This window comes from Chiloscyllium plagiosum, unplaced genomic scaffold, assembly GCF_037043375.1.
Source record: "Chiloscyllium plagiosum isolate Xiang-an unplaced genomic scaffold, Cpla_swu_hap1 HiC_scaffold_8, whole genome shotgun sequence".
Taxonomy (NCBI): Eukaryota; Metazoa; Chordata; class Chondrichthyes; order Orectolobiformes; family Hemiscylliidae; genus Chiloscyllium; species Chiloscyllium plagiosum.
In genome coordinates this window covers 56241269-56529626 of record NW_028270146.1, presented here as the reverse complement: position 1 = coordinate 56529626, position 288358 = coordinate 56241269, and the positions used below count along the sequence as shown (strand labels likewise).

The 288358-nt window shown below is 50.6% G+C and overlaps 1 long non-coding RNA gene across 1 annotated transcript; it reads left to right on the top strand.

Annotated features, from left to right (window-relative positions):
* The first annotated feature begins 58632 nt into the window (after nucleotides 1-58632).
* LOC148149403 (uncharacterized) lies at nucleotides 58633-250274 on the top strand. The gene is made up of 3 exons (XR_015757761.1): nucleotides 58633-58719; nucleotides 234694-234828; nucleotides 250227-250274. It is a non-coding gene; the product is annotated as an uncharacterized LOC148149403 (long non-coding RNA).
* The last annotated feature ends 38084 nt before the right edge of the window (nucleotides 250275-288358 follow it).

Here is a 288358-nt window from a genome sequence, read left to right as displayed (position 1 = left end):
ATCAACAGTAGCACAATCTGTAACCACATGGCTAAGCAAATCCCCCACGTGACCAATACCATCAAGGGGATCAACCCTGGTTCAATGGAGAGTGCAGGTGGGCAAGCCAGGAGCAGGACTGAGTGTGCCTAAAAATGAGGTGTCAACCTGGTAAAACCTGTGTGCCAGACAACAAGAGCACAAAATGATAGAGCTAAGTGATCCCACAGCCAATGGATCACATCTAAGTTCTTCCAGTACAGTTACAATGCTGGCATCTACCTGACTATGTGGAAAATTGCCCAGGTATATCCTGTGCAGGAAATGCGGGACAAATCCAACTTGGTCAATTACCACTCTATCAATATACTCTTGATCATCAGTGGAGTCACAGAAAGAGTCATCAACAGTGCTATCAAGCTTCACTTGCTTAGCAATAAATTGCTCACTGATATTCAGTTTGTATTCCACCAGGCCATTAACTCCTGACATAGGAACATAGAAAATAGGAGCAGGAATAGGCCATTTGGCCCTTCGAGCCTGCTCTATCATTCAATTGATCATGGCTGATCTTCCAACTCAGTTCCCTGTTCTCACTTTTTCCTTGTACTGTTTGATACCTGTAGCTCTAAGAATGATATCTTATTTCTTCTTGATAACATTCAGGGTTTTGGCCTCCAGTGCTTTCTGTGGCAGAGCATTCCATAGGCTCACCACTCTCTAAGTGAAGAAATTTCTCCTTATTTCAGTTCTAAATGGCTGTCTCCTTAGAATGTGAGTCATAGTTCTGAATGTCCCAGTCATCAGCCTTCCTGCATTACCCTGTTAGAATTTGATAGATTTCTATGAGATCCTCTTCATGTTTATAAACTCCAGTAAACATAGTCCTAACCAATCCAGTCTATCTTTATATGTCAGTCTTACCACTTCAGAAGCCGAACAACATTCTACAAGTTAGACATCTTCCAGCCTGTTTGACTGGTGCCACATTGACCCAGTCCATCCCATGAATGAACACAGGGAAGGAAAACTGATGTTCTTACCTAGCCTGGCCTACTTGTGACTTCAGATTCACAGCAATGTGGCTGACCCTTAATATTAAGGATGGGTAATAAATACTGGTCATTGACACCCAGATTCCATGAACAAATGAAAATAAAAGCCCTCAAATAGGCATGGCCAGGAAGGTCCACTCTCAGAATTTAGAGCCAAGGACCCTGCCAAGAGTGTTGAACAATGTCGAATGATCTTACAGAGGTCAAGATCAGAGATAGCAAAGTCACATCATATTTTCTACCCACAAAACCACATAGTCTCACGCTCTCAACATGACACTCACAAACTCATCCAGCACCCAGGGCTTCCAGCTTATATCTGGAGACTCCAGTTTCTCCACACTCGCCTGCAAATCCTGTCAGCCTTACACCTATTCCTCACTGCATTCACAGACCTTCAGCATACAGCTACAGCAGGCACACCACCCAAACACAGCTCTAAATAACCACTGACATTCTGCCCCCAATGCTTGTAATTCTGTACTCAAGTGTCAGCCTGGATAGTTGTGCTTCTGGCTTATATAAAGACAAAATGTTGCTGCTGCTGGAAATAAATATAAATTAAAAATTGCTGGAAAATCTCAGCAGGTCAACCAATGGTATGGAGAGAAACAGTTAGCTGAGTAAACTTGATCAAAGGTCTATACTTCAGTTTTTGTAGTTTTGTTTCAGTCCTGGAGTCAGCCTTGAACTCCCAGTTTTCTGATTCAGAGTTGAGAGTGTTGACAATGGAGCCATGGAAATAACATAATGATACAAGTGAGTCATCTAGCAGAGCTTGCCAGTATCCGTCTGTTTAATTATACACTGCTGAATGTCCACTAAGTGACAATTCAGTCAGATGAACTCTTGGGTGTTGAATTTTCCATTCTGTTTAGATAACACGACTCCTTGTAATTGGTATTTTCTGGATTGTATTTTGAGTGTTGTAACAGCCCACATTTTCTAATGGACAAGATACAGTTACCACTGTGGCAAATCTCTTAGGAGACTAATAGCCATTACTAATGGATAAAGCAAAGTGTGTGGAAATAAAAATAAGTAAACTTTGTATCAAATATAAACTTCAGTAAAACCACACAACTACTATTTATTTGGCTAAGTTGTTTGCCCAATTTAATTTATTAGAAATATACATAGAACAAAACTATAACATGACATACTACTGCTGAACGTACACTTTATTGCTTTATTTTAATGGCCAGTAAAAATTATCACCATGGCAACATTTTAGGATATAATAGCTCAGTATAGCTGAAAGCATTCAAATGATAGCTACAAATAAGATAAAAGGAAAATGAGTTTGCATTTTGCTTAAGCTAGATATCCATATGTTTATTGGAATGGAACAGACCATGAAGCACTAGGTTAGTTAATTGTGGGAGGAGAGTTTGTTTCTGAGCCAGACGAGAGACTGTTCTGTAAAGCCACAGAATCACAGAATTGTTACAGTGCAGATGGAAGCCATTCGACCAGATCCCCCAGATGAATAGAATTTGTTACAGCATCATACAAAAGGCACAATTTGACCATACCAATACTGCTTGGTAAGAACTTGGGAATGAACTTAATGCTCGAAAGTTATATGTCGCGAAAATCCATCTGTTTAGTGCCACATGTTCAGATAAAGTGGCTTCATTTTAATTTTTTTCTTGCAGGAAATTCCTTGCAGGCATCTTACTTGCTAAGATACGGATCAGTATTAAACTCCCTGTCCCTCTTGACCCTCTATTTCCACATTGACATATTTCTCTATTATGCAATGTTTATAATAGGATGCATAAATCTATCTTCACCCAAATCCTTTATCCTTGTCGAAGCAAAATCAGACATTACTGGAAAATCTCAGTAGGTCTGGCAGCATCTTGTATTATTGGATTGGATTCCCTACAGTGTGGAAACAAGTCCACACCAACCCTCCAAAGGGTAACCCCCCTAGACCCACTTCCCTCTGTTTAATGCACTGTGGGCAATTTAGAATGGCCAATCCACCTAACCTGCACATCTTTGGATTGTGGGTGGAAACCCACGCAGACACAGGGAGAATGTGCAAACTCCACACAGACAGTCACCCAAGGTGTGGAGAGAAACCAGAGTTAACATTTTGGGTCTGGTGACTCTTCTTCAGAACCTCATTCTTTGTTAGTTTAAATGCATTTTGCCCTACTCTGTTGTGGGTGCAAATGGCATTATGGCCTTTGTTGCACATGTGCAGGAGCAAGAAAGCCTTATTGTAGCTATACAGAGCCTTGGTAAAATCACACCTGGTGTATTGTGTGTGGTTTTGGGTCTCCTCACCTAAAAAAAACGTACTTGCCATTGAGAGTGTGCAGCAAAGGGTTACCGGGCTCATTTCTGGGATGGCAGGTTTGTCATACGATGTGAGATTGAGTCAACTGGCACTGCATTCCTTGGAGTTTAGAAGAATGAAGAAGGAAGCTAATTGACACTTAGAAAATTCTGACATAGACAATCAGGCTGGGTACTGTTTCTGCTGGCTGTGGTGGTGGTGGTGGTGGGGGGGGGGCGGAGGGAATCCAGAACAAGGTGGCATAGATATAGAATCCCTACAGTGTGAAACACACCCTTCAGCCCAACAAGTCCACATTGACCCTCTGAAAAGATTCCTGATGAAGGGCTTTTGTCCGAAACGTCGATTTCGCTGTTCGTTGGATACTGCCTGAATTGCTGTGCTGTTCCAGCACCACTGATCCAGAATCTGGTTTCCAGCATCTGCAGTTATTGTTTTTACCTCTGAAAAGTAACCCACCCAGACTCATTTCCCTACATTTACCGCAGACTAATATACCTAACCTACACATCCCTGAACACTATGGGCAATTTAGCATGGCCAATTCACCTGACCTGCACATCTTTAGATTGTGGGAGGAAACCAGAGCACCCGGAGGAAATCCACGCAGACAGGGGGAGAATGTGCAAACTCCATACAGACAGTCGCCTGAGGCAGGAATCGAACTTGGTTCCCTGGCGCTGTGAGGCAACGATGCTAACCACTAACCACTAACCACCATGCTGCCCTGCATTTCTCAGGATACAGGGATAGGCCATGTTGGACTGAGATAAGGAGATTTTCTTTTCACTCAGAAGGTAATGAACCTATGGAACTCTAGCACAACAGACAATGGAGACCAAGTCATTGAGTATGTTTAAAAATTTAATGGATTTCTAGAGGCTAAAGGCTTGAAGATGATTGGGGAGAGTCTGCGAGCATGGCATTGAGGTAGAGGATTAGCCATGATCATATTGAATGGTGGAGTGGGCTTGTTGAGATGAATTGTCTACTGCTTTATTTTCTAATACTCTATGCATTCTTATACAGTATTTGTATATTTTGTCTGTTCCTGTCACACTATGGTTGCCATTGACTCTATTGTGATCCTGTATTATTGCCTTGTCCCTTCTCTTTAACTTTTTAAAATTTTCCTTATGTTAATCTTACTCTACTCCACACCCCCCACCCCTCCACAAACCCCCCACCCCTCCACAACTCCCCCCCACCTCTCCACAACACCCCCCCACCTCTCCACAAACCCCCACCCCTCTACACTCCCCACCCCTCCACAGCCCCAATTTAGTTTAGAGGCTTCTCCACATCCCTATTACAAAACTCATCAGATCGGTGACCCCAACACGCTAACAATGTTACAGCTCCCTCTTTCGGCCAGAACTGTTGCCATTGCCCGTGAATCAAAATCTACTTCTCCCACACCAATCTTAGAGACAATCTTAGAATACAATCTTAGAGACATGTATTCCAGTCTCTGATCTCATTTACCCTATGCCAAATTTCTCATGGCTCAGCAGAGATCATTACGTTTGAGGTTTGGCCTTTCAGTTTAGCCTCCGCTCCCTCAGCAGGACCTCTTCCTGCATCCTGTCTATGCCATCCATACTCATGTCTACCATGATGATTGGATTCTTCTGCTTCCTGCATAAAGTTCATGTCCAATCAAAGGAGATGCAACGGAGCTTGCTTTTGGCTGCAGAGAACTGAATCTACTCTCCTAACTATGCTGATCCCTGCTACAACTACATTCTTTTCTCCTTCCATCATTTGAATAGCTCACAGTACCACCATGCCATGGTCTGTTTGCTCATGCTTCCTCTAAAACCTGCTTTCTTCCACATAAACTGAATGGATGCCAAACATCTTTAACAGTTTCAAGGGCCGAAGCTCCCCATTGCTACCTTTTGGGCTCCCATATCTGCCCCCATTACTACCACACTGTGAACAAGGACAAAAAGTATCTACCCTCAGAGGTATTGCTTCCTCCTGGTACATAGTACCCAAGTAACATCTCTCCCTGATTCAATCCAGTATCTGAAGATTAGAATTCAAGTCATCAACTTGGAGCTGAAATTTCTCAAACTACAGCCACGTGTTACAGATGTGGTTGTCATGGCTCATACTGACCTCCATTAGCTCCCACATGCTTCTGCTGCAAGACCTCACCTGTCCTATCACCTTTATGTTTTGGTTAACTAATTAAGTTTCAAGTTTAGAAATATCACACAGTTGTTATCTGTAGTTCCACTAAATAGTTTAACTAATTAGGCAATACATTAGTGTAATATTTACATCTGTCTAGTACCAATTTAAAATATTACCCTCAGCAAGAGGGATAACATCCTGAAATAGACCAACCTGACACTTAAACGCTCACCTAATTAATTTCTTTGAACCTCACCAGCTACAGAAGTTGAAGAAAAGCATATAGTGAAGCATCTCTTTTCTATCCTACCAGGAACTCCTAAGTTAGGAATTAATTTTTGTTGTCTCCACTTGCGTTTCCACTCTCCTTGTCTTCCTATATTACAACAATGACTGCACTTGATATGTCCCTGATTGGCTGTAAAGCAGTTTAAGACATCCTGGGGTCATGAAGAGCTCTTTATAAATGCAAGATTTATAATTACAGTCAGAAGGTAAGGCTTACCAGATGCCTCTTAGTTCAAGACTTCCTAAAGTGGTCCTGGGATTCCAAGTGGGGTAACAGGCTGATATTTTGAGTTTGTGAGCTCTGAGGCAATAATGGTTATCATGGAGTTCTGACCAAATTATCGCAGCCATGCTCCCAACCTAACAGGCACATGCTGTCAGAAACCCCAACCAGCTCATACAAGTCACTCTCCCACCTCATTCCCCCTGAAGGATTGTAAATGGGATCACACTTGGAAAAGTTCTAAAAGTCAAAAGAACTACGGATATTGTAAATCAGAAACAAAAGCAGAAGTTGCTGGAAAAGCTCAGCAGGTCTAGCACTGTCTGTGAAGAGAAATCAGAGTTAAGATTCTGGGTCTAGTGATCTTTCCTCAGAACAGTTCTTTGTTTTTTTTTAACACTGGGAAAGGTCTGGAAGGCACTGCCTTAGTGAACACATGGACCGTGCTTCCTACTGAGGCTATATCTATCTATTACAGTCTGTTTGGGAAAATGAAGTTTTTAAGCTATCTTTATATTCATATATTCTTTAAAATTCCATTTGAAAACACTTTATGGGAGAAATCAGTTTGTGTACCACTGCTTCTAGTTGTATCAACATAGATATAATGACATCAATGAAGAGCAACATGTGGTCTATTAAGCAATTGGTCACTTAAGAAATTGGTCTTGTTTGGACAATTCTGCCTGTGGGAAATAACATGTGAAAGGCCTGAATGGCAAATACAGGTCAAGAATGGGTTTTGTATCGTTAACAAGCCTTTGATTCTCCATGTAAAATGTTTTGTGTTTATCCTATGGTGCAACATTGGTGTTTTTAGTGGAAAAAATAATGTCTTCATGTAATTGTCCATAATATGAATTATTTCAGACATTATTAAAAGAAGTAGGAAAGCTACATTCATACAAATAAGGAATGTTTATGGCACTTGGTGTTAGGTAGGGCAGGGGCAAGAAATTGATCTTTTTTAGTCCTAAAAGTGATACAGCATATTGGTGGGTTGATCTATCATGCTGGGGAATGTGATCAGTATTTTGGCACAGTTAGACAGGCATTTGGAGAGGCAAGGGTTAATAAAGGATAGTCAACATAGCTTTGTCATGAGGAGATCACATCCAACAGGTTTGATTTAATTTTTCGAGGTAGTGATTAGGACGAGGGTGGCGCAGTTGATATAGATGTTTGGATTTCATGATTTGGAGGTGCTGGTGGTGGACTGGGGTGGACAATGTTAAAAATCACACAACACCAGGTTATAGTCCAACAGGTTTATTTGGAATCACTAGCTTTCGAGGGACTGCCTCTTCATCAGGTGCTTGTGGAACAGGACCAGAAGACACAGAATTTATAATAAAAGGGTTACAATGTCATGGAGATGTAATGATATATTAAACAAATTTTAGATTAAGTCTTTCATCTTTTAGAATGGGATATGTTGTTTCAGTTCTTTAATATGCAAATCCCAGAACTCCTTTTAAATTACATTCTCAAGATAGCTTCAGCTTTTTTAACAATAGACTCAGCTCAGACAATGCATTAAAGGTGTGAGGTTAAATTCTGTCTGTATTCCAAATTTGAGTCAGACTGGTTCTAGTTCTAAAGTGGGACTTATAGAATCTTACATGGATTTATGCAGTTTTTGAGCAAAATTAAATGTAATTCTGTAAATGGACTTAATTAAGCCTTATGACAAGATCTCACATAACAGACTGGTCAGAAAGGTAATGGCCATGGAATTCAGTCCATAATTAGCTTAGTGACCAGAGGCAATTCAGTTATGAAGAGATACTAATAGGGTTGGTTGTTTTCCTGAGAGCACAGAAGATGGAGAGGGGTGCCTAAATGAGGTGTACAAAATTATGAGGGTAATAGATTAAGAGGATAGATAGCAAAGATTGTTTGCGACTAGTAAAGGGTCAATAATCAGTGACATGGATTTAAGATTAAAGGCAGGCTGTTTAGAGAGGATTTAAGCAATATTTTTAAAATCTAGAGATTGGTTGGTATTCAGAATTCACTGCCAGAAAGGGTGGTAGAAGTAGGAACTATTAAAACATTTAAGATGTATTCAGATGAACACTTGAAGTGCCACAGTATTGAAAGCTATTGGCCAAGTGTTGGAAAGTGGAATTGAAGTAGGCAAAGGTATTGCTTGACTAACGCAGACACAATGGGCTGAAGGGCCACTTTCCAACTTTATGAATAAAGGCCATGAGCATCATAAACTGCGTGTGTTCCCAAGATGATAAATTCTTGATCTTATCTGGGCTGAGTGAAGGTAAAAGAATTTCCACTGGGAAAGAACATAAGTGAAAGTATGGTCCAATCATTTTTGTCCACAGATATATGTTCTTGATAGACATGATTCCACCTTTTTTCTGAGTTGACTGTGTAATTTGACTTCAGTGAATTAGCCAAACATCAGTTGCTGCATTGAACTTTTTCTTCACCATCAGAAGTCTGAAGATATTCAGATTATACTATACAAAATCACAATGAACAACCTTAATCCTTATATTTTGCTGAAGCTAAGTAGTCACAATTGGAATGACATCTCACTTTTCTGATTATCTTCAATATTGCCTAATAAATATTTAACTTTTTGAAGGGGTTGGAGATCACAATAATTGCTATTTATTTTAATATGATTAACTCAGACATTATATCATGTGAACTCTGCTCTCCGAGAGAAGATTAAATTTTAGTTAGTTTGCAACAGATAAACTCTCATACCATATATTGCTAATTACTTACGGTTCTCTGATTCTCTCTATTGTAATACACTTCATTGTTCCTGCAAGGTATTAACATTCCTTCAACAGTGTTTGATCCCACTTTATGGAGGAATTCAATGCCACACATTAGGTTGGGCCTTTGGCTGATAATTTGTGACTCACACAACTGCTTAATTGTGGACATTGTTTAACACATTGCTGCTAACTGCCAGACTATGTTAATTAGCCAAGCAAACTAACTTGTTTACTGTGCATGCTCGTAATGTTTCCTACAGTGATGACTTAACAACTGCAATAGAATGTTCTAAAGTATGAAAATTAGTGGTGGTCTAATTGAAATATATTAAAATCTTACAGGGCTTGTAGGAGCTGAGAAAAGGTTTCCCCGAGCTGACAAAGTTAGAATATGGGATTATGGTCTCAAGTCAGTCCTGAGATAAGGAGAATTTTTTTCATTCAAAGGATTGTGAACCTTTGGAATTCTCTACCCAAGAGACTGCGGATATGGCTGAGCATTTTCAAACAAGAAGTTGATTATATTTTTGGGTAAAGACTGAATTAAGGGATATGGGGATAGCGCCAGAAGGTGGAGTTGAGATCGAAGTTCAGGGATAATCTTGGTTTACGTCTGCTCCAGTTTCTTATGAGTTCATTTCACTTAAAGTCATTTTCTTTATGTTTTTCTCTCAGCATAAACAAAATGGTAGGTAGCCTTCAATAAGCAACAATGTAGGATTTGTTTATAAAATTCTGAGAATTTGGAGGGCAGAGGTTATCTAAGATACCTAAATAATAATAGGTGTTTCAGTTATTTAACTTAGTTGTTCCAAGAATTAGTTGTCTAGTTATCTCAAAGCTGCCTTTCTGGCCTCTTAGCAAAACAGTTGATAAGCTTCTTTTGTGTTGAACTTAAGCGCTTGAGGCAAGTTAGCTATTAGCTAATGAATGTACGACAAACAATTTTTGTTAGCATAGTAGAAGAACAAATCTGCTTAATCTGTTTGAGACTGTTCAGTTTTTTTTGTTTTAACCTTAAACAGGCAACTTTATTTTTGCCGTCATTAAAGATAATATTAATGATTAGTACAATAAAATAACTCCAACAGAGACCAGTATTCCATCATCCTGATGAAGGCCTTATACCCAAAATGTTGATTCTCCTGCTCCTCGGATGCTGCTTGACCTGCTGTGCTTTTCCAGCACTACATTCTCAACTCTGACCTCCAGCATCTGCAGACCTTAGTTTCTCCACCATTTATTCACACTTATATAGTACTTGACACTGGTCTGGCTTCCTCAGAGCTAGCTCTCAGAGTGAACAGGACTCCTTGTTTTTTTTAATTTAACCCCCACACTACCGCCTAAGTGCGGTAGTGCTTATTTTATCCCCAGCACCCATGGTGTGTGTGTGCAGGTGTGAGACACAGTGAAAGACACAAAGTGCACCAATCTTTATTCAAATTCCACCACCAGGAAGATAGGAAAACACCCGGGTGGCCAGTGACAAGCACTGCCCTTCACATCAAGGGACAGTGCTGTGTGATCAAAACAGTGAAGTGGAGGGTAGGGACTAAATCAAAATAGAGTTGGAGGGGGAAATAATGCACTCCACTCCCTGCGGCGCCCACCTCTCCCTGAACAACTCCAGGGTGTTGGTGGACACCGCGAGCTCCTTCTCCAAGGACACCCGGGCTCTAACGTAACCGCGGAAGAGGGGCAGGCAGTCGGCCCTGACTCCTTGTTTTTTTTTCTCTAAATCAAAATAGAATCTCCTGTTTATTTCTTTTTTGTGTGTGTGTGTGCAGGTGTGAGACAGTGCACATTGCTGTTTATTTTATTTTTTTTTATTTTTGTGCAGGTGTGAGACACAGTGAAAGACACAAAGTGCACCAATCTTTATTCAATTTCCACCACCAGGAAGATAGGAAAACACCCGGGTGGCCAGTGACAAACACTGCCCTTCACATCAGAGGGCAGTGCTGAGTGATCAAAACAGTGAAGGGGAGGGTAGGAACTAAATCAAAATAGAGTTGGAGGGAGAAATAATGCACTCCACTCCCTGTGGCGCCCACCTCTCCCTGAACAACTCCAGGGTGTTGGTGGACACCGCGAGCTCCTTCTCCAAGGACACCCGGGCTCTAATGTAACCGCGGAAGAGGGGCAGGCAGTCGGCCCTGATTCCTTGTTTATTTTTTTTTCTTTTTTTTTCTTTTTTTTAAATGTACCACTTGTGTTTATTTATTTTATTTTTTTTCCTTTCTTTTTAACTCCCACACTACCTCCTAAGTGCGGTAGTGCTTATTTTATCCCCAGCACCCACGGTGGATGTAGGGGCACTCCTGTTTATTTTTTTTTTTCTTCTTTTCTTTTTTTCCCACCACCAGGAAGATAGGAAAACACCCGGGTGGCCAGTGACAAACACTGCCCTTCACATCAAAGGGCAGTGCTGTGTGATCAAAACAGTGAGGGGGAGGGGAGGGACTAAATCAAAATAGAGTTGGAGGGGGAAATAATGCACTCCACTCCCTGCGGCACCCACCTCTCCCTGAACAACTCCAGGGTGTTGGTGGACACCGCGAGCTCCTTCTCCAAGGACACCCGGGCTCTAACGTAACCGCGGAAGAGGGGCAGGCAGTCGGCCCTGATTCCTTGTTTATATCTGTCAGCCGGGGCTCCCTGATTGGATCAGGTAAACAGCCTCAATCAGGGAATTCATATTCTGAGAGGCATACTTGGCTGACCTTGTTATAATCACTACTTACCTCCTCCACTACGTCCAGGGACGTAGGCTGTTCTTTTTCTTGTAGTCTCTCCTGGGGTGTTTTCACACCAGGTCCAGACCCTCTGGCTCTCTGGGGTAGCATGGCAGCTCAGTGGTTAGTATTGCTGCCTCACAGTTCCAGGGATCCAGGATTGATTCCACCTTCGGATGACTGTCTGTGTGGAGTTTGCACATTTTCCCCTCAATCTGTGTGGGTTTCCTCGAGTTTCCTACCACAGTCCAAAGGTATTTTGAAGAAGTAACAAAGAGAATTGATGAGGGCAGAGCGGTAGATATGATCTACATGGACTTCAGTAAGGCATTCAACAAGGTTCCCCATGGGAGACTGATTAGCAAGGTTAGATCTCACAGAATTCAGGGAGAACTGGCCATTTGGACACAGCACTGGTTCAAAGGTATAAGACAGAGGGTGGTGGTGGAGGGTTGTTTTTCAGACTGGAGGCCTGTGACCAGTAGAGTGCCACAAGGATCAGTGCTGGGTCCCCTTCTTTTTGTCATTTATATAAATGATTTGGACATGAGCATAAGAGGTATTGTTTGTAAATTTGCAGATGACACCAAAATTGGAGGTGTAGTGGACAGCGAAGAGGGTTACCTCAGATTACAACAGGATCTGGACCAGATGGACCAATGGGCTGAGAAGTGGCAGCTGAAGTTTATTTCAGGTAAATGCGAGGTGCTGCATTTTGGGAAATCAAAGCAGGATGTATACACTTAATGGTAAGGTCCTGGGGAGTGTTGCTGAACAAGGAGACCTTGGAGTGCAGGTTCATAGCCCCTTGAAAGTGAAGTCGCAGGTAGATAGGATAGTGAAGAAGGCGTTTAATATGCTTTCCTTCATTGGTCAGAGTATAGAGTACAGGAGTTGGGAGATCATGTTGCGGCTGTACAGGACATTGGTTAGGCCACTTTTGGAATATTGTGTGCAATTGTGGTCCACTTCCTATCGGAAAGATGTTGTGAAACTTGAAAGGGTTCAGAAAAGATTTACAAGGATGTTGCCAGGGTTAGAGGATTTGAGCTTTAGGGAGAGGCTGAACAGGCTGGGGCTGTTTTCTCTGGAGCATCGGAGGCTGAAGGGTGACCGTATAGAGGTTTACAAAATCATGAGGGGCATGGGTTCGAGAAATGGACAAAGCCTTTTCCCTGGGGTAGGTGAGTTCCAGAACTAGAGAGCATTGGTTTTGGGGTGAAAGGGGAAAGATAAAACAAGAGACCTAATGGACAATGTTTTCATGCAGAGGGTGGGATGTGTATGGAAGGAGCTGCCAGAGGAAGTGGTGGAGGCTGGTATAATTGCATCATTTAAAAGGCATATGGATGGATATATGAATAGGAAGGGTTTAGAGGAATATGGACCGGCTGCTGACAAGTGGGACTAGATTGGGTTGGGATATCTGGAAGGCATGAACGGGTTGGACCGAAGGGTCTGATTCCGTGCTGTACATGCAAATGACTCTATGACTCTATATGCACATTAGGTGGATTGGCCATGCTAAATTGCCCATACTGTCCAGAGATGTTCAGGTTAGTTGGATTAGCCATAGGAGGTGCAGGGCTACAGGGGTAAGGTAGGGGATGGCTCTGGGTGGGCTGCTCTTCGAAGGGTTGGTGTGAACTCGATTGGCTGAATGACCTGCATCCACAATCTAGGGATTCTATGACACCCCTATGATACTCCATGACACTTGCTATGATGACTCAGCCTTGTGGTGTGTACCAGATTATAACCTGCCTCTTGAGCTCAGGGCTTCTCGAAAGAAATTTATCGTCTTCTTCAGGCAGTAAAGTCATTGAGACTGCGACATCCAACATGTCCAACTCAGACTCCAACGGTTCTTTGACACTAGACGGATGGGAGTACAGCCTTTCCAGCTGTACTGAGGGGCCAGGTATGTTTTGTTCCTGCACTGTTCGCGGGTTTGTAGATTTTATGTGGTCCACAAGATTTTTCAGGACCATTACACCTACCTGAACTTTTTACCCCGTGGGACCTGACCTTGCATCGAGCGTGTCTTTTACCTGTGCTGGGCCATTTCCATGGTTTTGGCATTGAATTTCATCCTCTGAAGTAAACCGTCTGTTTTCCTTAAAGGAGTCTTGTGTTCCTGATGTTGTTTCACTGCACCCAGCCCCCAGGTCTGGGAAGACCAGATTTAACTTGGTGTGGAGTTTCTTTCCCCATTAGCAACTCTGTAGTTGCCTGAGAGGTGCAAACAGGAACTGGGGCAGCTTGGTGTCGAGTGAAGCTATAAGCTGTTTCTTTAAGGCGAGAGTGAGGACTGCAGATGCTGGAGATTAGAGTCAAGATTAGAGTGGTGCTGGAAATGCACAGCAGGTCAGGCAGCATCCGAGGAGCAGGAAAATCGACGTTTTGGGCAGGAGCACTTCATCAGGAATGAGGCTGGGATCCTCTGGGGTGGAGAGATAAATGGGAGGGGGTGGGACTGGGGCGATGGTAACTGGGAGTGCGATAAGTGGATGGAGGAATGGGTAAAGGTGATAAGTTGGAGAAGAGGGAGGCGCAGATAAGTGGGAAAGAAGATTGACCGGTGGGACAGGTCATGAGGACAGTGCTGAGCTGAAAGGTTGGAGCTGGTGTAAGGTGGGGGGAGAGGAAATGAGGAAACTGGTGAAGTCCACATTGATGCCCTGGGGTTGGAGGTTCCCGAGGCGGAAGATAAGGCATTCTTCCTCCAGGCTTTCGGTGGTGAGGGAATGGGGATGGAGGAGGCCCAGGACCTGCGTGTCCTCGGCAGAGTGGGAGGGGGAGTTGAAGTGCTAAAACTTAAAACTTACGACTTAACAAAAATCTCGGTTTGTTCAATACATCGCATCAGTTGTATGATACTCTGATCGTTTGCTATAAATTCTGTGTCCTATGATCCTGCTCTACTAGCTACCTGACGGAAGAACAGCACTCTGAAAGCTTGTACTTCCAAATAAACCTGTTGGACTATAACCTGGTGTTGTATGATTTTTAACTTTGTCCACCCCAGTGTACAGGGAGGCATTGCATGTTAGCACCAGATCTCACTTGGGATCAGTGTGCCAACACGGTGATAGCTGCTTCTTCACTTCCCCAAAAGCTACATTTTGGCTATAAGACCATTTCCAAGGCTGCCCCTTTCTCAATAACAGATGTAAGGGTGCCAGGGTGGAGGTCAGGTTACGTCTGAACTTTCCATAATGATTCATCAATCCAAGAAAGCTTCAGTACAGATATGGGAGCCGGGGTACCTTTGATTGCCCTCACTTTATCTTCCAACAGTTGTAACCCAGTCTTATCGATTCTGTAGCTGAAATAGGCCCCTTGGCATGCCTGGAACACACATGTCTCCCTTCTAAGGCATATACCCACCCTGGAGAAACATTAAAAGACTATTCCAAGTTCTCTCAGTGCTCTTTATTGGTCTTCCCTGGTATTGGAATGTCATCCAGATAAATGGTGACCTGGGGTAGACCTTGTAAAATGTTCTCCATTGTCTGTTGAAAAATGGCACAAGTTGATGACACCCCAAGTGGCAGTCTTGTATAATTGTAGCATACTTCTGGCAAATGCCAACTAACAACAACTGCAGGTATGCTTGGCTCAGGCTCAGCTTTGTGAAGGAAAGACTCTATGTGAACGAACCAGCTGTGAGAAGTGGTTTACCGTTTGTTTAAAATCTCCACAAAGACAACCCAACTCAGCGGGCTTTACAATCAGTACTACAGGAGCTGAGCTATCCACAAACCGGACTGGTTTGATGATTCCTGTGCTTTCCAGCCTCCTGATTTCTGCCTCTACTAAATGGCACTGGGTGGGCCTTGTAGAATTGTGGAATTGCTTCCTATTCAAGATGCAAGTTGGCCTCGGCTCCTTTGATAGTTCCCAGACCTTCTTGGAAAATCTCCAAGTATTTAATTAAGACATCACTTAGGCAGCCATTTTCTAATTGAAAATATTGAGCCAATCAAGGGGAATCTTTCTCAACCATCAATCTTGGGCTCAAGCCTTTTACTACAATCAATGGTAACTGAACCAGCTACTGGTTCCCCAGTATAGGTTCTCAGCCTGGCAGAGATCGTGCACAAACTTACGGGTTGGAGTCCAGATGGAGTTTTGTAAGAGACTGGTTCTACTGGGGTTCAGCTAGTAGGTGCTTTTGCATGGTTATATTATTAATCCCACACACCAAACTCTCAGCATGTCATTAAGGGCTAAACCAAAGATGACCAGCCAGTCGTCTTAATCTTATCAAAATTTCTGACACAAATTGCCCTGGCTTTTGAACTGCAGAATGGAACTGATATCATCTCAAATTTAGAAAAGGCTTGGGATTGTAATATTCTTTAACTAAATCCATCAGCGTTTGAAAGGTTTTCGTATCTGTTGCGTCAGGAAATCACATTTAGTTTGAGGGCAAGAGAAATGGATCTAAGATCAGGGTTTTGAACTTCAATAAGTTCAATTACGTGGGCATGAGGACAGAATTACCTCACGTGAACTGGCAAATTAGGACTGCTACTGACCTCATTGCCTCTGGAAATCCTCCCCCCACTGCCTCCAACCTTATAGTCTCCTAATCCCAGACAAACCCACTTCTATCTCCTTCCCAAAATCCACAAACCATTGTATATGATGATAGGCCAATTGTATCAGTCTGTTCCTGCCCCACTTTGCTCATTTCTTCCTACCTTGACTCTATCCTCTCTCTACCTGTCCAGATCCTGACCACCTACATCCCCAATTCCGCTGATGGCCTCCGCCATATTGGCAATTTCCAGTTCCCTGGCCTTAAGTGCCTTCTGTCCGAGGAGCAGGAGAGTCGATGTTTCAGGATAAGACCTTCATCAGGAATGTGGAGCCCTCAGAGGCCTCACCTTCATTCCCCTACACTCTCGGATTAACGAGTTCAACACGCAGTGAGACATCGACCAATTCTTCTGCTGCCTTCGCCTCCACGCCTACTTCTTCAACCAGGATTCTCGCCCACCCTCTGACGACCCCTTCTCCCGCCTCCAACACACCCCATCCACCTGGATACCCCGTGCTGGCCTCTTACCCGCCCTCGATCTCTTCATAGCCAACTGCCGCCGCGACATTAACCGCCTCAACCTCTCCACCCCTCTCACCCACTCCAACTTCTCACCCTTGACACGTGCAGCCCTCCACTCCCTCCGTTCCAACCCTAACCTCACTATCAAACCGGCAGACAAGGGAGGCGCGGTGGTAGTTTGGCGCACCGACCTTTATACCGCTGAGGCTAAACGCCAGTTCGTGGACACCTCCTCCTACTGCCCCCTTGACCATGACCCCACCTCCCACCACCAAACCATCATCTCCCAGACCATCCAGAACCTCATCACCTCAGGGGATCTCCCATCCACCGCCTCCAACCTCATAGTTCCACAACCCCGCACCTCCCGTTTCTACCTCCTGCCCAAAATCCACAAACCTGACTGCCCCGGCCGACCCATTGTCTCAGCCTACTCCTGCCCCACCGAACTCATCTCTGCATACCTCGACACGTTCCTGAACCCCCTTAGTCCAAGAACTCCCCACCTACGTTCGGGAAACCACCCAGGCCCTCCACCTCCTCCATGATTTTCGCTTCCCCGGTCCCCAACGCCTTATCTTCACCATGGACATCCAGTCCCTGTACACCTCCATCCCCCATCATGAAGGACTCAAAGCCCTCCGCTTCTTCCTTTCCCGCCGTACCAACCAGTACCCTTCCACTGACACCCTCCTTCGACTGTCTGAACTGGTCCTCACTCTGAACAACTTCTCTTTCCAATCCTCCCATTTCCTCCAAACCAAAGGAGTAGCCATGGGCACCTGCATGGGCCCCAGCTATGCCTGCCTCTTCATAGGATATGTGGAACAGTCCATCTTCCGCAGCTGCACTGGCACCACCCCCACCTTTTCCTCTGCTACATCGATGAATGTATCGGCGCTGCCTCGTGCTCCCACAAGGAGGTTGAACAGTTCATCCACTTTACCAAGACCTTTCACCCCGACCTCAAATTTACCTGGACCGTCTCAGACTCCTCCCTTCCCTTCCTAGACCTCTCCATTTCTATCTCGGACGACCAAATCAACACGGACATTTACTATAAACCGACCGACTCACACAGCTACCTAGACCACATCTCCTCCCACCCTGCCCCCTGTAAAAACGCCATCCCATATTCCCAATTCCTTCGTCTCCGCCACATCTGCTCCCAGGAGGACCAGTTCCAATACCGAACAACCCAGATGGCCTCCTTCTTCAAAGACCGCAATTTCCCCCCAGACGTGATCGACGATGCTCTCCACCGCATCGCCTCCACTTCCCGCTCCTCCGCCCTTGAGCCCCGCCCCTCCGATCGCCACCAGGACAGAACCCCACTGGTCCTCACCTACCACCCCACCAACCTCCATATACATCATATCATCCGTCGTCATTTCCGCCACCTCCAGGGATATATTTCCCTCCCCTGCCCTATCAGCGTTCCGAAAAGACCACTCCCTTCCTGACTCCCTTGTCAGGTCCACACCCCCCACCAACCCAACCTCCACTCCCGGCACCTTCCCCTGCAACCGCAAGAAATGCAAAACCTGCGCCCACACCTCCCCCCTTACTTCCCTCCAAGGCCCCAAAGGATCTTTCCATATCTGCCACAAATTCACCTGCACCTCCACACACCCGCTGCACCCGATGTGACCTCCTCTATATTGGGGAGACAGGCCGCCTACTTGCGGAACTTTTCAGAGAACACCTCTGGGACACCCGGACCAACCAACCCAACCACTCCGTGGCTCAACTCCTCCTCCCACTCCACCAAGGACATGCAGGTCCTTGGACTGCTCCATCGCCAGACCATGGCAATATGATGACTGGAGGAAGAGCGCCTCATCTTCCGCCTAGGAACCCTCCAACCACAAGGGATGAACTCAGATTTCTCCAGTTTCCTCATTTCCCATCCCCCCACCTTGTCTCAGTCCCAACCTTTGAACTCAGCACCACCTTCCTATCCTGCAATCTTCATCCTGACCTCTCTGCCCCCACCCCCACTCCGGCCTATCACCCTCACCTTAACCTCCTTCCACCTATCGCATTTCCAACGCCCCTCCCCCAAGTCCCTCCTCCCTACCTTTTATCTTAGCCTGCTTGGCACACTCTCCTCATTCCTGAAGAAGGGCTCATGCCCGAAACGTCGATTCTCCTGCTCCTTGGATGCTGCCTGACCTGCTGCGCTTTTCCAGCAACACATTTTCAGCTGCAATCTCCAGCATCTGCAGTCCTCACTTTTTCCCTCTAACCGCAACAAGGATAGAAACCCCCCTGATCCTCACCTTCCACCCCTCTAATCTCCAGATATGGCGCATCATCCTCCGCCACCTACAGTCAGACCCCATCCCAGATATATTTCCCTTGCCATCCCTATCTCCATCAGCAGACAGCATTCCCTCCATGACTCCCTTGTTAGGTTCATGCAACCCCCCACCCCCCTACAAACCCACCCTCCACTCCCAGTGCCTTCCCTTGCCGCCACAAAAGGTGTAGAACCTGCGCCCACACCTCCCCCCTCACCTCTGTCCAAGGCACCAAAAGATCTTTTCACATCTGGCAGAAATTTTCCTGCACATCCAAACACCTCATCTACTGTGTCCGTAGCTCTCAATGTGGTCTCCTTTACATTGGGGAGACAGGACGCCAACTTGTGGAGTGTTTCAGGGAACATCTCTGGGACACAAGCACCAAACAACCCCACTGCCCTGTGGCCAACCACTTCAACTCCTTCGCCAATTCCACCAAGGACATGCAAGTCCTGGATCTCATCCACTGCCAAATCCAAGCCACCTGATGACTGGAGGAAGAATGTCTCATCTTCTGTCTTGGGATCCTTCAACCACACGGCATCAACATTCAACTTCACCAATTTCCTCATCTCCCCTCCCCCACCACATCCCAGATCCAACCCTCCAACTCGATACCACCCTCTTGATCTGTCCATCTGTTCTACCTATCCATCTTCCTTCCCACCTATCTGCACTACCCTCCCCTCCAACCTATCACCTCCCACCTGCATTCACCTATCGCCTTCCCATCTATCTTCCACCCAACCCCATCCCCACCCTCCTATTTATCTCTCAGCCCTATACACTCCCACATTCCTGATGAAGGGCTTATGAAATGTTGACTCTCCTGCTCCTTGGATGCTGCCTGACCTGCTGTGCTTTTCCACTGCCATACTTTTCGACTCTCTCTTACATTTATAGTCCTCACTTACTCCTAACTGCCTCCTGTTCGCCATGGATGTCTAATCTCTCTAACCCTCCATTCCCCACTAGGATGTCTGAGAGATCTCAGCTTCATCATTGACCAGAAACCTGAGCACTCCCCATCCACCATCACTTCTCCACCTGGCTGAACTTGTTCTCTCACTTTCACTTCTGCTAAATCAATGGAGTGACTACAGGCACCTGCATGGATCCCAGTTATGTCTGTCTCTTCATAGAATCATAGAATTCCTACAGTGTGGAAATAGGCCCTCAGCCCCACAAGTCCACACTGACTCATTCCCCTACTCTATTATCCTATATTTACCCCTGACTAATGCACCTAACCTACACACCCCTGAACACAATTTAGCATAGCCAATTCACCTAACCTGCACATCTTTGGAATGTGGGAGGAAGCTGGAGCACCCGGAGGAAACCAATGCAGACACGAGGAGTCTGTACAAACTACACACAGACTGTCACCCGAGGTTGGAATCGAACCCGGATCCCTGGCACTGTGAGGCAGTTATGCTAACCACTGAGCCGCCGTGCCACCCCTTTATGGGTTATGTGGAGCAATTCTTATTCCAGTCCTACACCAGCCCCTTCTACAACTCTTTTTCTTGGTACTTTGATGACTGTTTCAGTACTGCTTCATGGTCCCACTTGGACCTTGAAAAATTTGTTCATTTTGCCTCCAATTTCCACCCGGCTATTACATTCACATCATCTGTTTCCAAAACTTTCCAACCTTTCCTTCACTTTTCTGTCTCCATTTTGGGGAATAAACTGGCCATCCACTACAAAGTCACTGACTCCCATAACTACCTTCACTACAGCTTTGCAAGAATTCCATCCCATTCTCCTGCTATCTGTTCAGATGATGCCACCTTCCAAAATAGTGCTGCTGACATGGCTTCCTTTTTCCTTAAAATGTGATTTCCCACCCACTATGGTTGACAGGAGCCTCAACTGCAACAGTGTCATCGGGTTCCCTTCGTCCTCACGTTTCATCCCATCAGCCTCTGTATTCAAAGAATCATCCACTATTTCAGACGACTCCAGCAGAATGCCACCAACAAATACAAGCTCCCTTCACCTGCATTTTGCAGGAATTGTTCCCACCGAGGCACACTAGTCCATTCATCAACCATTAACATCACGGCACCTTCCCATGTAACTGCAGAAGGTGCAATTCCTGCCCCTTCACCTCCTCCTTGCTCACCACCCAAGGGAATAAACAGTCTTTCCAGGTGAAGCCGCATTTCACCAGTACCTCCTCCAATTTTGTGTATTGTATTCGCTGCACCCAGTGTAGCCTAGTCTACATGAGAGAAACTAAATGCAGACTGGGTGACCACTTTGCAGAACATGTCCAATCCGTGTACAAGCCTGACCTGGAACTTGCTGTAGCTGGTCATTTTAACACAGCATCCTGCCCACATGCCCACATGTCTGTCCTCGGCATGCTGCAATGCTTCAGCGAATCACAGCTCAAACTGGAGGAACAACATCTCATCTTCAAACTGGGCAGTTTACAACCTTCTGGGGTCAATACTGAGTTCAAACACCTTCAAATTGTGTTACCCATTCCTTCTTTCTTTTAGCGTTGCTTGTTACATTCTTTGTCCCCCTCTCACCTCTGCCCCCACTCCAGGGGGACTGTCTGTTCTTTCCAGTCCAGCAGGTGGACACACCATTGTTCTACCATTCTCACATTCTGATCACTTTACCTGAACTATCAACATGCTTTCTCCCCCAGCCACTCTACCCCCCTTCCTACTATTGCATAAATGCTGCCCCCTCCACACTTCAGTTCTGATGAAGAATCATCTAGACTTGGACCCTTCGCCTGTTGCCTCCATGAGTGTTGCCTGACCTGCTGTGATCTCCAGCAGTTTTAGATTTCAGTTCAGATTCCAGCATCTGCAGTAATTTGCTCCTACGTTAAATTGCTAGGATCTGCCATGACCCAAAAGACCTGCTAAAACTTTGTCTTCCAGGTAGTTGAAGCTAATGAATTCCAACAATTTAGCAGATGGTTTGCATCCAGTTGTGGAAGGCAGACAATAGGAGAAGCGAGTACAAAGATCTTGCACAGAGCGATATAAAAAAAAGCCTTGTCATTGCCACTGCAGCAAATCATTCAGATCTTGCTTGGTCTTGTTGTGGTTTATATATGATTCCAAAAGAAGTATCCAAATTCATCATTCCTGCCATAGCCCGTAAGATTAAAATTATACCTATGCACTTGTTAGTATATTTCAGGATCACATAATTGTTATGGTGCAGAAGACCAGTTGGCCCACTGTTCCTGCACTGATTCTATTCCCTCGTGCCAGTTTCTTGCCTTTCCCTTGCACATTATTTTTATTCAAATTATCATCCAGTGTTAGCTTAACTGCCTCAGTTGAACCTGCCTATACCACATTTCCAGGCAATGTATTCCATACCCTAATTACTCACTGTGTGTAAAGGCTTTTTCTCACATCATCGTTGCTTCTTTTGCATACCATTTTTATTTCATGTCCTCTCCTCTTGTTCCTCTTACAAGAAACTGGAGCACACTATCCAGCTCACATATGATTTTAAAAATCTCTTAGCTTTCTTCTCTTCAAGGAGAACAGTTTTAACTTCTTCAATCTATCCTCTATCCTGGTCCATCCACATCGATGCTACAGACAAGAAATGATTTGGAGGTGCCAAATATATAGTTTCACTATAACCTGGTGTGGTGTGATTTTTTAACTTTGTACACCCCAGTACAATACCGGCATCCCCATGCCCTCCCATGCACCACCAGCAGCCCCTGCCCTGATTATATGTTAAGTACATCCCTACTTCAGCACCCATGTATCCTCAGTAATGCAGTTGTTGCCTCCAGTCCTCTGCATTGAGTTCCCCCAACTTACGCACCACAACTGTCCTCTTGTAACGCCCCCCCCCCCTCCACTCTGACACCCCAGAACTGAGTGTGGCGCACTCCCCAGACTGTAATGAGATGGAGCTCCTGATGCTGATTGTCTCAAGGTGTTGGCTGACCAAGCCACGTTATTGTGAGTGGAGAAGGTTGTTTGTGTAAAACCCCCTAACTGACGGAAGCCCCCTTTGTGTTGACTGGAAACTACGCACATTTGGCTTTAAGACATAGTCATTTGGTTGATACACATTCAGTGTGTTTGTCCTGTAAGCTGCTGACACATGCTGTAGGTGTTAGATTGACATAGCACAGTGCCATACAGGGACATGTCCAAACCTTTGACTGATCACTGCTGACAACCATGACAAATGCCTGGCTTTGTGACAGTGTTAGACAACAAGGACAAAACAGAGTTACTTTGAGCCTTTAAGGGCCGGCTCAGGAGTAAAGCACCAAATGGAAAGTCACAGCAAAGAAGCTGTGAGCATCCAGTTAGGCATAAAGTGAGTGAGTGCTGAGAGAGTGAGCAAGCAGCCGTACCCGGAAAAGAAAATGTCCTGGGAGCAGCATTCCAGGGAGAGGTGCTGGTGCGCTCCAAGTTGCAGCATCAAAGTGGATTGGAGAAATGCCATGATGATGGCATGAGGTATGCCAGTGGGTGTGAAGTTCATGTAGACACTGCCCAATGGAGTGTGCTCTGGGACATTAATGTGCGAAGTTTGTAGGAGCAAGATGTGATCTGTAGTTGCCAGGTAACTGCTCAGGCTTTCATTTTGGGAATTCTCGGCATCAATCCAGTGGTTAGATGAATATTAATATATATTTATGAGATGAGTTCAGGTGATAATGAGCAAATGTTCACATCAATAGGCCACATGTTGCTCACTAGTGGGAATCTCATCTTTAAGCACAGGACTTGGTTGGAAAATGTGACACCCGTTGACCAACATTATTGTACACACCATGTTCTCAGTTAATTAATTAATATTTCTCTATTGCACTTCAGTTGAAGGAAGTGTTGTCAGATCCAAAGCAAAGCCATAAAATGCACCATGTATGCTCAAACCTTTGCTGACAGTGTTAGCACAATTGATGAACAATCACTGATGTAAAATATTTCTGTACACATGTGCTACCAGACCTGTTGAGTATTTCCAGCATTTTATGTGTTTATTTAGTGTTTGCCCTCAGAAGGCAGCTGTTTAATGGAGCTATTAAAATGTTTCCATTTACCTCAACTTTGGAATCAATATCTCCCAGTTGTTACATGCGAAGCTTTGTTTGCTTCAAGGCTAGTTGCAGAAGTTTATTTGACCTCCTAAGGAGATTGTTCTTGCTGAAACTATGTTAATTGGCTTAACTTCAGCATTCCTGGGACTGGACGTACAGATTTGCCAGGTTTGAAATTAAAAAGGGAATGTGGTTGTAACGGTGGTGAGTTTTAAGCACTTTTAAAAAGCAAACTAAACTGAGAGGCCCTTTGGCTCAGTTGTTAGCACTGTTTCTCGCCTCTGAGTCAGAAAGATATGAGTTAAAATGCAGAGAATTAAGGACACAGTCGAGACTGGCAGTCCTCCAGTGCAGCCAATAGGGATTGCTGCACTGTCAGATTTTTACCAGGTTTTGGGGACAGGTTAGGAAATGGGAGTCCCGATAAGATGGAAGGCTATGGGAGGCATCAAGAAGAGACTAGCATGGAGGTACTTTCATCTTCGTGCAGCAGTGGCCACTTCTAATAAGGCTTGCAGTTCAGAAAGGAAGGTGACCACCCTCAACAGGTTGGTGATCTTTGCAATTTTACCTTAATTCCACCGACAATTAAATATTGCCAAGAATCCCATCATCCTCCCAACCAGGGTTAGTGTTCACTTTCAGCCACCTGCCTGTTTGACTGATGTTTTATAAAAACAAAACTATTGTCTTTCTGATGGATGTAAAAGGTCCCATGGAACTATACAAAGGAATGTTGGTTATTCTCCTTAGGTGTCCATTAGTTGTTCTTCCAACAACATCACCAGGGTAAACAAAGCAAAATGATGCAGATGTTGGAATTCTGAAATAAAAACAGAACATGCTCACTTGGGAAAGAAGGAAGTGGCAGAGACTTTGAGGAAGTATTTATACTTTTTGTCACAGTAGGAGACAGAAAAAAAATCCCAACTGGATAAATTAAGAAAAGCAAGAGGTAAAAGGAAGAAATTTAAAATAATCTCATTCACTAGAGCAAAGGCACTGGCAAAACCAATGGGACTAATGGCTGAAACGTCTCCTGTGTCTAATCATTACAATAATAATTTGAATCTAATAATTGTCTTAGGGTCTTAAAGGAAGTTGATGCAGAGATAACAGATATATTGGTTGTAACATTAAAATGTTCAAGTTTCAGAAAAGTCCCATTGGACTGGAAAATTTCAAATGTAGCATTAACAGTCAGGAAAGGAGGGGGGCAGAATGCAGGAAACTATGAGCCCATTAGTCTAACAGTTAATGAGAGAAAATCAGGAAGTCAAATCAGTATGGATGGAGATTAGGAATAGCAAAGGTCGAAAAACACTGGAGAATGTTGACGGAACATTAACCAAGAAGTTATTGGAGCTTGTAAGAAAGACACTGTGATAATCATGGGTTTTTTGTTAATGTTCATGAAGACTGGACTAATCAAATCATCAACAGTGTTCTGGAAAATGAGTTTGAGTTTGTAGAATACTCTCATGCTAGTTTCCTTGAGCAATGTGGATGGGACTCACAAATGATAAAACTATTTGACATCAATGAAACAGGTTAATTAATGATGCCATAGTAAAAGATCCACTAAGAAATAGTGATCATAATGTAATTGAATTTCATACTAAGTATGAAAACAACACATTCCAATCACAAACTGGTATTTTAAACTTAAAACCAATATGTGTTCCTTGAAAGTGGTGCCACAGGTAGATAGGATAGTGAAGAAGGTGTTTGGTATGCTTGCCTTTATTGGTTAGTGCATTGAGTATAGGAGTTGGGAGTTCATGTTGCGGTTGTACAGGCTATTGTTTAGGTCACTTTTGGATACAATTCTGCATGCAATTCTGGTCTTCCTGTTGTAGGAAGGATGTTGTGAAACTTGAAAGGATTCAGAAAAGATTTACAAGGATGTTGCCAGGGTTGGAGGGTTTGAGCTATAGGGGGAGGCTGAACAGGCTGGGGCTGTTTTCCCTGAAGCATTGGAGGCTGAGGGGTGACCTTATAGAGGTTTACAAAATTATGAGGTTAAATAGTCAAGGTCTTTTCCACGGAGTGGGGGAGTACAAAAATAGAGAGCATAGATTTAAGGTGAGAGGGGAAAGATGTAAAAGGGACCTAAGGGGCAACTTCTTCATGTACAAGGTTGTGCGTATATGGAATGAGCTGTCAGAAGTGGTAGAGGCTGGTACAATTACAACATTTAAAAGGCATCTGGCTGGGTATATGGATAGGAAGGGGTAAGAGGGATATGGGCCAAGTGCTGGCAAATGGGACCTGGTTACTTTAGGATATCTGGTTGGCATGGTTGAGTCGGACCGAAGGGTCTGTTTCCGTGCTGTACATCTCTATGACTCTATGTGGGGAGAGCTGTTCAAGGTTGATTTGGTAAATAGATTAAAAAGTCTGCGGCAAATAAGTAGCAGCAAACATTTAAATGGTAAAGTGATCAACAAAAGTATATTCCATCAAAAAAAAACTTCAGTGAGAAAGATGGCTTACTAGTGAGGTTAAGAAGAGTATTAGATTCAAAAATAGACATTTAATGTGCAAAAGCAGTCGAACATCTAATGATTGGGGTGACGTAGACACCAAAACGTTGATTGCAGGAGAAGGTGAGGATATCACCTGAGGCTAAGCCAGCAGACTCCGGAAAAGGTTCAGGATTAGCCACAGGGACAATCAGTTGCAGAGGAAATCCTTTCAGATGTTTCATGAAAGGAATGCATGTCTAGGCTCTCAGCCAAGCTCCTGACTGAGAGCCCAGAAATCCAATAGGGTGTTGAAATATCTGAGTTCTGATTTGGTGATCTTCACTATCAATTTTACAATGCTTATTTACACAAGGTCACGTGGTTCTAAATGCTTTGAAGTTTCAGCTATTGAAACTTTAAAGGCTCTGGGTGATTGGCACTTTTATTCTATTTTCTTCTTTTCTCTTGTTCCTTCTTCAATGCAGAATTGCTATCACACAACAGATGGGCCTCTTCCACCATCAAATCACTTGAGGTGATTTTCACCAGTAAATCACCAGGAAATCAGGTTTTTCCAACTGATTAATTTATATGCAAAGCTTTTAAAGGGCAGACTATCAAAAGTGAGGGAAGTGTAGGGAGAGGACTAAATCTAAGTGGAGTTGGATTCCTTTTACACACAACTCAATGTTTTTTTTCTCTCCCATCATCAAAACAGACTTCAGTCTTAAAAGGCACTCCTTAAAGGTGGAAAACCATGAAATTAGGTCATGAATCAGAGAAGCAGGATCTGGCTGCCATTATTAAAGGAGTCCTGGCATGGTGAAGAACTAACTGATAAAACATGGACCTAGGGAAAAGACACCTACCATTCACCTTATCTATACCCCTAAAGAGGATTCTACTGATGTTTTTGTATTCACATTTCAGCTATCAATTTAAAACATATTGAACGTTCTCTCTCCATTCTTTTAGGAAAAGGTTCAGGAATGCTTCGACATGTATGATAATCTTATATTCAGCGGATTTTATTATTATTAATTATTAACACACTTTTTTTTGGATACAATGATTTTTCTGGAGAATCAGCAGTGTTGAAATTCATCTGAGCCTGTTTTCACGAAAATTATACTGTTTATAATTATGCGCTGCATAGCTGGTGAACAATTCATTTCTCTTGACTGTTAATGATTCGATAAATCACTTTTTTATTCCATTAATTCAAGGATGATTCACAGTCATTTTATTTCTTTATTTCATTATCATTATTGGTACTTGTAGTCATACCTTGGATGGTACAGACCCTGCAAGATGGTACTTTTCACATTAGCATCAAAAGAGAAAGTTAAAGGCTGAAGGGAGCTAACCCGTCATGAAATCACAGAATCCTCACAGTATGGAAGCAGGCCGTTCAGCCTATTGAGTCCAATAACCATCCAAACAGCATCCCACCCAGATCCATCTGTGTGCATTTCCCATGGCTAATCCATCACTGGACACGTGGGTAATTTAGCACTGCCAATCCACCTAACTTGCACATCTTTGGACTGTAGGAGGAAAACAGAGCACCCGAAGGAAACCCATGCAGGCACAGGAAGAACGTGCAAACTCTACACAGATGGTTGCCAGAGGGTGAAATCTAACCCAAGCCCCTGTTGCTGTGAGGTAGTAGTGCTAACCACTGAGCCAACATGTCACCCCTAATCTGTTGTAGAGTCACAGTCTCTCTAGATGTATAGACTCCCCTCTTTCCCCGAGATATTATTATATGAGTTTGACAGAAATGGGTGGAGCATTGGGGTTGTTCAGATGATGGTAAATTTGCATTTTTAAAAAGCCTATTCAGTTTTTACTTCATTGTTTTATTTTAAAATCCAAAATAAACATTAAAATTACAGAGCAGACAATAGAAATTCTGGCAAAAACAGCAGAACTGTTTATTCTAAAGTTTGTGATAATCTTTTGCTAAGCTATGAAGGTCTTCTTCGGAAAACTGTTCTTTGATTTCTGGCTTCAAATGGTAGTCCCTTCCAATTTGTCTTTTAGATTCATGTTTCTACTGTCAAATTTCATTTCTCTTTAGTAGAAGTCCAAAGAATATCTTTAGCTTTATGAATGTAGTTGTAAATCTTTTCTATAAATATAGTCCAGATTTCGTAAGGGCTCTTCAGTCCTGGATGAACTGACTTCAATCCCATCTGCCTCTGTTTCTTTTCTCTGTCTCACATTTTCCTCTCAAATTTTGCTTTCAACAGGAGAAATTACAGACTCCCACTAATTACTGTCTAGTGCAAGCCAGTTCCTTACTCAGAGTCTGCTCTTTCCTCTGAACCATTTCAGCCTTTAACCCCTTTTTAACTATTTGGTAACAAAAGACTACGGTGACACATTTTAAGGCAAAAGCATTCGGAATTTTACTTTGTAGTTTGTCATTGCTCACAGGAGTTTTATGTGATTAATTTAGAAATGCAATGGCAAGAACTGGCTAATTGCTTTCCATTACAATCTATTACATCAGCTTGCAGCCTGAAGAAAATGTAATGAGGGAAAAGACATAATCATCACCTGAAGAGATGAGATGTTAACAAATTGACCAGCAATTTAGGGGTGAGATTAGGCTTCCAGGAATTTGTAGACTTCTCTCTGATATGATGTATATCAGTAAAACAAGTTGTGCAGAAGTGAAGATCCCAGCTTAAAACAAAGGCAACTTGGAAGATCTTCAATAACAAGAGGTTCTGTGGTGATTTCTTACATGAAGGTAAAACTCAATCCTGATAAGTGTAGGTATTGACAGAATATACCAATTTTGAATGGGAGTAATGGGATCACAAGTAGTATAGAATCTTTTAGTAACTCCATCTATTATACGTTCTGCTTGCTCTGAAGTCCTTTCTTCCTTGGCACTTTAGATTTGCTGAATTTCTGATGCACATTCTGAATGCCTGCTTGATATTCGGCAATTTTAAATAATTTAGCAATGCGGTAGTGTCTCTTAAAGTCATCTCAATATCATGTGTATTTAAGCTTGCAATCCTAAATGCTTACAGTGCCATAATGGCAGCTATAGTACAGGAACCTTTGATCAACAACTTGCATTTTGTGCCTTCAACATAATAAAGCCTCCATAGGTGCTGCACTGATCATAGTTAGAATGAAATGACGTTGAGTCATAGGAAGAGATGAGCAAAACTTGGTCAGAGAGGTAGGCTTTAAAGAGTATCTTAAAGGAGAGTTGGGTGAAAAAGCAAAGAGGTTTAGGCAAGTTCTGGAGCTTGGAACTTATACAGTTAACTCCTCCATCAAAGGAGGAGCCTTTAAGAAAATGATGCAAAAGAACCGGAAGGATCTATAGGGCTTTGGTGGGTTGTATCACTGCAGAACAACTATAGAGGTTTGGAAGGTTGAGACCAAGAATTTGAACAGAAAGATGCACAGTTCAAAATCAAGGCCAATACAGATCATTGTGCATGGAAGTGAAGGATGAATAAGACTCCTTTCACGTTCATGGAGAGCTGGCAAGAAGAGTAACAGAATAGGCAGCCTCAATTTGTGTACTTTTGCCTTTGAGTCTGGCAAATGTGAACTGAAGCGGTATTTCAGACATAACCAGAACACACACTTAGTTGCAGTTTCAGTACAGTATGAAGGCGTTCTGCATTGTCCAAAATGCTGTTTATTGAATGAAATATTCAGTTCAGACTTTGTCAATAGATCTCGTTGCACAATACAATGAAGAGCCGAGTTCTCCACTTAGCCAGTCACTTTTCCCCAAAATTGTGTGATTTTGATGCATATAATAAAGCTGCTGCCCTGCTGTCTGTAAAAAGTCTTGTACTTAATTCATTGATCACTCGAACACTTTAGACTTTGCCAAGAAATGTAACAATAGCTGTTAATAACTGCAAATCTTTATTCATATCTATGAGTCCTGGATCTTTGATGTCAGTAAAGAATAATATTTTATGTTCATGTCAAATATATTGCTTCAGGAAATCTATTACAGTAAAGATTCATCTGCTTTCATAATTAAGGCTGCTGTGATGTCATGAAAAACATCAGAAGCTATAGTATAAATACTAGAAAACCCATAAGCAATGCCATAGGAGAACTATTTATACAATTGTGTATATGCATAGGTGTCTTTAACGTCAAAGCAAGGTTTATTGAATTTAATTGGACAGTTAAAATATATTCATTGAGATGATTCCCTATCTCTGGAGAGGTGATAACTCTGATAATTTAAGAGCAGGTTATGAAATCATTTTGCACCTTTTGTTGTATAGAATGAAAACTGTTATTGGTGATCTGTTGTGCAGGTGACAGAATTTAAGATGCAAGGTCACTTTTAATCACTGGGGTGCACTGTATTGATTCTGTAAGTGGATTGGTTTGCTGCAGATAAGAAATAACCATTTAAAAATACTTCAATAAATCAAATATACTTCAAAATACAAGTGTTTAATCTCTGATTTGCCCACTAAAATGTACGTTTGTTGCATGAGCTGGAGGATTATCCTGCATCTCAGGGATTTCAACAGTTATGTCTTTCTGGCGCCAAGGGACTGTAGGGAGTGGAATTTTACAATGTTTAGAAAATGTCTTCTATTATATCTGTATTTTCCATAGATTCTAAATAAAGCTTAAGAGTATGCATCAAGTTTAAAGATCTAATTAAAATCCTGATGGCATCTCACCACTCCATGCAAGCCATCAAAGGAAGTTTGCTGCAATTACTAAATACAAAAATCCTCACCTTCCTCGATGAGAAATGAAGCTGGGTGAGCAAACTAGATCTCGACGTTCATTCTCAATATCCATCAGGAGGTGCAGATAATTATACATGTGTCAAGAGTGTGGTGCTGGAAAAGTGCAGCAAGTCAGGCGGCATCCGAGGAGCAGGAGAATCGATGTTTCGGGCAAGAGCCCTTCATCAGGAATGGTGATTCATCATTTCCTGATGAAGGGCTCTTGCCTGAAACATCGATTCTCCTGCTCGATGGATGCTGCCTGACCTGCTGTGCTTTTCCAGCACCACGTTCTCAACTCAGATCTCCAGCATCTGCAGTCCTCATTTTCTCATAGTCACACATATGGTTTGGCATTTCCACTGCTCCAAAAAGCAGACCAGATTGAATAGTTAGTGATCTTCCCAGATTGATGGTCTGCCAGATGATGGATGCAGAGACACAATGAAGGAAACTATTGCTGACCATTATCATAACCTAAGGGGACAGCTTGACAGAGCTCACCCAGCACAATGATTTATTAGATTCATCAACTATTTAGCAGATTTTTTGCCCCATTTGTTGTCAGAACTATTATACCAACTCATGACCAAAGGCACACCATGGTATTAGGGTAAGGAACAAGAAGCAGCATTTACTAAAGAGAAGCAACTAGTGATGGCAGTGCCAGAGCTGAAATATCATGACATCAGTGATGAAGTCACCTTGTAGTGCGATGCCCGCAAGATAGAACTCGGAGCAAATCTAGTGTAGTAAAGGCAATTTAGTATACTTGCATCCAGGGTATTAACACAAACATAATGGCGCTAATCTTAGATCACAAAAGAGTGTCTGGCCATTGTCTTTGATTGTGAACCTTTTCATCAATACCAACTTGGAAGATACAAAGTGACATTCAAGTCTGACTGTAAGCCACTTCAAAGCATTTTCCTTAAGCCGCTATTATCTGCTCCAAAGAGTCTGAAACACATGCTACTTCAGTGACAGAAATACCATCTGGACATAAGGTACAAGCTAGCGAAGCAGATGCATACTGCAGATGTACCGTTGAGTGCAGAATGCCTGCTAAAAGAGAGTGGAGGATACTACACAGAAAATGAAATCTTCCATACATATGTGAAGCAGCAGCTCATCATGCTCTGGAAGACATCAATCTCAGCAACTCACTGAACATAACAGACAAATGCCTTACTCAAATGAAGCAACAAGATGCAAATCTCCAAGTGTTACTGAAAAAGGAGAGTCAAGGACACACTTGTTATAAGAGATTATTAGGCATTATTAGAGATGAATTAACAGCACAAGATGGCATACTGTACAAAGGAAATAGTGATAATACTGAAGCAGTTGAAAGGAAAAATGCTAAAGCACATCCATGTAAACAACCAAGGAACTGAATCAAGTCTGAGAATGCTAAGAGATGTGTTCTCCTGGTCAATAATGAACAATGAGATAAAGGACCACATCAGTCAGTGCAGGGCTGGTAATGAGTAACAAGCTAAACAAGCTAGAGTGCTGCTGATGGCACATGATATCCCAGAGAGACCGTGGCTGAAGCTGGGAGTAGACCTCTTCGCTCTCACAGGAAATCTCTTGTTCCAGTAGACTACTATTGTGATGACTAGCAGGTGGACCTGCTGACTTCAGTGCTGCTGACAGAGATGTTTTCAACTAAGAGATATTTTCATCAAAGACCAGCCCAAGTAGTAACTTGGGAACTGTGTACAATCAAGCACAGTGGAAGTGAACGACTAGGAATGGTGTCAAAACTGCATACAAACTCTCAACTGGAGAAAGTGACTGATCAGGAAGAGGTGAATTCACCAATGATACAGAATGATCAAGAGGTCCACAATGTCCTCAACAACAGAAATGGAAGAACAACCAGTACCTCAGCAACAAAACAACACCTCCTCGGGAAACAATATCATCCAGATGAATAGCATATACAGAAACTGACAGGACTAACTAAATTCTGGATTAGTGGTGCTGGAAGAGCACAGCAGTTCAGGCAGCATCCGAGGAGCAGTGAAATCAACGTTTCAGGCAAAAGCCCTTCATCAGGAATAAAGGTTAATTCACGAGAATAGTTGTGTGTATATTTAGAAATTTGGGGAATTCAAAATGTACATGACAATGGAGAGTTGGATAATGGGAATGTAGTTGAGGTGGGAAACCTCACAACTTTTGAAAAGTAATTGGATGAGCACTAGAAGTATCATAATATTCAAGGCCATATACCTAGTGGTGGAAGGTGGGACTGCTATAGCTTTGGGGTAGTTTTGCTGAAGAGCCTCTTCTGTTCTGTTGGTTCTATGATCTTTGATGTGTCAATCCATACACAGTTTCTAATAGCATATATATATATATGAAACTGCCATGACCAGATACCAGTGAAACATTAATGCCTGACATAAATGTTTTGCTTATGTAACAAGGCACTGTGGGTGAAATTTCCTGTCCTCTGGAGTGGTATGGGCAATAGCAAGAAAGTTGAGAGAATACAGCAAAAATAAGAACCTCTTGGTCCGTCCATAGTTCTGAGATCTGTGTTCTTACTGTTCTGGAATCAGACCATGGCCATTTCAGGTCAAGTGCAACAGGTATGTAAATCACAGGTGTGCTGACTGGGGTTCTGGAGGACATCCATTCAGGGGCTCCTGCCAAGTCAGTCCTAGGGATTTGGTTAATAATGGCTGGTGCTCTTTTCAGGAGGAAATCCATGGAGTTCTGGGAAAAGCAGGTTATCAAAATTTCAGAGTGGGTCTCATTGGACTAGGCCTTTGAAGTAATGATTACCGTACTTGGGAACAGTTTGAGATAAAGGGTTAGATGTCTAGGAGAACAGGACATTGGTGAGGACCTATAGGAGGGTGAATATTTACAGATCACTATAATTCTATGACTCAAGAAGAATGTACAGTCAATAAAGGCACTGCAATTCACAAAGCCATGGGCTCTTCATGTAAATTGAGGACATTAATGTTTGTATAATGTGGCTGAATGAAAAAAGGAAGGATGCACTGGGGACACAGGAATAGCAACACAAAAGGGCAAATAAAGAATGGGGAGATCACCTTGTATCGCGGTGGAGACTATATGTCATTGACAAGGACATGCTGTTGAAACCTTGCTATCTTCGATCCAAAGGCAGTTGTACCATAGCCAGACCAAACTGCTGCCAGTTCCTGAAGAGTGAATCGAGTAAATTACTGTTTTATCTGCAGGGACAGATTAATACTGTTTGATTGTGAGGCCTCACAAGGATAAATGATGCTTGCACTGATTGACTAAGGCCATCCAGCTTCCATCAAATTGCATTTCATTGGCAACAGATTCATGGTCCATGAATGCAAATTATAAATGATGGCCTTAAGCAATTATGCCCATTACATTGGTTGCACTAATTACCATCTTGTCATATCAGCTAAATAAATATAATCAGACTCTTACTTAAAAGCATTACTTGGACTTTGCATTTCTGAAATACATCCCATGGCTATCAGTGAAAGGCAATGACTTGGAGCAACCACCTGATGAAGGAGCGACGCTCCAAATGCTAGTGTGCTTCCAATTAAACCTGTTGGACTATAACCTGGTGTTGTGTGATGTTTAACTTTGTACACCCCAGTCCAACACTGGCATCTCCAAATCACGACCACCACATTCGCACTCTGAGCTGTAAGAATCTTAGTACTTGGTCTGTGATGCACAAGGCTGCCTCTGTCTTGTCACCAACGTCAGGTGGTTTTAAGACTTCAGTCTACATAAAATATCTGAGTGTAGTGTGTTGAAGGCTCTTATGATAGCAGCAGCTGTGGAGCAATCCTGAAGTTCATCCTTTTCACTCTTCCATCATTGGTTTGCCTCCAACATTTCAGCATTTGTGGAGACTGCGATGTTGTCCTGAAAAACATGAGCATCCAGTGGTGTTGTGTTTAACCTCATAGAGGCGGAGTTTTGTGCAGCTTGCCTAGGCAGGCCAGTGCACTATGTGGGACAGTGGACATGTCTGTCAATTGCTCATTGTTCACCTCCCAGTCTTGAATAGCAGTGCCCTCCCAGGAAAAGCTGATTGGATAGAATGAAGCTTTCCCTGCAGGGATGTGTGGAACCCATACTCTCACTCACAAGGTGGCTGGATGTGTGAATGATTTTTGCAGACCAGGCCCCAGCATAATGCCTGCCCATTTGCTTGTAGTCTCAGTGTTGTCCACACTGAATGGCAATGCCAAGGTTGCAAGCATAAGGGACAATCAAAGAATACAGGAGGATATAGATAGACTGGAGAGTTGGGCGAAAAAGTGACAGATGGAGTTCAATCCAGACAAATGTGAGGTAATGCATTTAGTCAAGTCTAATTTTAGAGTGAATTATACAATGAATGGAAGAGCCTTGGGAAAAGTTGATGGGCAGAGAGATCTGGGAGTTCAGGTCCATTGGACCCTGAAGGTTGCTGCACAGGTGGATAGAGTGGTCAAGGAGGCATATAGTATGCTTGCCCTCATTGGATGGGGTATTGAGTAGAAGAGCTGGCAAGTCATGTTAAAATTATACAAGACATTGGTTTGGCCACGTTTAGAATATTGTGTATAGTTCTGGTCGTCACATTACCAAAAGGATGTGAACACTTTGGAGAGGGTGCAGAGAAGGTTTACGAGGAGGTTGCCTGGTACGGAAGGTGCTAGCTATGAAGAGAGGTTGAGTAGGTTAGGTTTATTTTCACTAGGAAAAAGGAGATTGAGGGGGGACCTGATTGAGTTTTACAAAATCATGAAAGGCAGAGACAGGGTGGATAGAGACAAGCTTTTTCCCAGGGTGAAGGATTCAATAACGAGAGGTCATGCTTTCAAGGTGAGAGGTGGAAAGTTTAAGGGGGGATACACGCGGCAAGTACTTCACACAGAGGGTGGTGGGCGTTTGGAACGTGTTGCCAGCAGAGGTGGTAGAGGCAGGCACGGTAGATTCATTTAAGATGTGTCTGGGCAGATGCATGAGTAGGTGGGGAGCAGAGGGATACAGATGCTTAGGAATTGGGTGACAGGTTTAAACAGTAGATTTGGATTGGCTCAGGCTTGGAGGACCGAAGGGCCTGTTCCTGGGCTGTAACTTTTCTTTGTTCTTTGTTCTTTGTTCTCTTCAAAACCTCAGTTAAGTTTGTGAGTCATGATCTCCCATGCACAAAGCCATGCTGACTATCCCTAATCAGCCCTCTCCTTTCCAGCTGCATGTAAATCCTGTTTCTCAGAATCTCCTCCAACAACCTCAGGCTCACCAATCTATAGTACCTGAGCTTTTCCTTGCAGCCTTTCTTAAATAATGGCACAACATTAGATACCCTCCAGTATTCCGGCACCTCACCCATGGCTGTCGATGATACAAATATCTCCGCTAGGGGCCCCACTATCTCTTCTCTAGCTTCCCTCAGTGTCCTGGATACATTTGATCAGGTCCCAAGGATTTATCTACCTTTCTGCATTTTAAGACATCTGGCACCTCCTCTTCTGTGTTGTGAACTCTTTTCGAGGCATCACTATTTATTTCTCTGAATAGCCTAGCTTTCATGTCTTTCTCCACAGGATAGACCGATGCAAAATATTCATTTAGGATCTCAGCCATCTCCTGCGGTTCCACACATAGATCACCTCGTTGATCTTTAAGGGGCCCAATTCTCTCCCTAGTTCTCTTTTGTTCTTAATGTACTTATAGAATCTCTTTGGATTCTCCTTAACCTTATCTGTCAAAGTTATCTCGTGTGCCTTATTTGCCCTCCTAATTACATTCTTAAGTGTGCTCCTACACTCTCTGTACTCCTCAAAGGGATAAGGTCAGAAGTCAAACGGCACCAGGCTGTAGTCCAACAAGTTTAATTTCTTCGACTTTAACCTGGTGATGTGTGAGTTCTACCCTCGCCCAAACAAGTCTAACACTGGTACCTCCACATTCTCAAGGGATTCACTTGATTCCAGATGTCTATACCTGACAGATGCCTCCTTTGTTTTCTAGGCCAGAGCTTCAATATCTCTAGTCATCCAGTGTTCCCTACTCCTGCCCACCTTGTCCTTCGCACTAACAGGAACACACTGGCCCTGAACTTCACTTTTGAAAACCTCTCACTTGCCAGACGTCCCTTTATCTGTGAGCAGCCTCCCCCAAACACCTTTTAAAAATTCCTGTCTAATGCCGTCAAATCGGCCTTGCCCCAATCTAGAACTTTAACTCAGGGACCAGGCTTATCCTTTTCCATAACTATTTTAAAACCAGTAGAATTATGGTCACTGGTCCCAAAATGCTCCAAACTGCTCCCCCACTGACACCTCAGATAATTGCCCTTCCTTATTTCTTAAAAGGAGGTTGTGTTTTACCCTTTCTGTAGTAGGGCCATCTACCTATTGGTTGAGAAAGTTTTCTTGAACATACTTAACAAATTTAACCACATCCAAGCCCTTAACATTATGGCAGTCCCAGTCTATGTTTGGAAAGTTAAAATCCCCTACTATTTCAACTCTATTATTCTTACAGCTATCTGCAATCTCCATACATATTTGCTCCTCAATTTCCTGCTGACTACTCGGGGGCCTACTGTATAATCACATCAAAAAGATCACCCCTTTTTATTTCTCAGTTCCACCTATATATATTTCAATAAAATCAACTCATAACCTTCCAAACTCCAATGAAACAAGGCCTAGCCCATTTAGCCATTCTTGATAAATCAACCCTTTCATCTTAAGAATCAGCCAAATGAATGTCTTTTCGACTGTCTCCAACGATAATACATCCTTTCTTCAATACAGGAACCAAAACTGCACACAGTACTCCAGGTGTAGCCTCACCAATATCCCAATTTCTTGTGCAATAACCTTTTTCTGTGCCATCTTATTGAATGCCGTTTGGAAATCCAAATACACTATATCTACTGGGTCCCATATATTAACTCTGCTTATTATATCAAAGAACTTTAGCAAATGTGTAAAACATGATTTCCTTCATAAAACCATGTTGACTCCACTTTTCTTAATATTCTGCTATTCCTCCATCAATAATGGACTCCAGTATTGTCCTAATGACAGACATTAGACTAACTAAACAAATGTTTCATGCTTTCTGTCTCTCTGCCTTCTTGTACAGGGGCACTGCAGTCATAGTTTTCCAATCCACTGGAGCCCTCCCAGAATTCATTGTGCTCTGGAATGTCTTGACCAATACCTCCACTTACTCTGAAGCCACTTGCTTTAAATCCTTGGATGCAGGCCATCATGTCCTGGTGACTTAACTGTCTTCAATCCCATTTGTTTGTCAAATACTTCACCCTTGTTTAAGAAACTGTGACAAGTTCTTTCCTGCCATTAGCACCTTACTTATCTGTTAATTTTGAGACATTTTTAGTGTCCACTGTGACGATCAGTGGAAAATATTTGTTAAATTATCACGTTCCCCATTATTAATTCCCTGGTTACATCCTCTAAGGGCTCCTCATTCACTTTAGCTAGTCTACTTCTTTTCATATATCCATAGAAGCACTTTTTGTCTGTCATCTGTTGCTTGTTCCTAAACCCACTCCCCCCACCCTCTCCCCACCCCACCAGATTACTATTGTTTTGTTTTATTGCTTTGTGTCAGTGAGCTCAGGCATTTCTTCCCTCACCAGCTGTGGTGACATGTCACTGATGGTGCTCCTGAGTCCAACCTTGAAAGAGACCCCACTGAGGTAAAAGTTTCTGAACTGGTAGATGGTGTAATTACGAGCTTTGCCAGTGTATCCTCTGAGGACTGAGGGCCTTCCTCCTTAGATGAGGATTTGAAGCTGAAGGTCTCTGGAGTTGGCCCATTCTTGATGGATGTTCACCATGGTAAACCACAACCATGCCTGCAGGAAATGGTTTACTGGTGGGGAAGGGTTGAAGTTTCCCTTCTTGTTCTACAGGTGTGACATTTCAAGGGTTCATGCAGGACTCTGCCAGACGGTCACTGAATTTACATACACAGTCTTGACTATAGCAATCCTTCTTTAAATACACATGGGAATAAAAGTTTAATAGATACTTCATGGATACTTCAGAGTTCTTGACAACCAGTGAAGGGTGAAGGCCATTGCCTGGCTCGCTACATGGTAACTGCTATGGCACTGAGGTTTAATGTGATGCCATTGGCAAGAATGTCAAAGTTCTAGCAGCTGCAAACACTTTAGCCTCTCCTGCCACATGGTTCCATGAAGCAGTTGCTGAAGAAGCCAGTTGTATTATCAATGAGATGACCAGTAGAAGATTACATGAGAAAAGTCAAAACTGGACCTGAATTACACTGAAAAATCACTTGCCACAATATTGGGAAAATTCAGCCATACCTAGGTAGCATTAGTATATTTTACTCATGTCCAATTTTTAAAAATTAACCTCAGCTTTTATATCCTTAGGATTCATGTAACAATAACATGCATTTATGTGATGCCTTTAACTTTATAAAACATCCAAAGAGCCTTCACGGGAGAATTATCAAAAAGAAATCAATACTTCCATTCTGCCTAAACTCAGTTGGATACAGTGAGTTTGGCAGCAGCTTTGCACTGCCGTGCTGTGTTTTTAGATGCCAAGCAATTTTATGAAACAGTGAACATCATTAAGAATATAAGCATTAAATAAGCTGCTACCTCTACAGTTCTCGCCTGATGTCGCAGCCCCAAGTAACAATTCTCAGCATGATGGACTTACTAATTAAGCTATACTGAATATAATGTATGAATTATTTTGCTATTTCCACTTAAATTACACTTCTCAGGTCATTACTGCTATGACTGCCATTATATAAGTTCAAATTGTAAATGTTCTTAAGATCTTTGAGGAGTACATCAAAGATGCTTTACCTGTTGTATTAGGACATGAAATTTCAATTTTCTAACAAGATATTTATTCCACCGATTATCCAGCCTTGTAAGGGGTATTTTTTTCAACAGCTAGAATTTACTAATGCCAAGCTTGAATTGTTGCCAGATAACAAGAACAAGCAGGTGGAAAATTTCAGTTTTAGCACTGATTACTTTAAGAGCATTGAAATGCTCCTTCGTGGTCACGTTTTTCATAACTTATTAAGTTTATAAACTTAGTTACTAAATTAAAAAGTCTGTAAGTAACATCCCCAGTATTTATGTCAGAAGAAAAACGTGTTATCTGATGCTTTGATTGAATTGTGATGCATGGAAAACTAAACAGAGTTCTTTATCTTGAAAGTTTATCTTTGCTAAGCCAGATGGTATCCTAATTTATTCCTGATGCAAAAATGCAGACAATGCAATGATATTAGGGAATACAAGCTGTTTCCAGGTCTTATGGATACCTCCACATGAGGTATCAATCAGGATAGAGAAGATTAGACAAACACATCATTCTCAAAAATATCATTAGTCAGTTTGTAAACTACCAAACAGTGCTCCGTACTTCTCAGCAAGTGTGCATAAACAATGTAAGTACAACCATTCTGGTTTCTAATACAGAACAGTACTTCCCTTAATATCCTTTATTTCGCAGTATCAATTATATTTTTCACATCTGTTTGGGGGTAAATGTTTCATATAACAAAGACTATGATGTTAACTATTGAAAAAAGAAAGTATACTTATCTTTCGGATCGCTGGTTTCAGATCTAATCATCATGCCATTATATTAATTGTACAGTTCAAATTCCTATTTTAAGAAAATGAAATTTTACGGAAGACAAATAAAAAAAATTGCAAAGGAAAGGATATTAGCAGATTAGGAACTCCATCTCAATTTTAGACTTAGTAGCACTTACACAATATCCCATGGAACCATAGTATGTGTGGCTGAATGGTTCCTGTGCCAGATCTCTCTGTGAGACAGTGGTGAGACGATTTCTTTGAAGAAGGCAAAAAAAAAAAATCAGAAAATGATCAAAGCTACATCTAATGTAACAACTGGTGTAGAGTGAGGATCCATTCAGAAAGTGTAGCCACCTGCCATCTTAAGAAAGCAAGGCTCCTGTCTTGGGGAACCTTAGATGGGGAGAAATACAATTGAACTGCATCTGTAAAAAATATTACTAGTTCATTTATGCTGCATTGGAAATGTTTGTTTAGAGTTACAATTTCAATAAAAAAGGAATTCAACTTTATGTTAGGAGCAAAATTATGTTTTAAAAATTGAAACATAGCAATACAAAGCTTTTTAAAAAAATTCTTGAATTTCCCAAACACTTGCAGACATGACTTGCAAGCTTTCACTGAGAAGAGTTAACATGGATGTTTTGCCTGGCTGTTCAGGAAAAGAAAGTGAACCTTTCTGTACTCCAACTGTTTAGAAACCTATTATTGTATTCATCTTTTCAACATTGGAGAGGTGGAAGTAGTAGTTGAGCTTTTAGTTTTAATTATAAGGAATTCCAGATGTAGAAGAGTATATAAATTAAAAACAGAAATACTCATATGTCTTTTCAAAGTAAGCCAACTTAAAGCCATCTGCTTTTCATTTACTAATGTTATTAAAGCCATTAGTAAGAAATTCATAGCCTAAGCCTGTTCCAATAATTGACACCATTAAATATGACTAAACAGATTTAGAGTGTGCGGGGAAGTAAATTTGTTTGAGAGAATAATTGCAATAATACATTTACATACTCAGTAGAGAAATACATTGAATGTTCAAGATTAACAATGCAGTTAAAAGGCTAAAAAGTTCAAGAACTTCTTTCATTTCAACTTAATAAAACTCATATCACAAATTGTGTTTTGAACTCATTTATAATTCTTGCTTTGGACCTCACCCAAGATAGCTTGTAGTTACTTTATTTTCTTGGAACAGTTTCAATACTCACTCTTAATTTAGTTGTGTTTTATGTAACCTTAGAGTTTTAATGATTTTCCTAAAAATGGTTCCAGACTTTAGCTAAGCACAAAAGTCATTATATTATTCTGCATAAATAATGCAGATAACAAAGTAAGTATTAATGAGCTGTAAAGTTTCGATTGATTGAGTGAAGCCACGGCTAGTTATAATCTATAAAAGTGGAGTAACGTCTTCCTTAATGTAAACTGAGCTTCTTTCAGAAGCATAAATTTCAGGCGTCTACCCTCTGGAGTGTGATTGAAAAGGTGAGAAGTTAATTTGGCAGCTTCACTTCTCTGGGTTCTTAATGTTTTTCCTCTCACAGCTTTGGCATAATACCGTGATTTCTTTACTCTGTGCTTGCCCTCATACAAGACAAGAGCGTGACCCGAAACGAAGCCTCTCTCCCTAGGGCACATCCTGAACTGCAACAGCTTGGTTCGAGTGTTTCTTATGAACAGCCGTCCTGAACACTTGATCTAAATCATGCCATTTCCTTCACAGTATGGCATAGTTAACAAGTTAGTACATCAGCACACTTGCAGATGGTAGTTCAAAAGGTGCACGTATCCCAGCAAGATGAAGGGCAATGAGTTCCATGGCCACTCATTACTAGAATTCAGCTGGGGGCTTAGAGGGAGCACTGGGGAGGAAAAGGGCACGCAAACTTTGAAATGCATGTCCTTGCAAATAAAATGAATTTCAAGAGCTCAGTTCTTGAAGTAAAGAGCTAACAGCCGGCAGAGCAAGGTCTGGTTCAGAAAGTTGGATGCCTTGTCATTTTCAGTAAAAAGAGCAAAATTGGTGACAATGCACAGTGCCCACTCTGCTTAATTTATCTGAAAGCATTGGCAAATAGAATGCAATTTCCTGAGCAGAGGCCATAAGATCAAAAGAGGTTAGAGAAGCTATCAGCAAATGTGGCCTGCATGCCAGTAGTTAAGGGCATAGATTTCTAGAGTGTGTGTATGCAATAAACACTTGCACAAATTGCACTTTATCTGATCTAGCCCAGTGAGAATCCATGACACATGCATAACTTGCCTGGACTCCGAACACTTCAAATTAGAACCAGGTTCCTTGAAAAATATTTTGTTGGCCTTTCTGCCACTTACATTTCCATGTTCAGATCTGATGCTCAATGGCCCCATTTTATATCACTGTAAAGTTATTCTCTCTCATAAGAAGATAAATTAATAAAATAATTTATTTTTGTATGAAATCAAAAATTAACTGGACATCTAGTTTCCAAAGGCTGAATACAGAGTAGCCACCTGTATTCTGGTATGAAGTCTTGCCTTTAGGCATAGTTTAGATTGTTCAATATGAAGAAGACTGTTGCAAAATGTCTCCAGTATCACGGAAGATGTTTATACACTCAAATAGTTGGGAAGATCAGAGGTCTCACTGGCGAACATCAAGATGACATTTTTCTCAGGAGACTAAACAAGTCTCCTTACTACAAGCCTTTGTAAAGGTATCTCTTTGGGAACTATCTGGACTGTATGTTACCATATATTTCAATGTTAAAAGTAAACCCCTCTCATTTCAGTGCGACATATGATTTCAATTGGCTATTTGCTCTGCCTTTTGTCATATATCTGCTCAGTTCTGCACAAGCAAACAAGCATCAGCTAGACCATAGAGGGTATCAAAAGCTACGTTAATGAAGTTAATGATCTCTTTGTTATGCTGTTCATTTACATTGAGATCATGAATCCCATTTTTGAAGTGTACAGTATGTAAGCCCATAGATAGAAGGAAAACTTTAATGATTAACAATATATCAAGGATAGAATTACATTGGTAAAATCATTTGTTATATCCAGAAAAAAATGTTTTTTAAAACAAGCTTCCACTTACGGATAATTGAAAAATTCAATTTATGTGACTTTACTATCAGGGTGACTTGCGGTATAATGTGTTAGGCTGGATTGAGGATTAACTAATAGACAGAAAATAGGAATAAACAGGTCTTTTTTCAGATTCACAGTTTAACTAGTGATGTACCACAAGGATAAGTGCTTGGGTTGCAGCCAAAGGCAGACTATATCAATGTTTCTCATGAAGGGACTGAATACAATATGTTCATATTTTCTGACAACACAAAGTCACGTGGGTAAGTTTGTTGTGAGGAGGATGCAAGGAGGCTGCAAAAGGGTTTAGCCACAGGTACTCGACAGGCTGGATGTGGGAAGAACGTTCCCGACATTGGGGAAGTCCAGAACTTGGGGTCACAGGGAAATAGAGGCAAGCCATTTCAGGACTGAGCTGAGGAAGAATTTCTTACTCAGAGAATTGTGAACCTGTGGAATTCTCTACCATGGAACACTGTTGGGAAAGTCATTAGATATACTCAAGAGGGAGCTGGACCTGGCTGCTGCAGCTGAAAGGATTAAGGGGAATGGAGAGAAAGTGGGAGGGGGATACTGAAGTTGCGATCAGCACAATGCAGGTTCAAAGGGCCGAATGGCCTCCTCCTGCACCTATTTTCCATGTTTCTGTGTTAAGTAATTGTGCAAAGCATGGATAATGTTGAGAAGTGTGCAAGTATACATTTTTGTAGCAGAAGTAGACAAGCTGGATTCTTTTAAAATGGCATGAGACTGGAAAGATGTCGGTATTCAAAAGGAGCTGTATATCCTTCTAAATGAATTGAGGAAGGTTAACATGCATATGCAGCAAGAGATTAAGAAAACAAATGGTATGTAATTACAAATAGGTTATAGTATAGAATAGTTTTACTGCTATTATACAGGATGGAGTAGATGATCCTCTGACCTAAGGAACAATATGCAAAACATGCACTTACTAGACTGATTCCTAAGGTGAGGGAATTGACAATGAGGGGATACTGTAGGCTAGGCCTACAGCATTTTGGAATTTAGAGGAATGGGGTTGTGATCTCAACAAAACATGTATAATTCATCAGGGGCTTGTCAGGGTAGATGTTGGGAGAATGTTTTCCCTGGCAGGGAAGCCTGGAACTCAGGGCAACAGTCTCAGCAAAAGTGTTGACCATTTGGGATTAAGACCAGAAAGAAATTCCTTCACTAAAAGGGTCACAAATGCTTGGAATTCTTCCCATCATAGAGAGCTGTGAATGCTCAGACACTGGGAACGTTCAAGACAGAGATCGGTCAATTTTTGGCTACTAAGTAAATTATGGCTTATGGGACAGGAAGACAGATTTGAGGTAGAAGATTAATTATAACCTTACTAAATAGCAGATCAAGCTTAAAGACCGAATAGTCTACTCTATAGAAGCCATAGAAGGCTTGACACAAAGAAGACATCGAGCCCATCATGTGTGAGTCAGCTTGACAAAGTAAAAATAACTAGCCACTCATCCTAATCACACCTTCCAGTACCTGGCCCATAGCTTTGCAGGTTACAACACTTCAGCTGCAGATCCAGGTTCCTTTTAAATGAGTTGAAGGCTTCTGCTTCACCTCCCAACCTGGGCAGTGAATTCCAGATCCCCACCTCCCTCTATGTGAAGTCACTTTTTCTCACGTCCCCTCTAAGTCTTATATCAATCACCTTAACATTGTACCCTCTGGTTGGGGAAAACAGATCTTCCCTGTGTACTCTGTCTAACCCCCATAATTTTGCACACCTTGATTAAATCTCCCCTCAGTCTCCTCTGTTCAAAGGAAAGCAACCCTAGCCTATTTAATCTTTACTCATAAATGCAGTTCTCAAGCTCTGGTAAACTTCTTGTAAAACCCCTTTGTACACTCTCCAGAGCAGTTTTGTTCTTCCTGAAATGCATTAGCCAGAACTGGATGCACAACTCCAGCTGCTGCCTACCCAGCGTTTTACACAGTTTCGGCTTTATACCTCGGCTTTTGTATCCTATACCTCATCCAATAATGGTGAGCATTCTATATGTTTTCTCTGCCCATGTACCCATGTATGCTATCTGCAAGAACCTGTGGACATGCACTCCAATGTCTCTCATTTTCTCTACTCCTCTAAATATCCTCCTGTTAATTCTGTATCCCCTTGTTTTGAATTCCGTTTGCCACAAACTGACAGACTTATAATTATTTGGCCTAATGCTTGCACCATTTCAAACAATGGTACAATGTTTACAGGTCTCCCGTCCTTTGTTACCCCACTAATATCTAGTGAGAATTGGAAATCTATTACTTTCAGCCTAGCTTCTCTTAACAGCCTGAAATACAATGGTAGTTTATCAAGAAGGTCAGTTCCTCCTGTTCTGCTTGCATGATGCTTATTTTATCTAATATTTCACACTCATCTTTAATTAGACTGACTGAATGATCCCTCTCCTTTGTGAAGACAAGGTACTGATTAAGAACCATGCCCACATTTTCGGCATTCACTTAGAAGTTGCCTTGTACACCTCTGATAAGCCAACATTTGCCTTCATCATTCTCTTACTCCTACGATATTGCTCTTTGAGTTTCCCTTGACTTTACCAGCCAACATTTCCTAATTTCCTTTTTTACTTCACCAGTGTACGCTGTATACTCTGCTAGGAGTTTTTGTGATTGTCACAGGTTTTTCCCTTTGTCTGCTTTTATTACCCTGTATGCTTCTGGATATCCAAGGGGCTCGGGATTTGGCAGTATCATCCTTTATTTATGTGGATACCTACATGAATGTCTCCCCTAGATCTGTCATTGATTTTCTATCTGCTCGTAGCCCTCTGTCTCCACACCACTTTATAAAATTTGTCTTCCCGCAATTGAAAACCATTACTCTTGTTCTTTCTCTGCTCTCTTCCACAATTATGCTAAATCTAATTGCATTAAGGTCACTAACTCCAAAATGGTCACCCACTGCAATTCATCCACTTGGCCACCTTCATTTCCTAAGGCTAAATGTGGAAATCAGCTTCCTTTAATTGGGCTTCTAATGTGCTGCCTGAAGATGTTCTCTTGAATGCAGAACAACCACTTTTTCCTTCTGTGGCCTCTTCTGTATTGTTTGTACCCCAGTTCGTATTAAGGTAGATGAAATCTAAGCTATTATTGCATATTGCCTTTGCTGTCAGAAAGTTGACTACATATTTTGCTCTTCTAAAGGGTCTTGAATTAGCAAATTATGGTTATCTCAGTTTATAAATTTCTGTGCATATTAAACACTTTCACGGGCACAGTGAATATTTTAGCACAATGTCTCCTGCAACAGCATCTTCAAAATTCATGACACTTACCACCAATCAGTTAGCAAGCCCATGGGAACACCATCACCTACATGTTCTTCTCTGGATTGTACACCATCCTGATTTAGAGGCATATTGCTGTTCCTTCACTGAAACTGTGTCAAAAATCTGGAATACCTTTCCTAACAGTAGTGTGGGAGTATCTACACGTGACCTCTGCTGCATCAAAACAAAACACAACAACACCTTCTCAAGGATATTAGGGATGATTAACATATATTGGCCTTGCAAATAATGCTGACACATTCTTGGAGAATCGACTACAGCAATACAGCAATCTCCAATCTTCGTCATTTGTGGAAAAATTAGATGAATGTTTCAAGCAGAGGAAGGTACCAGTATATGGGGAGAGCGGGGAGGAGGAAGGTTTATTTTGGACATTCTTCTGGCCTGGTTTTAAATGGACCAATTAGCCTCCTTCTGTTCTGTAAGACTTTTGGTTTTATGGTTTCAAGGCTGCCAGTTTATATAACCTTTTTAAGTTCATACACATGTTGAGGAGCTTAGTCAGCTCCTACGTTTTGGTCATAAATATAAGGTTTAGACTTTAATGCTAGCAATATTTGTTGCGATAGTTCTGTCAAAATTGTTTTGAGGAATGTAGCTTGGCAAAATCTCTCTAATGTAGCATGACATAAGCAGGCAATCTTACCAAACCTATTGCACAAAGATATCCTGAGTTTAGCCATAAAATGGTTACATCATACAAATGAAAATGTCCTACGCTTGATAGTTGAGCTGTGTGACAACATTAAGTCTTACTTTGGTACAGTGCTTCTGGTCACCTCCCCAATTTAATTGTCTAACATCTAAGAATGTGTCCAATCTTTAATTGTAGAATAGTATGACTCAGAGTTTTTGTAATATAACCATTCCCCACCCCCAACACATCTATGACCTGAACTGGCCATCAGGTCTTTCACAAATGCTGCAATTTTCTTCATGATGCCCTAATATCCCTGGGACATCAATTTGCTTCTAACCTATTTTTTGTGCTTGAGAAAGTGCAGGCTCCAACCTAGAAGCCTAAGGCCTTATATGACTGAGTTGTCGGTGACTGTCAGTTAGAAGCTACAGACAATTCGACTGTTTAATAGAGATAAATTTCATGCCTCTAATCCCTGCTGTCAGTCTCACAAAGGTGTGTCACTAGACAAGGAGTGGAGACAGCAATGTGGTTAGTGGAGTGTGCTAGTGTGAATCAGGATGCAATACATATACTTGCAGGAACACTTCTAATAACAATGGTTCCACAGAGACTTTTTAAAATTGGAGCTCATGGTTGTGGGCAAGGCTGTCTGATCTACTGCACAGCTCGAACTTGGCACAGGAATCCTAAAACAGGCATTTGGGCCCTCATTAACATACGTTAAGAATCTGGTGCCTGTTTACTTTTGCTAATTTAATTTTGTTAATTCAAACCAAATTAGCTGAATCATGCTTTTGGTGCAGCAGCTACTATTTGTCCACATAATATTACTCACTGCAATTCAAATAAATGTATTATTATTCAAGGTGTTTTCAGACAAATTGGTGTTTCACATTGGCAAACTATATGAATTCAAAATTATCATCATTATTCTGCTGTTGTCCACTACAGTCTTTCAGGTGACATTTTCCTTTCTGATGAATGTTGTACAAATTGTAAAGTGTTGTCATCAGAAAAAGTGGGCAGCTTTAACTTCGATTGTTCATTGAAAGAGATAAATAGTCATGTTTTCGTTTTTCATCCTCCTGAGAAAGTCATAAAGCAAGCTCAACAGTAGTAAATCAAGAGGTCAGTTTCTTAACAAGCTTTTCATTTCATAGCTTATCAAAGGCTTTAGAAATATTGAGAAGTGTTTCTCTGATGTTATGGTAAGAACTGAGAAAAATCATCCCACTTTTGGATTATGAGATTTAAAGTATTAAAAATCAATTAAATTGCACAAGTTGGTGACCAGTTCAGAGAATGAGAGGATTGTCCTGTATGTAACAATCAATACCTTCTCTTTGACTATAATTTTCATGAGTTTTGACGGAAGGAAAATTAAAATAAATCTATATGTCAATCTAACTTGAAGATTAGCAAGAAGCTTTCTACCTTTGTGAGGAATGGAAACTAACAAATAGGCAGAGTTGAAACAGATAAGTCTGAGTTACAGGCAGTTGTTTGGTTAGTGTACCAATGCCACTAACTGAAGTAATTGTTTTAGAATGAAGTTTTTGTAAATGTTTAACATTCTTGTGAAAAAAATTTTACTTTGGCTGATTGAATTACTATTCAATAATTTGGATCTTGAATTTAAAAGTGCCTTCAATAAACACATAAAACTGCGAGAGCACCCACATTACACGGACTGCAGTGGCTCAGGAAGGGTTACAGTTAGGGTTCGGCTTAGACTTCTCGAAGGCAATTCGGGATAGGAATAAATGTTGACCTTGCCAGTGACATTCACATTCTATGAATGAATAAAAACAATTCCACAGAGCTGTAACATAAGAGTTATATTTAAGAAATTATATTTAAACTAACTCTCTAATCTTCAGAATCTCTCAACTGGTTTTGTGATTGAAGTGTTTTGAAGAGGAGTTACTATTTTATGTGGGCAAATAGAGCAACAAATTTACTCAGGGAGGTTACAGAAGGATTAGTTCGCTATGAAAATTGGACCTAACCATGTTTTACAAGTTTTTGGTCTTTTATATGAGAATCATAACTTACAGCTAATAGTTTACTGTAATCCTGGCAACCTGATGTAAGGGTGCACCACTTCTTAATTTTACATCTGATTTTTCTCATTTTTTTAAAGTATTTTAGTTTTATCACTAAAACTGCAATTTAATTTTGAATTAGCCTGTTCTTTAGATTTTCAGATGTAATCAAATGACCAGTTTTTCTAATGCCAGATTATCTCAATCTGGAAATAAATAACATAGAACAATATAAGTAGAATAAAGTGGTTTATATACAATAAATCAGGAAATTAAGACAAGTTGCTAACAGAATCGCACATGTCTGATTTTGACCATATTCCATTTGAATTCTGATATATTTTCAAAGACTAAATAGGTAAATAATTACACCTATACTTAAAAGTGTTATGCAGAGACAATTAACTAAATGCAGCTACCTGGCATATTGTTTGAACCATTTCATTATTTATAGAGTGGTGCTAATCATAATATAATAAGAAATAGGAGTAGGCCATTCATGATTGGTCTAATTGTGGCCTTAACAGGACTTTATTTGCTGTCCTCCTTGACTTGATTCCTTTGTGATTAAAAATCGTGTCTAATTTAGCCTTGACTATATTCAATGACTCAGCCTACACTGCACTTTGTGGAACAGAATTTCTTCCACAGAAATTCCTCTTCATCTCTGGTTTAATTGGGAAACCCCTTATCTTTAAACTTTGCCACTAGTTCTAGACTCCCCCATGAGAAGAAATATCCTCTCAGCATCTACCCTGGCAAGTCCTCTCAAAATATTCTGTTCCAATTGGTTCATCACTCATTGCATTACAGCTGCTTCACTGATTTGTTTGTATTTTGATAAGACCTTAGACATTTTCTGGTTTATGTCTTTCAAGGTCAATTACAATCTGTAACATACAAAAGTTAACACAGTCAATAGAAGCTAACAAATAACTAAAGAAGCTTTATTTGTATTTAACATTTACTTGGCAGGCTCATATGTTTGTTTGTGCACAAGATGATGTGAAGGAAACCTCCAATCTTTGCATGGGTTTCTCATAGTGGATGCTATTTAGTGCTACAGGTAAGTAAGCAGACCAAACGGAAGCTCACAATAGTGTCACTTCAGGATAACATTCACACTACAACTATGTTTGACCTGTACCAGTATGAAATAATCCACGATAGAGGAGGGTACCTGCACTCTCTGACTGCGGTATATAAAATAAGCTTTCATACTCACACTTTAAATGTCTCAGTGTGTAACTGGGTCGTACTGCGTGATGTTGAGTAGGCAGACTGACTTCAAGGGTCAATTTTGTGAAGTTGTACATTCAGCTCAGTCTTTCAATTAATGGCAGTAAGGATGCAGAGAACACAGGGCTCCTGGTTATTGGTGACTAATTTGGGTTATCAGAAAATTAGAAGTGGCAGATCAGAATTGGCTGCATTGACCTCTGTGCATAATTTGCCGATTGATTAAGTCAGAGTGTGAGATTTAGGCAAAAATGTGCTCCATCGTGCCAGGATGGAGAAGTAGCCTGTCACTTCTTGTTGGCATTGCTCACATGAAAATTGGTTGAGGTGAACAAAAGTTTCTCTTTTCCAAGCAACCACATTTTAACAGAAGCCAAAATCATTTCCAGGCAGTAACAAATATTCAAGCAAATTGACAGATTTCAATTGGATTCACCATGAAATGCTTGTAATATAAATAGGACATTTTGGATAACTATAGCAAAGCTACTCACAAAATGGATCTGGATATCTGAGTACTGTGAGAAAAGAGGGGCGTTTTAAGTTTTTTCATGTCCATAAGCTCATGATACAGAGCCAATTGTTATTACTTAAATTCTAATGCTCTGCTGAATGTAGCTCTTTTCTGTTTTGCAATATTTTTACTTTCAAAGTAACAGCAGAGCAGGTGTATTCTTCCTTTTGTTGAAAGGATTGCGAGTCCATGAATGCACAATGATTATTGAATTAGGATATAATTCAGTCTTGGGTATATCGCACATTCAAGGCAAGTCCAATATTTGTTTCGACAGTATGTAGATCCCTTTTACGTAGAACTTGCTCAGAGTTGACCCAACCCATGAGTTAAAGAATTAATGCAAGGCAGCTTTGTATTTGTCTTTTAAAAAGCCCTAAATTGTTGTATATGTACCATGGAGATGGACAACATAAAATTAATTACAGGAAATCACAGTATTCCAGACAGACATAAGTTTTATTGACTGTAAAGTTAAAAGGACAGTACTTATTTCTGCTAACCTATCTGTGATCCATCTATAAAAACAAAATCGGCATGACGTCTTTGCTCACATGCATTTCTTTCATATAAAATTCCATATATTTTCAACTAAATTGAAAAGGTATTCTCTGCAGTAAAACACTGCTTTAATTATGGGCATCTGCATTTGATGGTTAAGCTGCAACATTTAGACAAATAAATTTTTGAATGGCCTGTGGAAGGATTTATAGAGTCTTTTGAACTGTTGTGCATGCAACTATAGTAAAGTATGGTTTAGTATTCTTGTATTCTTCAACTTGTTTGCATTTCCATCATTATTAATAAAAATATAGACTTATCTTTTCATACCTAATTAAATTGGTCTCCTAAGATAGCAATAAAAAAATTCTAAGAGTGTTTATTACTATGTATAAAATGTTTAGAATCAATGTGTAAGTACACCAAAAAGGCTGAACTTGAAAGGACTTCAGTATATAATTTCCCAACAGTCCTGGCCTATAGTTCTTAAAAGCTAGCTCAGTGGGTTTTTTTTCCATGTCTATCATCAGCTTGTAATTATTGCTATTCTTTGCCTGTGCCAGATGGGCTCTTTAGCAGCAGGCCTTGCAGCCTGTCTGAGAGCTGTAATATTACACTGTACTGAGATCCTTCTGGTCCTAGTCAAAGGAACAGTCCAATTTGCAGTTCTGGTATACAGGCCTCTCAGTTTCAGACTGCTTTCCCTACTGAATGGCTCTATCACACTGGGATAATGATACTGTTTCCTTGGACAAGAGGGAGATCTCCATCTCATTCTATTCACTTCACGAAAGAAAGAAGGAAGGGAAAGGAAAACCCAGGGGATGGTGTCTGCAATTGATAGCTTAACATTTTTTTTCTGCAAAGCTTTTATTGATCTCCTACCCTCTGATGATGACCAGCTTTTGGCAGGTCTTCTGAGAGGCACATCTATCATTTCTTCAGCTGGTTAATAGTGCAGATATTATGAAAAAAGGTTGAGGTCAAGAAGGTGTTTAAAGCTAAGTTTGACTGTGGACCTGTGAGTTGAAATAACCCAGAGTTCATCTTGTAACAGACTTTGGGTGTTAGGTATCCCAGAAGGCTAAGCTGGTGCTTCTTTCAGCAGTTAATGAGGCAAGGCAGGCCACAGAGAACCACTTATAACTTACAAAAGTTTATAGATGTCTCTGTTTACCTTGTTCCATTTCAGTTTGCTTAAGATCTGACAGTATGCCTTTTTGTTTTCCTTTTTAAATAATAAACTGCCTGTTTTGCTCAGTCTGTGGTATAATTCACTGACATGAAAATTAACATGGTTCAAGGTGCTTTGTTTGATCCTGTCGCACTGAAAAGAAAATATTCCATTATATCTGGTAGCCTTGAAACTTAGTAAATCCTAAGATACTGCAAAATAGGTATTTGCTCAGGCACCTGCAAGTACAGAAGGTCAATAACAACAAAAAAAGCGTGTAGGCCTAGAAATTGGACTTAACATTGTCTGTTTCTTTGGGCCAGAAATGGAGTCAAAAAAGGCTAATTGCATGAGTTTGTGTCCTGAGATTGAAGAACACTCTAAGTATGTCTGGGGCAATCTCAACTTTCTCATAGAATCCCTACAGCGTGGAAACAAGCCCTTTAGCCCAACAAGTCCACACGGAACCCCTGAAGAGTAACCCATCCAGACCCATTTCTCTATGATATATTTACCCCTGGCCAATGCACCTAACCCTCACAGCCCTGAACACTATGGGGCAATTTAGCATGGCCAAATCACCTAATCTGCATATCTTTTGGACTGTGGGAGAAAACTGGAGCATCCGGGTGAAACACACGCAGACACGGGGAGAATGTGCAAACTCCATAGTCGCCTGAGGCTGGAATCAAATGGGGTCCCTGGTGCTGTGAGGCAGCAGTGCTAACCATTGAACCACTGTGCTGCCCCGATTGGATTTCAAGTTGGATGTCTCAGGGAATTTTCTAAGTGGGTAATTGTCTCCTTGCATATCCTACCATGTGAGTTTTATATGTTTCATTGGAATATGAGTGTCCCTGGTACGGCCAGAATTTGTTTCCATCCCTAACTGCGCTTGAACAAAATGGCTTACTGGGCCATTTCAGAGGGTAGTTAAGAGTCAACCACATTGCTGTGGGTCTGATGTTACATGTAGGCCTGACCAGGTAAGGATGACAGATTCCCTTCCCTAGTGAACCAGATGGGTTTTTACAACAACAACAAGGTGGCTTCATGAAACCATTACTGAGGTAAGATTTCTATTCTAGAATTTGGGATTATCAAACTGGATTACTAGGCTGTTCATTCTGTATCTGAAAACTGATCTAAGCAAATTTTTAATGCTGGAGTATCACTAACGTAATTGCAGGAAGGTTTGGGGTATTGACATTTTTAAAGGTGAAAATGGTGCGGTGGTAATTACTGGTTCTAGTAATCCAGAAACAATAGCCTCTAAAGTTCTGGGCACTTGGATTTGAATCTCACTATGGTAGGTAATAAAATTTGTATTAAATAACAATCTGGAATTAAAAGCTAGCCCAGTGGGGACCATGTGGGGACATTGCTGACAGTCACAAAAAAACCTACTTGGTTCTCTGATGTCCTCTCAGGAAGGCAATTTGCCAACCTTACCTGGTCTGGCCTACATGTAATTCTTGACCAACATCAATGTGATTAACTCTTAATTGCTCTCTGAAATGGCATTGCAAGACTCTCAGTTCCTGGGCAATTAGGGATGGATAATAAATACAGGTCTAGCCAGCAACACCCACATCCCGTGAACAAATATTTAAAAAATAATTCATGACACTTAACTGTTTTTCATTTCTATCAGAAGGGAGATACCTACAGATTCGCAGAATTTATCCTGAGGTAAGTATGTACATTTTTTAATTGCAGACGTTTATACTACAATCTCCTCGATATCAATGTCAGTATTAAAGGCGTAAGCAGTAATTAAGTAAACACACACACAAAAAGAGTGTATAATACAGAGTGAAAGATAACAACTGTAAATGAGATGTATCAAATAAATCAAGATGTGTATATTGTAATACAAGTTGCCTATTTTAAGAGCTCAGACATGGAGCATGTAATAAACACTCAGCAAATCCAGCTCTCCTTTTATTTGTCCTGTTTATTCGGAGCAGGTGCTTTGTGAATACCTTGAACTCTAAAACATTGGCCTCTTTCTTAATCAGTTCTGAAAAAGATAGAGTAAATTATCCTAAATGTAAAATAATCCTGAAAATGCGTATTAAGATTTGAATAACTGATGTTCACTGAATGAAAACAGCAATTTCTGGCTTTCCCTGGTTTGCAGTCCCTCGGGAAAGGAGCTGGAATTTAAAGCTTCGGAAGAGAGTCACGGTGCTAATGGATTAACATGGAGTTTGGCATGCTAATGGAAATTGTCTCATGTAATGAGCTTTTAATTAGGTCTGCTTGGTGCTTGACCCTCTTGTAATAGGGGCCACTCCTGAGATGACAGCATTTTGGCACACAGGTGTGAATAAACAGAGCTCTTAAACAGCCATGACATTCCAAACATTCTCAAGCCAGACCTTTGCTTTCAGGTCATTTCTTTGCCGTTCATATGCACCTTTGCACAAAATACTTATAAATTATAACTGTTTAACATGAGCATTAAAAACAAACAGTTGCTAAGATACTGGAATTGCTCACTTTAATATGCAATATGTTCCTTTCTTGTTGTTCTTTTTGAAGAGCTTATGGGTTACCTAAATGATAAAATTAAGTGTCAGTGATGAAATCTGGTCAATTTGCATGAAATAACTTGTGATTCATTTCATGTCAAAGATGGTAGAAAGAATGGCTTTTAAATCTGTCAATCAGGACAGGAAGTAAGTCTAGGAATTGAAAGGTGTCACAACAGCTTGTGTTTGGATGGTACCTTTTAAATGTTGAAAACTTTTATTTTTGTGCATTAATGGGACGTGTGCATTGCTGGCTGGGCCAGTATTTATCCCATCCCTAGTGCCCTAGAGAAGTGCTGATGAGTTGCCTCCTGGCACCCCAGCAGTCCATGTGTTGTACGTAGACCTATATTGCTATTAGGGAGTTCCAAAGTTTAGACCCAGTGACAAGTGGCTTGGAGGGGGACTTGCAGGTGGTGGTGTTCTCATATGCCTGCTGCCAATGTCCTTTTGAATGCTAGTGGTCTTGAGTTTAGAAGGTGCTGTCTCAGAAGCCGAGGTGAATTTCTGCAGTGCATCTTGTGGATGGTATGCACTACTTCTGGTGAGATTGAACTGGAGGGAATGTAGGTCTTCGGATGTGGTGCCAATCAAGTGGGTTGCTTGAGAGAGCTTCCAAAAAGCCTTACAGAAGCATAAGGAAATATGGATGCTGGGTCAATAAGGACAATGTTTGAAAATAGTACGATCAAAATCACACGTATAGAGGATATTAAAAAGACAAGAAAGGTGAACAAATAGAGCGAGATTCAGGGAAGAAATTCTATTGTATGGAGATGAGACAACTGAATTCATAGCTAAAAATACTGAAGACAGGAAGGAGATACACAAAGTCAGAGTCGGAGAAGTGGATGCTGGATTTAAAGCAGGACTGTTGTCTGGCCCTGGAAGTCATGATGCTGGTTTGTAAGATTCACCTAGAGGGGATAACCAGTAAAAAAATGTTAATAATACCTAGAAATAGTCACAGGTTGAGCTCCATTTTGAGGTGTACAAGATAATTTGCAACAGAATGTGTCATTTGCAAGTTTCCCTGGTTTTGCCTTCTGGTCAAGCAATTAGTTTCCTGCGGGTGTAGCTTCTACTTCCATAAGGCAAGGTGTCAAGCCCCCAAGTGCTTCCAGCCAATCAGAAGATTGGTAGTTCTACAATACCAGCAGCACCACCAATGCAGTGGCCAATATTGGCACTGCAGTCAGCCCCCAGACCAAGCCAGTGACGGAAGCTATAGAAGCAGACACTTGGTGCAGGCTTGCCAAGGCCATGTAGATACATTCCTGATGAGGTGAGCAAGAGGCAGGGGATGTAGTCCAAGTGGGGGCAACCATTTCTTCTGTGGGTTATGGAAAGAATCACTTCCTATGGCACAGCTTGCCCATTGAGTCATGCTGCTTTGGCAAGCGACATTGGCATTTCCTGCTGGTAGTAACATTTCAATCATTGTTGCTGTGGTGTTGTTGCATCTTCTCCATAACTTTCAGTAAATGGGTTACATTACACAACACTGACAGCCAAAAGGATTACAGAACTGTTTTGTAAGATAAACCCATCATTAATCTCTTAGGGGAGGAAATAATGAGAATTAAACTTCAAATATATTTCTCATCGTCAAAGAGGCACTAAAATATTTCATTTTGATGCTACACTTATGTCACAGTTATCTTTTATAACAACTAGATACATAGAATCAGTAACATTCATTTAGGAAGTAATCCATCTTTATTGCAGTTAGTTCTCAGTGGTGGTCATGGCAACAATCTTTTTATTGCTTCTGTGTTCAGATGGTCTCTGACATGATAAAAGTCAGTTGCAGTTCAATGAGCTCACTATTTGTGCAGCTTAATTGCTTGCTTCCTTCAAGAACACTCGCTGTGCTGTGATAGGTCAGCTGTTGGAAAATGTGAGATTGTGACATGGTTCCCAACTTTTAATTAACCATCTTTCACAATAACATGAATATAATCCATTAAATAAGCCATGTGTATTAAATGTGACTTTATGTTTAAAATTCACTTGATTTTAGAGAGAATTTTGTTGTAAGCCGTATGGCAGGAAAATTGAATGAAGTTGTGGGATAAACAGCATGAGTACCTAGCCAAGCCCACTAAAGGTATGTCAAATTTGTTTTACTTTGGATTTGTTCAACAGATAAGCTCAGGGCGTTTCTTCAAACAATATTTATTAACATTTTATACATGATGATCTTGCTGTAGGCATCTCTGCCCTAAACTACTCCAGTTCCAACCCTCTAGCAGAGTCTCTTTCAAAAGACTACGGCATGGTGGCACGGTGGTGAGCACTACTTCCTCACAGCGTCAGAGACCCGGGTTCAATTCCTGCCTCAGGTGACTCTCTGCGTGGAGTTTGCACATTCTCCCCGTGTCTGCGTGGGTTTCCTCCGGGTGCTCCGGTTTCCTCCCACAATCCAAAAATGTGCAGGTTAGGTGAATTGGCGAGGCTAAATTGCCCGTAGTGTTAGGTGAAAGGGTAAGTGTAGGGGAATGGGTCTGGGTGATTTGCGCCTCGGCAGGTCGGTGTGGACTTGTTGGGCTGAAGGGCCTGTTTCTACACTGTAAGTAATCTAATCTAAACTACAGAGATCACAGTTGCATCACAGTTTACCTCAGAAACTCATCCAAATATTCCCTAACACTTACCTATTTCTTCCCCCACCAAGTACATTCTTCGCTTCTAACATTATTTATTGAAAATATTTTCTTAACATTATTGACACTATCCTCTCACCTGAAAGTTTACTTAATCAGCCTTGCAATTATGCCTGTTCTTGTTGGCACAGATAATCTGAGGAGATGACGAATCAAACAGCTGAAATGGGACTGATATTGAAAGGAATGATTGCCTCTTGAAGGTTGCCTGAGGATCAAGACTGGTCAGTAATTATAGAAATGATACCAATACTTTTTGTCTAGACCTTAGTTGGTCTCATCTTGTACAACATTTTCATCATATCATCTATGAAAGGATCATTTGGCAAGTAAACATAGCTGAATGGTAAATTTTCAATCTTGAATAATAGCTGTTAGGTTTCAATATTTCTCTTCCTAAGCGGTATAATTGTATTATGATATTTTGAGATTCTTGTGTGGTTTTATCAAGTGTAGGATGAAGAGATGAGTGAAATATTTGAGAGAACATAGAGTATTGGAATTAAGTATTCAGGAGATTTGTACAAGTACTGCAAATTCAAAATAAATACTTTTGTGGACATTGTCCCATGCACAGATTTGTTATGAGGATCATTGGGATTAGGCCTGTGTTTGCTGGAAACCATTCAGGGCAAGAAAGATTATAAAATGGATTTGTCTTCAAATGCTGTTATTTGTAACAGTACCTCTAGAAATTTAAGTAAGGTGTGGGTTTTCATGGAAATGTAGACTGTCATTCTGGTGTGTCAGTTTTTCAAAGGGACCTTCCTGCCTTTATAGAGTTTGTTATACTCTTTGATCTTGTGAAGTCTGTGAGATCTCATCAAGCTTAATCTGGCTGTTGATGGTTGGAAGATTATTGTCACTGCCCTGTACAGTTGAGATTACTGAAATGTCCAGCATGTCCTCAGTAACTGCATTTGGTGATACTTTGTTAACAATATTTGGCACATGAACTGGCATTACTCTGAGGATAGTTTACACATCCAGCTCAGGAAGAAAATCAGAGGGATCTAAGTGAATTGCATCAATAACTAGAAGTCACACACTGCATTATAATCTTGGTGAAATGCTGAGACTGGGCCTGATGGTGCCATCTTCTCTCATTCACTCACTGGGTCTTTCTCCTGTCTGAGACCATCTAAAAATGCAGGTTCACCCTCTTCAAACGCAACAGGATAAGATGCATCACAAGGCTGATCAAACATGTGGAAATGCTTGGGCACTTTGATTGAAGATCATCCAAAGTTCACGTATGAAGCTTCCATTCTTTGGAAATGTCAAGTTCGATCTGGGGAAAAAATGTTCTCAGTTTTCTTGGTGTGAAAGTTTGCATTTATTGCAGAGACAGAGACAATTTCTTACAAAATTAAATGTGGTCATTAGCTTGGCATAGATTGTCTTGTACAACCTGTAAAATACCTAGTTTTATATATAAGCCTGCCAACTCAACAAGGATCTGTTCTGATTCTGCATAAATAGGCTCAATAATAACTTGATCAGCATAGATACGTGTGTCCAAAAACTGGCCTTAACTAGTTGCTTCCAAAACCCTGGGATCCTGATCTCTGATAGTTGAAGGTGGATGGCGTCAAGCCATTCTATGGTGTCAACCGATACAGTAATGGCTGCCCCGAGTCAAGATGAAAGTTAATATTAAGCTTCTTGATTTTTGAATTGATTGACCAATGATCCTGATACAGACTTTTGCAGTAAAGTCAATGATTTAGACTTGTACTTGCCTGTACTCATTGGAATATAGAAGAATGAGAGTCAACTTTTATTGATTAGATTCCCTACAGTGTGGGGATAGGCCCTTTGGCCCAACAAGTCCACACTGGCCCTCCAAAGAGTAACTCACCCAGTCCCATTTCCCTCTCACTAATGCACCTAATACCATGGGCTTTTTAGCACAGTCAATTCACCTGACCTGCACATCTTTGGACTATGAGAGGAAACCCACACAGACACGGGGAGAATGTGCAAACTCCACACAGACAGTCGCCCGAGGCTGGAATCAAACCTGGGACCCTGATGCTGTGAGGCAGCAGTGCTAACCACTGAGCCACTGTGCAATTCTTAATGGACTTAACAAGGTAGATATGGGAAAGTTGTTTCTCTTTTGTGAGAGTATTTGGGATCAGAGGGCATAATCTCAAAATAATGGGTCATACATTTAAGATACAGATGAGGAGAAATGTCTTCTCTCAGAGGATACTGAAACATTGGAATTCTTTTCTGCAGAGGGCTATTGAAACTGGACTGTTAAGTATATTCAAGGCTGAGATAGACAGATTGCTATTCAATAAGGGAATCAAGCATTCTAGGGAAAACGCAGGAAAATGGAGGTGAAGATTATAAGGTCAGCCATGATCTCATTGAATGGTATGGCAAGCTGGATGGGCTGAAAGGCCTCCATCTGCTCCTACATGTTGTAGTCTCATGGTCCTGAGCATATTTTCCATTACTCTATCTTTTCATCTGTATTGGTCATTCAGTTGCTTTGAGGGGCTGCAGAAGAGGCAGGGTCATAGAAACAGAGAAAAATATAAAACAGGAGCAGAGGTGGGCCATTCAGCCCATCAGGCCTATTCCAACATTCAACCTGGTCATGGCTGCTGCTATATCTCAACACTGTACTCCTGCTCCCTCCCTATACCCCCAGACACCTTTAGTGTCTAGGGATCTCTATTTATTTCTAAAATAAATTCAGTGCCTTGGCCTCCACAGCCATGTGTGGCAGGGAATCCCACAGGTTCACTGTCCTCTGATTGAAGAAGGTTATCCAGGTCAGTGAAAACGTGGGGTATTAGATTAGCCATAACCCCCTTGTTGAATACTGGAAGATGCTCAGAGACAAAGTGATTTACTCCTACCAGGATTCTCACCTCATGATTCTTCAGAGGAAAGCACCATCTATTCTAGCTTCGTTGATGCCAGCATATTTTAATATGAATTTGTTTGTAGGAATTCGCTGAGGCTAAGCATCAGGTGTTTCTTCGAACAGTATTTATTCACACGATATAGATGATCTTGCATTAGTTCTTTCATGAGCAACTCTAGTTCCAGCCTTCTAAGAGCATCTTTCACATAGCAGCACATCTCAGAGGGTCATCTCAACAATATTCATAACTTTAGAATGGACTTTAATAAGCATAGAATGTTCTGGAATTGGCTTCTTTCAAAAATGGGCACCAAATGGCTATTAACATGCTTGCATCAGATGACTTTTACAATTCATGCTCAAACTATCTGAGGTTTTTGGAAAGTTCTCAGTTGATTACCCATGGGTAATATACTCCTTGAATGGACAAGTAAAGATGAAAGTCATCTGTGGAATTCACACCTTCTGTTGTATATGGACTTAACCAAAAGTCAAAATCGACAAATTCTTGGAGTAGAATCTGGAGACTCTGTAAGAGACCTGCATTACCTCTTTCAAGGAAGGCCCACAAAGCCACACACCATTCAGGCGGTGGCAAGGACACTAGCAAATCTTCACTTGGAACCAAGGCCACAGGAGTGGGCATCCTGCCCAGTAAAAGCTCTCAGTCAATCAGAGGTGAGCCATTCTCATACTCAGCAACACCACAGAGGCTGCAGCAACAAGACTACCCTGTCCTAGAATAATTCTGATATACAATTCTAGTCATTGAATTTGCCTAGACTACTCTTCAATAATGAAACACTTTCTTCACTGGGCCTTCAATGTATGTTTTCTTCCTGGATGTGCCAAAATATAAATTACAAACTATTCTTTGTTTAAAACTTTACAATGTACCATTTTCTTCATCTGTACTCTTTGTCTTGAATGTGTTTATTTTGTTTTTTTTAAATTTATTCACAGAATATGGGTAATGTTGGTTAGACCACCATTTATTGTCCATCCCTAATCCTGGAAAAGTTGGTTGTGAGCTGCCTTTCATTAACTACCAAAGTCTGTGGGGAGTAGAACATAGAACATTACAGCGCAGTGCAGTCCTTTTGCTCTCGATGTTGCGCCGACATATTAAGTCAATCTGAAGCCCATCTAACCTACACTATTCTGTTCTCGTCCATATGCCTATCCAATGACCATTTAAATGCCCTTAAATTTGGCGAGTCTACTACTGCTGCAGGCACTGCATTCCACAACCCTACTATTCTCTGGATAAAGAAGCTAGCTCTGACATCTATCCAATATCTATCATCCCTCAATTTGAAGTGATGTCCCCTTGTGCTAGCCATTGCCATCCAAGGAAAAAGGCTCTCAATGTCCAACCTATCTAACCCTCTGATTATCTTATATGTCGCAAAAAGTCACCTCTCAACCTTCTTTCTCAAATGAAAAATGTCCCTCAGCCTTTCCTCATTAGACCTTCCCTCCACACCAGGTAACATCCTAGTAAATCTCCTCTGAACCCTTTCCAAAGCTTCCACATCCATCCTATAATGTGGTGACCAGAACTGTACACAATACTCCAAATGTGGCCGCACCAGAGTTTTGTACAGCTGCAGTAGGTAAACCTACAGTGCTATAAGGAAGGGACCGCCAGAAATTTGATCAGCAATTGGGAAAGAATGACTATATACTGCCAGATCAGGGTGGTGTGTGACTTGGAGAACGACTTGTTCACAGACACACTGCCCTTGTACTTCTAGGTGGCAGACCTTGAGAGTTTGGAAGGTACTGTTAAAGAAGCTTTAGTGAGTTGCTGCAGTGCATCTTGTAAATGGTACCACATAGAGCTGCCCCCGTGCTGGAGGGAGTATTGTAGAAGATGCTGGCTGCAATGCTAATTGAGCATGCTGTTTTAATTTGGATGATGTTGAGCATCTTGAGCATTGTTGGAACTGTATCTGTTCAAGCATCACTCTCCTGACGTGTTCCTTGTAGATAGTGCAAGTTTGTGAGTAGACAGTATGTAAGTCAGTCACCACAGGATTCCTACCCTTTGATCTACTACTGTAGCCACAGTATTTATATGAATATTCCATTTCAGTTTTGGATCAATGGTAAGCCCCCTCAAGAATGTGGATAGTGGGGGATTCAGCAAATGGTAATGCCATTGAATGTCATGAGCAGATGACTAGATTCTCTCTGAAGAGGAGTCATGTTGGCATTGAACCATCAACTGTGTTTCTCTCTCCACCAATGCTGCCAGATCTGCTGAGTGTCTCCAGCATTTTCTGTGATTACTGTATATGTGTCTGTTATTTTCTGTGATTCTTCCTTTGTGCTAAGTATGATTCCAATTAGCAGAGAGATTTCCTCTGACCCTCATTGACTATAGTTTTGCTGAGGTTCCTTGATGCCATAAATCAGTCAAACATTTCAGCAGTATTGGCAGAATGTCATGTAGGCCCATAGCCTTTGCGTAATAAGCACTTTCAGCTACTGCATGATATGTGGAGGAAATTGATGTTACTGCAGACTTGCGTCTGTAATGCTGAGGACCTCAGGAAAAAGCTAAGCTGAATCAGCTCCTCCTCACTCCTGGCTGACAATGGCTGCAAATACTTCAGCCTGGTCTTTCCTGTTTAAATCTGCAAAAGAGATATTGAATTTAGCCAACAGCCTACAACAAAGTTACCGATTTTAGAATGATTTAACTGCAAAATCTCAGGGTAAAGAAAATTTAAATTTTTACCTATCTGTCCACTGGAAACATGAAAAGGGACCATGTTTTAAATGTATGAAACAAGCAGCCTGTGGTGACATATATTTTACACTTTTATAGCTAGTGGTTTGCAAATGAATAAATAATATTCATTATACAGGTATTGCATTATAATTGTGTTAGTGGAAGTTTTAAAAAGTAACATAAAATTCATGTTAGTATTCAGTGGGACCATTTCTGTTTTTATAATGTTATCAAAGATGAGAAAGGCAAGGACTGACCCATGATTCCAAAATCTTCCTGTGGTGCACATTTTCATTATGGCAGCTGACAATTATTTAATTTTAGCTTGCAACCTTTGCAATTCAATCCATGATATTCCTCTATAATTTGGATTTTTTTTCTTGTTTGGGTATTTGAATCTTGATTTTTTTCTCACCAGCAGTGTACAAATTCTTTTTTTTTAAACAATTGCCTTTATCAGCCCTGAATTGCAGTGATATGGCTTCAAGCTACAAATCTATTTTCTGTAAATAACTCGTCCCAGAATAGCAGAGTACATTAAAGAAGTTAGAGTTTACCTGGGTGTTATGCACATTCTACTTCATGTTACAGAGCCCTCTTGTAAAACAGCACTTGGATTTAGTGCCCAAATAGTTTCCACATTATCTACAAAATTGCACTTCTCAGTGTTTTGTTTGCACTGCTCAGGGTCATGAATTCGATTTTGACAATAGCAATGACAGCATGTGGACAGTTTATGACCCAAATGTTAGAACTCACATGAGACCTTAGGCAAGAAACAGATGGAGCCCATGGGATTGTCAAGTATCCACAGGCGGGACAGCCACGCGCTTAATAAGTTACCCAATGTGGATTTCCCAGAACACAGCATAGAGTTTTTTTATTTGATTTCTCATCATAAAAGTATTCCAGAAGTAATGAAATGGAAAGTATTAGCTCATGGATTGAGTATGAACATCAAAACCAGCATCACAAAAGAGATCCAGGAATTTCACTAAGAATTAAATGTTGGTTTTTTAAGATTTTTGATCTATTAGGTGTAACTGAATAGTAGGATGGATTGCTGACCTTGAGGTAGCTTTATGATGGACACAATTTACAAAGGGAGGGACAGGACCTGTTTTCCACTTTTTCCATTGTGTCCCATTCCAGTTTGGGATGGGATCACAGGGAAATCCATCCATGTTTCACTACATATCATTTACCTTTGGAGGACAAAGCTATGGAATGGTTCCAGTCAAACTCCCTTGGCTTAAAAACAACAAACAAAAAGGTAAAATTGACATTTCCTACATTTGGAAAGAGGAATTGACCAGTAATCTGAGCTGACCAGCAAGAGCTCCAGTGTGGATTTGTAGAGTATAGATTCTGCTTGTTCTTTTGAAGAGACAGTTAGTATCTTGAAGGAGAATGACTCTTGACGTTTGCTTTATGCGCTTCCAGAAGATATTCAATAAAGTAATTGGCTGTTAACTAACATAATAGGGAGTTGAGGACAATTTATTGGCCTGATTAGGAGATTGTCAGTGAGCATAATGAGGCCGAGAATCAAGATAATGGTGGTGTACTGTATTTGGCAAGATTTGGTGCCCAAAAGGGATCTGTTTTGGGATATTAACTCTTCATCATATCTGTTAATGAATTAAATGAAGAATGATAGATAAATAAATAGTGCTCACAGTTCAAGATACATGGATAACCACCAGCAGAGGCATTGTAAACAGTGTAAATGGAAATATAAAAATTGTAAAGATATTAAGTGATTGCACAAAAAGTCTCAGTATTGTCAAGTATGAATTCTTCTGCTTTTGAGTTAATAGAAGATTTATTGCTTTCTAAATGCAGGAAATGCTGGAAACATCAGAGTTTCAACCAGTCTTAAGGAGCCATGAACAAATTTAAATGTGAGGCACAAAATTAATCAGAACAGCTAAAAGAGATTTTGCCCTGGAATCCAGAGAGTTGAGTTGGGAAAATTTCCAGGTCTGAAAATTCACTTTGGGAGAAAGTGCCTGAGATGTTCTGAGCTGGGGGTGATGTCAATGAGAGTCAGACCCACCAATCCCTTGAAACAGTGTGGACATAGCCAGGACTCTATGGGAAAGCCTGGCCTCCATGATCTCAGTCTTTGCTGCAGTTGTATTAAAAACCATCAGTTCAGGCTGACCATTATCTCTCTACCCAACCCTCATGACTTGCTATAGCTACTTTACCAACTTACACCATCATAGGGAGAAGTCACCAGGAAACATTTGCTTTGAGATCAATGGAGAAGAAAGGTTTAGAATTCAAACTCCCTATGCTCGAAAAGAAGAAACAAAAAGGAACAAAATGGCATTCACAATCAATTCATAATTAAGATGGACTTGACTGAACGCCCAAGCACCAATACCTCCTGCTCATCCCCTTGGTCCCGAATCCCCACTCACCCCCTTGGTCCCAAATCCCCACTCATCCCCCTTGGTCCCAAATCCCTGCTCACCCCCTTGGTCCCAAATCCCCGCTCACCCTCTTGGCCCCAAAACCCCGCTCATCCCCTTGGTCCCAAATCCCCGCTCATCCCCAATGGTCCCGATTCCCTGCTCATTCCCCTTGGTCCCGGCTCGCCGCTCAACCCCAATGGTCCCGATTCCGCGCTCATCCCCAATGATCCCAGCTCCCCGCTCACCCCATTCCTGATGAAGGGCTTTTGCCTGAAATGTCAATTTCGCTGCTCCTCGGATGCTGCCTGAACTGCTGTGCTCTTCCAGCACCACTAATCCAGAATCCCAATGGTCCCGGCTCATCCCCAATGGTCCCAGCTCAACCCCAATGGTCCCAGCTCCCCGCTCATCCCCAATGGTCCCAGCTCATCCCCAATGGTCCCAGCTCCCCACTCATCCCCAATGGTCCCAGCTCATCCCCCTTGGTCCTGGCTCCCTGCTCATCCCCAATGGGCCCAGCTCATCCCCAATGGTCCCGATTCCCCGCTCATCCCCCTTGGTCTCGATTCCCTGCTCATCCCCAATGGTCCCAATTCCCAGCTCATCCCCCTTGGTCCCGGCTCCATGGAATCCACGGCTCCACGGAATCCATGGAGATCTAGCAATTTGGAATCAAAACTGGCTTGAAGATCGGAAACAGAGGGTGGTGGTGGATGGTTGTTCTTCCCCTGGAAACCAGTGGTGTGCTACAAGGATCAGTGCTGGGTCCACTAATTTTTATCATTTATATAAATGATTTGCATGTGAATATAGGAGGAATGGTCAGTAAGTTTGCAGATGACACCAAAATTGGAGATGTAGTGGACAGTGAAGAAGGTTATCTCAGTGTACAATGGGATTTTGAGCTGATGGGCTGAGGAGTGGCAGATAGAGTTTAATTTAGGTAAATGAGAGGTGCTGCATTTTGGAAAAACAAATTAGGGCAGGACTTATCCACTTAATGGTAGGGTGCTGGGAAGTGTTGCTGAATAAAGAGAACTTGGGGTGCAGATGAGTAGTTCCTTTAAGGTGAAACCAGAGGTGGACTGGGTAATGAAGAAGGCATTTGATACATTGGCCTTTCTCAGTCAGGAGTTGGAGGTCATGTTGCAGCTGTACAGGACATTGATTAAGCCATTTCTGGATACAATTCTGCATTCAATTCTGGTCTCCCTGGTATAGGAAGGATGTTTTGAAACTTGAATGGGTGCAGAAAAGGTTTACAAGGATGTTGCCAGGGTTGGAGGGTTTGAGCTATAGGGAGAGGCTGAAGAGGCTGGGACTGTTTTCCCTGGAGTGTCGGAGGCTGAGGTTTATAAAGTCATGAGGAGCATGGACTGAGTTAATAGCCAAGGGCTTTTCCCTGGGGTGGGGGAATCCAAACCTAAAAGGGTGTAGTTTTAAGTTGAGAGGGGAAAGATATAAAAGGCACCTAAGGGGCAACTTTTTCACGCAGATGGTGGTGCGTGTATGGAATGAGCTGCCAGAGGAAGTGGTGGAGGCTGGTACAATTACAGCATTTATGGGCATCTGGATGGGTGCATGACGAGGAAGGGTTTAGAGAGATATGGGACAAGTGCTGGCAAATGGGACTAGATTAACTTAGGATATCTGGTCAGCGCAAACGAATTGTACCAAAGGGTCTGTATTCATGCTGTATGACTCTGACAGCTTGACAGTTCCAATGAGTTTATGTACTTTGTTTGTACATTCATTATGGGATGGCACAGTGGTTAGCACTGCTGCCTCATAGCGTCAGGAACCCGGGTTCGATTCCAGCCTTGGGCGACTGTGTGTGGAGTTTGCACATTCTCCCAGTGTCTGTATGGGTTTCCTCCGGGTGCTCTGGTTTCCTCCCACAGTCCAAAGATGTGCAGGTTAGGTGAATTGACCATGCTAAATTGCCCATAGTGTTCAGGGACATGTAGGATTCAACAGGGTTCCCTGCATTCAGCAGGGAATATGTAGGGTAATGGGTCTAGGTGGGGTATCCTTCCGATCGTTGGTGTGGACTTGTTGGGCCAAAGGACTTGTTTCCACACTGTAGGAATTCTAATTCTTAGGATTTTTAGCAATCAGAAAAAGCACAAAAATCTCTCCCAAAGTGTTCCTTACCTCCTCCAAACATATTCCTGCACTGATCCAAAAGTGTTCCCTATATCTTTAAGTAATTCTAGCAGTTTTAGATCTTGAAAATCCCACAAGGGATGCTATGTACTATACCATAAAATCTTCCTCTCTGGCCCCTTCATCCCCAAGTGTTCTTCCCTTCAGAATTGGTCAATGTGGTTTTAGCTGCCTAGGGAGGGAAAGTGTAAACCCTTCCCCAAACCTCTCTGCTCTTGACCTCACTTTCTTTCCTTTTTAAGACACTTAACTCTGACCAAGCTTTTGAACATGTGCTCTACTATCTCGCTATGTGGCTTGGTGTCACATTGTGTTCGATATTGCTCCTTTGGATGGATTGTGGAAACGTAATTCGTTGTTGAGTGATCACGACTGCCTGACACATACTTTTGAAAGGGAACAGCTGCCTGTTTGCTTCTAATGGGAGGCTCCTACAAAGAGAAAAAGAAAAGAAATCTTATCATATGCATGCTTGAAATTGTTCCGCACACACTGCCATCGTCAATGCTTAAGTAGCATACTGCTACTGAGCAGATAGGTCTGTATCTTGCTGAATGAGTGAGTGGGAAGGGGAAGCAAAACATATTTTAGAGAGCACTTGTCTTATTAAGCTGGTACCAAGCCACCAATCTCTCTATTGGTCATACAGTCAGAATCTTTCACAATTTGCCACCTCATGCAGGCAGACAGGGTCCTATTTAACACGGAATCCAAATGACAGGACCTATGATGTTACAGTATTTTCTCCAGACTACATCGAAGGATTGAGATTGAAACCACAATCTAAAAAGTGACTGAATGGCAAAGATGACTACAACTGGAGTCAAATTAGCATCTCAGCCACAAGGGACTTGAGAAGATATTTAGAATGTAGCTGTTCTTTATCCACACATAAAACAAAGAAATGGAAAGTACTGAGACCTTCTGCTTAAGAAAGATTCATTAGGTGGAACTTAAGTCAACAAATGAGAAATTATAAAAAGAATTGATGATATTTACGGAAAGCATGGAAATGTTTTGAAAAGATGCAGTCATCTTCCCTCCATGCAAACAAAAACATGCCTGGAACATGCCGTTTGTTGTGAGATGATGGCCCCAAATTGTCAGCTGAAGGCATCTGTTTAAGTAGAACTCAATCACTAAGTGTCATCAGTCACATAGGTCCTTACACTATTGGAGAACAGGATACTGAAGTGGAGAAGAAGCACAAAGCAAAGCACTGAGGACTGTTGATGAAGGGCTATCCGTCAGTGGAGGGGATGATGAGGAACCAGCTGGTGTTGGCAAAGGATGAACACACAGATTGCTCATCCTTATGTGATCGGGGAATGTACCAGGTCTACTTTTCAGCAGAAGCTGATCTTGCACCAAGTCTGCATGAGACGTAACCTATCTCCCACAGATACAACATTGGAAAGTTTATATAATCAAACCAGTCCCTGTAGATGCATGTCCATTTTTAGGCATGCTCTAATTTCTAACTTTTTGTCTTTGTGGCTGCTAATGAGAAAGTAAAATATAAAGTGGTTGAATAAGGTAGTTTTTTTTTGTTCCAGTTTGCTGAGATTAAAATCTGCACCCTTAATTGTGAACCAGAGCCATAATTTACACTTATATAGCAACATAATAAATTAAAATGTTCCAAAAGATTTACAGGTGTATTATCAAACCACAGTAATTTGATACCAAGATATCAGAACAGTTAACCAAAAGCTTGAGGCCAAGTGACCTAATTTTGCTCCTATTTCTTGTGTTTGTGATCAGAGACGCATGTTTAAAGAGTATCTTGAAAGTTGAGAGAAATGAAAGAGACAAAGAAGTGGAGAGGTTGAAGGAGGAACTTTCAGAATTTAGGTCCTAGGCAGCTGTAGGTATGTACACCAGTGATGGAACAAAGAAACTGGGGATGCAGAAGGAGCCAAATTTGCAGAGGTATTACTGTTTTTTTTATGATTCCCTACAGTGTGGAAACAGGCCCTTCAGCCCAACCCAACCCTCCAAAGAGTAACCCACCCAGACCCATTTCCTTCTGACTAATTCACCTAACACTCTGGGCAATTTAGCATGGCCAATTCACCTAACCTGCACATCTTTGGACTGTGGGAGGAAACCAGAGCATCCGGAGGAAACCCACGCAGACACGGTGAGAATGTGCAAACTCCACACAGCCAGTCACCCAAGGCTAGAATCGAACCTGGGACCCTGGTGCTGTGAGGCTGCAGTGCTAGCCAGTGAGCCAGATTGTATGGTTGGTGAAGACTAAAGAAATAGGGTGGGGTGAACCGTTGGAGGAATCTGATAATAAAAATAAGAATTTTAAACTTGAGGTATTACATAACTGTGAGTCAGTGTAGGTCAGTGAACACAGGGATATGGGTGTGTGGGATTTAGTGCCAGCAGAGTTTTAGATGAAGTATATAGCAACAAGGTACTACTAATATTTAAATTAGTCAACAGCACCTCCTTTACTTTACCTTGGTGCGGGGGCTGGTTGTACTTTGTGTTGAGTTATCTGTGACCATTAGATTTTAGTCACATTTCTGTACTTCTCTGATGCCTGATGGTAATGCTGAATGATTCGGAAGCTGTACCTTGCCACTCCTCACTCTCAGTACAATAGACAGTGCAAACGACAAAGGCCAGTATGTCTGATTTCTCTTCTAGGCACAGTTTGCTGACTTTGGCAACAAAACAAATAGGTTACTTTGGTGCTGTGCACGATATTGCCTAAAGAGTTATGTTGGCATTGCTTGTATAGGTGTCGGGATCAAGCTTGTTTCAATTTGTTCATGGGATGTCAGTGTCACTGACAAGACTAGCATTTATTATCGATTCTTAGTTGTTGTGAATTGAATTCCTTGTTAAATCATTTCAGAGGGGAGTTAAGAGCCGACTGTATTGATGTGAAATTGGAGTCACAAGTAAGCCAGACTAGCTAACACAGGCAAATTTCCACGCTTAAAGGTCATAATGGGCGAACTTGACAATCTTTCTAGTAACTTTTACTGTCATCAACTTTGTATTTAATTATCCTTAATTCAGTTTGTCAAAATGCCAGAGTAGCATTTAAATGCATATTCATTGCATTATTGATCTAAACATCTGAATTACTATTACAATGACCATTAGATAAACTTTCTATTACACTCTATTCACATTTAGTGCGCTAACATTTGTGACAGTTTTCAACTATTGGCAGTGCCATTTCAGGCCTGTAATTGATTACTCAGCCCCTGCATTAAGGCCCTCCTGGTTCATCATGGTTGAATGGCGAAATTAAAATTTCTATTCAAGCAAGTAAAGTAAGCTTACATTTTGACATTCTTTAGACTGGAGAATTCCTTTGATTTGTGTATGTACCATAATCTTGAAGTTCAATTAAACTATAGTATGAACTTTGAGGAATGGAAGGAAAACTGAGGCCAGCTGTATGAAAATACAAACCGAATATTTGTCATTCTCACTGCCAGAATTTCAGTACCTCCAAAATAAATAACCCCAGATCTCCTTAAAAGAAAACAGGTGGATTTCTTTTTTATCTGCCATGTATTACTTAAGGACATGTTTTATTTTGGAGCGGGCTGAGATGGACCTGTTGCAGGAGTGTAAAAAACATTAGAAATCCTGATCAGTTTTCCAGAAAAACAGTGAATTAGAACAACATATGGTGCTTTGCTAAGAGAACAAATATTGATATGTTTCTGAAAAACAACTTCCTCCCACAAAAAAATTCTTGAGTTAAATCACAGGCTGGAAACTTGTAAGCAATCGTTTCACCATTTGCTGTCCTTTGTTTTGAATACCAGCTAGCACTAACCTCTTTTTCTTCATATAGACAGTGTCATAAAGCAGATTGATTCAGTCTCACACCAACACCAGTTAAAATAATGGAAATAATTATTAGGAATAAACATAAAGATTAATCATGAAACCAATAACCTAATGCATAAAATACATCATTCAAAAGGAGGAAGCCCTAGCTAAGCAGCTTGTGCAGAAGTAAAGTCTCAATTTGACATGTGGCCAGAATTTGACAGCCAGAGCAAGTTGTAGCAGGTGGAGGGGGTTGTGTAAAATTGTGTTGCTTAGCAGGTTGGTCCGTATTGATCACTAACCAAACTTGACTTTCAGTTTATCAGTGTTGGAGGAGGAATTAAGCAGCATCCTAGTCTTTGGTCAATTGCATCCCTCAAGTGGCCAGTTATGACCCAGACTCTTCCCAGGTTACCAGGTGCTTCACCATTGGCACACTGAGTCTGCACCATGTGTAGATCTGGCAGTCTTGCTTCATGATTCTGACATAGGATTGCCCATGACCCTCCGACTCAGAGACAAGAGAGCTAACCCTGAGCTTCAGGTGACACACAAGACTTCCTAAGAGACTTGCTGCACTTCTCTATCGTACTTTGAAATGTGCCATAGAGAAGATTATTCCTAAAGGATAAAGTGGCTGGACTGAAGATGGATCAGGAATCCCATCTACCATCAATGCAATGCAAACCTGCCACCCATATTTAATGTGCTTTCTCACCTCTCATAATTCCGTTGGTTCGCAGAGATTTTGCTCACAGAAGCTATAGAAGCAGGAAGTGGATCTCAAGAATAAGATCATGGGAGTAATAGGTCCAAAACTGAAGGAGACAACATTTTGGATTGGATGAGAAGTGAAGCAGGAGGAGGTGATGTTAGTAACAATGGTCGGAAGGAAAAGGAGGGTCTGTTGGGACAGTTACTTGACAGGTCTGCATCTTGGACTCAGAGGTGCTAATGTTTTTTTTCTATTAAATCAATGTAAGTTTAGCAAAGCTGTTCACGCCCTTATCCAGATATGTGCTTGATAAGTAATAGTGAGAGTATGAGAGAGTACCAGGGACTCCCCCAGGCGGGCAAATTAGCCAGCAGCTACCACAAAGCTGTATCAGCTTTGCAGAGGCACAAAGAACATTCCTGTTTCCCCCCTTGGCCCCATAAAAATTTATCCCCAAAAAAGGTCTGAGTCCCTTTTTAGGTACAGACTCATCAGTAGGGGAGGAAGCTCACTTCTGAAGCAGAACAAGGCCATACACATAGTCTTGCAAACTGGACCCTTAAGTGTATAATGGGGACGAAGGGGTCTAGTATCTAGACGATTGAATTTAATATATTAATTTCAAATAGTCATTTGGCATTACAGTACTTGAGTGGCTGATAAAAAGGCCCAATTTGTCAAAGTATTTGGTCAAAATCAACACATTAAACCCTACATTCTCTGTGATCTGCTCAGAGTGTTTTCAGTGTTTCTTTGCAAATTTTCTATATATGTTACATGTCAGCCATTAGGAAACCACATGTGCAGCTTATGCAAACGTACCAGACCAGAATAAGATTAACCTTTCATATTTTAAAAAAAATCCTTGGTACGTTTGTAAAAATATATCAAAGCAAAGTGTTCTCAAACAGATGGTAAGGCTCTTTTCAATTGTGCTGTTGCATCTCAGGATAAGCTTTTATCACCACGTACTGTAGCCATTCAAAATTGCACCATCCTTATCATTAGAATGTTAACAACTTAGTTGTTTTGTGATTTGACAATCTGGACAGAAGTTTGTTTAAATAGTTCACCATGCCATTATATTCTTGTGATTTTGTTTTGCTATTTGTATTTCTCGTGTGTTATTACTTCCATTTTTTATTTGGCCATTGCTTTAAACCCTTCAATATTTGCTGTGTAAATATCTTCATCTATTTCACAAGGCAGGATGGTATCATAGTGTTTGATGATCCCGAATCAAGAGTTCTTAATTCCACAATGACAGATGGGGAATTTCCCTGTAAGTAAATCAATCTGAAATGAAAAGTTGGATTGGTGATATTGATGAAACTATTGGATTGCTGTAGAAGTCAATCAAGGTCATTAACAGCTTTTCAAAAAATAAAACTGCTGTTCTTCCACGTGACTTCACATTGACAGTCATGTGATCAACTCTTAACTACCCTCAGAATTAGGCTAGCAAGAAATCCAGTTGACAGTTCACCACCAACAACCATTTGGGGAAATTAAGGATGAGTAACAAATGTTGCAGCTGGCAGAAATGCTGACATTGCACAGACAAGTAAAACCATGTAGACTAATTCATTATCAACTTCACAGAAGCCATTCTCACCACACATCTGAAAAATATTGAAAAGGAGAGCATATAAACTTAGCTAGCAAACACAGTTGACTTTGAAATGAATGCTTGCATTTGTTGGGGGGAGAGACTTAAAAAAAGACAACAGGGGAAACAGACAAAGAGATTTTTGAGAAGGTGATATGGAAACTGAATCGTTGAAAATGGGTTGGCTGCACTGAGAACAAAACCCTCTGGGGATGTGGGGGTGGTTAATGAACATGGAGAGGGGTGTTCATGCTCTGAAATTGTTAAATGTTGAGTCCTGAGGGCTGTAAGGTACCTAAGTGAAAGCTTTACTGGAGGACTGTAACAGGCCTGAATAGAAATATTGACGTGGGAATACAGTGGTGTGCTGAGGTGACTGGCAGTTGGAAGCTCAGGGTCATATTTATGGATAGAGCAGATGTCTTCAACCTGGTCTGAATTTTGTCACTCCAATCTAGAGAAGACAAGACCATGAGCAGCAAATACAGTAGGATTGGCAATGGCCGAGCGGTACTGTTGCTGGACTGTTCAAATCCTGCCATGGCAGATGGTGGAATTTGAAGTCAATAAAAATCATGGTGATATTCAAACTAGGTCTCCAGGAAATTCCCTGGGTCTCTGTGTTAATACTCTTGTAATAATACCACTCGGTCATCACTTCCACTGAGGGTACTTCAATCTCCATGTAGATTTGGAAAATCAAATAACAGAGGAAACCATAAGGAAGAATTCACAGAGTGTATTCAGGACAGTTTCCCAGAACAATATGTTGAGAGAAAGTGAGGGCTGCAGCTGCTGGAGATCAGAGCTAAAAATGTGTTGCTGGAAAAACGCAGCAGGTCAGGCAGCATCCAAGGAACAGGAGAATCGACGTTTCGGGCATAAGCCCTTCTTTAGGAACAATATGTTGCCTATCCAACTAGGAGTCAAACTATTTTGGATCTGGTAATGTATAATAAGGCAGGTGACTTCAGAGTAAAAGATCCTGTGGAAGCAGTGACCATAACATGTTAGATTCTAGCATTCAGTTTGAGAATGAGAATACTGGCCTGGAAACAAATGTACTGAGCTTGATTAAGAGGAATTAAAAAGGAATGAGAATGGAGTTACAGAGTCACAGAGCCATAACTCCCGGAAACAGACCCTTCGGTCCAATTCATCCATGCTGATCAGACATCCCAATCTGACCTAGTCCCATTTGCCAACATTTGGCTCATATCTCTCTAAACTCTTCCTATTCATATAACCATCCAGATGCCTTTTAAATGTCATAATTGTACCAGCCTCCACCACTTCCTCAGGCAGCTCATTCTATAGATGTACCAACCTCTGCGTGAGAAGGTTATGCCTCAGATCCTTTTGAAATCTTTCCCGTCTCACTCTAAACCTATACCCTCTAGTTTTGGACTACTCTACCTTGGGAAAAAGGCCTTCATTATTCACCCTATCGTGCCACTCATGATTTTATCAACCATTTCTGGTCATCCCTTGGTCTCTGCTCCAGGGGAAAAAGCCCCAGTTTATTCAGTCTCTCCCTATAACTCAAACCCTCCAATCCTGGCAACGTGCTTGCAAGTCTTTTCTGCACTCTCTCAAGTTTAACAACACTCTTCCTATAGCAGGGTGGCCAGAGTTATACACACAAATTCACTGAGAGGAGTGAGAAATGAGTTTAGCAAAAGAGGCTGTTAATGAACAACAGCAGATATTTCAGAAAAGGTTCATGACTCACAATAAAACCATATCCTTGTGAGACAAAAGGAAGCTAGGAAGAAGATACAACAACCAAGGTTAACTAGAGAAGTTAAACAGCAGCAAATTGCAAGACAAAAAAAAAACACACATGGCAAGAATTAGTGGGAACCAAGAGAATTAGAAAGGTTTTAAAAAAAATCAAGAAAACATGACCAAAAAATAAGCAAGTTAAAAATCACACAACAGCGGGTTATATTCCAACAGGTTTAGATTCGAATGATTAGACTAGATTCCCTACAGTGTGGAAACAGGCCCAACAAGTCCACATCGACCCTCCGAAGAGTAGACCACCCAGTCCCATTCCCCTCTGACTAATGCACCCAACACTACGAGCAATTTAGCATGGTCAATTCACTGGACCTGCACCGCCATGTGGGTGGCACGGTGGCACAGTGGTTAGCACTGCTGCCTCACAGCGCCTGAGACACGGGTTCAATTCCCGCCTCAGGCGACTGACTGTGTGGAGTTTGCATGTTCTCCCCGTGTCTGCGTGGGTTTCCTCCGGGTGCTCCGGTTTCCTCCCACAGTCCAAAGATGTGCAGGTCAGGTGAATTGGCCATGCTAAATTGCCCGTAGTGTTAGGTAAGGGGCAAATGTAGGGGTATGGGTGGGTTGCGCTTCGGCGGGTTGGTGTGGACTTGTTGGGCCGAAGGGCCTGTTTCCACACTGTAATGTAATGTAATCTAATCTAATCTTTGTGACTGTGGGAGGAAACCGGAGCACCCAGAGGAAACCCACGCAGACATGGGGAGAATGTGCAAACCCCACACAGACAGTCGCCCGAGGCTGGAATCAAACCTGGGACCCTGGTGCTGTGAGGCAGCAGTGCTAACCACTGAGCCACCATGCTGCCCCAAAAGCACTGGACCTTCATCAGGTGATTGTGGAGCAGTGTTCCGAAAGCTAGTGCTTCCAATTAAACCTGTTGGACCATAACCTGCTGTTGTGTGAGTCTAACTTTGTCCACCCCAGTCCAAAACTGGCACCTCCAAGTCAAAAAATAACAGAGGGAGAAAATAAACTGAGGGGAAACTGGCAAGTAATATGAAAAGAGAGCATTAAGAGCTTTTCTAAATAGATGAAAAAAATAGAGAGGTTAAAGTAAATATAGGCCCTTAGAGAATGAGACTGGGGAAATAATAATAGGGAATGACAGAGGAATTGAGTAAATATCTCACTTAGTCTTCATGGTAGAAGATACTAATAGTACGCTAAAATACTAAATAATCAAGGGGCAAAAATGAGGAGAAAATAAATGCAATAACTATCACCAGAGAAAAAGGTACTAGGGAAACTAATGTGGATAAATGGCTAGTAATCCCCTGGACCTGATAGGTTGCATTCTTGGATACTAAAGGAAGCAGGAGCAGATAGTGAACGCACTGGTAGGAGTCTTCCAAGAATCCTGAGATTCTAGATGAATTCTAGAGGATTGGAAAACTGCCAATGTTATTATCTCAGTCAAAAAAGGGAAGGACGTAATAAATAGGTGACTGTAGGTCAGTTCGCTTAATAGCTATCATTGGAAAATCTTATAATCTTTATAAAGAATATAATAGCAGAATGTTCAAAATGCATAATATAATTCATTAGAGTTAACATGATTTCACAAAGGGGAATTCATGTCTGATAAATTTATTAGAATGTTTGAGGAGGTAACAAACAGGTTGAATATAATATATTTGGATTTTCAAACCATGTTTGATAAGGTGCAGTGCGTAGTGCTGCTTAATATAACAACCCATGGTGGTGGAGGTAGTGCATCAGCAGGATAGAAAATTGGCTGATTATTGAAGACAGAATTGGGATAAGGGGGCATTTTCAGATGGCAATCTGTAACTAGTGGAGTGCTACAGGAATCAGTGCTGGCACCATGATTATTTGCAATATATATTTTATGGGGAATATATATGGGGAAAATGAATGTACCATCACAAGTTTGGAGATACATAACAATAGTTGGCAAGGCAAGCAATGAGGATGACACTAAGTGTCTGCAGAGGGATACAGGCAGGTTCTGAGACGCCATACTTTAGGTGGAAGGAATGTAATGTGGGAAAATATGAGGTTCTGCACTTTGACAGGAAGAAGAAAGGAGCTGAGTGTTATGTAACTTGGGAAAGACTACAGAAAGCTGCAGCACAAAGTAATTTAGAGTTCCTTTTCTGTAAATCTCAATAAGCCAGTTTAAAAGTTCAGCAGGTTATAGGGAAGTCAATTGGCCTTTATTTCAAAGGGAATGGAGCTTGAAAATAGGGAGGGCTTGCTAAAACTATTTCTAGGCATTAGTTAGACCATATCTAGATTACTGTGAACAGTTTTGGGTCCCTTATCTAGGGAAAGACAGATGGTCAGAGGAGGTTCACTCAGGTGATTGCTAGCTTGGAGGGAGTTTCTCGTGGGGAGAAGTTGAATGGGTTGAGTTTAGAAAGGTTTAGAAGAATGAGAGGCGATTGGATTAAGACATATAACATTCCTGGGGGTTTAATTGTAGATACTGAGGTTGTTTCCCTTGTGGGAGAATCTACAACCAGAGGGCAAAGTCAGAATAATGGATCACCCACTTAAGAAACAGATGAGGGGCATTTCTTCTCTCAGAGGATGTGAACCTGTGGAATTCTTTACTGCAGAAAGTTATCTAGCTTGGATTGTTAAGCATATTCACGTGGAGATAGACAGGTTTCTAATCATTAAGGGAATCCAGGGTTACGGAGAAAAGGTGGGAAAGTGGGCTTTAGGATTATTAGATCAGCCATGGCCACATAGAATGGCAGGGCAGATTTGGTGAGACAAATAACCTACATTTGCATTACATCTTATGGGCTTATATTGGCCAGTTCATACAGGATAGAGCAGACCACCATAAACTGGGAGACCCCATCTGACTCAGAGTCATGAAGGCTGAGGATGTGATTGAGGTAATGACCTTCATGACCAATGTGACTGGGAAGGTCGTCTTATCCTTATGAGAGGCTCCAGGTCAAATTGAAAGAGGTGACATACCCTTTGTAAATGTGAGCTGCCTCAGACATTGCTCCTGGTCCATTCAAATGTGGGAGTTTCTCTCCTGGAATACCCATGGTGCACAAGGACTATACTGGAAAGCTTTCCTTTTCTTCAGATTGATTATTCCCTTGCAATACTTCCCCTCTTTGCCCTCTCTGTTCCATCTGTTAATGATGCTGCCTACTAGGATGCACTGCAAACACCATCCTACTTTCAGGGTTTAAGAACTCCTCTCTCTCTCTCACTCCCCTGACTGTTATCTTTGGCGTTATCAGTCTGAAGATGAGGTCCCACATGGGGTACCCCAGTTCATTAAGTTCCTGGATGCAGAAGAATAAAGGCTTCCCTTCTTAATTCTCCAACCCCCTTGGTTGATTGCAACAAGGTTACTTTAAGAGGGATCTTTTCCCTTGTGGATAACTTTCTCTCAGACCAAAGGAATTTAAGTTTTAAAAGGATTAATATTGAACCAGGCTTTCTTGAGTTAACAAAAGTGTTTTTATTAGTTATTAAACAGGAGAAGAAATAATAACATAGCACACACACACACGGATTAGAAATGAGAGATAGATCCAGAAAATGATGAAAAAAGTTGAATCATATATGGATCAGTCTCTGGGTCACTCGGTTGATAGAGGATGTTAATAGCTGAAGAGTTGATTTCAAGATTCTTGGCTTCACAAGTTAGCTGAAATTCTTTTACTGTTTCCCTTGGAAGTTTTGATAACTGGCTTCCAAAATGCAGAGCAAAAGAATCGTTTACCTGCAACATAGTGGTGACTAATGAATAGTTCTTTGTGATTTTCAGAGCCCACCAGCACTTCAACCCTGGCTGGTACACATGAGTACCTCATCTCACCAGCACACTCAAACAGCTCAGTTTGTTAACACACACAGATCAAGGTTAAAATAAGCTTTAAGCGGTGTATTCTTGAAAGGGGAAAATGCAAAAAGGAAATGTCTGGCACCCAGCCTATTGTCTTTTCTCCCATCATGTTCACAGTTTGAGGTACTCACATGCGATTACAGTTCAGTTTGAAGTGCATTTCTTCTTTTGAAACCTTTTTATACTCCTTCATGTGTAATATTCTAGAATTCCTTTTCAGACAGGCACTAGCTTATATCTTTTGACTGTATCTCCCCTTTTTTTCAAAAGAAAACACATGTTGCAATTAAAAGTTCAATGTGTCCATTGGTGATCCAGGGCTAAGATCAGTCGTCACAACATCACAACTGCCAATAAACACTTCCAACAAGACTTTGCAATGATTGTATCTAATCCACCTGATCAGCAAAGGGAAGTGGAACTGGCTGAAACTTGTTGAGGACCCACCTTGCCTTTCAACACTTCTGTTTTCTTGAGTGTTTCAAACACATTTAGGCAGCACCCATGTTGTCTAGGTTTCCAATCTTGGTGTTGCATCAGTTTTCCAGCCTGTATGGTTCCAGAAGAGAGTCCATTGAAGCATTCTGGTACCATGTTCTACATGTTCTACACTGCATTGGCCAAGAAAGAAACAGGCGTTGAGACAGTCCATAAAACTCCCAAATCCAAGAATCCTAATCCTAATCGTACATGTCTTTGTGTTGTTAAGCAAACGGAAAAGAAAGCAACTCAGTGTGAACAATAAAATCTTGAGGTGAGAGTAAGGGGGTTGTATGTAACTCAAAATCTGACCTGCAGTCTGACCATTTGCGTAGGGAACTTATCAATTAGAAGGCAAGAAATTGAGTATGACTACAGGACGTGCAAAAGATTTCAAGGGTAGTGACTTGTGGCCAAACAACAAAAAGGCAAATTGAGGAGCTGCAAGATGATGTTGGGGAAACAAAATCTGATCCCGGGTTTTTTTCTTGCAGTTATAGAAATCATAGGTAATTGAAACATTAGGGAGGGCATTAGGGACAATTTAGCATGGCCTGCACATTTTTGAACTGTGGGAGGAAACCAGAGCACCTGGAGGGAACCCATGCTGACACGGGGAGACTGTGCAAACTCCACACAGAAGTCCTAGCATGGTGAGGCAGCAGAACCACCCTGTTTGGACCAAGTTTACAAAATGAGATGAACCCTTGTTGCCAAGAGTCTGACGAAAAGACTTCACTCCACCTTTTTTGGCTTGCACTATCGAAAGCCTTTACTCACCCTCATGTATCTGCACTAGATCCCTACTGCTGCACTTTTGTGTTATCACTCAAAATCTTGCACATACATGGGAAAGTACTAAAGCTTTTATCTGATGAACATATGTCACTGCCTCCATTCTTGCAGGAGAAACTAGCACATAGCAAGATGCAGGTAACCAGTACAGAAGGAGATTTTGTCTCTGGACAGACACTCACCGCTATGGAAGGGTCCACCATCAGTGTAAGAAAAAGCATTAGCATTGTATGTTGCATGTTACTGTTGTAGTACCTACCTTATGTTTTCTCTTTCACCTTCACAATTATTTCCTGGGAATAATTGCACCACATGGTCAGTTCCTGTCTTTGAGATTTACCGACTGCCTGGGAAAGGCGGCAGCCGATCTGAGCACAGTCAACACCAAGACGTGAGTGCAGTAAGCCAAATGACCAGATAATCAAACTCAATCTAACTTTATTTCACAATGATAACTAATTAGCTGATTGTTTTTAATCTAAAATATGAGATGCAGTAAGTTATATTATTAGTCAATCAGTAAGACTGACAAACCATATTGGTGTCTTTATGCCACTGCAAGACCCCGATTAGCACAAATTCATAAGGTTTCTGCAGGTCTCAACTGGGAGTTTTAACAACCATGAGTTTGCCCATAGGGGATTTAGATGAGATCTGTAATAGACAGAAACTGGGCTGTTTTAACTGATACTCTGATACCCCATGCCTTCAAGTTTAGCGAACACTCGAAACACCTTGACTCTTTCTGCAGTTAAATAAAAAAGTTATTTGGAGCAGCTCTGATTTGGTACCTATTAACTATTCCATTAGGCAAGTCTGGAACTCAACTGCAGTTCTTGTATCTGAGAGTTCAATGATTTAGTGATCGAATTAATGCGCCACCCCAGACATGTTTGCTTTTAAAAAATGCACATTTGTTCTCTAAACATCTAGTTAAATTGTTTTAATATATTATTTCTTTGGGGTGCTTGGCAGTGTCTTCTAGATTTACCATTTTGCTTTAGTTCATTTAGCAAAACAGTGATGACAAGGCTGAAATATCATTGATATTTGTTATTTACTGGTTGCCTAGGACAACCGTTGGGATACTATCTCTTTTGTAAGGTTCTGGAACTTCAATTACAAACTAAACTGTTTTCAAAGATGTAGAGAAAGGACATTTATGTCAAGTAGCTTTCATTTTATGGCCAATACCTCCCTGTATACAGGATCTGCAGGTGTGCTGTAGCACAATGGCCCTAAAGTTCCTCCCTGAAGTATAACCCCCACAGGCACTTATGCTGATAGTTATAAATCTTTTTGTGGGAGTTTGAAAAGATCTATAGAACCTTTAACAAAGGGTGTATGGAATGCTAAACACATGAAGTTACTCTGTATCTCATCAAGAAATGTCAAAACGTCGTTTTCTGGCGATTGGCTTTCGGGACAACCTCTTAAAGCTGAGTGGTCTGGCCACTGCAGACTCAGAAGTACTCTAAGCAGAAGAGTTAATGTTTTTTTCCACGTGACAAGAGGAGTTTTACTTATGATGTATGCTATATCTAATCCTGTGCCACTAATTGTAATCTACTGTGTGTATACCCATCCTGCCATTTCTGGAAGCAGACTAGTTCTATCAGGGCACTCGCAAAGAGCTTTTAGCATAGTTTTACCAAAGTAGCTAGCATTGTCAGACGACAAAGCAATCAAGCATAGTACTGAGCTATATAATCTGATAGCAAAAATGTTTTGATGTGGTGCAGTGACAGCAACAATATCTGTCAGTAAGAACAATGACAGATTAAATAGCAGGCTGCTCCACTATCTTAATGGCACTGTTGGGTTGTAAAGGCTTGCATTGTTGTATAGACTGTGTCAGCTATGGTCTACACAAGGCCCTGTTGATTAACTGGGCTGGCAAAAGAACAACAAGTTCTTGTTAACTTTACATGCCAAGAGTCTGGAACACAAATAATCATTGTTATAAATTAGGTCTTTACAAATGATATTTCAAGAAAATACCTCGACATTTTCCTTGTTATTATACATTTTCTCGAAGATTACACATTCAAACCATGTAATGGCGTCTTGCCAAAGAGAAGGGATTGACTGCTTGAGTTTCAATAGTGTAATATTGAAGTTTCCTTTGCAAAAGTTTTGGTTCCTTCCAGTTGCAAAACACAACCTCTTCTGATTGCAACTCTGATATAAGTTGTGGTACTCATGATAAACACAACTGTCACTTCTGAATAGATAACTAATTTCTGACGCTTGCTTATCATGCAGGCATAACAATATTCTGAGAGCCACTTGATCCTCTGGAACTTGCACACTTATGCTGCTGAAGTAATGATAACAGCTATCACATAGATAACTTTTTTGGAGGTGTAAACATCTCTGTAAGTGCTGAGAATGACATAATGTTTCCTAATACTCACTGCACCTTATCAAATCCAGTTTATGCTGGTATCCAAAAGAGCATTATATTTATACCAGAAGTTACAGCTAATTCAGTTACCGAGGCTGATAAAGACCAGCACAGATCTCATATACTTATGCCTGACATTGGAGTATCACTAAAACATACATAGTCAAGGCATGGTGATAATTAATCTTAAAGCATGTTTACAGATGTATGTAAATGCTTTATGCCTGTGACCTTTCATCAGATGAAAGATCACAGACCCGAAATGCTAACGTTTTTTAGATGCTGCTTGACCTGTTGGGTGTTTCCAGAATTTTTCCTTTTTATTTTGGATTTCTAACATTCACAGTACAGAATGGGAGGGAGGGAAATACTTGTTTAAAAAAGAACAGAACAAAAGAAACTGAGAAACTCAGCAGGTCTGGTAGCATCCATGGAGAGAAAAAATAAAGTTGGTTCTTTGACAGTTTCCAAAAGAAAACCAGAAAATGCTGGATCAAATGCTGAACTCACCCTGTGACTGGCATCTTTACAGTGAACTACAGACAAGTTAATGTTGGACATCTTCGACAAGAAATATCATAAAGATGTAATCCCAGCAGTGATGACCTACTAGCCATGTTCACTTTAAAATGTTGTGATTGTGTGTGGCCAGTTTTAGCAATGCATTAAATGTACTTATGTGGCCATGGCAGTAGTTAGCATGGAAGAAGGTACTGTGGTACTATCCAGGCTGCTGTGTGGCTGGACTGGAGTGAAACATTGCCCGCAGTGATCTTTGGTGCATAACGACTGAGTGTATGACCTCATTTGACAATAGGCACTAGGCACCTGCCTGTGTATAGGTGCATCTAGTGTGCTCATCTTACTTAAGATGCAACAGGATTTTCATTGCTGTTCAAGTTGGAGCAAATATTGTCATGGCTTTCCATGACACAGTCTGAATTAGACATCTTCGAAAGGAAGCACAGTCAACTAAAAATATTGCATTACTCTGTCCCTGTTTGTGTTCAGGTAATGACCTGGCCTTATAAGGTATAATTGTAGTTATGACTATGCCCACAAATGAACCCTACAATTTCCATTGAGGAGATGGGTAAGTTTAGGCACCATGGTCTGTGAACCTCAGAAGATGCATCGTTTTCTGTGAGAATTCTGACATACAGAGGCCCTGATATTTCCACAATATTGACCTGGAACAGGGTGAGTGGGATTCACACTGTCTATTTTCCAGCCCACTGGCTGCACTCCAGCCAAAAGTGTTAGAGATTTTGCATTCTCAGCAGTTCTGTGGCAGCACTACACCTTTAAATACACTTAATTCAGCTCTTTTCATCAACATTTAGCATTTGTGTTCACACTCAAAATCACACTGTTTTGTCATGAAATGAATTCAGGGACAAGTTGTCTGCAGTAATCTGTGAAATTTTAAACCGGACGTCACTTTTATCTGGCATCTTTGTTCTAAGACTATGGAAGATTATTGCTCACACAACCAGTATGCCCTCCCCTACAGTGGCTATCTCTCTGAATGCTAAATGGAATTTGGCAAGTGGAAGTCTCGCAAAACAGAAAGAGCAAAAAAAAACTGTAAAAACAAAAAGCATCCTTACGTGTTTTGCCTGTACATATTTTTAAATGCAGACAATGAATGAACTAAATGACAGAGTATACTTGTCAATAAACTTTGTGAAGACTCACCATGTTTCTGTTCCTCCACGATGAACAAATAATGATGAACAAGTCCCTAGTGGCTGATGATCTTAACATGAATTTTAAAAGCATTTTAAAAGGTTTTGCCCATTCACTGAGCCTATTCAAATACCCATGTGGATTTTTCCTCTTGATATCTTCTCATCCCAAATCTTTTGTTTCATCAGTAAATTATCATGTATCTGGTCTCTTCATCTAAGTCATTGATGTAGATTGAATATAATTGAGGTAAAAACAATGACTGCAGATGCTGGAAACCAGATTCTGGATTAGTGGTGCTGGAAGAGCACAGCAGTTCAGGCAGGATCCAAGGAGCTTCGAAATCGACGTTTCGGGCAAAAGCCCTTACCTAGCACTGATCCCTGTAGCTATGAGAAAAGATGTGAAAGTACTTGAGCCAAATCTAATCTAATCCAATCAAAAAATTTGCAGACAACATGAAACCAAGTGGGTAGACAAATTGCGAGAGGGATACAAACAGTTTACAGAGAAATATTGATAGGTTAAGTAAGTGGGGAACAAATTGGCAAATGGAGTATAAAGTGGGAAGATGTGATCCATCTTTGAAGAGAGAACAAAAGAACAGAGTATAATTGAAATGGAAAAAAAAACTGCAGGAATTTGCAACATGAGTGAACTTGGGGATAGTTGTGCAGGAAACACAGAGCTAGCACACAGGTGCAGCAAGTAATCAGGAAAGCTAATAGAATGTTGGAGCTTGGAATATAAGAATAGGAAAGTCTTATTGCAACTGTACAAGGTGCTGGTCAGACCACATCTGGAGTACTATGAACAGTTTTGGTCCCCTTATTTCAGGAAAGGTATCATTTCATTGGACATAGTTCAGAGAAGGTTCACTAGGATGATCCCTCAAAGGGAGAGATTGTCTTATGAGCAAAGGCTGAACAGGTTGGGACTTTACCCATTGGAGTTTAGAAGAATGAGTGGTGATCTCACAGAAACATATAGGATTGTTAAGGGGCTTGACAGGGAAAGTCTAAGACCAGAGGGCATAGTCTCAGAATAAAGGGGTGACAATTTAAGGAATTTTTTTATCTCAGAGATTTCTGGGTCTTTGGAACTCCTTGCCACAGAGAGCTGTGGTGGCAGAGTCCTTGTGTATATTTAAGGCTGAGCCAGGTTGATTCTTTATCAGTAGGGGATCACAGCTAGGTGGACATGAGGATTGTCGGGTCAGGCATGATCCTATTGAATGTTGTCGAAGGTTCAAGGGACTGAACGGCCTTCTCCAATACCTATTTGTTATGGTCTTATGGTAGTAGAATATAGCCCAATTGGCCTAACATTTGTCATAGGGAAAATGATAAAATCTATTATTCAGGAGATAAGACCATAAAAAATAGGAACAGGAATAGACAGTTCAGCCCCTTGAGCCTCCTTCACAACTCAATATGATCATAGCTGATCTGAGATAATTGCAGATATTTAGAAAATCATAATACAATTAGATGACATCAACATGGTTTTGTAAAAGAAAAATTATGTCTGACTAATTTAGATTAGATTCCCTACAGTGTGGAAACAGGCCATTTGGCCCAACAAGTTCACACCGACCCTCTGAAGAGTAACCCATCCCCCTATGTGACTAATGCACATAACACCATGGACAATTCACCAAACTGCACATCTTTGGATTGTGGGAGGAAACTGGAGCAAACCCACGCAGACACGGGGAGAATGTGCAAATTCCACACAGACAGTTGCCTGAGGCTGGAATCAAACCTGGGACCCTGGTGCTGTGAGGCAGCAGTGCTAACCACTGAGCCACCCTATGTATGAGAGCTCTTTAAGGAAGTTACAAGCAAGTTGAAGAAAGGGAAGCCTGCAGATGTAGATAGATTTCCAAAAGGCATTTGGTAAGGTATTACAATGACCACACAAAATAAGAGTGTGTGTTATATATGTAACACATTTTACATTGGTTAGCCAACAGGAAGCGATAAATGGGTCATTTTTGGGTTGTCAAGCTGTAACTAGTGCCCTTCTACAGGGATCAGAGCTTCAATTATATTCAATCTACATCAATGACTTAGATAAAGAGCCCAGATGCATGATAATTTACTGATGAAACAAAGATTTGGGAAGAGAAGATATCAAGAGGAAGAGTCCACAGAGGTATTTGAATAGGGCTCAGTGAATGGGCAAAACCTTTCAGATGGTGTATTATGTGGGAAAATGGGAACTTGTCCACAGGAAGAATGATACATTACTTAAATGTAGAGAGACTGCTAACTTCCATAGTATAGAGAGATCTGGGTGTCCTGGTATATGAATCACGACATGATGATATGTTGGGGCAGCATGTATTTAGGAAGGCAAATCGAAAATTACTGAGCATTTCCCCAGAGACAAGTATGAAAGGAGGGAATTCCTGTTAGTGTCTTAGGCTACATTTAGGACATTGATAGTTTTGGTCCTTATTTTAGAAGTTGCAATAATGCAACAGAAGTAGTTCAGAGATGATTAACTCAACTGAATCCTGGGATGAAAGTATTGTGTTAGAGGAATCTTTGAGCCGATCCATTGCAGCTAGAAGAATAAGAGGTAATCAATTGCAACATACAATATTCTGAGGGGAATTGACAAGGTGGATGCTGAGGGTGTTTTCCTCTTGTGGGGCCATCCAGAACTAGGAGACACAGTTTAAACATTATTTGTCTTTAAGACAAAATGTAGTGGTATTTTTTGCAGGATCTTTAGTTTGTGGAATTCTTTTCTCCAGATAGCAGTGCAGGCTGTGTTTTTGGATCTATTCAAGGCTGAGTTGGACATATATTTTGCTGATAAAGGAGTCAAGCATTGTTGGGGAGGGGTGGTGGATGGTGGTGAGGAGTGCAGACAGGAAAGTTGAGTTGAGGTCATAAGCAGACCACCCAGATGTTATCAAATGTTTGAGCAGGCTAAATGGCCCAACTGTGCTCCCAATTCTTGTGTATTAAGGAGATTTGTGTCTCTCCATCTCAGAAGAATCTTTCCTCAGTTTTAATATTGATTAGTTTGTAAAGCAGAGACCTTTTGGACAGGGTGCAAGGGATCGAGGCTGATGGTGACATGAAGCAAGGCCCAAAATGGGACTACAAGTCAACAAATTAAATGTGCAGGAAGTTAGATGGAGTGACTGGGAAAATCAGAGCTAAACGGTAACAAGAGGGAGAGAAGATTAATCAGAGGCAGCAGCATGGGAATGGAATGATAACAGAATTGGAAGCATTAGTAGAAAATTTCAACATAAAAATGAAAGCCCCATTGTTGAGCATGTTTAAACTCAGCAAATTATAATGGAATATAGCTCCCGCTTTCTGCAATGACGGTACTCAACACCCTCCCAACGGAGGCTGAGTGAAAGATGTGTAGGAGACAATCATGAAAATGTAGCCTTTAACTAAACAACAAAAGGAATGAGAAGTTCTTACTGTTTATTTGCAATATTAAAGATTTTTCAAATTATTTTTATCACATTGTTTCAGGTAAATGTCAAGTCATGTGATCAGGAAGTAAGAAAGCAGCATTATAATGTTCACAATTTTGGTGGTGCCATTAAACCTCTTCCATGTCCTGGGTACTCCGAACTTTCACAAACATTGCGATCTTTTCCCACAGCTCCCTACAGGCAGAACCTTCTTGCCTGTCCATTGCCTTATTCAGAATCTCTCAAGAAGCATCCAAGAATCGCAATGCTCATTTCAGATCAGCGCAACCTTCAACCATATTTCTGCTCCCTAAAGAGTTTCCCTGGCATCTGCAGCCAGACTTCACATTCCCTTTGAGAGGTGCTGGCTGTCTTTAAGTGGTACCATAGACACCTTCCCATAGGCTCTCAGACAATGAGAAGTAGGGTTGGTACTAGTTGTACACCCGTATGATCAAAATGATCAAGCAAAATGTGTGCTCCCTGAATCAATAATCACAGGTACATGGTACACCATTCCACCTCACTCTCTGAAGTTCTGGATGTGAGCAGATTTTTATTTGTACTGAACCATAATGTTGTTGGTTGGATAGCGGCCAAGCATTCTTTACCTTTCAAACTGGAAATCTCAATTAGCTTCAATTCACAAGACAATGTAATAGCTGGGTTCAGATGTAAAAAAGGGCAGATGTCTCTCAAAATTGACCTTGATGAATATTAGTGGTGTTAAAAGATCTGGCTGGCATTTTGACAGACAAAAAACAGATTTTCTATTGTCCGATGAATGCAACAACTACTGATTCTGCAAGCAAGAGCAAACTCTCTTTAAACTTGTTCTAAGCGCTGCTGTGCCAGGAGCAAGTTGTGTGATACAAGAACATACAGATGTCACTATTTACACTTGTACAAAAGGAGACAGTGTAACGCTCGCAAGAAACGCAGCATAATTACCTCTGTTCAAGAAATGGATTTAGAGTATTTGTAAGTGCGACCTTTATTAAAATGCTCTTAATCACACTTCATAAACTGAAGGGCATGATCATAAAGTAACTGATAGTACCTTTCAAAAAATCCTTTGTTCAAAAAAGATGTAGTAATCTGATCATTTTTTCGTCATTTTTTAAGACGAAACACAATCTTAGGTAAACCTTTTCTGACTTGAAAACTGTTGTTGAGAGTAGGAAAGAGCTGCAATTCTGAGTTAACATAGCAGGCAGTGTAGGACTCTCAGGACCTTCTCATAATCATGTTTCACATCAATGCTTTAACGGCTGAAGTATATATTGCAGCATCAGTGAAGTATGTCTGAGAAATGCCAATGCTCAATCATTCTAAACAGGGGGTGGATAATTCTTTAATGCTTTGACATATATAGCAAACTCTCATTATAATGTGGTGCTTGGGAGAAAGCCAAAACCCATTCTATAACAGGGGAGCAGTATAATAAGATGACTGAAATTACCACATGCTGTTCCCCAAAGTATTGTATAACATTTTACTGTTGGCTCTGATGGTTAATGTTAACTGCTGATGGATAACAACTTCTTATGGACTGCTTTTGTGTACCAATATGCGGATGTTGTAAATGCCAATACTAGGCTGCAGTCTGTAAAAAAAAAGTTATGTGCCAATTGTTAAACATGTGCTTAGCAGAAGAGTACAAGCACAATAATTTAACAAAGATGATAGGAACAGGGCAGTAGAACAATTCAGGGAAGCAGAATGATTTGAAAATTTAGTACCAGCACTGTGTGTTGAACTACTGGGCCATCTCTTCTCATTAAATCATTAGGACTGTGCCTTCTTATTAGACCTTTGGGATTAGCTCTCCTCAATGAAGCCTAGGTCCATTACTCATCACTAAGCCATTTTTATCAGCACTCCTTATTAAATTTTTGGGGCCAATTCTCTTTTTTAGACCACTGAATTTATCACTCAATATGAAACCACCTGGCATGGGCACCATGGGGAAGTAGGATAAAGGTTTATGACGATGATTTTTCACATGTTCTTGATGCTCAGTGGAATGACACAGAGCAGAGGTCAGACATTCCCCATAAAGAAACTTGAAGGATGGAGTTATCTTGATTGGCTTTGCACACCATCCAGTAACAAGCCCATGAGACACTTTTATTAAGAAACTAAGGAAAGAGCCATGATTCACACTGCGTGATATCACCAAAGGTGAAAAACCAGAAAGAGTTATAGAGTGGTATTTACCTAGACTTAAAAGTTCAGTCAAACGGGAATAGATATTGTAAAAGAAGAGAGGGATGATGCAGGTCCTAACCATGAGTAAAGATGGCATAATAGTTCAGCACAACTGTTTGGTGGCATAAAATGTTGGATTGTGGGTTCCATCTGTTGCCCTATCTAAGCTGCATTGCTTTTTAAAGCTACCATAGAGTCAAAGAGTCATAGAGATGTACAGCATGGAAACAAACCCTTCAGTCTAACCCGTCCATGCCGACCAGATATCCCAACCTAATCTACTCTCACCTGCCCGCACACGACCCAAGCAAAGACTATACACTTCTCTTGAAAAAAGGGAAATTTGGAAGGAAATATCTACATTGTGTCACTCTTATAAATATGCTGACAACCATTCCAACAAAATGTACATGACCCTATGAGAGTAGCTTGCTATAGGATATAGACAAAAAAAAAGGAGGCATGCAGAGAAAAAAAACCTAAGTATTCTCCAAATATGAATGATGCTACAGTTATTGCATTGGGATAGGAAATATAGTATTCGTAGTTGGCACCTTGATATTGTAGACTCATAATGGTTTACAACACAGAACGAAGTTATTCAGCCCACCCTCAGTCCTTAATGGGCCTCACCCTTTACATAGATATTCTCTTGCACTTTGTATATTTTAAAAAAAACCTTTTGGGTTTTCCTTTATTCTGTCCACTGTGACAATACTATGGTTTTAAGAGATATATTTTGTTCTTTTTTAATGAAGAGAGGTTGAGACAGAGGTATCCAGCAATCTGGTCCAAAGCAATGAAGTAAACAGCGTGTGGGTTGTGGGGTATTTTTTAAAGTTGGAACAGTAGAAGCAATGTGAATGGGTGGGATCAAGCTCCCACAGAGCCAGGCCTTGAGGTTTAGCTTTCAGCAGTTGCTGGGGCCTTGAAGCTGAATGTGGAAGCTCTTTTTCCTCTCTCTGTTACAGCTGAAAGCTGGGGTTCTCTTCCTGCTGCTAGAATTGCATGTGAGACAATCTATTTTACTGAATGTGCCTTTGCCAAATGTATGTTTATGGGATGCTACCATATTGAAACAATTGCTGTATAGTCATCCTAAAAACTTACCCATAAAAATTGGAGTAAAGTGAAATCCTCAGGTGGTAAGGAAAAAGGAGATCTGGTTGAAGATAGTAAAGATAGCTTACCACAGGGTACAAAGGAAACACATAAGGGGAAAGAGAAGTAACAAAGCTCAGGAGCTTTCACGGTAATGAAGTAGGTCACATGAAGTCACATTGTTGTGGTTTAGAAAAAGTACTGTGAAGACGGATGTGGGAAAACAGGATAAGCCAGTGAGTTTTGTTGAAGTGGTAAAAGAAAGTATAGTGGAAGCTAACAAGTGGGTGGCATGGTGGCACAGTGGTTAGCACTGCTGCCTCACAGCACCAACCTCGGGTGACTGTCTGTGTGGAGTTTGCACATTCTCCCTGCATCTATGTGGGTTTCCTCCGGGTGCTCTGCTTTCCTCCCACAGTCCAAAGATGTGCAGGTTAAGTGAATTGGACATGTTAAATTGCCCATCGTGTTAGGTGCATTAGTCAGAGGGAAATGGGTCTGGGTGGGTTACTCTTCGAAGGGTCGGTGTGGACTTGTTGGGCCGAAGGTTCTGTTTCCCCATTGTAGGAAATCTAATCAAAAAAGCTGCAAAAGAATACACAACCTGATCAGGAATTGGTTAAGAAGAAAGTGCCAGATCTCTTTAAAGAATTTACTTGCATGGGTAAGGTTTATTCATGTAAAGCAGGTGAAGAAATTCGAAGTTTCAGAGGTACGGGAGCAAGTGAATCTTTGATGATAAAAGATGAGGAGATATGGAATTTAAAAGGAGTATTGATAGAAAAGATGGTAACATGTGGAAAGCATAGTGAGAACAGCTGTGTTCTATTGTATAAATTGTAGTTGGAGAATCCAATGAAAAGTGGTGAATTGGTGGTAGGATAGTAGAGAAATTCTCTGTTGCAGAGATACAATTTATCCTTGGTAATGATATAACTGGATCACAGGTAGGAGTGATGGCTACTGTAGTTGAAAAGCCAGTGAAAGTCAGACAACTGAGTTGTTACAGGAAGTATATCCTGGAATTTTTCTTGGCTGTGTGGTAACAAAGTCTCAAAGCAACAGGTTGAAGTAGGAAAAGAAACCAAGGGGTAAAGATAGGGAAGTGAAGTTCAATGATCAGAGACCATATTTGATCAAACGGTTGGAGACAAACAAGAACAGGTGGAGGATAAAGTGGATATTTTTAGTTCACAGAAGCAAGCTGAATTACCACAGAAAATGAAAAACTAAAGCAGTTCTATCAAACATACACAGAAGAAGAATGTTTTGATGAGGAAATGGAGACCATTACATATTCAGGCAGATGGAAAATGGGCAGAAGTTCATCAAGTTGTATTACTCAATAGTCAGAGGGAGATTGAGAAACAAACTTGTAAGGAGATCTCAGCTATCTGTAAGAATAATAGGGTAGTCACGGTAGGGGATTTTAACTTTCCAGACATCGACTGGGACTGCCATAGTGTTAAAGGTTTAGATGGAGAGGAATTTCTTAAGTGTGTACAAGACAATTTTCTGATTTAGTTTGTGTATGTACCTACTAGAGAAGGTGCAAAACTTGATTTACTCTTGGGAAATAGGGCAGGGCAGGTGACTGAGGTGTCAGTGGGGGAGCACTTTGGGGTCAGTGACCATATTTCTATTCGTTTTAAAATAGTGATGGAAAAGGATAGACCAAATCTAAAAGTTGAAGTTCTAAATTGGAGAAAGGCCAATTTTGACGGTATTAGGCAAGAGCTTTCGAAAGCTGATTGGAGGCAGATGTTCGCAGGTAAAGGGATGGCTGGAAAATGGGAAGCCTTCAGAAATGAGATAACGAGAATCCAGAGAAAGTGTATTCCTGTCAGGGTGAAAGGGAAGGCTGGTAGTCATTGGGAATGCTGGATGACGAAAGAAATTGAGGGTTTGGTTAAGAAAAAGAAGGAAGCATATGTCAGGTATAGACAGGATAGATCGAGTGAATCCTTAGAAGAGTATAAAGGAAATAGGAGTATACTTAAGAGGGAAGTTGAAACTTTATTGCTGGAACAGCACAGCAGGTCAGGCAGCATCCAGGGAACAGGAGATTCGACGTTTCGGGCACAGGCCCTTCTTCAGGAATGAGCAGAGAGTGTTCAGCAGGAGAAGATAAAAGGTAGGGAGGAGGGACTTGGAGGAGGGGCGTTGGAAATGTGATAGGTGGAAAGAGGTCAAGGTGAGGGTGATAGGTCAGAGTAGGATGGAGGCGGAGAGGTCAAGAAGAAGACTGCAGGTCAGGAAGGCGGTGCCGGGCTGGAGGGATCCGGCTGAGACAAGGTGGGGGGAGGGGGGATGAAGAAACTGGTGAAGTCCAAGTTCATCCCCTGCGGTTGGAGGGTTCCCAGTCGGAAGATAAGACGCTCCTCCTCCGACCGTCGGGTTGTTGTGGTTTGGCGGTGGATGAGTCCAATGACCTGCATATCCTCGGTGGAGTGGGAGGGGGAGTTGAAATGCTGTGCTACAGGTTGGTTGGGTTGGTTCGTCCAGGTGGCCCAGAGGTGCTCTCTGAATCGCTCCGCAAGTAGGCGGCCTGTCTCCCCAATATAGAGGAGGCCACACCGGCTGCAGCGGATGCAGTAGATGATGTGGGTGGAGGTGCAGGTGAATCTGTAGCGGATATGGAAGTTTCCTTTGGGGCCTTGGAGAGAAGTGAGGGGGGAGGTGTGGGCGCAAGTGTTGCACCTCCTGCGGTTGCAAGGGAAGGTGCCGGGAGTGGAGGTTGGGTCGGTGGGGGGTGTGGATCTGACAAGGGAGTCGCGGAGGGAGTGGTCTCTACGGAAAGCTGATAGGGGAGGGGAGGGAAATATATCCTTGGTGCTGGGGTCTGTTTGGAGGTGGCGGAAGTGACGGCGGATGATGCGCTGTACATGGAGATTGGTGGGGTGGTAGGTGAGGACCAGTGGGGTTCTGTCCTGGTGGCGGTTGGAGGGGCGGGGCTCAAGGGCGGAGGAGCGGGAAGTGGAGGAGATGCGGTGGAGGGCACCGTCGACCACGTCGGGGGGGAAATTGCGGTCCTTGAAGAAGGAGGCCATCTGTGTTGTACGTATTTTGAACCGGTCCTCCTGGGAGCAGATGCGGCGGAGACGAAGGAATTGGGAGAATGGGATGGCGTTTTTACAGGGGGCAGGATGGGAGGAGGTGTAGATCACATCCACTGCAGTCTTCTTCTTGACCTCTCCGCCTCCATCCTGCTCCGACCTATCACCCTCACCTTGACCTCTTTCCACCTATCACATTTCCAACGCCCCTCCTCCAAGTCCCTCCTCCCTACCTTTTATCTTCTCCTGCTGAACACTCTCTGCTCATTCCTGAAGAAGGGCCTGTGCCCGAAACGTCGAATCTCCTGTTCCCTGGATGCTGCCTGACCTGCTGTGCTGTTCCAGCAATAAAGTTTCAACTTTGATCTCCAGCATCTGCAGACCTCACTTTCTACTTAAGAGGGAAATCAGGAGGGCAAAACAGGGACATGTGATAGCTTTGGCAAATAGAATTAAGGAGAATCCAAAGGGATTTTACAAATATATTAAGGATAAAAGGGTAACTACGGAGAGAATAGGGCCCCTCAAAGATCAGCAAGGCGGCCTTTGTGTGGAGCCACAGAAAATGGGGGAGATACTAAATGAATATTTTGCATCAGTATTTACTGTGGAAAAGGATATGGAAGATATAGACTGTAGGGAAATAGATGGTGACATCTTGCAAAATGTCCAGACTACAGAGGAGGAAGTGCTGGATGTCTTGAAATGGTTAAAGGTGGATAAATCCCCAGGACCTGATCAGGTGTACCCTAGAACTCTGTGGGAAGCTAGAGAAGTGATTGCTGGGCCTCTTGCTGAAATATTTGTATCATCGATAGTCACAGGTGAGGTGCCAGAAGACTGGTGCCACTGTTTAGGAAGGGTGGTAAACACAAGCCAGGGAACTATAGACCGAGTCTGACCTCGGTGGTGGGCAAGTTGTTGGAGGGAATCCTGAGGGACAGGATGTACATGTATTTGGAAAGGCAAGGACTGATTATAGATAGTCAACATGGTTTTGTGCGTGGGAAATCATGTCTCACAGACTTGATTGAGTTTTTTGAAGACCTAACAAAGAAGATTAATGAGGGCAGAGCAGTGGATGTGATCTATATGGACTTCAGTAAGGCGTTTGACAAGGTTCCCATGGGAGACTGATTAGCAAGGTTAGATCTCATGGAATACAGGGAGAACTAGCCATTTGGATACAGAACTGGCTCAAAGGTAGAAAACAGAGGGTGGTGGTGGAGGGTTGTTTTTCAGACTGGAGGCCTGTGACCAGTGGAGTGCCACAAGGATCGGTGTTGGGCCCTCTACTTTTTGTCATTTACATAAATGATTTGGATGCGAGCATAAGAGGTACAGTTAGTAAGTTTGCAGATGACACTAAAATTGGAGGTGTAGTGGACAGCGAAGAAGGTTACCTCAGATTACAACAGGATCTGGACCAGATGGGCCAATGGGCTGAGAAGTGGCAGATGGAGTTTAATTCAGATAAATGCGAGGTGCTGCATTTTGGGAAAGCAAATCTTAGCAGGACTTATACACTTAATGGTAAGGTCCTAGGGAGTGTTGCTGAACAAATAGACCTTGGAGTGCAGGTTCATAGCTTCTTGAAAGTGGAGTTGCAGGTAGAAGAAGGCATTTGGTATGCTTTCCTTTATTGGTCAGAGTATTGAGTACAGGAGTTGGGAGGTCATGTTGTGGCTGTACAGGATATTGGTTAGGCCACTGTTGGAATATTGCATGCAATTCTGGTGTCCTTCCTATCGGAAAGATGTTGTGAAACTTGAAAGGGTTCAGAAAAGATTTACAAGGATGTTGTCAGGGTTGGAGGATTTGAGCTATAGGGAGGGGCTGAACAGGCTGTTTTTCCTGGAGTGTCAGAGGCTGAGGGGTGACCTTATAGAGGTTTACAAAATTATGAGAGGCATGGATAGGATAAATAGACAAAGTCTTTTCCCTGGGGTCGGGGAGTCCAGACTAGAGGGCATAGGTTTAGGGTGAGAGGGAAAAGATATAAAAAAGACCTAAGGGGCAACTTTTTCACGCAGAGGGTGGTGCGTGTATGGAAAGAGCTGCCGGAGGATGTGGTGGAGGCTGGTACAATTGCAACATTTAAGAGGCATTTGGATGGGTTTCTGAATAGGAAGGGTTTGGAGGGATATGGGCTGGGTGCTGGCAGGTGGGACTAGATTGGGTTGGGATATCTGGTCGGCATGGACAGGTTGGACCGAAGGGTCTGTTTTCCTGTTGTACATCTCTATGACTCTATGGTGGTACATAGAAAGGAGGTATTGCAGGTGGTATAAGAATTACCAGTAGGAGGTCATTTGAGAGTAAGAAAACCTCAAGCCAGAGTACAAAAACAATTTTTTTTGGCCTGGACTGTAGAAAGATGTGGTTGACGTTTCCTGCACATATCATGTGTCAGGTGATAGGAAAACCTCAGGCAGTGATAAAACCAATACCCTTAATACCCATCCCCAGATTTGAGGAAACTTTACAAGAGTCTTAATTGATTGTGTAGGACCCTCACTTGAAATGAAAAATGTGAATCAGTATTTGTTGACCATAATGGGTGTGTTTACTAAATTTCCAGAAGTCATTCTATAACTCAGTGTCAAGGCTAAAACGATTGCAGAAGAGTTACTCACATGTTTCACTAGATACGGATAACTCACCGGAATACAGTCAGAAGAAGGGTCAAATTTTACATCAAAATGATTTCAGAAAGTTATGGATAGCTTAAGAATAAAACAATTCAAGTCCACTGTGTACCATCCAGAATCATAGGGAGCATTAGAACAGTGGAATCAAACTTTACATACCATGTTGAGGGCTTGTTGCCAAGACTATCCAGAGGATTAGGATAAAGGAATTCCATTTGTACTTCTTGTAATTAGGGATGCACCTAATGAATCAACTAAACTCAGTCCATTTGCATTAGTTTTGGCATAAGGTAAGAGAACCACTGAAATTAATTAAGGAGAAATTGGTGAGGCAAAGTTCAGAGACTACATATTTGGACCTTGTATCAGATTATAGGGAGAGATTAAATGAGTGGGTGAGTTGGCTGGACAACATTTAAAAGTAGCACAGCATGTGATGAAACAGGAAGCAGACAAGAAACCAAAAATCCGTGGTTCTGCTAGAGGAGATAAAGTGTTAGTATCATGGCTAATGGTAAGTGAACCTTTAAAAGCAAGGTTTAGTGTGCCTTGTCAAATCTGAAGGAAATTGATTCAGGTGAATTATTTAATAAATATTCAGATAAGAAAGTGAGTCATGTGAATATGCTCAAATGGTATTTTGTTAAGGAAGGAAATAAAAATAAAAATGTCATACTGGTTAAAACACAGAGTGAAGAAGCAAATTCAGATGATTCTGAATTAGACATTCTTCAAAATAAATTGGACAATGAGAAAGTTCTCAAAATTTTGTATAAATTTTTGAGCTACCTTCCAGAGGAAAATCAAAATGATCTGAAAGATTTATTACAATCACACGAGAGATATGTGGGAATAAGTACTAACATGATTACGCATGATGTAGATATAGGAAATGCTGTTCCAATTAAGCAATATTCTTATACACTTAATCCTCTAAGGTTGGTACAGGTTCTAAAAGAAGTTGAAATCATTCTCAAAGACAATATAATTGAAGTGAATTGCATTGAATGCAGTCACCCATAGTAATGGTGCCAAAACCAAATAGTACTCAATGACTAATGTGTGAACTATTGAAAGGTCAATGCAGTTACACAACCTTATTCATATTCTATTCCAAGTTTAGAAGACTGTATTGACAAGATTGGACAAGCTACATATTTTGAAACTGGGCTTATTCAGATGATACTGGCAGGTACCTTGATCTGAAGATTGAAGGAAATTTCAGCTTTCATAACGCTAAATGGACTGTACCGGTTTAAAGTCATGTTTTTTGGTATGAAACCTGCGCCAGTCACATTTCAAAGACTAACAATAAAATCATTTCAGGATTACCCAATTGTGTGGTATACATTGACAATCTGTTGATTTTTAGTCACACATGGAAGGAACGTTTGGAGCATCTAGCAGCATTATTCGATCAACTTCAGGAGGCAGGCTTGGTGGTAAACCTGGTTAATGTGAGTTTGCAAAAACCCAAATGTCCCATTCCAGGGCCATGTCATTGGATACAGACAGATGGCCCCACAGAATGTGAAAACAAAGGTTCTTAGGGACTTTATTCTACCATCAACAAAGAGGGAAGTACTATGATTCCTGGGACTGAATGTTTTTTTATCAGACATTTGTATCAAATTTAGCAGCATGGGAGCTCCACTGATTAAGCTGTTGAAGTAGTGCAAAATTTCAGTGAATGGAAGAGTGTCAGAAGACATTTGACAACCTGAAAGCTGTTGACCACTACTCCAGTGTTAGCACCACCTAACTATGCAAAGCCATTCAAAGTGGCTATCGATGTTGGTGTCGTACTCCTACAAGAAGACAATGAGAGAATATAAAGACCTATTGGGAATTTTTCTGACAAGCTGAATATTTATCAACAGAAATATTGCACAATTGAGAAAGAGACCTGGAGTTTGGTGTTGGTGCTGCAACATTACAACATTTATGTTGCCAGTAACACAGCTGAAACAATGGTACATACTGATCATTACCCCTTCAAATTTTTGAAAAAATTAAAAATAGAAATTCCAGACTATTTAGATGGAGCTTATTTTGTAGGTATTTAATTTGAAACTTATACACGTGGCAAGATGAGAGAATGTAATTTCTGATGCGTTGTCGCGACTTTGATGATTGAAGACAGAGGCATTCAGTGGCAGAGAAAATAGACTGAAATGGACTGTAGTAGTAAATGTTTGCATGTTTAGAGTCAATGTACCGTATATTGAATTGAATTGAATTTATTGTCACGTGTACCGGGGCACAGCGAAAAGCTTTATCTTGCAAACAATACAGGCAGATCCCATAGTTAAGTAGCATAGATAAGTAAATAATAGGTAAACAGCAGCAAAAACAAAAACACAGGTACAGGCGAACTGTATTGTACGGTACTAATAACCTAAGATTGAAGGTTTTCATAAATGAAGCCATTTTTGTATATTGATAGTTTATGTTTTAAGGGTGTGATGATACTATGGCTTTAAGAAGTGTATTTTGTCCTTTGTTTTAATGAAAGTAGGTTGAGACAGAGGTGCTGAGAGGTCTGTTCCAAGCTAATAAAGTAAACAGCTTGTGAGACCTTGGAAGTTTTTTCAAAGATTGGAACAGTAAAAGCAGCTTGAATGGGTGGGGTCAAGCTCCCACCGAATCAGAATTTTAGCATTAACTTGCAGTTGTCTTTAGGCTCGATGTGGAAGCTGTTATTCTTCTCTCTCCTCCAGCTAAAAGCTGGGATTCACTTCCTGCCCCAGAATAGCATGTGAGACAAGCTATTTTACTAAATTTGCCTCTACCAAGGGTGTGTTTGCACAATGTAACTATATTGGAAAAGTTGCTGTGTAATAGTTAAATTATCTATTTTTCTGTTAAGTTTCCAATAGAGTTAAGTTATACCAATTCTTCTTTCGTTAGTTTGTATTTTAACTCTAGGGTAAGAAAAAAGCGTGTTTTGCTTCAAGCCTTCTTTTACTCCTCCAGAGACTTTGCCATATTGAGCCCTTGGTATCTGCCAGAAGCTTCTTTTTCTGAATCCCAACCTTTAAATCTCCGACATCCTGGGTTCTCCAGTGTTGGTCCCACCCTTTGGCTTGTCAGGAACATACGTGCTCTGTAGTCTTGCTATCTCCTCCTTGAATGCCTGACAGTTTTATCTGCAAGTATCTGCTTGAGCCAAATACTATCTGATCTGAGGAAAATTAGCCTTTCCCCAATTTAGAACTTTTATCTTTGGCCATCTTTATCCTTTTCCATAACTATTTTAACTCGAATTGAGTTATGATCAATATCTCCAAATTTCTCTCCTACAGATTCATCTTCCATCTTCCCAGACTATATTCTGAACATTAGGTCCACAGCTGCCCTCTCCCTTGATAGGCTAAAAATGTTCTCCTGAATGCAGTTTAAGATTTTTTCTCCTTCCCTATCTTGTCTACTAAAACTTCATTAGTTAATATTTGGGTAGTTAGAATCCCTACCATTACTTCCTTATAATTCTTAAACTTCTCTGAAATTTGATTACATATTTGATCATTTGAAGGCCTACAGTACACACCCAACAGCATTTTCAGTTCTATCCATGTAGCATCATTGGCAATCCTTGTAAGACATCAGCCGTCTTCACAATTGTTGAGTACAGTTACAACATCAACTCATCAATGTGAAAAATTGCCCAGGTATGTTTTGTACACAAAACCAAGACATGTTTGAAATGGTCGATTACTGCCCATCAGTCTACTCTCGATCATCAGCAAAGTGATGGAAGGAGTCATCAACACTGCTCCCTAGTGGCAGTTGGAAAGGAATAAGGTAAAAACAATGACTGTAGATGCTGGAAACCAGATTCTGGATTAGTGGTACTGGAAGAGCACAGCAGTTCAGGCAGCATCCAAGGAGCAGCGAAATCGACGTTTCGGGCAAAAACCCTTCTTGATGAAGGGCTTTTGCCCGAAACGTCGATTTCACTGCTCCTTGGATGCTTGGAAAGGAATAACCTGCTCATTGATGCTCAATTTAGATTCTGCCTGGACCGTTCAGCTACTGACTTCATTTCAGCCTTGGTCCAAACATGGACAAAAGAGGTGAAAACCAGAGATGAGGTTACAGTGAATGTACTTGACATCAAATTTACTGAGTGTGGCCTCAAGATATCTGAGAAAAGCTGGTGTCAAGGAGAAATCACTCTGCTGGTGGAGTCATACCTAACACAAAGGAAGTTAGTTGTGGCTGAAGCACAACCATCTTCAGCTGTTTCATCACCCCCCTTCAACATCAAATCAGAACAGGGACAACATTCCAGCTTAGCCTTACAAGTTGCAAATGACATTCATGCCACAGACCCAACAATAACTATCAACAATAAGAGAAAATCTAACCATCACCCTTTAATGATGACTGGTATTACCATCGTTGAATTCACCTGCTATCAATTTGCTGCTGATTGGCCATTAACTAGAACAGAACTGGACCAGCTATGTAAATACTATGCCACACAAACAGGTCCAAGACGAGGGGTTCTGTGGACTGTAAATCACTTCTTTTCTCTTCAAAGGCTCTCCACTATCTACAAGGCATAAGTCAGGGCACAATGGAATACTCTCTAGCAACACTGAAGAAGTTGGATTCATCCATGACAAACAGCCACTTGATCAGCACCACATCCACAAACAAACCCAGCGAAACTCCTCCAACAGCATCTTCTAAACCTTTGACCTCTACCACCTCACCCTTTAACGGCAGAAGCATAGGTCCCATCCAAGCCACATGCCGTTCGGACTTGGACCTACATTACTATTGCTTCATAGTGCCTGGGTCAAAATACTGAATCGCTTTCTAACAGCACTATTGGTGCCTCTGCACGCTAAGGATTTTGATAATTATAGAGCAGATCACCATCTTCAGGACCGACAATACTGGCCTAGCCAGCAAAGCCCACATGAATGAGGTTTTAATTGTTGATGCATGTGAATCTAAGGCAATGTGTATGATCTGCAGATATTGAACATGTGAGTAGATACTTCACGGTGTGATATAAATGTCCTGTCTGTGAATGACAGTATGTACTGGTTTATAAAACTATAGTTAAATTCGATACTTTCACTTTAAGAACATTCAATTCTAATAATACATAAAGGAAATCTTTGAATTCTGTTTGACAGGTTCTTGGATCATAACTCTACCCCACGTAAGCAGCCTCAGTGTACTTTTCTATGTCAAATTAGTGGCACACTGCCACTGATTTCTAATGTGCAGCAAACTGAGATTGTCATTTTTAAAAGTTGATGTCCAGAGGTAAACTTAATGCTTTCAATTTGTCCTTTCATGCATCTAAAAGACAATGAAAGAATTATGTACGATAACATACCCAAAGCCTCACACACACTTGTACCTTTGTTATAGTCCACAACTCAGGCATGTACCGTTCAGCCATTAAGACTGATTATAAAGTGCATTAATAATAGAGTAAGACAAGTAGTGAAATAAAGAGAAGCAATATACTTATCCACTGGTTCAAAGGAGATAAGGAAAAAATGTAAATCCCACCTGTGGTCAGAAAAGCTACATTCATTTGGAAGTTAACATTATTGACAAAGACTGGCTGTTGTTCCTGTGCTACCTGCAATTTAGACGAAGATTAAATTATCTTCTCCATTAATCACACACAGTTTAAAGGCAGCACCACGATTGTGGCATGCAGCCTAGAAGACTAGAGTGTATTCTCAGTTCTGCTATATGGCATAGAAAGCTCAAGAACTGGAAAAACATGTCAAGTCCTGACAGGAATGAGGAGGCCCTCCAGATACAGGCCATGATGGAATGGGAGCAAATAGCCGTGGAACTTAATTTGAGGAACCTGATGCAAATACTTTTCATCGTTTATATAAATGATTTGGATGTGAGCATAAGCGGTGTAGTTAGTAAGTTTGCAGATGACACCAAAATTGGAGATGTAGTGGACAGCGAAGAAGGTTACCTCAGAGTACAACAGGATCTTGATCAGATGGGCCAATGAGCTGAGAAGTGGCAGATGGAGTTTAATGTAGATAAATGTGAGGTGCTGCACTTTGGGAAAGCAAATCTTAGCAGGACTTATACACTTAATGGTAAGGTCCTCAGGAGTGTTGCTGAACAAAGAGACCTTGGAGTGCAGGTTCATAGCTCCTTGAAAGTGGAGTTGCAGGTAGATAGGATAGTGAAGAAGGCGTTTGGTATACTTTCCTTTATTGGTGAGAGTATTGAGTACAGGAGTTGGGAGGTCATGTTGTGGCCATACAGGACATTGGTTAGGCCACTTTTGGAATATTGCATGCAATTTTGGTCTTCTTCCTATTGGAAAGATGTTGTGAAAGTTGAAAGGGTTCAGAAAAGATTTACAAGGATGTTGCCAGGGTTGGAGGATTTGAGCTATAGGGTGAGGCTGAACAGGCTGGGGCTGTTTTCCCTGGAGCGTCGGAGGCTGAGGGGTGACCTTATAGAGGTTTACAAAATGATGAGGGGCATGGATAGGATAAATAGACATAGTCTTTTCTATGGGGTGGGGGTGTCCAGAACCACAGGGCATAGGTTTAGGGTGAGAGGGGAAAGATATAAAAGAGACCTAAGGGGCAACATTTTCACACAGAGGGTGGTACGTGTATGGAATGAGCTGCCAGAGGAAGTGAAGGAGGCTGGTACAATTGCAACATTTAAAAGGCATCTGGATGGGTATATGAATAGGAAGGGTTTGGAGGGATATGGGCTGGGTGCTGGCAGGTGGGACTAGATTTGGTTGGGATATCTGGTCAGCATGGACGGGTTGGAAAAAGGGTCTGTTTCCATGCTATACATCTCTATGATGCTAAATGACTTGGTTGTGGTGCTGGAAAAAGATCAATGGCCTCAAACAGGTAGTTAAGTCAGTGTTTGTCTTCTCAAATGCCTTTTCCAAACCATAACATCAACAAACCCAAAATTGCACAATGGCTGTTACTCTCGTGTTCCATCTCAGCCTCACATTTACTCATTCTGCAAGCTTCACAATTGTTTCTTACAGCCTCTATATACTTCTAGCTGTTCAGCTATGTCAGGCACATTACTGAAGCACAATACAACATACTCACGGGCAGTCTTCCATCTCTCTTATATTACAAAGTTATGCCTAATGTTAAACCAGTGGGCAACAGGCACACTTGCATCTTCTGAGCTCTTAGGAGAAGATGATGCTACAAATTATTCAGCAATTAGCAGTGACTGTGGCCACTTCAGCTGGTGTCCCTGAGAACGTGCAGGATGATTTTTGTCATGCACCCCTTCTGAAGTCCCAGCGTCCCCTCATCCTGCTAACTGGTATGATGTGTATGCTGCAAATGGTGTAACTATGGAGCTTTTGATTTCTATCCCAATCCTTTCCCTCAGCCCAAAGCTCCCCTTCAGCACTTTTGCCTTCTGACACTGGAGCGGCCTGGCTCATAACTGCACTCATCCTCAAGGGACTATCTAATGTAAAAAGTTCTCCGATGCACCTATCCATTAATTGCAGATATGAGCTCAGCCGCGGGCACCATTTGGAGGGTAATACATTGGCATGCATTAATGACAAGCCAGTCACACTCCAACTCCACATTAAAGGAGTGGTATTCTTTGTGATTCTAATACAACTGTCCATTGAAATGCAGAGTAACAGATGTGCAATCAATAACTCCTTGCACTTTTGGGAATCCTGCTCAGTGTCACAATCTGTTCACTATTGAAGCTTGCAGTGTGTATGTGGCAATGTCCAAGCTGGAGTACTGTCCAAGCATGGTATGCTGTGTAGGCTGCACCGCAAGTTGCTGGAGGCTAATTGGTGCCTGTGTTCAATACTCTGGGTTCCCATGGCTGACAGGAACAGCATCACAAGCCTACTCTTACAGCCAGCCTGTTTCAAAGTGTGTTGTGGAGATTAGAGCAGTGTTATCCAATTAAAGTTGATTACCTTTATGGGTAGGTATGGGTTATTTGTGCGTACAAGGACACTGTCACCACTCCCCTTTTCTAGACTGGGTCTAAGTTCCTATTTGGTTTACACTGGTGGAGGCGGAACCCCTGGTGACTCTTCACAAAAAGAGGTTCATGTCTTAACAAGATGCAGTTTATTGCTTGATAGCAATTAAGTTCAAGTTACATTAGCAAGTTCATTTAAAAGACATCCTGGAAGGTCCCTTTTGGCTCAATGGTAATGTCTCTAATCCCTTTGGGCTAGAAAATTTGGGTTAAAGACCCATCTGCTCCAAGGGGTGTGTCATAAAATGTCTGAAAACATTGATTAAGCATAGCTCTGATTGTACATGGTGATTGTAATGTGGTGCCACTATTAAGAAGGGTGGTAAGGACAAGCCAGGGAACTATAAACCAGTGAGCCTGACCTCGGTGGTGGGCACGTTGTTGGAGGAAATCCTGAGGGACAGGATATTCATCAATTTGGAAAGGCAAGGACTGATTATGGATAGTCAGCATGGCTTTGTGCATGGGTAGTCATGTCTCACAAAGTTGATTGAGTTTTCTGAAGAAATAACAAAGACGATTGATGAGGGCAGAGCAGTTGATGTGATCTATATGGATTTCAGTAAAGCGTTCGACAAGATTCCCCATGGGTGACTGGTGAGCAAGGTTAGATCTCATGAAATACATGGAGAACTAGCCATTTGGATGCAGAACTGGCTCAAAGGTAGAAGACAGAGGGCGATGGTGGAGTTTGTTTTTCAGATTGGAGATCTGTGACCAGTAGAGTGCCACAAGGATTGGTGCTGGGTCCACTACATTTCATCATTTATATAAATGATTTGGATATGTACATAGGAGGTATAGTTAGTAAGTTTGCAGATAACACCAAAAGTGGAGGTGTAGTGGACAGCTAAGAAGGTTACCTCAGATTACAACAGGATCTTGATCAGATGGGCCAATGGGCTGAGAAGTGGCAGATGGAGTTTAATTTAGATAAATGTGAGGTGCTGCATTTTGGGAAAGCAAATCTTAGCAGGACTTATCCACTTAATGGTAAGGTCCTCGGGAGTGTTGCTGAACAAAGAGACCTTGGAGTGCAGGTTCATAGCTCCTTGAAAGTAGAGTCACAGGTGGCTAGGATAGTGAAGAAGACATTTGGTATGCTTTCCTTTATTAGTCAGAGTAATGAGTACAGGAGTTGGGAAGTCATGTTGTGGTTATACAGGATATTGGTTAGGCCACTGTTAGAATATTGCACGCGATTCTGGTCTCCTTCCTATCGGAAAGATGTTATAAATCTTGAAAGGGTTCAGAAAATATTTACAAGGATGTTGCCAGGGTTGGAGGATTTGTGCTATAGGGAGAGGCCGAACAGGCTGGGGCTGTTTTCCCTGGAGTGTCGGAGGCTGAGGGGTGACCTTATAGAGGTTTATAAAATCATGAGGGACATGGATAGGATAAATAGACAAAGTCTTTTCTATGGGGTTGGGGAGTCCAGAACTACAGGGCATAGGTTTAGGGTGAGAGGGGAAAGATATAAAAGAGACCTAAGGGGCAACGGTTTCACGCAGAGGGTGGTACGTGTATGGAATGAGCTGCCAGAGGATGTGGTGGAGGCTGGTACAATTGCAACATTTAAGAGGCATTTGGGTGGATATATGGATAGGAAGGGTTTGGAGTGATATGGGCCGGGTGCTGGCAGGTGGGACTAGATTGGGTTGGGATATCTGGTCAGCATGGGCGGGTTAGTTGAAGGGTCTGTTTGCGTGCTGTACATCGCTATAACTCAATGACTCTATTCCTCCACAAATACTACCACATTTTAAGGGTTCTTGTGGATACAATGATAGCATCTCTACCTCTTGACCAGGAGCCGCAAGTTCAAGCCCCACCAGCTCCAGAGGTGTATAATATCTCTGAATAGGTTGATTAGAAAATATCTGAAAGTTGTTTTGTGGATCAGTGATAGGTCAGTAGGTTCAGAGATAAGTCTCACCAACCATGGAGTTATAGAGTCAAAATGTCATACAGCACAGAGGCAGATGCTTCAGTCCAGCCAGTCCATGCCGAACATAATCCTAAACTAAACTAGTCCCACTTGCCTGCTCCTGGCCCATATCCCTCTGAAACTTTCCTATTCATGTATCTATCCAGAGTAATGTCATAACCTATCTTGGGCAGATTTACAAATGTGTTTACATTGGCTCCTTAGATATTGTTACTAAGGTGGTTAGGAAACATAAAGGGCACATATATCCTCTTCGAAATCCAGAGCTCTTCTCTTAATTTTCCTGCCTCAGGCTGTGAGAAATTATTAGATTGGTTGGAACTTAATGCTGTCTCCAACATTAACCCTTTCATCACCTTGTCTAACAAGGTAGACTTCAGCACAATTTTTGGTGGCGGTGCGGAAGGTCTTGGGAACTTGATTAATGCTGGATGAAGTTTGAGCTTGAACTTTTTTGATCCTTTGCATTGATTTAGTCAATTTTGGATGAATTTTGCCTTTAAAACACCACTGCAGGCCAAGCTATTGAAAGTAAAAGTACTTCACCTGTATATTTTGAGAAAAAGACATCTACTGTCATTCAGTGTGAAATATTTCTAATCTTACTCTTCACCCAAAAAACAAAATTCAGAAACATGGCTAATAGGAGCAGAATTAGGCTAACTGCCCTTATGAGCCTCCTCTGCCATTCAATATGACTATGACACATACACTGTTCCCACTTTCTCCCTATAATCATTGATCCCTTTAACCCTAAGAACTATATATAAGTCTCTGTGTTTTGGCCTCAACTGCTTTCCATAGCAGACAATTCCATAGGCTCACCATTCACTGGAAGAAATTTCTCCTCATCTCAATTCTAAATGGCCTACCCCATATTCTTCATCTGTGACTCTTGGTTCTGGATTCCATGGTCAATGGGAACATCCAACCTGTGTTTGCCTTGTCTAGTCCAGTTAGTATTTTATTCGTTTCTATGAGAACCCCACTCGTTCTTCTAAACTCCAGAGAATATAGTTCTAACCAACCCAATCTCTATTCATACGTTGGTCCTGCCATCTCAGGAATCAGGCTGGTGAATCTTCATTGCACTCCTGCTGTATCAAGAACATCTTTCCACTGATAAGGAGACCAGAACTGCACAAGTACTCTAGGGGTAGTCTCACCAAAGCCGTGTGCAATTGCAGCAAGACATCCCCCGCTCTTGTGCTTGAATCCTCTCACAATAAAGGCCAATATGCCCCTTGCTTTCTTCATCACCTTCTGCACCTGCATGAGTCCTTTCAGTGACTGGTGTACAAGGACGCCCAGGTCTCTTTGCTGCTCCCCCTTACCAAATCAATCACCATTCTGATAATAAAATGCTTTTCCTGTTTTGCTAGCAAACAGAATAACCTCACATTTATCCATATTTACTTATTGTCTGCCATGCATTTGCTGACCCACTCAGCCTGTCCAGATTAGATTCGATTCCCTACAGTGTGGAAACAGGCCCTCCGGCCCAACAAGTCCACACCGACCCTCCAAAGAGCAACCCATTCAGACCAATTCCCATACATTTACCCCTGTACAAATGCACCTAACACTACAGGCAATTTAGCATGGCCAATGCACCTAACCTGCACATCTTTGGACTGTGAGAGGAAACCGGAGCATCCGGAGGAAACCCACGCAGACACGGGGAGAATGTGCAAACGCCACACAGCCAGTCGCCCGAGGTGGGAATTGAACCCGGGTCCCTGGCACTGTGAGGCAGCAGTGCTAACCACTGAGCCACCGTGTCACCCACCGCCACCATTAGGTATTCTCTGGTTGTTGTGTGTGTTGCTTTGACCACAGATTTTTATGAGAATGTAACTCTAAGTTAGATTCAGCATTAAAAATGCTAGAAATGTGTAATTGCACAAGAATCTCTCCAGACTTGTCCTGTTAGCTTGTCGTCCAGGACATTGATTTCCCTGTTTTCAGGATGTGTCTGGATAAAACTGCTCTCTATTGTTCAAGCTCGCTTTCTTTACCAGCCTTGGAGAACCTGATGGATGAACAGACCATGGTGGTGGCTTCCTTCTGCTGCAATGTTGCTGATACTTCCAGTTCTGGTTTCCTGCCACAGTCCAAAGATGTGCGAGTTAGGTGGATTGGCCATGCCAAATTGTCCTGTAATGTCCAGAGACGTGCAGATTAGGTGGATTAGCCACAATAAATATGGAGTTACAGGGATAAGGTGGGGGAGCTGGGTCTGGGTGGGATGCAGTTTGGAGGGTCAGTGCAGACTTGATGGGCTAAATTGCCTCCTTTCATGCTATACCACATCTACCACATTGCTACCATTAGCTTAATCTGTCTATATCTCCTTTGCAACCTCTTTGTGCCTCTACAAATCTTAAGTTCCCATCTAGCTTTGTATCAACAGCAAACAAAGATGTATTACTCACATTAAAGATCTCTTCAAAGTTTTTCCTTTGCTGACAAAGAGTTAATTGAATGTTAGCTGGATGTTCATCCTGAATGGGAAAAGTTTAGGCTATCTTAGCTTTTGGTAGAGAATTAGTCATTATCATTAGGAAATACTGTGTGGACCACAAGAGAATAAACACAGCAAAAAAACTAAAACAAAAGCAGCAGGGTGTATGGTTCACAAATACACTTCGAAGATATTTCCAAACTGATGAGTTTTTGTTTTAAGGTTGCCAGTGGGGAAAATGGTCCACCCACAGGTTTGTTCAAAGCAAATATTAGAATCCTCAGAGATAATTTTCCAGGTTTACACTTCCAGCAGATAAGCCTTCTTCCAGAATTGTGAAAACAGAAAATGACTTCTGTGCTTTCAGTTTCTCGCTCACTTGTTACCATAAGCCAGCTCATTGCATGGAGTTGCTGGCTTTGCATTGAAATCTCTGTTTTCTTTTCCTGTCTGCTGTTTTGATAATTTTAGTTTTATAATGTGATGGGATTGTGCTGAGCTGTAGGTAACATTTAAATTGCTGCAGCATGGCCAGAGTTTCTGGTTTTTGTTGAATATTTTTTGCTGCTTTCTAAGTTTTTTGGACTTTTTGAATCTGGTCTTCTATTCATAAGTAAGATAAAGTGCAGGAAAACATTACAGAGTTTCATAATTTTACTCCTGGTTGGATAGTTTCAGAGGTTTTTGGAGAATGGTATTAACGTTTTTTTGTACTGCTGTTTATCTCAGCTTGATTCACGAATTGTTTGTCATTAATGTAAATGTAAAAATGTAAGTGTGAGACAATTATTTATCTGAGATATTTTTCTACTTTTTAAAAATCTCCACTGGCTTTTCAATGTTTTACCAGAGTTATTGAAATATATTTTGGCTACAATACTGGGTGGCACGGTGGCACAGTGGTTAGCACTGCTGCCTCACAGCGCCAGAGACCCAGGTTCAATTCCCACTGCAGGCGACTGACTGTGCGGAGTTTGCACGTTCTCCCAGTGTCTGTGTGGGTTACCTCCGGGTGCTCCGGTTTCCTCCCACAGTCCAAAGATGTGCAGGTCAGGTAAATTGGCCACGCTAAATTGGCAGTAGTGTTAGGTAAGGGGTAATACGTAGGGGTATGGGTGGGTTGCGCTTCGGCGGGTCGGTGTGGACTTGTTGGGCCGAAGGGCCTGTTTCCACACTGTAATGTAATCTAATCTAATACTTGCCATTTGAAGGACCTTCTACTGTTTTCGGAACTAGTTTTTCAGCACTAGGTTTCAGAACGCTGCTCCTTCATCCGCTAGTTGTGGAACAGGATCATAAGATAGAGAATTTATAGCAAACGATTACAGTATCATGCAACTTCATTTCATATACAGTTGCACATTTGTAGCTGTATTGTGACATCATCGCCTGTCTGAACAGCAGCCATTGTGACTGAAGCTACAAGAATCGAGCTACAGCGATTACCCATCCTTAGCACCACACCATCTAAGAACCCGTCCAAAGGAACGCTATTCTTTCCCTCACACCCAGTATAACATAACACTTGTTCAATGTAGGAGCATCAGATATCGAAAAGCTTCAAAAGGTTGAACACAATTTTTTTCCAGCAATGGACAAAGACAATGAAAAAGCAAAGAAAAATTGCATTGTTTCTGCGAACAAACAGGAACTGCCTGCCCTTCAATCAACAATAAATTCCCACTCAAAGAGTAATCACTGAAGCCACTTCATATCAACCTGGAGCCAGACGTCAGTCAGCTCCTCGATGCTGCCTGAATTGCTGTGCTCGTCCAGCACCACTGATCCAGAATCTGGTTTCCAGCATCTGCAGTCATTGTTTTTACCTCATCAGTCAGGTCCTGTCTGGCTTATTGTGTCTGCAGCTGCAGTGCTCCATCATGCTGTAGGTGGCGCTCCTCTTGCTCATCTCCTCATCACTGTTGCTCTCCCATATCTTCAGCGTCCATCAAATTCCGTCTTTGCCTGCTCCAGTTGTGCAGAGCACAGCATGCACACAGATTATACAGCACACTCTGTCTAGACGATACTGCAAGGCACCCCGACCTCCGCCCCCCCTTCTTCTGAGTGAACTCGCGGGAAGTGACTGGCCTGGATGGAGTCCCTGGCTGTGCACTCAGATCCTGTGTGGACCAACTGGTGGGACTATTCACAGATCTCTCAATAACCTCTCATTACTCCAATGTGACATCCATTGTTATGAAGTGCTTTGAGAGGTTAGTAATGATACACATCAACTCCAACCTCCCAGACTGCAGTGATCCACGACAATTCGCCTACTGTCACAATAGGTCCACAGCAGACACCATCTCCCTTGCTCTACACTCATCCCTGGAACATCTGGATAACAAGGACACCCAAGACAAACTCCTATTTGTTGGCCTTCGCTCTGTCTTCAACACCATAATTCCAACCAAACTCATCTCCAAACTCCAAGAGCTACGACTCTGCTCCCTCCTCTGCAACTGGTTCCTTGGCTTGCTGACCCATAGACTGCAATCAGTAAGGACAGGCAACAACCCCTCCTCCACAATAATCCTCAACATTGTGTCCGGCAAGGCTGCATACACAGCTCCTCGCTATACTCGTTATACACTCACAACTGTCTGGCTACATTCGGCTCTAAATCCATTTGCAAGTTTGCAGGTGACACCACCATAGTGTGTCAGATTGCAAACAATGAGATGACAGAGTACAGGAAAGGGATAACTGAGTGGCATGGTGTAACAGTCTCTCCCTCAATGTCAGTAAAATGAAGGAGCTGGTCATTGACAGTGGAATGGAAGACAAGTCCCGGTCTGTGCTAGAGAGGCACCATACCATCAAATGTCTCATTTGATACTATAGAACTGCCTGTCTGTACCCTCTCCCCCATTCCCCTTACAAACGAGTCCCCTGTCACTAAAGCTCTCCCAGTCTTATTCCTCCCCTGTTGTGCAGCAGAGCCAATGTGGGGCCACAAACATGGCTGTTGCTGTTTTCCCCTTCGGGGCCAACTGTCTCCCAAGGGTATACAGCACCGTTTACCTGATTGAGAGGGGGATCTCTACTGTACCTGCCATTGCCTACGCACCTTCTTGGTGGTTACCCAATGTTTTTCTGTCTGGGTGTTCCTTACTGGTAGTGTGACCAGTTGGCTAAGTGCACTATCCATGGTGTCCTCAGCCTGGGATGCTCCACAGTGAGATCATTTCCAGATCAATACCGCTCCATCCTGTCAATCAGGAGTTGCAGCCAAGCCCACTTCCTGTGCTGGAAGTGTCCCTGATTCCCACATATTGCAGGAGGAGCATTTCCCAGGGAGTGTTCTCCTGCCATTGTAAACTTTAGCAACTATAAAACAACTAACCAGGAACCAATTACTCACCAAAATCAGATTTCTCACGCTCTCGCTCTCTTTCTTTCCCTATTCTTAAGAAACTGAACACCAGAATAAAAAGGGGTTTACACTCTCTCTCCCACCTGGAGCTTCTCACTCTGTATCGAAGGCTGGTTCCTGAGGTGCCAATGCTTGCGGCTTGCATCACTATTTGAACCATGATATCACCTCAGGAGCTCCATCTCCGGATCCAGCGAATGTTCCTCTGCTCCACTCCCTCTCCAACTGAACTCAATCTGCTCACTCTCCCTCTCCGACCGAGTTCGATCTGCTCCTTCTCCAACCCCTGACCTCGATCCACTCCCACTCCGACTGACTTCGTTCTGCAACCTCTCCGACTGACCTCGATCCGTTCCCTCTCTGACTAACCTCGATCCGGTCCCTCTCCCACTGCCACTCCAACCTCGCCAGATCCACTCACTCTCCCTCTCTGACTGACCTCGATCCGGTCCCTCTCTGACTGACCTCGATCCGCTCCATCCACTCCATTTCCCACTCCCGCTCTGACTGGTCTCAATCTGCTCCCTCACCCTTTCCAACTGACCTTGATCCACTCGCTCTCTGACTGATCTCAATCTGCTCCTTCTCCGACTGACCTCGATCTGCTCCTTCTCCGACTGACCTCGATCCGCTCCATCTCCGACTGACATTGATCTGCTCCCTCTCCGACTGACCTCGATCCGTTCCCTCTCCGACTGACCTCGATACATTTCCTCTCTGACTGACATCGATCTGTTCCATCTCCGACTGACCTCTATCTGCTCCCACTCTGACTGACCTCGATCCGCTCTCTTTCCGACTGACCTCGATCCGCTCTCTTTCCGACTGACCTCGATCCGCTCTCTTTCCGACTGACCTCGATCCGCGCCATCCGCTCCATTTCCCACTCCCGCTCCGACTGGGCTCAATCTGCTCCCTCTCCCTCTCCGACTGACTTTGATCCACTCCCTTTCTGACTGACGTCAATCCGCTCCCTCTCCGACTGACCTCGATCCACTCCTCTCGGACAGATGTCGATCCACTCCCACTCTGACTGACCACGATCAGTTCGCTCTCCGACTGACCTCGATCCGCTCCTTCTCCGATTGACCTCGATCCGCTCCCTCTCTGACTGATCTCGATCTGCTCCTTCTCCGACTGACCTCGATCTGCTCCTTCTCCGACTGACCTCGATCCGTTCCCTCTCCGACTGATCTCGATCCGTTCCCTCTCCGACTGACCTCGATCCCCTCCCTCTCTGACTGATCTCGATCTGCTCCTTCTCCGACTGACCTCGATCCACTCCCTCTCCGACTGACCTCGATCCGCTCCTTCTCCGATTGACCTCGATCCCCTCCCTCTCTGACTGATCTCGATCTGCTCCTTCTCCGACTGACCTCGATCCACTCCCTCTCCGACTGACCTCGATCCGTTCCCTCTCCGACTGACCTCGATCAACTCCCTCTCTGACAGATGTCGATCCACTCCCACTCTGACTGACCACGATCAGTTCCCTCTCCGACTGACCACGATCAGTTCCCTCTCCGACTGACCTCAATCTGCTCCTTCTCCGACTGACCTCGATCCACTCCCTCTCCGACTGACCTCGATCCACTCCCTCTCCGACTGACCTCGATCCGTGCCCTCTCCGACTGACCTCAATCTGCTCCTTCTCTGACTGACCTCGATCCGCTCTCTCTCCGAATGACCTCGATCCGCTCACACTCCGACTGACCTCGATCCGCTCCCTCTCCGACTGACCTCGATCCGCTCCCTCTCCGACTGACCTCGATCCGCTCCCTCTCCGACTGACCTCGATCCGCTCACACTCCGACTGACCTCGATCCGCTCCCTCTCCGACTGACCTCCATCCGCTCGCTCTCCGACTGACCTCGATCCGCTCCCTCTCCGACTGACCTCGATACATTCCCTGTCTGACTAACCTTGATCCACTCGCTCTCCGACTGACCTTCATCCGCTCCCACTCCGACTGACCTTGATCCGCTCCCTCTGTGAATGACCTCGATCCACTCTCTCTCCGACTGACTTCGATACATTCCCTGTCTGACTGACCTCGATCTGATCCCTCTCCGACCGACCTCGATCCGCTCCCTCTCCGACCGACCTCGATCCGCTCCCTCTCCGACCGACATCGATCCGCTCCCTCTCCGACCGACATCGATCCGCTCCCTCTCCGACCGACCTCGATCCGCTCCCTCTCCGACCGACCTCGATCCGCTCCTTCTCCGACCGACCTCGATCCGCTCCCTCTCCGACCGACCTCGATCCGCTCCTTCTCCAACCGACCTCGATCCGCTCCCTCTCCGACCGACCTCGATCCGCTCCCTCTCCGACCGACATCGATCCGCTCCATTTCCCGCTCCCAGTCCGACATCGATCCGCTCCTTCTCCGACCGACATCGATCCCCTCCTTCTCTGACCGACATCGATCCGCTCCATTTCCTGCTCCCAGTCCGACCGACCGCGATCCGCTCCCAGTCCGACCGACCGCAATCCGCTCCCACTCCGACCGACCGCGATCCGCTCCCAGTCCGACCGACCGCAATCCGCTCCCACTCCGACCGACCGCGATCCGCTCCCACTCCGACCGACCGCAATCCGCTCCCACTCCGACCGACCACGATCCGCTCCCAGTCCGACCGACCTCAATCCGCTCCCAGTCCGACCGACCTCAATCCGCTCCCAGTCCGACCGACATCGATCTGCTCCTAGTCCGACCGACTGCGATCCGCTCCCTCTCCGACCGACATCGATCCGGTCCCTCTCCGACTGATTTCGATACATTCCCTGTCTGACTGACCTTGATCCTCTCCCTCTCCGACTGACCTCGATCTGTTTCCTCTGTGAATGACCTCGATACACTCCCACTCCGACTGACCTCTATCCGATCCCTCTCTGACTGATTTCGATACATTCCCTGTCTGACCGACCTCGATCCGCTCCCTCTCTGACCGACCTCGATCCGCTCCCTCTCCGACCGACCTCGATCCGCTCCCTCTCCGACCGACCTCGATCCGCTCCCTCTCCGACCGACATCGATCCGCTCCATTTCCCGCTCCCTGTCCGACATCGATCCCCTCCTTCTCTGACCGACATCGATCCGCTCCATTTCCTGCTCCCAGTCCGACCGACCGCGATCCGCTCCCAGTCCGACCGACCGCGATCCGCTCCCAGTCCGACCGACCGCGATCCGCTCCCTCTCCGACTGACCTCGATCCGCTCCCACTCCGACCGACCGCGATCCGCTCCCACTCCGACCGACCGCGATCCGCTCCCTCTCCGACCGACCTCGATCCGCTCCCAGTCCGACCGACCTCGATCCGCTCCCTCTCCGACCGACATCGATCCGCTCCCTCTCCGACCGACATCGATCCGCTCCCAGTCTGACCGACTGCGATCCGCTCCCTCTCCGACCGACATCGATCCGGTCCCTCTCCGACCGACCTCGATCCGGTCCCTCTCCGACTGACCTCGATCCGTCCCCTCTCCGACCGACCTTGATCAGCTTCCACTCCGACTGACCTTGATCCACTCCCTCTCCGACTGACCTCGATCTGTTTCCTCTGTGAATGACCTCGATCCACTCCCTCTCCGACTGACCTTGATCCACTCCCACTCCGACTGACCTCGACCCACTCCCTCACCGACTGACCTTGATCCTCTCCCACTCCGACTGACCTTGATCAGCGCCCTCTCCGACTGACCTCGATACATTCCCTGTCTGACTGACCTTGATCCACTCGCTCTCCGACTGACCTTGATCCGCTCCCACTCCGACTGACCTTGATCCGCTCCCTCTGTGAATGACCTCGATCTACTCCCTCTCCGACTGACCTCTATCTGATCCCTCTCCGACTGATTTCGATACATTCCCTGTCTGACTGACCTTGATCCGCTCCCTCTCCGACTGACCTCGATCTGTTCCCTCTGTGAATGACCTCGATACACTCCCTCTCCGACTGACCTCTATCCGATCCCTCTCCGACTGATTTCGATACATTCCCTCTCTGACTGACCTCGATCCGCTCCCTCTCCGACTGACCTCGATCCGCCCCCTCTCCGACTGACCTCGATCCGCCCCCTCTCCGACTGACCTCGATCCGCCCCCTCTCCGACTGACCTCGATCCGCCCCCTCTCCGACTGACCTCGATCCGCCCCCTCTCCGACCGACCTCGATCCGCTCCCTCTCCGACCGACCTCGATCCGCTCCCTCTCCGACCGACATCGATCCGCTCCCTCTCCGACCGACATCGATCCGCTCCCTCTCCGACCGACATCGATCCGCTCCATTTCCCGCTCCCAGTCCGACATCGATCCGCTCCTTCTCCGACCGACATCGATCCCCTCCTTCTCCGACCGACATCGATCCGTTCCATTTCCCGCTCCCAGTCCGACCGACCGCGATCCGCTCCCAGTCCGACCGACCGCGATCCGCTCCCAGTCCGACCGACCGCGATCCGATCCCTCTCCGACCGACCTCGATCCGCTCCCTCTCCGACCGACCTCGATCCGCTCCCTCTCCGACCGACCTCGATCCGCTCCCTCTCCGACCGACCTCGATCCGCTCCCTCTCCGACTCACCTCGATCCGCTCCCTCTCCGACTCACCTCGATCCGCTGCCTCTCCGAATGACCTCGATCCGCTCCCTCTCCGAATGACCTCGATCCGCTCCCTCTCCGAATGACCTCGATACATTCCCTGTCTGACTGACCTTGATCCACTCGCTCTCCGACTGACCTTGATCCGCTCCCACTCCGACTGACCTTGATCCGCTCCCTCTGTGAATGACCTCGATCTACTCCCTCTCCGACTGACCTCTATCTGATCCCTCTCCGACTGATTTCGATACATTCCCTGTCTGACTGACCTTGATCCGCTCCCTCTGTGAATGACCTCGATACACTCCCTCTCTGACTGACCTCGATCCGCTCCCTCTCCGACTGACCTCGATCAGCTCCCACTCCGAATGACCTTGATCACCTCCCTCTCCGACTGACCTTGTTCCCCTCCCTCTCCGACTGACCTCGACCCGTTCCCTCTCCGACTGACCTCGATCCGCTCCCTCTCCGACTGACCTCGATCCGCTCCCTCTCCGACTGACCTCGATTCGCTCCCTCTCCGAATGACCTCGATCCGCTCCATATGCTCCATTTCCCACTCCCGCTCCGACTGGGCTCAATCTGCTCCCTCTCTTTCTCCGACTGACCTCGATCCACTCGCTCTCTGACTGACCTCGATCCGCTCCCTCTCCGACTGACCTTGATCCACTCCCTCTCCGACTGACCTTGATCCACTCGCTCTCTGAATGACCTCGATCTGCTCCTTCTCCGACTGACCTCGATTCGTCCCCACTCCACCCGACCTTGATCAGCTTCCACACCGAATGATCTTGATCCCCTCCCACTCTGACTCACCTTGATCAGCGCCCTCTCCGACTGACCTTGATCCACTCCCACTCCGACTGACCTATATCTGTTCCCTCTGACTGACCTCGATCTGTCATCTCTCTCACTGACCTCGATCCATTCCCTCTCAGACTGACCTCGATTCGCTCCCTCTCCGAATGACCTCGATCCGCTCCATATGCTCCATTTCCCACTCCCGCTCCGACTGGGCTCAATCTGCTCCCTCTCTTTCTCCGACTGACCTCGATCCACTCGCTCTCTGACTGACCTCGATCCGCTCCCTCTCCGACTGACCTTGATCCACTCCCTCTCCGACTGACCTTGATCCACTCCCACTCCGACTGACCTATATCTGTTCCCTCTGACTGACCTCGATCTGTCATCTCTCTCACTGACCTCGATCCATTCCCTCTCAGACTGACCTCGATCTGATCCCTCTCCGACTGACCTCGATCTGCTCCATATGCTCCATTTCCAACTCCCGCTCCGACTGATCTCAATCTGCTCCCTCTCCGACTGACCTCGATCCAGTCCTTCTTTGACTGACCTCGATCCGCTCCCTCTCCGACTGACCTCGATCCGCTCCCTCTCCGACTGACCTCGATCCGCCCCCTCTCCGACTGACCTCGATCCGCCCCCTCTCCGACTGACCTCGATCCGCCCCCTCTCCGACTGACCTCGATCCGCCCCCTCTCCGACTGACCTCGATCCGCCCCCTCTCCGACTGACCTCGATCCGCCCCCTCTCCGACTGACCTCGATCCGCTCCCTCTCCGACTGACCTCGATCCGCTCCCTCTCCGACTGACCTCGATCAGCTCCCACTCCGAATGACCTCGATCAGCTCCCACTCCGAATGACCTCGATCAGCTCCCACTCCGAATGACCTTGATCAGCTCCCACTCCGAATGACCTCGACCCGTTCCCTCTCCGACTGACCTCGACCCGTTCCCTCTCCGACTGACCTCGACCCGCTCCCTCTCCGACTGACCTCGATCCGCTCCCTCTCCGACTGACCTCGATCCGCTCCCTCTCCGACTGACCTCGATCCGCTCCCTCTCCGACTGACCTCGATTCGCTCCCTCTCCGAATGACCTCGATCCGCTCCATATGCTCCATTTCCCACTCCCGCTCCGACTGGGCTCAATCTGCTCCCTCTCTTTCTCCGACTGACCTCGATCCACTCGCTCTCTGACTGACCTCGATCCGCTCCCTCTCCGACTGACCTTGATCCACTCCCTCTCCGACTGACCTTGATCCACTCGCTCTCTGAATGACCTCGATCCGCTCCCTCTCCGACTGACCTTGATCCACTCCCTCTCCGACTGACCTCGATCCACTCGCTCTCTGACTGACCTTGATCCTCTCCCTCTCCGACTGACCTTGATCCACTCCCTCTCCGACTGACCTCGATCTGTTCCCTCTGTGAATGACCTCGATCCACTCCCACTCCGACTGACCTTGATCCACTCCCACTCCGACTGACCTATATCTGTTCCCTCTGACTGACCTCGATCTGTCATCTCTCTCACTGACCTCGATCTGATCCCTCTCCGACTGACCTCGATCTGCTCCATATGCTCCATTTCCAACTCCCGCTCCGACTGGGCTCAATCTGCTCCCTCTCCCTCTCCGACTGACCTCGATCTGTTCCCTCTGTGAATGACCTCGATCCACTCGCTCTGACTGATCTTGATCACCTCCCTCTCTCACTGACCTCGATATATTCCCTCTCCCACTGACCTCGATATATTCCCTCTCCCACTGACCTCGATATATTCCCTCTCCGACTGACCTCGATCCTATCCCTCTCCGACGGACCTCGATTTGCTCCCTCTCCGACTGACCTCGATCTGCTCCCTTTCCGACTGTCTTCGATCTGCTCCATATGCTCCATTTCCAACTCCCGCTCCGACTGGGCTCAATCTGCTCCCTCTCCCTCTCCGACTGACCTCGATCCGCCCCCTCTCCGACTGACCTCGGTCCGCCCCCTCTCCGACTGACCTCGATCCGCCCCCTCTCCGACTGACCTCGATCCGCCCCCTCTCCGACTGACCTCGATCCGCCCCCTCTCCGACTGACCTCGATCCGCCCCCTCTCCGACTGACCTCGATCCGCCCCCTCTCCGACTGACCTCGATCCGCCCCCTCTCCGACTGACCTCGATCCGCCCCCTCTCCGACTGACCTCGATCCGCCCCCTCTCCGACTGACCTCGATCCGCCCCCTCTCCGACTGACCTCGATCCGCTCCCTCTCCGACTGACCTCGATCCGCTCCCTCTCCGACTGACCTCGATCACCTCCCTCTCCGACTGACCTTGTTCCCCTCCCTCTCCGACTGACCTCGATCCGCCCCCTCTCCGACTGACCTCGATCCGCTCCCTCTCCGACTGACCTCGATCCGCTCCCTCTCCGACTGACCTCGATCCGCTCCCTCTCCGAATGACCTCGATTCGCTCCATATGCTCCATTTCCCACTCCCGCTCCGACTGGGCTCAATCTGCTCCCTCTCTTTCTCCGACTGACCTCGATCCGCTCCCTCTCCGACTGACCTCGAACCGCTCCTAGTCCGACTGACCGCGGTCCGCTCCCATTCCGACTGACCGCGATCCGCTCTATTTCCCACTCCCGCTCTGACTGGGCTCAATCTGCTCCCTCTCTCTTTCCGACTGACCTTGATCCACTCGCTCTCTGACTGACCTCGGTCTGCTCCTTCTCCGACTGACCTCGATACGTCCCCTCTCCGCCTGACCTTGATCGGCTTCCCCTCTGAATGACCTTGATCCCCTCCCTCTCCGACTGACCTCGACCCGCTCCCTCTCCGACTCACCTCGATCCGCTCCCTCTCCGACTCACCTCGATCCGCTCCCTCTCCGACTGACCTCGATCCGCTCCCTCTCCGACTGACCTCGATCCGCTCCCTCTCCGACTGACCTCGATTCGCTCCCTCTCCGACTGACCTCGATTCGCTCCCTCTCTGACTGACCTTGATCCACTCCATCCGCTCCATTTCCCACTCCCACTCAGACTGGGCTCAATCTGCTCCCTCTCTCTTTCCGACTGACCTTGATCCACTCGCTCTCTGATTGACCTCGATCTGTTATCTCTCCGACTGACCTCGATCTGCTCCCTCTCCGACTGACCTCGATACATTCTCTGTCTGACTGACCTCGATCCACTCGCTCTCTGACTGACCTCGATCCGCTCCCTCTCCGACTGACCTTGATCCGCTCCCTCTCCGACTGACCTTGATCCGCTCCCTCTCCGACTGACCTTGATCCGCTCCATTTCCCACTCGCACTCAGACTGGGCTCAATTCTGCTCCCTCTCTCTTTCCGACTGACCTTGATCCACTCGCTCTCTGACTGACCTCGATCTGCTCCTTCTCCGACTGACCTCGATCCGTCCCCACTCCGCCCGACCTTGATCAGCTTCCACACCGAATGATCTTGATCCCCTCCCTCTCCGACTGAGCTCGACCCACTCCCTCACCGACTCACCTTGATCAGCGCCCTCTCCGACTGACCTTGATCCACTCCCTCTCCGACTGACCTCGACCCACTCCCTCTCCGACTGACCTATATCTGTTCCCTCTCTGACTGACCTCGATCTGTCATCTCTCTGACTGACCTCGATCTGCTCCTTCTCCGACTGACCTCGATCCGTCCCCACTCCGCCCGACCTTGATTAGCTTCCCCTCCGAATGACCTTGATCTCCTCCCTCTCCGACTGACCTCGACCCACTCCCTCACCGATTCACCTTGATCCACTCCCTCTCCGACCGACCTCGATCCGCTCCCTCTCCGACCGACCTCGATCCGCTCCCTCTCCGACCGACCTCGATCCGCTCCCTCTCCGACCGACCTCGATCCGCTCCCTCTCCGACTGACCTCGCTCTACTCCCTCTCCGACTGACCTCGATCTGTTCCCTCTCCGACTGACCTCGATCCGCTCCCTCTCCGACCGACCTCAATCCGCTCCCTCTCCGACTGACATCGATCCACTCCATCCGCTCTATTTCCCACTCCCTCTCCGACTGACCTCGATCCACTCGCTCTCTGACTGACCTCGATCAGCTCCCACTCCGAATGACCTTGATCACCTCCCTCTCCGACTGACCTTGTTCCCCTCCCTCTCCGACTGACCTCGACCCGTTCCCTCTCCGACTGACCTTGTTCCCCTCCCTCTCCGACTGACCTCGACCTGTTCCCTCTCCGACTGACCTTGTTCCCCTCCCTCTCCGACTGACCTTGATCCGCTCCCTCTCCGACTGACCTCGATCCGCTCCATATGCTCCATTTCCCACTCCCGCTCCGACTGGGCTCAATCTGCTCCCTCTCTTTCTCCGACTGACCTCGATCCGCTCCTTCTCCGACTGACCTCGAACCGCTCCCAGTCCGACTGACCGCGATCCGCTCCCATTCCGACTGACCGCGATCCGCTCCATTTCCCACTCCCGCTCTGACTGGGCTCAATCTGCTCCCTCTCTCTCTCCGACTGACCTTGATCCACTCGCTCTCTGACTGACCTCGGTCTGCTCCTTCTACGCCTGACCTTGATCCGCTTCCACTCCGAATGACCTTGATCCCCTCCCTCTCCGACTCACCTCGATCCGCTCCCTCTCCGACTCACCTCGATCCGCTCGCTCTCCGACTGACCTCGATCCGCTCGCTCTCCGACTGACCTCGCTCTACTCCCTCTCTGACTGACCTCGATCCGCTCCCTCTCCAACTGACCTCCATCCGCTCCCTCTCCGACTGACCTCGATCCGCTCCCTCTCCGACTGACCTCGATCTGTTCCCTCTCCGACTGACCTCGATCCGCTCCCTCTCCGACCGACCTCGATCCGCTCCCTCTCCGACTGACATCGATCTGCTCCCTCTCCGACTGACCTTGATCCACTCCATCCGCTCCATTTCCCACTCCCGCTCAGACTGGGCTCAATCTGCTCACTCTCTCTTTCCGACTGACCTTGATCCTCTCGCTCTCTGATTGACCTCGATCTGTTATCTCTCCGACTGACCTCGATCTGCTCCCTCTCCGACTGACCTCGATCCACTCGCTCTCTGACTGACCTCGATCCGCTCCTTCTCCGACCGACATCGATCCGCTCCATTTCCCGCTCCCAGTCCGACCGACCGCGATCCGCTCCCACTCCAACCGACCGCGATCCGCTCCCACTCTGACCGACCGCGATCCGCTCCCACTCCGACCGACTGCGATCCGCTCCCACTCCGACCGACTGCGATCCGCTCCCTCTCCGACCGACCTCGATCCGGTCCCTCTCCGACCGACCTCGATCCGTCCCCTCTCCGACCGACCTTGATCAGCTTCCACTCCGAATGACCTTGATCTCCTCCCTCTCCGACTGACCTCGACCCACTCCCTCACCGATTCACCTTGATCAGTGCCCTCTCCGACTGACCTTGATCCACTCCCTCTCCGACTGACCTCGATCTGTTCCCTCTGTGAATGACCTCGATCCACTCCCTCTCCGACTGACCTTGATCCACTCCCACTCCGACTGACCTCGACCCACTCCCTCACCGACTCAGCTTGATCAGCGCCCACTCCGACTGACCTCGATCCACTCCCTCTCCGACTGACCTTGATCCACTCCCACTCCGACTGACCTCGACCCACTCCCTCACCGACTCAGCTTGATCAGCGCCCACTCCGACTGACCTTGATCCACTCCCTCTCCGACTGACCTTGATCCACTCCCTCTCCGACTGACCTCGATCTGTTCCCTCTCCGACTGACCTCGATCCACTCCCACTCCGACTGACCTTGATCCACTCCCACTCCGACTGACGTTGATCCACTCCCACTGACCTCGATCTGTTCCCTCTCCGACTGACCTTGATCCGCTCCCACTCCGAGTGACCTTGATACACTCTCACTCCGACTGACCTCGATCTGCTCCCTCTCTGACTGACCTTGATCCACTCCATCCGCTCCATTTCCCACTCCCACTCAGACTGGGCTCAATCTGCTCCCTCTCTCTTTCCGACTGACCTTGATCCACTCGCTCTCCGACTGACCTCGATCTGCTCCCTCTCCGACTGACCTTGATACATTCTCTGTCTGACTGACCTCGATCCACTCGCTCTCTGACTGACCTCGATCTGCTCCTTCTCCGACTGACCTCGATCCGTCCCCACTCCGCCCGACCTTGATCAGCTTCCACACCGAATGATATTGATCCCCTCCCTCTCCGACTGACCTCGACCCACTCCCGCACCGACTCACCTTGATCAGCGCCCACTCCGACTGACCTCGATCCGCTCCCTCTCCGACTGACCTCGATCCGCTCCCTCTCCGACTGACCTATATCTGTTCCCTCTCTGACTGACCTCGATCTGTCATCTCTCTGACTGACCTCGATCCGCTCCCTCTCCGACTGACCTCGATCCACTCACTCTGACTGATCTTGATCACCTCCCTCTCTCACTGACCTCGATACATTCCCACTCCGACTGACCTCGATCCTATCCCTCTCCGACGGACCTCGATTCGCTCCCTCTCCGAATGACCTCGATTCGCTCCCTTTCCGACTGACTTCGATCTGCTCCATATGCTCCATTTCCAACTCCCGCTCCGACTGGGCTCAATCTGCTCCCTCTCCCTCTCCGCCTGACCTTGATCCACTCGCTCTCTGACTCACCTCGATCCGCTCCCTCTCTGACTGACCTCGATCCGCTCCCGCTCCAACTGACCTCGATCCGCTCCCGCTCCGACTGACCTCGATCCGGTCCCTCTCCGACTGACCTCGATCCGCTCCCTCTCCGACTGACCTTGATCCGCTCCCTCTCCGACTGACCTTGATCCGCTCCCTCTCCGACTGACCTTGATCCGCTCCATCCGCTCCATTTCCCACTCCCACTCAGACTGGGCTCAATTCTGCTCCCTCTCTCTTTCCGACTGACCTTGATCCGCTCCCTCTCCGACTGACCTTGATCCACTCGCTCTCTGACTGACCTCGATCTGCTCCTTCTCCGACTGACCTCGATCCGTCCCCACTCCACCCGACCTTGATCAGCTTCCACACCGAATGATATTGATCCCCTCCCTCTCCGACTGACCTCGACCCACTCCCTCTCCGACTGACCTCGATCCACTCCCTCTCCGACTCACCTCGATCCACTCCCTCTCCGACTGACCTTGATCCACTCGCTCTCCGACTGACCTTGATCCGCTCCCTCTCCGACTGACCTTGATCCGCTCCATCCGCTCCATTTCCCACTCTCACTCAGACTGGGCTCAATTCTGCTCCCTCTCTCTTTCCGACTGACCTTGATCCACTCGCTCTCTGACTGACCTCGATCTGCTCCTTCTCCGACTGACCTCGATCCGTCCCCACTCCGCCCGACCTTGATCAGCTTCCACACCGAATGATCTTGATCCCCTCCCTCTCCGACTGAGCTCGACCCACTCCCTCACCGACTCACCTTGATCAGCGCCCTCTCCGACTGACCTCGACCCACTCCCTCTCCGACTGACCTTGATCCACTCCCTCTCCGACTGACCTATATCTGTTCCCTCTCTGACTGACCTCGATCTGTCATCTCTCTGACTGACCTCGATCCGCTCCCTCTCCGACTGACCTCGATCCGTCCCCACTCCGCCCGACCTTGATTAGCTTCCCCTCCGAATGACCTTGATCTCCTCCCACTCTGACTCACCTTGATCAGCGCCCACTCCGACTGACCTTGATCCACTCCCTCTCCGACTGACCTCGATCCGCTCCCTCACCGACTCACCTTGATCAGCGCCCTCTCCGACTGACCTTGATCCCCTCCCTCTCCGACTGAGCTCGACCCACTCCCTCACCGACTCACCTTGATCAGCGCCCTCTCCGACTGACCTTGATCCACTCCCTCTCCGACTGACCTCGATCCGCTCCCTCACCGACTCACCTTGATCAGCGCCCTCTCCGACTGACCTTGATCCCCTCCCTCTCCGACTGAGCTCGACCCACTCCCACTCCGACTGACCTCGATCTGATCCCTCTCCGACCGACCTCGATCCGCTCCCTCTCCGACCGACCTCGCTCTACTCCCTCTCCGACTGACCTCGATCTGATCCCTCTCCGACCGACCTCGATCCGCTCCCTCTCCGACCGACCTCGCTCTACTCCCTCTCCGACTGACCTCGATCCGCTCCCTCTCCGACCGACCTCGCTCTACTCCCTCTCCGACTGACCTCGATCCGCTCCCTCTCCGACCGACCTCGATCCGCTCCCTCTCCGACCGACCTCGCTCTACTCCCTCTCCGACTGACCTCGATCCGCTCCCTCTCCGACCGACCTCGATCCGCTCCCTCTCCGACCGACCTCGATCCGCTCCCTCTCCGACCGACCTCGATCCGCTCCCTCTCCGACCGACCTCGATCCGCTCCCTCTCCGACCGACCTCGATCCGCTCCCTCTCCGACCGACCTCGATCCGCTCCCTCTCCGACCGACCTCGATCCGCTCCTTCTCCGACCGACATCGATCCGCTCCTTCTCCGACCGACCTCGATCCGCTCCCTCTCCGACTGACATCGATCCGCTCCTTCTCCGACCGACATCGATCCGCTCCTTCTCCGACCGACCTCGATCCGCTCCCTCTCCGACTGACATCGATCCGCTCCTTCTCCGACCGACATCGATCCGCTCCCTCTCCGACCGACATCGATCCGCTCCATTTACCGCTCCCAGTCCGACATCGATCCGCTCCTTCTCCGACCGACATCGATCCGCTCCATTTCCCGCTCCCAGTCCGACCGACCGCGATCCGCTCCCACTCCGACCGACCGCGATCCGCTCCCAGTCCGACCGACCTCGATCCGCTCCCAGTCCGACCGACTGCGATCCGCTCCCTCTCCGACCGACCTCGATCCGTCCCCTCTCCAACTGACCTTGATCAGCTTCCACTCCGACTGACCTCGACCCACTCCCTCACCGATTCACCTTGATCAGTGCCCTCTCCGACTGACCTTGATCCACTCCCTCTCCGACTGACCTCGATCTGTTCCCTCTGTGAATGACCTCGATCCACTCCCTCTCCGACTGACCTTGATCCGCTCCATCCGCTCCATTTCCCACTCCCACTCAGACTGGGCTCAATTCTGCTCCCTCTCTCTTTCCGACTGACCTTGATCCACTCGCTCTCTGACTGACCTCGATCTGCTCCTTCTCCGACTGACCTCGATCCGTCCCCACTCCGCCCGACCTTGATCAGCTTCCACACCGAATGATCTTGATCCCCTCCCTCTCCGACTGAGCTCGACCCACTCCCGCACCGACTCACCTTGATCAGCGCCCTCTCCGACTGACCTTGATCCACTCCCTCTCCGACTGACCTATATCTGTTCCCTCTCTGACTGACCTATATCTGTTCCCTCTCTGACTGACCTCGATCTGTCATCTCTCTGACTGACCTCGATCCGCTCCCTCTCCGACTGACCTCGATCCGTCCCCTCTCCAACTGACCTTGATCCACTCCCTCTCCGAATGACCTTGATCTCCTCCCTCTCCGACTGACCTCGATCCGCTCCCTCTCCGACCGACCTCGATCCGCTCCCTCTCCGACCAACCTCGATCCGCTCCCTCTCCGACCAACCTCGATCCGCTCCCTCTCCGACCGACATCGATCCGCTCCCTCTCCGACTGACCTCGATCTGTTCCCTCTCCGACTGACCTCGATCCGCTCCCTCTCCGACCGACCTCGATCCGCTCCCTCTCCGACCGACCTCGATCCGCTCCCTCTCCGACTGACCTCGCTCCGTTCCCTCTCCGACTGACCTCGATCCACTCCCACTCCGCCTGACCTCGATCCACTCCCACTCCGCCTGACCTCGATCTGCTCCCTCTCTGACTGACCTTAATCCGCTCCATCCGCTCCATTTCCCACTCCCACTCAGACTGGGGTCAATCTGCTCCCTCTCTCTTTTCGACTGACCTTGATCCACTCGCTCTCTGACTGACCACGATCTGTTATCTCTCTGACTGACATCGATCCGTCCCCTCTCCAACTGACCTTGATCAGCTTCCACTCCAAATGACCTTGATCCCCTCCCTCTCCGACTGACCTCGACCCACTCCCTCACCGACTCACCTTGATCAGTGCACTCTCCGACTGACCTTGATCCACTCCCTCTCCGACTGACCTTGATCCACTCCCTCTCCGACTGACCTCGATCTGTTCCCTCTGTGAATGACCTCGATCCACTCCCTCTCCGACTGACCTCTATCCGATCCCTCTCCGACTGATTTCGATACATTCCCTGTCTGACTGACCTTGATCTGTTCCCTCTCTGACTGACCTTGATCCACTCGCTCTTTGACTGACCTCGGTCTGCTCCTTCTCCGACTGACCTTGATCCACTCCCTCTCCGACTGACATCGATCTATTCCCTCTCTGACTGACCTCGATCCGCTCCCACTCTGACTGACCTCGATCCGCTCGCTCACCGACTGACCTCGATCCGCTCGCTCTCCGACTGACCTCGATCCACTCCTTCTCCGACTGACCTTAATCAGCTCCTACTCCGAATGACCTCGATCCGTCCCCTCTCCGCCTGACCTCGATCCGCTCTCTCTCTGACTGACCTCGATCCACTCTCTCTCTGACTGACCTCGATCAGCTTCCACTCCGAATGACCTCGATCCGCCCCCTCTCCGACTGACCTCAATCTGATCCCTCTCCGACTGAACTCGATCCGCTCCCTCTCCAACTGACCGCGATCCGTTCCCTGTCCGAATGACCTTGATCCCCTCCCTCTCCGACTGACTGCGATCCGCTCCCTGTCCGACTGACCGCGATCCGCTCCCGTCCGACTGACCGCGATCCGCTCCCTGTCCGACTGACCGCGATCCGCTCCCTCTCCGACTGACCGCGATCCGCTCCCTCTCCGACTGACCGCGATCCGCTCCCTCTCCGACTGACCGCGATCCGCTCCCTCTCCGACTGACCGCGATCCGCTCTCTCTCTGACTGACCTCGATCCACTCTCTCTGACTGACCTCGATCAGCTTCCACTCCGAATGACCTCGATCCCCTCACTCTCCGACTGAACTCGATCCGCTCCCTCTCCGACTGACCGCGATCCGTTCCCTGTCCGAATGACCTTGATCCCCTCCCTCTCCGACTGACCTCGATCCACTCCTTCTCCGACTGACCTCGATCCACTCCCTCTCCGACTGACCTCGATCCACTCCCTCTCCGACTGACCTCGATCCGCTCCCACTCCGACTGACCTCGCTCCGCTCCCACTCCGACTGACCTCGATCCACTCCCACTCCGACTGACCTCGATCCACTCCCACTCCGACTGACCTCGATCCGCTCCCACTCCGACTGACCTCGATCCGCTCCCACTCCGACGGACCTCGATCCACTCCCACTCCGACTGTCCTCGATCCACATCCCTTCCCACTGACCTCGATCCGTACCTTGTTCAACTGTTCACGATCCCCTCCCATTCCGACTGACCTCGATCCGTTCTTTCTCCGACTGACCTCGATCCACTCCCAATCCGACTGACCTCGATCCCTTCCAGTTTCCTCTCCGACTGACCTCGATCCGTCCCCTCTCCGACTGACCTCGATCAGGCCCCTCTCCGACTGACCTCGATCCGTCCCCTCTCCGACTGACCTCGATCCGATCCCTCTCCGAATGACCTCGATCCGCCCCCTCTCCGACTGACCTCAATCTGATCCCTCTCCGACTGAACTCGATCCGCTCCCTCTCCAACTGACCGCGATCCGTTCCCTGTCCGAATGACCTTGATCCCCTCCCTCTCCGACTGACTGCGATCCGCTCCCTGTCCGACTGACCGCGATCCGCTCCCTGTCCGACTGACCGCGATCCGCTCCCTGTCCGACTGACCGCGATCCGCTCCCTCTCCGACTGACCGCGATCCGCTCCCTCTCCGACTGACCGCGATCCGCTCCCTCTCTGACTGACCTCGATCCACTCTCTCTGACTGACCTCGATCAGCTTCCACTCCGAATGACCTCGATCCCCTCCCTCTCCGACTGAACTCGATCCGCTCCCTCTCCGACTGACCGCGATCCGCTCCCTCTCCGAATGACCTTGATCCCCTCCCTCTCCGACTGACCTCGATCCACTCCTTCTCCGACTGACCTCGATCCACTCCCTCTCCGACTGACCTCGATCCACTCCCTCTCCGACTGACCTCGATCCACTCCTTCTCCGACTGACCTCGATCCGCTCCCACTCCGACTGACCTCGCTCCGCTCCCACTCCGACTGACCTTGATCCCCTCCCTCTCCGACTGACCTCGATCCACTCCTTCTCCGACTGACCTCGATCCACTCCTTCTCCGACTGACCTCGATCCGCTCCCACTCCGACTGACCTCGCTCCGCTCCCACTCCGACTGACCTCGCTCCGCTCCCACTCCGACTGACCTCGATCCACTCCCACTCCGACTGACCTCGATCCGCTCCCACTCCGACAGACCTCGATCCGCTCCCACTCCGACGGACCTCGATCCACTCCCACTCCGACTGTCCTCGATCCACATCCCTTCCCACTGACCTCGATCCGTACCTTGTTCGACTGTTCACGATCCCCTCCCATTCCGACTGACCTCGATCCGTTCTTTCTCCGACTGACCTCGATCCACTCCCAATCCGACTGACCTCGATCCCTTCCAGTTTCCTCTCCGACTGACCTCGATCCGTCCCCTCTCCGACTGACCTCGATCAGGCCCCTCTCCGACTGACCTCGATCAGGCCCCTCTCCGACTGACCTCGATCCGTTCCCCACTCCGAATGACCTCGATCTGATCCCTCTCCGACTGAACTCGATCCGCTCCCTCTCCGACTGACCGCGATCCGTTCCCTCTCCGACTGACTGCGATCCGCTCCCTGTCCGACTGACCGCGATCCGCTCCCTCTCCGACTGACCGCGATCCGCTCTCTCTCCGACTGACCTCGATCCGCTCCCTCTCCGACGGACCGCGATCCGCTCCCTCTCCGACTGACCGCGATCCGCTCCCTCTCCGACGGACCGCGATCCGCTCCCTCTCCGACGGACCGCGATCCGCTCCCTCTCCGACTGACCTCGATCCGCTCCCTCTCCGACGGACCGCGATCCGCTCCCTCTCCGACTGACCGCGATCCGCTCTCTCTCCGACTGACCTCGATCCGCTCCCTCTCCGACGGACCGCGATCCGCTCCCTCTCCGACTGACCGCGATCCGCTCCCTCTCCGACGGACCGCGATCCGCTCCCTCTCCGACTGACCGCGATCCGCTCCCTCTCCGACGGACCTCGATCCGCTCCCTCTCCGACGGACCTCGATCCGCTCCCTCTCCGACGGACCTCGATCCGCTCCCTCTCCGACGGACCTCGATCCGCTCCCTCTCCGACTGACCTCGATCCACTCCTTCTCCGACTGACCTCGATCCACTCCTTCTCCGACTGACCTCGATCCGCTCCCTCTATGACGGACCTCGATCCGCTCCCTCTCCGAATGATGTCAATCCACTCCCTCACCGACTGACATCGATCCATTCCCTCCAACTGACCTTGATCCGGTCTATCTACAACTGACCTCGATCCACTCCCAATCCGACTAACGTCGATCCACTCCCACTCCGACCGACGTCGAACCACTCCCACTCTGACTGACGTCGATCCGTCCCCTCTCCGACTGACCTCGATCCGTCCCCTCTCCGACTGACCTCGATCAGGCCCCTCTCCGACTGACCTCGATCCGTCCCCTCTCCGACTGACCTCGATCCGATCCCTCTCCGAATGACCTCAATCTGATCCCTCTCCGACTGACCGCGATCCGCTCCCTCTCCGACTGACCTCGATCCGCCCCCTCTCCGACTGACCTCGATCCGATCCCTCTCCGACTGACCTCGATCCGCTCCCTCTCCGACGGACCTCGATCCGCTCCCTCTCCGACGGACCTCGATCCGCTCCCACTCCGACGGACCTCAATCCGCTCCCACTCCCTCTCCGACTGTCCTCGATCCACATCCCTTCCCACTGACCTCGATCCGTACCCTGTTCGACTGTTCACGATCCCCTCCCATTCCGACTGACCTCGATCCGTTCCTTCTCCGACTGACCTCGATCCGCTCCCTCTCCGACTGACCTCGATCCGTCCCCTCTCCGACTGACCTCGATCCGTCCCCTCTCCGACTGACCTCGATCCGTCCCCTCTCCGACTGACCTCGATCCGTCCCCTCTCCGACTGACCTCGATCAGTCCCCTCTCCAACTGACCTCGATCTTCTCCCACTCCGACTGACCTCGATCTGTCCCCTCTCCGACTGACCTCGATCCGTCCCCTCTCCGACTGACCTCGATCCGTTCCTTCTCCGACTGACCTCGATCCGCTCCCTCTCCGACTGACCTCGATCCGCTCCCTCTCCGACTGAACTCGATCCCCTCCCTCTCCGACTGACCTCGATCCGTCCCCTCTCCGACTGACCTCGATCCGTCCCCTCTCCGACTGACCTCGATCAGGCCCCTCTCCGACTGACCTCGATCCGTCCCCTCTCCGACTGACCTCGATCCGATCCCTCTCCGAATGACCTCAATCTGATCCCTCTCCGACTGACCGCGATCCGCTCCCTCTCCGACTGACCTCGATCCGCCCCCTCTCCGACTGACCTCGATCCGATCCCTCTCCGACTGACCTTGATCCGCTCCATCCGCTCCATTTCCCACTCCCACTCAGACTGGGCTCAATTCTGCTCCCTCTCTCTTTCCGACTGACCTTGATCCGCTCCCTCTCCGACTGACCTTGATCCACTCGCTCTCTGACTGACCTCGATCTGCTCCTTCTCCGACTGACCTCGATCCGTCCCCACTCCACCCGACCTTGATCAGCTTCCACACCGAATGATATTGATCCCCTCCCTCTCCGACTGACCTCGACCCACTCCCTCTCCGACTGACCTCGATCCACTCCCTCTCCGACTCACCTCGATCCACTCCCTCTCCGACTGACCTTGATCCACTCGCTCTCCGACTGACCTTGATCCGCTCCCTCTCCGACTGACCTTGATCCGCTCCATCCGCTCCATTTCCCACTCTCACTCAGACTGGGCTCAATTCTGCTCCCTCTCTCTTTCCGACTGACCTTGATCCACTCGCTCTCTGACTGACCTCGATCTGCTCCTTCTCCGACTGACCTCGATCCGTCCCCACTCCGCCCGACCTTGATCAGCTTCCACACCGAATGATCTTGATCCCCTCCCTCTCCGACTGAGCTCGACCCACTCCCTCACCGACTCACCTTGATCAGCGCCCTCTCCGACTGACCTCGACCCACTCCCTCTCCGACTGACCTTGATCCACTCCCTCTCCGACTGACCTTGATCCACTCCCTCTCCGACTGACCTATATCTGTTCCCTCTCTGACTGACCTCGATCTGTCATCTCTCTGACTGACCTCGATCCGCTCCCTCTCCGACTGACCTCGATCCGTCCCCACTCCGCCCGACCTTGATTAGCTTCCCCTCCGAATGACCTTGATCTCCTCCCACTCTGACTCACCTTGATCAGCGCCCACTCCGACTGACCTTGATCCACTCCCTCTCCGACTGACCTCGATCCGCTCCCTCACCGACTCACCTTGATCAGCGCCCTCTCCGACTGACCTTGATCCCCTCCCTCTCCGACTGAGCTCGACCCACTCCCACTCCGACTGACCTCGATCTGATCCCTCTCCGACCGACCTCGATCCGCTCCCTCTCCGACCGACCTCGCTCTACTCCCTCTCCGACTGACCTCGATCTGATCCCTCTCCGACCGACCTCGATCCGCTCCCTCTCCGACCGACCTCGCTCTACTCCCTCTCCGACTGACCTCGATCCGCTCCCTCTCCGACCGACCTCGCTCTACTCCCTCTCCGACTGACCTCGATCCGCTCCCTCTCCGACCGACCTCGATCCGCTCCCTCTCCGACCGACCTCGATCCGCTCCCTCTCCGACCGACCTCGATCTGATCCCTCTCCGACTGACCTCGATCCGCTCCCTCTCCGACTGACCTCGATCCGCTCCCTCTCCGACCGACCTCGATCCGCTCCCTCTCCGACCGACCTCGATCCGCTCCCTCTCCGACCGACCTCGCTCTACTCCCTCTCCGACTGACCTCGATCTGATCCCTCTCCGACCGACCTCGATCCGCTCCCTCTCCGACCGACCTCGCTCTACTCCCTCTCCGACCGACCTCGCTCTACTCCCTCTCCGACTGACCTCGATCCGCTCCCTCTCCGACCGACCTCGATCCGCTCCCTCTCCGACCGACCTCGATCCGCTCCCTCTCCGACCGACCTCGATCCGCTCCCTCTCCGACCGACCTCGATCCGCTCCCTCTCCGACCGACCTCGATCCGCTCCCTCTCCGACCGACCTCGCTCTACTCCCTCTCCGACTGACCTCGATCCGCTCCCTCTCCGACCGACCTCGATCCGCTCCCTCTCCGACCGACCTCGCTCTACTCCCTCTCCGACTGACCTCGATCCGCTCCCTCTCCGACCGACCTCGATCCGCTCCCTCTCCGACCGACCTCGATCCGCTCCCTCTCCGACTGACATCGATCCGCTCCTTCTCCGACCGACATCGATCCGCTCCTTCTCCGACCGACATCGATCCGCTCCTTCTCCGACCGACCTCGATCCGCTCCCTCTCCGACTGACATCGATCCGCTCCTTCTCCGACCGACATCGATCCGCTCCTTCTCCGACCGACCTCGATCCGCTCCCTCTCCGACTGACATCGATCCGCTCCTTCTCCGACCGACATCGATCCGCTCCCTCTCCGACCGACATCGATCCGCTCCATTTACCGCTCCCAGTCCGACATCGATCCGCTCCTTCTCCGACCGACATCGATCCGCTCCATTTCCCGCTCCCAGTCCGACCGACCGCGATCCGCTCCCACTCCGACCGACCGCGATCCGCTCCCAGTCCGACCGACCTCGATCCGCTCCCAGTCCGACCGACTGCGATCCGCTCCCTCTCCGACCGACCTCGATCCGTCCCCTCTCCAACTGACCTTGATCAGCTTCCACTCCGACTGACCTCGACCCACTCCCTCACCGATTCACCTTGATCAGTGCTCTCTCCGACTGACCTTGATCCACTCCCTCTCCGACTGACCTCGATCTGTTCCCTCTGTGAATGACCTCGATCCACTCCCTCTCCGACTGACCTTGATCCGCTCCATCCGCTCCATTTCCCACTCCCACTCAGACTGGGCTCAATTCTGCTCCCTCTCTCTTTCCGACTGACCTTGATCCACTCGCTCTCTGACTGACCTCGATCTGCTCCTTCTCCGACTGACCTCGATCCGTCCCCACTCCGCCCGACCTTGATCAGCTTCCACACCGAATGATCTTGATCCCCTCCCTCTCCGACTGAGCTCGACCCACTCCCGCACCGACTCACCTTGATCAGCGCCCTCTCCGACTGACCTTGATCCACTCCCTCTCCGACTGACCTATATCTGTTCCCTCTCTGACTGACCTATATCTGTTCCCTCTCTGACTGACCTCGATCTGTCATCTCTCTGACTGACCTCGATCCGCTCCCTCTCCGACTGACCTCGATCCGTCCCCTCTCCAACTGACCTTGATCCACTCCCTCTCCGAATGACCTTGATCTCCTCCCTCTCCGACTGACCTCGATCCGCTCCCTCTCCGACCGACCTCGATCCGCTCCCTCTCCGACCAACCTCGATCCGCTCCCTCTCCGACCAACCTCGATCCGCTCCCTCTCCGACCGACATCGATCCGCTCCCTCTCCGACCGACATCGATCCGCTCCCTCTCCGACTGACCTCGATCTGTTCCCTCTCCGACTGACCTCGATCCGCTCCCTCTCCGACCGACCTCGATCCGCTCCCTCTCCGACCGACCTCGATCCGCTCCCTCTCCGACTGACCTCGCTCCGTTCCCTCTCCGACTGACCTCGATCCACTCCCACTCCGCCTGACCTCGATCCACTCCCACTCCGCCTGACCTCGATCTGCTCCCTCTCTGACTGACCTTAATCCGCTCCATCCGCTCCATTTCCCACTCCCACTCAGACTGGGGTCAATCTGCTCCCTCTCTCTTTTCGACTGACCTTGATCCACTCGCTCTCTGACTGACCACGATCTGTTATCTCTCTGACTGACATCGATCCGTCCCCTCTCCAACTGACCTTGATCAGCTTCCACTCCAAATGACCTTGATCCCCTCCCTCTCCGACTGACCTCGACCCACTCCCTCACCGACTCACCTTGATCAGTGCACTCTCCGACTGACCTTGATCCACTCCCTCTCCGACTGACCTTGATCCACTCCCTCTCCGACTGACCTCGATCTGTTCCCTCTGTGAATGACCTCGATCCACTCCCTCTCCGACTGACCTCTATCCGATCCCTCTCCGACTGATTTCGATACATTCCCTGTCTGACTGACCTTGATCTGTTCCCTCTCTGACTGACCTTGATCCACTCGCTCTTTGACTGACCTCGGTCTGCTCCTTCTCCGACTGACCTTGATCCACTCCCTCTCCGACTGACATCGATCTATTCCCTCTCTGACTGACCTCGATCCGCTCCCACTCTGACTGACCTCGATCCGCTCGCTCACCGACTGACCTCGATCCGCTCGCTCTCCGACTGACCTCGATCCACTCCTTCTCCGACTGACCTTAATCAGCTCCTACTCCGAATGACCTCGATCCGTCCCCTCTCCGCCTGACCTCGATCCGCTCTCTCTCTGACTGACCTCGATCCACTCTCTCTCTGACTGACCTCGATCAGCTTCCACTCCGAATGACCTCGATCCGCCCCCTCTCCGACTGACCTCAATCTGATCCCTCTCCGACTGAACTCGATCCGCTCCCTCTCCAACTGACCGCGATCCGTTCCCTGTCCGAATGACCTTGATCCCCTCCCTCTCCGACTGACTGCGATCCGCTCCCTGTCCGACTGACCGCGATCCGCTCCCTGTCCGACTGACCGCGATCCGCTCCCTGTCCGACTGACCGCGATCCGCTCCCTCTCCGACTGACCGCGATCCGCTCCCTCTCCGACTGACCGCGATCCGCTCCCTCTCCGACTGACCGCGATCCGCTCCCTCTCCGACTGACCGCGATCCGCTCTCTCTCTGACTGACCTCGATCCACTCTCTCTGACTGACCTCGATCAGCTTCCACTCCGAATGACCTCGATCCCCTCCCTCTCCGACTGAACTCGATCCGCTCCCTCTCCGACTGACCGCGATCCGTTCCCTGTCCGAATGACCTTGATCCCCTCCCTCTCCGACTGACCTCGATCCACTCCTTCTCCGACTGACCTCGATCCACTCCCTCTCCGACTGACCTCGATCCACTCCCTCTCCGACTGACCTCGATCCGCTCCCTCTCCGACTGACCTCGATCCGCTCCCACTCCGACTGACCTCGCTCCGCTCCCACTCCGACTGACCTCGATCCACTCCCACTCCGACTGACCTCGATCCACTCCCACTCTGACTGACCTCGATCCGCTCCCACTCTGACTGACCTCGATCCGCTCCCACTCCGACGGACCTCGATCCGCTCCCACTCCGACTGTCCTCGATCCACATCCCTTCCCACTGACCTCGATCCGTACCTTGTTCAACTGTTCACGATCCCCTCCCATTCCGACTGACCTCGATCCGTTCTTTCTCCGACTGACCTCGATCCACTCCCAATCCGACTGACCTCGATCCCTTCCAGTTTCCTCTCCGACTGACCTCGATCCGTCCCCTCTCCGACTGACCTCGATCAGGCCCCTCTCCGACTGACCTCGATCCGTCCCCTCTCCGACTGACCTCGATCCGATCCCTCTCCGAATGACCTCGATCCGCCCCCTCTCCGACTGACCTCAATCTGATCCCTCTCCGACTGAACTCGATCCGCTCCCTCTCCAACTGACCGCGATCCGTTCCCTGTCCGAATGACCTTGATCCCCTCCCTCTCCGACTGACTGCGATCCGCTCCCTGTCCGACTGACCGCGATCCGCTCCCTGTCCGACTGACCGCGATCCGCTCCCTGTCCGACTGACCGCGATCCGCTCCCTCTCCGACTGACCGCGATCCGCTCCCTCTCCGACTGACCGCGATCCGCTCTCTCTCTGACTGACCTCGATCCACTCTCTGACTGACCTCGATCAGCTTCCACTCCGAATGACCTCGATCCCCTCCCTCTCCGACTGAACTCGATCCGCTCCCTCTCCGACTGACCGCGATCCGCTCCCTCTCCGAATGACCTTGATCCCCTCCCTCTCCGACTGACCTCGATCCACTCCTTCTCCGACTGACCTCGATCCACTCCCTCTCCGACTGACCTCGATCCACTCCCTCTCCGACTGACCTCGATCCACTCCTTCTCCGACTGACCTCGATCCGCTCCCACTCCGACTGACCTCGCTCCGCTCCCACTCCGACTGACCTTGATCCCCTCCCTCTCCGACTGACCTCGATCCACTCCTTCTCCGACTGACCTCGATCCACTCCTTCTCCGACTGACCTCGATCCGCTCCCACTCCGACTGACCTCGCTCCGCTCCCACTCCGACTGACCTCGCTCCGCTCCCACTCCGACTGACCTCGATCCACTCCCACTCCGACTGACCTCGATCCGCTCCCACTCCGACAGACCTCGATCCGCTCCCACTCCGACGGACCTCGATCCACTCCCACTCCGACTGTCCTCGATCCACATCCCTTCCCACTGACCTCGATCCGTACCTTGTTCGACTGTTCACGATCCCCTCCCATTCCGACTGACCTCGATCCGTTCTTTCTCCGACTGACCTCGATCCACTCCCAATCCGACTGACCTCGATCCCTTCCAGTTTCCTCTCCGACTGACCTCGATCCGTCCCCTCTCCGACTGACCTCGATCAGGCCCCTCTCCGACTGACCTCGATCAGGCCCCTCTCCGACTGACCTCGATCCGTCCCCACTCCGAATGACCTCGATCTGATCCCTCTCCGACTGAACTCGATCCGCTCCCTCTCCGACTGACCGCGATCCGTTCCCTCTCCGACTGACTGCGATCCGCTCCCTGTCCGACTGACCGCGATCCGCTCCCTCTCCGACTGACCGCGATCCGCTCTCTCTCTGACTGACCTCGATCCGCTCCCTCTCCGACGGACCGCGATCCGCTCCCTCTCCGACTGACCGCGATCCGCTCCCTCTCCGACGGACCGCGATCCGCTCCCTCTCCGACTGACCGCGATCCGCTCCCTCTCCGACGGACCGCGATCCGCTCCCTCTCCGACTGACCGCGATCCGCTCCCTCTCCGACGGACCTCGATCCGCTCCCTCTCCGACGGACCTCGATCCGCTCCCTCTCCGACGGACCTCGATCCGCTCCCTCTCCGACTGACCTCGATCCACTCCTTCTCCGACTGACCTCGATCCACTCCTTCTCCGACTGACCTCGATCCGCTCCCTCTATGACGGACCTCGATCCGCTCCCTCTCCGAATGATGTCAATCCACTCCCTCACCGACTGACATCGATCCATTCCCTCCAACTGACCTTGATCCGGTCTATCTGCAACTGACCTCGATCCACTCCCAATCCGACTAACGTCGATCCACTCCCACTCCGACCGACGTCGAACCACTCCCACTCTGACTGACGTCGATCCGTCCCCTCTCCGACTGACCTCGATCCGTCCCCTCTCCGACTGACCTCGATCAGGCCCCTCTCCGACTGACCTCGATCCGTCCCCTCTCCGACTGACCTCGATCCGATCCCTCTCCGAATGACCTCAATCTGATCCCTCTCCGACTGACCGCGATCCGCTCCCTCTCCGACTGACCTCGATCCGCCCCCTCTCCGACTGACCTCGATCCGATCCCTCTCCGACTGACCTCGATCCGCTCCCTCTCCGACGGACCTCGATCCGCTCCCTCTCCGACGGACCTCAATCCGCTCCCACTCCGACGGACCTCAATCCGCTCCCACTCCCTCTCCGACTGTCCTCGATCCACATCCCTTCCCACTGACCTCGATCCGTACCCTGTTCGACTGTTCACGATCCCCTCCCATTCCGACTGACCTCGATCCGTTCCTTCTCCGACTGACCTCGATCCGCTCCCTCTCCGACTGACCTCGATCCGTCCCCTCTCCGACTGACCTCGATCCGTCCCCTCTCCGACTGACCTCGATCCGTCCCCTCTCCGACTGACCTCGATCAGTCCCCTCTCCGACTGACCTCGATCTTCTCCCACTCCGACTGACCTCGATCTGTCCCCTCTCCGACTGACCTCGATCCGTCCCCTCTCCGACTGACCTCGATCCGTTCCTTCTCCGACTGACCTCGATCCGCTCCCTCTCCGACTGACCTCGATCCGCTCCCTCTCCGACTGAACTCGATCCCCTCCCTCTCCGACTGACCTCGATCCGTCCCCTCTCCGACTGACCTCGATCCGTCCCCTCTCCGACTGACCTCGATCCGTCCCCTCTCCGACTGACCTCGATCCGTCCCCTCTCCGACTGACCTCGATCCGATCCCTCTCCGAATGACCTCAATCTGATCCCTCTCCGACTGACCGCGATCCGCTCCCTCTCCGACTGACCTCGATCCGCCCCCTCTCCGACTGACCTCGATCCGATCCCTCTCCGACTGACCTCGATCCGCTCCCTCTCCGACGGACCTCAATCCGCTCCCACTCCGACGGACCTCAATCCGCTCCCACTCCGACGGACCTCAATCCGCTCCCACTCCCTCTCCGACTGTCCTCGATCCACATCCCTTCCCACTGACCTCGATCCGTACCCTGTTCGACTGTTCACGATCCCCTCCCATTCCGACTGACCTCGATCCGTTCCTTCTCCGACTGACCTCGATCCGCTCCCTCTCCGACTGACCTCGATCCGTCCCCTCTCCGACTGACCTCGATCCGTCCCCTCTCCGACTGACCTCGATCCGTCCCCTCTCCGACTGACCTCGATCAGTTCCCTCTCCGACTGACCTCGATCAGTCCCCTCTCCGACTGACCTCGATCTTCTCCCACTCCGACTGACCTCGATCCGTCCCCTCTCCGACTGACCTCGATCCGTCCCCTCTCCGACTGACCTCGATCCGTTCCTTCTCCGACTGACCTCGATCCGCTCCCTCTCCGACTGACCTCGATCCGCTCCCTCTCCGACTGAACTCGATCCCCTCCCTCTCCGACTGACCTCGATCCGTCCCCTCTCCGACTGACCTCGATCCCCTCCCTCTCCGACTGACCTCGATCCGTCCCCTCTCCGACAGACCTCGAGACATTCACTGTCCGACTGAACTCGATCCCCTCTCTCTCCGACTGACCTCGATCCGTCCCCTCTCCGACTGACCTCGATCCGTCCCCTCTCCGACTGACCTCGATCCGTCCCCTCTCCGACTGACCTCGATCAGTCCCCTCTCCGACTGACCTCGATCCCCTCCCTCTCCGAATGACCTCGATCTGATCCCTCTGACTGACCTCGATCCGTTCCCTCTCCGACTGAGCTCGATCCGCTCCCACTCCGACGGACCTCGATCCGCTCCCACTCCCTCTCCGACTGTCCTCGATCCACATCCCTTCCCACTGACCTTGATCCGTACCTTGTTCGACTGTTCACGATCCCTACCCATTCCGACTGACTTCGATCCGTTCCCTCTCCGACGGACCTCGATCCGCTCCCTCTCCGACGGACCTCGATCCGTCCCCTCTCTGACTCACCTCGGTCCACTCCCTCGCCGACTGACCTTGATCCACGCACTCTCCGACTGACCTCGATCATCTCCCTCTCCGACTGACCTCTATCCACTCCCAATCCGACTGACCTCGATCCGCCCGCACTCCGACTGATCTTGCTCCGTTTCCTCTCCGAATGCCCTCGATCCCTTCCCGGTCATACTGATCTTGATTTGCTCGTTCTCCGACTGACCTCGCTCCGCTCCCTCTCCGACTGACCTCGAACCGCTCCCTCTATGACGGACCTCGATCCGCCCCCACTCCGAATGATGTCAATCCACTCCCTCAACGACTGACATCGATCCATTCCCTCTCCAACTGACCTTGATCCGGTCTATCTGCAACAGACGTCGATCCACTCCCACTCCGACCGACGTCGATCCACTCCCACTCCGACCGACGTCGATCCACTCCCACTAACCACGATCCGCTCCCACTCCCTCTTCGACTGTCCTCAATCCACTCCCTTTCTCACTGACCTCGATCCGTACCTTGTTCGACTGTTCACGATCCCCTCCCATTCCGACTGACATTGATCCGTTTCCTCTCCGACGGCCCTCGATCCGTTTCCTCTCCGACTGACCTCGATCCGTCCCCTCTCCGACTGACCTCGATCCGTCCCCCCTCCGACTGACCTCGATCCACTTCCATTCCACCTGTCCTCGATCCGTTCCCTCTCCGACTGTCCTCGACCCGTCCCCTCTCCGACTGTCCTCGATCCGCCCCCTCTCCGACTGTCCTCGATCCGCCCCCTCTCCGACTGTCCTCGATCCGCCCCCTCTCCGACTGTCCTCGATCCGCCCCCTCTCCGACTGTCCTCGATCCGTCCCCTCTCCGACTGTCCTCGATCCGCCCCCTCTCCGACTGTCCTCGATCCGCCCCCTCTCCGACTGTCCTCGATCCACCCTCTCTCTGACTGACCTCGATCCGCTCCCTCTCTGACTGACCTCGATCCGCTCCCTCTCCGACGGACCTCGATCCGCTCCCTCTCCGACGGACCTCGATCCGTCCCCTCTCCGACGGACCTCGGTCCGCTCCCTCTCCGACTGACCTCGATCCACTTCCATTCCACCTGACCTCGATCCACTCCCTCTCCGACTGTCCTCGATCCGTCCCCTCTCCGACTGTCCTCGATCCGCCCCCTCTCCGACTGTCCTCGATCCGCCCCCTCTCCGACTGTCCTCGATCCGTCCCCTCTCCGACTGTCCTCGATCCGTCCCCTCTCCGACTGACCTGAATTCGTTCCCTCTCCGACTGTCCTCGATCCGTCCCCTCTCCGACTGTCCTCGATCCGTCCCCTCTCCGACTGACCTGAATTCGTCCCCTCTCCGACTGTCCTCGATCAGTTCACTCTCCGACTGACCTCGATCCGCCCCCACTCCAAATGATGTCAATTCACTCCCTCACCGACTGACTTCGATCCGTTCCCTCTCCGACGGACCTCGATCCGTTCCCTCTCCGACGGACCTCGATCCGCTCCCTCTCCGACGGACCTCGATCCGCTCCCTCTCCGACGGACCTCGATCCGCTCCCTCTCCGACTGACCTCGATCCACTTCCATTCCACCTGACCTCGATCCACTCCCTCTCCGACTGTCCTCGATCCGTCCCCTCTCCGACTGTTCTCGATCCGTCCCCTCTCCGACTGTCCTCGATCCGCCCCCTCTCCGACTGTCCTCGATCCGCCCCCTCTCCGACTGTCCTCGATCCGTCCCCTCTCCGACTGTCCTCGATCCGTCCCCTCTCCGACTGTCCTCGATCCGCCCCCACTCCAAATGATGTCAATTCACTCCCTCACCGACTGACTTCGATCCGTTCCCTCTCCGACGGACCTCGATCCGTCCCCTCTCTGACTCACCTCGGTCCACTCCCTCGCCGACTGACCTTGATCCACGCACTCTCCGACTGACCTCGATCATCTCCCTCTCCGACTGACCTCTATCCACTCCCAATCCGACTGACCTCGATCCGCCCGCACTCCGACTGATCTTGCTCCGTTTCCTCTCCGAATGCCCTCGATCCCTTCCCGGTCATACTGATCTTGATTTGCTCGTTCTCCGACTGACCTCGCTCCGCTCCCTCTCCGACTGACCTCGAACCGCTCCCTCTATGACGGACCTCGCTCCGCTCCCTCTCCGAATGATGTCAATCCACTCCCTCACCGACTGACATCGATCCATTCCCTCTCCAACTGACCTTGATCCGGTCTATCTGCGACCGACGTCGATCCACTCCCACTCCGACCGACGTCGATCCACTCCCACTCCGACCGACGTCGATCCACTCCCACTCCGACCGACGTCGATCCACTCCCACTCCGACCGACGTCGATCCACTCCCACTCCGACCGACGTCGATCCACTCCCACTAACCACGATCCGCTCCCACTCCCTCTTCGACTGTCCTCAATCCACTCCCTTTCTCACTGACCTTGATCCGTACCTTGTTCGACTGTTCACGATCCCCTCCCATTCCGACGGACATTGATCCGTTTCCTCTCCGACGGCCCTCGATCCGTTTCCTCTCCGACGGCCCTCGATCCGTTTCCTCTCCGACGGCCCTCGGTCCGTCCCCTCTCCGACTGACCTCGATCCGTCCCCTCTCCGACTGACCTCGATCCGTCCCCTCTCCGACTGACCTCGATCCGTCCCCTCTCCGACTGACCTCGGTCCGCTCCCTCTCCGACTGACCTCGATCCACTTCCATTCCACCTGACCTCGATCCGCTCCCTCTCCGACTGTCCTCGATCCGTCCCCTCTCCGACTGTCCTCGATCCGTCCCCTCTCCGACTGTCCTCGATCCGCCCCCTCTCCGACTGTACTCGATCCGCCCCCTCTCCGACTGTCCTCGATCCGCCCCCTCTCCGACTGTCCTCGATCCGTCCCCTCTCCGACTGTCCTCGATCCGTCCCCTCTCCGACTGTCCTCGATCCGTCCCCTCTCCGACTGTCCTCGATCCGTCCCCTCTCCGACTGACCTGAATTCGTCCCCTCTCCGACTGACCTGAATTCGTCCCCTCTCCGACTGTCCTCGATCAGTTCACTCTCCGACTGACCTCGATCCGCCCCCACTCCAAATGATTTCAATTCTATCCCTCACCGACTGACTTCGATCCGTTCCCTCTCCGACGGACCTCAATCCGTTCCCTCTCCGACGGACCTAGATCCGCTCCCTCTCCGACTGACCTCGATCCACTTCCATTCCACCTGACCTCGATCCACTCCCTCTCCGACTGTCCTCGATCCGTCCCCTCTCCGACTGTCCTCGATCCGCCCCCTCTCCGACTGTCCTCGATCCGTCCCCTCTCCGACTGTCCTCGATCCGTCCCCTCTCCGACTGTCCTCGATCCGTCCCCTCTCCGACTGTCCTCGATCCGTCCCCTCTCCGACTGACCTGAATTCCTTCCCTCTCCGACTGTCCTCGATCCGTCCCCTCTCCGACTGTCCTCGATCCGTCCCCTCTCCGACTGACCTGAATTCGTCCCCTCTCCGACTGACCTCGATCAGTTCACTCTCCGACTGACCTCGATCCGCCCCCACTCCAAATGATGTCAATTCACTCCCTCACCGACTGACTTCGATCCGTTCCCTCTCCGACGGACCTCGATCCGTTCCCTCTCCGACCGACCTCGATCCGTTCCCTCTCCGACCGACCTCGATCCGCTCCCTCTCCGACTGTCCTCGATCCGTCCCCTCTCCGACTGTCCTCGATCCGTCCCCTCTCCGACTGTCCTCGATCCGCCCCCACTCCAAATGATGTCAATTCACTCCCTCACCGACTGACTTCGATCCGTTCCCTCTCCGACGGACCTCGATCCGCTCCCTCTCCGACGGACCTCGATCCGTCCCCTCTCTGACTCACCTCGGTCCACTCCCTCGCCGACTGACCTTGATCCACGCACTCTCCGACTGACCTCGATCATCTCCCTCTCCGACTGACCTCTATCCACTCCCAATCCGACTGACCTCGATCCGCCCGCACTCCGACTGATCTTGATCCGTTTCCTCTCCGAATGCCCTCGATCCCTTCCCGGTCATACTGACCTCGCTCCGCTCCCTCTCCGAATGATGTCAATCCACTCCCTCACCGACTGACATTGATCCATTCCCTCTCCAACTGACCTTGATCCGGTCTATCTGCGACCGACGTCGATCCACTCCCACTCCGACCGACGTCGATCCACTCCCACTCCGACCGACGTCGATCCACTCCCACTAACCACGATCCGCTCCCACTCCCTCTTCGACTGTCCTCAATCCACTCCCTTTCTCACTGACCTCGATCCGTACCTTGTTCGACTGTTCACGATCCCCTCCCATTCCGACTGACATTGATCCGTTGCCTCTCCGACGGCCCTCGATCCGTTTCCTCTCCGACGGACTTCGGTCCGTCCCCTCTCCGACTGACCTCGATCCGTCCCCTCTCCGACTGACCTCGATCCGTCCCCTCTCCGACTGACCTCGGTCCGCTCCCTCTCCGACTGACCTCGGTCCACTTCCATTCCACCTGACCTCGATCCGCTCCCTCTCCGACTGTCCTCGATCCGTTCCCTCTCCGACGGACCTCGATCCGCCCCCTCTCAGACTGTCCTCGATCCGCCCCCTCTCAGACTGTCCTCGATCCGCCCCCTCTCAGACTGTCCTCGATCCTCCCCCTCTCAGACTGTCCTCGATCCGCCCCCTCTCCGACTGTCCTCGATCCGTCCCCTCTCCGACTGTCCTCGATCCGTCCCCTCTCCGACTGTCCTCGATCCGTCCCCTCTCAGACTGACCTCGATCCGCCCCCACTCCAAATGATGTCAATTCACTCCCTCACCGACTGACTTCGATCCGTTCCCTCTCCGACGGACCTCGATCCGTTCCCTCTCCGACGGACCTCGATCCGCTCCCTCTCCGACGGACCTCGATCCGTCCCCTCTCCGACTGACCTCGGTCCGCTCCCACTCCGACTGACCTCGATCCACTTCCATTCCACCTGACCTCGATCCACTCCCTCTCCGACTGTCCTCGATCCGTCCCCTCTCCGACTGTCCTCGATCCGCCCCCTCTCCGACTGTCCTCGATCCGCCCCCTCTCCGACTGTCCTCGATCCGCCCCCTCTCCGACTGTCCTCGATCCGTCCCCTCTCAGACTGACCTGAATTCGTCCCCTCTCAGACTGACCTGAATTCGTCCCCTCTCCGACTGTCCTCGATCCGTCCCCTCTCCGACTGACCTGAATTCGTCCCCTCTCCGACTGTCCTCGATCCGTTCACTCTCCGACTGACCTCGATCCGCCCCCACTCCAAATGATGTCAATTCACTCCCTCACCGACTGACTTCGATCCGTTCCCTCTCCGACGGACCTCGATCCGCTCCCTCTCCGACTGACCTCGATCCACTTCCATTCCACCTGACCTCGATCCACTCCCACTCCGACCGACGTCGATCCACTCCCACTCCGACCGACGTCGATCCACTCCCACTCCGACCGACGTCGATCCACTCCCACTCCGACCGACGTCGATCCACTCCCACTAACCACGATCCGCTCCCACTCCCTCTTCGACTGTCCTCAATCCACTCCCTTTCTCACTGACCTTGATCCGTACCTTGTTCGACTGTTCACGATCCCCTCCCATTCCGACTGACATTGATCCGTTGCCTCTCCGACGGCCCTCGATCCGTTTCCTCTCCGACGGCCCTCGATCCGTTTCCTCTCCGATGGACCTCGGTCCGTCCCCTCTCCGACTGACCTCGATCCGTCCCCTCTCCGACTGACCTCGATCCGTCCCCTCTCCGACTGACCTCGATCCGTCCCCTCTCCGACTGACCTCGGTCCGTCCCCTCTCCGACGGACCTCGGTCCACTTCCATTCCACCTGACCTCGATCCGCTCCCTCTCCGACTGTCCTCGATCCGTCCCCTCTCCGACTGTCATCGATCCGTCCCCTCTCCGACTGACCTCGATCCGTCCCCTCTCCGACTGACCTCGATCCGTCCCCTCTCCGACTGACCTCAGTCCGCTCCCTCTCCGACTGTCCTCGATCCGTCCCCTCTCCGACTGTCCTCGATCCGCCCCCTCTCCGACTGTCCTCGATCCGTCCCCTCTCCGACTGTCCTCGATCCGTCCCCTCTCCGACTGTCCTCGATCCGTCCCCTCTCCGACGGACCTCGATCCGTCCCCTCTCCGACTGTCCTCGATCCGTCCCCTCTCCGACTGTCCTCGATCCGTCCCCTCTCCGACTGTCCTCGATCCGTCCCCTCTCCGACGGACCTCGATCCGTCCCCTCTCCGACGGACCTCGATCCACTCCCTCTCTGACTGTCCTCGATCCGTCCCCTCTCCGACTGACCTCGATCCGCTCCCTCTCCGACTGTCCTCGATCCGTCCCCTCTCCGACTGTCCTCGATCCGCCCCCTCTCAGACTGTCCTCGATCCGTCCCCTCTCAGACTGTCCTCGATCCGTCCCCTCTCCGACTGACCTGAATTCGTTCCCTCTCCGACTGACCTCGATCCGCCCCCACTCCAAATGATGTCAATTCACTCCCTCACCGACTGACTTCGATCCGTTCCCTCTCCGACGGACCTCGATCCGCTCCCTCTCCGACGGACCTCGATCCGTCCCCTCTCTGACTCACCTCGGTCCACTCCCTCGCCGACTGACCTTGATCCACGCACTCTCCGACTGACCTCGATCATCTCCCTCTCCGACTGACCTCTATCCACTCCCAATCCGACTGACCTCGATCCGCCCGCACTCCGACTGATCTTGATCCGTTTCCTCTCCGAATGCCCTCGATCCCTTCCCGGTCATACTGACCTTGATTTGCTCGTTCTCCGACGGACCTCGGTCCGTCCCCTCTCCGACGGACCTCGGTCCGTCCCCTCTCCGACGGACCTCGGTCCGTCCCCTCTCCGACGGACCTCGGTCCACTTCCATTCCACCTGACCTCGATCCGCTCCCTCTCCGACTGTCCTCGATCCGTCCCCTCTCCGACTGTCATCGATCCGTCCCCTCTCCGACTGACCTCGATCCGTCCCCTCTCCGACTGACCTCGATCCGTCCCCTCTCCGACTGACCTCAGTCCGCTCCCTCTCCGACTGTCCTCGATCCGTCCCCTCTCCGACTGTCCTCGATCCGCCCCCTCTCCGACTGTCCTCGATCCGCCCCCTCTCCGACTGTCCTCGATCCGTCCCCTCTCCGACTGTCCTCGATCCGTCCCCTCTCCGACTGTCCTCGATCCGTCCCCTCTCCGACGGACCTCGATCCGTCCCCTCTCCGACGGACCTCGATCCACTCCCTCTCCGACTGTCCTCGATCCGTCCCCTCTCCGACTGACCTCGATCCGCTCCCTCTCCGACTGTCCTCGATCCGTCCCCTCTCCGACTGTCCTCGATCCGCCCCCTCTCAGACTGTCCTCGATCCGTCCCCTCTCAGACTGTCCTCGATCCGTCCCCTCTCCGACTGACCTGAATTCGTTCCCTCTCCGACTGACCTCGATCCGCCCCCACTCCAAATGATGTCAATTCACTCCCTCACCGACTGACTTCGATCCGTTCCCTCTCCGACGGACCTCGATCCACTTCCATTCCACCTGACCTCGATCCACTCCCTCTCCGACTGTCCTCGATCCGTCCCCTCTCCGACTGTCCTCGATCCGCCCCCTCTCCGACTGTCCTCGATCCGTCCCCTCTCCGACTGTCCTCGATCCGTCCCCTCTCCGACTGTCCTCGATCCGTCCCCTCTCCGACTGTCCTCGATCCGTCCCCTCTCCGACTGTCCTCGATCCGTTCACTCTCCGACTGACCTCGATCCGCCCCCACTCCAAATGATGTCAATTCACTCCCTCACCGACTGACTTCGATCCGTTCCCTCTCCGACGGACCTCGATCCGTTCCCTCTCCGACTGACCTCGATCCGTCCCCTCTCCGACTGACCTCGATCCGTCCCCTCTCCGACTGACCTCGATCCGCTCCCTCTCCGACTGTCCTCGATCCGTCCCCTCTCCGACTGTCCTCGATCCGCCCCCTCTCCGACTGTCCTCGATCCGCCCCCTCTCCGACTGTCCTCGATCCGTCCCCTCTCCGACTGTCCTCGATCCGTCCCCTCTCCGACTGTCCTCGATCCGCCCCCTCTCAGACTGTCCTCGATCCGCCCCCTCTCAGACTGTCCTCGATCCGCCCCCTCTCCGACTGTCCTCGATCCGCCCCCACTCCAAATGATGTCAATTCACTCCCTCACCGACTGACTTCGATCCGTTCCCTCTCCGACGGACCTCGATCCGCTCCCTCTCCGACGGACCTCGATCCGTCCCCTCTCTGACTCACCTCGGTCCACTCCCTCGCCGACTGACCTTGATCCACGCACTCTCCGACTGACCTCGATCATCTCCCTCTCCGACTGACCTCTATCCACTCCCAATCCGACTGACCTCGATCCGCCCGCACTCCGACTGATCTTGATCCGTTTCCTCTCCGAATGCCCTCGATCCCTTCCCGGTCATACTGACCTTGATTTGCTCGTTCTCCGACGGACCTCGGTCCGTCCCCTCTCCGACGGACCTCGGTCCGCCCCCTCTCCGACGGACCTCGGTCCGTCCCCTCTCCGACGGACCTCGGTCCACTTCCATTCCACCTGACCTCGATCCGCTCCCTCTCCGACTGTCCTCGATCCGTCCCCTCTCCGACTGTCCTCGATCCGTCCCCTCTCCGACTGTCCTCGATCCGCCCCCTCTCCGACTGTCCTCGATCCGCCCCCTCTCCGACTGTCCTCGATCCGCCCCCTCTCCGACTGTCCTCGATCCGCCCCCTCTCCGACTGTCCTCGATCCGCCCCCTCTCCGACTGTCCTCGATCCGCCCCCTCTCAGACTGTCCTCGATCCGCCCCCTCTCAGACTGTCCTCGATCCGCCCCCTCTCAGACTGTCCTCGATCCGCCCCCTCTCAGACTGACCTGAATTCGTTCCCTCTCCGACTGTCCTCGATCCGTCCCCTCTCCGACTGACCTGAATTCGTCCCCTCTCCGACTGTCCTCGATCCGTTCACTCTCCGACTGACCTCGATCCGCCCCCACTCCAAATGATGTCAATTCACTCCCTCACCGACTGACTTCGATCCGTTCCCTCTCCGACGGACCTCGATCCACTTCCATTCCACCTGACCTCGATCCACTCCCTCTCCGACTGTCCTCGATCCGTCCCCTCTCCGACTGTCCTCGATCCGTCCCCTCTCCGACTGTCCTCGATCCGTCCCCTCTCCGACTGTCCTCGATCCGTTCCCTCTCCGACTGACCTCGATCCGCCCCCACTCCAAATGATGTCAATTCACTCCCTCACCGACTGACTTCGATCCGTTCCCTCTCCGACGGACCTCGATCCGCCCCCTCTCCGACTGTCCTCGATCCGTCCCCTCTCAGACTGTCCTCGATCCGTCCCCTCTCCGACTGTCCTCGATCCGTCCCCTCTCCGACTGACCTGAATTCGTTCCCTCTCCGACTGACCTCGATCCGCCCCCACTCCAAATGATGTCAATTCACTCCCTCACCGACTGACTTCGATCCGTTCCCTCTCCGACGGACCTCGATCCGTTCCCTCTCCGACTGACCTCGATCCGTCCCCTCTCCGACTGACCTCGATCCGTCCCCTCTCCGACTGACCTCGATCCGTCCCCTCTCCGACTGACCTCGATCCGCCCCCTCTCCGACTGTCCTCGATCCGTCCCCTCTCCGACTGTCCTCGATCCGTCCCCTCTCCGACTGACCTCGATCCGCTCCCTCTCCGACTGTCCTCGATCCATCCCCTCTCCGACTGTCCTCGATCCGCCCCCTCTCAGACTGTCCTCGATCCGTCCCCTCTCAGACTGTCCTCGATCCGTCCCCTCTCCGACTGTCCTCGATCCGTCCCCTCTCCGACTGACCTGAATTCGTTCCCTCTCCGACTGACCTCGATCCGCCCCCACTCCAAATGATGTCAATTCACTCCCTCACCGACTGACCTCGATCCGTCCCCTCTCCGACTGACCTCGATCCGTCCCCTCTCCGACTGACCTCGGTCCGTCCCCTCTCCGACTGACCTCGGTCCGTCCCCTCTCCGACTGACCTCGGTCTGTCCCCTCTCCGACTGTCCTCGATCCGTTCACTCTCCGACTGACCTCGATCCGCCCCCACTCCAAATGATGTCAATTCACTCCCTCACCGACTGACTTCGATCCGTTCCCTCTCCGACGGACCTCGATCCGCCCCCTCTCCGACTGTCCTCGATCCGTCCCCTCTCCGACTGTCCTCGATCCGTCCCCTCTCCGACTGTCCTCGATCCGTTCACTCTCCGACTGACCTCGATCCGCCCCCACTCCAAATGATGTCAATTCACTCCCTCACCGACTGACTTCGATCCGTTCCCTCTCCGACGGACCTCGATCCGCCCCCTCTCCGACTGTCCTCGATCCGCCCCCTCTCAGACTGACCTGAATTCGTTCCCTCTCCGACTGTCCTCGATCCGTCCCCTCTCCGACTGACCTCGATCCGTACCCCCTCCCTCTCCGACTGACCTCGTTCCGCACCCTCTCCGTCTCCCGCTCCGACTGACCTCGATCCGCTCCCTCTCCCGCTCCGACTGACCTCGATCCGCACCCTCTCCCTCTCCCGCTCCGACTGACCTCGGTCCGCACCCTCTCCCTCTCCCGCTCCGACTGACCTCGATCCGCACCCTCTCCCGCTCCGACTGACCTCGATCCGCACCCTCTCCCTCTCCCGCTCCGACTGACCTCGATCCGCTCCCTCTCCCGCTCCGACTGACCTCGATCCGCTCCCTCTCCTGCTCCGACTGACCTCGGTCCGCACCCTCTCCCTCTCCCGCTCCGACTGACCTCGATCCGCTCCCTCTCCCGCTCCGACTGACCTCGATCCGCACCCTCTCCCGCTCCGACTGACCTCGATCCGCACCCTCTCCCTCTCCGACTGACCTCGATCCGTACCCTCTCCCTCTCCGACTGACCTCGTTCCGCACCCTCTCCGTCTCCCGCTCCGACTGACCTCGATCCGCTCCCTCTCCCGCTCCGACTGACCTCGATCCGCACCCTCTCCCTCTCCCGCTCCGACTGACCTCGGTCCGCACCCTCTCCCTCTCCCGCTCCGACTGACCTCGATCCGCACCCTCTCCCGCTCCGACTGACCTCGATCCGCACCCTCTCCCTCTCCCGCTCCGACTGACCTCGATCCGCTCCCTCTCCCGCTCCGACTGACCTCGATCCGCTCCCTCTCCTGCTCCGACTGACCTCGGTCCGCACCCTCTCCCTCTCCCGCTCCGACTGACCTCGATCCGCTCCCTCTCCCGCTCCGACTGACCTCGATCCGCACCCTCTCCCTCTCCGACTGACCTCGATCCGTACCCTCTCCGACTGACCTCGATCCGCTCCCTCTCCCTCTCCGACTGACCTCGATCCGCACCCTCTCCCTCTCCCGCTCCGACTGACCTCGATCCGCTCCCTCTCCCACTCCGACTGACCACGATCCGTACCCTCTCCCTCTCCGACTGACCTCGATCCGCACCCTCTCCCTCTCCCGCTCTGACTGACCTCGATCCGCTCCCTCTCCCGCTCCGACTGACCTCGATCTGCTCCCTCTCCCTCTCCGACTGACCTCGATCCGCTGCCTCTCCCTCTCCGACTGACCTCGATCCGCACCCTCTCCCGCTCCGACTGACCTCGATCCGCACCCTCTCCGTCTCCCGCTCCGACTGTCCTCGTTCCGCACCCTCTCCGTCTCCCGCTCCGACTGACCTCGATCCGCACCCTCTCCCGCTCCGACTGACCTCGATCCGCTCCCTCTCCCGCTCCGACTGACCTCGATCCGCACCCTCTCCCTCTCCCGCTCCGACTGACCTCGATCCGCACCCTCTCCCGCTCCGACTGACCCCGATCCTCTCCCCCTCCCGCTCCGACTGACCTCGATCCGCTCCCTTTCCCGCTCCGACTGACCTCGATCCGCTCCCTCTCCCCCTCCCACTGACCTCGATCCGCTCCCTTTCCCGCTCCGACTGACCTCGATCCTCACTCTCTCCCGCTCCGACTGACCTCGATCCGCTCCCTCTCCCGCTCCGACTGACCTCGATCCGCACCCTCTCCCTCTCCCGCTCCGACTGAGCTCGATCCGCTCCCTCTCCCTCTCCGACTGACCTCGATCCGCACCCTCTCCGTCTCCCGCTCCGACTGACCTCGATCCGCACCCTCTCCCTCTCCCGCTCCGACTGACCTCGATCCACACCCTCTCCGTCTCCCGCTCCGACTGACCTCGATCCGCTCCCTCTCCCGCTCCGACTGACCTCGATCCGCTCCCTCTCCCGCTCCGACTGACCTCGATCCGCACCCTCTCCCGCTCCGACTGACCTCGATCCGCACCCTCTCCCGCTCCGACTGACCTCGATCCGCTCCCTCTCCCTCTCCGACTGACCTCGATCCGCTCACTCTCCCTCTCCGACTGACCTCGATCCGCTCCCTCTCCCTCTCCGACTGACCTCGATCCGCTCCCTCTCCCTCACCGACTGACCTCGATCCGCTCCCTTTCCCGCTCCGACTGACCCCGATCCGCTCCCTCTCCCGCTCGGACTGACCTCGATCCGCTCCCTCTCCCGCTCCGACTGACCTCGGTCCGCACCCTCTCCCTCTCCCGCTCCGACTGACCTCGATCCGCACCCTCTCCCGCTCCGACTGACCTCGATCCGCACCCTCTCCCGCTCCGACTGTCCTCGATCCGCTCCCTCTCCCGCTCCGACTGACCTCGTTCCGCACCCTCTCCCTCTCCCGCTCCGACTGACCTCGATCCGCTCCCTCTCCGACTGACCTCGATCCGCACCCTCTCCCGCTCCGACTGACCTCGATCCGCACCCTCTCCCGCTCCGACTGACCTCGATCCGCTCCCTCTCCCGCTCCGACTGACCTCGATCCGCTCCGTCTCCCCCTCCGACTGACCTCGATCCGCTCCGTCTCCCCCTCCGACTGACCTCGGTCCGCATCCGCTCCCTCTCCCGCTCCGACTGACCTCGATCCGCACCCTCTCCCGCTCCCGCTCCGACTGACCTCGATCTGCACCCTCTCCCGCTCCGACTGACCTCGATCCGCACCCTCTCCCGCTCGGACTGACCTCGATCCGCACCCTCTCCCGCTCCGACTGACCTCGTTCCGCACCCTCTCCGTCTCCCGCTCCGACTGACCTCGATCCGCTCCCTCTCCCGCTCCGACTGACCTCGATCCGCACCCTCTCCCTCTCCCGCTCCGACTGACCTCGGTCCGCACCCTCTCCCGCTCCGACTGACCTCGATCCGCACCCTCTCCCTCTCCCGCTCCGACTGACCTCGATCCGCTCCCTCTCCCGCTCCGACTGACCTCGATCCGCACCCTCTCCCGCTCCGACTGACCTCGATCCGCACCCTCTCCCTCTCCCGCTCCGACTGACCTCGATCCGCACCCTCTCCCGCTCCGACTGACCTCGATCCGCACCCTCTCCCTCTCCCGCTCCGACTGACCTCGATCCGCTCCCTCTCCCGCTCCGACTGACCTCGATCCGCTCCCTCTCCTGCTCCGACTGACCTCGGTCCGCACCCTCTCCCTCTCCCGCTCCGACTGACCTCGATCCGCTCCCTCTCCCGCTCCGACTGACCTCGATCCGCACCCTCTCCCGCTCCGACTGACCTCGATCCGCACCCTCTCCCTCTCCGACTGACCTCGATCCGTACCCTCTCCCTCTCCGACTGACCTCGTTCCGCACCCTCTCCGTCTCCCGCTCCGACTGACCTCGATCCGCTCCCTCTCCCGCTCCGACTGACCTCGATCCGCACCCTCTCCCTCTCCCGCTCCGACTGACCTCGGTCCGCACCCTCTCCCTCTCCCGCTCCGACTGACCTCGATCCGCACCCTCTCCCGCTCCGACTGACCTCGATCCGCACCCTCTCCCTCTCCCGCTCCGACTGACCTCGATCCGCTCACTCTCCCGCTCCGACTGACCTCGATCCGCTCCCTCTCCTGCTCCGACTAACCTCGGTCCGCACCCTCTCCCTCTCCCGCTCCGACTGACCTCGATCCGCTCCCTCTCCCGCTCCGACTGACCTCGATCCGCACCCTCTCCCTCTCCGACTGACCTCGATCCGTACCCTCTCCCTCTCCGACTGACCTCGATCCGCTCCCTCTCCCTCTCCGACTGACCTCGATCCGCACCCTCTCCCTCTCCCGCTCCGACTGACCTCGATCCGCTCCCTCTCCCACTCCGACTGACCTCGATCCGTACCCTCTCCCTCTCCGACTGACCTCGATCCGCACCCTCTCCCTCTCCCGCTCTGACTGACCTCGATCCGCTCCCTCTCCCGCTCCGACTGACCTCGATCTGCTCCCTCTCCCTCTCCGACTGACCTCGATCCGCTGCCTCTCCCTCTCCGACTGACCTCGATCCGCACCCTCTCCCGCTCCGACTGACCTCGATCCGCACCCTCTCCGTCTCCCGCTCCGACTGTCCTCGTTCCGCACCCTCTCCGTCTCCCGCTCCGACTGACCTCGATCCGCACCCTCTCCCGCTCCGACTGACCTCGATCCGCTCCCTCTCCCGCTCCGACTGACCTCGATCCGCACCCTCTCCCTCTCCCGCTCCGACTGACCTCGATCCGCACCCTCTCCCGCTCCGACTGACCCCGATCCTCTCCCCCTCCCGCTCCGACTGACCTCGATCCGCTCCCTTTCCCGCTCCGACTGACCTCGATCCGCTCCCTCTCCCCCTCCCACTGACCTCGATCCGCTCCCTTTCCCGCTCCGACTGACCTCGATCCGCTCCCTCTCCCCCTCCCGCTCCGACTGACCTCGATCCGCTCCCTTTCCCGCTCCGACTGACCTCGATCCGCTCCCTCTCCCCCTCCCGCTCCGACTGACCTCGATCCGCTCCCTCTCCCGCTCCGACTGACCTCGATCCGCTCCCTCCCCCGCTCCCGCTCCGACTGACCTCGATCCGCACCCTCTCCCGCTCCGACTGACCTCGATCCGCTCCCTCTCCCGCTCCGACTGACCCCGATCCGCACCCTCTCCCTCTCCGACTGACCTCGATCCGCTCCCTCTCCCGCTCCGACTGACCTCGATCCGCTCCCTCTCCTGCTCCGACTGACCTCGATCCGCACCCTCTCCCTCTCCCGCTCCGACTGACCTCGATCCGCACCCTCTCCCTCTCCCGCTCCGACTGACCTCGATCCGCACCCTCTCCGTCTCCCGCTCCGACTGACCTCGATCCGCACCCTCTCCCTCTCCCGCTCCGACTGACCCCGATCCGCTCCCTCTCCCGCTCGGACTGACCTCGATCCGCTCCCTCTCCCGCTCCGACTGACCTCGTTCCGCACCCTCTCCGTCTCCCGCTCCGACTGACCTCGATCCGCTCCCTCTCCCGCTCCGACTGACCTCGATCCGCACCCTCTCCCTCTCCCGCTCCGACTGACCTCGGTCCGCACCCTCTCCCTCTCCCGCTCCGACTGACCTCGATCCGCACCCTCTCCCGCTCCGACTGACCTCGATCCGCACCCTCTCCCTCTCCCGCTCCGACTGACCTCGATCCGCTCCCTCTCCCGCTCCAACTGACCTCGATCCGCTCCCTCTCCTGCTCCGACTGACCTCGGTCCGCACCCTCTCCGACTGACCTCGATCCGCTCCCTCTCCCGCTCCGACTGACCTCGATCCGCACCCTCTCCCGCTCCGACTGACCTCGATCCGCACCCTCTCCCTCTCCGACTGACCTCGAACCGCACCCTCTCCCTCTCCCGCTCCGACTGACCTCGATCCGCTCCCTCTCCCACTCCGACTGACCTCGATCCGTACCCTCTCCCTCTCCGACTGACCTCGATCCGCTCCCTCTCCCTCTCCGACTGACCTCGATCCGCACCCTCTCCCGCTCCGACTGACCTCGATCCGCACCCTCTCCGTCTCCCGCTCCGACTGTCCTCGTTCCGCACCCTCTCCGTCTCCCGCTCCGACTGACCTCGATCCGCACCCTCTCCCGCTCCGACTGACCTCGATCCGCTCCCTCTCCCGCTCCGACTGACCTCGATCCGCACCCTCTCCCGCTCCGACTGACCTCGATCCGCACCCTCTCCCGCTCCGACTGACCCCGATCCTCTCCCCCTCCCGCTCCGACTGACCTCGATCCGCTCCCTTTCCCGCTCCGACTGACCTCGATCCGCTCCCTCTCCCCCTCCCACTGACCTCGATCCGCTCCCTTTCCCGCTCCGACTGACCTCGATCCGCTCCCTCTCCCCCTCCCGCTCCGACTGACCTCGATCCGCTCCCTTTCCCGCTCCGACTGACCTCGATCCGCTCCCTCTCCCCCTCCCGCTCCGACTGACCTCGATCCGCTCCCTTTCCCGCTCCGACTGACCTCGATCCGCTCCCTCTCCCCCTCCCGCTCCGACTGACCTCGATCCGCTCCCTTTCCCGCTCCGACTGACCTCGATCCGCTCCCTCTCCCGCTCCGACTGACCTCGATCCGCACCCTCTCCCTCTCCCGCTCCGACTGACCTCGATCCGCTCCCTCTCCGACTGACCTCGATCCGCACCCTCTCCCTCTCCCGCTCCGACTGACCTCGATCCGCACCCTCTCCCTCTCCCGCTCCGACTGACTTCGATCCGCACCCTCTCCCTCTCCCGCTCCGACTGACCTCGATCCGCACCCTCTCCCTCTCCCGCTCCGACTGACCCCGATCCGCTCCCTCTCCCGCTCCGACTGACCCCGATCCGCTCCCTCTCCCGCTCCGACTGACCTCGATCCGCACCCTCTCCCGCTCCGACTGACCCCGATCCGCTCCCTCTCCCGCTCCGACTGACCTCGATCCGCTCCCTCTCCCGCTCCGACTGACCCCGATCCGCACCCTCTCCCGCTCCGACTGACCTCGATCCGCTCCCTCTCCCGCTCCGACTGACCTCGATCCGCTCCCTCTCCCGCTCCGACTGACCTCGATCCGCTCCGTCTCCCGCTCCCGCTCCGATTGACCTCGATCCGCTCCCTCTCCCGCTCCGTCTGACCTCGATCCGCACCCTCTCCCGCTCCGTCTGACCTCGATCCGCACCCTCTCCCGCTCCGACTGACCTCGATCCGCTCCCTCTCCCGCTCCGACTGACCTCGATCCGCTCCCTCTCCCGCTCCGACTGACCTCGATCCGCTCCGTCTCCCGCTCCCGCTCCGATTGACCTCGATCCGCTCCCTCTCCCGCTCCGTCTGACCTCGATCCGCACCCTCTCCCGCTCCGTCTGACCTCGATCCGCACCCTCTCCCGCTCCGACTGACCTCGATCCGCACCCTCTCCCGCTCCGACTGACCCCGATCCGCTCCCTCTCCCGCTCCGACTGACCTCGATCCGCTCCCTCTCCCTCTCCCGCTCCGTGTGACCTCGATCCGCTCCCTCTCCCTCTCCCGCTCCGTCTGACCTCGATCCGCACCCTCTCCGCCTCCCGCTCCGACTGACCTCGATCCGCACCCTCTCCCGCTCCGACTGACCCCGATCCGCTCCCTTTCCCGCTCCGTCTGATCTCGATCCGCTCCCTCTCCGACTGACCTCGAACCGCACCCTCTCCCGCTCCGACTGACCTCGATCCGCACCCTCTCCCACTCCGACTGACCTCGATCCGCACCCTCTCCCGTTCCGACTGACCTCGATCCGCTCCCTCTCCCTCTCCCGCTCCGTCTGACCTCGATCCGCTCCCTCTCCGTCTCCCGCTCCGACTGACCTCGATCCGCTCCCTCTCCCTCTCCCGCTCCGTCTGACCTCGATCCGCACCCTCTCCCTCTCCGACTGACCTCGATCCGCACCCTCTCCCGTACCGACTGACCTCGATCCGCACCCTCTCCCGCTCCGACTGACCTCGATCCGCTCCCTCTCCCGTTCCGACTGACCCCGATCCGCTCCCTCTCCCGCTCCGTCTGACCTCGATCCGCTCCCTCTCCCGCTCCGACTAACCTCGATCCGCACCCTCTCCCGCTCCGACTGACCTCGATCCGCACCCTCTCCCTCTCCCGCTCCGACTGACCTCGATCCGCACCCTCTCCCGTTCCGACTGACCTCGATCCGCTCCCTCTCCCTCTCCCGCTCCGTCTGACCTCGATCCGCTCCCTCTCCGTCTCCCGCTCCGACTGACCTCGATCCGCTCCCTCTCCCTCTCCCGCTCCGTCTGACCTCGATCCGCACCCTCTCCCTCTCCCGCTCCGACTGACCTCGATCCGCACCCTCTCCCGCTCCGCTCCCTCTCCCGCTCGGACTGACCTCGATCCGCTCCCTCTCCCGCTCCGACTGACCTCGTTCCGCACCCTCTCCGTCTCCCGCTCCGACTGACCTCGATCCGCTCCCTCTCCCGCTCCGACTGACCTCGATCCGCACCCTCTCCCTCTCCCGCTCCGACTGACCTCGGTCCGCACCCTCTCCCTCTCCCGCTCCGACTGACCTCGATCCGCACCCTCTCCCGCTCCGACTGACCTCGATCCGCACCCTCTCCCTCTCCCGCTCCGACTGACCTCGATCCGCTCCCTCTCCCGCTCCGACTGACCTCGGTCCGCACCCTCTCCCTCTCCCGCTCCGACTGACCTCGATCCGCTCCCTCTCCCGCTCCGACTGACCTCGATCCGCACCCTCTCCCGCTCCGACTGATCTCGATCCGCACCCTCTCCCTCTCCGACTGACCTCGATCCGTACCCTCTCCCTCTCCGACTGACCTCGATCCGCTCCCTCTCCCTCTCCGACTGACCTCGATCCGCACCCTCTCCCTCTCCCGCTCTGACTGACCTCGATCCGCTCCCTCTCCCGCTCCGACTGACCTCGATCCGCTCCCTCTCCCTCTCCGACTGACCTCGATCCGCTGCCTCTCCCTCTCCGACTGACCTCGATCCGCACCCTCTCCCGCTCCGACTGACCTCGATCCGCACCCTCTCCGTCTCCCGCTCCGACTGTCCTCGTTCCGCACCCTCTCCGTCTCCCGCTCCGACTGACCTCGATCCGCACCCTCTCCCGCTCCGACTGACCTCGATCCGCTCCCTCTCCCGCTCCGACTGACCTCGATCCGCACCCTCTCCCTCTCCCGCTCCGACTGACCTCGATCCGCACCCTCTCCCGCTCCGACTGACCCCGATCCTCTCCCCCTCCCGCTCCGACTGACCTCGATCCGCTCCCTTTCCCGCTCCGACTGACCTCGATCCGCTCCCTCTCCCCCTCCCACTGACCTCGATCCGCTCCCTTTCCCGCTCCGACTGACCTCGATCCGCTCCCTCTCCCCCTCCCGCTCCGACTGACCTCGATCCGCTCCCTTTCCCGCTCCGACTGACCTCGATCCGCTCCCTCTCCCCCTCCCGCTCCGACTGACCTCGATCCGCTCCCTTTCCCGCTCCGACTGACCTCGATCCGCTCCCTCTCCCCCTCCCGCTCCGACTGACCTCGATCCGCTCCCTTTCCCGCTCCGACTGACCTCGATCCGCACCCTCTCCCGCTCCGACTGACCCCGATCCGCTCCCTCTCCCGCTCCGACTGACCTCGATCCGCACCCTCTCCCGCTCCGACTGACCCCGATCCGCTCCCTCTCCCGCTCCGACTGACCTCGATCCGCTCCCTCTCCCGCTCCGACTGACCCCGATCCGCACCCTCTCCCTCTCCGACTGACCTCGATCCGCTCCTTCTCCCGCTCCGACTGACCTCGATCCGCTCCCTCTCCCGCTCCGACTGACCTCGATCCGCTCCGTCTCCCGCTCCCGCTCCGACTGACCTCGATCCGCTCCCTCTCCCGCTCCGTCTGACCTCGATCCGCACCCTCTCCCGCTCCGTCTGACCTCGATCCGCACCCTCTCCCGCTCCGACTGACCTCGATCCGCTCCCTCTTCCTCTCCCGCTCCGTGTGACCTCGATCCGCTCCCTCTCCCTCTCCCGCTCCGTCTGACCTCGATCCGCACCCTCTCCGCCTCCCGCTCCGACTGACCTCGATCCGCACCCTCTCCCGCTCCGACTGACCCCGATCCGCTCCCTTTCCCGCTCCGTCTGATCTCGATCCGCTCCCTCTCCGACTGACCTCGATCCGCACCCTCTCCCGCTCCGACTGACCTCGATCCGCTCCCTCTCCCTCTCCCGCTCCGACTGACCTCGGTCCGCACCCTCTCCCTCTCCCGCTCCGACTGACCTCGGTCCGCACCCTCTCCCTCTCCCGCTCCGACTGACCTCGATCCGCACCCTCTCCCGCTCCGACTGACCTCGATCCGCTCCCTCTCCCTCTCCCGCTCCGACTGACCTCGATCCGCTCCCTCTCCCGCTCCGACTGACCTCGATCCGCTCCCTCTCCGTCTCCCGCTCCGACTGACCTCGATCCGCTCCCTCTCCCTCTCCCGCTCCGACTGACCTCGATCCGCACCCTCTCCCTCTCCCGCTCCGACTGACCTCGATCCGCACCCTCTCCCGCTCCGACTGACCTCGATCCGCACCCTCTCCCGCTCCGACTGACCTCGATCCGCACCCTCTCCGTCTCCCGCTCCGACTGAGCTCGATCCGCTCCCTTTCCCGCTCCGACTGACCTCGATCCGCACCCTCTCCCTCTCCCGCTCCGACTGACCTCGATCCGCTCCCTCTCCCTCTCCCGCTCCGACTGACCCCGATCCGCTCCCTCTCCCGCTCTGACTGACCTCGATCCGCACCCTCTCCCTCTCAGACAGACCTCGATCCGCACCCTCTCCCGCTCCCGCTCCGACTGACCTCGATCCGCACCCTCTCCCGCTCCAGCTCCGACTGACCTCGATCCGCACCCTCTCCCGCTCCGACTGACCTCGATCCGCACCCTCTCCCGCTCCGACTGACCTCGATCCGCACCCTCTGCCGCTCCCGCTCCGACTGACCTCGATCCGCACCCTCTCCCGCTCCGACTGACCTCGATCCGCACCCTCTCCCGCTCCGACTGACCTCGATCCGCTCCCTCTCCCGCTCCGACTGACCCCGATCCGCTCCCTCTCCCGCTCCGACTGACCTCGTTCCGCACCCTCTCCCTCTTCCGCTCCGACTGACCTCGTTCCGCACCCTCTCCCTCTCCCGCTCCGACTGACCTCGATCCGCACCCTCTCCCGCTCCGACTGACCTCGATCCGCTCCCTCTCCCGCTCCGACTGACCTCGATCCGCACCCTCTCCCTCTCCGACTGACCTCGATCCGCACCCTCTCCCGCTCCGACTGACCCCGATCCTCTCCCTTTCCCGCTCCGACTGACCTCGATCCGCTCCCTCTCCCCCTCCCGCTCCGACTGACCTCGATCCGCTCCCTTTCCCGCTCCGACTGACCTCGATCCGCTCCCTCTCCCCCTCCCGCTCCGACTGTCCTCGATCCGCTCCCTTTCCCGCTCCGACTGACCTCGATCCGCTCCCTCTCCCCCTCCCGCTCCGACTGACCTCGATCCGCTCCCTTTCCCGCTCCGACTGACCTCGATCCGCTCCCTCTCCCTCTCCCGCTCCGACTGACCTCGATCCGCACCCTCTCCCGCTCCGACTGACCTCGATCCGCTCCCTCTCCCGCTCCGACTGACCTCGATCCGCACCCTCTCCCTCTCCGACTGACCTCGATCCGCACCCTCTCCCGCTCCGACTGACCCCGATCCTCTCCCTTTCCCGCTCCGACTGACCTCGATCCGCTCCCTCTCCCCCTCCCGCTCCGACTGACCTCGATCCGCTCCCTTTCCCGCTCCGACTGACCTCGATCCGCTCCCTCTCCCCCTCCCGCTCCGACTGTCCTCGATCCGCTCCCTTTCCCGCTCCGACTGACCTCGATCCGCTCCCTCTCCCCCTCCCGCTCCGACTGACCTCGATCCGCTCCCTTTCCCGCTCCGACTGACCTCGATCCGCTCCCTCTCCCTCTCCCGCTCCGACTGACCTCGATCCGCACCCTCTCCGTCTGCCGCTCCGACTGACCTCGATCCGCTCCCTCTCCCGCTCCGACTGACCCCGATCCGCTCCCTCTCCGACTGACCCCGATCCGCTCCCTCTCCCGCTCCCGCTCCGACTGACCTCGATCCGCACCCTCTCCCGCTCCCGCTCCGACTGACCTCGATCCGCACCCTCTCCCGCTCCGACTGACCCCGATCCGCTCCCTCTCCTGCTCCGACTGACCTCGATCCGCACCCTCTCCCGTTCCGACTGACCCCGATCCGCTCCCTCTCCCGCTCCGACTGACCCCGATCCGCTCCTTCTCCCGCTCCGACTGACCTCGATCCGCTCCGTCTCCCGCTCCCGCTCCGACTGACCTCGATCCGCTCCCTCTCCCGCTCCGTCTGACCTCGATCCGCACCCTCTCCCTCTCCCGCTCCGTCTGACCTCGATCCGCACCCTCTCCCTCTCCCGCTCCGTCTGACCTCGATCCGCACCCTCTCCGCCTCCCGCTCCGAATGACCTCGATCCGCTCCCTCTCCGACTGACCTCGATCCGCACCCTCTCCCTCTCCCGCTCCGTCTGACCTCGATCCGCTCCCTCTCCCGCTCCGACTGACCTCGATCCGCACCCTCTCCCGCTCCCGCTCCGACTGACCTCGATCCGCACCCTCTCCCTCTCCGACTGACCTCGATCCGCTCCCTCTCCCGCTCCGACTGACCTCGATCCGCTCCCTCTCCCTCTCCGACTGACCTCGGTCCGCACCCTCTCCCTCTCCCGCTCCGACTGACCTCGATCCGCTCCCTCTCCCGCTCCGACTGACCTCGATCCGCACCCTCTCCCGCTCCGACTGATCTCGATCCGCACCCTCTCCCTCTCCGACTGACCTCGATCCGCACCCTCTCCCGCTCCGACTGACCTCGATCCGCTCCCTCTCCCTCTCCGACTGACCTCGATCCGCACCCTCTCCCTCTCCCGCTCTGACTGACCTCGATCCGCTCCCTCTCCCGCTCCGACTGACCTCGATCCGCTCCCTCTCCCTCTCCGACTGACCTCGATCCGCTGCCTCTCCCTCTCCGACTGACCTCGATCCGCACCCTCTCCCGCTCCGACTGACCTCGATCCGCACCCTCTCCGTCTCCCGCTCCGACTGTCCTCGTTCCGCACCCTCTCCGTCTCCCGCTCCGACTGACCTCGATCCGCACCCTCTCCCGCTCCGACTGACCTCGATCCGCTCCCTCTCCCGCTCCGACTGACCTCGATCCGCACCCTCTCCCTCTCCCGCTCCGACTGACCTCGATCCGCACCCTCTCCCGCTCCGACTGACCCCGATCCTCTCCCCCTCCCGCTCCGACTGACCTCGATCCGCTCCCTTTCCCGCTCCGACTGACCTCGATCCGCTCCCTCTCCCCCTCCCACTGACCTCGATCCGCTCCCTTTCCCGCTCCGACTGACCTCGATCCGCTCCCTCTCCCCCTCCCGCTCCGACTGACCTCGATCCGCTCCCTTTCCCGCTCCGACTGACCTCGATCCGCTCCCTCTCCCCCTCCCGCTCCGACTGACCTCGATCCGCTCCCTTTCCCGCTCCGACTGACCTCGATCCGCTCCCTCTCCCCCTCCCGCTCCGACTGACCTCGATCCGCTCCCTTTCCCGCTCCGACTGACCTCGATCCGCACCCTCTCCCTCTCCCGCTCCGACTGACCCCGATCCGCTCCCTCTCCCGCTCCGACTGACCCCGATCCGCTCCCTCTCCCGCTCCGACTGACCTCGATCCGCACCCTCTCCCGCTCCGACTGACCCCGATCCGCTCCCTCTCCCGCTCCGACTGACCTCGATCCGCTCCCTCTCCCGCTCCGACTGACCCCGATCCGCACCCTCTCCCTCTCCGACTGACCTCGATCCGCTCCTTCTCCCGCTCCGACTGACCTCGATCCGCTCCCTCTCCCGCTCCGACTGACCTCGATCCGCTCCGTCTCCCGCTCCCGCTCCGACTGACCTCGATCCGCTCCCTCTCCCGCTCCGTCTGACCTCGATCCGCACCCTCTCCCGCTCCGTCTGACCTCGATCCGCACCCTCTCCCGCTCCGACTGACCTCGATCCGCTCCCTCTCCCTCTCCCGCTCCGTGTGACCTCGATCCGCTCCCTCTCCCTCTCCCGCTCCGTCTGACCTCGATCCGCACCCTCTCCGCCTCCCGCTCCGACTGACCTCGATCCGCACCCTCTCCCGCTCCGACTGACCCCGATCCGCTCCCTTTCCCGCTCCGTCTGATCTCGATCCGCTCCCTCTCCGACTGACCTCGATCCGCACCCTCTCCCGCTCCGACTGACCTCGATCCGCTCCCTCTCCCTCTCCCGCTCCGACTGACCTCGGTCCGCACCCTCTCCCTCTCCCGCTCCGACTGACCTCGGTCCGCACCCTCTCCCTCTCCCGCTCCGACTGACCTCGATCCGCACCCTCTCCCGCTCCGACTGACCTCGATCCGCTCCCTCTCCCTCTCCCGCTCCGACTGACCTCGATCCGCTCCCTCTCCCGCTCCGACTGACCTCGATCCGCTCCCTCTCCGTCTCCCGCTCCGACTGACCTCGATCCGCTCCCTCTCCCTCTCCCGCTCCGACTGACCTCGATCCGCACCCTCTCCCTCTCCCGCTCCGACTGACCTCGATCCGCACCCTCTCCCGCTCCGACTGACCTCGATCCGCACCCTCTCCCGCTCCGACTGACCTCGATCCGCACCCTCTCCGTCTCCCGCTCCGACTGAGCTCGATCCGCTCCCTTTCCCGCTCCGACTGACCTCGATCCGCACCCTCTCCCTCTCCCGCTCCGACTGACCTCGATCCGCTCCCTCTCCCTCTCCCGCTCCGACTGACCCCGATCCGCTCCCTCTCCCGCTCTGACTGACCTCGATCCGCACCCTCTCCCTCTCAGACAGACCTCGATCCGCACCCTCTCCCGCTCCCGCTCCGACTGACCTCGATCCGCACCCTCTCCCGCTCCAGCTCCGACTGACCTCGATCCGCACCCTCTCCCGCTCCGACTGACCTCGATCCGCACCCTCTCCCGCTCCGACTGACCTCGATCCGCACCCTCTGCCGCTCCCGCTCCGACTGACCTCGATCCGCACCCTCTCCCGCTCCGACTGACCTCGATCCGCACCCTCTCCCGCTCCGACTGACCTCGATCCGCTCCCTCTCCCGCTCCGACTGACCCCGATCCGCTCCCTCTCCCGCTCCGACTGACCTCGTTCCGCACCCTCTCCCTCTTCCGCTCCGACTGACCTCGTTCCGCACCCTCTCCCTCTCCCGCTCCGACTGACCTCGATCCGCACCCTCTCCCGCTCCGACTGACCTCGATCCGCTCCCTCTCCCGCTCCGACTGACCTCGATCCGCACCCTCTCCCTCTCCGACTGACCTCGATCCGCACCCTCTCCCGCTCCGACTGACCCCGATCCTCTCCCTTTCCCGCTCCGACTGACCTCGATCCGCTCCCTCTCCCCCTCCCGCTCCGACTGACCTCGATCCGCTCCCTTTCCCGCTCCGACTGACCTCGATCCGCTCCCTCTCCCCCTCCCGCTCCGACTGTCCTCGATCCGCTCCCTTTCCCGCTCCGACTGACCTCGATCCGCTCCCTCTCCCCCTCCCGCTCCGACTGACCTCGATCCGCTCCCTTTCCCGCTCCGACTGACCTCGATCCGCTCCCTCTCCCTCTCCCGCTCCGACTGACCTCGATCCGCACCCTCTCCCGCTCCGACTGACCTCGATCCGCTCCCTCTCCCGCTCCGACTGACCTCGATCCGCACCCTCTCCCTCTCCGACTGACCTCGATCCGCACCCTCTCCCGCTCCGACTGACCCCGATCCTCTCCCTTTCCCGCTCCGACTGACCTCGATCCGCTCCCTCTCCCCCTCCCGCTCCGACTGACCTCGATCCGCTCCCTTTCCCGCTCCGACTGACCTCGATCCGCTCCCTCTCCCCCTCCCGCTCCGACTGTCCTCGATCCGCTCCCTTTCCCGCTCCGACTGACCTCGATCCGCTCCCTCTCCCCCTCCCGCTCCGACTGACCTCGATCCGCTCCCTTTCCCGCTCCGACTGACCTCGATCCGCTCCCTCTCCCTCTCCCGCTCCGACTGACCTCGATCCGCACCCTCTCCGTCTGCCGCTCCGACTGACCTCGATCCGCTCCCTCTCCCGCTCCGACTGACCCCGATCCGCTCCCTCTCCGACTGACCCCGATCCGCTCCCTCTCCCGCTCCCGCTCCGACTGACCTCGATCCGCACCCTCTCCCGCTCCCGCTCCGACTGACCTCGATCCGCACCCTCTCCCGCTCCGACTGACCCCGATCCGCTCCCTCTCCTGCTCCGACTGACCTCGATCCGCACCCTCTCCCGTTCCGACTGACCCCGATCCGCTCCCTCTCCCGCTCCGACTGACCCCGATCCGCTCCTTCTCCCGCTCCGACTGACCTCGATCCGCTCCGTCTCCCGCTCCCGCTCCGACTGACCTCGATCCGCTCCCTCTCCCGCTCCGTCTGACCTCGATCCGCACCCTCTCCCTCTCCCGCTCCGTCTGACATCGATCCGCACCCTCTCCCTCTCCCGCTCCGTCTGACCTCGATCCGCACCCTCTCCGCCTCCCGCTCCGAATGACCTCGATCCGCTCCCTCTCCGACTGACCTCGATCCGCACCCTCTCCCTCTCCCGCTCCGTCTGACCTCGATCCGCTCCCTCTCCCGCTCCGACTGACCTCGATCCGCACCCTCTCCCGCTCCCGCTCCGACTGACCTCGATCCGCACCCTCTCCCTCTCCGACTGACCTCGATCCGCTCCCTCTCCCTCTCCGACTGACCTCGGTCCGCACCCTCTCCCTCTCCCGCTCCGACTGACCTCGAACCGCACCCTCTCCCGCTCCGACTGACCTCGATCCGATCCCTCTCCCTCTCCCGCTCCGACTGACCTCGATCCGCTCCCTCTCCCGTTCCAACTGACCCCGATCCGCACCCTCTCCCTCTCCCGCTCCGACTGACCTCGATCCGATCCCTCTCCCTCTCCCGCTCCGACTGACCTCGATCCGCTCCCTCTCCCTCTCCGACTGACCTCGGTCCGCACCCTCTCCCTCTCCCGCTCCGACTGACCTCGAACCGCACCCTCTCCCGCTCCGACTGACCTCGATCCGCTCCCTCTCCCTCTCCCGCTCCGACTGACCTCGATCCGCTCCCTCTCCCGCTCCGACTGACCTCGGTCCGCACCCTCTCCCTCTCCGACTGACCTCGTTCCGCACACACTCCGTCTCCCGCTCCGACTGAGCTCGATCCGCTCCCTTTCCCGCTCCGACTGACCTCGATCCGCTCCCTCTCCCTCACCCGCTCCGACTGACCTCGATCCGCTCCCTCTCCCGCTCCGTCTGACCTCGATCCGCACCCTCTCCCTCTCCGACTGACCTCGATCTGCACCCTCTCCCGTTCCGACTGACCTCGATCCGCTCCCTCTCCCTCTCCCGCTCCGTCTGACCTCGATCCGCTCCCTCTCCGTCTCCCGCTCCGACTGACCTCGATCCGCACCCTCTCCCTCTCCCGCTCCGACTGACCTCGATCCGCACCCTCTCCCTCTCCCGCTCCGTCTGACCTCGATCCGCTCCCTCTCCCTCTCCCGCTCCGACTGACCTCGATCCGCACACTCTCGGTCTCCCGCTCCGACTGAGCTCGATCCGCTCCCTTTCCCGCTCCGACTGACCTCGATCCGCACCCTCTCCGTCTCCCGCTCCGACTGAGCTCGATCCGCTCCCTTTCCCGCTCCGACTGACCTCGATCCGCTCCCTCTACCTCACCCGCTCCGACTGACCTCGAACCGCTCCCTCTCCCGCTCCGTCTGACCTCGATCCGCACCCTCTCCCTCTCCCGCTCCGACTGACCTCGATCCGCACCCTCTCCCGTTCCGACTGACCTCGATCCGCTCCCTCTCGCTCTCCCGCTCCGTCTGACCTCGATCCGCTCCCTCTCCGTCTCCCGCTCCGACTGACCTCGATCCGCTCCCTCTCCCTCTCCCGCTCCGTCTGACCTCGATCCGCTCCCTCTCCCTCTCCCGCTCCGTCTGACCTCGATCCGCACCCTCTCCCTCTCCCGCTCCGACTGACCTCGATCCGCACCCTCTCCCGTTCCGACTGACCTCGATCCGCTCCCTCTCCCTCTCCCGCTCCGACTGACCTCGATCCGCTCCCTCTCCCTCTCCCGCTCCGACTGACCTCGATCCGCTCCCTCTCCCGCTCCGACTGACCTCGATCCGCTCCCTCTCCGTCTCCCGCTCCGACTGACCTCGATCCGCTCCCTCTCCCTCTCCCGCTCCGACTGACCTCGATCCGCACCCTCTCCCTCTCCCGCTCCGACTGACCTCGATCCGCACCCTCTCCCGCTCCGACTGACCTCGATCCGCACCCTCTCCCGCTCCGACTGACCTCGATCCGCACCCTCTCCGTCTCCCGCTCCGACTGAGCTCGATCCGCTCCCTTTCCCGCTCCGACTGACCTCGATCCGCACCCTCTCCCTCTCCCGCTCCGACTGACCTCGATCCGCTCCCTCTCCCTCTCCCGCTCCGACTGACCCCGATCCGCTCCCTCTCCCGCTCTGACTGACCTCGATCCGCACCCTCTCCCTCTCAGACAGACCTCGATCCGCACCCTCTCCCGCTCCCGCTCCGACTGACCTCGATCCGCACCCTCTCCCGCTCCAGCTCCGACTGACCTCGATCCGCACCCTCTCCCGCTCCGACTGACCTCGATCCGCACCCTCTCCCGCTCCGACTGACCTCGATCCGCACCCTCTGCCGCTCCCGCTCCGACTGACCTCGATCCGCACCCTCTCCCGCTCCGACTGACCTCGATCCGCACCCTCTCCCGCTCCGACTGACCTCGATCCGCTCCCTCTCCCGCTCCGACTGACCCCGATCCGCTCCCTCTCCCGCTCCGACTGACCTCGTTCCGCACCCTCTCCCTCTTCCGCTCCGACTGACCTCGTTCCGCACCCTCTCCCTCTCCCGCTCCGACTGACCTCGATCCGCACCCTCTCCCGCTCCGACTGACCTCGATCCGCTCCCTCTCCGACTGACCTCGATCCGCACCCTCTCCCTCTCCGACTGACCTCGATCCGCACCCTCTCCCGCTCCGACTGACCCCGATCCTCTCCCTTTCCCGCTCCGACTGACCTCGATCCGCTCCCTCTCCCCCTCCCGCTCCGACTGACCTCGATCCGCTCCCTTTCCCGCTCCGACTGACCTCGATCCGCTCCCTCTCCCCCTCCCGCTCCGACTGTCCTCGATCCGCTCCCTTTCCCGCTCCGACTGACCTCGATCCGCTCCCTCTCCCCCTCCCGCTCCGACTGACCTCGATCCGCTCCCTTTCCCGCTCCGACTGACCTCGATCCGCTCCCTCTCCCTCTCCCGCTCCGACTGACCTCGATCCGCACCCTCTCCCGCTCCGACTGACCTCGATCCGCTCCCTCTCCCGCTCCGACTGACCTCGATCCGCACCCTCTCCCTCTCCGACTGACCTCGATCCGCACCCTCTCCCGCTCCGACTGACCCCGATCCTCTCCCTTTCCCGCTCCGACTGACCTCGATCCGCTCCCTCTCCCCCTCCCGCTCCGACTGACCTCGATCCGCTCCCTTTCCCGCTCCGACTGACCTCGATCCGCTCCCTCTCCCCCTCCCGCTCCGACTGTCCTCGATCCGCTCCCTTTCCCGCTCCGACTGACCTCGATCCGCTCCCTCTCCCCCTCCCGCTCCGACTGACCTCGATCCGCTCCCTTTCCCGCTCCGACTGACCTCGATCCGCTCCCTCTCCCTCTCCCGCTCCGACTGACCTCGATCCGCACCCTCTCCGTCTGCCGCTCCGACTGACCTCGATCCGCTCCCTCTCCCGCTCCGACTGACCCCGATCCGCTCCCTCTCCGACTGACCCCGATCCGCTCCCTCTCCCGCTCCCGCTCCGACTGACCTCGATCCGCACCCTCTCCCGCTCCCGCTCCGACTGACCTCGATCCGCACCCTCTCCCGCTCCGACTGACCCCGATCCGCTCCCTCTCCTGCTCCGACTGACCTCGATCCGCACCCTCTCCCATTCCGACTGACCCCGATCCGCTCCCTCTCCCGCTCCGACTGACCCCGATCCGCTCCTTCTCCCGCTCCGACTGACCTCGATCCGCTCCGTCTCCCGCTCCCGCTCCGACTGACCTCGATCCGCTCCCTCTCCCGCTCCGTCTGACCTCGATCCGCACCCTCTCCCTCTCCCGCTCCGTCTGACCTCGATCCGCACCCTCTCCGCCTCCCGCTCCGAATGACCTCGATCCGCTCCCTCTCCGACTGACCTCGATCCGCACCCTCTCCCTCTCCCGCTCCGTCTGACCTCGATCCGCTCCCTCTCCCGCTCCGACTGACCTCGATCCGCACCCTCTCCCTCTCCCGCTCCGTCTGACCTCGATCCGCTCCCTCTCCCGCTCCGACTGACCTCGATCCGCACCCTCTCCCTCTCCGACTGACCTCGATCCGCTCCCTCTCCCGCTCCGACTGACCTCGATCCGCTCCCTCTCCCTCTCCCGCTCCGACTGACCTCGAACCGCACCCTCTCCCGCTCCGACTGACCTCGATCCGCTCCCTCTCCCTCTCCCGCTCCGACTGACCTCGATCCGCTCCCTCTCCCGTTCCAACTGACCCCGATCCGCACCCTCTCCCGCTCCGACTGACCTCGATCCGCTCCCTCTCCCTCTCCGACTGACCTCGGTCCGCACCCTCTCCCTCTCCCGCTCCGACTGACCTCGAACCGCACCCTCTCCCGCTCCGACTGACCTCGATCCGCTCCCTCTCCCTCTCCCGCTCCGACTGACCTCGATCCGCTCCCTCTCCCGCTCCGACTGACCTCGGTCCGCACCCTCTCCCTCTCCGACTGACCTCGTTCCGCACACACTCCGTCTCCCGCTCCGACTGAGCTCGATCCGCTCCCTTTCCCGCTCCGACTGACCTCGATCCGCTCCCTCTCCCTCACCCGCTCCGACTGACCTCGATCCGCTCCCTCTCCCGCTCCGTCTGACCTCGATCCGCACCCTCTCCCTCTCCGACTGACCTCGATCTGCACCCTCTCCCGTTCCGACTGACCTCGATCCGCTCCCTCTCCCTCTCCCGCTCCGTCTGACCTCGATCCGCTCCCTCTCCGTCTCCCGCTCCGACTGACCTCGATCCGCACCCTCTCCCTCTCCCGCTCCGACTGACCTCGATCCGCACCCTCTCCCTCTCCCGCTCCGTCTGACCTCGATCCGCTCCCTCTCCCTCTCCCGCTCCGACTGACCTCGATCCGCACACTCTCCCTCTTCCGCTCCGACTGACCTCGTTCCGCACCCTCTCCCTCTCCCGCTCCGACTGACCTCGATCCGCACCCTCTCCCGCTCCGACTGACCTCGATCCGCTCCCTCTCCGACTGACCTCGATCCGCACCCTCTCCCTCTCCGACTGACCTCGATCCGCACCCTCTCCCGCTCCGACTGACCCCGATCCTCTCCCTTTCCCGCTCCGACTGACCTCGATCCGCTCCCTCTCCCCCTCCCGCTCCGACTGACCTCGATCCGCTCCCTTTCCCGCTCCGACTGACCTCGATCCGCTCCCTCTCCCCCTCCCGCTCCGACTGTCCTCGATCCGCTCCCTTTCCCGCTCCGACTGACCTCGATCCGCTCCCTCTCCCCCTCCCGCTCCGACTGACCTCGATCCGCTCCCTTTCCCGCTCCGACTGACCTCGATCCGCTCCCTCTCCCTCTCCCGCTCCGACTGACCTCGATCCGCACCCTCTCCCGCTCCGACTGACCTCGATCCGCTCCCTCTCCCGCTCCGACTGACCTCGATCCGCACCCTCTCCCTCTCCGACTGACCTCGATCCGCACCCTCTCCCGCTCCGACTGACCCCGATCCTCTCCCTTTCCCGCTCCGACTGACCTCGATCCGCTCCCTCTCCCCCTCCCGCTCCGACTGACCTCGATCCGCTCCCTTTCCCGCTCCGACTGACCTCGATCCGCTCCCTCTCCCCCTCCCGCTCCGACTGTCCTCGATCCGCTCCCTTTCCCGCTCCGACTGACCTCGATCCGCTCCCTCTCCCCCTCCCGCTCCGACTGACCTCGATCCGCTCCCTTTCCCGCTCCGACTGACCTCGATCCGCTCCCTCTCCCTCTCCCGCTCCGACTGACCTCGATCCGCACCCTCTCCGTCTGCCGCTCCGACTGACCTCGATCCGCTCCCTCTCCCGCTCCGACTGACCCCGATCCGCTCCCTCTCCGACTGACCCCGATCCGCTCCCTCTCCCGCTCCCGCTCCGACTGACCTCGATCCGCACCCTCTCCCGCTCCCGCTCCGACTGACCTCGATCCGCACCCTCTCCCGCTCCGACTGACCCCGATCCGCTCCCTCTCCTGCTCCGACTGACCTCGATCCGCACCCTCTCCCATTCCGACTGACCCCGATCCGCTCCCTCTCCCGCTCCGACTGACCCCGATCCGCTCCTTCTCCCGCTCCGACTGACCTCGATCCGCTCCGTCTCCCGCTCCCGCTCCGACTGACCTCGATCCGCTCCCTCTCCCGCTCCGTCTGACCTCGATCCGCACCCTCTCCCTCTCCCGCTCCGTCTGACCTCGATCCGCACCCTCTCCGCCTCCCGCTCCGAATGACCTCGATCCGCTCCCTCTCCGACTGACCTCGATCCGCACCCTCTCCCTCTCCCGCTCCGTCTGACCTCGATCCGCTCCCTCTCCCGCTCCGACTGACCTCGATCCGCACCCTCTCCCTCTCCCGCTCCGTCTGACCTCGATCCGCTCCCTCTCCCGCTCCGACTGACCTCGATCCGCACCCTCTCCCTCTCCGACTGACCTCGATCCGCTCCCTCTCCCGCTCCGACTGACCTCGATCCGCTCCCTCTCCCTCTCCCGCTCCGACTGACCTCGAACCGCACCCTCTCCCGCTCCGACTGACCTCGATCCGCTCCCTCTCCCTCTCCCGCTCCGACTGACCTCGATCCGCTCCCTCTCCCGTTCCAACTGACCCCGATCCGCACCCTCTCCCGCTCCGACTGACCTCGATCCGCTCCCTCTCCCTCTCCGACTGACCTCGGTCCGCACCCTCTCCCTCTCCCGCTCCGACTGACCTCGAACCGCACCCTCTCCCGCTCCGACTGACCTCGATCCGCTCCCTCTCCCTCTCCCGCTCCGACTGACCTCGATCCGCTCCCTCTCCCGCTCCGACTGACCTCGGTCCGCACCCTCTCCCTCTCCGACTGACCTCGTTCCGCACACACTCCGTCTCCCGCTCCGACTGAGCTCGATCCGCTCCCTTTCCCGCTCCGACTGACCTCGATCCGCTCCCTCTCCCTCACCCGCTCCGACTGACCTCGATCCGCTCCCTCTCCCGCTCCGTCTGACCTCGATCCGCACCCTCTCCCTCTCCGACTGACCTCGATCTGCACCCTCTCCCGTTCCGACTGACCTCGATCCGCTCCCTCTCCCTCTCCCGCTCCGTCTGACCTCGATCCGCTCCCTCTCCGTCTCCCGCTCCGACTGACCTCGATCCGCACCCTCTCCCTCTCCCGCTCCGACTGACCTCGATCCGCACCCTCTCCCTCTCCCGCTCCGTCTGACCTCGATCCGCTCCCTCTCCCTCTCCCGCTCCGACTGACCTCGATCCGCACACTCTCGGTCTCCCGCTCCGACTGAGCTCGATCCGCTCCCTTTCCCGCTCCGACTGACCTCGATCCGCACCCTCTCCGTCTCCCGCTCCGACTGAGCTCGATCCGCTCCCTTTCCCGCTCCGACTGACCTCGATCCGCTCCCTCTACCTCACCCGCTCCGACTGACCTCGAACCGCTCCCTCTCCCGCTCCGTCTGACCTCGATCCGCACCCTCTCCCTCTCCCGCTCCGACTGACCTCGATCCGCACCCTCTCCCGTTCCGACTGACCTCGATCCGCTCCCTCTCGCTCTCCCGCTCCGTCTGACCTCGATCCGCTCCCTCTCCGTCTCCCGCTCCGACTGACCTCGATCCGCTCCCTCTCCCTCTCCCGCTCCGTCTGACCTCGATCCGCTCCCTCTCCCTCTCCCGCTCCGTCTGACCTCGATCCGCACCCTCTCCCTCTCCCGCTCCGACTGACCTCGATCCGCACCCTCTCCCGTTCCGACTGACCTCGATCCGCTCCCTCTCCCTCTCCCGCTCCGACTGACCTCGATCCGCTCCCTCTCCCGTTCCAACTGACCCCGATCCGCTCCCTCTCCCGCTCCGACTGACCTCGATCCGCACCCTCTCCCGCTCCGACTGACCTCGATCCGCTCCCTCTCCCTCTCCCGCTCCGACTGACCTCGGTCCGCACCCTCTCCCTCTCCGACTGACCTCGGTCCGCACCCTCTCCCTCTCCCGCTCCGACTGACCTCGATCCGCACCCTCTCCCGCTCCGACTGACCTCGATCCGCTCCCTCTCCCTCTCCCGCTCCGACTGACCTCGATCCGCTCCCTCTCCCGCTCCGACTGACCTCGATCCGCTCCCTCTCCGTCTCCCGCTCTGACTGACCTCGATCCGCTCCCTCTCCCTCTCCCGCTCCGACTGACCTCGATCCGCACCCTCTCCCTCTCCCGCTCCGACTGACCTCGATCCGCACCCTCTCCCTCTCCCGCTCCGACTGACCTCGATCCGCACCCTCTCCCGCTCCGACTGACCTCGATCCGCACCCTCTCCCGCTCCGACTGACCTCGATCCGCACCCTCTCCGTCTCCCGCTCCGACTGAGCTCGATCCGCTCCCTTTCCCGCTCTGACTGACCTCGATCCGCACCCTCTCCCTCTCCCGCTCCCTCTCCCTCTCCCGCTCCGACTGACCCCGATCCGCTCCCTCTCCTGCTCTGACTGACCTCGATCCGCACCCTCTCCCTCTCCGACTGACCTCGATCCGCACCCTCTCCCGCTCCGACTGACCCCGATCCTCTCCCTTTCCCGCTCCGACTGACCTCAGTCCGCACCCTCTCCCGCTCCGACTGACCTCGATCCGCACCCTCTCCCGCTCCCGCTCCGACTGACCTCGATCCGCACCCTCTCCCGCTCCGACTGACCTCGATCCGCACCCTCTCCCGCTCCGACTAACCTCGATCCGCACCCTCTCCCGCTCCGACTGACCTCGATTCGCACCCTCTCCCGCTCCGACTGACCTCGATCCGCACCCTCTCCCGCTCCGACTGACCTCGATCCGCACCCTCTCCCGCTCCCGCTCCGACTGACCTCGATCCGCACCCTCTCCCGCTCCGACTGACCTCGATCCGCTCCCTCTCCCGCTCCGACTGACCTCGATCCGCTCCCTCTCCGACTGACCTCGATCCGCTCCCTCTCCCGCTCCGACTGACCTCGATCCGCTCCCTCTCCCGCTCCGACTGACCTCGTTCCCCACCCTCTCCCTCTCCCGCTCCGACTGACCTCGTTCCGCACCCTCTCCCTCTCCCGCTCCGACTGACCTCGATCCGCACCCTCTCCAGCTCCCGCTCCGACTGACCTCGATCCGCACCCTCTCCCGCTCCCGCTCCGACTGACCTCGATCCGCACCCTCTCCCGCTCCGACTGACCTCGATCCGCTCCCTCTCCGACTGACCTCGATCCGCTCCCTCTCCCGCTCCGACTGACCTCGATCCGCTCCCTCTCCCGCTCCGACTGACCTCGTTCCGCACCCTCTCCCTCTCCCGCTCCGACTGACCTCGTTCCGCACCCTCTCCCTCTCCCGCTCCGACTGACCTCGATCCGCACCCTCTCCAGCTCCCGCTCCGACTGACCTCGATCCGCACCCTCTCCCGCTCCCGCTCCGACTGACCTCGATCCGCACCCTCTCCCGCTCCCGCTCCGACTGACCTCGATCCGCACCCTCTCCCGCTCCGACTGACCTCGATCCGCTCCCTCTCCGACTGACCTCGATCCGCACCCTAACCTCTCCGACTGACCTCGATCCGCACCCTCTCCCGCTCCGACTGACCCCGATCCTCTCCCTTTCCCGCTCCGACTGACCTCGATCCGCTCCCTCTCCCCCTCCCGCTCCGACTGACCTCGATCCGCTCCCTTTCCCGCTCCGACTGACCTCGATCCGCTCCCTCTCCCCCTCCCACTGACCTCGATCCGCTCCCTTTCCCGCTCCGACTGACCTCGATCCGCTCCCTCTCCCCCTCCTGCTCCGACTGACCTCGATCCGCTCCCTTTCCCGCTCCGACTGACCTCGATCCGCTCCCTCTCCCCCTCCCGCTCCGACTGACCTCGATCCGCTCCCTTTCCCGCTCCGACTGACCCCGATCCGATCCCTCTCCCCCTCCCGCTCCGACTGACCTCGATCCGCTCCCTTTCCCGCTCCGACTGACCTCGATCCGCTCCCTCTCCCTCTCCCACTCCGACTGACCTCGATCCGCACCCTCTCCCGCTCCGACTGACCACGATCCGCTCCGTGTCCCGCTCCGACTGACCTCGATCCGCACACTCTCCGTCTCCCGCTCTGACTGACCTCGATCCGCACCCTCTCCCGCTCCGACTGACCTCGATCCGCACCCTCTCCCGCTCCGACTGACCTCGGTCCGCACCCTCTCCCTCTCCCGCTCCGACTGACCTCGATCCGCACCCTCTCCCGCTCCGACTGACCTCGATCCGCTCCCTCTCCCTCTCCCGCTCCGACTGACCTCGATCCGCTCCCTCTCCCGCTCCGACTGACCTCGATCCGCTCCCTCTCCGTCTCCCGCTCTGACTGACCTCGATCCGCTCCCTCTCCCTCTCCCGCTCCGACTGACCTCGATCCGCACCCTCTCCCTCTCCCGCTCCGACTGACCTTGATCCGCACCCTCTCCCTCTCCCGCTCCGACTGACCTTGATCCGCACCCTCTCCCGCTCCGACTGACCTCGATCCGCACCCTCTCCGTCTCCCGCTCCGACTGAGCTCGATCCGCTCCCTTTCCCGCTCCGACTGACCTCGATCCGCACCCTCTCCCTCTCCCGCTCCCTCTCCCTCTCCCGCTCCGACTGACCCCGATCCGCTCCCTCTCCCGCTCTGACTGACCTCGATCCGCACCCTCTCCCTCTCCGACTGACCTCGATCAGCACCCTCTCCCTCTCCGACTGACCTCGATCCGCACCCTCTCCCTCTCCCGCTCCGACTGACCTCGATCCGCACCCTCTCCCGCTCCGACTGACCTCGATTCGCACCCTCTCCCGCTCCGACAGACCTCGATCCGCACCCTCTCCCGCTCCGACTGACCTCGATCCGCACCCTCTCCCGCTCCGACTGACCTCGATCCGCACCCTCTCCCGCTCCGACTGACCTCGATCCGCTCCCTCTCCCGCTCCGACTGACCTCGATCCGCTCCCTCTCCGACTGACCTCGATCCGCTCCCTCTCCCGCTCCGACTGACCTCGATCCGCTCCCTCTCCCGCTCCGACTGACCTCGTTCCGCACCCTCTCCCTCTCCCGCTCCGACTGACCTCGTTCCGCACCCTCTCCCTCTCCCGCTCCGACTGACCTCGATCCGCACCCTCTCCCGCTCCCGCTCCGACTGACCTCGATCCGCACCCTCTCCCGCTCCGACTGACCTCGATCCGCTCCCTCTCCGACTGACCTCGATCCGCACCCTCTCCCTCTCCCGCTCCGACTGACCTCGATTCGCACCCTCTCCCGCTCCGACTGACCCCGATCCTCTCCCTTTCCCGCTCCGACTGACCTCGATCCGCTCCCTCTCCCCCTCCCGCTCCGACTGACCTCGATTCGCTCCCTTTCCCGCTCCGACTGACCTCGATCCGCTCCCTCTCCCCCTCCCACTGACCTCGATCCGCTCCCTTTCCCGCTCCGACTGACCTCGATCCGCTCCCTCTCCCCCTCCCGCTCCGACTGACCTCGATCCGCTCCCTTTCCCGCTCCGACTGACCTCGATCCGCTCCCTCTCCCCCTCCCGCTCCGACTGACCTCGATCCGCTCCCTTTCCCGCTCCGACTGACCTCGATCCGCTCCCTCTCCCCCTCCCGCTCCGACTGACCTCGATCCGCTCCCTTTCCCGCTCCGACTGACCTCGATCCGCTCCCTCTCCCTCTCCCACTCCGACTGACCTCGATCCGCACCCTCTCCCGCTCCGACTGACCTCGATCCGCACCCTCTCCGTCTCCCGCTCTGACTGACCTCGATCCGCTCCCGCTCCGACTGACCTCGATCCGCTCCGTGTCCCGCTCCGACTGACCTCGATCCGCACCCTCTCCCGCTCCGACTGACCTCGATCCGCACCCTCTCCCGTTCCGACTGACCTCGATCCGCTCCCTCTCCCTCTCCCGCTCCGACTGACCTCGATCCGCTCCCTCTCCCGTTCCGACTGACCCCGATCCGCTCCCTCTCCCGCTCCGTCTGACCTCGATCCGCTCCCTCTCCCGCTCCGACTGACCTCGATCCGCACCCTCTCCCGCTCCGACTGACCTCGATCCGCACCCTCTCCCGCTCCGACTGACCTCGATCCGCTCCCTCTCCCTCTCCCGCTCCGACTGACCTCGGTCCGCACCCTCTCCCTCTCCGACTGACCTCGATCCGCACCCTCTCCCGCTCCGACTGACCTCGATCCGCTCCCTCTCCCTCTCCCGCTCCGACTGACCTCGATCCGCTCCGTCTCCCGCTCCGACTGACCTCGATCCGCTCCCTCTCCGTCTCCCGCTCTGACTGACCTCGATCCGCTCCCTCTCCCTCTCCCGCTCCGACTGACCTCGATCCGCACCCTCTCCCTCTCCCGCTCCGACTGACCTCGATCCGCACCCTCTCCCGCTCCGACTGACCTCGATCCGCACCCTCTCCGTCTCCCGCTCCGACTGAGCTCGATCCGCTCCCTTTCCCGCTCCGACTGACCTCGATCCGCACCCTCTCCCTCTCCCGCTCCCTCTCCCTCTCCCGCTCCGACTGACCCCGATCCGCTCCCTCTCCCGCTCTGACTGACCTCGATCCGCACCCTCTCCCTCTCCGACTGACCTCGATCCGCACCCTCTCCCTCTCCGACTGACCTCGATCCGCACCCTCTCCCTCTCCCGCTCCGACTGACCTCAGTCCGCACCCTCTCCCGCTCCGACTGACCTCGATCCGCACCCTCTCCCGCTCCCGCTCCGACTGACCTCGATCCGCACCCTCTCCCGCTCCGACTGACCTCGATCCGCACCCTCTCCCGCTCCGACTGACCTCGATCCACACCCTCTCCCGCTCCCGCTCCGACTGACCTCGATCCGCACCCTCTCCCGCTCCCGCTCCGACTGACCTCGATCCGCTCCCTCTCCCGCTCCGACTGACCTCGATCCGCTCCCTCTCCCGCTCCGACTGACCTCGATCCGCACCCTCTCCCGCTCCCGCTCCGACTGACCTCGATCCGCTCCCTCTCCCGCTCCGACTGACCTCGATCCGCACCCTCTCCCGCTCCCGCTCCGACTGACCTCGATCCGCACCCTCTCCCGCTCCGACTGACCTCGATCCGCACCCTCTCCCGCTCCGACTGACCTCGATCCGCACCCTCTCCCGCTCCCGCTCCGACTGACCTCGATCCGCACCCTCTCCCGCTCCCGCTCCGACTGACCTCGATCCGCTCCCTCTCCCGCTCCGACTGACCTCGATCCGCTCCCTCTCCCGCTCCGACTGACCTCGATCCGCACCCTCTCCCGCTCCCGCTCCGACTGACCTCGATCCGCTCCCTCTCCCGCTCCGACTGACCTCGATCCGCACCCTCTCCCGCTCCGACTGACCTCGATCCGCACCCTCTCCCGCTCCGACTGACCTCGATCCGCACCCTCTCCCGCTCCCGCTCCGACTGACCTCGATCCGCACCCTCTCCCGCTCCCGCTCCGACTGACCTCGATCCGCTCCCTCTCCCGCTCCGACTGACCTCGATCCGCTCCCTCTCCCGCTCCGACTGACCTCGATCCGCTCCGTCTCCCGCTCCGACTGACCTCGATCCGCTCCCTCTCCCGCTCCGACTGACCTCGATCCGCACCCTCTCCCGCTCCGACTGACCTCGATCCGCTCCCTCTCCCTCTCCCGCTCCGACTGACCTCGATCCGCTCCCTCTCCCGCTCCGACTGACCTCGATCCGCACCCTCTCCCGCTCCCGCTCCGACTGACCTCGATCCGCTCCCTCTCCCGCTCCGACTGACCCCGATCCGCTCCCTCTCCCGCTCCGTCTGACCTCGATCCGCTCCCTCTCCCGCTCCGACTGACCTCGATCCGCACCCTCTCCCGCTCCGACTGACCTCGATCCGCACCCTCTCCCTCTCCGACTGACCTCGATCCGCACCCTCTCCCGCTCCGACTGACCTCGATCCGCTCCCTCTCCCTCTCCCGCTCCGACTGACCTCGATCCGCTCCGTCTCCCGCTCCGACTGACCTCGATCCGCTCCCTCTCCGTCTCCCGCTCTGACTGACCTCGATCCGCTCCCTCTCCCTCTCCCGCTCCGACTGACCTCGATCCGCACCCTCTCCTCTCCCGCTCCGACTGACCTCGATCCGCACCCTCTCCCGCTCCGACTGACCTCGATCCGCACCCTCTCCGTCTCCCGCTCCGACTGAGCTCGATCCGCTCCCTTTCCCGCTCCGACTGACCTCGATCCGCACCCTCTCCCTCTCCCGCTCCCTCTCCCTCTCCCGCTCCGACTGACCCCGATCCGCTCCCTCTCCCGCTCTGACTGACCTCGATCCGCACCCTCTCCCTCTCCGACTGACCTCGATCCGCACCCTCTCCCTCTCCGACTGACCTCGATCCGCACCCTCTCCCGCTCCCGCTCCGACTGACCTCGATCCGCACCCTCTCCCGCTCCGACTGACCTCGATCCGCACCCTCTCCCGCTCCGACTGACCTCGATCCGCACCCTCTCCCGCTCCCGCTCCGACTGACCTCGATCCGCACCCTCTCCCGCTCCCGCTCCGACTGACCTCGATCCGCTCCCTCTCCCGCTCCGACTGACCTCGATCCGCTCCCTCTCCCGCTCCGACTGACCTCGATCCGCACCCTCTCCCGCTCCCGCTCCGACTGACCTCGATCCGCTCCCTCTCCCGCTCCGACTGACCTCGATCCGCACCCTCTCCCGCTCCGACTGACCTCGATCCGCACCCTCTCCCGCTCCGACTGACCTCGATCCGCTCCCTCTCCCGCTCCGACTGACCTCGATCCGCTCCCTCTCCCGCTCCGACTGACCTCGATCCGCTCCCTCTCCCGCTCCGACTGACCCCGATCCGCTCCCTCTCCCGCTCCGAATGACCCCGATCCGCTCCCTCTCCCGCTCCGACTGACCTCGTTCCGCACCCTCTCCCTCTCCCGCTCCGACTGACCTCGTTCCGCACCCTCTCCCTCTCCCGCTCCGACTGACCTCGATCCGCACCCTCTCCCGCTCCCGCTCCGACTGACCTCGATCCGCACCCTCTCCCGCTCCGACTGACCTCGATCCGCACCCTCTCCCTCTCCCGCTCCGACTGACCTCGATCCGCACCCTCTCCCGCTCCGACTGACCCCGATCCTCTCCCTTTCCCGCTCCGACTGACCTCGATCCGCTCCCTCTCCCCCTCCCACTGACCTCGATCCGCTCCCTCTCCCCCTCCCGCTCCGACTGACCTCGATCCGCTCCCTTTCCCGCTCCGACTGACCTCGATCCGCTCCCTCTCCCCCTCCCGCTCCGACTGACCTCGATCCGCTCCCTTTCCCGCTCCGACTGACCTCGATCCGCTCCCTCTCCCCCTCCCGCTCCGACTGACCTCGATCCGCTCCCTTTCCCGCTCCGACTGACCTCGATCCGCTCCCTCTCCCTCTCCCGCTCCGACTGACCTCGATCCGCACCCTCTCTGTCTCCCGCTCCGACTGACCTCGATCCGCTCCCTTTCCCGCTCCGACTGACCTCGATCCGCTCCCTCTCCCTCTCCCGCTCCGCCTGACCTCGATCCGCACCCTCTCCCTCTCCCGCTCCGACTGACCTCGATCCGCACCCTCTCCGTCTGCCGCTCCGACTGACCTCGATGCGCTCCCTCTCCCGCTCCGACTGACCCCGATCCGCTCCCTCTCCGACTGACCCCGATCCGCTCCCTCTCCCGCTCCCTCTCCCGCTCCGACTGACCCCGATCCGCTCCCTCTCCTGCTCCGACTGACCTCGATCCGCACCCTCTCCCGTTCCGACTGACCCCGATCCGCTCCCTCTCCCGCTCCGACTGACCCCGATCCGCTCCTTGTCCCGCTCCGACTGACCTCGATCCGCTCCGTCTCCCGCTCCCGCTCCGACTGACCTCGATCCGCTCCCTCTCCCGCTCCGTCTGACCTCGATCCGCACCCTCTCCCTGTCCCGCTCCGTCTGACCTCGATCCGCACCCTCTCCGCCTCCCGCTCCGACTGACCTCGATCCGCTCCCTCTCCGATTGACCCCGATCCGCAACCTCTCCCTCTCCTGCTCCGACTGACCTCGATCCGCACCCTCTCCCTCTCCCGCTCCGTCTGACCTCGATCCGCTCCCTCTCCCTCTCCGACTGACCCTGATCCGCAACCTCTCCCTCTCCTGCTCCGACTGACCTCGATCCGCACCCACTCCCTCTCCCGCTCCGTCTGACCTCGATCCGCTCCCTCTCCCGCTCCGACTGACCCCGATCCGCTCCCTCTCCCGCTCCGTCTGACCTCGATCCGCTCCCTCTCCCGCTCCGACTGACCTCGATCCGCACCCTCTCCCGCTCCGACTGACCTCGATCCGCACCCTCTCCCGCTCCGACTGACCTCGATCCGCACCCTCTCCCGCTCCGACTGACCTCGATCCGCTCCCTCTCCCTCTCCGACTGACCTGGATCCGCACCCTCTCCGTCTCCCGCTCCGACTGACCTCGTTCCGCACCCTCTCCCTCTCCCGCTCCGACTGACCTCGATCCGCACCCTCTCCCGCTCCGACTGACCTCGATCCGCACCCTCTCCCGCTCCGACTGACCTCGATCCGCTCCCTCTCCCTCTCCCGCTCCGACTGACCTGGATCCGCACCCTCTCCGTCTCCCGCTCCGACTGACCTCGTTCCGCACCCTCTCCCTCTCCCGCTCCGACTGACCTCGATCCGCACCCTCTCCCGCTCCGTCTGACCTCGATCCGCACCCTCTCCCTCTCCCGCTCCGACTGACCTCGATCCGCACCCTCTCCCGCTCCGACTGACCTCGATCCGCACCCTCTCCCGCTCCGACTGACCTCGATCCGCACCCTCTCCCGCTCCGACTGACCTCGATCCGCACCCTCTCCCGCTCCGACTGACCCCGATCCGCTCCCTCTCCCGCTCCGACTGACCTCGTTCCGCACCCTCTCCCTCTCCCGCTCCGACTGACCTCGATCCGCACCCTCTCCCTCTCCCGCTCCGACTGACCTCGTTCCGCACCCTCTCCCGCTCCGACTGACCTCGATCCTCTCCCTCTCCCGCTCCGACTGACCTCGATCCGCACCCTCTCCCGCTCCGTCTGACCTCGATCCGCTCCCTCTCCCTCTCCGACTGACCTCGATCCTCTCCCTCTCCCGCTCCGACTGACCTCGATCCGCACCCTCTCCCGCTCCGTCTGACCTCGATCCGCACCCTCTCCCTCTCCCGCTCCGACTGACCTCGATCCGCACCCTCTCCCCCTCCGACTGACCTCGATCCGCACCCTCTCCCGCTCCGACTGACCTCGATCCGCACCCTCTCCCGCTCCGACTGACCTCGTTCCGCACCCTCTCCGTCTCCCGCTCCGACTGACCTCGATCCGCTCCCTCTCCCGCTCCGACTGACCCCGATCCGCTCCCTCTCCCGCTCCGACTGACCTCGGTCCGCACCCTCTCCCTCTCCGGCTCCGACTGACCTCGATCCGCACCCTCTCCCGCTCCGACTGACCTCGATCCGCACCCTCTCCCGCTCCGACTGACCTCGATCCGCACCCTCTCCCGCTCCGACTGACCTCGATCCGCTCCCTCTCCCGCTCCGACTGACCTCGATCCGCACCCTCTCCCTCTCCCTCTCCGACTGACCTCGGTCCGCACCCTCTCCCTCTCCGGCTCCGACTGACCTCGATCCGCACCATCTCCCGCTCCCGCTCCGACAGACCTCGATCCGCACCCTCTCCCGCTCCCGCTCCGACTGACCTCGATCCGCTCCCTCTCCCGCTCCGACTGACCTCGATCCGCTCCCTCTCCCGCTCCGACTGACCTCGATCCGCTCCCTCTCCCGCTCCGACTGACCTCGATCCGCTCCCTCTCCGTCTCCCGCTCCGACTGAGCTCGATCCGCTCCCTCTCCGACTGACCTCGATCCGCTCCGTTTCCGCTCCGACTGACCTCGATCCGCACCCTCTCCCGCTCCGACTGACCTCGATCCGCTCCCTCTCCCGCTCCGACTGACCTCGATCCGCACCCTCTCCCGCTCCGACTGACCTCGATCCGCTCCCTCTCCCGCTCCGACTGACCTCGATCCGCACCCTCTCCGTCTCCCGCTCCGACTGACCTCGATCCGCTCCCTCTCCCGCTCCGACTGACCTCGATCCGCACCCTCTCCCGCTCCGACTGACCTCGATCCGCTCCCTCTCCCGTTCCGACTGACCCCGATCCGCTCCCTCTCCCGCTCCGTCTGACCTCGATCCGCTCCTTCTCCCGCTCCGTCTGACCTCGATCCGCACCCTCTCCCGCTCCGACTGACCTCGATCCGCTCCCTCTCCCTCTCCCGCTCCGACTGACCTCGGTCAGCACCCTCTCCCTCTCCCGCTCCGACTGACCTCGGTCCGCACCCTCTCCCTCTCCCGCTCCGACTGACCTCGATCCGCACCCTCTCCCGCTCCGACTGACCTCGATCCGCTCCCTCTCCCTCTCCCGCTCCGTCTGACCTCGATCCGCTCCCTCTCCCGCTCCCGCTCCGACTGACCTCGATCCGCTCCCTCTCCCGCTCCGACTGACCTCGATCCGCTCCCTCTCCCGCTCCGACTGACCTCGATCCGCTCCCTCTCCGTCTCCCGCTCCGACTGAGCTCGATCCGCTCCCTCTCCGACTGACCTCGATCCGCTCCCTTTCCGCTCCAACTGACCTCGATCCGCACCCTCTCCCGCTCCGACTGACCTCGATCCGCTCCCTCTCCCACTCCGACTGACCTCGATCCGCTCCCTCTCCCGCTCCGACTGACCTCGATCCGCTCCCTCTCCGTCTCCCGCTCCGACTGAGCTCGATCCGCTCCCTCTCCGACTGACCTCGATCCGCTCCCTTTCCGCTCCGACTGACCTCGATCCGCACCCTCTCCCGCTCCGACTGACCTCGATCCGCTCCCTCTCCCGCTCCGACTGACCTCGATCCGCACCCTCTCCCGCTCCGACTGACCTCGATCCGCTCCCTCTCCCGCTCCGACTGACCTCGATCCGCACCCTCTCCGTCTCCCGCTCCGACTGACCTCGATCCGCTCCCTCTCCCGCTCCGACTGACCTCGATCCGCACCCTCTCCCGCTCCGACTGACCTCGATCCGCTCCCTCTCCCGTTCCGACTGACCCCGATCCGCTCCCTCTCCCGCTCCGTCTGACCTCGATCCGCTCCTTCTCCCGCTCCGTCTGACCTCGATCCACACCCTCTCCCGCTCCGACTGACCTCGATCCGCACCCTCTCCCGCTCCGACTGACCTCGATCCGCTCCCTCTCCCTCTCCCGCTCCGACTGACCTCGGTCAGCACCCTCTCCCTCTCCCGCTCCGACTGACCTCGGTCCGCACCCTCTCCCTCTCCCGCTCCGACTGACCTCGATCCGCACCCTCTCCCGCTCCGACTGACCTCGATCCGCTCCCTCTCCCTCTCCCGCTCCGTCTGACCTCGATCCGCTCCCTCTCCCTCTCCCTCTCCGACTGACCTCGATCCGCTCCCTCTCCCTCTCCCTCTCCGACTGACCTCGATCCGCTCCCTCTCCGACTGACCTCGATCCGCACCCTCTCCTGCTCCGACTGACCTCGATCCGCACCCTCTCCCGTTCCGACTGACCTCGATCTGCTCCCTCTCCCGCTCCGACTGACCTCGATCCGCACCCTCTCCCGCTCTGACTGACCTCGATCCGCTCCCTCTCCCTCTCCCGCTCCGACTGACCTCGGTCCGCACCCTCTCCCTCTCCCGCTCCGACTGACCTCGATCCGCACCCTCTCCCGCTCCGACTGACCTCGATCCGCTCCCTCTCCGACTGACCTCGATCCGCTCCCTCTCCCGCTCCGACTGACCTCGATCCGCTCCCTCTCCGTCTCCCGCTCTGACTGACTTCGATCCGTTCCTCTCCCTCTCCCGCTCCGACTGACCTCGATCCGCACCCTCTCCCTCTCCCGCTCCGACTGACCTCGATCCGCACCCTCTCCCGCTCCGACTGACCTCGATCCGCACCCTCTCCGTCTCCCGCTCCGACTGAGCTCGATCCGCTCCCTTTCCCGCTCCGACTGACCTCGATCCGCACCCTCTCCCGCTCCGACTGACCTCGATCCGCTCCCTCTCCGACTCCCGCTCCGACTGACCTCGATCCGCTCCCTCTCCGTCTCCCGCTCCGACTGACCTCGATCCGCTCCCTCTCCCTCTCCCGCTCCGACTGACCTGGATCCGCACCCTCTCCGTCTCCCGCTCCGACTGACCTCGTTCCGCACCCTCTCCGTCTCCTGCTCCGACTGAGCTCGATCCGCTCCCTTTCCCGCTCCGACTGACCTCGATCCGCTGCCTCTCCCTCACCCGCTCCGACTGACCTCGATCCGCACCCTCTCCGTCTCCCGCTCCGACTGAGCTCGATCCGCTCCCTTTCCCGCTCCGTCTGACCTCGATCCGCTCCCTCTCCCGCTCCGACTGACCTCGATCCGCACCCTCTCCCGCTCCGTCTGACCTCGATCTGCTCCCTCTCTCGCTCCGTCTGACCTCGATCCGCTCCCTCTCCCGCTCCGTCTGACCTCGATCCGCACCCTCTCCCTCTCCCGCTCCGACTGACCTCGATCCGCTCCCTCTCCCTCTCCCGCTCCAACTGACCTCAGTCCGCACCCTCTCCCGCTCCCGCTCCGACTGACCTCGATCCGCACCCTCTCCCGCTCCGACTGACCTCGATCCGCACCCTCTCCCGCTCCGACTGACCTCGATCCGCACCCTCTCCCGCTCCGACTGACCTCGATCCGCACCCTCTCCCGCTCCGACTGACCTCGATCCGCTCCCTCTCCCTCTCCCGCTCCGACTGACCTCGTTCCGCACCCTCTCCCTCTCCCGCTCCGACTGACCTCGGTCCGCACCCTCTCCGGCTCCGACTGACCTCGATCCGCACCATCTCCCGCTCCCGCTCCGACTGACCTCGATCCGCACCCTCTCCCGCTCCCGCTCCGACTGACCTCGATCCGCTCCGTCTCCCGCTCCGACTGACCTCGATCCGCTCCCTCTCCCACTCCGACTGACCTCGATCCGCACCCTCTCCCGCTCCCGCTCCGACTGACCTCGATCCGCACCCTCTCCCGCTCCCGCTCCGACTGACCTCGATCCGCTCCCTCTCCCGCTCCGACTGACCTCGATCCGCTCCCTCTCCCGCTCTGACTGAGCTCGATCCGCTCCCTCTCCCGCTCCGACTGACCTCGATCCGCACCCTCTCGGTCTCCCGCTCCGTCTGACCTCGATCCGCTCCCTCTCCCGCTCCGACTGACCTCGATCCGCACCCTCTCCCGCTCCCGCTCCGACTGACCTCGATCCGCACCCTCTCCCGCTCCGACTGACCCCGATCCGCTCCCTCTCCCGCTCCGACTGACCTCGATCCGCTTCCGCTCCCGGTCAGTCAGAGCGGGAGCGGGAGCGGATTGGGGTCAGTCGGAGCGGGAGCGGGAGAAGTAGCGGATCGAGGTCAGTCGGAGCGGGAGAGGGTGCGGATTGAGGTCAGTCGGAGCGGGAGAGGGAGCGGATCGAGGTCAGTCGGAGCGGGAGAGGGTGCGGCTCGAGGTCAGTCGGAGCGGGAGAGGGAGAGGGTGCGGATCGAGGTCAGTCGGAGCGGGAGAGGGAGAGGGAGCGGATCGAGGTCAGACGGAGCGGGAGAGGGAGCGGATCGAGGTCAGACGGAGCGGGAAAGGGAGCGGATCGGGGTCAGTCGGAGCGGGAGACGGAGAGGGTGCGGATCGAGGTCAGTCGGAGCGGGAGCGGGATCTGCTCCCTCTCCCGCTCCGACTGACCTCGATCCGCACCCTCTCCCTCTCCCGCTCCGACTGACCTCGATCCGCTCCCTCTCCCGCTCCGACTGACCTCGATCCGCACCCTCTCCCTCTCCCGCTCCGACTGACCTCGATCCGCTCCCTCTCCCGCTCCGACTGACCTCGATCCGCTCCCTCTCCCGTTCCGTCTGACCTCGATCCGCTCCCTCTCCCGCTCCGTCTGACCTCGATCCGCTCCCTCTCCCTCTCCCGCTCCGACTGACCTCGATCCGCTCCCTCTCCCTCTCCGACTGACCTCGATCCGCACCCTCTCCCTCTCCGACTGACCTCGATCCGCACCCTCTCCCGCTCCGACTGACCTCGTTCCGCACCCTCTCCCGCTCCGACTGATCTCGATCTGCTCCCTCTCCCGCTCCGACTGACCTCGATCCGCACCCTCTCCCTCTCCCGCTCCGACTGACCTCGATCCGCTCCCTCTCCCGCTCCGACTGACCTCGATCCGCACCCTCTCCCGTTCCGTCTGACCTCGATCCGCTCCCTCTCCCGTTCCGTCTGACCTCGATCCGCACCCTCTCCCGCTCCGACTGACCTCGATCCGCTACTTCTCCCGCTCCCGCTCCGACTGACCCCGATCCACTCCCTCTCCCGCTCCCGCTCTGACTGACCGCGATCCACACCCTCTCCTGCTCCGATTGACCCCGATCCACACCCTCTCCCTCTCCCGCTCCGACTGACCTCGATCCGCTCCCTCTCCCGCTCCGACTGACCTCGATCCGCACCCTCTCCCTCTCCCGCTCCAACTGACCTCGATCCGCACCCTCTCCCTCTCCGACTGACCTCGATCCGCACCCTCTCCCTCTCCGACTGACCTCGATCCGCACCCTCTCCCGCTCCGACTGACCTCGTTCCGCACCCTCTCCCGCTCCGACTGATCTCGATCTGCTCCCTCTCCCGCTCCGACTGACCTCGATCCACACCCTCTCCCTCTGCCGCTCCGACTGACCTCGATCCGCTCCCTCTCCCGCTCCGACTGACCTCGATCCGCACCCTCTCCCTCTCCCGCTCCGACTGACCTCGATCCGCTCCCTCTCCCGCTCCGACTGACCTCGATCCGCTCCCTCTCCCGTTCCGTCTGACCTCGATCCGCTCCCTCTCCCTCTCCCGCTCCGACTGACCTCGATCCGCTCCCTCTCCCTCTCCCGCTCCGACTGACCTCGATCCGCACCCTCTCCCTCTCCCGCTCCAACTGACCTCGATCCGCTCCCTCTCCTGCTCAGACTGTCCCCGATCCGATCCCTCTCCCGCTCCGACTGACCCCGATCCGATCCCTTTCCCGCTCCGACTGACCTCGATCCGCTCCCTCTCCCTCCCCGCTCCGACTGACCTCGATCCGCTCCCTCTCCCGCTCCGACTGACCTCGATCCGCACCCTCTCCGTCTCCCGCTCCGACTGACCTCGATCCGCTCCCTCTCCCTCTCCGACTGACCTCGATCCGCACCCACTCCCTCTCCGACTGACGTCGATCCGCTCCCTCTCCGACTAAGCTCGATCCGCTCCCTCTCCCGCTCCCGCTCCGACTGACCTCGATCCGCACCCTCTCCCGCTCCGACTGACCCCGATCCGCTCCCTCTCCCGCTCCGACTGACCCCGATCCGCTCCCTCTCCCGCTCCCGCTCCGTCTGACCTCGATCCGCTCCCTCTCCCGCTCCGTCTGACCTCGATCCGCTCCCTCTCCCGCTCCGATTGACCTCGATCCGCTCCCTCTCCCGCTCCGACTGACCTCGATCCGCACCCTCTCCGTCTCCCGCTCCGTCTGACCTCTATCCGCTCCCTCTCCCGCTCCGACTGACCTCGATCCGCACCCTCTCCCGCTCCCGCTCCGACTGACCTCGATCCGCACCCTCTCCCGCTCCGACTGACCCCGATCCGCTCCCTCTCCCGCTCCGACTGACCTCGATCCGCTCCCTCTCCCGCTCCGACTGACCTCGATCCGCTCCCTCTCCCGCTCCGACTGACCTCGATCCGCACCCTCTCCCGCTCCGACTGACCTCGATCCGCACCCTCTCCGTCTCCCGCTCCGACTGACCCCGATCCGCTCCCTTTCCCGCTCCGTCTGACCTCGATCCGCTCCCTCTCCCGCTCCGTCTGACCTCGATCCGCTCCCTCTCCCGCTCCGACTGACCTCGATCCGCTCCCTCTCCCTCTCCCGCTCCGACTGACCTCGAGCCGCACCCTCTCCCGCTCCGACTGACCTCGATCCGCTCCCTCTCCCGCTCCGACTGACCTCGATCCGCTCCCTCTCCCGCTCCGACTGACCTCGATCCGCTCCCTCTCCCGCTCCAACTGACCCCGATCCGCTCCCTCTCCCGCTCCGACTGAACCCGATCCGCTCCCTCTCCCTCTCCCGCTCCGACTGACCTCGATCCGCACCCTCTCCCGCTCCGACTGACCCCGAACCGCTCCCTCTCCCTCTCCCGCTCCGACTGACCTCGATCCGCACCCTCTCCCGCTCCGACTGACCTCGATCCGCTCCCTCTCCCGTTCCGTCTGACCTCGATCCGCTCCCTCTCCCGCTCCGTCTGACCTCGATCCGCTCCCTCTCCCTCTCCCGCTCCGACTGACCTCGATCCGCACCCTCTCCCTCTCCCGCTCCGACTGACCTCGATCCGCACCCTCTCCCGCTCCGATTGACCTCGATCCGCACCCTCTCCCTCTCCGACTGACCTCGATCCGCACCCTCTCCCTCTCCGACTGACCTCGATCCGCACCCTCTCCCGCTCCGACTGACCTCGTTCCGCACCCTCTCCCGCTCCGACTGATCTCGATCTGCTCCCTTTCCCGCTCCGACTGACCTCGATCCGCACCCTCTCCCGCTCCGACTGACCTCGATCCGCACCCCCTCCCGCTCCGACTGACCTCGATCCGCTCCCTCTCCCGCTCCGACTGACCTCGATCCGCACCCTCTCCCTCTCCCGCTCCGACTGACCTCGATCCGCTCCCTCTCCCGCTCCGACTGACCTCGATCCGCTCCCTCTCCCGTTCCGTCTGACCTCGATCCGCTCCCTCTCCCGCTCCGTCTGACCTCGATCCGCTCCCTCTCCCTCTCCCGCTCCGACTGACCTCGATCCGCTCCCTCTCCCTCTCCCGCTCCGACTGACCTCGATCCGCACCCTCTCCCGCTCCAACTGACCTCGATCCGCACCCTCTCCCTCTCCGACTGACCCCGATCCGCACCCTCTCCCGCTCCGACTGACCTCGATCCGCTACTTCTCCCGCTCCCGCTCCGACTGACCCCGATCCGCTCCCTCTCCCGCTCCCGCTCTGACTGACCTCGATCCGCTCCTTCTCCCGCTCCGACTAACCTCGATCCGCACCCTCTCCGTCTCCCGCTCCGACTGACCTCGATCCGCTCCTTCTCCCGCTCCGACTGACCCCGATCCGCACCCTCTCCCGCTCCGACTGACCTCGATCCGCTACTTCTCCCGCTCCCGCTCCGACTGACCCCAATCCGCTCCCTCTCCCGCTCCCGCTCTGACTGACCGCGATCCACACCCTCTCCTGCTCCGATTGACCCCGATCCACACCCTCTCCCTCTCCCGCTCCGACTGACCTCGATCCGCTCCCTCTCCCGCTCCGACTGACCTCGATCCGCACCCTCTCCCTCTCCGACTGACCTCGATCCGCTCCCTCTCCCGCTCCGACTGACCTCGATCCGCTCCCTCTCCCGCTCCGTCTGACCTCGATCCGCTCCCTCTCCCTCTCCGACTGACCTCGATCCGCTCCCTCTACCTCTCCCGCTCCGACTGACCTCGATCCGCACCCTCTCCCTCTCCCGCTCCAACTGACCTCGATCCGCACCCTCTCCCTCTCCGACTGACCTCGATCCGCACCCTCTCCCTCTCCGACTGACCTCGATCCGCACCCTCTCCCGCTCCGACTGACCTCGATCCGCACCCTCTCCCTCTCCGACTGATCTCGATCTGCTCCCTCTCCCGCTCCGACTGACCTCGATCCGCACCCTCTCCCTCTCCCGCTCCGACTGACCTCGATCCGCTCCCTCTCCCGCTCCGACTGACCTCGATCCGCACCCTCTCCCTCTCCCGCTCCGACTGACCTCGATCCGCTCCCTCTCCCGCTCCGACTGACCTCGATCCGCTCCCTCTCCCGTTCCGTCTGACCTCGATCCGCTCCCTCTCCCGCTCCGTCTGACCTCGATCCGCTCCCTCTCCCTCTCCCGCTCCGACTGACCTCGATCCGCTCCCTCTCCCTCTCCGACTGACCTCGATCCGCACCCTCTCCCTCTCCGACTGACCTCGATCCGCACCCTCTCCCGCTCCGACTGACCTCGTTCCGCACCCTCTCCCGCTCCGACTGATCTCGATCTGCTCCCTCTCCCGCTCCGACTGACCTCGATCCGCACCCTCTCCCTCTCCCGCTCCGACTGACCTCGATCCGCTCCCTCTCCCGCTCCGACTGACCTCGATCCGCACCCTCTCCCTCTCCCGCTCCGACTGACCTCGATCCGCTCCCTCTCCCGCTCCGTCTGACCTCGATCCGCTCCCTCTCCCGTTCCGTCTGACCTCGATCCGCACCCTCTCCCGCTCCGACTGACCTCGATCCGCTACTTCTCCCGCTCCCGCTCCGACTGACCCCGATCCGCTCCCTCTCCCGCTCCCGCTCTGACTGACCGCGATCCACACCCTCTCCCGCTCCGACTGACCTCGATCCGCACCCTCTCCCTCTCCCGCTCCAACTGACCTCGATCCGCACCCTCTCCCTCTCCGACTGACCTCGATCCGCACCCTCTCCCTCTCCGACTGACCTCGATCCGCACCCTCTCCCGCTCCGACTGACCTCGTTCCGCACCCTCTCCCGCTCCCGCTCCGACTGATCTCGATCTGCTCCCTCTCCCGCTCCGACTGACCTCGATCCACACCCTCTCCCTCTCCCGCTCCGACTGACCTCGATCCGCTCCCTCTCCCGCTCCGACTGACCTCGATCCGCACCCTCTCCCTCTCCCGCTCCGACTGACCTCGATCCGCTCCCTCTCCCGCTCCGACTGACCTCGATCCGCTCCCTCTCCCGTTCCGTCTGACCTCGATCCGCTCCCTCTCCCTCTCCCGCTCCGACTGACCTCGATCCGCTCCCTCTCCCTCTCCCGCTCCGACTGACCTCGATCCGCACCCTCTCCCTCTCCCGCTCCAACTGACCTCGATCCACTCCCTCTCCTGCTCCGACTGTCCCCGATCCGATCCCTCTCCCGCTCCGACTGACCCCGATCCGATCCCTTTCCCGCTCCGACTGACCTCGATCCGCTCCCTCTCCCTCCCCGCTCCGACTGACCTCGATCCGCTCCCTCTCCCGCTCCGACTGACCTCGATCCGCACCCTCTCCGTCTCCCGCTCCGACTGACCTCGATCCGCTCCCTCTCCCTCTCCGAATGACCTCGATCCGCACCCTCTCCGTCTCCCGCTCCGACTGACCTCGATCCGCACCCACTCCCTCTCCGACTGACGTCGATCCACTCCCTCTCCGACTAAGCTCGATCCGCTCCCTCTCCCGCTCCCGCTCCGACTGACCTCGATCCGCACCCTCTCCCGCTCCGACTGACCCCGATCCGCTCCCTCTCCCGCTCCGACTGACCCCGATCCGCTCCCTCTCCCGCTCCCGCTCCGTCTGACCTCGATCCGCTCCCTCTCCCGCTCCGTCTGACCTCGATCCGCTCCCTCTCCCGCTCCGATTGACCTCGATCCGCTCCCTCTCCCGCTCCGACTGACCTCGATCCGCACCCTCTCCGTCTCCCGCTCCGTCTGACCTCTATCCGCTCCCTCTCCCGCTCCGACTGACCTCGATCCGCACCCTCTCCCGCTCCCGCTCCGACTGACCTCGATCCGCACCCTCTCCCGCTCCGACTGACCCCGATCCGCTCCCTCTCCCGCTCCGACTGACCTCGATCCGCTCCCTCTCCCGCTCCGACTGACCTCGATCCGCTCCCTCTCCCGCTCCGACTGACCTCGATCCGCACCCTCTCCCGCTCCGACTGACCTCGATCCGCACCCTCTCCGTCTCCCGCTCCGACTGACCCCGATCCGCTCCCTTTCCCGTTCCGTCTGACCTCGATCCGCTCCCTCTCCCGCTCCGTCTGACCTCGATCCGCTCCCTCTCCCGCTCCGACTGACCTCGATCCGCTCCCTCTCCCTCTCCCGCTCCGACTGACCTCGAGCCGCACCCTCTCCCGCTCCGACTGACCTCGATCCGCTCCCTCTCCCGCTCCGACTGACCTCGATCCGCTCCCTCTCCCGCTCCGACTGACCCCGATCCGCTCCCTCTCCCTCTCCCGCTCCGACTGACCTCGATCCGCACCCTCTCCCGCTCCGACTGACCCCGATCCGCTCCCTCTCCCGCTCCGACTGACCCCGATCCGCTCCCTCTCCCGCTCCGACTGACCCCGATCCGCTCCCTCTCCCTCTCCCGCTCCGACTGACCTCGATCCGCACCCTCTCCCGCTCCGACTGACCCCGATCCGCTCCCTCTCCCTCTCCCGCTCCGACTGACCCCGATCCGCTCCCTCTCCCGCTCCGACTGACCCCGATCCGCTCCCTCTCCCGCTCCGACTGACCTCGTTCCGCACCCTCTCCCTCTCCCGCTCCGACTGACCTCGATCCGCACCTTCTCCCGCTCCGACTGACCTCGATCCGCACCCTCTCCCGCTCCGACTGACCTCGATCCGCTCCCTCTCCCGCTCCGTCTGACCTCGATCCGCTCCCTCTCCCGCTCCGACTGACCTCGATCCGCTCCCTCTCCGTCTCCCGCTCCGACTGACCCCGATCCGCTCCCTTTCCCGCTCCGTCTGACCTCGATCCGCTCCCTCTCCCGCTCCGTCTGACCTCGATCCGCTCCCTCTCCCGCTCCGACTGACCTCGATCCGCTCCCTCTCCCTCTCCCGCTCCGACTGACCCCGATCCGCTCCCTCTCCCGCTCCGACTGACCTCGATCCGCTCCCTCTCCCTCTCCCGCTCCGACTGATCTCGATCCGCACCCTGTCCCGCTCCCGCTCCGACTGACCTCGATCCGCACCCTCTCCCTCTCCCGCTCCGACTGACCTCGATCCGCACCCTCTCCGTCTCCCGCTCCGACTGACCCCGATCCGCTCCCTCTCCCGCTCCGACTGACCTCGATCCGCACCCTCTCCCTCTCCCGCTCCGACTGACCTCGATCCGCACCCTCTCCCTCTCCCGCTCCGACTGACCTCGATCCGCACACTCTCCCGCTCCGACTGACCTCGATCCGCACACTCTCCCGCTCCGACTGACCTCGATCCGCACCCTCTCCCTCTCCCGCTCCGACTGACCTCGATCCGCTCCCTCTCCCACTCCGACTGACCCCGATCCGCTCCTTCTCCCGCTCCCGCTCCGACTGACCTCGATCCGCTCCCTCTCCCGCTCCCGCTCCGACTGACCACGATCCGCACCCTCTCCCTCTCCCACTCCGACTGACCTCGATCCGCTCCTTCTCCCGCTCCGACTAACCTCGATCCGCACCCTCTCCGTCTCCCGCTCCGACTGACCTCGATCCGCTCCTTCTCCCGCTCCGACTGACCCCGATCCGCACCCTCTCCCGCTCCGACTGACCTCGATCCGCTACTTCTCCCGCTCCCGCTCCGACTGACCCCGATCCGCTCCCTCTCCCGCTCCCGCTCTGACTGACCTCGATCCGCTCCTTCTCCCGCTCCGACTAACCTCGATCCGCACCCTCTCCGTCTCCCGCTCCGACTGACCTCGATCCGCTCCTTCTCCCGCTCCGACTGACCCCGATCCGCACCCTCTCCCGCTCCGACTGACCTCGATCCGCTACTTCTCCCGCTCCCGCTCCGACTGACCCCGATCCGCTCCCTCTCCCGCTCCCGCTCTGACTGACCGCGATCCACACCCTCTCCTGCTCCGATTGACCCCGATCCACACCCTCTCCCTCTCCCGCTCCGACTGACCTCGATCCGCTCCCTCTCCGACTGACCTCGATCCGCACCCTCTCCCTCTCCCGCTCCGACTGACCTCGATCCGCTCCCTCTCCCGCTCCGACTGACCTCGATCCGCTCCCTCTCCCGCTCCGACTGACCTCGATCCGCACCCTCTCCGTCTCCCGCTCCGACTGACCTCGATCCGCACCCTCTCCCTCTCCCGCTCCGACTGACCTCGATCCGCTCCCTCTCCCGCTCCGACTGACCTCGATCCGCTCCGTCTCCCTCTCCGACTGACCTCGATCCGCACCCTCTCCGTCTCCCGCTCTGACTGACCTCGATCCGCTCCCTCTCCCTCTCCGACTGACCCCGATCCGCTCCGACTGACCTCGATCCGCTCCATCTCCCGCTCCGATTGACCCCGATCCACACCCTCTCCCACTCCCGCTCCGACTGACCTCGATCCGCTCCCTCTCCGACTGACCCCGATCCGCTCCCTCTCCCGCTCCCGCTCCGACTGACCACGATCCGCACCCTCTCCCTCTCCCACTCCGACTGACCTCGATCCGCTCCTTCTCCCGCTCCGACTAACCTCGATCCGCACCCTCTCCGTCTCCCGCTCCGACTGACCTCGATCCGCTCCTTCTCCCGCTCCGACTGACCCCGATCCGCACCCTCTCCCGCTCCGACTGACCTCGATCCGCTACTTCTCCCGCTCCCGCTCCGACTGACCCCGATCCGCTCCCTCTCCCGCTCTGACTGACCGCGATCCGCACCCTCTCCTGCTCCGATTGACCCCGATCCACACCCTCTCCCTCTCCCGCTCCGACTGACCTCGATCCGCTCCCTCTCCCGCTCCGTCTGACCCCGATCCGCACCCTCTCCCTCTCCCGCTCCGACTGACCTCGATCCGCACCCTCTCCCGCTCCGACTGACCTCGATCCGCACCCTCTCCCGCTCCGACTGACCTCGATCCGCACCCTCTCCCGCTCCGACTGACCTCGATCCGCACCCTCTCCGTCTCCCGCTCCGACTGAGCTCGATCCGCTCCCTCTCCCGCTCCGACTGATCTCGATCTGCTCCCTTTCCCGCTCCGACTGACCTCGATCCGCACCCTCTCCCTCTCCCGCTCCGACTGACCTCGATCCGCTCCCTCTCCCGCTCCGACTGACCTCGATCCGCACCCTCTCCCGCTCCGACTGACCTCGATCCGCACCCTCTCCGTCTCCCGCTCCGACTGACCTCGTTCCGCACCCTCTCCGTCTCCCTCTCCGACTGACCTCGATCCGCTCCGTCTCCCCCTCCCGCTCCGACTGACCCCGATCCGCACCCTCTCCCTCTCCCGCTCCGACTGACCTCGATCCGCTCCTTCTCCCGCTCCGAATGACCCCGATCCGCACCCTCTCCCTCTCCCGCTCCGTCTGACCCCGATCCGCACCCTCTCCCTCTCCCGCTCCGACTGACCTCGATCCGCTCCCTCTCCCTCTCCAGCTCCGTCTGACCTCGATCCGCTCCCTCTCCCGCTCCGTCTGACCTCGATCCGCTCCCTCTCCCGCTCCGACTGACCTCGATCCGCTCCCTCTCCCGCTCCGACTGACCTCGATCCGCACCCTCTCCGTCTCCCGCTCCGACTGACCTCGATCCGCACCCTCTCCGTCTCCCGCTCTGACTGACCTCGATCCGCTCCCTCTCCCTCTCCGACTGACCCCGATCCGCTCCGACTGACCTCGATCCGCTCCATCTCCCGCTCCGACTGACCCCGATCCGCTCCTTCTCCCGCTCCCGCTCCGACTGACCTCGATCCGCTCCCTCTCCGACTGACCTCGATCCGCACACTCTCCCGCTCCGACTGACCTCGATCCGCACCCTCTCCCTCTCCCGCTCCGACTGACCTCGATCCGCTCCCTCTCCCACTCCGACTGACCCCGATCCGCTCCTTCTCTCGCTCCCGCTCCGACTGACCTCGATCCGCTCCCTCTCCCGCTCCCGCTCCGACTGACCACGATCCGCACCCTCTCCCTCTCCCACTCCGACTGACCTCGATCCGCTCCTTCTCCCGCTCCGACTAACCTCGATCCGCACCCTCTCCGTCTCCCGCTCCGACTGACCTCGATCCGCTCCTTCTCCCGCTCCGACTGACCCCGATCCGCACCCTCTCCCGCTCCGACTGACCTCGATCCGCTACTTCTCCCGCTCCCGCTCCGACTGACCCCGATCCGCTCCCTCTCCCGCTCCCGCTCTGACTGACCTCGATCCGCTCCTTCTCCCGCTCCGACTAACCTCGATCCGCACCCTCTCCGTCTCCCGCTCCGACTGACCTCGATCCGCTCCTTCTCCCGCTCCGACTGACCCCGATCCGCACCCTCTCCCGCTCCGACTGACCTCGATCCGCTACTTCTCCCGCTCCCGCTCCGACTGACCCCGATCCGCTCCCTCTCCCGCTCCCGCTCTGACTGACCGCGATCCACACCCTCTCCTGCTCCGATTGACCCCGATCCACACCCTCTCCCTCTCCCGCTCCGACTGACCTCGATCCGCTCCCTCTCCGACTGACCTCGATCCGCACCCTCTCCCTCTCCCGCTCCGACTGACCTCGATCCGCTCCCTCTCCCGCTCCGACTGACCTCGATCCGCACCCTCTCCGTCTCCCGCTCCGACTGACCTCGATCCGCACCCTCTCCCTCTCCCGCTCCGACTGACCTCGATCCGCTCCCTCTCCCGCTCCGACTGACCTCGATCCGCTCCGTCTCCCTCTCCGACTGACCTCGATCCGCACCCTCTCCGTCTCCCGCTCTGACTGACCTCGATCCGCTCCCTCTCCCTCTCCGACTGACCCCGATCCGCTCCGACTGACCTCGATCCGCTCCATCTCCCGCTCCGATTGACCCCGATCCACACCCTCTCCCACTCCCGCTCCGACTGACCTCGATCCGCTCCCTCTCCGACTGACCCCGATCCGCTCCCTCTCCCGCTCCCGCTCCGACTGACCACGATCCGCACCCTCTCCCTCTCCCACTCCGACTGACCTCGATCCGCTCCTTCTCCCGCTCCGACTAACCTCGATCCGCACCCTCTCCGTCTCCCGCTCCGACTGACCTCGATCCGCTCCATCTCCCGCTCCGATTGACCCCGATCCACACCCTCTCCCACTCCCGCTCCGACTGACCTCGATCCGCTCCCTCTCCGACTGACCCCGATCCGCTCCCTCTCCCGCTCCCGCTCCGACTGACCACGATCCGCACCCTCTCCCTCTCCCACTCCGACTGACCTCGATCCGCTCCTTCTCCCGCTCCGACTAACCTCGATCCGCACCCTCTCCGTCTCCCGCTCCGACTGACCTCGATCCGCTCCTTCTCCCGCTCCGACTGACCCCGATCCGCACCCTCTCCCGCTCCGACTGACCTCGATCCGCTACTTCTCCCGCTCCCGCTCCGACTGACCCCGATCCGCTCCCTCTCCCGCTCTGACTGACCGCGATCCGCACCCTCTCCTGCTCCGATTGACCCCGATCCACACCCTCTCCCTCTCCCGCTCCGACTGACCTCGATCCGCTCCCTCTCCCGCTCCGTCTGACCCCGATCCGCACCCTCTCCCTCTCCCGCTCCGACTGACCTCGATCCGCACCCTCTCCCGCTCCGACTGACCTCGATCCGCACCCTCTCCCGCTCCGACTGACCTCGATCCGCACCCTCTCCCGCTCCGACTGACCTCGATCCGCACCCTCTCCGTCTCCCGCTCCGACTGAGCTCGATCCGCTCCCTCTCCCGCTCCGACTGATCTCGATCTGCTCCCTTTCCCGCTCCGACTGACCTCGATCCGCACCCTCTCCCTCTCCCGCTCCGACTGACCTCGATCCGCTCCCTCTCCCGCTCCGACTGACCTCGATCCGCACCCTCTCCCGCTCCGACTGACCTCGATCCGCACCCTCTCCGTCTCCCGCTCCGACTGACCTCGTTCCGCACCCTCTCCGTCTCCCGCTCCGACTGACCTCGTTCCGCACCCTCTCCGTCTCCCTCTCCGACTGACCTCGATCCACTCCGTCTCCCCCTCCCGCTCCGACTGACCCCGATCCGCACCCTCTCCCTCTCCCGCTCCGACTGACCTCGATCCGCTACTTCTCCCGCTCCGAATGACCCCGATCCGCACCCTCTCCCTCTCCCGCTCCGTCTGACCCCGATCCGCACCCTCTCCCTCTCCCGCTCCGACTGACCTCGATCCGCTCCCTCTCCCTCTCCAGCTCCGTCTGACCTCGATCCGCTCCCTCTCCCGCTCCGTCTGACCTCGATCCGCTCCCTCTCCCGCTCCGACTGACCTCGATCCGCTCCCTCTCCCGCTCCGACTGACCTCGATCCGCACCCTCTCCGTCTCCCGATCCGACTGACCTCGATCCGCACCCTCTCCGTCTCCCGCTCTGACTGACCTCGATCCGCTCCCTCTCCCTCTCCGACTGACCCCGATCCGCTCCGACTGACCTCGATCCGCTCCATCTCCCGCTCCGACTGACCCCGATCCGCTCCTTCTCCCGCTCCCGCTCCGACTGACCTCGATCCGCTCCCTCTCCGACTGACCTCGATCCGCTCCCTCTCCCGCTCCGATTGACCTCGATCCGCTCCCTCTCCCGCTCCCGCTCCGACTGACCACGATCCGCACCCTCTCCCTCTCCCACTCCGACTGACCTCGATCCGCTCCCTCTCCGACTGACCTCGATCCGCTCCCTCTCCCGCTCCGATTGACCTCGATCCGCTCCCTCTCCCGCTCCCGCTCCGACTGACCACGATCCGCACCCTCTCCCTCTCCCACTCCGACTGACCTCGATCCGCTCCCTCTCCGACTGACCCCGATCCGCACCCTCTCCCGCTCCGACTGACCTCGATCCGCTACTTCTCCCGCTCCCGCTCCGACTGACCCCGATCCGCTCCCTCTCCGTCTCCCGCTCCGACTGACCTCGTTCCGCACCCTCTCCGTCTCGCGCTCCGACTGACCCCGATCCGCTCCCTCTGCCGCTCCGTCTGACCTCGATCCGCTCCCTCTCCCGCTCCGACTGACCTCGATCCGCTCCCTCTCCCTCTCCGACTGACCTCGATCCGCAGCCTCTCCCGCTCCGACTGACCTCGGTCCCCACCCTCTCCCTCTCCGACTGACCCCGATCCGCACCCTCTCCCTCTCCGACTGACCTCGATCCGCTCCTTCTCCCGCTCCGACTGACCTCGATCCGCTCCCTCTCCCGCTCCGACTGACCTCGATCCGCACCCTCTCCCGCTCCGACTGACCTCGATCCGCACCCTCTCCCGCTCCCGCTCCGACTGACCTCGATCCGCTCCCTCTCCCGCTCCGACTGACCTCGATCCGCACCCTCTCCGTCTCCCGCTCCGACTGACCTCGATCCGCTCCCTCTCCGACTGACCCCGATCCGCTCCGACTGACCTCGATCCGCTCCCGCTCCCGCTCCGACTGACCCCGATCCGCACCCTCTCCCTCTCCCGCTCCGACTGACCTCGATCCGCTCCTTCTCCCGCTCCGACTGACCTCGATCCGCTCCCTCTCCCGCTCCGACTGACCTCGATCCGCTCCCTCTCCCTCTCCCGCTCCGACTGACCTCGATCCGCTCCTTCTCCCGCTCCGACTGACCCCGATCCGCTCCCTCTCCCGCTCCGACTGACCTCGATCCGCTCCCTCTCCCGCTCCGACTGGCCTCGATCCGCTCCCTCTCCCTCTCCGACTGATCTCGATCCGCACCCTCTCCCTTTCCCGCTCCGACTGACCTCGATCCGCTCCCTCTCCCGCTCCGACTGACCTCGATCCGCTCCCTCTCCCGCTCCGTCTGACCTCGATCCGCTCCCTCTCCCGCTCCGACTGACCTCGATCCGCACCCTCTCCCGCTCCGACTGACCTCGATCCGCACCCTCTCCCGCTCCGACTGACCTCGATCCGCACCCTCTCCGACTGACCTCAATCCGCTCCCTCTCCCGCTCCGACTGACCTCGATCCGCACCCTCTCCGACTGACCTCGATCCGCACCCTCTCCCTCTCCGACTGACCTCGATCCGCTCCCTCTCCCTCTCCCGCTCCGACTGACCTCGGTCCGCACCCTCTCCCTCTCCCGCTCCGACTGACCTCGATCCGCTCCCTCTCCCTCTCCCGCTCCGACTGACCTCGATCCGCACCCTCTCCCGCTCCGACTGACCTCGATCCGCACCCTCTCCCGCTCCGACTGACCTCGATCCGCACCCTCTCCCTTTCCCACTCCGACTGACCTCGATCCGCACCCTCTCCCGCTCCGACTGACCCCGATCCGCTCCCTCTCCCGCTCCGACTGAGCTCGATCCGCTCCCTCTCCGACTGACCTCGATCCACACCCTCTCCCTCTCCGACTGACCTCGATCCGCACCCTCCCCGTCTCCCGCTCCGACTGACCTCGATCCGCACCTCTCCCTCTCCGACTGACCCCGATCCGCTCCCTCTCCCGCTCCCACTGACCTCGATCCGCTCCCTCTCCCTCTCCGACTGACCCCGATCCGCTCCCTCTCCTGCTCCCACTCCGACTGACCTCGATCCGCACCCTCTCCCGCTCCGACTGACCCCGATCCGCACCCTCTCCCTCTCCCACTCCGACTGACCTCGATCCGCACCCTCTCCCTCTCCCGCTCCGACTGACCTCGATCCGCTCCGTGTCACGCTCCGACTGACCTCGATCCGCACCCTCTCCCGCTCCGACTGGCCTCGATCCGCTCCCTCTCCCTCTCCCGCTCCGACTGATCTCGATCCGCACCCTCTCCCTTTCCCGCTCCGACTGACCTCGATCCGCTCCCTCTCCCGCTCCGACTGACCTCGATCCGCTCCCTCTCCCGCTCCGTCTGACCTCGATCCGCACCCTCTCCCGCTCCGACTGACCTCGATCCGCACCCTCTCCCGCTCCGACTGACCTCGATCCGCACCCTTTCCCGCTCCGACTGACCTCGATCCGCACCCTCTCCCGCTCCGACTGACCTCGATCCGCACCCTCTCCCGCTCCCGCTCCGACTGACCTCGATCTGCTCCCTCTCCGACTGACCTCGATCCGCACCCTCTCCCGCTCCGACTGACCTCGATCCGCTCCATCTCCCGCTCCGATTGACCTCGATCCGCTCCATCTCCCGCTCCGACTGACCTCGATCCGCACCCTCTCCCGCTCCGACTGACCTCGATCCGCACCCTCTCCCGCTCCCGCTCCGACTGACCTCGGTCCGCACCCTCTCCCGCTCCGACTGACCCCGATCCTCTCCCCCTCCCGCTCCGACTGACCTCGATCCGCTCCTTCTCCCGCTCCGACTGACCTCGATCCGCTCCCTCTCCCGCTCCGATTGACCTCGATCCGCTGCCTCTCCCTCTCCGATTGACCTCGATCCGCTCCCTCTCCCTCTCCGACTGACCTCGATCTGCTCCCTCTCCCGCTCCGACTGACCTCGATCCGCTCCCTCTCCCGCTCCGATTGACCTCGATCCGCTCCCTCTCCCTCTCCCGCTCCGACTGACCTCGATCCGCTCCATCTCCCGCTCCGATTGACCTCGATCCGCACCCTCTCCCTCTCCCGCTCCGACTGACCTCGATCCGCTCCATCTCCCGCTCCGATTGACCTCGATCCGCTCCATCTCCCGCTCCGACTGACCTCGATCCGCACCCTCTCCCGCTCCGACTGACCTCGATCCGCACCCTCTCCCTCTCCCGCTCCGACTGACCTCGATCCGCTCCCTCTCCCGCTCCGACTGACCTCGATCCGGAACCTCTCCGTCTCCCGCTCCGACTGACCTCGATCCGCTCCCTCTCCCGCTCCCGCTCCGACTGACCTCGATCCGCTCCTTCTCCCGCTCCGACTAACCTCGATCCGCACCCTCTCCGTCTCCCGCTCCGACTGACCTCGATCCGCTCCTTCTCCCGCTCCGACTGACCCCGATCCGCACCCTCTCCCGCTCCGACTGACCTCGATCCGCTACTTCTCCCGCTCCCGCTCCGACTGACCCCGATCCGCTCCCTCTCCCGCTCCCGCTCTGACTGACCGCGATCCACACCCTCTCCTGCTCCGATTGACCCCGATCCACACCCTCTCCCTCTCCCGCTCCGACTGACCTCGATCCGCTCCCTCTCCGACTGACCTCGATCCGCACCCTCTCCCTCTCCCGCTCCGACTGACCTCGATCCGCTCCCTCTCCCGCTCCGACTGACCTCGATCCGCTCCCTCTCCCGCTCCGACTGACCTCGATCCGCACCCTCTCCGTCTCCCGCTCCGACTGACCTCGATCCGCACCCTCTCCCTCTCCCGCTCCGACTGACCTCGATCCGCTCCCTCTCCCGCTCCGACTGACCTCGATCCGCTCCGTCTCCCTCTCCGACTGACCTCGATCCGCACCCTCTCCGTCTCCCGCTCTGACTGACCTCGATCCGCTCCCTCTCCCTCTCCGACTGACCCCGATCCGCTCCGACTGACCTCGATCCGCTCCATCTCCCGCTCCGATTGACCCCGATCCACACCCTCTCCCACTCCCGCTCCGACTGACCTCGATCCGCTCCCTCTCCGACTGACCCCGATCCGCTCCCTCTCCCGCTCCCGCTCCGACTGACCACGATCCGCACCCTCTCCCTCTCCCACTCCGACTGACCTCGATCCGCTCCTTCTCCCGCTCCGACTAACCTCGATCCACACCCTCTCCCACTCCCGCTCCGACTGACCTCGATCCGCTACTTCTCCCGCTCCCGCTCCGACTGACCCCGATCCGCTCCCTCTCCCGCTCTGACTGACCGCGATCCGCACCCTCTCCTGCTCCGATTGACCCCGATCCACACCCTCTCCCTCTCCCGCTCCGACTGACCTCGATCCGCTCCCTCTCCCGCTCCGTCTGACCCCGATCCGCACCCTCTCCCTCTCCCGCTCCGACTGACCTCGATCCGCACCCTCTCCCGCTCCGACTGACCTCGATCCGCACCCTCTCCCGCTCCGACTGACCTCGATCCGCACCCTCTCCCGCTCCGACTGACCTCGATCCGCACCCTCTCCGTCTCCCGCTCCGACTGAGCTCGATCCGCTCCCTCTCCCGCTCCGACTGATCTCGATCTGCTCCCTTTCCCGCTCCGACTGACCTCGATCCGCACCCTCTCCCTCTCCCGCTCCGACTGACCTCGATCCGCTCCCTCTCCCGCTCCGACTGACCTCGATCCGCACCCTCTCCCGCTCCGACTGACCTCGATCCGCACCCTCTCCGTCTCCCGCTCCGACTGACCTCGTTCCGCACCCTCTCCGTCTCCCGCTCCGACTGACCTCGTTCCGCACCCTCTCCGTCTCCCTCTCCGACTGACCTCGATCCGCTCCGTCTCCCCCTCCCGCTCCGACTGACCCCGATCCGCACCCTCTCCCTCTCCCGCTCCGACTGACCTCGATCCGCTCCTTCTCCCGCTCCGAATGACCCCGATCCGCACCCTCTCCCTCTCCCGCTCCGTCTGACCCCGATCCGCACCCTCTCCCTCTCCCGCTCCGACTGACCTCGATCCGCTCCCTCTCCCTCTCCAGCTCCGTCTGACCTCGATCCGCTCCCTCTCCCGCTCCGTCTGACCTCGATCCGCTCCCTCTCCCGCTCCGACTGACCTCGATCCGCTCCCTCTCCCGCTCCGACTGACCTCGATCCGCACCCTCTCCGTCTCCCGCTCCGACTGACCTCGATCCGCACCCTCTCCGTCTCCCGCTCTGACTGACCTCGATCCGCTCCCTCTCCCTCTCCGACTGACCCCGATCCGCTCCGACTGACCTCGATCCGCTCCATCTCCCGCTCCGACTGACCCCGATCCGCTCCTTCTCCCGCTCCCGCTCCGACTGACCTCGATCCGCTCCCTCTCCGACTGACCTCGATCCGCACACTCTCCCGCTCCGACTGACCTCGATCCGCTCCCTCTCCCACTCCGACTGACCCCGATCCGCTCCTTCTCTCGCTCCCGCTCCGACTGACCTCGATCCGCTCCCTCTCCCGCTCCCGCTCCGACTGACCACGATCCGCACCCTCTCCCTCTCCCACTCCGACTGACCTCGATCCGCTCCTTCTCCCGCTCCGACTAACCTCGATCCGCACCCTCTCCGTCTCCCGCTCCGACTGACCTCGATCCGCTCCTTCTCCCGCTCCGACTGACCCCGATCCGCACCCTCTCCCGCTCCGACTGACCTCGATCCGCTACTTCTCCCGCTCCCGCTCCGACTGACCCCGATCCGCTCCCTCTCCCGCTCCCGCTCTGACTGACCTCGATCCGCTCCTTCTCCCGCTCCGACTAACCTCGATCCGCACCCTCTCCGTCTCCCGCTCCGACTGACCTCGATCCGCTCCTTCTCCCGCTCCGACTGACCCCGATCCGCACCCTCTCCCGCTCCGACTGACCTCGATCCGCTACTTCTCCCGCTCCCGCTCCGACTGACCCCGATCCGCTCCCTCTCCCGCTCCCGCTCTGACTGACCGCGATCCACACCCTCTCCTGCTCCGATTGACCCCGATCCACACCCTCTCCCTCTCCCGCTCCGACTGACCTCGATCCGCTCCCTCTCCGACTGACCTCGATCCGCACCCTCTCCGTCTCCCGCTCTGACTGACCTCGATCCGCTCCCTCTCCCTCTCCGACTGACCCCGATCCGCTCCGACTGACCTCGATCCGCTCCATCTCCCGCTCCGATTGACCCCGATCCACACCCTCTCCCACTCCCGCTCCGACTGACCTCGATCCGCTCCCTCTCCGACTGACCCCGATCCGCTCCCTCTCCCGCTCCCGCTCCGACTGACCACGATCCGCACCCTCTCCCTCTCCCACTCCGACTGACCTCGATCCGCTCCTTCTCCCGCTCCGACTAACCTCGATCCGCACCCTCTCCGTCTCCCGCTCCGACTGACCTCGATCCGCTCCATCTCCCGCTCCGATTGACCCCGATCCACACCCTCTCCCACTCCCGCTCCGACTGACCTCGATCCGCTCCCTCTCCGACTGACCCCGATCCGCTCCCTCTCCCGCTCCGACTGACCACGATCCGCACCCTCTCCCTCTCCCACTCCGACTGACCTCGATCCGCTCCTTCTCCCGCTCCGACTAACCTCGATCCGCACCCTCTCCGTCTCCCGCTCCGACTGACCTCGATCCGCTCCTTCTCCCGCTCCGACTGACCCCGATCCGCACCCTCTCCCGCTCCGACTGACCTCGATCCGCTACTTCTCCCGCTCCCGCTCCGACTGACCCCGATCCGCTCCCTCTCCCGCTCTGACTGACCGCGATCCGCACCCTCTCCTGCTCCGATTGACCCCGATCCACACCCTCTCCCTCTCCCGCTCCGACTGACCTCGATCCGCTCCCTCTCCCGCTCCGTCTGACCCCGATCCGCACCCTCTCCCTCTCCCGCTCCGACTGACCTCGATCCGCACCCTCTCCCGCTCCGACTGACCTCGATCCGCACCCTCTCCCGCTCCGACTGACCTCGATCCGCACCCTCTCCCGCTCCGACTGACCTCGATCCGCACCCTCTCCGTCTCCCGCTCCGACTGAGCTCGATCCGCTCCCTCTCCCGCTCCGACTGATCTCGATCTGCTCCCTTTCCCGCTCCGACTGACCTCGATCCGCACCCTCTCCCTCTCCCGCTCCGACTGACCTCGATCCGCTCCCTCTCCCGCTCCGACTGACCTCGATCCGCACCCTCTCCCGCTCCGACTGACCTCGATCCGCACCCTCTCCGTCTCCCGCTCCGACTGACCTCGTTCCGCACCCTCTCCGTCTCCCGCTCCGACTGACCTCGTTCCGCACCCTCTCCGTCTCCCTCTCCGACTGACCTCGATCCGCTCCGTCTCCCCCTCCCGCTCCGACTGACCCCGATCCGCACCCTCTCCCTCTCCCGCTCCGACTGACCTCGATCCGCTCCTTCTCCCGCTCCGAATGACCCCGATCCGCACCCTCTCCCTCTCCCGCTCCGTCTGACCCCGATCCGCACCCTCTCCCTCTCCCGCTCCGACTGACCTCGATCCGCTCCCTCTCCCTCTCCAGCTCCGTCTGACCTCGATCCGCTCCCTCTCCCGCTCCGTCTGACCTCGATCCGCTCCCTCTCCCGCTCCGACTGACCTCGATCCGCTCCCTCTCCCGCTCCGACTGACCTCGATCCGCACCCTCTCCGTCTCCCGATCCGACTGACCTCGATCCGCACCCTCTCCGTCTCCCGCTCTGACTGACCTCGATCCGCTCCCTCTCCCTCTCCGACTGACCCCGATCCGCTCCGACTGACCTCGATCCGCTCCATCTCCCGCTCCGACTGACCCCGATCCGCTCCTTCTCCCGCTCCCGCTCCGACTGACCTCGATCCGCTCCCTCTCCGACTGACCTCGATCCGCTCCCTCTCCCGCTCCGATTGACCTCGATCCGCTCCCTCTCCCGCTCCCGCTCCGACTGACCACGATCCGCACCCTCTCCCTCTCCCACTCCGACTGACCTCGATCCGCTCCCTCTCCGACTGACCCCGATCCGCACCCTCTCCCGCTCCGACTGACCTCGATCCGCTACTTCTCCCGCTCCCGCTCCGACTGACCCCGATCCGCTCCCTCTCCGTCTCCCGCTCCGACTGACCTCGTTCCGCACCCTCTCCGTCTCGCGCTCCGACTGACCCCGATCCGCTCCCTCTGCCGCTCCGTCTGACCTCGATCCGCTCCCTCTCCCGCTCCGACTGACCTCGATCCGCTCCCTCTCCCTCTCCGACTGACCTCGATCCGCAGCCTCTCCCGCTCCGACTGACCTCGGTCCCCACCCTCTCCCTCTCCGACTGACCCCGATCCGCACCCTCTCCCTCTCCGACTGACCTCGATCCGCTCCTTCTCCCGCTCCGACTGACCTCGATCCGCTCCCTCTCCCGCTCCGACTGACCTCGATCCGCACCCTCTCCCGCTCCGACTGACCTCGATCCGCACCCTCTCCCGCTCCCGCTCCGACTGACCTCGATCCGCTCCCTCTCCCGCTCCGACTGACCTCGATCCGCACCCTCTCCGTCTCCCGCTCCGACTGACCTCGATCCGCTCCCTCTCCGACTGACCCCGATCCGCTCCGACTGACCTCGATCCGCTCCCGCTCCCGCTCCGACTGACCCCGATCCGCACCCTCTCCCTCTCCCGCTCCGACTGACCTCGATCCGCTCCTTCTCCCGCTCCGACTGACCTCGATCCGCTCCCTCTCCCGCTCCGACTGACCTCGATCCGCTCCCTCTCCCTCTCCCGCTCCGACTGACCTCGATCCGCTCCTTCTCCCGCTCCGACTGACCCCGATCCGCTCCCTCTCCCGCTCCGACTGACCTCGATCCGCTCCCTCTCCCGCTCCGACTGGCCTCGATCCGCTCCCTCTCCCTCTCCGACTGATCTCGATCCGCACCCTCTCCCTTTCCCGCTCCGACTGACCTCGATCCGCTCCCTCTCCCGCTCCGACTGACCTCGATCCGCTCCCTCTCCCGCTCCGTCTGACCTCGATCCGCTCCCTCTCCCGCTCCGACTGACCTCGATCCGCACCCTCTCCCGCTCCGACTGACCTCGATCCGCACCCTCTCCCGCTCCGACTGACCTCGATCCGCACCCTCTCCGACTGACCTCAATCCGCTCCCTCTCCCGCTCCGACTGACCTCGATCCGCACCCTCTCCGACTGACCTCGATCCGCACCCTCTCCCTCTCCGACTGACCTCGATCCGCTCCCTCTCCCTCTCCCGCTCCGACTGACCTCGGTCCGCACCCTCTCCCTCTCCCGCTCCGACTGACCTCGATCCGCACCCTCTCCCGCTCCGACTGACCTCGATCCGCACCCTCTCCCGCTCCGACTGACCTCGATCCGCACCCTCTCCCTTTCCCACTCCGACTGACCTCGATCCGCACCCTCTCCCGCTCCGACTGACCCCGATCCGCTCCCTCTCCCGCTCCGACTGAGCTCGATCCGCTCCCTCTCCGACTGACCTCGATCCACACCCTCTCCCTCTCCGACTGACCTCGATCCGCACCCTCCCCGTCTCCCGCTCCGACTGACCTCGATCCGCACCTCTCCCTCTCCGACTGACCCCGATCCGCTCCCTCTCCCGCTCCCACTGACCTCGATCCGCTCCCTCTCCCTCTCCGACTGACCCCGATCCGCTCCCTCTCCTGCTCCCACTCCGACTGACCTCGATCCGCACCCTCTCCCGCTCCGACTGACCCCGATCCGCACCCTCTCCCTCTCCCACTCCGACTGACCTCGATCCGCACCCTCTCCCTCTCCCGCTCCGACTGACCTCGATCCGCTCCGTGTCACGCTCCGACTGACCTCGATCCGCACCCTCTCCCGCTCCGACTGGCCTCGATCCGCTCCCTCTCCCTCTCCCGCTCCGACTGATCTCGATCCGCACCCTCTCCCTTTCCCGCTCCGACTGACCTCGATCCGCTCCCTCTCCCGCTCCGACTGACCTCGATCCGCTCCCTCTCCCGCTCCGTCTGACCTCGATCCGCACCCTCTCCCGCTCCGACTGACCTCGATCCGCACCCTCTCCCGCTCCGACTGACCTCGATCCGCACCCTTTCCCGCTCCGACTGACCTCGATCCGCACCCTCTCCCGCTCCGACTGACCTCGATCCGCACCCTCTCCCGCTCCCGCTCCGACTGACCTCGATCTGCTCCCTCTCCGACTGACCTCGATCCGCACCCTCTCCCGCTCCGACTGACCTCGATCCGCTCCATCTCCCGCTCCGATTGACCTCGATCCGCTCCATCTCCCGCTCCGACTGACCTCGATCCGCACCCTCTCCCGCTCCGACTGACCTCGATCCGCACCCTCTCCCGCTCCCGCTCCGACTGACCTCGGTCCGCACCCTCTCCCGCTCCGACTGACCCCGATCCTCTCCCCCTCCCGCTCCGACTGACCTCGATCCGCTCCTTCTCCCGCTCCGACTGACCTCGATCCGCTCCCTCTCCCGCTCCGATTGACCTCGATCCGCTCCCTCTCCCTCTCCGATTGACCTCGATCCGCTCCCTCTCCCTCTCCGACTGACCTCGATCTGCTCCCTCTCCCGCTCCGACTGACCTCGATCCGCTCCCTCTCCCGCTCCGATTGACCTCGATCCGCTCCCTCTCCCTCTCCCGCTCCGACTGACCTCGATCCGCTCCATCTCCCGCTCCGATTGACCTCGATCCGCACCCTCTCCCTCTCCCGCTCCGACTGACCTCGATCCGCTCCATCTCCCGCTCCGATTGACCTCGATCCGCTCCATCTCCCGCTCCGACTGACCTCGATCCGCACCCTCTCCCGCTCCGACTGACCTCGATCCGCACCCTCTCCCTCTCCCGCTCCGACTGACCTCGATCCGCTCCCTCTCCCGCTCCGACTGACCTCGATCCGGAACCTCTCCGTCTCCCGCTCCGACTGACCTCGATCCGCACCCTCTCCCTCTCCCTCTCCGACTGACCCCGATCCGCTCCGACTGACCCCGATCCGCTCCCTCTCCCTCTCCGACTGAACCCGATCCGCACCCTCTCCCTCTCCCGCTCCGACTGACCTCGATCCGCTCCATCTCCCGCTCCGATTGACCTCGATCCGCTCCATCTCCCGCTCCGACTGACCTCGATCCGCACCCTCTCCCGCTCCGACTGACCTCGATCCGCACCCTCTCCCTCTCCCGCTCCGACTGACCTCGATCCGCTCCCTCTCCCGCTCCGACTGACCTCGATCCGGAACCTCTCCGTCTCCCGCTCCGACTGACCTCGATCCGCACCCTCTCCCTCTCCCTCTCCGACTGACCCCGATCCGCTCCGTCTGACCTCGATCCGCACCCTCTCCCGCTCCGACTGACCTCGATCCGCTCCTTCTCCCGCTCCGACTGACCTCGATCCGCTCCGTGTCCCGCTCCGACTGACCTCGATCCGCACCCTCTCCCTCTCCCGCTCCGACTGACCTCGATCCGCTCCTTCTCCCGCTCCGACTGACCTCGATCCGCTCCCTCTCCGTCTCCCGCTCCGACTGAGCTCGATCCGCTCCCTCTCCCTCTCCGACTGACCTCGATCCGCTCCGTCTCCGACTGACCTCGATCCGCTCCTTCTCCCGCTCCGACTGACCTCGATCCGCTCCGTGTCCCGCTCCGACTGACCTCGATCCGCTCCTTCTCCCGCTCCGACTGACCTCGATCCGCACGGTCTCCGTCTCCCGCTCCGACTGACCTCGATCCGCTCCCTCTCCCGCTCCCTCTCCGACTGACCTCGATCCGCTCCCTCTCCCTCTCCCGCTCCCACTGACCTCGATCCGCTCCCTCTGACCTCGATCCGCTCCCTCTCCCTCTCCCGCTCCCACTGACCTCGATCCGCTCCCTCTCCCGCTCCGACTGACCTCGATCCGCTCCCTCTCCCTCTCCCGCTCCGACTGACCCCGATCCGCTCCCTCTCCCGCTCAGACTGACCTCGATCCGCTCCCTCTCCCGCTCAGACTGCCCTCGATCCGCTCCCTCTCCCGCTCCGACTGACCCCGATCCGCTCCCTCTCCCGCTCCGACTGACCTCGATCCGCACCCTCTCCGACTGCCCTCGATCCGCTCCCTCTCCCTCTCCGACTGACCCCGATCCGCTCCCTCTCCCTCTCCGACTGACCCCGATCCCTCTCCCGCTCCGACTGACCTCGATCCGCTCCCTCTCCCGCTCCCGCTCCGACTGACCTCGATCCGCTCCCTCTCCCGCTACGACTGACCTCGATCCGCACCCTCTCCGACTGACCTCGATCCGCACCCTCTCCGACTGACCGCGATCCGCTCCGTGTCCCGCTCCGACTGACCTCGATCTGCACCCTCTCCCTCTCCCGCTCCGACTGACCTCGATCCGCTCCTTCTCCCGCTCCGACTGACCTCGATCTGCTCCCTCTCCCTCTCCGACTGACCTCGATCCGCACCCTCTCCCGCTCCGACTGACCTCGATCCGCTCCGTCTCCCGCTCCGACTGACCTCGATCCGCTCCCTCTCCGTCTCCTGCTCCGACTGACCTCGATCCGCTCCCTCTCCCTCTCCGACTGACCCCGATCCGCTCCCTCTCCCTCTCCGACTGACCCCGATCCGCTCCTTCTCCCGCTCCGACTGACCTCGATCCGCACCCTCTCCCTCTCCCGCTCCGACTGACCTCGATCCACACCCTCTCCCTCTCCGACTGACCCCGATCCGCTCCCTCTCCCGCTCCCGCTCCGACTGACCCCGATCCGCTCCCTCTCCCGCTCCGACTGACCTCGATCCGCACCCTCTCCCGCTCCGACTGACCTCGATCCACACCCTCTCCCGCTCCGACTGACCCCGATCCGCTCCCTCTCCCGCTCCCGCTCCGACTGACCCCGATCCGCTCCCTCTCCCGCTCCGACTGACCTCGATCCACACCCTCTCCCTCTCCGACTGACCCCGATCCGCTCCCTCTCCCGCTCCCGCTCCGACTGACCTCGATCCGCACCCTCTCCCGCTCCGACTGACCTCGATCCGCTCCCTCTCCCGCTCCGTCTGACCTCGATCCGCACCCTCTCCCGCTCCGACTGACCTCGATCCGCACCCTCTCCCGCTCCGACTGACCTCAATCCGCACCCTCTCCCGCTCCGACTGACCTCGATCCGCACCCTCTCCCGCTCCGACTGACCTCGATCCGCACCCTCTCCCGCTCCGACTGACCTCGATCCGCACCCTCTCCCGCTCCCGCTCCGACTGACCTCGATCCGCTCCCTCTCCCTCTCCCGCTCCGACTGACCTCGGTCCGCACCCTCTCCCTCTCCCGCTCCGACTGACCTCGATCTGCACCCTCTCCCGCTCCGACTGACCTCGATCCGCACCCTCTCCCGCTCCGACTGACCTCGATCCGCTCCCTCTCCCGCTCCGACTGAGCTCGATCCGCTCCCTCTCCGACTGACCTCGATCCGCACCCTCCCCGTCTCCCGCTCCGACTGACCTCGATCCGCTCCCTCTCCCGCTCCCGCTCCGACTGACCTCGATCCGCTCCTTCTCCCTCTCCGACTGACCCCGATCCGCTCCCTCTCCTGCTCCCACTCCGACTGACCTCGATCCGCACCCTCTCCCTCTCCCACTCCGACTGACCTCGATCCGCACCCTCTCCCTGTCCCTCTCCGACTGACCTCGATCCGCTCCGTGTCACGCTCCGACTGACCTCGATCCGCACCCTCTCCGTCTCCCGCTCCGACTGACCTCGATCCGCTCCTTCTCCCGCTCCGACTGACCTCGATCCGCTCCCTCTCCCGTTCCGACTGACCTCGATCCGCTCCCTCTCCCGCTCCGACTGACCTCGATCCGCACCCTCTCCCTTTCCCGCTCCGACTGACCTCGATCCGCTCCCTCTCCCGCTCCGACTGACCTCGATCCGCTCCCTCTCCCGCTCCGTCTGACCTCGATCCGCACCCTCTCCCGCTCCGACTGACCTCGATCCGCACCCTCTTCCGCTCCGACTGACCTCGATCCGCACCCTCTCCCTCTCCCGCTCCGACTGACCTCGATCCGCACCCTTTCCCGCTCCGACTGACCTCGATCCGCACCCTCTCCCGCTCCGACTGACCTCGATCCGCACCCTCACCCGCTCCCGCTCCGACTGACCTCGATCCGCACCCTCTCCCGCTCCGACTGACCTCGATCCGCAACCTCTCCCGCTCCGACTGACCTCGATCCGCACCCTCTCCCGCTCCGACTGACCTCGATCCGCACCCTCTCCCGCTCCCGCTCCGACTGACCTCGATCCGCTCCCTCTCCCGCTCCGACTGACCTCGATCCGCACCCTCTCCCGCTCCGACTGACCTCGATCCGCTCCATCTCCCGCTCCGATTGACCCCGATCCGCTCCATCTCCCGCTCCGACTGACCTCGATCCGCACCCTCTCCCGCTCCGACTGACCTCGATCCGCTCCCTCTCCCGCTCCGACTGACCTCGATCCGCTCCCTCTCCCGCTCCGATTGACCTCGATCCGCTCCATCTCCCGCTCCGACTGACCTCGATCCGCTCCCTCTCCCGCTCCGATTGACCTCGATCCGCTCCCTCTCCCGCTCCCGCTCCGACTGACCTCGATCCGCTCCATCTCCCGCTCCGATTGACCTTGATCCGCACCCTCTCCCTCTCCCGCTCCGACTGACCTCGATCCGCTCCATCTCCCGCTCCGATTGACCTCGATCCGCTCCATCTCCCGCTCCGACTGACCTCGATCCGCACCCTCTCCCGCTCCGACTGACCTCGATCCGCACCCTCTCCCTCTCCCGCTCCGACTGACCTCGATCCGCTCCCTCTCCCGCTCCGACTGACCTCGATCCGGAACCTCTCCGTCTCCCGCTCAGACTGACCTCGATCCGCACCCTCTCCCTCTCCCTCTCCGACTGACCCCGATCCGCTCCCTCTCCCTCTCCGACTGAACCCGATCCGCTCCCTCTCCCGCTCCCGCACCGACTGACCTCGATCCGCACCCTCTCCCGCTCCGACTGACCTCGATCCGCTCCTTCTCCCGCTCCGACTGACCTCGATCCGCTCCGTGTCCCGCTCCGACTGACCTCGATCCGCTCCTTCTCCCGCTCCGACTGACCTTGATCCGCTCCCTCTCCGTCTCCCGCTCCGACTGAGCTCGATCCGCTCCCTCTCCCGCTCCGACTGACCTCGATCCGCTCCCTCCCCCGCTCCGACTGACCTCGATCCGCTCCCTCTCCCGCTCCGACTGACCTCGATCCGCTCCCTCTCCCGCTCCGACTGACCTCGATCCGCTCCCTCTCCCGCTCCCTCTCCGACTGACCTCGATCCGCTCCCTCTCCCTCTCCCGCTCCCACTGACCTCGATCCGCTCCCTCTCCCGCTCCGACTGACCTCGATCCGCTCCCTCTCCCTCTCCCGCTCCGACTGACCTCGATCCGCTCCCTCTCCCGCTCCGACTGACCTCGATCCGCTCCCTCTCCCGCTCCGACTGACCCCGATCCGCTCCCTCTCCCGCTCCGACTGCCCTCGATCCGCTCCCTCTCCCGCTCCGACTGACCCCGATCCGCTCCCTCTCCCGCTCCGACTGCCCTCGATCCGCTCCCTCTCCCTCTCCGACTGACCCCGATCCGCTCCCTCTCCCGCTCCGACTCACCTCGATCCACACCCTCTCCCTCTCCGACTGACCCCGATCCGCTCCCTCTCCCGCTCCGACTGACCTCGATCCGCTCCCTTTCCCGCTCCGACTGACCTCGATCCGCACCCTCTCCGACTGACCTCGATCCGCACCCTCTCCGACTGACCTCGATCCGCACCCTCTCCGACTGACCGCGATCCGCTCCGTGTCCCTCTCCGACTGACCTCGATCCGCTCCTTCTCCCGCTCCGACTGACCTCGATCCGCTCCCTCTCCGTCTCCCGCTCCGACTGAGCTCGATCCGCTCCCTCTCCCTCTCCGACTGACCTCGATCCGCTCCCTCTCCCGCTCCGACTGACCCCGATCCGCTCCGACTGACCCCGATCCGCTCCCTCTCCGTCTCCCGCTCCGACTGACCTCGATCCGCTCCCTCTCCGTCTCCGACTGACCCCGATCCGCTCCCTCTCCCGCTCCGACTGACCTCGATCCGCTCCCTCTCCCTCTCCGACTGACCCCGATCCGCTCCCTCTCCCGCTCCGACTGACCTCGATCCGCTCCGTCTCCCGCTCCGACTGACCTCGATCCGCTCCCTCTCCGTCTCCCGCTCCGACTGACCCCGATCCGCTCCCTCTCCCGCTCCGACTGACCCCGATCCGCTCCCTCTCCCGCTCCGACTGACCCCGATCCGCTCCCTCTCCCGCTCCGACTGACCCCGATCCGCTCCCTCTCCCGCTCCGACTGACCCCGATCCGCTCCCTCTCCGTCTCCTGCTCAGACTGACCTCGATCCGCTCCCTCTCCCGCTCCGACTGACCTCGATCCGCTCCTTCTCCCGCTCCGACTGACCTCGATCCGCTCCCTCTCCCTCTCCCGCTCCCGCTGACCTCGATCCGCACCCTCTCCCGCTCCGACTGACCCCGATCCGCTCCCTCTCCCGCTCCGACTGACCTCGATCCGCTCCCTCTCCGACTGACCTCGATCCGCTCCCTCTCCCGCTCCGACTGACCTCGATCCGCTCCCTCTCCCGCTCCGACTGACCCCGATCCGCTCCCTCTCCCGCTCCCGCTCCGACTGACCTCGATCCGCTCCCTCTCCCGCTCCGACTGACCTCGATCCGCTCCCTCTCCCGCTCCGACTGATCTCGATCCGCACCCTCTCCGACTGACCTCGATCCGCTCCCTCTCCATCTCCCGCTCCGACTGACCTCGATCCGCTCCCTCTCCATCTCCCGCTCCGACTGACCTCGATCCGCTCCCTCTCCCGCTCCGACTGACCTCGATCCGCTCCCTCTCCCGCTCCGACTGACCTCGATCCCCTCCCTCTCCCGCTCCGACTGACCTCGATCCCCTCCCTCTCCCGCTCCGACTGACCTCGATCCGCTCCCTCTCCCGCTCCGACTGACCTCGATCCGCTCCCTCTCCCGCTCCCGCTCCGACTGACCTCGATCCGCTCCCGCTCCCGCTCCGACTGACCTCGATCCGCTCCCTCTCCCTCTCCCGCTCCGACTGAGCTCGATCCGCTCCCTCTCCCACTCCGACTGACCTCGATCCGCTCCCTCTCCCGCTCCGACTGAGCTTGATCCGCTCCCTCTCCCTCTCCCGCTCCGACTGAGCTCGATCCGCTCCCTCTCCCTCTCCCGCTCCGACTGACCTCGATCCGCTCCCTCTCCCACTCCGACTGACCTCGATCCGCTCCCTCTCCCACTCCGACTGACCTCGATCCGCTCCCTCTCCCACTCCGACTGACCTCGATCCGCTCCTTCTCCCGCTCCGACTGACCTCGATCCGCTCTCGCTCCGGCTGAGCTGTTGGTTTCTCTGTAATAGGAAATTACAGGACAGTTAATCTGATCTCAGTGGTTAGGGCACTATTGGAAAATCCCTGAGGGACAGGATTGATCAACACTTGGATAGGCAGGGATTGGTCAGGGATAGTCAGCACAGATTAGTTAGAGGGAGCACCTGTCTGACTAATTTAACCTATTTTTGTAATCAACCTGTTGGTACAATTACAACATTTACATATCTGATTGAGTATATGAATAAGAAGTATCTAAAGGGATATGGCCAAGTGCTGGCAAATGGGACTAGATTAGATTCGGATATCTGGGCGGCATGGACAAGTTGGACCAAGGGTCTGTTTCCATGCTGTATATCTCTATGACTTTGCAATTCTATGTGCTATAAACGCAGTAATATTGAGAAACATCTTTGGGTAACTGAGATCCTCTTCTTGCATATGATCACTTAAAATTGTTGCTTTCTCGACTCACATGGACACAGACCCAGGAATGGTCAATTTTCAACACATTATTCTAGTTTAAAATTAAATTGGACAAGCTAATAGGTGGGTGATCTTTTAATTGATGAACAGGTGTTCAAGGTATCTATTAGATTTTTCACTGTCAGTTCCCCATTTTCAGGTGAAAGACAATAAGGCAGGGCAAGTGACTGAGGTGTCAGTGGGGGAGCACTTTGGGACCTGTGACAATACTTCTAATAGCTTTAAAGTAGTGATGGAAAAGGATAGACTGGATCTAAAACTTAAAGTTCTAAATTGGAGGAAGGCCAATTTTGATGGTAAGAAGCAAGAACTTTCAAAAGTTGACTGGGGACAGATGTTCATAGGTAAAAGCTGGAAAATGGGAAGCCTTCAGTAATAAGATAACAAGAGTCCAGAGATAGTATGTTCCTGTTTGGTGAAAGGCAAGGCTGGTAGGTGTAGGGAAAGCTACACTATAACTAAAGAAACTGAGGTTTTTGTTAAGAAAGAGAAGGAAGCATATGTCAAGGATAGACAGCAGAGATTGAGTGAATCCTTTGAAGAGTATAAAGGAAGTAAGAGTATACTGAAGAGGGAAATTAGGAGGGCAAAATGGGGACATGAGATAGCTTTGGCAAATAGAGTTAAGGAGAATCCAAAGGGTTTTTACAAATACATTAAGGATAAAAGGGTAACTAGGGAGAGAATAGGGCCGCTCAAAGATCAGTAAGGTGGCCTTTGTGTGGAGATGGGGGAGATACTAAACAAGTATTTTGCATCAGTGTTTACTGTGGAGAAGAACATGAAAGATATAGAATGTGGGGAAATAGATGGTGACATCTTGAAAAATGTCCATATTACAGAGGAGGAAGTGCTGGATGTCTTGAAACACAAAGGTGGATAAATCCCCAGGACCAGATCAGATGCATCCTAGAACTCTGTGGGAAGCTCGGGAAGTGATTGCTGGGCCTCTTGCTGAGATATTTGTATCATCGATAGTCACCGGTGAGGTGTCGGAAGACTGGAGGTTGGCAAACGTTGTGCCACTGTTTAAGAAGGGGGGTAAAAACAAGCCAGGGAACTAGACGGTGAGCCTGATGTCGGTGGTGAGCAAGTTGTTGGAGGGAATCCTGAGGGACAAGATTTACATGTATTTGGAAAAGCAAAGACTGATTAGGGATAGTCTACATGGCTTTGTGTGTGGGAAATCATGTTTCACTGACTTGATTGAGTTTTTTGAAGAAGTAATGAAGAGGATTGATGAGGGCAGAACAGTTGACATGATCCATAAGGACTCCAGTAAATCATTTGACAAGGTTCCCATGGGAAACAGGTTAGCAGGGTTTGATCACATGGAGTACAGGGAGAACTAGCCATTTGGATGGAGAACTGGCTCAAAGGTAGAAATCTGAGGGTGGTGGAGGAGGGTTGACTTTCAGACTGGAGGCTACAGGGATTGGTGCTGCATCCATTGCTTTTCGTCATTTATATAAATGATTTGGATGCGAGCATAAGAGGTACAGTTAGTAAGTTTGCAGATGACACCAAAATTGGAGGTGTAGTGGACAGCAAAGAAGGTTACCTCAGAGTACAGAGGGATCTTGATCAGATGGGCCAATGGGCTGAGAAGTGGCAGATGGAGTTTAATTCAGATAATTACGAGGTGCTGTATTTTGGGAAAGCAGGACTTATACACTTAATGGTAAGGTCCTTGCTGAACAAAGAGACCTTGGAGTACAGGTTCATAGCTTCTTGAATGTGGAGTTACAGGTAGATAGGATAGTGAGGAAGGCGTTTGGTATGTTTTCCTTTATCGGTCAGCTATTGAGTACAGGAGTTGGGAGGTAATGTTGCGACTGCAAGGGATATTGGTCAGGCCACTGTTGGAATATTGCATGCAATTCTGGTCTCCCTCCACTAGGTGGGATGTTGTGAAACTTGAAAGGGTTCAGAAAAGATTTACAAGGATGTTGCCAGGGTTGGAGGATTTGAGCTATAGGGGGAGGCTGAACAGGCTGGGGCTGTTTTCACTAGAATGTAGGGTGAGGGGTGACCTTATACAGGTTTATAAAATCATGAGAGGCATGGATAGAGTAAATAGACAAGGTCTATAGCCCGTGGCCTTCGAAGGTAATTATTTATACTGTTCACTTACCTTTCCGCAACCCCCTATTCCCAACATCACCTCCGTTCTGTCTCCCACTGCTCCCAGACAGGAAAAAGGTCGTTGCCTTTGAAGGTAAGTATTTATACTGTTCACTTAGCTTGCCGGCAACCTCCTGGTCCCAGATTGCTGAGGGAGGCGAGACAGAAAATAGCTGGTGCCTTGACAGATATCTTTGTAGCATCCTTAAACACAGGTGAAGTGCCGGAGGGCTGGAGAGTTGCTCATGTTGTCCCCCTGTACAAGGAGAGTAGAGATATTCCAGGTAACTACAGACCAGTGAGCCTGATGTCAGTGGTGGGAAAGTTGCAGGAGAAGGTACTGAGACATAGGATCTATTTATATTTGGAAGATAATGGGCTTATCAGTGATAGAAACATGGTTTTGCGTGGAGGAGATCATGTCTTACCAACTTAATAGAGTTCTTCGAGGAAGTGACCAAGTTGATAGATGAAGGAAGGGCTGTTGATGTCATATACATGGAATTTAGTAAGGCGTTTGATAAGGTTTCCCCATGGTAAACTAATGAAGAAAGTGAAGTCACATGGTGTGGAGGGTGTTCTAGCTAGGTGGATAAAGAACTGGTTGAGCAACAGGAGACAGAGAGTAGTAGTTGACGGGAGTTTCTCGAAATGGAGAAAGGTGACCAGTGGTGTTCCACAGGGGTCAGTGTTGGGCCACTGTTGTTTGTAATATACATAAATGATCTGGAAGAGGGTATGATCAGCAAGTTTGCAGATGACACGAAGATTGGTGGAGTAGCAGAAAGCATAAGGGACTGTCGGAGAATACAGGAGGATATAGATAGACTGGAGAGTTGGGCGGAAAAGTGGCAGATGGATTTCAATCCAGACAAATGAGAGGTGATATATTTTGAAAGGTCTAATTCTAGAGCGAATTATACCGTAAACGGAAGACCCTTGGGAAAAGTTGATGAGCAGAGAGATCTGGGAGTGCAGGTCCATTGTACCCTGAAGGTGGCTGTACAAGTGGATAGAACGGTCAAGAAGGCATATAGTATACTTGTCTTCATCGGAAGGGGTATTGCGTATAAGAGCTGGCAGGTCATATTAAAATTGTACAAGACTTTGGTTCAGCTGCATTTGGAGTACTGTGTAAGTTCTGGTCACCACATTACCAAAAGGATGTGGACGCTTTGGAGAAGGTGCAGAGAAGGTATGAGGATGTTGCCTGGTATGGAAGGTGCTAGCTACGAATAGAGGGTGAGTAGGTTAGGGTTGTTTTCATTAGAAAAAAAGGAGATTGAAGGGGGACCTGATTGAGGTCTACAAAATGGTGAAGGTTATAGACAGATAGATAGAGAGAAGTTTTTTGCCCAGGGCGAGGGATTCAATAACGAGAGGTCACGTGTTCAAGGTGAGAGGTGGAAAGTTTAAGGGGGATACATGTGGAAAGTACTTCACACAGGGTGGTAGGTGCCTGGAACGCATTGCCAGCAGAGGTAGTAGAGGCAGGTGTGGTAGATTCATTTAAGGTGCATTTGGCCAGATGCATGAGTAGGTGGGGAGCAGAGGGATACAGATCCTTAGGAATTGGGCAATAGTTTCAGACAGTGGATTTGAATCGGCACAGACTTGGAGGGCTGAAGGGGCTGTTTCTGAGCTGTAAATTTTCTTTGTTCTGTTTGTTCTTTGTCTTTTCCCTGGGGTGGGGGAGACCAGACCTGGAGGGGAATAGGTTTAGGGTGAAAGAGGAAGGATTTAAAAGGGAACCAAGGGACAATGGTTTCACGCAGAGGATGGTGGGTGTATGGAATGAGCTGCCAGAGGAAGTGGTGGAGGCTGGTACAATTACAACATTTAAGAGGTGTCTGGATGGGTATATGAATAAGAAGGGTTTGGAGGGATATGGGCCGGGTACTGGCAGGTGGGACTACATTGGGTTGGGATATCTGGTCGGCATGGACAGGTTGGATTCAAGGGTCTGTTTCCATGCTGTACATCTCTATGACTGTATGACAGGTTTTAAGGTATATCATATAAGTGTCTATTTTAACTTTTACTAATCAAATAAACAAAAGGTCTGAATGCTGACAAATCAGCTTACAAATCTGGAGTTGCTATGTTGATAACTGGGGCTTTGATTGTCTTTTGTGTTCATGATTCAATAAAGGTTTGAAATTTGACTATTTACAATTGCACAGGTCAGTTGGAGCAGCTTAGCAGAGCTATGTAGAATTTTAATGTAATACCTCTCATTTTAATCTGTTTGTAATTTGCAACCAATTTCATAAGATTTTGATCGTTCTAGCTCTCTTTGCTTTTTTTCAGTCTCAGTCGTTGGTACATGTTTTATAATAAGAACTCTTTCCCATACTATTGGGTGGAGAAGTTACATCAATAAACTAATTGGTTGTTGTTTTGCCTTTCCCATTGGGACTTTGTTATCTCACATGCAAATAGTTTTCAATTAAGAAAGCATTCTTAGTAATTTGCAGTACAGCAAAGGAGGAAGCTTTTTTTAATTTGGTGTTAACTTTTGCAACAGTGATGACACGCAGTTCAGAGGCAAAAGGTTGTTGGGTTAACTTCCTCTTGGGATTTGAGCACAAAATCTGGGCTAGAACTTCAGTGCAGTATTGAGTATGAACTTACAGAAATGCTGTTCCTTATGATGAGATGTAAAAGTGAGACCATAGCTAGATTATTTTAAAGAGCAGAGAAGAGTTTGGTGTACGAGCAATATTTATCCTTCAATCGACATCACTAATAAAAACCCAATCATTAGCTCATAGCTTTTTGTTGGCTGTTGCTGTGAATAAATTAATGACCACAGTTCCTAAAACAGTGATCTCACCTCAGAAATACTTTATAGACTGTCAGGTTCTTGTGAACACTCTAATGTAATGAAAAGCTCTATATAAATGCAGTTCTTTGTTAACTCTGAATATCTCAACATCAGGAAAGTCAGGACTTTAAACCAGCATCTCTTGATTGGGTATTTGTGCATGTTTTAAAATTATTCATTTGTCAGTACCATACCATTATTCCATTCGGCTTCCTTAGCTGCTGTGATTCCCCACACAACTGACAATAATAACAATGGCCCCAGTGGTGTTATTGCCAGGCTATTAACCCAGAGACCCTGGTAATGATCTGGGGACTTGGATTCAAATCCCACTATGGCAGATGGTGAATTTGGAATTAAGAGTCTAACATTTTTAGATTAGATTCCCTACAGTGTGAAAACAGGCCCTTCAGCCCAACAAGTCCACACCAACCCTCTGAAGAGTAATCCACCCAGACCCATTTCCCTCTGACTAATGCACCTAACACTATGGACAATTTAGTATGGCCAATTCACCTGACCTGTACCTCTTTGGACTGTGGGAAGAAACTGGAGTACCCAGAGGAAACCAATGCAGACATGGGGAGAATGTGCACCCTCCACATAGACAGTCACCCAAGGCTGGAATCAAACCCGGGTCCCTGGCTCTGTGAGGCAGCAATGCTAACCACTGAGCCACTTTGCCACCCCAATGATGGCCTTGAAACTGGTGTTATCAGGAAAAGCCCCCCTGATTCTCCAATGTCCTTCAGGGAAGCAGATCGGATGATCTTCATGTGATTCCAATGCAATGTGGTTGACTTTTAATTGCCCTCTGGGCAATTAGGGTTGACAGAAAATGTTGGCTTAGCCAGTGATGACCACATCATGTGAATGAATTAAAACAAAATTGTGAAAAGTTATATTTTGTTTCAATTCTAATGGCACTTCTTCCTTGTAAACAAAATGTTCTCGATTTCAATTTATACTATTTGCTCCTGATTTACTGTATGGCAACAAATGAATCTATTTTAACCTTTAAATGAAATCTTCAAATATGTATTTTACTGGATTCGTAGGATGCAACTTCACAGTAATTAAACAAAGTTAACTGTAGAATTTGCTCATGCTGTGACCAAGAGCTTTAATGTTCTGAACACATTAAAGCAGGACTTCAGTACAAAAAAGAAACGTTGTTGTCAGGATTTTGATTTCCATCTTGTATGATATACTTAGGAGTTGAGCAATGTTTTCCAAGTCAGACAATGAACTATAGTCTCAGGGGTATTCCAGCACACACTTGACTACTTTAACAAATGAAAAACAGAATTCAAAGAAGAAATTGTGGTTGAAAGGATACGACCTGATATTTCCAAGTTGTTTTGCCAAAATGTCATGGAAATGTTCACATGATTTTGAAGCGATAAAATGTTTAATGCTGTAAAATACGTTCTGCAGTCCTTCATGGAGCTATAGCAAAGCTCTCTTAAATCAGCACAAGTAAACAGTTAATCTAGGCAAGACAAAGCTTTCCCTTTGCTTATCAGCTGATTTTCTCTTGTCCCTTACTCTCTTGAATACTTTGGCTTGTTGGCTGAGGTATGATTCTATGCCCTTCGATTGTCTTTCAGAGCTTCATCTATGATCCATTATTTCTGTGTGGGTCTTGCAGGATGCTAAACTTTGATTAATATAATTGCTAGGCGTGATGTTACCTTCACCTGAAGGCCACACATATAATGCACTTGGAGCCACTGGATGGCATTTAGAAGTGAAAACCTTGCCAATGTTCTCTTTGCTATCCCAGGATCAATGATTATTCTTCTCCTAAGCACTGCCCTACCTGTGAACAGCTAACTCAACACAGACTGTGGTGAATTGAATTGCTTCAACTCTGTTTTGTAATTACTGAAGTACCCAGAAATTAAACTTGCTGAACAATGAGATTTTTTTCTTTAGAAATCTTTTGAACAATCTATGCTGATGACATAGTGTGGCAAATGTCCACAGGAATTAAAGAGAATATAGGAATTGGATTAATATTTGTAAGAAAAAATGACTAAATTTTGTTTGAATTTTGCAATGAACTTTGATGTAAGTATAGTTCAGTTGGGATACAATTTTATTATGATCTTTTTCTGTCATACTTCTGCCCCATTAATAATGTTTGAGTTTGGGACTTTTCTGTTGTATATGCACTGATGTTGCTATGAGGTTAGAATGGTATATGTAATGTAAGCATAGTCAAAAACCATGACTTGCACCTGCATGCATTGGAGGTGCTTGAGAATGAAGATAAGATGGGAATGATCAAATGCCAGAACGGCCTGATACTGGCACAAATGGTTTACTTTAAAGCTTGCAACCCAGACACACCTTGAAGAGAAGCTTGATTGCTTGAATGGCAGGAAATTACTTTAACAATGTTTTTTCTTTGCTCATGGGATAAGAGCATTGCTGACAAGGTCAGCAATTATGGTTAATCAATAATTGATGTGAGAAACAGATGGTGAACTGCCTTCTTAATCTGTTTTAAAATAACTGACACACTTCTACACACAGAAAGCCATTGCCTTATCCACACCATTCCCAGACTGGTGAAGGCAGGGTAGATGCATGTCCCTTACAATAGCACAAAGCTCGAAGATTTTAACCAGGTGTTTCTTGTCCTTTACACTGAATCTCACATCTCAATCTCAGATTTAAATGTAACTATTGACAGTGTTTATTACAATAACATGGACATTTCTATGCCCCCTGTCTCACATATAGTAATTCCTGAACATATGCACCATGATTAATGTATTTGACCTCAACCATCTTCAATCACATATTTTTCTTGTTTAGCTTACAGTTTGTTTGCTGATCCCTCTCTCTCTGGCAGCCATGGTTGAGTCTGTTGGTGGTCTGTGATTGCTTTTCCATTGTGTTTCCATGTTCATAGAGAAGATCATCCACAACAATGTCCACTCCAGGAAGATCACTGACCATCTTGTGCTGTCTTGGCTGATACTCTTCCGGAGCAGTGGAAATGGCAAATTGGCATGTGTAACCATCTTGTTGCCATCAGCTACTATTGTACCAACTGGGAGGTTGAACTGCTGGCATCTATGACTGCCAATGCAAATCTAGAATGCCTGAAAGCATGCTTCAGTTGTTAAGCACCCCCAACTTTGTGATGTGTGAAAATCGCCCTTAAATCACGAATCAAAAATTCAGTCACTTCAAAACTGACTGAAACATTCAACTCCATATTACTATTCCACATTATTCCCAGTCAAATGGAAAGGCTGAGGTGGCAACGAAAATCATCTTTTAACCGTAATTTTTCAAAGTTAAAAATCACACGATACCAGCTTATGGTCCAACAGGTTTTGGAAGTACAAGCTTTCGGAGCGCTGCTCCTTCAACAGGTAGCTGGTGGAGCAGGATTGTAGGACACAGAATTTATAGCAAAAGATCATAGTGTCAGACAACTAATGCAATATATTGAAAAAACTTAGATTGCTATAAATCTTTCATCTTTTAAATTGGATTGCAGCTTTTGATTCATTAACATATAAACCGCAGAACTTCTTTCAAGTCACATTCCCGAGCTAACTAAAGGCTTTACAAAAAAAGGTGACATCTCCGCTCAGACAATGCACTAAAGGTGTGAGGTTAGAGTCTGTCTGTATCCCAATCTTGAGTCAGACTGGCTCTATTTTCCAAAGTAGGAATTTATAAAATGTCACATGGATTGACTGCCTACAGCTTGTGTGCTTTTTGAACAAAACATACTATTTGCAAAAACTATTCTGCAAATGCATATTCGCCCCATAGACTTGTGTGTGTGTGTGTGCGCGCGCTTGATTGATTGTGTGCATGAGTGTGATGGAGTATATGCCTATGAGAGTGTGTGCACGTGTGTGTATACGCACGCGTGCCTAGGTGAGAGCATGTGTATGAGAGAGGGTGAGGTGAGTATGTAAGAGTTTGTGTGTTAATGTATGTGTATGTGTGTGTGAGAGAGTGTATAGTGCAGTGGGGTCACCAGTAGTGTGACATGAACCTAAGGTCCCAGTTGAGGCTATCCCCATGGGTACCGAACTTGGCTATCAGCGTCCTCTCGGCCACTCTGCGTTGTTGCTGATTCCAAAGTCTGCCTTGGAGGATGGTCACCCGAAGATCGGAGGCCGAATGACCCTGACCGCTGAAGTGTTCCCCTGTCTGGCGTGTTGCCGTGGTGTCTGCTTTGTCTCAGCAATGTACCATGTCTCAGGACATCCTTGCCTGCCACAAATGGGATAGACAACGTTGGCCGAGTCACATGAGCACCTGCCGTATACATGCCTGAGCAGAGGCTGATAGCCATGTTCAGTACCCATGAAGATGGCCTCAAACAGGACCGTGGGTTCATGTCACACTACAGGTGACTCCACTACACTCACACACAAGCACACTTGCACACACACTCTTATATACTCACACACTCACAAAGATCCTATCTCATTCACACGCTGTCTCTCCGGCACACATATACACACACACACACACACACAGCCCCGCACTCACACCCATGCGCACACCCTCTCACAGGCATATACTCCATCACACTCATGCACACACTCAGTAAAGTGCATGCACACACACTCACTCACATGCACACAGAGACACACACACACTCTCTTTTCCTCACATGCATGCACACACACACAAGTCTATGGGGCGAATATGTAATTGCAGATATATTCTTTTTGTTCAAAAAGTATACAATCTGTAGGCAGTCAATCCATGTGACATTTTATAAATTCCTACTTTGGAAATAGGGCCAGTTTGACTCAAGATAGGGGTACAGACAGACTCTAACCTCACACCTTTAATGCATTGTCTGAGCTGACAACGTTTTTTTAATAAAACCTTAAGTCATCTTGGGAATGCAACTGGAAAGAAGTTCTGTCATTTCCATATTAATGAATCGAAACCTGCACCCAATTTAAAAGATGAAAGATTTAACAGCAATTTTGGTTTGTTCAATATATCACATCAGTTGCACGATACTATGATCTTTTGCTATAATTCTGTGTCCTATGATCCTGCTCCACAACCACCTGATGAAGGAGCGACACTCCGAAAGCTAGTACTTCCGATTAAACCTGTTGGACTATAACCTGGTGTTGTGTGATCTTTAACTTTGTTCATCCCAGTCCAACGCCAGCACCTCCACAGTAAATTTTCAGGAAGAGACTGCTTCAGGAAATCCAATGGAAGTGTCCATAAACAATAAAAGACACTAGTCCCTAGTCCTGGTTCTTTCTAGGGACCCTATACTATCTATTAAGAGTCTGCTAAATAGTTCTTCAAAAACTGGTATCAGAATTGAAAGTTCAAGTTTAATTGAGGGTTAGGGTTTACCCACATGTGGCATAACTGCCAAGATTTGATCATATCTTTATGTAGCCCTGGCTGATAAAGATGTGTTTACATGTTACCTGTGTTCTCCTTACACCTCCGTGATCTGCCATCGAAATTTCATGAGTCCCTCATAAAATTTCATGGCGATACACAAATGGATCCACCACCTGATGGATCGCAGTCCATTCCTTATCATCTGTACTTGAGGCAGTCTCCATGTCCTCATTAATACTTTGTTCTTCAAGGATTAACACAGGTACTTTTTTCTGATTCAATGACTGAGTCAGCTGTTTGATTGATTTGATTTGATTGATTTGAATTTATTGTCACATGTATTTTACAATAAGAATACTATAAAATACAGTGAAAGCTTTCACTGGTTGCGAAATAGCACTGATTTGAATAACTTAAGGAGGAAAAAAAGAAAGATTTAGCCTAAAGAGTTTAGAACAACACTCAAATGCAATCTCTTTCTTGCATTTCTATTAATGAATAAAGGCTAAATGTATTCTCTTAACCTTCACCCATTTTTGTTAAATTATGTTCAGTGACTGAACTTACAAATCATCTCCCTGTTTTGTGGAGTCCTTATCTTCCGATCTAACTTGATGGTCCTGAGATCTAGCCACACCACAGTCAGAGAGCAATCAAGATGTTTCTCTTGTAACATTTCACTTTCTTTTCTACTGAGTGTTCAAGCATCTTAGGTGGTATTCTTAGTCAATGTTCTTGAACCGTTTCCCAAAATAAAGCTAATTCCTTCTATAGAAATTTGTTTCACTGCTCCCACTACAATTTCTCCATTTACAAAGTAACTCTTTAATCCAACTCTTTATAATAAGACTGATTTGTAATCTCAATGAATACTTCCAATTAATATATTCTTTTTCATTAACCCCTCTAGAAGACAAACAGTACCATCAGCCAGCACTCAGTGATTGACACACTCAGTATTTTTTATTGGTTCACCTCCTTGATTTAGAGTCATAGAGTCAGAGATATGTACAGAAAGAAAATAGACCATTCAGTCCAACTTGTCATGCCAACCAGATATCCGAGATAAATGTATTTCCATTTGCCAGCATTTGGCCCCTATCCCTCTAAACCTTTCCTATTCATATACCCATCAAGATGCCTTTATAATGTTGAAGGAGAAAGTGAGGACTGCAGATGCTGGAGATCAGAGCTGAAAATGTGTTGCTGGAATAGTGCAGCAGGTCAGGCAGCATCCAAGGAACAGGAGAATCGACGTTTCGGGCATGAGCCCTTCTTCAGGAATGCCCGAAACGTCGAATCTCCTGCTCCTTGGATGCTGTCTGACCTGCTGCACTTTTCCAGCAACACATTTTCAGCTTTTTAATGTTGTAATCATACTAGCCTTCAACACTTCCTCTGACAGCTCATTCTATACACACACCACCCTCTGTATAAAAAAGTTGCCCCTTAGGTCCATTTTATATCTTTACCCCCCTCAGCTTAAACCTATGCTCTCTAATTCTGGACTCCACCAGCTGAGCGAAAAGAACTTGCCTATTTACCCTCTCCATGCTCCTCATAACTTGAAGCATCAGGAAATACCTCCCTTTCATTTTCAAATTTCCTAAACTCTGTCTCTATATTTTCTTTCCTTAATCTTCATTATCTGCTGTTTTTCTTCAAACTAATATCTTTTCATTTCTAATTGTATCTTAGTTCATTCCAGTTGAGATACCCCATTGTCAAGTTTCCTTTATTCCAACTCTCAATGTCAGATAACCAGTCGAAGCATCTTCATCCCAATGAAATCCTGCAACATCTGTGGAGAGTAAAAAGAACTTTGAGTGACGAACTTACTCTTGTCTTAGTCCTAAATGGCCTACCCCTTATTTGGAGAACGTGCCTCTCAGCTCAGTGGGCGGCACGGTGGCTCAGTGGTTAGCACTACTGCCTCACTGTGCCAGGGACCCAGGTTCAATTCCCGCCTTGGGTGACTGTCTGTGTGGAGGTTGCATGTTCTCCCCTTGTCTGCGTGGGTTTCCTCCGGGTGCTCCAGTTTCCTCCCACAATCCAAAAATGTGCAGGTTAGGTGAATTGGCCATGCTAAATTGCCCATAGTGTTAGGTGCATTAGTCAGAGGAAAATGGGTCTGTGTGGATTACTCTTCGGAGGGTCGGTGTGGACTGGTTGGGCTAAAAGGCCTGTTTTCACACTGTAGGGAACCTAGTCTAAAAAACAGGGAAAATATCCTTTTTGCATCTATTACCATAAGACCCATAAGCTTTCTACACTTTTAAGAATTTTGTAAGTTTCTTTAAGATTTCCTCTCCTTTCTAAATTCTTTTTTTTAGATTAGATTACTTATAGTGTGGAAACAGGCCCTTCGGCCCAACAAGTCCACACCGACCCGCCGAAGTGTAACCCACCCATTCCCCTACATTTACCCCTTTACCTAACACTATGGGCAATTTAGCATGGCCAATTCACCTGACCTGCACATCTTTGGGAGGAAACCGGAGCACCCGGAGGAAACCCACGCAGACACAGGGAGAATGTGCAAACACCACACAGACAGTCGCCTGAGTCTTATATTCTAGAGAATATAAGATCAGTGCCATCAATCGAGCCACAGTTTTTGAATAATTTGGTGTGAGAACAAGAAAACCAGTGTGATAGACCCATCTAATTTAATCTCAAAGCTAAGTTTCACTAAATCCAGATTGCATTTGATAAGCTGTACGTTGCAATTCGAGCTCCTACTGTTTAATCCTTTCACCTTTGAAATAGAAAACAGGTCCACCAAAAGAATGTCCAGAGTGTGCAAAGAATTGTCTCCATTCTGCATGATGCATTCATCCTCCAGAATTCTAGCCGACTCTGAGCTCTCCAAGGAAGATAGTCAAGCATCCATATGGCTTATAGGTGAGAAGCATATCCCTGTGACAGTGCGCTGCCTGGGAGTGTCAGGAAATCGGATGGAGCCACAGCGAGTGAGGCATCTCTTTTTTTAAGAAATAAACCTTATTTATAAAATTTATGATAGTAAATTTCATGACCATTCAAAGTTGATATTACATAAGATGCAAACACTTTGCCAATACTGTATTTAACACACTCCATTAACAATTATTGCTAAAATTGACAAGGTTCATTACATGTCAAACATGCAGCCCCAGGCTGTATACCCAGTTGTTTTGGCTAAAAAGCCTTAGATGATGGTCTTTTCCCATTTGTAGCAGCTGCACCACTCATTGAGATATTTGCTTCTCCTCAAATTATGTCAGAGACAACCAGAGGCATTTCAAGGTAACACTTTTGCAGCTTTGTTAGATTGGGAATGGCTCAATAAAATGATTCTAAGTGAAATGGCTGACTGCTTTCTGTCTTGGTGATCAACTCTGCATGAAACATTGCCCAGTGTGGCTCAGAGGTCTCACTGTGGAGCAGTAGTCTCTACCACATTTGCTGTAAATGAAGACAGTGGGCTATGATTGTGTGCAAGATTTGGTAGCCTCTGCTTTCTCTCCGATCTCCTTTTTTTGCATAGCTGAGTGTTTTGCTTCTGCTTGCCTCTCCTTCAAACAGTCAACTTCCAGAGGTCCCAACCATCAGTGACTGCCTCCCAGGTGTCAATGTTAATATCCACCATGTGTTTATCTTGCTTGCACATATTCTTGTAGCAGAGGTTTAAGTGCTCAAGATGGCATGATGCAGTGGCCTAATCATTGCATAGAAGGTCTTTGGGTTTATGGTTGTTATCCATCTGATGAATATGGCTAACTTCTTGCAGACGTTGTTGGATTGGCAATAAGTATGTTAATGGAATGAGTATTTCCCCTGCCAGGATATCATGTTAGAATGTGTCTGAGACTGAGAAGATGGAATCTGTTTAATTTTCTCTGTTACACATTTCACCAAGGATGCCAGCTTGGTATGTATGCATTTAGTGTTGTCAGTCATGTGGCTCTTGTACCACACTTTCTCTTTCTTCCTGAACATAACAACTTTTGCATTGCATGACAGATTAGTGATGATTGTGGAGCCTAGAAATGTGAACTTATCAACAACCTTCAAGGTCACATTGTCAATGCTGATAAATGGTGGTATGGCAACAGCCTGGACGATGACATTTGTCTTTCTGAAGCTGATGCTAAACCCAGAATTGTTACAGGTGTGAGAGAGTCTATTGGTTGCTGAAGGTGTCCCTGAGTATTGAAAACTTCACTGCAGCTTCATTGCCATAATGTAACTCTTTGAAAGGAACACACAGCTTTACCTTGGATTCCAGCAAGCAAGGATAAGCAGCTTTCCATCATTTTAGGATGTAGATAGACATCTCCTGCAGGTGATATGAAAGCAGCTGGCACTACCAAAGAGAAGAATATGCTAAAGAGTGTCGAGTCAAGGACACAACCATGTTTGGCACAACTATGAATCTCAAAGAATCACAAAGATGCTGGCATTACCAATCATGTTGGCATGGAAAGAGAAGACCACATTGAATGTTTTCTGCAGGTGGCCAGTTTTTCCCAGCAATCCAAATAGATTGTCTCTGCTCACATGGTCAAATACAGTGGTGAGGTCAATGAGATCAGTTTATAGTGGCCAGTTTTATTCATAGCATTAGTTTTGTAACTGCTTGACTCATAAGTAAAGTCAATTGTAAACCTTTCAGTTCTTACACCCATATTGGGTTTCAGGGTAAATGTATTCAGTCAGGATCTCCAGCCTCACGGAACAGCGGCAAGTAGTTTTGCCATAATGCTCACCAGGGAGTGTATGAGTCATGGAGATGTACAGCATGGAAACAGACCCTTCGGTCCAACCCGTCCATGCTGACTAGATATCCCAACCCAATCTAGTCCCACCTGCCAGCACCTGGCCCATATCCCTCCAAACCCTTCCTATTCATATACCACCCAAATGCCTCTTAAATGTTGCAATTGTACCAGTCTCCACCACTTCCTCTGGCAGCTCATTCCATACATGTACCACCCTCTGTGTGAAAATGTTGCCCCGTGGGTCTCTTTTATATCTTTCCCCTCTCACCCTGAACCTAAGCCCTCTAGTTCTGGACTCCCCAATCCCAGGGAAAAGACTTTGCCTATTTATCCTATCCATTCCCCTTGTGATTTTGTAAACCTCTATAAGGTCACCACCAACCTCCGATGCTCCAGGGAAAACAGCCCCAGCCTGTTCAGCCTCTCCCTATAGCTCAAATCCTCCAACCCTGGCAACATCCTTGGAAGTCTTTTCTGAACCCTTTTAAGTTTCACAACTTCCTTCTGATAGGACGCAGACCAGAACTGCACACAATATTCCAACAGTGGCCTAACCAATGTCCTGTACAGCCGCTACATGTCATCCCAACCCCTGTACTCAATACTCTGACCAATAAAGGGAAGCATACCAAATGCCTTCTTCACTATCCTATCTACCTGTAATTCCACTTTCAAGGAGCTATGAACCTGTACTCCAAGGTCTCTTTGTTCAGCAACACATCCTAGGACCTTACCATTAATTGTATAAGTCCTGCTAAGATTTGCTTTCCCAAAATGCAGCACCTCCGTATTTATCTGAATTAAACTCCATCTGCCACTTCTCAGCCCATCTGGTCCAGATCCTGTTGTAATCTGGTTAGATATGCTATCATTGCCCTTGTTCTCATACAGGATCACAATCTTTGTACCATGCATGTCCTGTGACACTGCCCTCTCCCTCCAGCAGAGATAGAGAATTTTGAGCAGATGCTCTCGGTGTGTCAGTTTCCTGTGGTTTAGATGAGAGTGGTGCTGGAAAAGTACAGCAGGTCAGGCAGCATCCGCGGAGCAGGAAAATCAACGTTTAGGACAAAAGCCCTTCATCAGGCTTTTGCCCGAAACATTGATTTTCCTGCTCCTTGGATGCTGCCTGACCTGCTGTGCTTTTCCAGTGCCACTCTAATCTAAACTCTGGTTTCCAGCATCTGCAGTCCTCACTTTTGCCTATGTCAGTTTCCTGTGCTTGACCAATTCTGCTGGCATGTCATCAGCAACTACAGTTTGTCCCAAGCCAAGTGAGCCAGTAGCTTTGTCAGTCTTCTCCATGCCATTGAGGTTGCAAGATCTGAATGGACAATTACTTTGAATCTGGTCATGTTGCTTTATATTAAAGGCACTACAGGATGCCACTGCACTACAGACACCTTTGTTTTTTTCAAATCGTAAACCTCACTACAAGTTCCATAAATAGTTGAGAATAAAACTGTGTACTTTTTCATTTATTGCAACCATTTCATAAACAAACACAAGCCATCCTGTGGCAAGTTTTCTCTGTGTATCTGAACATGCTTGTCTGTCTCTCGTTCCACTACTTCTCTTGTGCTATTTGAAGCTTGAATCATAAGAGTAGCTGCCTGTTTTTGGAATATGGAAAATTAATTGCACAAGGTGTGTCCTCCCCTCAGAAGAAAAATTGCCCTGGATTGTATCTTTTGAGATTCTACCTGGACAGTCAAGTGTCACTTCCTGTAGGCTACCTACATGGCGGTAATTTGAGATTTTATGAAAAAAGATCACATCTCAGCTCAGACAATGCATCAGAGGTGTGAAAAGTACCCCATATACATATAAAAGTCCTCATACACATGCTCTCTCTCTCTCTCAGACACATACACAACCCTCACACTCACACCCACGCACACACCCTCTCAGAAGCTGATACTCCATCACACTCATGCACACACTCTGCTAAGCACGCACACATGCAAACACACGTGCTCACATGCACTCACACTCATAATCACACTCACATGCATTCCCTCATTCTCTCCCACACACACATTCTCTCTCTCTCTCTCTCTCTCTCTCTCTCGCTCTCGCTCTCGCTCTCGGTCCCTCATGTACACACACAAGAATAATTCTATGGGGTGAATTTTCACTTGCAGAATTGCAATTGCAGATACATTCTATTTTGTTTAAAAAGCACACAATCTCCAGGCAATCAATGCAGGCAGTCAAAACATGTAACATCTTATAAATTCAGACTTTGGAAATAGAACCAGTCTGACTCAAGACTGGGATACAGATAGAGTCTAACCTCACACCTTTAATGCATTGTCTGAGCTGAGATGTCACCTTTTTTTATAAAACCTCAAGTTACTTTGCGAATGTGACTGGAAAGATGTTCTGGGATTTACATAGTATTGAACCAAAACCTGCAACCACTTAACAACAATCTAGGTTTATTCAATACATTGTTTCAGTTGCATGACACTGTGATCTTTTGCTATAAATTCGGTGTCTTATGATCCTGCTCCATAGCTACCTGATGAAGAAGCAGCGCTCCAAAAGCTTGTACTTCCAAATAAACCTGTTGGACTATAACCTGGTGTTGTGTGATTTTTAATGAAGTCCAATATGATTCATTGATTCCTGCAATGACAGAAAAATCTATCTTGCTGCTGCCTATAACCTCCAAAGTCACACCTGTCAGATATTACACTCTCAGACTGGCTTAAAAGCCATTTGTCATCTGCAGTAGTGCATACATGAGGTTTAACCTTTAGGTTGCAAATAGCTGGAGGACTAGCATAGAAGGAAGGAGGCCATGGTTAGACACCTAAGAGAATGCTGGCACAAAAATTACTAGATTTTGTTTATGACTATTGTAGATGTTATCTTTTTTGAAAGAGAATTTAATGCACTTATATTAATAGTCATAATGGAATGGTTATATCTATTTTCTATTTGCTTGTTCATTGAGGGAATTAGGATTTACATGGCCATCTAGAACCAATAGTATTAAATGTAATATGATATGATTTTATAAGATTTCTATTGGACAGAACCATTTGTCACTTATTTAAATGTAGACGTGGAAGGGTTCTAGCAATAGTGACAAGCAACGTTTAAAAGCTTAAATTATTTTACTAATGTTATGCCTCTTTCAGCCATCGCGCAGGAATCCTTAAAGTAAGGATTGTCCTGATGCTTACCTCTGTGTTGTTCTGTCTTCAAAGCAGCTAATGCCAATGTCCAAGAACGTCCTTTTCCAGTTTACTTTGGTTAGCAATGCTGTGCAAGCACAGGACGCTAAAACAATGCCGGACAGAAGTTTGGAACATATTGCAGTGCAAGGCAGTGAAAGTGCAACTTTAAGAGACAACGATCTGTTAATGAGTACTCTGTTAGAGACATGCATCTTCTTGCAGAAATCATCAGCTGTCCTCTCCCTCTCCTTTAAAACCATTCTTAAAAATGCCTGTTTTGGTTATGTTTTCTAAAATCTTGTTCTATATCAAAGCGGCCATGTCCTTTCCATTATACATATATATATTAAAAAAAATTATATTAGATGTGCTGTATGAATTTACTTTGTTGTTGCTTTCCCTTTCTATTCTGAATTCCTTTAATTGTTTAATTCCCACACTCCAGTGCTAAGTCGCACAGAGTGGCTAGTTTTATATTTGTTTTAAATCAACCAGTTTGGACACATTATGACACACCTCAGGGGCAGGTAAACCATACATTTCTGACTTTGTGTGACTCAGTACCAAATCCAGTTGTGATGAATGTATTTCTAATCGCATATATTTAACTTCTCTTAACACGTCGTTGAAACTACTGACAAGAAAAATTGCATTCAAAACAACTTAAAAGGAAAAGTTCATGCGTTGTAGATTGTGGATTACTGTTTAATCTATATTGGCCAGATAATTAGTTTCTGATTGAAAGGAGTAAGGTTTCAAAATGCTAACCCAGATGTTTTAGATTCATAGCTTCAATAATGAGATAATAGACCTGAGGTCAAATAACTGTCAGCCTCTTTTTGTATCCATCACCTTTTTCATCTACATTTTTAGTGAATGGCAATGTGGTTCCTATCAGGGCTGGCCTTAAAAGTGGAATTTCTGGCCTTCCATTAATTCGATCACACTCTTTCCTAAGTGGTAATCTCACTGGGGAGGGGAAAACGCAACCACTTATGAAATCTGTTTATATGTTGGAACAGGGCCCTGATGGATCCAGCTGAATAAATAAGATGTGTATATGCAGTCCTTTCACTCAGGGTACAGTATAAGGTGATTTTGCAACCAAAACAAAATGACAGGCAGTGCTGCCTGGCCTTAACTTTTCACTGAATTCCATTGTGCAATGAAAAAAAAGTGGCCTCTTGCCAGTTCATTGAACGAGAGTTTAATTTAATCAGCATTAAGATTCTAGTACTAGTTCCCAAATGATCTTTATCTACAGAGTTCAACCTCTGCTGGCCCTCACACAACTGGTAGTAGGTGATAGGTGGAAAGGTGGGTGGAGAAAGAACCTTTAAGAGTCTCACATCTCAAATCCTCAAAAATGAGATAACTCTTCGAGCTTTTTAAATAACCATTCCCCACACCACCCTTCCTCCCAAAAAAATTGGCTTACAACAAAGGAAATTGGTGAAGATTTCTTTTTAAGAATAGCTCTTCTGCCTTTATGAGAAAGTAAATGTGCTCATTTGGCATAAATGTTTCAGTCATAGAGGTAGCAGCAGGTTATTTTCTCTCCATTATATCTGGTTTCTCTGCAAAATACTTTCGTTCTGCTCCTTTGTGTTTTTACGCCCGAAAGCTTGTGTAATATGCTTTTAAGCACCTGTCAATTTGAGAGATGGCTAATGTGCTAATTGACCAGAACCAAAGAATTTAAGCTGTAAACAAATGAGAACAGTATTTATAATAAATCAGTTTTATAGTCCTCTGATGATATCAGCTTAATTTATGTCAGGAGAACTCACAAACTTCTATCACAGCTGAACATTTATGTTTCTTTAGCTGGGGAAAAGCTTGCTCAAGTCCCAGAGCATGACATTAACAATGTAATGACCAGAGCTATCTAAATATGTTAACCATTAAGTTATCAGCAAAAAACAAATACATTAGAAGCCTGAAAAATACAGAGACATTTTAAGATTAATGAAGTATGTCTTTTCCCCCAGTTGGATATGTCTCTTTTTGAGCAACAAAGTAAAGACTTCAAATTAGCTGTGAAAACCTGTGAGCACACTATAGCTGACAATGGTAAGCAAGCAGTCTATTGATTATTCAGCCATTATACTGCACCATGGATGGGATGCCTTTGATTTAAGTTGCTACTCCCACAATACCTCAACTTTGCACGGGCTTGGCAGTTTCTGATTTTGACCATGATTCTTCAGGTACAGCACTGACTGAAGGGAGAACAGAGAAGACAAAAGTAATATAATTGTCCTTCATCATCGCTAAAGTAGTTCCAGCAAGCTTTACTGAAATTAAAATGCCAAGACTAGTGAAATAAACAAGATAATTTCAGTTGTTGACTACTCCCAGATACGGAAGTGAAAGTCAAGGAGCAAAATGCAAATGATTTAATTTTGTAAATATTTCCAGGGAAAAGAATTTTATAAGAACACCAACTAATCTTAGAGTTTATTTTTGTTTATAATTGTTTTTAAACCCAGTGAGGACAAGAAGTACTTAAAATGGCCTCATTTTAGTGGTCAAAGTGTTCTTTCTGTACCTCTTGGGATTGGAGCTTTGAATTAGTCCAGTTCCAAAATTCTCCATTATGTTTAGCAATGCACATTGTTTGGATAGCTCTTAGTCAGCCTTCCAGTAAAATATCAACAAATTTATTCTGTCTGCTTGCCCAAACAAATTAGCACCTGCTATCTGATCGATGGCCTTGCCTTGGTATCCGAAGCAGTTATAGTCTACACAGACAATGCACCCTTTATCTACAGTGCGATGGCAGGTGAAACAGCATGTAAAATAAAAGAATTTAAAAATGTAAAATTGGACTTGATAGGACAAATTAATGGAATTTTATCAAAATCAATAAAAGAGACACATGGACACATCCTAATGTTTTTAGGCAAAGTTGTAAAACTTTTTCCTGAATTTTACACTGTCTCTATTCACAAATGTAGGTGAATAAGTCACACTCTTCATTACAATCGAATTGAAAGTAATCACATGAGTTACACTAACATCAGGCTGACAAGTGCATTAATGTTTACAAACAGCCTATTGACCCTTGACTGAAAATTAACTTTTTCTCTATCCATCTTTTCCTGTTTGCCCTTTGATCTCCTCTCCTTAATGGAGTAAATTAAACCCATATATAACTTCATATGCAGTGTCTTTCTTGTATCTCAGTTCAGTAACTATTCTTCATTGGTGAGTGTTGGCAACCCATTTGAATGTATTGATCAACAGCCTGACCTCATCTATCATTCACGTGTGCATTTTCAGAGGGGGATAGCAATCAGGAGCAGGAATTCTGGCTGTATTCCCAATCTCTGAGGACCACTGAGACCAGCTGAGATCTGAAAGTTACGTTGCTGTAGATTTTTAGATTGTGCCAATCCAGTTCATTTAACGGCTTTAGGTTCATTCATTTTCACACTTATAATCAGTTTAAGGATTACTGGCGCTGTTCAAGCTAAGAAGTAGACACTGGTCAATTTGTAGATGGTGATCTATGTTCACCTGCCTTGTTTAAGAGATTGGGGTTAGTTGTTAGCAATGAATTGAACAGAGCCAAAGCAAGATTAAAATTGAAACGCTCATGACTGACCATCAACCTTCTCTGATTCTGTGTGGCCTCAGTTTAAGATCCCACTGGAAATAGAACAGGAGTTTAATTAAATATTGAAATATGAGGTCCATGACACAGTTATGATCCCAAGATGATTCTCATGTTAATTGGCACTCTTCAACCTAGCTTGCATATCATGGGCTACACAAGTTGTGAAACTGTTATGTCCATTATTATTTAAAGGGCTCACTAAAAGCAACTTCTTGTTTCCATCTTAAAAGTATCCAGCATTGAGGCTGCTTTGTTGGTTGATTTATTTTCAATAAAATGACGACAGTGTCACTAGCAACTCTGCTGGATGGTAACAGGGTAAAAACAATGACTGCAGATGCTGGAAACCAGATTCTAGATTAGAGTGGTGCTGGAAAAGCACAGCAGTTCAGGCAGCATCCGAGGAGCAGGAAAATCGACGTTTCGGGCAAAAGCCCTTCATCAGGAATAGAGGCAGGGTGCCTGCAGGATGGAGAGATAAATGATAGGAGGGTTTGGGGTGAGGAGAAAGTAGCATAGAGTACAATAGATGAATGGAGGTGGGGATGAAGGTGATAGGTCAGGGAGGAGGGTGGGGGAAGGCAGCAAAGAGTACAATGGGTAGATGTGGTTTAGATGAAGGTGACAGGTTGGGGGCGGGGGGAGGGTGGAGTGGATAGGTGGAAAGGAAGATAGGCAGGTAGGACAGGTCATGAGGATAGTGCTGAGCTGGAAGGTTGGAGCTGGAGTGAGGTGGGGGGAGGGGAAATGAGAAACTGGTGAAGTCCACATTGATGCCCTGGGGTTGAAGTGTTCCGAGGTGGAAGATAAGGCGTTCTTCCTCCAGGCGTCGGGTGGTGAGGGAGCGGCGGTGAAGGAGGCCCAGGACCTCCATGTCCTCGGCTGAGTGGGAGGGGGAATTGAAATGTTGGGCCACGGGGTGGTGTGTTGATTGGGCGGGTGTCCCGGAGATGTTCTCTAAAGCACTCTGCTAAGAGGTGTCCGGTCTCCCCAATGTAGAGGAGACCACATCAGGAGCAATGAATACAATAAATGATATTAGTGGATGTGCAGGTAAAACTTTGATGGATGTAGAAGGCTCCTTTAGGGCCTTGGATGGAGGTGAGGGAGGAGGTGTGGGCGCAGGTTTTGCAATTCCTGCAGTGGCATGGGAAGGTGCCAGGATGGGAGGGTGGGTTGTTGGGGGGCGTGGATCTGACCAGGTAGTCACGGAGGGAACGGTCTTTGTGGAAAGCGGAAAGGGGTGGGGAGGGAAATATATCCCTGGTGGTGGGGTCTGTTTGGAGGTGGCGGAAATGTCCTCAGATGATTTGGTTTATGCGAAGGTTGGTAAGGTGGAAGGTGAGCATCATGGGGGTTCTGTCCTTGTTACGTTTGGAGGGGTGGAGTCTGAGGGCGGAGGTGCGGGATGTGGACGAAATGTGTTGGAGGGCATCTTTAACCACGTGAGAAGGGAAATTGTGGTCTCTAAAGAAGGAGGCCATCTTGTATGTTCTGTGGTGGAACTAGTCCTCCTGGGAGCAGATACGGTGGAGGCGGAGGAATTGGGAATACGGGATGGCATTTTTGCAGGACATAGGGTGGGAAGAGGTGTAATCCAGGTAGCTGTGGGAGTCAGTGGGTTTGTAAAAAATGTCGGTGTCAAGTCGGTCATCATTAATGGAGATGGAGAGGTCCAGGAAGGGGAAGGAGGTGTCAGAGATGGTCCAGGTAAATTTAAGGTAAGGGTGGAATGTGTTGGTGAAGTTGATGAATTGCTCAACCTCCTTGCGGGAGCCCGAGGTGGTGCCAATACAGTCATCAATGTAGCGGAGGAAGAGGTGGGGAGTGGTGCCCGTGTAATTACGGAAGATCAACTGTTCTATGTAGCCAACAAATAGACAGGCATAGCTGGGGCCCATACGTGTGCCCATGGCTACCCCTTTGGTCTGGAGGAAGTGGGAGGATTCAAAGGAGAAATTGTTGAGGGTGAGGACCAGTTCGGCCAAACAAATGAGAGTGTCGGCAGAAGGGTAACGTTGGGGACATTGGGAGAGGAAGAAATGGAGGGCTTGGAGACCCTGGTCATGGCAGATGGAGGTGTAGAGGGATTGGATATCCATGGTGAAAATGAGGCATTGGGGGCCGGGGAAACAGAAGTCTTGGAAGAGGTGGAGGGCATGGGTGGTGTCTTGAACGTATGTGGGGAGTTCCTAGACTGGGGGATAGGACAGTGTTGAGGTAGGTAGAGATGAGTTTGGTGGGGCAGGAGTATGCTGAGACAATGGGTCGGCCAGGGTGGTCAGGCTTGTGGATCTTGGGAAGGAGGTGGAACTGGGCAGTGCGGGGTTCCCGGACTATGAGGTTGGAAGCTGTGGGTGGGAGATCTCCTGAGGTGATGAGGTTATGTATGGTCTGGGAGATGACGGTTTGGTGATGGTGGGTGGAGTCATGGTCAAGGGGGTGGTAGGAGGAGGTGTCTTTGAGTTGGTGTCTGGCTTCAGTGGTGACGAGGTAAGTGCGCCAGACTACCACTGCACCCCTTTTATCTGCTGGCTTAATGGTGAGGTCAGGATTGGAGCAGAGGGAGTGGAGGGCAGTGCATTGTGAGGGTGAGAGGTTGGAGTGGGGGAGGGGCGTAGACAGATTGAGGCAGTTGATGTCCCAGCGGCAGTTGGAAATGAAGAGGTCGAGGGCAGGTAATAGGCCAGCGCGGGGTGTCCAGGTGGATGCAGTGTGTTGGAGGTGGGTGAAGGAGTCCTCAGAAGGTGGGCGGGAGTCCTGATTGTGAAAGTAAGCTCGGAGGTGGAGGCACCGGAAGAAGTGTTCGACAACACGGTGTGTATTAAATTCATTGATACGTGGGCGGAGGGGGATGAAGGTGAGGCCTTTGCTGTGGACTGATTGTTCGTCCTCAGTGAGGGGAAGGTCTGAGGGATGGTGAACACTCGGCAGGGCTGGGAGCTGGGAGCTGGTGTGGGTGTGGAGCTGGGAGTAGGGGCGGAGCCTATAACTGGAGTGGGTGTGGTGTTGGGGGGGAATGGGGGGGCGTCATGAGCAGGGGTGGTGTTCCCCTCAGGGTTCTGGGGGGCAGGATGGTGACAGTGGGATCTGCGGGGGGGCGTGTCAGCAGAATGCAGGTGAGTGGCGTTGGTGGGGGCGGAAGTGGTGGCGACCACAGCAGTGGGGGAGGGGGGTGGTGGAAATTACTGAGTGTGTGATATCAGCGATGATGTAAGGGGTGGAAGTGATGTCACATGTGGTGCATGAGGAATTGTGAGGGGCGGAAGTGGCTGTGGAAGCGGCCATGATGTGGGTGGGAGAGATGTCATCGATCACTGTGGGGATGAGAGCTGCACGAGCTGCATGGCTAATGGTAACTGACCTGACAATCCCACTACAGCTTCCCTGAATTTCCATTGATGAGCTCCCACTTGCTGGTCAGAATCCCTCAGAATCACAATGTGGATATTCAATAAGAACTGCCCAAAGGAAATCGTTCAGATTTGAGGAAAATTGGAGGTGTGCACAAAACCACTCCAAAGAGAAGGATCCCAACATGTAGATCAAAGCTGTCAGTTGTTGTATATATATATTAAACATTGAGAGTAAAGTTTCTTTTTTTCATTGCAGAATTAAAATAGTGGGTTGGCATTAGAGAGGATAGGAACATGGGAATTAGGAGCAGGAGTAGGCAATGCTGCCCTCCGAGCCCACTCCGCCATTTAACATGATCATGGCTCTTCTTATCCTGGTCCCAACTTCACTTTCCTGCCTGCTCCCCATAGCCCTTTCTTTATCCCATGTTTCATCAGAAATGTATCTGTTTTGAACATATCTATTGGATAGCATAATGAAAACTGCTGGATTATTGTAAAAATTCAACTAGTGCATTGATATTTTTCAAGGAGTGAATCCAGACTCCTTTACTGAGGACTCCAGTCCCACGCAACATGGTTGGTCACAATGCCTTCAGGGAATTCAGTGTTGCGTGGAATTTTTTACACTGAGCCTTTTGCACTTGATCACAGCACTCCACTTACTCAGGCTATCTCAGACACCAAAAAATATTCTGAAGTTAAGATGAATGCAAACTGGGTGGTAAATCATTTAATTTTAACTCCACTCTTGTCCTGTTCCCAATAGGTGGGAAGAAGCTAAAACTATTTTTAAAATTGTAGTTAAGAGCAAATCAAATTCAGTTTGAATTGCATTTTCTTCCTAATGTTATTGATAGAGATTTTGTTGATTTTAGCAAACCATTTTGATGTGATTTTTCTCACTGTTGTGACAATAGCTGAGGTCAGCATGACTCTACAAGCTGAACCTCACAGGTTACAGTATAAGAATGTGAAGCCACATGAAAGATTAAGGGCAGAAGTTAACTAGAAAAGCTTGAATGTGAATCAGGCGGAGATACGGCATTCACAATGCTGCACAGTGTTTGTTGAGTTTATGCAGTAAAGGAATAACAGTCTCAAGTATTAATCCAAATCAATAAAGTCTCCACACCTAGTTTGGAACTGATATTGGCCAATACCTATACTTTTACATTTGTGATAAGGTGATTCAAACAAGTTGGGCTTTCCCTTGTTCGCCACATCTGTACCTAAACTTTGAGCTCAAAGTATTTTTCCATCCAGTTGAGCAACCAGAGATGGAACAGATACTTTTGATACAGGGGTCATTGTTTAAAAATTAGGGCTCGCCCACGGGAGACAGAAATACCAAGAATTGTTTTCTCTCAGATCTTTGAGTCTTTGGAACATCCTTTGTCAAAAAGCAGTAAAGTCAGGGTCGTTGACTTTTATGAGGCTTAGGTCGGTAGATTTTTCAAAAGCAAAGGAGTATAAGATGATCAAGGTAGTCAGAAACTTGGAGTTGAAGTTATGACATGGTGGCTCAGTGTTTAGCACTGCTGCCTCACAGTGCCAGGGATCTGGGTTCGATTCTAGCCTCTGTGGGTGACTGACTGTGTGGGGTTTGCACATTCTCCCCTTATCTCCATGGGTTTCCTCCCACAATCCAAAGATGTGCAGGTTAGGTGAATTAGCCATGTTACATTGCCCATAGTGTTCAGGGATGTGTAGGTTAGGTGCATTAGTCAGGGGTATATGTAGAGTAATAGGATAGGGGAATGGGTCTGGGTGGGTTACTCTTTGGAGGGTTGGTGTGGTCATGTTGGGCCAAAGGGCCTGTTTCCACACTGTAGGGAATCTCTTCTAAAATCATTTCAGACATGGTCTAATTGAAGGCTCAAAAAGCCGAATGCCCTATTCCTGCTCCTAATTTGTTTGTAATACCACAATATTACCTTGCTTGAACCCTTTTATAGCTAATGGCATTTAATTATGTGTTGGTCTTTTCAAAGTGTGGGCCATGGACTTCTCTTGAATTGGTCCACACTCACAGGTAAATTACGACAGTGGTTTTCCAACACTTACTACAGGATGACCGATCAGGAGACTCTGGATTCTAATCGCCTGCCATCAAGTGTAGCAGAAGGTTTTATAGGATATGAATCAACCTCTTTTACCGTGCTTTGAATGCACCCTCTGAGGCCAAAATGGGATCAGATCCTAGAGCCTCTGGCTCAGATGTAAGGATGTTATCCACTGTGCCACACAACTTCCTCTATTTAATTAGGCCCTCATATAAATATAACTGTGATGGCTTAATCAAAAAAATGATCTCACATGACATCAAAGTGGATAAATAGTGTTATGACTGTGACGGGAGGGTGTATGCTGATAATCAATCTGCACTACTGTCAGTCTCACCATTAGTATAAATCTATCAAATTGGCCAATTGCTTCTGTTTTGTACTATAATCCAAAACAAAATAAAATTACCAGGCTTCTTCAATGAACTCAAAATAATGCATTTATTATGAACAAAACGTCTTCATAAAGCAAGTGGTAAACTCAGGTTGACCTCTAAACTATAATCCAGAATTAAAATTATATCCACTTAATCCCACACACAGATGCACACACACAATACAAAATGACAAGTCACTGGAGAATTGATTGCATTTTTGAAAATGGCAAAAATGGAAAAAACAATCCCTTTTGGCCAAAGGTTTGGAAACAAAGGATTGAATGTGATGATTTCTCATGTCCACTTTTTCCTGTCAGTGAAGCCAGCTGTTGTTAATGGTGAATGTTTAGCTCTGATTCCAAACAACTTGGATTCCAGTCTGGCCCTTCAGGTATCACCAGGTAGTCAGAAATACTGATATTTGGAAACTCTGCCAGGTTCCCAGTGGTTCTGACTGAGAACAGGATTTCAGGAGATTTTGCCACTTCAGCTGTATCTTCTTTATGCAGATTCTTGAGTCTGTAGAACTCCAAGTGCAGAGAGGGTTGCTAAGCAACAATCATCACAGGGACTCTAGTCTTCATAAGGTGATTTTTTTCAGTAATTAAGACAATAAACCCATCACTTATCTTCTCAAAAATGTTGCTTAACTGTTTCTCCAAAGTCACTTGATTTTGAGTGAAAAGCACATAATCCACGCACACATTAAATTGCTGGCTTCATTTTTAAGGAATCACATGGTGAACTCATTTTGTATCCACAAAATGTTCAGAAAGTTATATAAAAAAAAACTTCCAGGCTGGATCCTACTTGTTTTTACTAAATCCAAACTGTGTTGAGTTCTTTGGAAGGATTTCCACTGCAAGACATAGCATGTTTTCTTGTTATATCTTACTAAACTTGTTGTATCATCTGTCTATCTGCCTACAGTGTCTGTCACCTCTGATTCAGGCCCCAGGACAACTCATCACCAGCAGGTGTCTACTGAAAGATAGACATCCCTAGTGCCTGCACCAACTTTAAAAGGATGCCATATACCTGGACAAGAACTGGCATTCCCAAGCTGCCCGCAAGTTGACAGACAGAATCTGAATATGTTGGAAAAAGGGGACGATGGCTCAATGATTCCCCAATAGATCCTGGTCAAGGATGTGGTTTCGGTAAAGGACACCATTCCACCAGACTCTGGCAGACTGTTCTGAGTACATTACAGTGCAGAGGAATGGCCAGCATTACCCTAAGAAGGTCAATTACTTTCCCTACTCCATTGGTGTAAATTCTCTCTGCTACCTTACACTCATTCTTTTGCACCCACCTCCCACCAAGGCTCATGCTCTGACTCCCTCACTATTGTCTTCAATATCCACCTTTACTCACTCCCACTACCTACAACCACTCTCTTTGCTAACTCTGCATAGCCTCTGTGCTGCCTACTCATTACCTCAGGACACCCCACCAGTTTTCACCAACTTGCACCAGCACGAACATTCACTTTCACCTCTCTCAATCCCTCTCTTTTTTTCATGAATGTAACAGAGAGAGCCCACATGTGTGGAAGGGATTCGGATATTAAGCTCCTCACTCCACATCATGAGAGAAGTACCATTCTTCATTCTGCTCACAGTAATCCTGCTGTCAATCTCAATCCTGGCACACCATTTTTGATCAATAGCCATGATGCCTCCTCTATCTTGTGACTTGCAGGTATCACCAGCATCCCCACCGCTTCTCTGAAGAAATGGCTGGATCCCCTGAGAAACCACCTCCTCACCTCTCAGGCCAAAAGGTTTGAGAGAAAGCAGCATCAAGGCTGCCTTCTGCCTCCCCCCATCAGCACAATAGGAACAGAAATAGTGGGACACCACAAGCCCCTCACTGCAACAGCTCTGCAGTTGGCCAAGGAAGACATAGCCCATGCTGCTGGCACTCTGACGACTGTTAGAGATCAGGCCCTTGCTCAGGCCCAGGCAGGAGAGGACTCTAGATGGTATCGGCACCAGGGACTCCATCCACATGCACAGGGAAGGGACAGGAGTAGCAGACTGGGATGTGAGACACATTAGCCCTCATTGCTCCTGCTCATTGGATGCTGCCTGACCTGCTGTGCTTTTCCAGTGCCACACATTTTGTCTCTGACTGTCCAGCATCTGCAGTCCTCACTTTCTCCTCATTGCCCTGAACCTGTAGCAGTGCAGTGAAACACGTGATCAGCTGCCTGCCTTTGTGAAGCCAAATTCAGCTGGAGGCTCAGACCTTACACTCCAACAGCCCAGCCAATGGTGTCTCAGGACTGAAGGTATGGCAACAGCCAGGCAGGGAACCTGGTACAGCTAGCTGCTCTTTCCTCACAAGGAGACAAAGCTTTTCAATGGGACATATATACACAGCTCCCTGCAGACTTCTCTACTCACGACAATGCTGAGGTGGCTGGACCCTTCAACACTCGGAAGTTGAAGCTTAAGGGTAGGCATGGCCTGCCTAGACAAAAAGTGGGGACTGCAGACGCTGGAAACCAAAGTCTAGATTAGAGCGGTGCTGTAAAAGCACAGCAGGTCAGGCAGCATCCGAGGAGCAGGAAAATGGACGTTTCGGGCAAAAGCCCTTCGTTATTCCTGATGAAGGACTTTTGCCCGAAATGTCAATGGCCTGCCTGGATACAAGTACCTCATGGGGGTGCCACACCAATCCTCCAGGGCCAATGACTCCACTACACAGCAGGCTGTCTCCAGCTGTGGAGCCAGGGAACTCACTAAGACATTGTCCTCGGGTTGGGGGAGGGGGGGTGTTTGGGGTGGTTGGGGCAGGGGACATAACGAAGAAAATGTATTAAAAGCAGTTTGGTCACACAGGTAACAATGCTCTGTTCTGTTCTACATGTTGTTCATTACTATGCCAAGCTCTAATATTATTGAAAACAATTCGGGGAACTTTATTGCCCAATGCTAGATGATCGACTCCACATGCTTCTCCGTACATGTTTCTAAAATGCAGTGTCTTGCCTTCTAGCTTCTGCCTAGCTCTCCATACATATGTCTCTCCTCTTTTTAACTCCACCCATTTACACCCAGTGAGGAACAGCTCCATGACATGGGAAGTTTGATTCAGGATCCTAAAAACCTTAAACAATATGCTCCCCAAGAATTTTACACCCACACCCTGTCACAAACCATGGTTAATATTTATAGGTACTCAAATGAGTTATCTAGATTACCTTTTGTAACAGCATTTACTGAACATTTTTTCCTTACATCTCCCACCCAAGTGTCTGACTTGATTCATCAGTGCCAGTAGGAGGTCAGGACAATCTGTGACAAAGTATAGAAATGCTTGAGGTAAACTGGGGATCCTTCTCTTCCCTGTTGGCTTCCATTCGATCAGCAGTGCTTGGTGAGAGGTCTTGCATTGATGCAACTGCAGGAACTTAAGCTTGTTGGGTTATTCCTTCTTTTACGCCATTAGCATTTGAATTGAGTGCGAAACTATGCCTCCGCAGAGTGATGTTGCTTTTCAGTGATTAAAGGTCTCAGTTGCTGAATAAAACTCTAACTTCCTACTCAAACCAATGCTGTAAGAAAATTTGGAAACAATATGGACATAAGGAGCTTATAAAAGGACATAGAAAGGTTAAGTGAGTGAAAGCATCTGACAAATGGAGTACAATGTGGGAAACTGTGAAACTGTATATTTTTGCAGAAAGAATAAAAAAGCAGATTATCTAAATGGAGAGAGGTTGCAGAGTCTTAGTGCATGAATTTCAGAAGGTTAGAATGGAGGTACAGCAAGTGGTCAGGAAAACTAATAGAATGTTATGTTTAACTGAGAGGGGAACTGAGTGCAAGAGTATCCAAGTTATGCTTCAGTTATACAGGGCATTGGTGAGAGTGGAATACTGTTACTGGTTATGATACTTAGGGAAGGATGCTCATGTATTGGAAGCAGTTCCAGAAGATTTACTAGATTGGCTAGAAAATATCTTACTAAACCACTAGAAATGATTTGTACGTGATTACTAGAAAATATTTTAGAAATGACTGTCCATGACAAAAACAGGGTAGTTCTGCATGACCATAAGGCTTGACAACTCCCTGTGTTATTGAATAAATAATAGTGTTGCTGAACAAAGAGACCTTGGAGTTTAGGTTCATAGCTCCTTGAAAGTGGAGTCGCAGGTAGATAGGATAGTGAAGAAGGCGTTTGGCATATCTTATTTTATTGGTCAGAGCATTGAGTATAGGAGTTGAGAGGTCATGTTTCAGCTGTACAGGACATTGGTTGGGCCAGTTTTGGAATATTGTGTGCAATTCTAGTCTCCCTGCTATAGGAAGGATGCTGTGAAACTTGGAAGGATTCAGAAAAGATTTACAAGGATGTTGTCAGGGTTGGAGGGTTTGAGCTACATGGAAAAGCTGAATAGACTAGGGCTGTTTTCCCTGGAGCGGAGGTTAAGGGATGACCTTATAGAGGTTCATAAAATCATGAGGGGTATGGATATGGTAAATAGACAAGGTTTTTCCCTGGGGTGGAAGAGTCCAAAACTAGAGGGCCAGAAGTTTAAGGTGAGAGGGGAAAGAAACAAAAGGGACCTAAAGGGTAACTTTTTCACGCAGACAGTGGTGCGTGTATGGAATGAGCTGCCAGAGGAAGTGCTGGAGGCTGGTACAATTACAGCATTTAAAAGGCATCTGGATGGGTAAATGAATAGGAAGGGTTTAGAGGGATATGGGCCAAATGATGGCAAATGGGACTAGATTTATTTAAGATATCTGAGTCGGCGTGGATGAGTTGGACCGAAAGGTCTTTTTCCATGCTGTTGTCACAAAGCTGGTCCCTTTTTTTCTAAAAGCGTTCCTTTTCTCAAGGATTCTATGCCCTTGGTTTTTTTCAGAGGGTTTGTAAACACTCCCGGCACCAATTAGATTGGTTTGGTACAGAGACTAAACGGTATTAAGAGGCCCTTTTGTTTATATGTAAACAGATGAGACTTCAGGCCAAATTGGTCATGTTTTTAGAAATTACCCAGAAAATGAAAGAGGAGTGGTCAACTCTCTAGCTGAGCAGCTCAGTCCAGAACTGGTTAGGAGTTCAACAGTGAGTTGTGTAGAAACTCTCTCTCTCTCTTTCTATCCTTCTAACTTCAACCTGTAAGCATCTGTTCCTTTTTTTTACTGGTCTTTAAGGGGGTTTGCTTATTGGGGCTGTTGTGTATATTAGGGATGGCATAACTAAGTCTAGTTTGGATAGACTGAGTTCTGTAGGGGTTTGTTATTCTGTTCTTTGTGTTTCATTGTGTAATTTTGCTAATAAAGTTTTGTTTGTTTTGAAACCTGGTAGTCAACCTCACTAACTTAATCCGGGTAATTTTCACTGTACACTTACCAAAACAAATTACGAAGTTATGGTCTGGGTTGCCTGCTTAAGAATGTTTTGAGTGGTCTGGCCTAGTCCATAACAGATTGGGGGCTCTTTGTAGGATTTTAAACAGCACGTGGTAGGTGCTGGTGTCTTTATTTCGGGTGTTGGTTTGGATGGGTAGACAAAGCTTGGGTTAGAAATGGCTCTTTCAGTCATCAAAGGTTTTCTGGAAGTGGATGCGGTGACTTGGGAAATTTTGCAAAAAGTGAATAAAACCAAGCTGTAGGAATTAGCAGAGAAGGTGGAATTGGACCTGCCTGCTTCTGTGAGGAAAGGAGAGAAAATTACAGCAGTAACTCAGCATTTAAACTTGCTTGGGAAACCATCAGAATCTATAGAGATGGCAAGAATTCGATTGCAAATGAAGCAGCTTGAGTTAGAGGAAAGAGATAAGGAAAGGGCAGCAGAAATGAAACAGTTTGAGTTACAGTTAGAAGCAGAAGAGAGGGAAAAAGGGAGAGCAGAGAAAGAAAAACAGAGAGCTTTTGAACTTCAAAAACTGACACTTAAAAAGGAAAGTCAGCTTAAAAGGCTGGAGATAAAGGTTGAGGGTAGACTTAGTGTGGAAGAGAGTGAGAATGAGCAAGCCCCTGGTGGTCAGAAGCCTAATGAGAAACTGTTTAAGTATGTTCAAGCATTGCTTAAATTTGATGAGAAGGATGTGGAAGCCTTTTTCATCTCATTTGAAAGGGTGGCAAAACAAATGCAATGACCAGTGGCAATGTGGGTTTTGTTGATCCAAATGAAACTTGTAGGTAAGTTTAGTGAGGTATTCACATCACCACCATCTGGGGAGTACGAGGAGGTGAAAAAGCCATCTTCAGTTCATATGAGCTTGTACCAGAAGCTTATAGACAATGTTTCAGAAATCTAAGGAGGGACCCTGGTTAAACCTATATTGAGTTGAAAAGGATCAAACAGAATAATTTTGATAGATGGCTAAGCGCTTTAAAAATCAAGCAAATCTATGATCCCCTTACAGAGGTAATTATTTTGGAGGAATTCAAAAATTCCCTGCCTGAAATAGTGCAAACTCATGTGGAAGAGCAGAGAGTTAAAATGACAAGGTTAGCAGCTGAAGTGGCTGATGATTATGAACTGGTCCATAAAACACAGTTTGGCTTCCAGAATCCATTTCAGTCCATGAGGGATAGAAACTGGGGCAAAGAGAAATCCTCACGGGGAAAAGGAAGGTAAATCTCAGTGAAAATCATAAGGATAACTTACCACAGAGTAAAAAAGAAACCATTGAGGGAAACAAAGAAGTTGAAAAGCTCCGGTGTTTTCATTGTAATAAAGTGGGCCACACAAAATCACAATGTTAGTGGGCTAGGAGAAAGCTAGATGTAGGAAAACCAGACAAGCCTGGGAGTTTTGTTGGACTAGTAACAAAAAGCACAAAGGAAGTTAGACAACTGCCTCAGAGTGTAGAAGATGATCAGAGGTTAATTAAGGAGGAAGTGCCAAATCTGCTTTAAAAAATACACATGCAAGGGCAAAGTTTATTCACAGGTCAGGAGTAGCAGGTAAAGAGGTTACAATATTAAGGGACACAGGATCCTCTCAGTCTGTAATGCTGAAGGATGTGGAGATATGTACTCCTGAGGGACTACTGCCAGAATAGGTACTTGTAACAGGAATTCATGGTAGACAAAAAGTGCTCAATTATGTAAAGTGAGGATAGAGTGTCCAGAAAAGAGTAGAGAACTTGTGATAGGAGTACTGGACAAACTCTCAGCTCCCGGAATACAATTTGTCCTTGCAAATGAAATAGTTGATTCACCAGTAGGCGTGCTGCCCATTCTAGTTGAAAAGCCAGTGGAGACACAAACAACTGAACATATGAAGGATGTTATCCCAAAATTTTCCCTGTTTGTGTGGTCACAAGAACACAGAGGCACAAGTTGAAGCCAGAGAGATCAAAAGGCACAGATAAGGAAGCTGACATAGCTTTGTCTAAGACCTTTTTGGTCAGATAAGTGGCACAGGGCAGTAGCAAATAGGTAAACATGTAATTACCTTTAGCTTTGCTAAACTGATTGAATTACAGCAGAAAGATGAGAGCTTAAAACAGTTATATCAAAAGGCATACACAGAGGAGGAGAGTGAATGCCTTCCTGTGTATCATTACTTAACAAATGATGTCTTTATGAGGAAATGGAGACAATCACACATTCAAGCAGATGAGAAATGGACAGAGATTCATCAAATTGTTTTGTCAGTAGGTATAGAATGGAGGTGCTGCGAGTGGCTCTTGAGCCACCACTTGGAGATCATTTAGGGGTGAGAAAAACACATGCTAAAATACAAAGACATTTTTACTGGCCTGGACTACACAAGGATGTGATTGAATTTTGCCAGACGTGTCATACATGTCAGCTAATAGGAAAACTACAGGCAGTAATAACACCTGCACTTTTAATACCAATTCCAACATTTGAGGAGGCTTCCACAAGTCTTGATTGATTGCATAGGTCTCCTACCTCAAACAAAGGTGGGAATAAGTATCTATTGATAATCATGGATATGTCGACTAGATTTCCAGAGGCAATCCATTATGCAACATCACAGCTAAAAAGAATTACTTACATTTTTTACTAGAAACAGACTACCAGTGGAGATCCAGTCAGATCAAGGATCAAACTTCAAATCCAAACTATTCAAGGAGGTTATGGATAACTTGGGAATAAAACAATTCAAATCTACTGCATATCATCCAGGGTCACAGGGAGCACTAGAGAGATGGCATCAAACATTAAAGACCATGGTGAGGGCTTATGGTCAGGATTACCCAGATGATTGGGATAAAGGAGTTCCTTTGGTACTTTTGCGATCAGAGATGCACCAAATGAATTGGCCAAATTCAATCCATTTGAATTAATTTTGGGGCATGAAGTAAGACGACCATTAAAATTGATTAAGAAGAAATTAATAAGTCAGAATGCAGAGACCACACGTTTGGACTATTTGCCAAATTTTAGAGAATGATTAAGTAGAGCTGTAAAGCTGAAGAGCTGGTTAGCTGGCACTTAAAAGTATCACAGCATACAATGAAACAGGAAGTGGATAAGAAATCACAAATTCGCACTTTGGCCATTGGGGATAAGGTATTGGTGTTACTTCCTGTAACAGATGAGCTTTTAAAAGCCTGGTTTCACGGACCTTATCAAATCGAGAGGAAATTGAGTGAGGTGAACTACTTGATAAGGACTCCAGACAGGAAGAAATCTCAGAGAGTGTGTCATGTGAATATGCTCAAAAAGTATTTTGATAGGGAAGGAAAGCAAGAGGAGAAGGTGTTAATGATCGCAGCACAGAAGGAAGAACCAAGTTCAGAGGATTCTGAATTGGACATTCCTCAAATCAAATTGGAGAATGAAGAAGTTGTCAAAAATTGGGATAAATTACTGAGTCACCTTCCACAAGAAAATTGAAATGACCTGGAAGAGTTATTACTATTACGTGTGAAGATATGCAGAAGTAAACTGGGAAGTACTAACCTAATTGTGCATGATGTAGAGATAGGAGATGCTGTTCCACTTAAGCAACATCCTTATAGGCATAACCCTCCAAAGTTGGCACAGATTCAGACGGAGAAAGAAGGCATGCTCCAAGATGGCATAATCAAAGTGAGTTACAATGACTTGAACTCACCCATAGTCATGGTGCCAAAGCCAGATGGTACCCATTGGTTGTGTGTGGACCATCTCAAAGTCAGCGCCATTACAGAGATGGGTGCATATCCAATTCCACGGTTGGAGGACTGTATCGAAAAAGTGGGGCAAACAACTTACATTTCTAAGTTGGACATGCTCAGAAGCTACTAGCAGGTACCTTTGTCAGAAAGAGCAAAGGCAATTTCGGTTTTCGTAACACTGAATGGACTGTATCTGTTCTAGGTCATGCCATTTTGGTATGAAAAATGCTCCAGCCACATTTCAGAGACTGACTAATAAGGTAATTGCTGGGTTACCCAACTGTATTGTTTACATTGGTGGTTTTTAGTCACCCACAGAAGGAACATTTACAGCAGTTATCGGACTTGTTCGATTGACATCGGAAGGCAGGCTAGGTGGTAAACCTAGCTAAAAGTGAACTTGCCAAAGCACAAATCACCTTCCTGGGCCATGTTACTGGGCATGCACAAATGGCCCCATGGGATGAGAAAAAAAAAGTAATTGGGAATTTCCCACACTGTCAACAAAAAAAGTAGTACTATGGTTCCTCGGGTTGTGTGGATTTTACTGAAAATTTGCACCGAACTTTAGCAGTATGGCTGCTCCGCTCATCGAATTGTTAAAAAAAGGGCAAGAAGTTTCAGTGGACAGTGGACTGTCAAAAGGCATTTGACAGCTTAAAGCCTTAACCACTGCCTCAGTATTAGTCACTCCAGATTACACTAGCCTTTCAAGGTGGCTATCAATGCCAGTGATGTAGGTGTTGGTGCGGTGCTCCTGCAGGAGGATAATGAGGGGATAGAATGACCCATTGGGTATTTTTCCAGGAAGTGGGATGTTCATCGACAGAAATATTCAATGGTGCAGAAAGAGACTTTAAACTTGGAGTTGGCATTATAACATTTCAGTGTTGATATTACCAGCAATGCATCTGAGACAATCGTATACACTGATCACAACCCATTGATATTTTTGGAAAAATTTAAGATTAGATTCCTTACAGTATGGAAACAGGCCCTTTGGCCCAACAAGTCCACACCGACCCTCCAAAGAGTAACCCACCCAGACCCTACATTTATCCCTGACTAATGCACCTAACACTATGGGCAATTTAGCATGGCCAATTCACTTGACCTGCACATCTTTGGATTGTGGGAGGAAACCCATGCAGACATAGGGAGAATGTGCAAATGCCACACAGACAGTTGCCTGAGGCTGGAATCGAACCCAGGTCCGTGGTACTGTAAGGCAGCAGTGCTAACCACTGAGCCACCGCCCATTAAGGACAGAAATGCCAGACTGTTTAGATGGAGCTTGTTATTGCAGCCATTCAATTTGCCATTTGTACATGTGGCAGGTCGTGAAAACGTGATTGCCGATGTGTTATCGAGACTCGAATGAGATACGGAGGCATTCAGTAGCAGGTGTGTACGGCCTGAATTAGCATGTGGTTGTGCATGTTTGCACGTTTACAGTTAGTATAGTGTATATGTGTGTTTTAGACTACTAACTGGGTTTTTGAAGGGTTTTGAAAATGAAGCCATCTTTTAGTATTGATGGGGTTTATTTTATGGGGGGAGGTGTCATAAAGCTGGTTCCTATTTTCTAAAAGCTGTTCCTTTCCTCAAGGATTCTATGCCCTTGGTTTTTTTTCAGAGGGGTCTTAAATGCTCCAGGTGCTGATTAGACTGGTTTGGTACAAAGCTCAAAGGGTATTGAGAGGCCTTTTTGGTTATATGTAAACAGATGAGACTTCAGGCCAAAGTGGTCATGTTTTTAGACGTCACCCATATAATGAAATGGGAGTGGTCAGCTCTCTGGCTGAGTAGTTCAGTCCAGAACTGGTTGGGAGTTCAACAGTGAGGTGTGTGGAAACTCTCTCTCTCTCTTTCTCCCCTTCTAACCTCAACCTGTAAGCATCAGTTCCTTTTTTTTAACTGGTCTTTAAGGGGGTTTGGGACTGTTATGTATATTAGGAACAGCATAATTAAGTCTAGTTTGGATAAATTAAGTTCTGTAGGGGTTTGTTATTCTGTTCTTTGTGTTTTATTGTGTAATTTTGTGAATAAATTTTTGTCTGTTTTGAAACCTGGTAGTCACCTTGCTAACTTAATCCGGGTAATTTTCACTGTACACTTATCAAAACAAATTACAAAGTTATGGTCTGGGCTGCCTGCTTAAGAATGTTTTGAGTGGTCTGGCCTAGTCCATGACACAGTATATCTCTATGTCCATGATTCTATGAACATAATATTGATCCCTGTTACTGTGGTCCAGGTGGGTAGTAACAACATTATTTAGTACATAGACTAAGAAAGAATATGAGCAACCAGGAGTGAAACTAAAAGGCAGAACTGTAAAGCTAATGATTTCTAGATTCCTACCTAAGCAACTTGGTGTAGGGTAAATAAGGTCAGAGAGTTGAATATTTGTCTAAAAGATGGTTTCGGAGAGTGGGTCAATTCATGGGGCACTGGCACCAGTGCTGGCTGAAGAGAGAGCTGTACCATTGGGATTGTCTATATAACTGCACTGGGATCAGTGTCCTGGCAAATGGTAGAAGCAGGGCTTAGAGAGAACTTTAAAGGTCATGGGCAATTGTAATCTTAATAAATAAATTATATTGATAAATGTAACCTGGAAGATGAATTCTTACAGTGAATTCGGGCCAGTTTTTTCAGAACAATAGAGTCTAAGGTTTTCAGAGAACAAACTATTTAAACATGTTAATGAGATGGAATTAATTGATAACCTCGTAGGAAAAAATTCTCTAAGCAAGAGCGATTGTCACATAATAGAACTTCACAATTAGTTTGAGGGTGAGAAATATGGGTTTAAAACTAGTGACTTAAGCTTTAATAAAGGCCATTAAAAGGGAATGAAGTCAAAATTGGCTAAAGTTGGAAAATAGCTTAAAAGATAAAATGGCAGAGAAGCAGTGGCAGTGATCTAATAATATGATTCATAATCCTCAACAAAAATATATTCTGTTGAAAATAAAGATTGAGAAAAATGCATCATTTGTGGCTAACTGAGGGAATTAATTTTTGGATTAAATTGAAAGAGAAAAGCTTACGACACTGCTAAATTAGTGAAAACTGGGATATTTTCAGAAACAGCAATAAATGTTTAAAAATAATAGAGGGAAAAATTAAGAATATGAAAGAAAATTATTAAGAAAAATAAAAAGACATTACAAGTTTCTAAAAGTTTATGAGATTGAGACTAGGAGGTTAATTTTGGCAAACAAGTAAATGGCTGACATTTTGAAACAAACATTTTGTATTTGTTTGAAGGCATGGGAGACTTAAAATCATAATCAATAGAGCAGAAATACTATGAAAACTAATGGAATGGAATGCTGAAAGGTTCCCTGGACCTAACAGCCTGTATCCTAACCTCTTAAAAGTGGTGGTGGTAGAGATTGGTTGAACCTTAAAATCCTATAAAATTTTCTCAAATTTGGAAAGTTTCCAATGAATTAGAAAAGTGGACTTTTAACATCTATAAAAGAGGAAGACCAGAAAGCAGCAGACTAGGCCAGCAGTTACTTTTTATTTTTGGGAAAATTATAGAATTCATTCATAATAGAGGTTTTTGGGGATATAATAAGCCAGATAAATAAAGGAGAACTGGTCAGAGTAATGTATTTGAATTTCTAAAAAGCATTTGATAAAATGCCACATTATAGTTCATGCATAAGAGTTCAGGTTGTTGGATAGAGACTGGCTAACTTACAGGAAACAGTGGTTTGGGGTTAATAGATCATTTTTAACATGGAAAGCTGTAAATAGTGCAGTACCACAGGGAACAATGCTGAAGTTTCCACTAGTTATGATTCATATTAATGTAGGCACAGACTTATTTTTGCTAAATCCTCACTCTTTGTGTTATCTCCTACACCATGAGATCTTAGTTTGTGTAGTAACATTGATGCGGCACCTTGCTGAATGCCTTTTGTAAATCCATATATTCTACATCTACACACATCAGATGATCTGTGGCATTTTAGGAGCTTAAAACACTTTTGACAGCAAAGGGTGTTAAATGGTAGATTATTTATTGAAAAAAAAGATAACTGAGATATAAATGGCAGTAACTACCAATGAGTAAGATCGATTATGTTGATTACTGGATCTTGGATGATCAGAAAGCACAGTCTGTATTCATTACTAGCTCCCTTCACAAATAGTTTTCTTTTGGGATCATAAACTAATATTTTTAATTAGAATCTCACACTTTTCAAACATAAATTTAGCTGACTGAATAAGGTGAGTTAAACAGACGAAGTCTTGGAACAATGTTCCAATGAGCAAGGAATAATGTTACGTTATCCTACATTCTATTTCCCATTGTTGAGTGCCTTTTATAATTCCCCCTCCCACTCCACCAAGGATATGCAGGTCTTTGGACTCCTCCATCGCCAGACCACAGCGAAACGACGGTTGGAGGAAGAACGCCTCATCTTCCGCCTAGGAACCCTCCAACCACAAGGGATGAACTCGGATTTCACCAGTTTCCTCATTTCCCCTCCCCCCAGCCTGTCTCAGTCAAATCCATCAAATTCAGCACCGCCTTCCTAACCTGCAATCTTCTTCCCGACCTCTCCGCCCCCACCCCAGTCTGACCTATCACCCTCACCTTGACCTCTTTCCACCTATCACATTTCCGATGCCCCTCCCCCAAGTCCCTCCTCCCTATCTTTTATCTTAGCCTGCTGGACCAACTTTCCTCATTCCTGAAGAAGGGCTAATGCCTGAAACGTCGATTCTCCTGTTCCCTAGATGCTGCCTGACCTGCTGCGCTTTTCCAGCAACACATTTCCATCTCTGCCTTTTATAACAATCAAGGTTGCTTGGATAACAAGGACAATACAAGAATATTCATTAATGATTTTAAATCATTTCAGCCAAGTTGTTTCTTTCTTTGATCTTTTTATTCTGTTGCCATTCAAATTTTCAGGAACCTTTAAAGCAACTGTTTTCAGTTTTCTTCTGTTCTTTCCAGCTCTGTGTCGATCAGATTTTCCTTTAGAAATGCACCTGTATAATAGCATTTCAAGGGAAGAAGCGGGGTAGCCAATGGAAGAATATTACAAAAGTTAAACCAAATACAAGTTTTCTGTCCCTCCAGTAGAGACATACACCTATAAAGGTGTGTATTCCTCATGTTGACAAGGGATTAAATTGAGATTTTGGCAAAAAAAATTCAGGGCATTTGTATCCCTTGTACTATACACAGTGCAATTCTATCAGTTGAATTACAAAGCCTGAAGTATGACCAAGGTGATAATTTATTAATTAGATTGAGGAACTTGACATTGCTAAATGGAGACTAGAAGTTGAAGCTTTTTGTCATGCCTTCTTCAAAACCATAACATAGGAAAAAAAATTGAACGAAAAGGTACCATTTTATATAGTGTGAGAAGAAGATGCTGATTGGTTGGGCCATCATTGTCTTAGAGATGCAGCACGAATTAACATTGGAAAACATTAAAATACTTAATTTCAAACATTAATTTCAAGCTATCAAGCTTATAATTGCACTGAAACACTTCTTTAAGATCATTTGGCGAGATATATATCTATGTTTATTCAGCTATTTCTTTTTGTGTAATTTAAATCACTGTTTTTTCATCTTCAGGCAGAACTGGCAAGAGCTATTTGCACTTTCTAAAAAAAAATTTCCACTATCCTTGTCTCTTGTGCTTAACTCATTTAACATTTTCCAACTGCTGCTTCTGTCAGTTTTATTTTAAAGTACTTAACTACATTCTTGAAGAATAATAGCTCCAAAAATGATTTAAATCCTTGTATTAAATGTCAATGTTTCAAAGGACAGTTTAAGTTTTTGATGTTACCTCTAGCTTTGCTTGTGAAACAGAAAACCATTTACCACGCACTTTTCCAGATGTTGTACGTGGAATAGCTTTCAAATCTCTTTAGAATACATTTTGCAGTACAACAAATAATCTAGCTCATTGCTCATTTTGAAGGATCAGTTTTGATATGGTGTAATGTAGGTGATAATTCATGGATCTGTGCATAACATGGCTTTTCCTTTCAAAAACCAAGGTCCCAGCTTAATGGTCTTAGATCTGCTAATATAAGAGGAAATTTGAGGCAAAAAGAAGTAAGTACATGGAAATATGAAAATGCTAAACTTGTAGGGCGTTGCACTGTTATGCTAGGACCAACTTTTTCAAAACTACGTATTTGTTTTTTTTTGCAAGAAATGCTCAACATTTTATGATCAGGTGAAAATCTGGAGCTGAGTTTTTTTTTAGATTCCCTACAGTGTGGAAACAGGCCCTTCGGCCCAACAAGTCCATACCGACCTTCCGAACTGTAACCCACCCAGTCTCATTTCCCTCTGACTAATGTACCTAACACTATGGGCAATTTAGCATGGCCAATTCACCTGACCTGCATATCTTTGGACTATGGGAGGAAACCGGAGCACCCCCACGCAGACACGGGGAGAATGTGTAAACTCCACACAGACAGTCACCCGAGGCTGGAATTGAACCTGTGTCCCTGGTGCTGTGAGGCAGCAATGCTAACCACTGAGCCACCATGCCGCCCCGCATGGTGAGACAGATTGATACAAAAGAAATGGATTCTGAAAGAAAAAGAGAAAGCAAAAATCAAACTGTTAAAGTTTAAGCTATTAACAGATTGATATTAACAGCTCAATTTCTCTGTTTTCAGTGTATTCTTATGCCATGCACCAATTGGTTTCAATCTGATCCAACTAAAACTAGTCACCTGAGATGAGGTAATAAAAGATTGTTAATTCAATTGAGGCACAGTGAAAAGCAATACAGGCAGATCACAGAGTTAATTAGCATAGATAGGTAAACAGTGGCAAAAACAAAAACACAGGTACAGGCAAATGTTAAGAGTTTGTGAGTCCATTCAGTATTTGGATCTTCAGCAAAGGACAACAGACATAATGAGAGAAAATCAAGGGGGGAAAATGTGGTTATTTCCTGATTAACATTGGTATTTCCTGTTGCATTATACAAGTTGAGTTTGAAATCTTCGTCATGCCACTGAAGAAGATGCCAAATGGAGGTCAGGTCTTCCCCACAGGTTGAAAAGCAAAACAAGGAATGTTTCCATGATCATATGCAGCTCTCTAATATTACTCAATTATGCATGAGAGTTTGAGTGGTAATCATCAGTGCATTTACAGTTCATGAGCATCTTTGCAGAGAAAAAGCAATATTAAAGAAACTGAATGCTAAATCACTAAAAAAAAGAAAAAACATAATACTGACAATATTATTTCTCAGTAATTAGCTGTTAACCATTACCACTTGCTGGATCAATAGTAATTAATTTACATTTAATAATCCTTCATGCTATGTTTGGTAGGTATTGTTGTCATTGGGATGTAGAACGAAAATTTATATCAGCAATAAATTAGCCAAAACTGAACTTCATACTTATAGTAAATCTTTGTTGTTGCATATGGTGAGTCAAAGAATTAAGAAAATATAATGTGTAATATCAACTTGTATTATATATCTATACATCACTAATCTAGTGGCATCAGCATTGGGACCTTGAGAACAACAGAAGAATTGAGCAGGTTTATGAGGGAAATCTTTGGGTCTCAAATTAATAAAGATTGAGACTCTAAAACTGGTGAAGATACAGCCTGTTATGATATAACGTGATTGTTCCATTCCCATGTGATCCCGCATTATAAGAACATTGCATAATAGCAGCACCATTCAAACCAATGGGACCGGAATTGCGTTATAGCCAATAGAGATAAGGAACATTCATGTTCCAAAAATAATGGTCTAAATTCTGCAATCACATTATAGCCAATTTGCTTTGAAGAAACGTGTGTTATAGCAGAGCCGACTGAATTCCAATTATTTTTTCAACACTGGGAAAATGAATAGTCATTGAATTGAATCGAATCGAATCGAATTTATTGTCACGTCTACTGAGGCACAGTGAAAAGCAATACAGGCAGATCACAGAGCTAATTAGCATAGATAGGTAAACAGTGGCAAAAACAAAAACACAGGTACAGGCGAATGTTAAGAGTTTGTGAGTCCATTCAGTATTCTAACAACAGTGGGGTAGAAACTGTTGCGAAACTGGCTGCTGCGTGTGTTCAGGCTTCTGTACCTTCTCCCCGATGGCAGAGGTTGTAGAAAAACATTGCCAGGGTGGGGTGGATCTTTAAGAATGCTGGCGGCCTTTCCTTGACAGCGGGCCTGGTAGATGGATTCTATAGATGGGAGGTTGGCCTTTGTGATTGTTCGGGCCGAGTTCACCGCTCTCTGTAACTGTCTCCGATCTTGAATGGTACAGTTGCCATACCAGGTAGTGATACATCCAGATAGAAAATAATCAGAAAATAATACTGTAATTTGCAACTGTAAAAAAAGGTTTTGTTTAATCTGTTCTAAGTTAAATGTTGGAATTCTAAAGAAACAGCAACCAAAATTATTCTAACATTACTTAAGAAGAAGACACTCTGTGGTACATTTCAATAGAAGCACTAACATGATAGGCAACACAATGGTATGACATTAAAGTCAAGCGTAAACAATGTAGTCTTGGGAACTGCAAAACTACTTTAATCTGATTTCACTATTTTCATAATGACTGATAGAGTCAAGTGACTCAATGGAATGTATAATACCATTGCTAGAATTCAGACAAATAAGCTTCAATAATTTTTCTCCCCTTTTTGCTGCTGATACGCACCAGTATTGCCCATTGGAAGGCTAAAGCCCCAGACCTCCTACTTTTTAAAGTGTAGTCTGTGTTGTGTTGTAGGGCCAACAATTGTGCACAATAAATTCCTATACAGAAGTGGGTACTGCAGATGCTGGAGATTAGAGTCAAGATTAGAGTGGTGCTGGAAAAGCACAGCGGGTCAGGCAGCATCTGAGGAGCAGGAAAAATCGATGCTTTGGACAAAAGCCCTTCACAATAAATTCTTACCAACAGACGTGATAACTTAATTCTTGTGAGGTTAATGAAGGGCTAAAGGGACAGGACTCCAGGGATAATATCCCTGAAACAAGAACAGTGAGTGCTGGAGAAACACAGCTGGTCTGGCAGCATCTGTAGACAGAAAACAGAGTTAACATTTTGAATCCAGTTAACCTTTGTAAGAAGATAGGATCACAGTTAACAGTCCTGTCCAGCCTTCCTACTGAGAGGGCAGACCAGGCTTCAGTTTAACATTTCATTCAAAAGAAATTACTTCTGGAGCATCAGCCTTGAAAGTTTGAGCTCAAGAACTGGAGTGGGACTTAAATCTATAAGGTTCGGCCTCAGAGGAAAGTGCATGACCAACTGAGCCCCAGTTCATCACCACCTTCTTGTGGTTAATTAGAGATTCTGTAATGATTCTTTGTGAGACCATTAACATTAAAAGAAAAATCCAAACATCCAGCAATGACCTGACAGAGCTACGGCACAAGATTTCACACTTTTAAACTAAAAGCAAGCCTTTTTTGTAAAAACAATTCAACAAAGTAAGCTCAATTAACAACACTATACCTTATAAAAGACTGTGCTCTATACTTAGTTCTTATTTCAATTTGCCTCTAAAGAGTTCAGTTACCTTGTGAAATCTTTTGAGGTTTATTCAGTTTTGTTGGTAACCAACTCAAGAGGTTTGTCACCACTTTCCAGAATTTACTCTGATATCTCTTCAGTGTTTCAGCTATTTGTCAAGTTACAAGATTTCATAGGGGATTTTCCATTAGCTTTTGTCTGGACAATGCTCCAATTTCTTGACCAACTCATAACTTTTGAATCTACAACTCCAGCCCAGCCCTCCCTGTGACTCCTACGCAGTGGGTTAATGATTAGAATGTACACTTGTTTTCCAATAACCTGCTCCTTTGGGATCAAACTGCTATTAAACCGATTACTTCCAGAACTCCCACTGCAATAAGGTTAATGGTCTTTCAATGAGAATTACAGGTGATTTCTTTATTTGGCTTCCAGCTAAACAATTCTTTCAGTTGTTTTTCACTCTCTAGCATTGTCTTAGTCTGAATGCCAACTCCAACCACAGGCTGCATCATGGTCAATAGATCTAGCATCTACACTACTTCATGTGTACAGCTGGCTTCATCTCCACTCCCAGGCAGTAAGAAGTTGCTGAGGGCCCAAAGCTGACAGAGTCATTGATTTCATTTATCTGTGCAGGTTTAAAATATCTATGACAAGGTATAGAAACGGGTGAGGTGGAGTTGGTGAGCTTTCTTTGTCTCTGTTGGCTTCTGTTCGATCAGCAGTGCCTGCTAAAGGGTTTTGCATTGATGTAACTGCAGGAATGTAAGGGGAAGTTGGGTTGTTTCTTCTTCTGCATCTCTGAGAACAGAATGACATTATTCATTCATAGCTACTTATCCCCAACATAAAGGAATTGGTTTACTGTGACTTGTTACTATTCTGACTTGTTCTTCCAGATTCTGTTCCAAGTCATAAATATACATGTTGGTATGGAAACAATTTAGTTTGATGCATTGTATATCCTTCAAACTGTAGCACTTCTTCAGGAAGTAATGTCTCCTACAAAGAATATATTGTTGGCAGAAGGCTGGACAGTGTTATCCTCACTGAGGTGGGGCTTTGAAACCACAGCTGGGACAAGATACTGTTGCATTTGATTGCCTAGGATTTTGAACTGATGTTGTCACATATGGTATTTGTTGTGAAGAGATGTCTGTCTCCTCTTGTCAGGTGGTTTATCACGCTTTAAGTAGTCAACAATCCTTGTAGAATATTCTGTGTTAAGTAGAACATTTAGTGTACAATGTTTCTGGAACAACTTTCTAGACTCTCTGCATAAACTTAATCAGTTTTGTTGAGTTTCCCTGAGGTTGTTTTGCTATGAGGTCTTGTGAGATCTCCTGTACCTTATCAAACACACCCCATAATTACATAGTACATCCCTATTACACCGCACTTGGCAAATTCTATCCACATTCCATTGTTGACCATGTCCATAACAACTTGCGACTGCCAGGTGATGCCATATGCCAACCATCGAATGCATATTTCAAATGTGCTAGTGCACCCAGATACACACTGTTAGTCCAGAGCTGCTCTGTATGGTTTCTGATATTTGTGCTGAATATGTGTTGCTGGAAAAGCGCAGCAGGTCAGGCAGCATCCAGGGAACAGGAGAATCGACATTTCGGGCATAAGCCCTTCTTCAGGAATGAGGAAAGTTTGTCCAGCAGGCTAAGATAAAAGGTAGGGAGGAGGGACTTGGGGGAGGGGCGTCGGAAATGTGATAGGTGGAAAGAGGTCAAGGTGAGGGTGATAGGTCAGACTGGGGTGGGGGCGGAGAGGTCGGGAAGAAGATTGCAGGTTAGGAAGGCGGTGCTGAATTCGATGGATTTGACTGAGACAAGGTGGGGGGAGGGGAAATGAGGAAACTGGTGAAATCCGAGTTCATCCCTTGTGGTTGGGGGGTTCCTAGGCGGAAGATAAGGCGCTCTTCCTCCAACTGTCGTTTTGTTGTGGTCTGGCGATGGAGGAGTCCAAAGACCTGTATATCCTTGGTGGAGTGGGAGGGGGAATTGAAATGTTGAGCCACAGGGTGGTTGGGTTGGTTGGTCCGGGTGTCCCAAAGGTGTTCTCTGAAACGCTCCGCAAGTAGCCGGCCTGTCTCCCCAATATAGAGGAGGCCACATCGGGTGCAGAGGATGCAATAGATGATGTGTGTGGAAGTGCAGGTGAATCTGTGGCGGATATGGAAGTTTCCTTTGGGGCCTTGGAGGGAGGTGAGGGGGGAGGTGTGGGCGCAAGTCTTGCACCTCCTGCGGTTGCAGGGGAAGGTGCCGGGAGTGGAGGTTGGGTTGGTGGGGGGTGTGGATCTGATGAGGGAGTCACGGAGGGAGTGGTCTTTACGGAATGCTGATAGGGGAGGGGAGGGAAATATATCCTTGGTAGTGGGGTCCGTTTGGAGGTGGCGGAAATGATGGCGGATGATGCGCTGTACATGGAGATTGGTGGGGTGGTAGGTGAGGACCAGTGGGGTTCTGTCCTGGTGGCGGTTGGAGGGGCGGGGCTCAAGGGCGGAGGAGCGGGAAGTGGAAGAGATGCGGTGGAGGGCATCGTCAACCACGTCGGGGGGGAAATTGCGGTCCTTGAAGAAGGAGGCCATCTGGGTTGTGCGTTTTTGGAACTGGTCCTCCTGGGAGCAGATGCGGCGGAGTCGAAGGAATTGGGAGAATGGGATGGCGTTTTTACAGGGGGTAGGATGGGAGGAGGTGTAGTCCAGGTAGCTGTGGGAGTCGGTCGGTTTGTAGTAGATGTCCGTGTTGATTCGGTCGCCTGAGATAGAAATAGAAAGGTCGAGAAAGGGGAGGGAGGAATCTGAGACTGTCCAGGTGAATTTGAGGTCGGGGTGGAAGGTTCATCCACTTCACCAACACCTTCCACCCCGACCTCAAATTCACCTGGACAGTCTCAGATTCCTCCCTCCCATTCCTCGACCTTTGTATTTCTATCTCAGGCGACCGAATCAACACGGACATCTACTACAAACCGACCGACTCCCACAGCTACCTGGACTACACCTCCTCCCATCCTGCCCCCTGTAAAAACGCCATCCCATTCTCCCAATTCCTTCGACTCCGCCGCATCTGCTCCCAGGAGGACCAGTTCCAAAAACGCACAACACAGATGGCCTCCTTCTTCAAGGACCGCAATTTCCCCCCCCGACGTGGTCGACGATGCCCTCCACCGCATCTCTTCCACTTCCCGCTCCTCCGCCCTTGAGCCCCGCCCCTCCAACCACCACCAGGACAGAACCCCACTGGTCCTCACCTACCACCCCACCAATCTCCATGTACAGCGCATCATCCGCCGTCATTTCCGCCACCTCCAAACGGACCCCACCACCAAGGATATATTTCCCTCCCCTCCCCTATCAGCATTCTGTAAAGACCACTCCCTCCGTGACTCCCTCATCAGATCCACACCCCCCACCAACCCAACCTCCACTCCCGGCACCTTCCCCTGCAACCGCAGGAGGTGCAAGACTTGCGCCCACACCTCCCCCCTCACCTCCCTCCAAGGCCCCAAAGGAAACTTTCATATCCGCCACAGATTCACCTGCACCTCCACACACATCATCTATTGCATCCTCTGCACCCGATGTGGCCTCCTCTATATTGCGGAGACAGGCCGGCTACTTGCGGAGGGTTTCAGAGAACACCTCTGGGACACCCGGACCAACCAACCCAACCACCCTGTGGCTCAACATTTCAATTCCCCCTCCCACTCCACCAAGGATATGCAGGTCTTTGGACTCCTCCATCGCCAGACCACAACAAAACGACGGTTGGAGGAAGAGCGCCTCATCTTCTGCCTAGGAACCCTCCAACCACAAGGGATGAACTCGGATTTCACCAGTTTCCTCATTTCCCCTCCCCCCCACCTTGTCTCAGTCAAATCCATCGAATTCAGCACCGCCTTCCTAACCTGCAATCTTCTTCCCGACCTCTCCGCCCCCACCCCAGTCTGACCTATCACCCTCACCTTGACCTCTTTCCACCTATCACATTTCCGACGCCCCTCCCCCAAGTCCCTCCTCCCTACCTTTTATCTTAGCCTGCTGGACAAACTTTCCTCATTCCTGAAGAAGGGCTTATGCCCGAAACGTCGATTCTCCTGTTCCCTGGATGCTGCCTGACCTGCTGCGCTTTTCCAGCAACACATTTTCAGCTCTGATCTCCAGCATCTGCAGACCTCACTTTCTCCTTCTGATATTTGTCCCAGACATGGCAAATAGGGAGCAATTACTGGCAGAAGCCTGACCCTCCTCATGGACAAGATGGTGCAGAGGCAGGATGTCCATGTCCCCCAGTACTGGCAGTAATAGCCACAACATCAGATCATATCATGCTGGTCTGATGATGCCACCAAAATCAGCACCATTTCAGCCATCTAGAAGAAAGCCCAGCAATGTAGGAAGAAGGTCAATGTCCTTCTCTAATCTACCAGCATAAGTATAACCACCTTCCCTCATTCTATCTTGGATATTGTACCCACCTTCCACCACAGCTCATTCTCTACCATTCTAACAATTACCTGCAACATCTTCCCTCATTCACTGTCACTCACCCCAACTATTTGACACCAAAATTAATAGCTGTGCCACCCTCCTTCATCTCCCATATTACACACTTTCACACATTCCAGCAGGAAAAGAACCCAAATAAGTACAGAAAGAATCAAGACAGGTGGTTTGATATTTGGTTCCTGACACTTTATATGAAGAGAATCTTGACCGTGACCACCCTGCATGGCCCACTGATCACGTACAAGTCCCTGGACTGAAATTAGAGGCTGCCCTGTGAAGGGGCTCTCTGAGTAAAAGCTATCTTCCTTGACTTAACTGAGATCTACTGACAGCTATAACAAGCCTAGATGAGAGTGGTGCTGGAAAAGCTCAGCAGGTCAGGCAGCATCCGAGGAGCAGGAAGGTTGAGCAATTCATCAACTTCACCAATACATTCCACCCCGACCTTAAATTTACCTGGACCATCTCTGACACCTCCCTCCCCTTCCTGGACCTCTCCATCTCCATCAGTGACGACCAACTTGACACTGACATTTTTTACAAACGCACTGACTCCCACAGCTACCTGAATTACACCTCTTCCCACCCATCTCCTGCAAAAATGCCATCCCGTATTCCCAATTCCTCCGCCTCTGCTGTATCTGCTCCCAGGAGGACTAGTTCCAACACAGAACACACCAGATGGCCTCCTACTTTAGAGACCGCAATTTCCCTCCCCACATGGTTAAAGATGCCCTCCAGCGCATGTCATCCACATCTCGCCCCTCCGCCCTCAAACCCCACCCCTCCAACCGTAACAACGACAGAACTCCCCTGGTGCACACCTTCCACCCTAACCAATCTTCGCATAAATCAAATCATCCAAGGACATTTTCCACCTCCTCCAAAAAGACCCCACCACCAGGGATATATTTCCCTACCCACCCCTTTCCACCTTCCGCAAAGACCGTTCCCTCCGTGACTACCTGGTCAGGTCCACGCCCCCCTACAGCCCACCCCCCCATCCTGGCACCTTCCCCTGCCACTGCAAAACCTGCGCCCACACCTCCCCCCTCACCTCCATCCATGGCCTAAAGGAGCCTTCCACATCCCTCAAAGTTTCACCTGCACATCCACCAATATAATTTATTGTATCCGTTGCTCCCGATGCCGTCTCCTCTACTTTGGGGAGACTGACGCCTCCTAGCAGAGCGCTTTAGGGAACATCTCTGGAACACCCGCACCAATCAACCACACTGCCCTGTGGCCCAATATTTCAACTCCCCCTCCCACTCTGCCGAGGACATGCAGGTCCTGGGCCTCTTCCACCACCATTCCCTCAACTCCTGACGCCTGGAGGAAGAACGCCTTATCTTCCACCTCAGAACACTTCAACCCCATGGCATCGATGTGGATTTCACCAGTTTCCTCATTTCCCCTTCTCCCACCTCACCCCAGCTCCAAACTTCCAGCTGAGCACCATCCCCATGACCAGTGCTACCTGCCTATCTTCCTTTCCACCTATCCACTCCACCCTCCTCTCTGACCTATCATCTCCATCCCCACCCCCATTCACCCATTGTACTCTTTGCTACCTTCCCCCACCCTCCTCTCTGACCTATCACCTCCATCCCCACCCCCATTCACCTATTATACTTTATGCTATCTTCTCCCCACTCCCACCCCCCTCTCATTTATCTCTCCACTCTGCAGGCACCCTCACTCTATTCTTTTGCCCGAAACGTTGATTTTCCTGCTCCTCGGATGCTGCCTGACCTGCTGTGCTTTTCCAGCACCACTCTAATCTAAAGTCTGGTTTCCAGCATCTGCAGTCCTTGTTTTTACCTAGTTATAACAAGCCTCCTGTTTACGTGTCTGTGTTAACTGGCACGGCAAGGCTGCGTTATTATAAGCTTGGTATCTCTGGGTGAGGACTGGAGTGAAGAAAGGCAAGTTAAGACAAGGATGCTGTGAGCATCCAAGTAGATCAAAGGGACTGAACCTTAAGAAAACACCCAAAGAGCCCAGAGATGAAGCCTGGTCCAGTCCATGAATCCTTGTATCCTTGCTGCAGAATTACAATGATAGTTGTTATTCCACCCTGAGGTGCAGCATTAAAGTGCACAAGTATCCTATAAGTGGATCAGAGATCCCCTTTGAGGCTGGCACATGTGAGATGCCAATGTTCATGGGCATGGGGTGGATCTGGCCAGTGCCATATAGCATGACGTCTGGTGCCCAACATGGAGGTCCTAGGGGCAAGCTGATATTAATAGAAATTGCTGGAGAAACTCCCCAGGTCTGGCTGCATAGGTGGGGACGTTTCGGGTCGAGAGAATCTTCTTCAGAACTTCAGAGTTTTAAAGAAAGGTACTGGACAAAGTTGCCACCCAAGTTGATAGAGTTGTTAATAAGGTGTATGCTGTGTTGGCTTTCATTAGCGGGGGGATTGAGTTTAAGAACTGCTAGGTTATGCTGCAGCTCTATAGATCCCTGGTTAGATCACACTTGAAATATTGTGTTCAGTTCTGGTCGCCTCATTATGGGAAAGAGGTGGAAGCTTTAGAGAGGATGCAGAGGAGATTTACCAGGATGCTGCCTGTACTGGAGGGCATGTTCTGTGAAGTAAGGTTGAAGGAGCTAGGGCTTTTCTCACTGGAGCAGAGAAGGATAAGAGGTGACTTGATAGAGGTGTACAAGATAATGAGAGGCACAGATAGAGTGGATAGCCAGAGAATTTTTCCCAGGATGGAAATGGCTATCATGAGGGGACTTAATTTTAAGGTGATTGGAGGAAGATAGAGGGGACATGTCAGAGGTAGGTTCTTTACACAGAGAGTGGTGGGTGTGTGGAATGCACTGCCAACAGTGGTAGTAGAGTCAGATACATTTGAGTTATTCAAGTGAGTCTTGGATAGGCACATTGAAGATACTACAATAAAGGGTATATAGGTTAGCTTGATCTTAGAGTAGGATAAAAGGTCGGCACAACATCAAGGGCTGAAGGGTCTGTACTATGCTGTACTGTTCTATGGTCTATGTTCTAGAATTGTTGAGTTTCTCCTGCAGATTTTGTTCTGTTTTTGTGTCAGATTTCTAGCATCCACAGTTCTTTTTGTCAAGATGAAGTTGCCTACTCTGTTTGGTCTCTATCCCAGGAATTCTGGGCATCTGTTTTGCTTGCAGCTAGTAGTAAGATAGGAACCTGCATATTAATGAGGTGAGATGTTCAGTTAATAAAACCATTAATAAGTAGTCATTTCCCTTTCATAAGCAACTTGCCGCTACTTCACCTCTAAGCCGGAAATGTCGTTAACATATGCTTCAAGTTGCTCCTGGTGTTGAGATAGGTCTCATTGCACTTCTCACCTTTTGCTGGCACATTTTCCCCATGGTCCAAGTTGCTCATAGGCCCCTATAAAATTCCATCCCATGAATGCACTGCTATTTGGGCTGTTCATTCTAGAGTCTAATCTCCTCTTGATTGAGCAAGTTCATTAACTAATTTTTCCAAGAGACCATTGATGATTTTGTAGCAAATGAGCTCTTCTCAGCTTCCATTGTTATTTGACTCAGATATACAGGTCGTTAAAGGAAGCTGAGTGCAGAATCTCCTGGGAGTTGATGGCTGCTATTGAAGTATGATCTCTCTGGTGATCATGAAGTGAAATTTTGAAATATTTAAAACTAAAATATCAAAAGCTGTTAGATGGCAGTCAGATGCAATTTTTTTCTCTTCAATCTGTTGTCTATTCAATACATGATTGAATGTTCTTTACATATAATTGAGAAATCTGCTGGCCTATTCCACATTTGATGTGGTGTCCAATTTTGAAACTGTTTGAAATCTTAGGAATTGTGCTTTCCATTTTTGCCAATTTGCTGATCCATCAAACAGACTGAATTGAATTTTTTGCAGGAAAGATTGGTACATTGAATTTTGTTGCATTATCTGATTGTTGATAGTCACTTGAAGGTATTGAGAATATTTTCTTGATCTAGATGATCATTGTTAGGATTTTAATCTCTTGGCATTGCATTCATTTTATTGCCTTACTGAATACTTAGTTGATTAATGTTGCTGAATTTTTGTTGTTAAAAATTGTTCTGTACTAAAACTGAAAGCTGTTAAAGTTTTTGCTGTTATAAATGCTGTTTTCAATGTAAAATTTCAATATAGCATCTTGATAAAGATTAATGAAGATATTCCTTTTCCAAGGTGGGTGAATAAAGTCTAATGCATCTGTGGGTGGAAGTTTGCTCAATAAAGTTCAACAGTTTTTCAACAGTATCAAAGATGGCTGCCACGACATCATTCACATGACATTTTTTCCACATCTGAGGTATTTTTGTGCTAAATCCAACACTGTAATTACATTTGTGTTCTTCTTCTTTATCTTCTTTTTTTAACAATTAAAATTGATAGAACTCATTGATCGCTCAATAAAACTTGCATTTCTCATTCAACCTATCAAAATACTAAAGATGTAATTAGCTTTCCTGTAATGAAGCTGGCACTTTGAATTCCAATGAACAAGCTTTATTCATAATGTTTTCAATCAATTTGTTTTGAGCCTGTTTCTGGAGAATTTTCTTAATTTGTGTGTTGTTAACTTTGTCATTCCATAAATAGTTTGGGAAATATCTCCTAATTAACATGTCTCCAAATTTTTAAGACTAAGGAACTCAAAACTTACTTAAATTGCATTAACTTCAAGGTTGTCTACCAGTTTTTTGACAAAATGCCTCTATTTTCTACAGTTAAAATTGCAAAGTTAGAAGTTATAATCTAACATGTGAATTATAAATTAGATATTTGTAACAAAGGGAGTATATGCTCGCCTTGCTAGCAACGCCCATGAATAAATAAAAAGAATCTTAGTATCCATGAACATTTTGATCTGAAGTGAATGTATTTGTCTGCTTAATATTCTGGACTTGATATCTGCAGTTGAAGTACAGTACTCTAACATTGATGGCTCATTATCAATGTAAAAAAAAGATCACAGCGTGCAAATTAAAACATATACCTCTCCCAAAGTGAAGTACCAGGCTGCTTTTGAAAACAGACCAAATTAATTATAAAGATTTTCCACTTTGTAGTGTGGTTATGGCTAAGTATCTGAGAACAGTATCTATTTTGTTTTTCCTTAACTCAGCAAAGTGATGATAAGAGCCAAACAAAGAATCCCTTATCACCACACCTACTTTGAAGAAGAAAATTATGGGCAAGCTAAAATTTCTGTCGACATGCCTCAATTCCTCAAACACCCATTCAGCCACAAGGGTATGATCACTTCCTTTATCACACAGTGACAAACAGTTTTTCTGGATGAAGGCCAGATAATTCAGTTTTGTTTTGAAATATCAGATACAACTGGCTAGAAAAGTCCATCCATTATGCTCATAAGACAATACCTCCTACATTAAGTTCAATGTATTTACTTCACAATCTTTCCCAACCTAATGCTTTTTTTTTTCACAAATTCTGCAATTGAATGCTGAGTTAAAGGGCTCCATCTTGCTCTCCATTCACCTGTTCTTCAGACTGTGAGAGATCCACTAGGCTTCAGAACTTTCACAGCTGCCTTTATAATAATTTAAACAATGAATAATTGGAGGGGTTTCTAAAATGAGATTATCATTTAAAAAACATTCACAGTTTGTTTTAATCCAAAGACGTTTCAAGAACAGCTGCTCTACACACAGCTATTTCATTAATGAATTCATGATTTTATAGGGAAGTCCAGTTGGAAGAAAGGGCTCCCACAATGACACCGACATATCTATGACAGCAAATTCACTAGTGCCTGTTTTACATCACCGCCCCATTTTGTTTCTAATATATTAACTTATTTACAATTATAGGATTGTCTATTCACAAACAGTGCCACATATTCCTGCACCTCCACACACATCATCTATTGCATCTGCTGCACCCAATGTGGCCTCCTCGATATTGGGGAGACAGGCCGCCTACTTGCGGAACATTTCAGAGAACACCTCTGGGACACCCGGACCAACCAACCCAACCACCCCGTAGCCCAACACTTTAACTCCCCCTCCTACTCCACCAAGGACGTGCAGGTCCTTGGACTCCTCCATCGCCAGCCCATGGCAACACGACGGTTGGAGGAAGAGCGCCTCATCTTCCGCCTAGGAACCCTCCAACCACAAGGGATGAACTCAGATTTCTCCAGTTTCCTCATTTCCTCTCCCCCCACCTTGTCTCAGTCAAATCCCTCGAACTCAGCACCGCCTTCCTAACCTGCAATCTTCTTCCTGACCTCTCCGCCCCCACCCCACTCCGGCCTATCACCCTCACCTTGACCTCCCTCCACCTATCGCATTTCCAACGCCCCTCCCTCAAGTCCCTCCTCCCTACCTTTTATCTTAGCCTGCTGGACACACTTTCCTCATTCCTGAAGAAGGGCGTATGTCCGAAACGTCGATTCTCCTGTTCCTTGGATGCTGCCTGACCTGCTGCGCTTTTCCAGCAACACATTTTCAGCACATATTTCTGATGGTAGGTCCTGTCCTTCCTGCCCATGGTTATGATAGGTCCAGAAAATGTTATTGGTTCCGCTTGTCTCCATTTTAAAACTGATGCAATCACACACCTACTCAGAAATGAACTATACTCAATTCTTGATGCTTTTTAAGCTAACATTCATTCTAACTTCTTTTTCCTATCCAAAAATCACCGAGCATGTTGTTGCCTTTTAAATACATGCTCATTTTTGCAAAGCTCCACTTTTGAATTGTCACAATCAGATTTCCCCACAAGACAGCACTAAAATAGAGCAAATTTTCTGTGACATTTTCTCCTTAAACTCTCTACTGCCTTTGACATGGTTGGCAGCACCATCCTCCTCTACACTTCTTCTGTTTTTCATGGGTTATTATTGATCAAAATAAACATTGATGATCAAAGTCAACTTCCATCATCTAATTTTTATGTCTGAGACCTTCACTGACTAAGAATGGTATAAAGGATACATATTAGCCTAAAATGGCAGTTATGGTCATTTGACCAACATTGAGATAAGCTCATGATACATTAGTAAACAAATCTAAAATTGACATTATTCTGAACAGACAGAAGAATTCAGATCAACAAGTTGATTCCCATCTCTGTTTTAAATCTCTACCCCCTTATCCGAAAACTATGGCCTCTTCTTCCTCTCTTTCCAACCACCTCTTGTTCAATTGCAACAATTTTTGAAAGAATTTCTTTTGTAGCAAGTAGCTATTACACTTTCAATAAAAAATGTTCACCAGATCAAAAATGAAGGAGAGCCAATACTAAGGTTTTCTGTGTGAAAGTGGAAATTACATGTTGAGATAGAAGGTTCTAGAGTACTCAGCTCAAGAAAGCAATGAACAGACTCAAGCATATACAATCGAAGCCTTGTCAACAACTGCACCCGGACAGCAGAACAGGAATGAGGAAAAATGCATTTCTAAGTAAGAAGAATTCTTTCTGGCTGCCTCTCTCTCTCTCTCTCTCTCTCTCAACCTGGAAAGTCAGCAGCTGGTGAAAAAGCAACTTGGAATGCCAACTCATAGAACGCAAGGTCAACCATCTTTGAACTCAAGGACAGCCATCTTTGAACAAGCAGAGGCTTTGCACATTAGCCCTTATTGGGCAGTGTTCAGTTTCCCCAGGTCTTTCAAAAGATTCAGAAGAGGCAAAATTACTTCTCTCAAAGGGTCTATGGAATTCATTCCCCCAGAGTGTGGTGGTTGCATTGAGTAAATTTAAGGAAGAGATAGACAGATTTTTAATTAGTAATGGGTTGGACGGTCATGGAGAGAAGGTAGGAAAATGGCGTTGAGGTTGAGCCATGATCATATCCAACGGCGGAGCATGCTGGAAGGGCTGAATTGCCTATTCCTACTCTTAGGTCTTATGTTCTGATGTAAGTTGTTGAAACACTGCAGGTAATCCACCAAAAATCATGTTCACTCAGCAAGAATATATGTGCAGCAACCTCATTCTTTGTGCAGACTCAGTTGTCAGCCAGGAACCAGCAAATGAGATGAAACACCAATTCCTGAATCTTTTGAAAGACCTGGGGAAAGTGAACACTGCCCATTAAGGGCTAATGTGCAAAGCCTCTGCTTGTTCAAACTCAGGAAGATCCCACTCTGCTTGTTCAAACTCAGGAAGATCCCACTTATAAACAAGTTTCAAGCTCAGAATGAGTCCATTCACCTGCAGAATTTTATTTTGATAGTCATTCAGTTGACGAGATGACTGTTTGCTATTATGCCAGTCCTAAAACTGAATGGACCCATTAGAATCTGTGTCAATTTAACACATTTCAACAAGGCACTGTAAAGTGAGAATAATCCAGTAGTGTCTATCGATGATAGTCTAGTCGAACTTGTACAGTACAATCTTCACCAGCTAGACTCGAATAGCAGACTCTGGCAACTTCCCTTACATGAGGACTCAGACTGCGAACCACTCCAGAACACCTTCTGGATGCCAGTGTGATTCATGGCAAGCAACTGAGAAATAAGAAAGGGATGATCACCTTACTGGGATTGTATTATAGATCCCCCAATAGTCAGAAGGAAATTGAGAAACAAACTTGGAAGGACATCTCAGTTATTTGTAAGAATAATTGAGTGGTTATGGTAGGGGATTTTAACTTCCCAAACATAGACTGGGACTGCCATGGTGTTAAGGGTTTAGATGGAGAGGAATTTGTTAAGTGTATACAAGAAGATTTTCTGATTCAATATAGGGCTGTACCTACTAGAGAAGGTGCAAAATGTGGTAAATAAGGCAGGGCAGGTGACTGAGGTGTCAGTGGGGGAGCATATTGGGGCCAGCGACCATAATTCTATTAGTATTAAAATAGTGATGGAAAAGGATAGACCAGATCTAAAAGTTGAAGTTCTAAATTTGAGAAAGGCCAAGAACTTTCAAAAGCTGATTGGGAGCAGATGTTCACAGGTAAAGGCTGGAAAATGGGAAGCCTTCAAAAATGAGATAAAGAGAATCCAGAGAAAGTATATTCCTCTTAGGGTGAAAGGAAAGGCTGGTAGGTATAGGGAATGCTGGATGACGAGAGATATTGAAAGTTCGGTCAAAATAAAAGGAAGAATATGTCAAGTATAGACAGGATAGATCGAGTGAATCCTTAGAAGAGTATAAAGGCAGTAGGAGTAGACCTAAGAGAGAAATCAGAAGGGCAAAAAGGGGATATGAGATAGCTTTGGCAAATAGAGTTAAGCAGGATCCAAAGGTGTTTTACAAATACACTAAGGACAAAAGGGAGAGAATAGACCCCTCAAAGATCAGCAATGCAGCCTTTGTGTGGAGCCACAGGAGATGGAGGAAATACTAAATGAGTAGTTTGTATCAGTGTTTACTGTGGAAAAGGGCATAGAAGATATAGAATGTAGGGAAATAGATGGTGACATCTTGAAAAATGTCCCTATTACAGAGGAGGAAGTGCTGGATGTCTTGAAACACATAAAAGTGGATAAATCCTCAGGACCTGATGAGGTGTACCCTAGAACTCTGTGGGAAGCTAGAGAAGTGATTGCTGGGCCTCTTGCTGAGATATTTGTATCATCGATAGTCACAGGTGAGGTGCCGGAAGACTGGAGGTTGGCTAACCTGGTGCCACTGTTTAAGAAATGTGGTAAGGACAAGCCAGGGAACTATAGACCAGTGAGCCTGACATCGGTGGTGGGCAAGTTGTTGGAGGGAATCTTGAGGGACAGGATGTACATGTATTTGGAAAGGCAAGGACTGATTAGGGATAGTCAACATGGCTTTACATGTGGGAAATCATGTCTCTTGATTGAGTTTTTTGAAGAAGTAACAAAGAAGATTAATGAGGGCAGAGAGGTAGATGTGATCTATATGGACTTCAGTAAGGCGTTCAACAAGATTCCTCATGGGATACTGATTAGCAAGGTTAGATCTCATGGAATACAGGGAGAACTAGCCATTTGGATACAGAACTGGCTCAAAGGTAGAAGACAGAGGGTGGTGGTGGAGGGTTGTTTTTCAGACTGGAGGTCTGTGATCAGTGGAGTACCACAAGGCTCGGTGCTGGGGCCACTACTTTTCACCATTTATATAAATGATTTGGATGTGAGCATAAGAGGTACAGTTAGTAAGTTTACAGATGACCCCAAAATTGGAGGTGTAGTGGCCAGCGAAGATGCATCAGATGGGCCAATGGGCTGAGAAGTGGCAGATGGAGTTTAATTCAGGTAAATGTGAGGTACTGCATTTTGGGAAAGCAAATCTTAGCAGGACTTATACACTTAATGGTAAGGTCCTAGAGAGTGTTGCTGAACAAAGAGACCTTGGAGTGCAGGTTCACAGCTCTTTGAAAGTGGACTTGCAGGTAGATAGGATAGTGAAGGCGGTGTTTGGTATGCTTTCCTTTATTGGTCAGAGTATGGAGTACAGGGGTTGGGAGGTCACGTTGCGGTTGTACAGGACATTGGTTAGGCCACTGTTGGAATATTGCGTGCAATTCTGGTCTCCATCCTATAGGAAAGATGCTGTGAAACTTGAAAGGGTTCAGAAAAGATTTACAAGTATGTTGCCAGGGTTGAAGGAATTGAGCTACAGGGAGAGGTTGAATAGGCTGGAGCTGTTTTCCTTGGAGTGTCGGAGGCTGAGAGGTTACTTATAGAGGTTTATAAACCCATGAGGGGCATGGATAGGATAAATAGACAAAGTCTCTTCCCTGGAGTGGGGGAGTCCAGAACTAGAGGGTATAGATTTAGGCTGAGAGGGGAAAGATATAAAAAAGACCTAAGGGGCAACTTTTTCACGCAGAGGGTGGTACGTGTATGGAATGAGCTGCCAGAGGAAGTGGTGGAGGCTGGTACAATTGCAACATTTAAAAGGCATCTGGATGGGTACATGAATAGGAAGGGTTTGGAGGGATATGGGCCGGGTGCTGGCAGTTGGGACTAGATTGTGTTGGGATATCTGGTCGGCATGGACGAGTTGGACTGAAGGATCTGTTTCCATGCGGTACATCTCTATGACTCTATGACACACAGCCTGCAGTAAGTGTTTGAAATCCAAACAGCTTTACTCAGAGTTTATCAGTTTGTGCATTAAAAAATACAGGAACTGCAGTGAATCAGGTTGGGGACAGTTACCTGGGTTCCTTGTACTAGGAGGCTGTGCAGCAAACAGCCAACCATGCCCTGCAGGTTGAGGGGAGTAGGCCTCATTGAAGTTGATGAAGGCACCCATCAGTCAGTGGGTCCCAGCACAGTAAGTGAGGGGCAACCTCTAATACCAGTGCAGGGGATTGGCCATGTCAGGACTCCGGACAGTAGGTCTGTGCCTCTGCAGTCCATGGAGTGGGTCACATAGGAACTCGAATAGGCCATTCAGCACATCAAGCCTGCTGTATCATTTAATACAATCATGGCTATTTGAACACATGGATTCCTTTTCCCCACACTATCCTCATTACCCATTACACCACTGATAATCACAAATATCAACCACTACTTCAGACATGCTCAAAGACTGAGCTTCCACATACAATCATGGCTATTTGAACACATGGATTCCTTTTCCCCACACTATCCTCATTACCCATTACACCACTGATAATCACAAATATCAACCACTACTTCAGACATGCTCAAAGACTGAGCTTCCACAGTCATGTGAAAGAGAATTCCCAAGATTTACCACCCTCTGAATAAAACAAAGTTCTCTTCATGTTGATCTGAAATGATATTCCTTGATTTGTAACAGTGTTCCTGGTTGTAGACTCCCCAATGTCTATTCATTTCAGTATTTTGCAGGTTTCAATGAGATCATCTCTTATTCTTAAAAACTCTAGAGAGTACAGGCCCAGTTTGCTCAATCTGTCTTCAAAGGACATCCTAGGAACAAGTCTGGTGAATTTTCATTGCACTCACTCTATGGTAATAATATCTGACCTGAGATGAAGAAAAACTGCACACAGTACTGCAGATGTAGCTAACTAAGTTCCTGCACAACTGAACCAAACCTTTGCTACGCCTACAATCAAACCCTCCTGTAATAAAAGCTAATAGTCTATCAGCTTTCTTAATTGTTTGCTGTATTTACAGGTCATGCTAAGCCCTGTGGCTCCACACTGGCCAGTCTGAGAGGTAGGTCTAATGCAGCATCAGTCAGAGTTCTGGACACTTTACATCTGGGGCTGTATGGTCAGGTCTTTCAAGTGCATGGGCCAGAGTCAGTCCATCACATCTGTCCAGTGAAGCTAATGGGAAAGGGAGGTGGAGAGGACAAGGGGAACTGCTGCCTCGCAAAGAAGTTTCAAGAACCTTCTCGTAGGGATTTGGGGCTGCAGGCTGAAGGGAAGGGTGATCACAGTTAGCAATGGGGTGTATGGAGATGCAGACGGGTGAGTGGGGACCTGGGCAGCCGCACTGCCTGGACACGGGTATTAGGAAGGGGATCTAGGTTTTTGGAGCCTCGCTGACACATGGGACCAGAAGCTGGGAACCACTGCCAGAAATAAGCATGCTGTCACCTTTCACCAAGCTGTAGAATCAAAATATACAATGAGTGCAAAATTGACTGCAACCATACCTGGAGTGGGCGGATAAGTGTCTCGACCTGCGGGGGATGGGCAGGCAACACCCACTGATGTGAGGCCCTTTAGAGACATAACCGCTCCACTCAGACGCATGCACTGTACAGGGCACAGGCCTGGCATATTCCAAATCCCCGGCCGCTTGAATGTATTAGCTCCCTGATACTGCTGATCACTAAGCAAGAATGAAAGAAGTTGCATGCAATAGTGACAGTGGTCAGCATTGGCCTTGGTGGGTGAGGTGGCCGAGAGAGGAGTGCAGTATTTACCTTATAAGGCAGAGAGGCTTCATTTTCTTGTGGCACTGCTAACCGTCCCTCCTGACTGAACATCCAGGGCCGCTGGGCATGACCTCCGCTGTTCCAGGAATGGCAATACTGGGGTGGGGGGATGAATGACAGGGGTGCCACAGGGGCATGGAAGGTCGTTAATGAGGCAAGTTTGATAAGATGTCCAGAATCTCACTCAACTTCATGGAGAGAGAAAAACTCTTCGTGAAACTCAACAAAACTGGCAGCCAAAAAAAAGAGTACAATCCAGCCCTCTGAATGCATATAGAGATGTACTGCAAGCGCAAATAGAAATCAATCTGTTAGCCTTTGCTATGCTATCGGTGCAGGATGTCATGGATTGGGGCCTGAATATTGAAGGGCACAGGATGTTTAGAAAGGACAGGAAGCTTGAAAAAGGTGAACGGGTGACACTGTTGGTTAATGATGGTATTAGTGGGATATTCTACATGTGTGAAACCAGGATGTTGAAACAGTTTGTGTTGAGATGAGACATGATGAAGGCAAGAAGTCACTTGTGGGAGTAGTGTACAGGCCTTCTAACATTAACCATTCAATAAGGTGGAGCATAAGGTAGGAAATAATGGGAGCTCATTTGGAAGGCCCAATGATAATTATGGAAGACTTCAATTTTTACGTAAACTGGAAACATCAGATGGGTAACAGTAGCCCAGACGAGTTTTTGAGATAGATTCTTAGAACAGCATGTTCTGGACACTACTAGAAGGTATGATTTCTGGTATTGTGCTATGAGATAGGATTGAACAATAGTCTCACAGCAGCAGTGACCGTTAAATGACTGAACTTTACATTCATTTTCAAGAAGAGGAGTAGATCTTAGACTATCTTTTTAAACTTATATAAGGGCAGTTCTGAGGGCATAAATACAAATTGGTATATAGGTTAAAGGTTAGGCCAATAGAGACATAGTGGCAAACATTTAAGGGGAATCTTTCACAGTACAACGTTCTGACAAGTAAGATACATTCTAAGGGATAGACCCACCATCCTTGGCTAACTAGAAAGCCTAATGATTGTAACAAACTAAAAGAAAAGTATATTGTACAAAGGCAGGTGGCACATCAGGAGATTACGTAGAATATTAAATGAATTTCAAAAAATGAGGCAAAATTTGAATACAAAAAAAGGCTCACCAGAAAAATAGAATAAAATGATAAGGGTTTCTATAAATATTGAGAAAGAAAGGTTAAGAAAGCGAGGTTTGATCCTACAGATGATGTATCTGGAGAATAATGGAAAATAAAGAGGAGATGAATTTAAAAGATATTTGGCATTAGTCTTCACCAAAGAATGTCCAAGGTATATCCCAGCAGCAGTGATAAATCAGGAACTGGAAAGGAGGGAGGTACTCAGGAAAGTTACAATCACGAGAGTCATGGTACTGAGCTGACAAATGCTTGGGTCCTGATCGACTTCATCCTAGGGTCTTAAAGGAATTGGCTAGTGAGATAGTTAGTGCATTGGTTTTAATTTTCCAAACTTCCTGTGATTCAGGGAAGGTCTTATTAGACTTGAAGATAGCAAATGTAATTCCTATATTGCAAAGAGAGTCAGAAAGCAAGAAACTACCAGTCAGCTAGCTTAACATCTGAGACTGGAAAAATGTTAAAAGCTGTTATTAAAGTAGTTATAGCAGGAACCTTTGATGAGTTTCAGGTAATCAGGCAGAGTCAACATGACATTGTGAAAGGGAATTCATGTTTAATTATTTCTTGGGCTTCTTTGAAGAAGTAAAATGTACCAAGAATAAACAGAAACTGGTGGATATACTCTATTTAGATTTTCAGAACACATTTGATAGTGTCACTGTACAGAAAATAAAAGTACATGGTATAGTGATTAGTATATTGCCAGGGATAGAAGCTAGGCTAGGGGAAGCAATGGCCTAGTTGTTTTATGACTGGACTATTAAACCAGAGACCCAAGTAATATTCTGTGGACCTGGGATCAAATCCTGCTACGGCAGATGGTGGGATTTGAAATCAACTAAAAATCAGGAATTAAGAGTCTAACAATGATCATGAAACCATGGTTGATTGTTGGAAAAATCCCATCCGGTTCACTAATGATCTTAATGGAAGGAAATCTGTCATCCTTACTTGGTCTGGCTCCACTGACCCCAGATCCACAGCAACGTGGTTGACTCTGTAATTAGGAATGGACAATAAATGCTGGCCTAGCCAGTGACACCCTCATCCCATGAATAAATAAAAGGAAGCAGAGAGTTTTTATAGATGGGTCTTTTTTAGGTTGTCAGGATGTAAGGAATGATGTGTTGGAACATCAAAAATTTACAGTTTACATCAATGACCCTGATGAAAGGACAGTGACACCAGGCTAGGCCAATCTCAGAACACATGGTTATCCTGGACTTAAATAAGGAGAAATTATTTCATTCGGTGGATGGTGAATCTTTTAATTTCTTAGCCCAGAGAGTTGGAGATACTTAGTAATTGAGTATGTTTAAGGCAGAAATCAATTAGATTTTTTTTGTCACTGCAGGATTAAGGGGTTAATGTGGGAAGATGGGCTGAGATAGAAAGTCAGTCGTGATCTTATTGAATGTTGAAGCATGTTTGATAGGTTGAGTAGCCTACTACACTTCTTATTTCTTATGTTCTTAAATGATCATTCCTGTTATTATAAACATCATTTACATTTTGGTGCATAATGGTTCTTCATTAAAAGGACATAGCCAACGAAAAAAATCTTCTGTATGCTTATTCCTATCAGCTATCTCAAGAAAACCAGAGAATTTCTACACTTGACTTTCAAGATGGATTTTAACGTCCAGAGGAGCTTCATTTTTTATTTTAAAGTGGCAACAGCAGAACAGAATTGTTTCCAAGCCATTGAACTTCAAATAGCAATTCCTCGAATAGGTTAACTTTCTAATCAATCCATAACCTAGGTGGTTCAACAGGTTTACAAAGCAGAAGAACCATAGCAGATTCCACCCTAACTACTGTGTATTTCTCCACCCCCTCTAAGGCAAGCAT